A 283,419-nucleotide genomic window follows, 5' to 3' on the forward strand; every position below is an offset into this window, starting at 1 on the left:
ATTCACGCAAGATTTAAATTTAGCGCCATTTGTGCGGTAAAGTGTTGCCAACGAGAAAAAAAAAGACAGCGTGACAGCTGACAGTTCAGGGTTATTATTGTATAATCCTGTATGTATAAATTGGATAACAAACGGACCAAGGACTGACCTTGTGGTACACCACTGGGTTACCTTGAATTTTGAAGATTTAGACCCTCCCATACATCACTTTTTGATATATTCTATCAGTCAGCCATCCTCTTATCCACGCTAACAGTTTATAATCCAATCCCATATTCTCCAATTTGTACAACAGCTTATATTCTGAATTCTGTCAGAAGCCTTAGCAAAATCCAAAGTTATGTTGTATCCGTTCCTCTTGTCTGCTTCAGCGATAGCAATATTACAGAATGTGAACAAGTTGCTGAAAAACTGTACATCGATTTACTAAGGAAAGGTCTATGACCTTTCCTTAGTAAATCGATGTTGTTCATTACAAAGTAAAGATTTTGTGTCAATCCATTTCTGAAAGCAAGCCCTGACCAACTTTTCCAAAATCTTCACCACCATTCCAGGAATACTGATAGGTCGATAGTTGGATATATACGAGTCTTTAGTCTTTGCACCACACTCATGCAATGAGATTACAAAAAAACTCTATCCACCCCTGTGGAATCGTTCGTGTTCTGGGGCTCACAGTATATAGCTTGGTCAAAGGAGTAGCCAGTTAAACTAAATACTGTTTTAGCATCGTCGAGGATATCTCACGGAATTCTTATTCAGTTTAAGCAACAGCTCTAGTATTGATACCTCCTCTTCATACATCTGAGTTTCTTCATCCGGTGAAGTGGCATTGAGCAAAAAATATTGCATACACCCGGCTGATAGCTAAAAACAAAATGGTTAATCATTAGTTTAAAAATCGTTAGCATTGAATTTGAGGTAGAGTGTTTGTAAAAGTCCGTTGCTTTAAGATAATATCTGATATTCTTATGTGAGTTCCTAATGGCTTCTGGGTCTGATGCTAGATTGATGTGCAAGCCTGCATATTTGCAAACGAATACTAATGCCCTAGGTTAGCTTTATTCATCTCCTTACGTAATGTCTTTGTTCAGTTGTATTAGTTGAAATGCCAAAGTAGCACATCCCTTTCTCCCCCCATTTCGTTGCTTCACCGCATAACAGATAACGAAAACGATACCGCCATGTAGTATATCACGTTCACACGCCAATTACAATTTTTTATTCTTTTCATTAGCATTGAAAAGTATTTTTCAGGGTCTTATTAAACAGCTTATTGTGATTGTAATGTTTTCGCCTTTCTTGTAAAATTTAAAATTCTAAGGCATTACGCCATATATAAGATAAAGCTGCAGTAAGTGTCCTTTATTGGTGGTGGTGGGGGGGGGGCATGACATAATAGGTTTTACCTGAAATTTTTTGCCTCTTATGTCAGAAGTAGAATATTGTGATCACAAACGTCAAGTATTAGGATTCTGGACTTTGCTATATATAAAGTACTGAAATACCAAAAGAAACATTCTGTTTGACTATATTTAACTACTCGAGGTTTCTTCTGTCAAAAGAAAAGAAAAAATAAACGTAATCGTAGGCTCTGTGAATCTTACTCAACTTCTCACTCCACTTCTTGTTTATGCTGGATATATCCAAAATCGAAACTTGGGTCGTTATTTTTGCAAGTTGATTGTAACTCGGTTGAACCAGCCGTCCAGAATTCTAACACATTGTCCCGTATTAATAACTGTGAATAATGTCACAGAAAATGTCTCATAGTCGCATTTTAAAGACACTAGTTTTGTTTGAATTTATTATTATTTTTTTTAATATAAGAAATGCATTCCCAATAGTGTTACAATTAACTGAACTTTAATCATAAATAGTTTAAATTCGTTGATAAAGTATTTTCGAAGTTGAGTGAACGTTACCGTTAATCATGGTAAGAGACGAATAAAATGAACGAAGGTTCTTGGGGAAATACGTGGCAATTGTTAAAGCGTCTCAGCATATTACCATAATACTTCCTGTCCAGGCCATTCGCAATAACCACAGCTGTTTACCAGATTGCTTAAGATAAGCAGAACAGTCCTGTAATGAGTAGAGCTTAGATGGGTTTCAGTGACAGTGAGTGAGAGACTACAATATTCTTTATTAAAATGCCTGTCGTGTCTTGGATGAGAGAAGGATTTAACAGGCAAGATAAGATTTGAAAGGAAGTTTTAATGAGATCAAAACTTCTGCCGGTCTGTTAGTAAAGAACTCCCCACGCTTTGTTTAGGAACGTGTTCACAAAAATGTCGCCGAAGGTTAGTCGGTATTAAAATTTCGTTGTTTGCAGTAAGAGTTTGGAATAAATCGCATCGCTTTGTAAAGAGAAAAAGAGAAGTTAGTTATATCAACAATTTTTTTCAGAGCTTAAATGATTTAGGGAGTCGTTAAATATGTAATGAGTTTGTCTAGATTTCTTGGGCTGAATTAAGTAATTGCCATGTCTTGGATATCAAAGTAAATTTCCTTAGCTTGTCGTTCATTAGTTCAGATATATTTTCATTATTCATGTCTCATTACGAAAGATAATTTTTATACATTGTATTTCTGTTAGAAAATAAGGATACGATGCATTTGATCAAGTTTCTAGGAAAGATAGCCTATCTGTTTGAAATTTTGTGGCAAAACCTCTCTGTAATGTCTTTTTTTTCATAGCCAAGTAACATAGAACTATATTTAAATTATTAATTTAAATATAGTTCTATGTTAAAGCTCCATATTTTATTTTACGGTTTCTTTTGGAGTCGGTTGTTTCTATTTTGTATGATATACAGCAGAAGTTCGCTAACTTTTTTAAAAAAATATTACTTAGATTTTTGGATAGCACACATTCTCCAGCAAACTCTTACATTGGAACTCTAAGCAATTATTTCAGTCCTTATTGGCCACCATATATACTATTTGGTTCTCATTTATTCGTCATTAATTACCTGAGAGCTCGCTCGCTAGCTTAATATATCTTTTAATAAATTGTAACCAAACAGATAACAATAATAATATCAGGACTCTAGGCTTGATGTAGAACATTTTCTTTTCTACGAGAGGTCACGCCAGTAGTGTTAATGGTTGACCAAATTATTGTCTTTTATGTAGATTATAACGTAGCTTATTTCTTAGTGTCGTTGTAAAATTATAACGTAATTATTATTAATTCTAACGTAATTTCTTTGTATATACGTTTGTAATCAAGATGATGACCACGATATGAAGGTCGAAACGTGCGATTATTTTGATTTATATTAAACTAAAGCTGAAACACAGTATTTACATCCATATTTCTTTTTTTTTAATAAAGGATGTCTGGTTTATTTATACAAAACACATTCAGTCATTTTGTATAAATAAATCCATGCTACATAAGTGATCGGTTTAAAATAATTGTTTGCCTGAGAAATTATTAATATAACTTTAGTTTGTTGAGATTTTTATATATTTGAACAGCAATTAAGTTGTGGATTTATTTTGTAGTCGAAAGAGCTACAATATTATTTTTAATACAATTTATTTGGTGATATTTGATGTTTTATCAAAGTTTGTTATTCTGTTAATCATATTTTTTTCAATAACATTTGTTAAAACTAAAAACTCAATATTTCTTATACTGATAACTTCACATGAGCCATCGTTAAAAGAACATTTCAAATCCATAATGCGATATAACTCAGTTTTATTCCAAATTAAGTAAAATTACGTTTCATTTCTCGATTACACGATGAAGTCTTATCATCAGCCTGTCCACGCGGTTAGCCTAGTGGCTCTGCGCTTCACAACCATATGACTGGGGAAAGAGTGTCCCAGGTTCGATTCCCGTCGAAGACGTGAGGAATTTGAGGATCTTCCTCAGCCATAGCCAAGTGAGCCGGTCTTAGGCGCGGGCAGTAGGGTTTTTTCCGCGTTTTTCATCCCGCTAGCAGGCAAACCGACCCCGTGAACACACACGGATCTACAGCCATAAATACTTAACTCCCCCATGAGGGGGCTCAACTCGTCCCAATAGGGACGGGGGAGAAAAAGGGAACCAACTCCTACAAATAAATAAATAAATCATCAGCCTAAAAGTTTGTATTCGACTTCAAATATTACAATGTATAAAACATGAACATTGTGCAATTTGCACTACTTATCTGGCATCCCGCTCATTGAACCGTGATTGGTATCGTAGATAGGAATCCTACTTTTGTGCCATATGTCCAACATCCTTTGACAGTTGATTCGTATTCATCTGTCATTCCATCTACCTCAGTTGTCCTCTGTAACAGCCTCATCTTCCCATCTCCAATTAAATATTCTGCAAAGATTCACGTCTTCAAAAAGAATACCAGCAGAATTTCTCTTGACTCCCTCCAGGATATGGCACTAATTTGCTGTAAGCTTTGACATCTCTTGTGTGGAAGTGATATATAAAGACACTGGGCTGAAAGTATGTCATTCCAAGCTATCATTAAAATCAATCATTCTATAATAGTATCAGGGTAAATGACTTCAGACCACTTTCGATTATGCTGGTAGCGTTTAACTGGATAATTCATAGAAATCTATTTCACGTAGTATAGGTCATCATTCGAGAACCACGATTATTTTTTTATGATAAAGAAAAGTAATACCGTATTACAATTATTCATTGAGCAGATTTTAATAACATGCACAATAATTTATGAACATCGAGGTTTATATTAAAAAAAAAAAGAGTCTGTTGTTTCTTCTACAGAACACTCACCAAAAGCAAATACGTTGATTCTACAGGGTGGCCATAAAGTAACTTACCCTCTTTGGAAGTATCTATAGCTAAAACAAATACACGGAATGAGACCACATTTCATATTGAGACTTTCGAAGGCATGGGGAGATGAATTCCGCGAAGAGGAAAAAAAAGAAAAACGATTTAGTACCAAAAGTCGCCGATAGGGGAAATTTTGGGACTGGCGGAGCCGAAAGCAGTCAAATATTTGCAGTAAACGCAGGCAAAAAGGATTACGCAAATTTTACTGTGCGTACGTGACAGCAGCTCCACCAATTCCACTTAAAAAGGGATTGGGAACGTTCAGGCAGTTATTCGAATGACTGACGAATTGTGCTCAATATGCATCCTACCTTGCCTCAGCGTGCTTTACTTGTTAAGTTGTTTTACCTTTAATAGTACAATGCAGCAGTGGCCCTTCGGGAATTTAGAAGGCTTCATAACCTGCGTACAGGTCCTCTGTCAGCTGTAGCACTGAAAGCTATGATTAAGAAGTTTGAAGAAACTGGATCACTAGGAGTTAGACCTGGCAGAGGACGGAAAGCAGTGCAAGAAGAGACAGTAACAGACGTTGCTACTGCGGCGTTCGACGACACAGGGACCAGTATTGGTCTAAGCTCGTGCCATAGCTTGCAAATATGATATGGCTTATGGCACAGTCTAGAAAATCTTATGGAAAATGCTTCACTTCTATCCTTATAAGTTCAGTCGTGTGCAAGCACTAAACTACTGCAGATTATGATAAGCGCATGACCTTCGCGCTAACGTTTCTTTCCCGAATGGAGGTCGACAATGACTGGCCTTGAAGAATATTGTGGGGTGATGAGGCTCATTTTTATCTGAATGGGTCAGTCGACACTCACAGTTGCAGAATTTGGGCATCTGAACATCCCCAAGCGATTCAGCAAGTACCACTGCATTCTCCAAAAGTAACGTGTGGTGTAGCTTCACAGCCGATTTCATAATAGGACCGTACTTTTTTAGAGCGTATTACCCCTACAGGTCCTGTAACTTGCTCCATTACTGGAGAGATTTATCGACGAATGCTAGAAAATTTTGTCATTCCTGCATTGCAGCAAAGACAGTGTTTGGACTCCATAATGTTTATGCAGGATGGAGCACGGCCACACATTGAACCTTCAATACATCGCCTTTTACTCCAGCATTTCAGTAATGACAGGGTTATCAGTCAATTCTTTCCAACGGCATGGCCGCCTCGATCCCCGGACATCACTTTATGTGACTTTTGGCTGTAGGGGTATTTGAAATCCGTTGTGCATGTTGGTGGCGTTCCTAACTTGCATGTCTTGAAAGAGAACATAAAATGGGCTGTTATGAACATCCAATCCGACTCCGTACGCTCAGCTGTAGAGCATGTCGCACACCGGATGCAATTTTGTTATACACAAGATTTGTGTATAACAAAATTGTAGGGAAGCACATTAAAAATCGTGTGTGTGGTCCAGGGGACCCTGATTCCGATGAATAAAACATTATTTCCTGTAAGTTCAATCACTACATTAATTTTTGTGTCTCTTGTTGTTTTAGTTTAATTGTTATTATTATCATTACAATAACCTGAAAATACAATAGCCTGAAAAGAGCTAAAAGGACATACTATGAACAAGAAACACGCACCCAAAGTACCATGCAAACTTAATGAAACACAATATATTCGTTCAGGCTTCCAGTTCAGCGACGCATCAATACATTCCAAGTTATTGTGTGTCTGTGCGTGCGCGCGCGAATTTCTCAATCATAGATTTCGTAGCTTCCCAACACACACACACAAAAAAAAACCCAATAATAACCAACTGGTGTCATCCTCAGATAAGTTTACATATAAGCTTCGAGGATGAAAGCAGAGAAATTAGTCCTCATCCAAGATGTATCATATGTAACCAAATGCATGTAATGCACGTATCACATGTAAACCAATGTATGTATTATATGTAAACCAATGTACGTAATGTAAATATCACATGTATTATATGTAAACCAATGTATCTAATGTATGTATTATATGTAATGAAATGTATGTAATAACTGTAACAAACGTATGCAATATAGAGTGATTATATCCATTGATATTGTATACATAGTGTAAAATTGCAAAGAAACAGCTGTAATACTCATCATCATTATGAATATTATAATAATATATGTTCTAAACATTTATTGTTATTATTATTATTTTAAAAAAACTTTATGTACGAGAAAGTAGTTGTTATGCATAATTGTGTTCATATAATGTATGTAATTTATCTAAGAAATAATAAAATGTTTAAAAAAAAAAAATTGTATCGCGCCACATATCCAGCTGGAATGAGTGACGCGGCTGTCGCTTACACAGTCGGAAGTTGATAACTGAAATTCCAGCTGAATATAAACGGAAACCATTTTTTATCAGTAACAGCAATTTCAAAATGATCAACAGGGAGACGATTTATTAACAACATAATAACTAAAATAACAGAATTAAAATACCAATGATTCAGTAACATCACAAAAATTACTAAATCAATTTGTTTTCATTTTTAGTCTGTAGAACATTATTTAAACGTTACTTTTTTATTCCTTTTTTATTTAGGAAACTACAGATTCGACTCACTGTAAGATATCTCATTATAAAGAAGCCAATTTTAAAATACTCAGGAAATGTTTGAATCATCTGATACTATAGCATTGAAATAAAATATCTCTGAAAGCTATCAACTAGTTCTTATGTCCTCAAACTCCAGGAACATTAAATAGCTAGGTAAGTCTTTTGATATAAAGTTATGAAGGAATGAAATTACAAAACAGATTACAGTAAAAAACAGTAACTTCATTAATTCCTCAACATGATGAAAATAACATCAGAAAATGTTGGATACTCATTCTGTATTTTGAATATCTAGCCACTAGAAAGAAAACTAATCTCCGAGATCACAACTCATCAGCAATGTAGATAAAAACATGATCAACATGATGAAAATAACATCAGAAAATGTTGGATACTCATTCTGTAATTTGAGAAGGATATCTAGCCACTAAAAAGAAAACTAATCTCCAAGATCACAATTGATCAGTAGTAGATAAAAACATGATCAACAACAGATGAACCATATATTAATAACACCACTGTTGTCCCACGATACTTATAACTAAACCTCAAGTGCTCATCCCACCACACCATTGTATATGTTCGATGTAGTTTTATTTCTTACTTTATAATGGTAAGTCCTGATAGTGGCCTTTCCAAACGACAGCAATAGCCTCTTGATTCGTTAACATATTCACTGAACTAAACAGCTTTCAAATGTATATTTTCACACCAACTCTGCATGACTATAATACCAATGGCTGCTAATAATTCTATATAAACGAAACCTTGAGACATTTCTATCGTTTAGTTAGTAGCGCCGTTTTACTTAATTATAACTCTGGAACTAGTTTTTGTTTTCTGGCGGAATACCACAATGCGCAAGAGAACAACACATCAGACATAATTGCTTTTGCCCTAATTGAACTTATGTGACAGCATTTTTAATTGAAATCATAAGGATACAAGATATAAAAAGTTTACCTCAATAATACTTGATGACATTAGCAAGGTGGTACTGTCAATTTCAAGTGATGCCGACCATCCACATATTCGAAATTCATGCTTCCATTCATTTCGACATATTTAAACGTGGGCAATACCAGCTAATGCATTGCATTTTGAACTGTAACAGTTAACAATAACAAAATATCCCATATTTGAGAAGTATAACACTAGTAAGTAACCTTTTTTAAAATGAAATAAGCCTTTAGAAGCAAGATGTTCTATAATCCTAGGTACTAAGTTCCTAGGATTATAGAACATCTTGCTTCTAAAGGCAAGATGTTCTATACTAAGTAAAATAGGTACTAAGTTCCTATTTTACTGATCTAGTCCGTAGTTTGCTTATCTATAGTTCCTTGCATCATGAAAAGTGAGTGCTATTAATCAGATTACACCTCCTCCTGTTGGATGAGCTAAAGCGGTCTCTTGTTTGCAGTGACGTAGATTCGAATCTTGTTTGGTACTCAATGAACATTACAATAGCTTGTAAGCCGAAGGTATTTGACGCCTAATGAGCATAATTTTCTTAATGAAATCACACTATTTTTCATTCCACATAACATGCTAAGTGGTAAGAACACAAAGTACTTTGCGAAACGTAATTCTTATGCTCTATTCTCCGTCAAATAATTTGCGTCATCTAAACCGGGCAATCTTTTCATGATCTCATAAATCAGTGACTAGTTTTAACGTATACGGACAGATATTGATCCATGTGTACAACCTTCAGGTTAGTTCGCAAGCTCCAGGTTCACTTAGCAGGTAATTTGAGACTCAAGTATTTTAAGGCCTGGAGTTCAGCTTTCTAACATTAACCACTTTGATTACGTTTCTCGATATTTTCTTAACTTTCAAAATCAAACCCGATAGCCAACTCCCTCCCTTATGTCAAGGTCCCAATCTGTTTGCATAATAAAAATCCCGACTATTCACCTTATATGAGACTAGCGACTTATTTGAAAATGCTTATTTCAGAGAAATATACGTTACTCACGAGAATCGAACCAAGTCTTGCAATCAAAGGTGTGTGGTCGTCATATTTTCCAACTACATTACACAGGCGCTCTTAAATGAGGTTTTGTATTGTAATCATGTTCATGTGTTCCTCTCGGTGATAACAGAATCCGAGGTAAAATTAAGATCTAATTAAGATAGATGTTTCCAAACAAATTGTTAACCAAGACATCGTAACTATTGAAAATATCAATAAACGGAATCACAGCTGCTGGAATAGATGGAGGTTTAAAGTATGGAGAAATAAATGTGAATGAATTACAGGACAATTTGGGGATTGACATATTTTTCACTTAACATTTGCAACAATTTGTTAATTTCTAATACACAACAAGTTATATAATTATTATGACACTAAAATGCCAAAGCTACACTGATGTTTGTTTATAAACCTCTGAAATTGGACTTCAATCGAACGTTTAAGCTCTTAACATAATTTCAGCAAAACTATTATTGTGCAGAAGAACAGACTCATGATATTATGAACTACGAGTTATATTAAGTTAAAAACAGGGTCTTGTTTTCTGTTGATGCTACTTTATGATGCCATCTCATTTGGGCTTAGATTCATCAAAATAGAGAGCAGGCTATTCGTTTTATAAACTCGTCCAGGGACACGACTTCAATCAAGATACAATCGATTACAGCAGGTTGGAAGGGAATGTGGAGTGACTGTCTTTAAGATAACGCTCATAACTTACTCCGTGTGCGAATAAGGAACCTTTACAATAAAGAAAAATGGCCCGAAAGATGTCCAACGTCTTAAGGCAGTTTAGGACAGTTTAATAGCTGCGACATAAATCCTTACTCAGAGGAGCGCTCGAGTGCTCCGCAGGTTATGAGCTGGCGCACGTTAAGCAACCTTAAAAGCAACTCATCTTTCTACAAAGTCAAGCAATTGCACCTCTCGGGGATGTCATTACTTATGACGTCTTGTCAGAGTGTCAGGGTTAATCTGATCATTTAATCCATTGGCATTCTACTCGACTTTAATATTGTAATCAATTTCTACTGGCACTAACGACTAAAAAAAGTATTCATTGTAGAATGCCGTATAGCAAAACGAATGTTTAACTTTATGCGCATGCGCGCACAACAATAGGGCATTTCAAATTCAGCATATTGAAAGGAGTAATCATTTTACGCTTCTACAAGATGATAATCATTATACTGTATTTAATAACTTTCCTGATAAAATCTAATACAACGAATATTATGGCAATGGTATATACCAATCGGATTCAACCTTGACATCTCGCGACTTTCTAATTTAGAATATAGCTTCATATCGTAATTTTTAAGGTATTTTTTATTTTCTATCAATTATAAGATTTACATTATAAATATATTATATTATATATTAGGCCAAATCCTTTCCCTACATCTTGCTATGCTAGTCAGCTGTGTGTGTGTGTGTGTGTGTGTGTGTGTGTTTTCTGACTGGTTTGCTTTTGGTATGAGATTTGATTGGAATCGGGCAAAATACTAAGGTTAATGAAGTCAATATATTAAAAGAGTTTCCTTTGAAAAGGAAATCAGAAAAATAGAATTATTCGATTTCGATTTTCTGAAGCATATTGTGTGTAGGCGAAGGAACAGAGTACAACAGTGTCCAACTAATTGAAGTGAGTTAAACCATAAATACACAGAACTATTTTAGAAGCTAGTTCCGTATTAATGAAGCAAACGAAGTCACCAAGTTAATGATGTCAGCTTCTATCTCCATGTTACATTTCCAAATAGTATTTTTTCGCGGTACACTTTTGAAATGAAAAAAAAAAAATTGATAAAGGCTACAATAAAGGATTAATAAAATATAATCGTAAGATATGTTTTTCAAGAGATTTTTTTTTTTTAAATGAGGGAGGTTAATCCATTGGTAACTTTTTGTGTGTGTAAGCTTTTATGTGATTAAGATATGTGTCCTTAAAGTTTATAGAAATTGACCTCATAATATTAATTAATAAAAGTAAATTTGCTTAGGTTTTTTTTTAAATGCCTAAACATCAAACATTTTAAATTATTTTAAATTTCAAAGACCAGTGATTAGAATAGTATGTATAAGAGATTAATTTTAACTTCAAACCTGACTTAATTCTATTTGCAAAAAATGCTCTAATTCTGTTTTATTCCTTACCAGATATTAGGTTTCAAATTAATTCTTCGGGACTACCGATTCAGTATAATTATTTTGGGGGCTAATCTTCACTATACGTTGAAATTACTCTTTTTCAATTTTTTTTTTAGTAAAAGGATAAAAAGTGCTTGTTTTCATTGAATTTAACAACCAAAACAAGATTTCTCATTATATGGTCTAAGTTTTGTTTACTGATTCCCATGATAAAATATTCTCTGATAGTTGATTCTTCATATTAATATCGAGATAGTAAAGGTATCTAGACATTCTTGTTCATCGGTTGTGTATACGTTCTCAGACCAGTTGGTTTTGTGGAGTTAAAAACATAACTGGGTTCAGACACAACTCCCTTATCTTCGATATCAGATGCTTTATTCCATAAAGTTAATTGCAATCGGATACTCTACATCTTGATGTAAACTCGCGATAAACTGATTCATTTTTATCGGTATACAAATGAAGAGAATCACAGATACCTGAATGAAGTGACGAGTGTTGCGTGGAGATCTCCTCAATAATAATTAACTAGTTTCACTACAAGGATGGGCTGGTATATTTCTGTTTATTGTATAAACAGAAATATATCAGCAGAACACATTCTGATCATAACCATATTGATATCATACAAAATATAGCGGCCATTGATTAAATCGTTAATCAATTTTCTGTGTCCATGTAATAATAATCAGATCAGATGAAAGCAAACTCCCAAGTATATTTTTTTTGTCTGCGGTGTTTTTCCATTCTAATCTTCAATTGTTTCTACAGTTCACGAAAGTTTTCATCTGCTTCGTTATCACACTTGTAGCTTTGACATTTCTCTATCTTGCAGAGAGCAAATGGAGTACTCCCGCAGTCCATACGACTTCAGTCAAGTGTTGTATTTTCCTCTAGAGTGATCTTTCATCTGTCTTTTCACGAACATGTTTCGCCTAGAAGGAATTTTTGTGAAGTTCCGATGTCATTAACCAGACAGCAAGCGTTCACTTGCTGTCAAATTCTACACGTTTCGTTTGGCAAACCGTGGAGTCCCTTATCAACGCTTGCTGGAGAGCCCACGATAAAAAGTATTAAATAGTGATGAAGGAAGATAGCGGCGATCAATATGTTACATTTAACCATTCAGCCATGCGGGTGGTTACGGTCCACTTGCTTAAGCACCTGAACCAGGAGCAAGCACTAAATGATGTGAAATATAATAATTCGGACCAACACCTTACTTCAACACCCCATATCACTAATAGGAAAATTAACCAAAATCAAGAATGTGAAAATCACAGACATCCCATAAGCAGACAGTCACGATTTACAAAAGAAGCATTATAACTTAAAAGTTTTAATGCTACTTATAAATTCTATTTAATTTTAGATTTTATTTCATTTGAGGAAAATATTTAGTTGTCTTCTATCCAAAGAAAGCCTACTTAGAAGCAACTTCCTGCATTTATTGTCATAACACCATAAATGGCGATGAATTTCTCGAATATGTTTCTCCATGAATAATATTCCACTCTGTTTCTACTGCGCATGTTCTCAACCTTTAGTGTACATTTCCTCCTCTGTTGCTGGTTAGTTACAATAATTACTGCTCAACCATATTTCCTTAACGCCAAGTGACAAGGGGAAATTATCCTGTTGCAAAGCTAGCATTTCTGTCTAGCAACGCAAGTGCACGAATATGAGCCAGCTGCTGTGCCAATTACGTTTCGTTCCTTTGCGTATGCAAAATAGTATCATTATCTGTTAAGTTTCAAAGTACAGCGTTACTTTGGATAACGATGTTATTTGCATTGGTTGCAATCAGTGCCAGTATTATATTAGTTGTTGTAAGGTCAAACAATATGATCGCATTTGCATTCTAGTTAAAAAATGCACGAACAAAGCAAGAAAACACCGCACACTTGCCAAGTACCTATGCTTTAACAAAACTTATATCCCCCCCCAAGGCGATGCGAGATATACAAAGAAAATTCCGAGTGTGAGTTTCTTAATTTGTAGAATAGGAATAACAAATTTATTTCAAAATTGTGGAGAACAATTTTTTTTTTGTTCTCCACAATTCCAAAATTATGGAGAACAATCTAAAAGCGCTGCGGGAATTTTATACCGGTCGGAAATTTCTCCTAATATACTCTTCAAGAATATTGACAACAGAGGAAAAATGGTAGTACTAACCGATATTAGAAGTGTCCAGTGTTTGATCTATTCTGTGGAATTTGTTAACTAGGTGAAACTTCTGTCAGTGTGGTTTCAGAAACGCGATAGGATAAAGGTTCTTATTTAAAATTTATTTTTTAACCTTTGTTAACACACTTGAAGCCTCCAGTGAGCTGGAAGGTAGTTTGACACCGAACGATGAAGTTCCCTTTGGCCTAAAGACAATCACAAGCATTCATGTCCACGATGAGATTTGGAACTCGCATCGTGTTGTTGAACAGGGATAATGGTGGCCACTCTACCAACCAGGCCGAGTAATCAATTTATGTGTCCACTATCATAGGAAATATTGATGTTTTATTAATTTGTTTTTCTTCATACAACTATATATATATATATATATATATATATATATATATACACACACAAACGTTAAAAATCAGCCAAACATTCTGTAAGTTTTCGTGTTTTATAGAAGCAAAATTTTGCCATGTACATATATAAGAGGTTAATTAGCTTTCATTTGAAAAGACTAGGTGAATTCAACCCACAAATGGGTATACCTATCATACATTAATATTGTGGATTGTCTAATGCCTAAATAACTGAAAACATTGCTCTAAAGGCCGAACTTTGAACTTAATTGACTTGAGTTTACAGATCTCCAGTAAACAGTGTGGCGAGCCCTCATCGGCTGATGAAATTCATCTGAAGACATTAGCAATGTCTTAGTTACAATAATTAAGGGTGTGAATCTGCAACAAGATTCGAACCCACAGCCTACTGGTCGAAGAAAAATGAATGATACACATTCGGTCAGCTAGGCTGTTATATGCAGTACTAATAGCTATTTGAAATCTTCTATACCACAATTATAATTAAATTTGTACACGTAGATGGAATATATATATTCCATATACTCCCAGTATTTGTTCTAGTGATCAGAAGTTGTAATAATTTCAAACAATAATAAATTAATCATATTTTTTTCCAGCATTAGAATTACTGTGTACTCTTTAGCCTCAGAGGCTATCATTAAGTTTTTAGTAGATGATGTGGTCTTTTTTTCCCACATTTATTGTGAAGTACTTATTTAGGCAATGTCTGCATTCGTTGAATATGTTCTCGCCTGTATACATTGCTTGATTATCTCTATTACTGGTTCTCACTTTATTGTTTTATTTTTTTCCTCATTCGTTTCATTATTTGCCTTACAAATTTCATTTCAGTTGTTAACAAACTGTTTCGTTTTGCAGATTTCATTTTCATAAAGCAGTAGTGGAATATATAATGTATTGTAAACCTTTCATCTATTGGTTCTTCGCTCTAGACTAGTTTAAGCACATAATTCATTGCTTCTTATTTTTAGGTATGTTACGATATTCATATTTATGCGTCATTTTTATTTTCATGTGAATTCATGCATCGTGTATGTAAAAGAATTAACTTGTTCAAAAAAAGTTTACATGTATTACTATTTTATTTCCGGTTCCGTCTTGGCTTTGAAAACCGAATGTTTAGATTTTTCTATTGCAATTAACATTCTCAAATCTTTGCTTAGTGCTTAGAATAGCTTTCTGAAGTTCAAAATTAGTAATCGTTATCCTGCAGAAAATTATTCACCAACTAAAGAACATCTGTTATTCCCTGTATTTCCACTATTTTAAAATTCAGTGTTTGCAATGGTGCAAGTTCTTTACTGTATAATGCAGGTACATCCATTCATGGCCATTGCATGTATTTGGTCGACAAAGCTATTCATGTTAGTTGAAAAATCCAGTCCTTCGTCTATTTATAATAAGAGGCGTAACGAATGTTAGGACAGCATTATCCAGGCTGTCATCCATTACTCGTTTTTTACGGTATTCATTTCGCTATTTGGTGAAATTACAGAAAACTCTTTCTTTCTTTTCTGTCAGAGGCATAATGTAGAATCACGAATGTCCACCTATAGCTCTCTGTGAGTGAAGACAGCAAGACAACGCTTTTAGATGAAACACACACACACATGTACGTAACAGTGCAGTGACTTCCTAAATATTCTTCCAAAATTCTTTAGTTGTTCCACTGTTGACTCTTTTGGTTTGAAGTCATTCCAGATTATAACCTTTGCGCTTTATCACGTAGAACCGAAAGCACATACCGTTTATTTCAATTATAACCCATATGAGCTATGTATGGTTACTTCCTCTTTATTTGTGGATTCCATTTAACTGGAAATATTGCTAATATTTTGGCGATCGACTGTACAAACTAGACTACAACATGTACTGAAATCAGTACAAAATATCACAATAAAGTGAAAAATAAATAATGCTGAAGAAAATGATGGAGACGTAAACATATTTTAACTAATTCAGTCCTGGTTATGGTTAATCGTTAATAACGAGTGCTTGTACTTTAATGCTTTCGGAAGACGGACGTGTCTATATGCATGAATCATTTCAAACAAATCTACAACACAGCTTAATTATATGTACCTCAAGATTGCAATCGTGTTCTGGTAGGAAAGTTATCGACAGTCCCTTCGTAGACGACAGATTAAACTCGAACATCCCTCATATTGCGAAGGTACAAATGCTTCCAATATGTTTCCATTTGTAGCAAGCGTCACGCCCTTGGAGGAGAGGGTGTAGTAACCATGACGAAGGTAATTAGGGGAATACTTCGAATTTATAATGACTGTTGGGAGCTGATGGCTAACTTACTTGTGTAATGAAACATTTGATTAACTACTGGCTTAACTGTAACGATATTTTCCATCACATTTGTCGCACAAATTTAAAACTAGGTAAGGGTGTTTGAATCATTAACTATAGCTAGTACCGTCGACAGGGTGTAGCAGAGAGGCAGCCTGCTTCACGGGGCGGCTTAAGGGCGTTCGTTCAACGATATTTCTGTAGGCGCTGTCGCTACGCTAACAATTCCTGTTGGCGCAGTGCGAAAAGAAGTTTTTCCAAGCTTAGACTAATTAAAAATTATTTGCGAACAGCAATGATCCAAGAAGGATGGGTTGGTCTAGCAACTATATCGCTAGAGCCGGACATAGGTTATAATTTAGAAGAGCTTATAAACAGTTTCATTGTGTGATATCCCGTAGAGCAAACATTTCATTAATATTATTAGGTAATCGTTTTTCATTAATGTTTCTCTTCTAATAAAAACAAAACAGCAATTGGAGATTTTCTTATATTTTTGTCTTATAATCCATCAGGGGCGATATTTAATTGTTTGCCTCAGGGCGCGATCTAACCTGGCGACGACCCTGACTATAGCTAATTTGTGTTTAGCAATTTGCTGAAATCTCTTTGGATTTTTGTTAGTAATTTAAACTTTTAGTTTGAACGGTCATCAATGGAGACCCCTATATGCGCCCCTAGCTGGTCATTTTTGATACGGTTGTTAAACAAATCTGCTGCTTCCGTTCTGAATAAAATAGTAGGTTCTGAGCACGATGCAAAGAAACAAACATTTCAGTCAGTTTTCCATTGTAATATTAATTAACGTTCAGTATCATCATTCACAAGAATGCAAGTTTCGCAACAATATTTGGAAACTTCAAATGTTGAAACAGCCAACAATGTACTCCTACTTTTTTGCCATATTTATAAATATTTGATTTTTGCAAGCCTAGATGATGTAAAATGTAAACATACTTCCCAGCTGAATATAAATTATTAATGTGCATCATCTAACATTCATTAAAATTTGTATTTTACTGTAGTCATTAGTATTTATTTTTATTTCGAAAAGTCATAGTACTTTGGGAAATAAGTGAATTCTCGAATTTTAAAACAAAAAGTTATCGAATTTCTATAATACGAAATTAGATTAGGATAGTTTAAACAACTATTTGCAAGGTAAATGATTTTGTTAAAAATAACACACCGCTACACTTCTAATTCATTTTCTGATTTAAAATCATCGTTTCCGGTTACTTCAGAATACTTCCCTCAGAAGTTCGGCAACTTGTAAAAATTCACTTTTACATCAACGTACACAAGTTGGATTTGTTTACTAATGGTGAAACTAAAAAAAAAAAAAAAAAACTTTAAATTCGCGTTTCTTCTTTAATCTCTTTCCGTAATTACGAAAGGTCAGCTGAGAATTCGATTTCTTAAAATGCCAATTGAATGAATTCTCGTTTCCTTTTTTATTACTTTGTTATTTAAATTTCTCATGAGAGAATGCTGAGGAATAAAGAAGAAAGAACTGTAAGAATAAAGAAAAACTGAACAGTTTTAATCTAAAGGAAACAAAATCGGCTTCAGCAACGGAAAAATTAATGGAAATTCTCGATAATTACAAAGCATTTTTATTTTGTTGGTTGTTTCAATGAAAGAGATCTTTCTGTGCAAGATTAAAAATGAGAGAAGACAGAAACAACTAGAAATGTATGGATTAAAGTGCCATTAACTTCAATTAAAGTTTGGTTGCGGTTAAGAAAGAAGGGCATACGCTTCTGACAGACCGATTACACGAACTATGTCGTACTGCTAAATAAATCTGCAGCCAATATCATTTGAGAAGTGTTCTTTGAATTCGATTCAAACCGTTTTTAGAGGCACATAAAAGTATGAAAGATTTGAAAAGATTTAATTGGAATAATTCCATTTAAATCCGTTTTTATATTATAGTTATGACTAATGTAGTTATATTAAGACTAAATCGCATATGCAAGAAAACCATATACAAAATTAAATGCAGGGCTGATGAAAATCAATAGGATGGCACTCAACAATAGCTGCAAAAAATGTGGTGAGGATGCTCAACGGTAACAGTACAAAATGGCGACCTTCTTATCTTTGATTTTCTATATGCTCTTCAACATCCAAGTAATCCTCTGAGCTATCTGCACCCAAATCTTGAAATATGCACGCTGAATTTCAGTTTTCTATCTACCGTATTTCCTGTAAACTAGTATCATCAATATAATATCATTTGAGAAGTGTTCTATGTACTCTTTTCATCTCTAATCCTACTAACGTTCGTTTTACAACATTAAATTCATAACCAATTCCTTTGTCCACACTGCCAATTTACGTAAGTCGTCCTGTAAGGTATCTACATCACCTTTATCAACTATTGTCCTCCCACAGTTTACATCATCAGCGAACAACTGAATATCCTCCCCCTCAAATCTTCCGCTATATCGTTAATCTTCAAATTAAAGAGTAACGGTCCTAGTACAGAGCCCTAGGATACCAGTCCAGTCACTCTCATTCGCATTGATTCCACTCCACATAAACCATTCTCTAATATTCGTGTATATAACAATTATCCCCATCCATGCCACCAGCATCATCCACTCCAATTTGCAACATATGTAGTAATTTTCCATGCAGTATTCTGTCAATTCATTTGCAAAGTCCAGCAGTATCACGGTGTATATGATACTCTATAGGGACATGTTGTCCCTATAGAGTATCATATACCTATCCACCTCTTTCTGAATTTTACTTTTAATCGACTTTTCTTTTCCAATACGTTAACAACTATTCCAGAGATACTAATTGGTCTGTATTTTGCGAGTTCTGAGCCACCTTTATGTAATATTACTATCATGCCTTGTTTCCACTCCCTCGGAACCTTGCCTGGATGAACTTCGTCAGCGGCACTGCCGGTTCACTTGGACATAATCTCGTAGTACACGAGCTGCCATACCGGCCAGGCCGACCGCTGTATTCACATTCACCGATAAGAGGTAGAATTGCTATTGTAGTGTAGATATACGAAGGGGGAGCTGGAAAATTCTGATTGGGGTTAAAGTGTTTTAAATTATGCTCTCTGTTGTGGTTATTATTATTATTTGTCACCTCCAGGGAGTCCAAGGACTCATCGAGAGAGGGCATCTACTCTACAGTTCTGCTTCCACCACTCACAATCCACCAACTAACCGAAACTACACCCGCCATCTACCGCCGACCACCACTAGTATTTCCACAGACAATCACAAACATCCATGCCCATGCGGAATTCGAGCTCGCAGCCTCTTGACTGGAGAGCGGACACGCCAGCCAGGCTGGCCAAATCAGTTGCTTTAATACCATTTTTGTTCTAGGTGTTTATCAGAACTTTCCATCCCTCCTATGTTTGTATATAGATTTTCCGATGCTATTACCAGATCCAACACTCTCAAATCCCTGGTCCACTCCACGTCCTGTTTCAGATAATTATCCCTTAGTAACAATAAATTCTATGTGCTCATGTCACTGAACTGTCAGTTGAAAATGTGATGAGGACTTCTTTAGCTTGTTTCCATCCACTGCTGCCAAATAGCACGAATGTTTACATTATTTCAAGAATATCCTCAGCTCTTGCGATTCTTATATAAATAAGAATTGGAGAGTGCGTTTATCAATTTAATTTTCCCCGTAACATTTGTATATCCAAGGAAATATTTTTCTGTCTAAGATTTCATGAAAAGACTCTACAACATCAATGTGCGTAAGTTAGTTTTTCCTACCTGTACGTTAGCAAAAAAAAGTGATTCTAAGTTGTATTCTGGCAAATACATTAAAACGAATTAACATTTTTCGCTGCTTAAAATAATTATTAAGCAGTATCTTTGTGCTATAGGAACAGTTTGAAAATCATCACGAGGAATTTTTTTACGTTTTTGTTCTGAAAGCGTAATTTGGTCGGTGAAGACGTTAACCTATCCATGAAACGACGGATGCATCAAGCGATAAAAGCAGATGTTACGTGTATCATTTGTGAACCGTAAACAGAACATTATCGAGGTTGACTTTCGACGCAGTGGGAATGGATGTCACCTCCGACGAGAGAGGCGGACGCAATCTAAAGTGCAACCCGTGCACTTTAGGTTGCAAAAAAAAAAAAAAAAAAACGAATTTCGCGATGGAGAAAAGAAATATTAGCGCAAAGGACGGGCATAATGGGATATTTAATTAACTTACGATATTGTTAAGGGGAAGTTGTGTCTTACCAATGAATAGTAAAAAGTAAATCGATTTTTAATAATGCAAGCAAACCCTTAGTTCCTGTTATTCATATAAAAATCAACGATAGGAATTTCTGTATTTTTAAACCCTATTTCGATCTCCTATAGGGATTTCTAAATATTTTAGAAATCCTTATCCGTCAAGAATATGTACGGATATATAAAAATATTTTAAATGAATATTAGTTATGTAGCATTGATGAAGAATACAAAGTATTTTAGTGAAGAGTGGACTTCTTGCATGTAATATTGTCGTTTATTTTGAACTTTAAAAATCTATTTGAGGACACATAAATCCGCTGAGACATTTTGAACGTGAATGTTTCCGTACTGTATGGGAATTGGACTTCAACCAAACAAAGGATTTTAAAAACATTTCATCTGTCGCGATACTATTACACGAATAATACTTTCTACACAGATATCCTATGAGGCTCTTGCGCATTATACTATTAAATTATATTAAGTTACGTAATTAATAATTAAATCTGTTAAATCTGCTAAGTTGCTTAACTGTCAAAGCTAGATAACCAGGAGAATATAGCCACGTACCATTTAAGAAATGAAGTGGTCAGATTATTTACATAATGTCCAAACCTCTTCTCGTAGTGCCTTTAGGCTGGTAATTTGGGATAATGCAGCTACAGTATTAGTTAATTTGCCTTTAGGGTACTAGGAATAAATACAGCAACTCTATTTTTTCTCGGCATACGTTATAGTTGAATGTTAATAGATGAAAAACGTAATTTTGAATCGTTAATGTATACAAAATTGATAAAACATTCCTTCAAGACACGATCCGTAGAGGTGATTAATGATAATTGAGATAATCTACATCCTTTTCTTACATCTTAATTTACCATGCTATTTAATTTGAAATCAAATATAGATTGTGTATAATGTTTTACATTTACACCATATAACTGTATCATTCTGAGAAGTTTTTTGTTAACTTATTTTCGAGGCGTACAAAACTCAAATACTGATCCTTTTTATATTCCCAAAAATCCTCAGCTCTTCATGTCACATCGAACCTAATATCAAATGGGATATGGTACTGACAACTCTTTACTTTACACAGATGATATAGAACTAAATAAATTCGGCACAAGTTTTCATGATTCTCTAACCAAGAACAAAAAAAGAATGTTTTATATACAATAAAAATGCAAAACTATGAAAATAGGCAGAAAAAACTAAAAAAAAAACAAAAAAAAAACACATATTTAATCGAAAATCTACAGAACAAGTAAAATATCTCAGTTATTTGAACATAATTTTAGTTAATATGCAAATGAAATATGAAAAGAGATAATGGAATACGAAAAGTTGGTGGATTTGGTCGCTAGTTAATCCAATCTATATGCTTTAATTGAGAGAGAAATAACGGTATACAAGGCAGCGTTTAAACCAATTTTAACTTATCTGTGAGCAGGGTTAGAAGTGAAGAGTTGGTTAAAGACTAGAGACAACAGATGAGGGGAATATAATATTCCCCTCATCTGTTGTAATTTTTCTTAAATTGTTGTAATTTTGACATATTTCATTTCAAAACTTTTACAAAATTGATAGGATATTAGAAAATAGAAACTACAGAGAGTGTATTGGTGACACACTAACTACACGAAATTGACCACAAGTTCCCCCTTGACGGTTTGTGGGAGGGAAAAGAGAAACGAGGACATTACTGTCGAGGAAATTCCTTACATCCTTACATGTTAGTCACATGTTAGTTATTCCTTACATGTTAGTCACAGAGGAGGAGTCAGATGACGATGACAAGAGAGATCGGTTGGCCGTTTTTGATTTTTGCCCTTTCAGAGATCAACGGAGACCGCTGAATTGGGAAGTTCGGATAATGCGGGTTTGGTAGAGGGATGATGATGTGTCATTGAACAGCAGTATGATGACGTAAAGTTTATGAAATTCCATTGGGGAAAAGCATCAATTATAGAATGCTAAACTGTGTAAAAGAAGTAAAATATATAAGAAATATCCCGAACGTGTACTTTTACATTGCAGAAGAAAAACGGGATAAGGGAAAATATAATTAGATAAATGAATAAATAGGATAGAGACGAGAAATAACAATGACCCGAACATAGTAGCAATGCACTAAGTAATATGGTATTCAAATACAAATTGGTATAAAGTCATCGATCCTCTGTGTACAAGTAGCATAGTTGAGAGGTTGTCTTAGGTGTGCTTAAAGCAAATTTCTTCTCAGCGGGAAGAGAAAAAAAATTTTTTTTAAAGTTTCCGGAGAAAAATCCGGCCTTATCTGACCAGACATCTCTTGAAAAGTGAGAGAAAGATTGTGACCACAACAAAGACATATCATCTAACTGCGCCGCGTGTACCTCTAGTGAAATATTCTGCAGACATCTTCTTCAGGTTGAAGTCCACGCAAATAAGGGAACCAAATCCTTAGTTTGACATTTTGGAAAAAGCAAGGACTGACTGAAAAAGTTAAACCAGAAACAGTTAATTTTTTTCAACGTCTTACTTCTTCAATATGTTAGCGAACGAAGTGACTCTGAGTCAGTAATCCTGGATTCGTGAATAGAAATTACTGGTAAAATCATTTCCTTCTATTACTTTATTTTTTAGATTAAAATGCTGTTTATATATTTTTATTTATTTTCTGCTGGTTGTTTCATTTATAGAAATAAAATATACCATTGGAAGTACATATAATGAAGTTGTGACTCGATGTCTTGTACCAATACATTTAGTTTGATTTTCTAGTGCTCATGATATGGTGCATTTATCAGAAATCACACGAAATGACATTTCTAATAGCTATATGTTGACATAAACTGTGTCTACTTGCCTAATATCGTGCTGTGATTCCTTTTGCATTCATAAGCCTGTTTCCATGATGTTTATACTGCATCCACAATACCTGAATTGCGGAAGGTGTAATGTCCAATAGCACGTTCCAGAACATCCCACAGGGAATATTTGGTTAGAAGAGGATTCAGTGAATTCTGAAGACATTCAAGATGGATGACGCCTTTACATGTTCCATGAAACAATTACTTACAACATGAACTCCCTCCAGGTACAGGTAAAATATAAGAAAGTGTGTCTGGTCTGCTATGAGTAGACAGTAGGACACACATATCAATGACATTCCATAACAGACTATCATCAAGATTATTTTCTTTGGGAAGGAAATTACAGAGGATAATTAAGTGAAAATATTTAATACTTTCACTGATTTTATTATTATTTTTTAGTCTGCAATGTCAGGATTGAAAGTTGGCAATTTTCACTAATACAAATAGATGGACCGATTTACAGAATATCGCATAGAGAAGCACATAGTTGACTTCGTTTATTTAAATGTTTTATTCTGAACTAATTCTGCATCAGCAGCAGAAACAACAATTGATTACTTTTCAATAATTGTGCTATAAAAGCATTCGTTTCCTGATAAATATTGGTCATACAAACTATACCAATTTTAAAATGAAAACATACCATTTTCTGAAAAACAATCTAGATGAAAAGGAAATTTCTAAACCATGATTGACTCATAAATCATCAAATTCATATGTAAGAAAGTGTTGTTTATTAGATCGTTGTTATTTTCTCATAGATAGAGAAGTGAAATTTAATTTCTTACAAAAATGTACAAAACATTTTGCGCAATCTTCTTTGTATACCCATTCATTTGGTGATGGCAACAATCAAATTATTCATATATCCCAACGTATCTCTATATGTCTGAAGATATTTGAAATACACAAAATATTCATTTTGTCTTAAATAAGTCATACTGCCTCTCTTTCCTATTTTGAAGGAGTTAATTTCTTCTGTTAGGTGAGTGATGCACGCAACGTGTCACACCTTTGGTGCATCACCTTACCTTAGAGAATTTTCATGTTTTTATCACTTAGCGCTAAATTGTTTTCCATCTAGAACAGAACAGAAATGTGAAGTTGTTTTTCATTCTCTGACTTTTCAGTTCTATTTCAAAAAAAACGAGATAAATACAACAAAGAACACTTATGCATACAACACAGAAAGCGAATGAGAGGCAGTCGCCTAATGTTGTATTTAAGATAAATGAAAAACGTCAGTTGGAGAAATGAAAACAAAACGGTTGCGTTCTATCTGAAAAGTTAATGTCAAAATTGGATACTTTCCTGCAGATCTCTCATAACAATTCTTTCACTGAGAACCCTTTGGCTGGTGATTTAAAGTTTTCACATACGTTAAAGGAATCGGACAATCAGGGCCGTGTAGTGCTTTTATAAGGAGCACTCCTAAGCCGGTTTTATTGTATTTGTAATCAAGAGGTCTTAGATCTCTGAAGGTGATAAATGGTTGTTCAGCTAATCTTTTAGCTACACAACCATTATACTAATTGGGGATAATAAAGTAAACCAGGACATAGCACCTCACACGGGGATCATTATCAAACAGGTCGTTTACTTTTGATGTTTGGTCTAAAGTGTTTTATGAGCAAATTCCTACAATCCTGCAGAGAAATGAAGGAGGAAGGTGGAACTTAAGGAAGCAAACTTGGAGTCTGTCTTAGAAAACTGAGTTTCCTAAAAAAGCCAGTTTTAAGAACATATTTTTGAAAATGGAAAGAAATAATTACAGTATTGGAATTAATACTAAGAGTTGGAGGGAAATCCAAATATTTTACCAATACTAGAAAAGACTGATAAAATGTAGTTGCTTGTGTACAATATCTCCCAATAAAAACGCAACTTTTGATGTTACTGAAAATGTTTTTTTTTTTTTTTTTGGTGCGTGTAAGGGCGGATGTTTAATTGCATTGGATGCTGGAAATCTCATTTATCATTTTCTAGGAGGAAAAGGCAAAGTACTTTCTGACACGAATACTCTTCACACGCCATCAATATGCTTGGTCTTAATTGACTTCTAGGTATGCAGATTATCTCTGGAAGTTCGTGCTTTTCCAAGTTATCTTGGCAGATATAAAAGCAGAACAATGCATACCTGAAATCATTTAACTGATTTTAAATGGGTAGATATGAATATGAAATTCGTCAAGATGAACTATGATAACATTGTCTTTTAGTTATTCTAAGTAGATCTTCTGAAACTTCTCTGACTTTTTTTCTAAATTATTTTTACCTTATAATCATTATATGATACTTTACTGAATCTAAAACAGTTTTTTCTACAACGTACATGATAAATTTAGTCCTTTTAAGAAGTTTATTTAGATTTAAATGCTCTCAACGAGAAAAACCAAAATGTGTACGAATTATTTAGTCACATAAGTACTTTTCCTTTGAGAAAATTAATTGAAGAATAAAAAATAAGATTAAAGCTAATTAACTGTGATACAGCTGAAGCTCGGGAGAAAAAAAGAGCTTTAATACAATATTTTTTAAATCAGTCTTTGTTTGGATTTTGTACCATTTAATTAAGATTTCGAGATAAACTTTTATTTATTTTTTCTATTTTAAAACTGCAATCATGACAAATACATTAATAATACAAGAATTTATTTTTAGAACAACTACATTCGAATGTTTATTTTTGGAGCACCGCAGCTCTGAAAAAAAAATAAATTAAAATAATAGTAAAGATTTTTAAATTTAATTTGTATCATTCACTTAATTCAGCAAAATAGTAATAAAATATGAGTTATTTGTATAAATCTTTCGTGGCTCTTTCAAAAATGTTTTTTAATCTGCTCTGCGACATGAACAACCATTATCGGATTTCAATGAATCGATTAAGGACAAAGTTAGCGAATCTCATACAGATTGAAAAGTTTTTCTCCTGGAAATAAGGATTTTTTATCCTTCAAAACAGGCAAACTGATCATACACATCTACAGACAACTGAGTACATTAATTGTCTAACACTTTCTTGGGGACTTAATCCATCTCGCACAATCGAGAAATAGATGGATTATTTGCGAATGAAAGAAAACAAGATTGGTAACTGTCATTATAACCAGTTATAAGAAGGGATAATCCATGTTTTTTTGCTTTATACAAAGTATTCAAATCGACTTGGAGTTAAGAAGTTTCTTAACCTTCGGCTTTCATTGGTTGCTATTGAAGTCGGTGTCTTTCGACTCTATGAATTCGCTTGTTATGACTGCCTTTTAGATGGTCATTAAACTGAATCTCAGTTGGATGATAATGCATAAAATCAGAACTCATAGAATCAAGCCATAAATGCAGATGAGGATATCATACTGTATTTTTATACACCCATAAATATATAATGTGAGCCCCATCCAGAAAAGGATTGGAAATCTATACTAATTTGTATAGATTTCCAATCTATAGTGGGATGGCTAAAGGTTGGATAATCCGAAATATCCTGCTAGCAATCATAAATGAAACGTAATCGGTTTTTATTAATATATAGATATTCTCTTCTGGATTTATGTAAGTTATTCTGATTTAGTCACATGAAATAACGGCCCTTGTATGCCATGCTCTCTCCTGCAGGTCTTGATTCATCGAGAGCCTTGAGCTTAACGGTCAGCATTGGAGACAGGTGGACACCAGCTAATAGGTTTTAAATCTTTCTAGGAATAAAAGATGTTATAGTATTGAATTTATTTCCCAGAAATTACCAGCAAAAGTTATCCAGAAAGTAAACAATATTAATCATTTTAATCGAAGCAAATAATTATTATAATAATATAGATTTAAAAATATATACCGTTATGTATAACAACTGTTGAATCTGTTAACAGTTTATCCTGTGTTATATGTATAAATGCCATTTTCAAAAATTAATAATTTTATGTTACACGAACTGTGAATACAATTATAGTTTGGGTAGTACGATCCCGAAATGGCCTTGGCATTATTATGAGATTTGGAGTTCTTTCCGCAATTGCATCGAAAGTACTCTGTATTGGTTCCTTTATATGGGATAGTCTCGTCCTTAGCTCTGTGTTTCACTTTGTCTTGGGCTGCATGATAATTTCTAGGTCAGTAATTCACGGTCTCATTTTCGTTGCGTTCAGAAAGTTTTATTTCAAAACAAAATTAGTTGTTCGACCAAGTGTTTTCGAATGTAAATTTTTCCATTAAAATGGCAGCGAAACCATTCAGCTTGAAACTGTAATCCATAGAAGTGATATTGCTGCGCTGTTTTAAGGCTGCCAATGTTTGAAAACGAAATTTAAAGTTGAAAATTTCTTTTTTTTGAACAAAGAGTTCTTTCGGACACTTAGCATCATAATAAATAATTGTAAAACACTTCTTTATGATGCAAAATGACAACATTCTGAAGACAAATCTTTACAATGCTTTCGAGACATCTTAAAAGCTATGATAAAAGGCGAAATAAAATATCACTCTTTCAATATTGCCGGGATTTTTTCAAGTAGTGCAATCCCACTTTAAAGCTATTGCGGAACAAAATACCTTGAATAATACTATACATAACCTAGAATATTTAGTGCAAGTAGAAGAAATTCCTTCTGATCTAAAGATAATCATAAACATCCATGCCCAAAGGTGGATTCGGCCTCTACCGGCCTGAAGTCCGGTAGGGGCAGAATGAAGCCGAATGGCCAGCAATGAAGACGCCACTATTCAAAACACCCAAGCCAGTGCAACTTAATCAAAAGTATTAGTTAAATGAGATTAGACGGGCTCCTTGGAAGAGTTCGTATTTTAAGTTATGCAATACTTAAGTAATTTTATTCTATTCTTGTAAGTCATCGATCACTTTCGAAACTTCTAACTTTCAAAGGCAAATTTTGTTTTTACTTGGATTACATAAAATAATAATGAATTATTTATTACCCTTACGTTTCGTAGTTTTTACACAAAATGGAGATTTTTGGTTATTTTCCTTTATACTTCAAATTTTCAAACTAAAGGAATGCAGCCATACACATTAATGTTCATTGTTTATTTTCTTGTTTAGTATATTATAAACGGATTATTTAGTCTGATCCTGGAATCATTTTCAACCTTTAAAACTAATTTTAAAGTTCGTTTTCAGAAATTAATACGATTGATTTCGTATATAAGATAATGATTCGTCACGTGATATTGAACGTTTCCCGAAATAGGGTTCCATAGGTGACTTGCCATGATCTACGAGACCCTGTTCAACCAGGACAGAGGAAAACATCCAACTTTTTCCTCTTCGTATCTTATGGCTCCTGACTTCTTCCTGTGGGAGTTTCCTGAAGGAAAAGATGCATGTGAATAAGTCCCAGACAATTCACCATCTGAAGGAAAATATTCGTTTGGAAATTATGGAGTTCCAAACAAAAACATTAACAGCTGTCATGGAACATGCAATAGAAAGGGCCCGTCTTTGTGAAGTCGAAAATGGAAGGATTTATATGATGTGGTGTTTTTATAACTAATAAAAAATCGACAGGTTGTGTGTTTCACTATAACAAAAAAAATAAGTAAAAAAGTTATTACATTTTTAATCCCTTTCGTGACTTATGGGCCATCCTGTATTAAATAATCAGAAGTGTTCCTCGTTAGTTACCTTAATTTATTACTTTTTTTTTAACTTTGTGGACACTAGCAAAGAAGCAACAGACTCTAGTCTGTCAGTAATTGGATAAATGATGTAAAACGTTGTCTCACTTGAAAACTGGAATAATTTTCTTCTAACACAGTCAAAAATCCTTTTTTTTTTTCATTTGTTAGATAATTAATTTATGTTGATGTAAGTCAAAAGCTAACCACGCACACACCATTTTTGTTTCTTTTTGAAAAAAAAAAACCAAAGAAAATGTAAAAATTCGCTTAAAAGTAAACTCTTCCTTCTAGTTCCAGAATTAAAGCAAGTCTTCTTACAAGTTTATAAAGGTGGGAAGTAACGTCACGGGATTTCAAAAGCAAAGTGAGTTTCCTTGTTCATTGAACAAATACATGTACAGTAATTGCAAATCAATTAAATCTGAATGAATTTCAATGAACTGATATTTTTTTGCTTTTAATTACACACACAAAAAAAATATCCGATGAAGAATTCACATTCGTCGAATGAAGAATTTGCTAAAGTTCGATAGCATAGTGAGATGAACAATTTTTTTTTTTTTAAATATGTTTTAATAATCCGGGAATGATAAAAATCGGTCGTGTCACATGCACGATGATATTCCTCTATCATTTAAAAGTATTCACAGACATCATTGGCGATATTGGAACCCGCAGCCTATTAGAATGACAGAGGATACGCAATGCAGACACCCAACAAGGCCAACTAGAGAACATTGAATAATTTTTTTATTTTTTAAAAAGGATTACTAGTACACGTGTACTGTCCCTTAACAAATGTCACAATATATCGAAAAATCTTCGTTAAGAATGGTCTAATATTAAAAAGAATAGATGCTGGTCTGCAGAGAAATAATAATAATAATAATAAAGACCAGCTGTTTTCTTCAGGAAACCAGGGCGAATAATGAAGATTTTGTGGCTCAATCAGGGGCGGCTCGTGCATAGACACTGCGGAACTGCAGCACCCTCAATTTTTCTCGATATATATATATATATATATATATATATATATATATATATTTTTTTATTTGCTTTTAATGTTTAATTTTATCATCAACAATCCTATACAATTCTCTTATTTTGTATAAAAAATAATAAAAATCCATCTTGTAGCACTTAGCAGCGCGAAGAACGCTAGCAGCACTGTCTTTACCACAGTGCCATATTGCTACGCGCGCAAGCATATGCACGTCATAGTGAGATGCGAGCTATTAGCGTAATGCAGCACTGTCCGTCGCGCAGTTCCACTGTTGTTTATATGCAGTTTGCACCAGTAGTAGAGTTTCGTGGTGCTTATCGTGTTTACTCCGTCTGTTTAAATATTTAGACATTACAATTAAAGGATTTAATTGTAATGTCCAAAAATTGTAAATCCATTCCTTTAATTACAATTAAAGGAATAAATTTTATTTTTAGGAAATTTTCAATTATACTAAACTGTATAATTTTATCGATAATAAACAATATGTTTTTCATGAAACAAAACAAGAAGAATATATTTTATTTTTAAGTAATTTGAATTGTACCAAACTGTATAATTTTATATAATAAACAATATTTTTTCATGTTTAATTTTTTTTTTAATTTTTACCATAATTTCGATATTTTATCCAAATACGTATACACTGTACTTACAGTGTGTAAGTACCAAACTGAGTGTTCCTGATAAGATTTAATTAAATATACTTGAAAAAATACGATTTTAGAAGAAAATCCTAGAGAACGATCTGGGTTCAGGCCAAAATAGCAATTATTCGGATCAGATTTTCACTTTGACAAATACTTTATAAAAACATTGTTATAGATGCTTTGATGTTAAATCAAGTGTAAGACGTGCACACAATTTCCCTCTAAAAATAGCATTAAATGATATCAAAATCGCACTGGCCAAAATTAGCATTCTCTTTGCAGTGTATGCATCGAATATTCTTTAACTAATAACTGATGTAACAAATTTGATATAAAAATCCGCAATAAAAAGACCAAAAATACGAAAATAGTCCGAATCATGGAAACTTCAATAAAAGAAATATTTTAGCTATTTAGGCACATTTTTTAGAAATCAGATACCAAATAGACAATACAATACAATACAATAGAGCACAACACAATGCCAACTTTGTCTATTTGACATCCCATTTCTACAAAATGTGCCTCAATAGCTAAATTTTACTTATCGAACTTTCTGTCATCTTTATAATAAGCAAAATTGGTGGAGAGACAGTTGCATGAATTACGTAATAAGGGAGAAATTATTCAAAACGCTATATAGGGGTTACAGATATCGAGCAGTCTAAGAAAATTATGGAAGTTAACAGACGGCATCAAATGAACAAATCATTAACTATGAAGATAATAGAAGGATCTCGACAAAGTTTATATCGGGTTAATAAAACATGCTTTTTTGCCAATAATTTGGAGAAAATGTTTGATTGCAGTAATAATGTAAAATAATCGTATAATATTGTCATAATATCATATACACTCATAGAGGATATCAGGAATTTGATTTCCTCTGGTCCTAACATTTTAATTATTTTGTTTTAATTTGTAGTTTCTTGTCCTAATATTACACATACATGTGAATCTATCCCAAGAAATGCTGTTAACTAAGCACTATCACCTCCGTGTTATTCTACCATTTCATATTGATCATTCTCCTCCCATAATCATTCTTCTTTCTACTAGGCATATATCGAGAAATCTCTCTAGGATTTATTTAGTCTAATTTGATAACTGCCGCTCATACTGCACTTTTCCGACCCTTTTCAAGCGAGTCACCTTTCTAGCTTGCTCTTTGTACTCTTCGCAAAAACTGGTTATTGGCGCTCATCTTCTGCTGCCTCGACAGTACCTTTTTCTTCCAGTTTCTATACCTCACCTCTTCGGAATCCATATTAGAGCTACCTTATTTAATCTCCTCATCATTGGAGTAGACTCACTTTGCCAGGTAGTTCCTGCGTAGGGAACGACCAATCAACACTGATTTGCTTTCCATCACATTCCTCATTTTATGATATTGCTGCAGCAGCCTCCCTAGTTGGTCACCCACTATAAGGTGGGTGACCAACTAGGGTAGCTATGCCCTTTGACACTTCATTTGCAATTATATCTTCTAAAGAGATAATGAAATCCAAGATCCTTTGTCCTCGTATACCTCTGTTATGTACTGCCTAAGATATCTCTCTCTCAAAAATTCAAACAATTTATTTTCTTCGGTTCCAGAAGCTGTCTCTTCGTTCTAGCCTATATTATCATAATTGAAATCGCCCTTCATGATAATCCTTTTCTTATTTCAAGTTTGGAAATAGGCTAATAAGTCTATTTTCAGTTTCCCTATGCGTTTCTTTCTCGCTGCCTTCCATATTACTCGGTCAATAGCAACGCACTGCTAAACATTACATCCAGCCCATCACACCACACCGCTTCAAAACTGCTGTCACTATTTGTTCCTTGCATCTCAATCTAGATGGGAACTACTGCTCTGCCATCACCGACAACACTCCTTCTCTTTTGCTTCCCTATCTGGCTTCACGAGAGACTACATATCCCTCCATCAATCAGCTAAATGCTTATTGTCAGTCAGAAAATACAATATTTAAGACTATTGACCTCTACTGACATTTTAATATAACAGCAGAAATAAATCAGAATGAAGAGTGAAATATTCTCGGATTATCCATAAGGATACGTTCTGTGATTCTTTAAAAACAATAACGTATTGACTAAATGTTTGCAAAAGGTTTGCGTAATATAAACACTTTCGTTGTTAAAATGGTGGCCTGATCACTTAAGACATTGTTATAGCACATAAGCATGCTATAAAAATTACATGCAAGTTCGTGATTATAGCTGACTATATGCTGTATAGGAAATATTTCAACAAAGAGCACCTTTTTGGTACGACTGATCAATTATTATTATTATTACGTAACACCTCCATTATCTGAGATGATCATTTGAATCGAAAAACTAAAATTAATGTTTTCTCGATTTATACGTAGTTTATTTTATGAAGAAAGGTTTCAAATATTTTTAAGAAGACATTTCTGGCATGAAAAATGCTTTGAATTTCCGAGTGATGATCCATGTTAGTCCATTTTTAGTATTAAGTTGAGATTAAAAATAATGAAAACGCTCAAGGAAAAAAAGACAGTCAGTCAGCTTAAAAAGAATTCATTTGTAAGGCGGAAAAATTCTGAATTACTATTATATATCCCATAATAATTTTAAATTATTATCAGATCTGAAAAAAAAATTGATTGAAATCAAGGAGAATATCGTTGGATAATAGACGATGCCAAAACTCTGTATAAGATTACTTCCATTTCAAGTGCTTGAATGGATGGTAATTTGAGTAGGTAGGAAAGATGAATGCTTTGCGAAAGGATGTATTAAAATACTGGAAGGTTATGATTTCATCTCTTGAGTGGAGGGAAAAATCAATGGAAGAGTGCTATCAATTCGTCCCTATTAAGTGAACGGATGTTCTCCGCTAGAAACTGAGGGATCACTTCTATAATAATAACCTAATAGTTACGAACTTTATGGAATATATTACGGCAATCAATGTCCAGTGTATTCTCAAAAAGCGATTGCATAAGTGATAAAATGAAAACTTTGCCAAAGTCGTTATTCAAAGTCCCAGATATGCTGTCGCCATTTCTCTCTTAACAGCTAGTTTCGAATAGCATTGATTCTCTGAAAGGATGATCAGAGGAACATCTATGGCGTAATTGAAACTGAAGATGATTTAGCCAATTGCGTATACAGAAAACACAGACCCCCCCCCCCCCATAAGATGCTGTAGATAATGAAGTTCTTAGAAAGGGAATATCATCACAGGTACTTTGCAAGCCAAGGATGTTTGGCTTTCAAAAATATGATCCAAAGTGACTATTTCACCATAATTAGCCTAATAATCTCTGGTCAGGTTCATAGTGAATACCACTAATGGGAAGATGGACTGAGTGGATGGAGTTTCTTCCCCGGAATTCGAATTCCACGTTGCATACGCACGGCATTAATGTATAATAAGTTTATAAATATTTCGGCTTAGTATTCAGTTTGAAAGTGTTTGTCCCTGTACTCTAGTGTTAGGAATCTGATTTCATATTCTTTTGCAGAGAATTTGCGAGCGCTAAGAGGAAACAGTTCTAAAAACATCTGGTTAGAATTGTTGGGTTCCTTAACAGTTCTGACTAGATGTTACAACTGTTTTAAACGCAGTTTCATTTGTAAAGATGCTTGCAATGTTATAATATTTCTTTCTTGGTAACTGACATATTTATGCACATTTATGCTTATTTTTTTATTTATTATCGTGCAGAATAATGGTCTTATTACGATAGTTTCTACCATAACACATTGGCCTTATATCCTTAGTTGCGTCAGCGCTGCAATTTCAAACAACCAATCTTACAGAGCCTTCTCTTCATCCACCATTGTCGACCAGTGGGAATCTGACCTATTCACAGAGTAAAAAGTCTACAATTATGCAGAAAACACGAGCCAATGTCGGTCATAAATGTTACAATATGCAAAGAGATGTTTTTTTCGTTCGCCATAATTGTAACTTGCACTGCGTATTACAGCAAACTATTAATTTGCAAAATCGCTTTTACGATAACTAATTTAGGTCAAGAACAAAGGTGACATAACAATTAAGAAAGAATTTAGTTGGAATAAAACGAATCTGAAGATATCGTTACCAATGTTCATGTACGAGGAGAAGGGGGCTGTGTTCATATATATATATATATATATGAACACAACATAAAAGAAACTTATATTAACTCTACAGTATATAGTGACCCTTCTGCTCTCTCTCTCTCTCTCTCACACACACACACACACACACACACACTCTGAAACCTTGAAACATTAGGTCCAGGTTAACACATTGACTAATTATATCGTCGAACCTCAATCAACACACATCTCAGTAAATTATGGGAACTCAAATAAAAAGAAAAGCACCATTCCTTGCTTACATTAATTTTCTTTATTTCTTCAGAGAATTAATTGCAACTCCTTTTCTCTTTTACTATATCCGTTCTTTTTCACATCGTCCCCTTTAATTTTATTTTTATCCATCACCTGTTCGCTTCATCCAGTATAGTACATACTCTCTCTTCTCCCTAACTTGAGACTTCCTGAATGACGTCATCACAGCCGGGTATCACAAACAGCATGGTGTAGATCAGTAATGGCGGACTGGATATTACTTTTGAAGTCTCTTTTCCAGTTGATGTCTTTTTCATATACCCGACTTAAAAACATCTACAGGTATTTTAATTCCAAGAATGCATCAAGGAATGATGCATCAAAATAATAAAACTATATTAAAAGTTTCATTACTTACTGAATTTACTTTTTATTTGCAAGTCTCGGCACACTTCACTGCTGAAATAACTAAAACCATATGAATCGAATTTAAGACTAAAAATCCTAAATAAAAGAAAACGCAAACTTGGCCTATTTTCTGTGAACTAGAAAACAATAAAGCTTCTATTAGTGTTAGCCGGATAATCCTCTATGAATTGATAACTACAATAAACTTCACATGTGCCATTGAAAAGGATTTTCTCTGTCTTCCATTTCTAAATATTCCCCCAATTTATGTCGGTCATCATATATTGAAGGCATAGAAATCCTACCATTCTTCTTCTTCGGCTCCGTTCTCTTCTACTTCCTAGCAGCTGAAAGATACACCCGTTAACGTTCATTCCTGTCTGCGCATGCTCAGAAATACAGTGGGCAACTTCCGCCTCACTCGAACATTGTGCGCCACCATATGGCTAGAGCGGTGTTCATGCAGCGACAAAGGTTCCATTTAGCGGCGAAGGGAAAGTTATTTAATTAGAATTTATGACATTTCTCCTTTTCAAGATGTTTTGGGCACTGAGTTGAGTTTGCTTATTTGTTTCCTGAACGTTCGAAACTCTTGTGACAGCGTAACGAATTTTTAAACAACGTTTGACTAAATGCGATGAGGATAACTTTGACCGCTTATGCAAAAATCAAGCTCAAATATGCAATTTAAAATGGTTTATATCTAAGCAAAACCTCATTAGGAAAAGATAAAATAATATCTCAAAGTGCTTTGGACATTCGAAAATGCAATTAATTTTTTTTTTTTTTTCAGTTTGTGGGATATCGGAATCTCAATACAGTTAACCTAATTATTAGCTCTAAGAAATCTTATATTTTAATGATGAGGAATACGAAAGCTTTCTTGCTTCTTTTTATTTATTTTTTATCACATTCAAAGCGATTTCATGTTTCCTATATCAAGATGAATGCTTCGTTTGCATCTGTGGACCAATCACTACTAGATTTTGTGTGACTTTTCCATTTCGCTAGAAATAGCTGAAGTGTTTACGATCCAATATTCTGAACTCAATAAATCTGTCAGTTTTTTTTTCGTGAAAAAAAACTGACAGATTTATTGAGTTCAGAATATTCTCAATTTAGTGTTTTTCAAATCTTATTCTAAATAAATATACTTTTCAATATTTCAAAAAATGTATACGTAATGGCTACTTCTGGTATATTTGCGAATGCGTTCTAAAGAAAAGATTATAGTACAAGTCAATACTTTGCCTATCAATAAAAAAAAAACGACTCATGGATTTTTCTGATATAAAATAACTTAAAATAATGACTACGTTATATAAATATGAAAACATACATAAATATATGCGTGCAAAAGGGGAAAATAATTATAGACTAACTTTAATTATAGAAAGAAAGAAAGAAATTAAAACTCGAGAAACAAAACCTAAAAACATTTTCATATTCTGTTGTAGCAGCACGCAAAATAGTAATTAATCTGATTAATCGATAAATAAAATATATATTTTAGCATTATTTACTTTTTTTTAGTAATCTGGCAACAATGAAAAAATAGATACGTAATACATAATTTGTATTTTACCATCGTGTTTTTTTTTTATTCATTTCTGAACGTTGTAATTTATTCAGTGCTATCCTGGCCGAACAATTTCGTACTAGAATAGCAAACGTAACTTCGCTTGCAACAGTGACGAATTCCGTGCAGCCGATTCTTAGTGTATTTTAACGTTCTTGTATTATCTACCGAATCTTCATAATATTCTTATCAAAACCAAGTAAGTTTACTACTGAGGTTATCTTTAATTATCCAGAACACAGTAGTGTATTTTTTATTTTACCTTGATATAATTAATTGACACATTCATTTGCTTAGGGCTTCATGGATAAAACTTTACAGACATAAGTTTTGCTAATTAAATATAAATAATGTAAGAGCAACGCGGTATTCAAATACAAAATGTATTTTGCAGTTGAGTACCGCGTAGATTTCATGGAATTAATCATTCATAATTCCTCCTAAGAAAAGTAGACTACAATGTCTTGAAAGTAGGTTAAAGTTTATTAGTATTATAAGAATTACAGTAATAGGAAGAACTGGCTTTTTCGTTATCTATTAACTTTTCTTATTATGTAGAAATTAATTTATTCTTTATTTCCTGGACAATAAATTCCTTTTGCACACAGTTCTTTCAGAATATCATACCTAAATCATTAAATTTCGCTAATTCATATAATGACTATCTCTTGCGGGATGTTGCTTTCCCCACCATGTATTTTCTTGGTTTAAGCTGCATATATGCATAGCAATATCAAACGAGTTGTGTGTTACGAAAAAAACATCTTATGGGTATTGGAATTATGATTTTTTTACTTAACATATCACTTTAATACAGGGTTGATATCGAAGAAGCATTCGACGTTAAGAGGTATTTTGATTTAACCCATTTGGCGAAGATAGAAATGCACTCAAAACAATGGAATTTGCGTTTGCTAATTAAATATCTTTTACATGAGCTCAACTGGTGCTTTTCGCAGAGAGTGTTGTCGTTGTATTGATAATATTGCTTGATGTTAAGAGAATAGATTGTGCTTACCTTCCAAAAACAAAATGTGGAACAGTTAATAAGTGAAAAACAGCTTAACTTAATTTTTGTTCAGTTATTTTGTTCTTTGCTGCCAATTTTTGTGCATCTGAACAAAAATTAATTTTTCAAAAATAACGGAACAAAAATTAATTTTTGTTCCGTTATTTTATTCTTTGCTGCCAATTTTTGTGCATCTGAAACGGTATTGTGTTGAGAGGATAACGGATGACCCACAAACGTTTTGTGAGGGGAAGGAGATACTACAAAGAGATGTTTGTTGAATGGTATTAGTTCTACTTGATGGTTATAAGAAATGTTGTCAAATTATAAAACATCTTGCATAGAAATATCGAATAAGGTTGTGAATAGTATAAACAAGCATTTCAGTTATAGGATATCAATGCATGTTCAATAACATGCATTGACGTCCAATTCATGAAGTTAACCATTCATTTGTGAGTACGTAATAAAACTAAGTGTCACTTACAGAAATAATTACAGCGAATAATCTTTTAATACAGATTAAGATTATTTAATAAATCTAAAACTTTATAAAAGGGGATTCATGCATTGCTGAAACCCTTACTTTTTTTCATACCCTCTCAACCTCCTTCAAGAACTTTCAGAGCGTCTTAGGAACTTAAGCTACCCTTTTCTTAGCACATTCGTAGCGTCTGTTAAGGCTCTTTCCCTCCCCGAGCGTTATAAGTATTAGGAATCTGATTTTTGTACAATATTTTACTTCATTTAGTCTTCTATCGGTCTGTCTCCATTTTATAGCTTAAATGAACTAAATTAATAAATTTATAGAAAGGACTGTTTCCCTAAAACTGATACGTCACCGAATCACGTGACCAATCATAGCGTCATCCCACGATGTCATCGGAGTTATAGCTGACAACGCGCCTCTAAGCTGAAGACTATAAACTATACGCGGACACTTCACAATATCGAAGTAAAAACAACACATTAAAAAAAAAAAATCTGCGCAATAAAATTCAACGTGAAGAAATAAAAAATCACAAAAATGTTACTTGTAATATTAATTATTTATAAAATAAATAAAGCAAATAACAAATATTTAAAGATTTTTATCTGTGCAGAAATAAATGGAAGCAGCAACAAATACGAAGAAATACCAGTGAAATTCCACATCGAGGGAAATACCATCACAGGGAGAATGGAAAGAGAGAAGAAATAATACCAATGTCTTCGAAATCAACGCCTGTTAACAACGAAAAGGAAACAGAAGAATTGCAAAAGATATTACGATACCTGGAATTCGATAAAGGTAAGTTTTTGAACTTTTATTTTCACATTATTTATTATCTTAATTTGCATAATGTTATCCCCCTCGGAGAGCTAAAATGGCCAAAGTCTGAGACGAACAAATCACTTAGCAAAAAATAAATAACGCAGTGATCAAAATCCGAATACCTTCCGCTTTCGACGGTCGAAAGAGTTAACTTAATGTTCCGCTGCGCGTCGCTACCTGATGTAACTTCCTTGGTTACGTATTTTTGCTGACGTCACTGTATTCGTTAAGCACGCTGCTCTGTTAAAGTTTTAACTTGAAATTAAGGGTTAAATGTTTACCATAGTTTAATATCAAAATTCATTTCAATGCTCTAGTTGGAATACAGTCACTTGCTGCCATCTATTAGCTATTTTGATAAATATTTCGAACTTTTCTGTCATTTTTTTTTCACTATGAAGTGTTTTACTGTTTTTCAAAATACGTTTTGAGCAATTTGGAAGTAAATAAAGTAACCAATATCCTTCTAAGTTGACTTTGTAAATAGTATCCTTTCACTATCGTTCCTTCCTCTATAATCAAAAATGAAATTTCCAATTATTACTGCAATGATGCTCAAAAATTAAATACACTAATTGAGCATGGAGTTTTATTCTTGAAATTATTTTTTTTTTGTTCTATCAAGTTGATAATACCGACAGTAATTACATACCATTATTCTATTGTTTCCATAGTCTGTTGGTTTCTAACAGAAATCAATGGCTGAAATTTTACAAAATGCTTTTGAATAGCACACCAGATATTAACAATAATTTAAGAAAGATCGTATTTTTCTAATGTTATTAATTTGATTACATTGAGTATTTTAAATTCAAGTAATGAAAAGTGCTTTGTCCTGAAATCAATCTTATTTCAAAATTGGTTCCTTCACTAATATTAATACATCAGATAGATGTGCTGTACATCTATCTGATGTATAGCAGATTTAGAAAAATATTAACTTCAGACACTTACGTTTAGTATTATATGCTTAAATATGTGCTCATTAGACTCGTTTATCTTTACACTTAGCTATATCATCTACATTCAAAATTTAAAATTACAATGACCAATTTTCCAAAATAAAATTGCAACACAAACGCTAATTTTTCAATTGTTAAAGTACACAAATAACAATAGCTGCTACTCTATTTAGTACATAAGCTCGAGTAGTTACAAAAAAACCATTGTTGGGGCCTTTATGGCAGAATAGCGTTCTGTTATACAACGTGCTAAGAGCTGTTTTATCAGTCCAGGAAGATGCCATTTTCTCTGAAGATCGAAATATGTGTCTCAATTGCAATTTCATTGCCTAAGGAAATACGATTTAAAAATTCTTAAGTCAGCACAACGTCTTCTGGCTGAAATAATAACCAGAATAATAACATTAGATGAAAAGAAATTAGCCCCAAATTTGCTATAAGTTTGTCCTTACACTGCATTTGCTGCAAATTCTGTGCTGTAACAAAGAAATTCAATAAGGTTTGGGATCGATATTGTTGAAGTTTCTTTAGATATTGTGGCGTGTTTATACCAATAAAAGTGTATTCTGGATGGAACTCTTTAAATCCCGTCAATTTTCTGCCAAGTCTTTTTATAACCTCCACTTATTTCATCTTTTATTTTTCTCTCTATTATACCTGTTCTTTTATGTCAAATGTCACTCTCCGATCTTTAGTGTTATTTCTTATATAATTCGTTCTGTATTTCAAAATGATTTCAAATCTTGGTTTCAGAATTATTACATCTACTTTATAACTACAAAAATGAAATGGATTTTTTTAACTATCTTTTGAAAATAAAATTGATACTGAATATGTTAATACCCTAAAAATAATTTAAAAGGATGATCTAAAGATTGTGATAGGATAAACAGCATTGACAGTTCACGGTAATGCGAGAAAATGAGAAAAGGTGTTTTCAAATTGCCACTAAATCCACCATAGTGAAATTAGTACGAATGAAACCTTGTTAATTAGACGGTGGTTTAAGTTCTTTTCAGGACAAGTTAGAACCCTTTATAAGGGCTGTTTAACGCAAGATGATTTTGCTAGTTATAAACGAAGATATCACGATTTTTCTCTTGTAACTTAAGGATTTTTTCCATCCTTCCACAATGAGAAACCTTCAGGTGAACATGAGCAAACAGTGCATCGCCCCTCATTGTCTCGGAATTAATTTGAACTACCCGATATCATTGCAAATGTGATGTCATCAATATGTTCTTGTATATTATTATTACACCTATTTTTGCGCAACAATAGTATTTGCTACACAAACGCCACACGCGGCCTGCTTATTTCAAGAAATGAAGTTGCTGTTTTTTGATCTGTACATAAACGAACAAATACTAATAAACAAAAACATCCTGTTTTTCCCATCAACTTTATTGGACATCGATAATAGTGCCGTGGAACATATCGAGTTCTGTATTCGCCCTCCTCCCTTCGACATATTGCTTTAACATAATAATGCCTATGTAGAGTGCGAGTAGTATTAAGAACTACTCGAAAATTTGCAGCTCTGCGCAGTCGATATGGTGAACGTATATGCGAGATGGTCAAACTTAATCCGATTAACAATATACTCTTCAGATTTGTTTAAGTTAAGAGATATTACATCCCATATTGTTTCATAGAATAAGAAACTCAAAAGGGTTTCTTCTTCCTCTATCTACATCGTTGAATTCTAACGCTGACTTCTCGTTTAAGTGAAACTTGTATGATCTATTTGCAAATTTTGAATAGATTTTTAATTGGCATGTTGTTTGCCTTGCTTCCCCCCCCTCCAAATCTACAAACCGTAAATGCAAATGTTGGTCTAAAAATCGTGGGAATATAACAATGTTTCTTACCATGATGATCTGATTCAGAAAATCCTCTTTGGCGTGAACCCAGCTTCTTTCCCAAGTTTCGTTCGTTCTTTCACAGTTATTCTTAGCATTTTAGCGAGCATGTGTCATATTTCGAATCTAGAACATTTATTCTTCATCTCAGGAAGAATTTGGCGATTTCCTGTTATGTATTCATTGGTCTTTATATTATGCAGTTGGCTTTATATATATCTTTTCCTTTCGGGCTATATTTATCATTTCATCTGTCTTATATAAAGGCCCTTTCCATTTGTTTCTGTGTTTCTTGATTTATGATCTTCAAACAGCGTTCTTCAGTCCACTGCTAGACGAATGCTTCTTGATTTTTCCATTTGGCCAATCATATGCATATCGCCACCATAAATATGCATAACATCTCATCTCATTGTCTCATCTTGCAACTAGTCTAGCTGTTTCCGATCGCCAGTTTCTGGTGTCCATCCTTGTTGTCATTTGTCAGATATTCTCATCTCAAATCCTGTCCAGTTGATTCGTTGCCTTTTACTCCCAATGCAATGTCATTTTTTTTGTTTGCTTCCTTATCCAACTATTCTTATTTTTTTCTAACAGGGTTGTTCTCAAAATGGCTTTGTCCATGTTTTGTTTGTATTTTCAGTTTTAGTAATACTTCAGGTTTCACTACCGTAGGTCGTTGGATGTACATACTAATCAATTAAGTGGTAATATAACATGGTTATAATAAATTTTGTTTAATCCTTTATCCAAGTGTAAGCAAACAAAATTTGAGCTCGAAGTAAATTATAAATAGCTTACAATTGTTTTAAATTAGTCTTCTTACTATCCCTAGAAAACTTCTGACAAAGATTAAAATAGTTAACGATGTAGTTTCTTCAGGGATTAATATAACTAAGAAAAAATAATTCTTTATTTCTAGGAGTCGAGGTATTAGCATTCTTCCCTTTATACTTCGATAGATAAATTACACTTCACTAATCAGGGCGCGTGCTTGTGTAGAGGATTATGCTAAGCCTGCGCCTCTAATCAGAAGAATCTTCTTGACCATTTAAAAAAGATAATTTTTCTTCAACTACAAGAATGAACTTAGCAAACAACTTCAATTTTTTTCCAACATTGTTAAAGATAGTCGGTTGCGTAAACAAGTTGGAAGAAAGTTTGTTCTTTCAGCTTTCAAATTCCATTTTGTTCGAGATTAATCAAGCATGTTATACCTTCTCAATTATCGTGTAAATCTAGCTGAAGTGTATATTGCAGAAACTTTATTTGAAGATTTTTGTCTTTATTCTATTTATTTTATTTATTTTTTGAGTAATTTGTATACAGTCGTAAAATGTTGAAGAAAAATAATTAATAAATGTTATTAATCAACATTTATTAATAACAATTAAATACAGTGCTAGTGCATATAATACAATTTAATTAATTCTTTGTAAATTCACGTCCAAAATCTTTTAAATAAAGTTCCGAAGTTTAAGTTCTCTAGACACATTTACTTCCAGCAGAAAGCAATCACCTTCACGCATTCAACTGCTTTATCGGCCTGATAAACTGCACTAGACAACAATGATCAAGTTTCGTGAATTCCCATATGGATCGTTTGCTACTGTGCACCTGTGACCAATAATACTTAAGCACGATTGTTCTATCTCGAGAGCAAGTTATTGTTGGTAGAACATAATTAGTTCCTCCAAAAATGCAACAAACCATGGAAACACTTATAAACAGTTAATAATAAAATACAGCGGCCACTTGTAAATATTGTTACATTTATTATAAGTATAAAGATATAAATTTTCTTTTTATTGATCTTTATTTGCTTTCTTTTTAATCTAATTCGTTGCTTGGCAGTGTACATATCAGTTTATGATTATTCGGTCTGTTTTTCAAGAGTTTCCTTTGGACAGTATTCTCATCAACTTTTAATTTACCAAGGTGTTGCAGACACGTCGATTTTTCGGCAAACAATACATGCGTATTCAGCGATCGTTCAAAAAGTGCGTTTTGGATAATCTTTCGACTATACTGTCTCGTGAAATGTTTATTTCTTACACCATCCATTTTTGACAAGCAAAAAGCAATAACTGTCTGTTCGCTCGAGCCAACACGTCATACATTTATCGAAGAGCAATAACATGATTCAAATCGCGACGTATTGAGTATAAATGAACTTCCCCAGTCGAAACTATCTGGAATTAAAAGTATTGGAAAGAAGTATACTTGAATGCCTTTGCCGAAAAGCGATATCCGTTGAAAGAATGACTTAAGGTGACAAGAAAATATTACACGAAAGAGAAATACTTTTCTTTGCATTTCTTTCTCGCCATATTTTTCCATTTCCGATAAGTTAGAATCATGACGTGTTTAAAATTAATATTCCATTCAAAATGTGGCATCGTAAACGTCAACGCACTCATTAAAATCACAGTGACAGCAGGTAATGATACACTAATTCTTTGGGGGAGGAGGAAATATAGCCTTCCTTTCTTAGGGAAAGAGGAGAGAGTCCCTATTAGTTCCCTATAAATCTGTATAACATAGTTCGATAGTGTGGGAAGGGATATGATTGCATATATTATTATTTAAATATCATTTCCATATTGCTGCTTTTTACCACGTTATACAACTTAAAAACGAATACAAGGTTATAATTCCATGACGTACCATTCGCCTGAATTTATGGGCTAGTATACATTTTTCTTTTGAATTGCATAATGAAGAAGCATCCCATTGTTTTGAACAAATGGAGGAATGCATTTTTTGGAAAAAGTTCAGTTTAGTAGCAACAGTTACACTGCATCATTATTCCATTGTTCTGATTTGATTGTTGTCGTATGTGACAAGCACGATGGGAATAATACAATTCAGCGAGTAATTTTTCCCATAAAAATATTTCCTCTTTAGTTAGTTGTTTACGAATACAAGCAAATTACATTGTTAAAAACGAATTAAATTATATTTAGTAAGCTACTGCCAAATTGCATGCAAAATAATTGTTGCTCTTGACAACATTATGTATCAGCGTGTCGATAGTGTAATTATTTAACTCTTTTCTTGGCCATCTTATAGGAATATACATTTTTTAATTTATATCCCCTTAATCTTCGTAATTTTGTGATTTTCTAAAATTTTCTCTTAATCTTAATCAGCAAAAACTGCAAATAAATATGGTTTGAAAGTTTCTTTCCTTTTTCGATATATTTCCAACCAGTCATGACATGAAATTATAGGATTTGAATATTGAGAAATTCTCTTATCCAAGGAAATTCTGGGTCGACAGTAATTTCAGCGCAAAAAAAGTAACCAAAAAAAAAAAAAAACCACTTAATTCTGGAATTTAGGCAGTTGCTTATTTACCAATGTTGGAAATCCCAAATCAAATGCGAAGACACGGTATTTATGCTAATCTAAAAGAACGCTGTTAGTAAAATCTATTAACTTCTCTCAGTAGCTGAATGAGCTTTTCAAACGCTGTTTTTATTTACAAGAAACAAGAGAGTTTTAAATTTAAAATTCTTGATGTCATTTTAATTTCACAGGAACATAGGTTCACGATTATCAGTAGCACAAAGACAGTTTTATAGAAAGTACTTATGTCCTGAGGAGGGGGGGGGGGGTACAGAAATCTAAAAATGTGATCAGAGTTTGAATTCAAACTTGATTTGTGGTGATGAAAGTGCAGATAATAGAAAAATGTTACACTTTCATTCCATTTAAGGCATTCAATGCTTTGGTAACCCAAGTCAACACATAACCTATGCTACGTAAAGGACGTTCGAAAAGCTTAGTCATTTCTTTATGAGTTTTTCGTGTGTTGATGACGAAAAGACAGAGGCTATCAGTTGGTCATGAGAGATGTATACGAATGTCAGATGGAATAAAAGATCCATTGGCAACGGTGATGCGATTTATAACAACTCGGACCACTGCTACAGGTTTGTCTTTGTTCTACAGGGAAGCGTGTAGCCTATTAAAGATAACGCAAGTAACTTAAACACAGCTGAAAGTTTTTTTTTTTTTAAATATATATTTATTTAACGAATCAGTTCATTGTGCAATTATTACTATGGAATAGTATCTAACCAATTTAAACTATCGTCCATATCATTTAATACCATAAAGAATGAAGGGATGATTTTCGTTGCTAACCGGAGCGTGCTTGGCATTGTTCCCTATCTAAGCCACCACCGAGGTTACATGTCTACACATCTTCCGCTGTGGCATTTAATACAGTGAAAACAGGGAGTTAATAAATATTAATGATATTTGCATCTCTGATAGATTATTCACTTGTCTAGAGAGAGAAGATGCCTAATAAATATTTGGGAAAATAATTAAACACATAACTTGCATCAGCTGTCAGAAGATGTTGGCTAGAGTCAGAGATCAAGAACGAACCTGTGGTGTTTGCTCATTTTATGCAAATACTAATCAGCGTTTCGATATGTACACGCTCCAATTTGCACAATCCATAACTCCTTATAAGGAGAGTTCAGATTTAGCATAATTTGTCAATTTCTAAGAATCGCTGTTAATATGCAAATAGATTTTGGTTTCGTATTAATTAAAATGCCATTAAGTTTGAGAGCGAGTTCATTTTTCTAGAATGCTTTCGAAGCAAACAGATGCCCATTGCCAGCGAATATTTGGGCTGTCGTATATTGTTCGTCTAAAATTAGTTTTGTTCTTATTTAGGCAAATTCACATAGCGAAGTTCGAATTTTGCTTCCTAGTTGTTCTACAAACACCGTTGATTATAATGGTTCTTGGAATTTGACTTTTATATTTCGTTGATTCGCTGCTGTAACAATGGATACTAGTTTGAATAAGAGCATGCAAACAATGTACAATATTTATTCGCTCACTTAAGCAAATATTACTGTATGTTATTCTGTAGGCAAGAATAGTAGCTTGCTTGTTATTGACTACCATATATTGCGGGGCGTTATTAAGCACAAATGTGAAAATTGAATAGCATCGTTATAACAAATAAGACTACCTTGCGAACTATGTTGCTTTGCTATGAGTATGAACGATTATTAAACTCTGTGCTTAAGTTTATCGCACAAAATGTAGTACTTCAGTAGCTCTTACATGGAAATAAATTATATTGGACTGGATTGAAATCTCAACTGTCACGTGAAGCTAAAAGATTGAATGAAATTATTCTACGTAGTTAAACCAATCTGCTTTATTTGAAACATTCTATTTGGTTAATGTAAATTGTGATAAAACAGGCCATTACGTTATTAATGACTTGTTGTCGAAACTACTTCCTACTTTGGCAGTATTGAATTTATTTTGAAATAGTACATGTCATTGTGTATGTCATGTTGATTGGTCATGTGACCGTCCTAGCAAATCTCAATGAAGGACCTTGAGAAGTGAAGTATAGAGCAGCTTTTATGGGGCTACGTTTTGTAATCTAACATCTTTATTCACTATTTCAACTAAAATGAATATCAATATATTCTGAGGAAGCTAAGCGTCGTGAACTCCCTGTCTTAGAGATGCCTCAGACAGGCACCTTTACCTCAGCATATGATTGTGTTCAACTGCACTTCTGGCAAAAAGATATGAGAGGCTCTATGGGTTGCGCTGAAGTCCTATATTTCTGTCCAAGGCGGTTTTACTTAAAATCAAATATCTATTTATTTTCACATTTTCTAAAAAGTTTTTTTTCATCAGTTATTAATGCTATCTACCAAGCTGCTTTCGGGAATTAGGGACCCACAGAAACACCTGATCTCAGTCCTGGCCATAGAACGTGGAGGCCAATTGGGACCAGTTTGGTGGCTAGGATAAATAAGTATATATGATATGTGTTGGTAAACCTTAAAATTTAATTGATATATTTATTTATTATAAATTCGGAAAAACTCGTAAAGAAATTTTCATTTTTTAAGAAAAATCTTCTGAAATGTTAACAAATTTTAAATTTCTTGCTTCATTACACAGGGCTGGACCTAATTAGATGTAATGGGCTTTTTGGCTGCGTGCTCTCATTAAAGGTTTATGTTAAAATAGTATTGGACAATGAATGGGAAAATATCATTACGATAATCTTTCTTCAAAAAAAAAAAAAAAAAACATTGTTTCAACGTCTCAATAAGTTCATCCTTGCGTACTGTAATCTTTATAAACGTAAAGTGTATTTACATTGAAAACAATTAATGCCACGTGAGCCTGTTGACAGTTTGTGTCTGCTTGCATTGAGATATATAGAGGTTGCTGTTATAATGATTACACTCTGCATGTAAGGAATTTTAATTAAATCTGTTAGTGTTTACTTACAGACTATTCATTAACCTCGTAGACAAAAATGATTGCGTCATTACTAGCACTGATGCATCTCGCGAAGATTTTATTCGGGTTATTTAATGATAACATCATTAAATGTTTATTCCTAATGTATACAATAACACCGTAATTTGTTTCTCATCAGTTAATTACAAAGCTTCTTAACAAAACCTACTACACTTAGAAAAACAATAAACAATGCTTAAATATAAAGAGCCAACAGGCTTCATTTCGGCAATATAAACAGTATTTAAATTAAGGGGATATTAAATCCCACATTGTTTTAAAACCGAATAAGAAACTCGGAGAGTTTCATGTCGAATATCGTAAACTATAAAAATATCGGCGAATACTAGCGTGAGCCAATGCAAGTAGTCCTAGTACATAGTATAATACCGGGCAACTCGTTGCAAAGGTGAGTAAAGTTCTGATCGCTATTCCTTGGTATTTTCCATAATGTAAAAACACACATTTCCTAGTATTTAAAGTATATATTTTCTGAGTATTTAAATTCAAATACTCAAATACTTTGAGTATTTGATTTCCTTAACAAAAACACTTGCAAATGTAATATAAACGTGATAAACAACATTTTATTTTATTTGATTGAATATAATTTCAGTTTCGGTAACAAGCACATTGTATCCAGAATTGACTTGGATATTTCATACAGATTACTACCTAGAATAGTGAGTGTCGGAAGCACTTAATTGTATGTATGTACACTTCTGTTTCTAAATTGAAGCTGATTTTTTGGGGTCTTAGTTGCCCCAATTTTCAGTGAAAGAAAACTTATCTGTCTTAATTGTTTTCTTGAGATTATGAAATCACCTCGCGTGCATGTTTTCTTTCCCGACCCAATTTCGCTTACTTAAATTTCAGTGATTTCACATAATTGCATAAACCACCTTAATCGGAATAGTTTTTTTGTAAGGAAAACATTTGCAGCGAGAAAGTAAAAATAGTCGTCCAGTTATTCCCAACAGATAGAGAAGTCTCATTACTATAAACTGGGTGCACGAAACAAGACATCGATCTGAGAATTCTTGGAAGTAATCACTCCCCTGTGCTACATGCAATAATTACTAGTAGCTGGTTGAATTCGAAAGTGAAATACTCACCCTATTAATTTTTTTTAAGTTAATGGATTCAAACCAATTTGAAATGCCCTAAAAATACTATTTTCTCCATTTTCTGACATCTCAATAAGTAATAAGAAATTTCTTCATTAGTAATTACGAAGAAAATATCTTAATTAGTTATTAAAGGAAACTGAATAGCACATGGTAGAAACCACTGATGAGGAAAATAATATTTTCTTTATTTTTTTAAGTTGAGAACTTTGAATTAAGAATTGGAAACTAAGAACTCGATTATTAGTTTGTTTAATTAAGAACTTAAAAACGTATACTTCCCAGTAACCTCTTAAGGAAACACGATTATAGACAATCTAATATTTGCATTATTTAAACTTAAAAAGAAGTTTCGGAAAAAACAATGAATAATATATGGAATTATCAGAGCACTGCATGTCTAAACAAATCTCTTAAAAGCAGTGGTGAGGTTGACTTATTCAGTCTTATTTTCGGGTGACTGAATAAGTTAACATCTATAAGCTTCAAAGGAATACTTAGTACTCGTATCTTGATAAATGCATGCTATAATACAAAACTCAAATAAGTTAGAATGCAATAAGGATCAACGTCTAGAAGATGTTTTCCGAGTTGATACAAGTTCCTTGTGTTTACTCGGAAAACACAAGAACAGTTTTAGATATTTTCTAATTTGTATGAAAGCGCAGTGAAACTTCGAATTCCACCATCTTGAAGACCAAGTTTTGCGGCTAATCGATAGATCTTTTGATTGTCATCGTCATGCTTCTTGAATCCATGCGCTTTGTGCTTTCCACACGATAAACTTCCCAAAGTTTGTTCCTGTTACACATCATTACTCCAAGTTCCTACTTACAATAGCACACCTGTCTACTCAGGCGAAACAATCTTTAACTTCTGAATTGAAGTACATTTAAAGTTTTACAATAATTTACTGCCTGTACATGGGTATATGATTATACTCTTTTTAAAACCTCCCATTTTAACTAAAATACAAGCCATTCAATGCTAATTATCTTAGAATATACATGGTCATGGTTATTTCAATAGAAATGCTTTCGTTTTTCAAGGAAAAAAAACGATAGAAAAAGGTAGCACTCATTATGGATTAAATTCAATTTTCTTTATAGATATACAATTCAACTCATAAGTAAAATTGAAAATTTATAAAACACCGAAATTAATAATTAATTATTTTACTGAAGACAAAAGAGTTTTTTTTTTTAAATTTGCATTATTATGTTCAAAAAGTTCTGGCATATGTTACAGTTCCGTTTTTTGACATATATTATCTAATCAAAATCATCTTGTTTTCTCCATGTTGTTGCACTGAAGTGGAGAGCATATTTTATGTTACTAATAATCTCTTCTGAGTCAGTTTTCTTCCTACCATCACGTGCTCTTCGAATTCCAATAATTGGTTGGAAATCAATTCATTCGATTTGCTGTTCTTTCAAGAATCGGTTTAATCTAGAATTCCCATTAAGCGAGATTCATATCATTGTTTTCTCTATATGTGTATGAAGTGTTCAATAGCGTCCTATTTTCAAACTGGAAATTATGACTAACAAATTAATTAGTTCAACTTTGTATTTCTTTGCAATCTATGGCACACCTGTGATGAAGATCCACGCCCACTCCTCCTTTCTTTCTCTTATCGTAAGAAAAAATTATCTGATCGTTTCCTAATCCTGAAACACATGAGCTGTTTAAGCAACTACGCCTTATCTTGTTTTTGAGGGAAATATACTGACGTTTTCTCCTTTCGTAAAACCAAGAAACTAGGTCTGAAACACACTCCATTTATTTGGCAACCAAAGTAAAAAATTCCAAAAGCAATATAAATACGTAATTTGTTAATACTCAGTTCTTCATGATAGTTTGGTACCGCTTCCTGGAAAGATCTTATATTTGCATAAAACTGAAAACCGGCCAGAGAACCATTCAATGAATAAACAATAAATCACTGGTCTCAAACAGGTGGTTAATTTGGTAGTAATAACAACCAGAACCACACGTATTGGAAAGGCAAATATGAAAATCGGGCAGAGCTATTAAAGGAATGAGTTTAGTGGCCATATAATATAATTTAAATAAAGTTTTCAATTTCAATTTAAGTACATCGTCATCAAGCTACTGATATATAACACCAGGTGTGCAGGATATTGTGAAATTACTAAATGAACAAACGTTACCTCATTATTAACTTCCTATCGACAGTTTTCTCTCCAAATTTATCTACGAAGGCTCTTATATTTTTGTCTTTTGAGACATTTTACTATATCAATCTATCTACCTACACTTGATCTTTCTCTGGATCTGTATACTGCCAGCCTGGAAAACCACTTGTTTTGTTAACCTTTACCGCTCATTCAATTTAAATAATCATTCCACCGGAGATTAGCTTTGCTGACGTAGTCCTGAATGCTAACAAGTTCCTTCTTTGTATCATCATTTTTAAGATGATATACTGTTACTGATGCCACTTGATAACTCCCCTAATCCTACTCTGAATAGTCAAATCTGTATCGTTCTTAGTAAGTATCTGTATTGACTTTTTGGTCCAGTGGTTTATTTGTAACCCAGCACGGATCCATAAGTTAACACTAGTTTGAACACGGTCTTGTATATAGCTGGTTTAGTGTTTTGACTTATTCCATATAAATTTATTCGGGTGACTTCCTCCCATATGAGGTTTACTAATTCTGTTTATTTACATATTTAATTTGCCATCTTCACTAACAATTGAACCTAAATAACTGAAATGTTTTATTTGTTCTATAAGTTCGCCCTTCAGGATACATTTGATGTTTTCAATGTTTCTGCCTATTTTTTTTGTATTTTATGACTAATTTTCACACCATATTTATCATTGCAGTTTATTAAATTTAGTCAGAGAATCCTGCAGCCATGCACTGGATTTCTTTAAAAGCAAGCGAGTATAAAGTTGATCTCAACTCTTCACATCCCCAATCTTGATAACCGGTTTAATTTCACTTTCATTTTATACTCTGCTCAGTATAATTAATATATAATAGTGGACATAACGTGCACACTTATCTCTCACTTGATTTGACATGAAACTGTCTTCCTGTATACCTCCTTCAATTCTAACTGCTGACTTACAACTCAAAGGCGAAGTATTGATATAATGTCCTATTTGCACCATATAACTGTAGAATTTTGTATAGTTTTTTTGTTCGTTGTCATATGCGTTTTCCAGATTTAGGAAACTAATGCAGATCCCTTTTGTTATTCCCTTGACTTATATATTTGTCTTAAAGTGAAATTTTAATCCTGATAACCTTTATTTGGTGTTAACACAGCTTGCTCTTCTCAAAGCTCCCCTTCCACAATTTGTCTTAGCAGTTTCCCAAGTACACCGGCATAAATATTGCCAGGAACACTGAGTAAGGAAATTCTTCTCTCATATTCGGTTTTTCCTCTTTTTATAGTTGGGCACTACGAGAGCTCTGCTCCAATCATCTGGAAATGGATCCTATGGACAGGCCTTCTGAATTATACAACGTAGCTACTGCAATACTTTTATACCTCCATATTTGAAGACTTCTGTCGAATATCATCCTGTCCAGTTGCCTTTTAACATCTCAAGATTTTGATTGGATTTTCAACTTCAAGTATCGAATAAGTATTCCTGTTGAGTGTTTACCATTGCTTGTTTCATTTATCTATTTTTCGAAGTAATTATTCCAGACATCTAGAATATCCTTGTCTTCAGTTTTCTTGTCACTTCTTTATACTTGATTACTGAGCTTTTTCAACAGCTTGCAGAATATAATACCACCTTTCTGATATTTATTTTGTATCTTCTTACTAAAGTATGATATTTGTTAAACTAGTTTTACACAGTGATTCGATTTTTTATATTTTCTCTGTATTCTCTAAGATCACAAGCCAGCTTGCTTTCCCACAACAGAAACGTATCAGATGAGTATTATTAGTTTTACTATTTTCTTCAAATCTTTCCAGAACCTTTCTGTATGTCAGGTAACATTTCGAATTCTGCTGCTTTAATCTCTAACAAAGAGTTAAACTTTTAATTAATCACTGTCAGCTTCCTTCTGTAATGGCTCGAAAAATTCCGCCGGTACAAAGAAAATTCTGTTACTTGAAAAAGTCCAGTAATAGTTTTCTGTGATTGTTATCATGTTTAGTACTAAACTAAGAAAAAAAAATAACATTCTCATTAGAATTCTTTAAGCAGATTGAGCAGTATAGTACCATCTACAGAATTCCTATAGTAGATACATATAACCTACACACAGTACCGTACTATGCCATACTCCCACTGAAATTAGACTTATGTTTGGCGGAAATTATTGAAGTTTGGTGTTTAGAATGTTTTGTTTGTATGGCGTGAATAATAGTGTCAAAACATTCAAGTTTTGTTTTAAAGTGGACCATTTTAGTGGTAACTTTAAGAAAACTATCAAAATTCGCCTTTGATCATCATCATCATTGTTGCTTCAGGAAAACAACATTTTGACAAACGTAATGTTATGACCAAATGTAACCACGTTAACGGAATGAGAGAAGTGATGGAAGTTAATCATGACTGTTTCTGTAAAAGCTCTTTTGATGAAGCCGCAGTGCTGATGATCAAATGGACACTTTCATGATAGTTTCTCATCGAGTGAAATTAGAGTTTGGTAAATTAATATGCTTTTGTATTTTGGGCTGAGTTTTTATCTGTACTTTGTGCAATCTGAATTCGTACTTATCTGATATATATTACATACAGACATACTACTGGATATACAACACATCTAGAGTTTAATATGAAGAAACTCTTGGAAACATTGGATAAATAAGAGAAACCCTAAAAGCAAAGAAAAGCAGGAAGTTTACAATTTTGGTTTTTCCTCCCTTGTGATCCTCCTCTGCAAAACATCTTATTAATCGGAAAACAAAAAACGAGTTGTAAGAAGGAAAAACACGTTTAAAATTTGCACATATTTTTTGACTTCTCATCGTAACTTTGTTTTTGCTTTAAAATTTGGAATCTGTAGGATAAAGGACAAATATTAGTGAATCAAATTACTTTTGAATAAATTTACGAAAATACGTTATTTTGCCAGTATGATTATTTTTAAGATAAGGAATCTTGAATATGCCTTGAAATATTTTCTTTTTTCTTTATTTTTAAAATAAATTCTAGAATTATTTTAAAGATATTTTGCAAACACCACATATTTTTGAGCATACGTGACTGTATATAATGCGCAAAATTATAATTGTTACATGTGATTCAACATTATATTTCTCGTAAATCATTAATAAACTCTTCATTAGTAACTTCAGCACAAGCTGTAGTCATTTCTCATCACTTAATTTTATGAGATGATACGTTTATATATTACGTAAATGATCTGTTTGTATAAAGTTGGAAGAGGACTAAATTAACAGTTCTGGTTCTTTATTTCGGAAGAAATAAAGTCGTTCAGTTAAAATGTTTGTAGAAAGAATTTCTCTTCAGCGTCCCTTTTTCAAGTGACTCGAAAGGTGTCTGTGGTGTAAATAATTCTTCCTTTGTGATAGTTAGAAAATCTAATTAAAGACAGTTACACGATAATTAATTCACAATGTAATGTCTAACATACTAAAGTTAGCTACACTTGAGCTCTTTCACTATATCCGCCCCCTTGTTACTTTATCTACAATTTTAATTAAGCGTATGAGTGATTCCGTGCGAGAAAATTTTAATAGCGCCGCTTCCACTAAAGTCACGTAAGTGCAGACCACACTTAATTCAGACATACGAATAAACTATACTTAAAATACAGGATAAAGTTCTTTAAGCGGTATAAATTTTTTGCTCTTTTGTTTACATGTTTATCTTATCAATACATATATTATATACTTGCGTATATTTTGAAGTTTATTCTTTGTTAAAGATAGCAAATATGTGTTCCTACAAAGAAACTCGTGTCAGTACAGATTATGATATATAAAATTAGCCTAATATAATGCTAATTTTACATATCATAATCTGTACTGACACGAGTTTCTTTGCAGGAACACAAATTAGCCTTATCCTTATAAGGACTGGCTTAAAGAGGCGTAGCAAGAATGATTTTCATCTTCCCCGTTATCTGTAGAGGACAGTGTAGGGATAAGGTGTTATTGAGCTATTAAAGCTCTGATCATGGCAGGAAGGTAACAGCAATAGCCGAGCCTTAGTTAGAACTCATTGGCTGCAGCATTGTTATCCATTGCCCTCCACGGGTATTAATCACCGCATCTCACCTGAAATGTAGTCGACACAAACACAAATTACCTTATAGTCCTTATAAGGACTGGCTTAAAGGGGCGAAGCAAGAATGCTTTTCATCTTCCCCGTTATCTGTAGAGGACAGTGTAGGGATAAGGTGTTATTGAGCTATTAAAGCTCTGATCATGGCAGGAGGGTAACAGCAATAGCCGAGCCTCAGTTAGAACTTCATTGGCTACAGCATTGCCATCCATTACCCTCCAAGGGTATTGTATTCAGTTTCTCCTTCCACAAATTACCTTATAGTCATTATAAGGACTGGCTTAAAGGGGCGAAGCAAGAATGCTTTTCATATTCCCCGTTATCTGTAGAGGACAGTGTAGGGATAAGGTGTTATTGAGCTATTAATTAAAGCTCTGATCATGGCAGGAGGGTAACAGCAATAGCCGAGCCTCAGTTAGAACTTCATTGTCTACACCATTGCTATCCATTACCTTCCAAGGGTATTGGATTGAAAATCAATCACCGCATCTCACGGTCGATTGATTCTCCTCCGTTAAAAAAAAAAAAAAAAAAAAAAAAAATTCATACAATTAAAAAAAAATATGTTAAAGATATAAATAAAATTATATTATTTCAGATGAAAATATAAATTACACCATTTCTAATAAAAATTATTTTATTAAATGAAAAAAGGATAATGAATTTACATGAATTGCAGACAGCAAAGTAAAACATAGAGATCTAATTATACGTACTATCACTTTTTCAACTTTGAAATATTAAATGTGAAACGGTTGAATTGGATGTCATTATTTATTGAAGATAAGTAAACTAAAGAAAGAAAGAATTGTAGTTGTAAGTTGGTTGCAAAATAGCTAGGTGTATTCAATTATTTTTAGGAATATCAAAAGTTACGAAGATTAATTCTTGATTGAATTTTTTTGTTTTCATTTATACACCGCAAGTAATTATTTATTAAAATGAGAATATTACATAAATAAAGTTCCTTGTGAAACGTTCTAAGTATATTTGAATTAGCCTAAAATTGTTTATATTAAATAGAAATTATAAAAATACGTTACGAAATTATTAAAAAGACGACTGAAAAGACAAATATGAGAAACAGCGCTAATATTCGTTGATAACCTTGCCTTAAGAGCTATTATAAAGTAGTCGATTTTAAAATAAGATTTTCATTTTAAATCTTATATATATTATATTTGTATCACAAGTTAACATAACTGAAGAAACTATCTTTAAGAGAGAATTATGCTTTCGACGAGGCTAAGAGTACCACAAGGTAAAATCAACACCAGCACTTAAGCAGGAAGTTAAAGAATAAATAAATAAATAACATCAGTTTTCCAAGAAAAATGACGTATAACATTTCTCCAATCCATCCGCTAGCTTTCATTTACGTTGCCTTGTTTATTCACATTCCGGCTTCATCTATTGTTCTTTATATTCTCATTATTTGTTATTAGATAAACTCTTAACAATCATCCATTTATGCACACCAATCAGTATATCAATCGTATATACTTTTACTAAGCTGATTTTCTTTCAATTTTTTTTTTATTTTTTAAACTTATAAACGGTACTGAATGTTGGTAATATTGGAAATTGCTACTAAGTAGCGAAATGATATGTCCTTAATGGTTTGGCATCGCACAATTTAAAAGAAAAAGTGAGTTATTAGAAAGACATTTGCTATCAGAACGAAGGCAATTATCTGAACATCAAAAATCCAATTAACTTCAAATTATTTGAATCCAATGTAAATCCTCTTTAGTACTCCCCATAAAGTAACTATTTCTTTCTCTAATGAAATATACATAGGCTGCATTATAACCAAGGTAGGACTTTTAAGTGAGTATTAAAAAAAAAAAAAACTACTGGTCATTAAGAATGCCGAACACGAAAAAGATGAGCTTGGTCATGAATTTTATCTTAACCACAGCTTTTGCAATTATTTGTGATATCACAAAAACCTGAAATATATTTTGTAATACTTTTCAAATTTCACGGTATTTCTTCTGAAGTTTGCGATCACAAACGTGAATCAAACAATTCCTTTAAAATTCAGAAAAATCATTTAATAAGAACAACAGTCGATTCGGCATGTTCTAATTAATTTGGGGAAAGGTAAATAAGTCATTTTTAAAAAAATAAATAAAAAGACTGTAAATAAGCAGACAATTCTTAATACGAACATTAAGAAAATTCATTGAGATGGATATCGTTCTATCGTGTGTGAAATTTTTATTTGCCATAAATTATGCTCCTAATGCGAATCCAGCTGTAGGTATAATCCTTAGCTATTGCAGAGATTGTTTTCGTAGTTGAATATTTGAATACGAGACTTCAGTATAGTTTGACATAAACAAAATATTGATGCGAAACAAGCATTGGTTTCGGTTTTCCTTTTCACAATATTGATGATTTGTCCATACAACAGATGAAGAGAGAGTGTAGGATCCACATAGATTTTCTCAAATGATCAAGTAGGAAACAAATATCTCAGGTTTCAGCAATCATTAAAATGTGTACCAGATAAAATGTGAACCCTCAGTGGTCCCATGGATTGGATACGTATAGGCTTTTTTCCTGTGAAAGAGTTTTGATTCATGCTGAAACGATTGGCGAAAGAGTTTTTTTTTTACATCTTCTATGGCAGTTGATCGATCTGGAATTTAGTTGACAGGATTTTTTCAATAGACTTTTGAATTTCTATAGGAGATGAATTTTATTGTTTTATGTTTACGTAAGAACTTCTGGATATGCGCAAGGTTGGAAAACATCGTCATATCCGAACTTTATATCACATTTAAAATATCAAATACTGCCTTTTTTACACAATATTTGTATTTTCATAAATTTGTAAGTATTCAATTTTTAATTGAACAAGAAATGAAAAACTCCAAGCATTTAACTTATTTTTCAAAATAAATTTTGGGTCTTTCTGGCAGTGATAAATTAGAGAAATAAGTGGTTGCCAAAATAGCTGAATAGGAAAGAAACGAAATCGATAAAAATACTTTTTTTTTTGTTGTTTTCAAGAAGGTGTAGGTTAATCGTTTTCCTATATCAACACGTTTAGACTAAGTACTAAACTTTGTACTCACTTCTGATAAGTTTCATGGAAAATCAACCTCAATTCTTCAGTACAAGCAGTATTTCCACGAACGTGAAGGTACACCTCTCTTTTCAACTCTAGAGACAGAAAAACCGGACCAATTCCATATCACGAGAAACACCATCAAGACTTCCTCCTCTTGTATATGTTGCAGAATGTCGCCCTGCTCGTGCTTGCTATTGAACCGTAGAACGCCTTCAAATGTCAGAGACCTAAGTTCTCTCATCCAATGAAAGTAGGTTTCTGAGTGTTTTACGGTCAAACGTTTGGAGTTTAAGCACCATTTGCCGAGCTCGAACTCTTGTTATCATCAAAGTCTTTAAGCTATTTTCTGTATACTTTCTAACAGCTTTTTACATATGTATTTTAAGAGCTATTTCCATCAATTGACTCGTTTAAAGATGCATGATTTTGCATCCTGTGCTTCTTTCGGAGTATTCCAATACTTTGGCTGCATAGTTTGTAATTTAGTGCGTATTTTAAGTGTTAATGTTAATAATTTATTGAGTAAATTTAGCATAGAAAAAAGTAACCACGAACGTTGAAATTAAGACTCCTACAATCGGTATGACATTAAATATCTATCTGGCTTGATAATGCACAGTGACTGTACAACAGGTTTATAGAGAAACACTCTGCAGAGTTTCGTGGAAACCACGCTTAATTGATACGTTGCAGCTAGCATCATTAATCCCCACTTATTGTTCACAAAGATTATTCACAATGGTTGTTTGTAACAATATCAATACTTTTTATCTAATATTATAATTTCAAACAACGCAAATATTCTCTGAGAAAAAAAATGAACTGTAGATTTTTTCTCACTAAGGTTATAGCAGTTTGTTTTCAGAAAACATAAATTTTCACCAGACAATGCAATTTTTTGATCCAGAATGAAGGGGAAGAAATTCATGTTATGGAGTAAATGCACGCTTAACACAATCGCATTTTAAAAAGAAGTGACAACACAAATATACTAGCAAGCGAAATATACTAGAAACGAAAAGTGGAGTAAATTACAAGGGAGATTGTATTAACAAGTCTAGAATAATAACAGACTATTTCAGTGAATCTAAGAGGACAGCTAGTAATGAAATTATACATATTCGTTATCGGCATCGTATTTAATATCACAATAGCAAGAAGTTAATAAAACGGATAATTTATTATTTACAAATATACCAAGAATTAAGAGGATATCTAGGTTTTAGAATTATGCAAGAAATGAGCAAAATAGCCAGATTTCCTATACTTCATAATACTGGAATATGTAAGTTAGCCATCTTTCGAATTCTTTCAAGAATCAGAGTTTAGAATAAATTATGGTGGAGAGCCCTATTTGCTGTATAGCAAGATCTATCATATATCACCTTAAGAAACCAAGTGTTTTTTTCATAATTTATTCTAATATTCGTTAGCGCAAGACATAGAATTTCACCCATTCAATTAGTCATTAAGTTAGTCTATTATCAATTCTGTACATTCTGTTGTGCTCTAAGGGTTACTTTCAGACATTTTACAATAAGCACTGAATCACACTGGAAATATTACATTGCTTTTTATCCGAACATTTTATCCTCTGATTGATTTTGCTAAATGATTTAAATGTTAAAAGTTTTATAAATTCTAGTCGTATGAAAAGATTTGTTTCATAGTAAAAACAAACTTAAATATAAATGTCCATGGAAAACGTAGACTTGTAACAAACTAAGATATATCAATCAAGTGTATGTAATATGGTGCACAGTGCTAATGTTACATTGGATGAAGAGTTAGAGATGCATGAAAATTAGGTTGAAGAGCTGTTGCTGTTGGCGACTTGGATAAAAATCTCTATAGGGACAGATGGAATATCTGCACGTTTGCTAAAGGAATAGTCATCCTAAGGCATTTGATAAGAAACTATATGATTGTCTGATGCACAAACTGGAAAATATGGGTTTTGAATTTAAACTCTTTGAATAATTGGATGAGTGACAAATAGGTATCAAACTATGGCATACGCTGGGTGTGAATTTATCAGATTTAAGGTTACAGTGATGTACTCCAGGGTTCAATCTTGGACCTTTGTTGTTGTTGCCTGTACATTGACAATTAGGAAGGATCTGACGGGAGATATCAGTTGTTTGTCGATGATGCCAAAACAGGCAGAGCAATCAGGTATGCTACTGATTAGCCAGTCTGGCTGGCCGAGTGGTTAGCGTATCCGCTCTCCAGTCAAAAGGCTGCGGGTTCGAATCCTGGCGTTGGTGTTTGTGATTGTCTGTGGAAAATGTTGGGTGGCAGTGGTGGTCGGCGGTAGATGGTGTTGGTGTAGTTGCAGTTAGTTGGTGGATTGAGTGGTGGAAACAGAGTTGCAGAGCAGGTGCCCTCCCTCGATGAGTCTTTGGACTCCCTGGAGGTGTTACTACTACTAATAAAAAATAATATCAACAGATACAGAGTGATTTGAACTGACTGAAATTTGGCAAATGAAAAATGGTCCGTTTATTGTTAGTGAGTGCAAAGTTATGCACTTTGGCGTGATCAGATTTTCAGCGGCATATATTACCGGGGTTATGCTACGAAAAACTGATGAGGCTAGAGATATTCGCGTAATGGTGGATAGGAATTTGAAGTTCAAAGGTCACATAGCAAAAGTCGCAAATACAACTCAGAGGATAATTGTGATATTGAAAGGAACCTTGACATGTAAGACTAAGGGAGTCATTTTGCCTCTTTATAAGGCATTGATGAACCGCCGTAGCTCAGTCAGTATAGACGAAACCCTTTGATCGGAAAGACCTGGATTCGATTCTGGCCAGTAACATGAGGAACCTTTATCTGATCTCTTTAGGCGAAAGGTGAGTTAGCTGGTCTCATAAATCCAAAAACCGGAAACTCAGGTGTTTCGTCCCCCAGAATAAGCAAACCGGCCGCGTGAACACACGCATCTGCCGACATTGGGCACATCGGGAGGCATAGGGATAACCGCCATATGCTAGAATTTCGGTTGCAGAAATCAGAAACTCGACACCGTACAGGTAGAAGACGAAGTATTAAGCAAGGAAATAAGGCCTTGATAAGACCACATCTGGATTACTGTGCACAGATTTGGTTTCCCGAGTTCCAAGGGGATTAAGAAGCCGTGGAAAAGGTGTAAAGAAGAGTTACAGAAATTATATTCGAAATTCTCTAGTAAAAGAATCCATTGGCTTCACTTACGCTGATTATGTTGTGATTATGCGATTTCGTATATTTGCTACAAAAGATTTCCGGAGTATTTTCATTAGAAAAAATAATTTTCTCTTAACTAGCATCAAGTAAATTGTCAATTGATTGAGGGCAGATTGCAAGTATGTGGATTACAGGCTCTCGTTAACAAGAGAAAGAGGGATGATATGATATAGGTCGACAAACTTCTGAGTGGATGTTGTAGGATACGGTCTCATGAAATATTTCGTTATATGAAAGATGGGGAGAGAGCATGGGGGCATCCATGAAAGTTCAGTTTGTTCACGAAAGGGGTGGAATGCAAGATGAAGTGCATATGAAATCCATAATTTTTAAAGGATTATTTTCCTCCATTTTTTATCAATAATCTTTATCATCGCTAGATAACATTCCTATCTATGATAGAGCATTAACCCGCGAAGGATATTTAAATTAATAATCACAATAGTTGAATCTAAGGTTGAATATGGTGATTACTCAAAATTCTAGAAATTATTTTGCTTCTTTTGTCTACTAAAATAATCCTAAATTTCTTTCAATTCCATCTACCGAAATGTGAATTATTGTTATTATTTCTAATCTTTCTAAACATTCGTGTAATAAATGGTCTTATTGTGACCGAAATTAACTTAACTGAATACCGATTATTTTAATTTCATTAGGCCTGGCCGACTGGTGAACAAATAAACGTACTCCTACTTCGATATTTAGTGGATAAGTTATTAGTGGAAGCAGATAAGCAGGCTCGATCGATGTAACTTATAATAGCATAGTACCTCAGGAAAGGACACTATATTAGAGGTTATTCTTCAATCCTTCTGTTTTTGTTGAATTGTACAGAAATTATTAGGCGAGTTAAACGAAATTAAAAGCAAAATGTTATGCAGCGAGACAAGCTAAGTGGGAAAGAGGGTGCTGGAGATGAAACCAAGAGGCAAAAGAAGTAAAGGGAAACCTAAATAACGATAGCTTTAACTGTACCTCCAAGACATCGGACTAGAAGAGAAAATGGCCTTGGGCAGAACTGAGTGGAAGAGGTTGATCCGACCTTAGTTGAGTGGAAATGAAGATTTATCATTGTTCTGGTTGAGTACTTCTATCGATATATAAATAAGACTCTAGTCCTAAGCTACTTTTGAACATTTTAGGCCAGTTATTTCCAAACTTTTCTACACGATAATATCTTAAAAATTTTCCCGATTTACCCCCATGTTTGGAATATCACATTCATTTTTTTAGAATTATAAATAAAAATAATTTCTTAATTGACATCATGGTTTTAAATAGGCTACTAAGGCAACGTGTCTGTTTTTTGTCTTTAAGAAATAACATTTCGAACTTAAGCGAAACGTAAATCTAATAATCCTTTATTTAATACAGAGAATTAGTTGAACTTGTTTAATTCCAAATGAATAGTTTGAAATCCAGAATTTATTTTACAGTTTCTACAATTTTATAGACGTAACAGTTCCGGACGTTTCAGCAGAGTATTCAGGAGAAATTCTGGTGTTAGAATTAGTTTTACAATAGTACTGTTTCGTAATTATATACTGCTTGGAAAGAAGTCAAGGGACACCGTACTGTGGGAAACAAACAGCCATGACGTCCAGTTTAATGAGATTAAGACCTCCTTTCGCTCCGAGGACTTCAACAATCTTACTGGGCATACTTCACACAAGCGTACGACAGCAATCAATGGGAATTCGTCGGCATGTAACGAGGTCCCGGACTGTTGTGGAGCGGACGTCTCTTGAGCTCACTCGACACTCCAGTTCATCTCATAGATGCTCCTTAGGTTTGAAATTAGGACTCTGCAGAGACCATTCGCGTGGGGTGATGTTCATGTCCATAAAACATGCAGTTACAGCAGCAGCTTTATGAGACAGTCATCAGTTCCATAGAAACGCCACAAAGGAAGCATTATATTGTACAGAATGATCATACACCTCTCGGACTTCTATGTTGTTGGCATCACAAACAGTTGTACGAGGCAGGCCAAAACAGGATAAACGGAACCATATTGCCACACCTCCACCTCAGGATTTCATAGTTTGGGTTAAGCACTCTAGTAAGAGATGTTCACTGGGCATCCGCCACACCCGTCCATCTGCTCGATAGAGTAGAGGATGTAGCGTGATTTGTCCCTCCATAACAGCTTTCCAGCTTCCACTTCCCACTGTACACGCGCTTTGCGCCACTGTAGACGAAGCTATGTGTTGGTTCAGGTAATGTGGGGGCTTACATATTACAGTCCTACAATGGAAATCACGTTATGACACTCGGTTCTGAATGTTTTTGTGCAGATTTTTGTTTCAATAGATGCTTGGATTTACACATTTAACGTGTCGGCTGAGGATTAGCGTGTGTGTATATATATATATATATATATATATATATATACACATACACACACACACACATACATACATACATATATATATATACACACAGGCACATCGGCCCGAGAACACCCGCATTTAACAGACAAAAATAGTATTAGGTTTGCGGTGGATGACGTATGGATGGGTTTAGTAGGGTAGAGCACTTTTTTCGATATAAGATCTTGGAGGTTGCGTAATATTCCTTTTTTAATATTCCAGCTTCCCACTGTACACGCGCTTCCTTGATCACCGTTCAGTATTGACAAAGAAAAATGAAATAATGTAGAAGTGCCTTTGAAAAAATCTTTTCGATTCCATTGTGTGAACAGTAAGGGAAAAGGGTGAATATTTTTAATAAGTAATCGTTTTGTCTGAAAATAATTAAAGAACAAATAATTTTTAAAGGATACTTAATTCTTATTGATTGTTCCATTTCTGAGTACCAATCATCCTTTGCTTTTACGAAAAAAAAAATTCTTCATCGAACTTCCTCAAGACGTCATTTACTGTAATGAGCGTTCTTCGGAAAAAGCCCCATGTCATTACCAAATGGAAAAAGAATTCACTCCGGAAACGCTAACAACCAACTTCTCTGTTTTGCCATCTCTAGTACTGCATACTTGGAAACTCTTAGAGAAATCATTATGATAGGAAAAGAGCTTATGTTACGGTATTATAAGATTTTCTATTCACTCTCTCGATTGAAAAGAAATGGAAGAAATTATTTTTCGAGATCGATTGAAGCTTCTAATTTTAGCAAATGAAACAGTGAAAAAGTTATACCTAATTTTATTCCTAATTATACATTTTAATAGTAGTATTCAACATTTTGTAATCAAAAATCCGTTATTCATGTTGACAATAAATTAAGCAACGATTTATCCATATATAGACAATTTACTGAAGATAATTATGTTCCTAATGTCATCTTTGCATGCACCTTGACCATATGTTTCCAAAATGCTTGCTAGACAACAACAATTACGTTCATTGTAGTTAATAAAGATGAAACACAGGCATAAAGAAAATCGTCCCATATCGCGTTTTTAATGCATACAAGTATTTTAGGAGCATTTCTAAAAGAAAAAAAAAAGCTGATAAATTCTTATTTCAATACTGAAAAGGAAGTTACATATATGTTGCTACAGTCTCACTGCTCCCAATTAAAACTGGGAACAGTGAGACTATAGCAACATATATGCAACATAGCAACTGTAGTGAGACTGCTCCCAATTTTAATTGGGAGCAGTCTCACTGCTCCTCACCACTATTTGAAGTCCTTTTAAAAAGCACTTCAATAGTGGTGAGGAAAATTACTCTACATTTAGAAAGATCTTGGTTCGAATTGGTATTTTTAAGTGTATCCCATCCAAAGAGACGTTAACAAGTACAGGGAGTGGCGTAGTATAAGACAAAGTTATTATAGATAACAAACGTGTACCAAACGTTTTTCAAGCCAGTTCAGGGCTTCAATAAAGCAGAGAGCCTGAATTTACACTACGAGATGAAGATTCTCTCCCACTTAAAGGCATTAACAAACTTATATCCTCCATCAGGCTGGGTGATTCAAACATACAACCTGTTGTTTGGAGAGTTAATACTCTATCCACTCGATCAACCAAGCCGGCGAGGTTTTCTTCTGGAAAGCTCTGGTTTCTTCAATATGCAAACAGTTAAACTGGTTAGAACACACGCTATTAAAACAAATTCCTCATCTTTCTTATTGCTTTAGTGTAATTCCATTCACATGTGGTGTGGCATTATGGGCATTTTTTCCACCACAAACATAGAACATTTTTTAAAATGTTTCTAGCGCGCACAATTTATAAAAATGAAACCCGTTTATTTTATTATGCAACACAAATGAATTCAAATAGTATTTTATGGTAAAACTGTAATCCGACTTTTATAACTGCATAACGGTACTGACTTGATGGGTGAAGCATAAATGCTTATCATATTCCCCTTCATCTGAAAAAGAAAGTTCTTTGGGGTGGAGAATTATCGAGCTTTAAGCTCGCCCTGAAAGGGCAACGAGATTAACTGTTTTCAGCCGAGCATAGAATTGACTTGGGTCTCTTGTATTTGTAGAAATCTGCTTCGTTGTAGTCTGATGCTTGTTTGATCAGTGGGTTCGGATAATTAATCGTCTTATTGAAGAACCTTTCAGCTAGGTCATGAAGAAGAGTTGTGATGTAGGGAATGTTGACGTCTCTGTGAATTTGGGAGTTTCTGATAAACCATGGAGCATCTAAACTCATTCTCAGACATTTGTTTTGCAATCTCTGCAGCTTTTGAATATTTGTGTTCGAGGTATGACTCCATGCAGGAGATGCGTAAGTGATGACTGGGCGTATTACTATCTTGTATATGAGCAGTTTGTTCTGAGTATATAATTTACTTTTTCTGTTGATCATAGGGTAGAGCTGCGCTATTGCTTTAGACGTCTTTGAACTTATGTGTTCTATATGGTTGGTGAATTGTAGTTTTTTATCCAGAATTACTCCAAGATATTTGACTGTATTCTGCCATGGGACTTTAACACCTAGTAAATGTATATCTTCCTTGATTTGAGGCTTTTTTCTGGTGAACAGTATGGCTGAGCTCTTCTGTGGATTGGCTTGAATTCTCCAGTCCATTAGCCATCTTTCCAGTGTGTGAATGCTGCTTTGGAGTCTCTTAATAGCCAGTTTTGGGCTGAGAGATCTGGCTAATAATGCAGTGTCATCAGCATATAATGCAGTGATTGTTGAGCTTGGGTTTTGAGGGATATCAGCAATATAGATAGAAAACAGCAAGGGGGCCAAGAGTGAGCCCTGCGGTACTCCTGCCAGAACCTTGCGTCTGGTTGATACAGTTTCATTTATTTTGACTTGCATGTATCTGTCTCTGAGGTAAGAGTGAATTATTTTAACTAGCTGAATAGGTATATTGAATGCGATAAGCTTGTAGAGAAGACCTTGGTGCCACACCTTATCAAAAGCCTTTGCAGCATCTAAAAAGACTGCAGCTGTATGAAGATTCCGATTGAAGCCTTCGGAAATGTACTCGATCAACCTGTGGATCTGCTGAACGGTGGAATGGTTTTTTCTGAATCCAAATTGCTCATTTGGGATTATATGTAGTTGGTCCGTTTGTGATTGAAGTCTAGTAAGGACTACTTTTTCTGCTATCTTTCCAAGGATAGACAAAAGACTGATAGGTCTGTAGTTTTCAGGGAGTTGAGTGTTTTTTCCACTCTTTTTAATTGGTGTGACATCTGCTATTTTCCATGTTAAAGGGAAATACTGGAGTCTGAGGATGGCATTAATTATGTTGACTAGATGTACACTGGCTTTTCTGGGGAGTAGTGTGATTATTCTGTTCGTAATTCCAACTGGGCCTGGAGCTTTGTTGTTCAGGTGGGTTATAATATTTATAACTTCTGTTGGAGAAGTGGATGTGAGAGATTCTAGATAATCTTTTTGTTCTGTTATGGCCTGCCTGAGTCGGCGGTGAATCTTGTAGATGAGATTGATGTTCAAATTTTCATATGAGGGGTTGCATTAACTTTCCAAGCTGTCGGCTAGAGCCTCTGCTTTTTCCCCATCATTGTGAGCTATTCCTTTCGAGGTTTGAATTGGGGGTAAAAGTTGCCTTTTGGTGCGGAAGGTTCTCATAAACTTCCATATGGAGTTGTCCTCAGGGTTTAAATTTGTTAGCTTAGATTCCCACTGTTGGTTTCGATGTGTCTGGAGGGCTTCCCGTACTTGTCTGTTTAATTTGTTCAAGTTTGCTTTATCTTGAGGGGCTCTTGTGTTATGATACCGCTTTCTGGCTTTGTTTTTCAGTCTAATTAAATCCATAATTTCTTCTGGGATCCGTCCACTAGGGTGAGAAACTGTGGTTTGGGTAACTGCCTTTATTGCATTTTTGATTTGGATGGTAAAGTTGTTTACAGCCATTTCTATCTCCTCTTTAGTGTGAATAGTAGGAACTGGGCCAATGTGATCAGGTAAGATTCTGGTGAGTTTGTCCCAAGATATTGAAAGAGTGGGGAGGGGAGAATTGTTCTTGTGTGCCAAGTTTAAGCAGAATAGGGTTGTGATCTGATGAAAGTTCATTTATAGCTTCCAGCTGGTATTGGTATCTGATGTTTTTGAGGACAACTATGTCAAGTACATCTGAACTTCCAGTTGGACTATGATGGGTGTGCTCTGTAGGTCCGGTTACAACAATAGAATTTTGTGTTGCATAATGGTGTAGAATTCGACCTTTATCATTAATTATGGAGATATGCCAGGCTGTATGTTTGGCATTAAAGTCACCAGCCATGATGATGGAATCGGAGAAGCCGAGAATGGGGTCCAAATCGGATACCAGCAATGGAATGCTGGGTGGATTATATACAGCGTAGATTTTGATATTTCCAGCGTTGTTGGTATTAACTTCTATGCCAGTTATCTCTAGGTTCTTGGTTTGGGGATTGGTCAGAACATTGTGGCTTAGATAGTTTTTAATGTATATAGCGGTTCCTCCTCCACTTCCAGTTAGTCTATCTGTTTTATACATGGTATAGTTCCGTAATTTGGGATTGTTAGCTGGCCTGAGAAGTGTTTCGTTTACCAGTATTATGTCAGGATTATGCCTGTGAGAGAACTCTTGTAGTTCTAGGATTTTATTGCTGAGTCCGTTGGCATTCCATGCCGTGATCATGAGAGAGTTGGGATGGAATTTTCTTCTATTCATTGCTGACGGCTGTCAGAATTGAATGGGTACCTTGTAGGAATCTTTTCGTGGAGGAAGGTGAAGGATTCGTCAAACTGAATTCTTGTAACATGGAAGCTAGTGAGGCAGTTAGTACTGAAGTAAGATTTGAGCCTACATGGTCATGAGTTGGAGTAGTCTTTGTTCGTTCTGCCTCTGCATAAGTTTTAGGCATTTGTTTCCTTTCTTGAGTTGTTGGGTTACTGATAGTTTGAGCTGGGGTATAACTAGCACGGCTGGCTTGAGCATCGCTGAATTGTGTTGGAGGGTTAGTTTTTTTGTAACCCTCGGTTATTTGGATGTGTAATGCATCCCTTGTAGTTTTCAGGGTGAGGTCCTCCACAATTTGCGCATTTAGCTGGAGCGGATCTTGGTTTTGTGCACATGACTGTCTGGTGGCCCTCACCACATTTTAAACATCTGTAATTTGCTTTGCAGAGTTTTTGGGCATGGCCAAATCTTTGACACCTATGGCACTGCCCAGCCATCGACTTCCTCCTCAGTGGCTCAGTAGAAATTCTGAGGCCACATATCGTTGTTAATTCATATATCTCTTTCTGTGTCTTATCAATTTCTACGAGTATTAGTAGCATTGGTCTTTTATCTGCCCTGAGCATCCTGCTCACTTTCACTGGTGTTAGGCTCCGACTCATGAGATCAGTGGTGACTTCTTCATAGGTGACCCCCCCTCGGTCACTCCGCGAAGCACAACCTTGAGATTTTTCTCTCTGGGTAAAGCAAAAGTATGATATGGGAGACTTTTGTTATCCATTAGTCTTGTTAGCTGTCTGTAGTCAGTGACTGAGGCTGGTTGGATTTTGACACCTTCATCTTGATTTTTGGCCCAGGAATATGCAATTTTGTGTTCTCTAAGGGCTGTGGTGACAGTTCTTCTTTTGTAAGTGTGCTCCCCTTCAGAGATGTTTTGACAGGGGGGGGGGGTGACAGAGCAGCAATGAGATCCTCTTGAGAGATCTCATTCTCCTCCTCCTCTCCATCATTAGAGTGAATGTACTCTTTTATGAATCCTGGACAGTCAGTTTCTAATTTGTTTATTATAAGTTTGAGCACCTCTAGAGACTGCTCCTTGTTAAGGAACTGGATATGATCTTTGATGTTGTCCATCTCAAAGTGGCTATTTCCTGCCAGCAGAGATGGGTTAAAAGCAGTATAATAATCCCGCAGGGCCGGGGGCCTGCCAGCAAAGTGTCCTGTAGACCTAAATGGACTACTAGCAATAAATGCTAGTAGTCCATTTAGGTCTACAGGAATATATTCATATGAATATATGAATATATCTTAGTAATATATGCTAGTAGTCCATTTGCTGGCAGGCTTCAAGCCCTGCGGGCTTGAAGCCTGCCAGCAAATGTCCTGTAGACAGAGTTAGTCTACTAGCAATGTAGGCCTAGCGAATCGCGCTAGTAATTACAAATGACTTACCTGGATAAAGCACAATGGAAAATAAAGTAACTGTTTATGGTAGCGGGCAATTAACTACTATCACTAATGAATAAGCATAACTATAAATCGCTAAAAACATAGCAAACCGATTCATAAATCATCATCAAAAATACACGACACTAAACACTAATACACGAGCCGCCATCTTTTTCAATCCGACGTTTGAGTATACATTAAATTGATATGAAAACTTTATTTAAGGATATTTTAGGTGTCTGGAATCATTACTCAGAAAGACTGCTAAAGAAAACATTCGACAGAACAGTAGTAGAAAATATTCAAAAGGAACAGCGTGAATTATGGAAAAGCAGCTGTTGTAGATACTATTTGACCAGAAATCCCATCAGTTTTGGAAGTAGAAACGTTTTGCGACGGCTGCATAATTCCGAGAGCCTGCTCAGAAGGTCAAATTGCAAATGATTTAAACAGAACCCTCAGATTTTCCATGTATATAAAAGGTGGAATAAAGCTTGAATATGAAATTTAAAATTTACAGAGGAATTTTTGTACGAAGTATTCCAGATAAAAGTTATTCAATCATACTTGAGAAGAGGTTGAAAAACATTGTAGAGTAGCAATTTGAAACAAGCTGGGTTTAAGGCCAAACATAGAATGTCCAGAACAAATTTCACTCAACGAAAAATACTCGAATATCACGGGCATATAACAAGGATACATACTTGAATTTTGAACATCTGGTAAAGCAATGCGAATCTGTGGCCAGAGGAAAAAACCTTTTAAAAACAGTACAATTAAAGTCTTAAATACAGACTATTCGTTGCTCACTATAATGTTCCTTTTATCACATACTATTGTAGTGCATGCAAATCAGCAATAAAAAAACAACAAACTTATGGAAATAGGCAGGAATATTGAAAACTTCAGCTGCATTCTATTCACAATCGGGAACTTATAGAACAAATAAATTATTTAAGCTTTAGGCAGCTTGTGAAGATGGCAAATTAAATCTTAGAATAGACAACAGAGTGAGTATAGCTGCCATGGTAGGGAGCCAGTAGAAAATGAATTTATATGGAATAAGAGAAAAAATAGACTAAATAAGATGGTTTTTAAGCCATTTTTAAGGTGTAAATCTGAGAGTTAGGTTAAAAATAAACTTGATCAAAGATTAGGAACTATAGATATGTTGATTCTGCGAAAACATTGGGGGCTTTAACAGATGCGATAAATGACAGTCATATTAAAATGAATATATTTGAAGATATTATTGAATCCTAACTTGTTACCAATTAATAACGTGTCAGAAGAGGTAATTTAAGGTGGTATGGTCACTTAAACAGAATAGTTAGAAAAAGAGGTGTTTGAACCCAGATTTTCCATCTTTGTATCAAACCCAGATGGGTTACAGTTTGATTTATCAGAGTGAGACCAAGATCTACTTGGATTAATTCAGAATGTTTTAGAAGACCGAAATGTTAGAACATTATTATGTTCCTTAACCTCTACACCCTAAGAAGGTGGATATCGAGAAACAGATGATGATTAAAAATTTATTCCTTTCTTTTATAATCTTAATTTTTATAAGTAAAATGAATTAAAATGTGACATAAGTATTTAATTGCGCTTTCCAGCAAACATCAAAAAAATCCATCTCCTTTGGAAACTAGATAATGCTGCCACAGTTTCAATGGGAGAATGCTTTAGAGAAAGCAACTGGGAGAATGGTCCCAGTTTCTTGTAGAGTGATTCGAACCTAGTATTTTCCATCGAAAACTTTCGTATTTAAATCCACTGCTCAACTATAAGATATTAATCGTGATGCTTAAGTGTAGATACATCGATTTTCATTAAAAATGTGTATTGACATTCAGTTCTCGAAGGAACAGAAAATAGGAAAAATAATAATTTGTAGGCTGATTTTGCTAAGAGATGGAATAAAAGATTTCCTCCAAAATTCTTGACCAAAGCGAGATACACGGTTGCCATGGTAACATCTTTTTAGAAACGTTTTAGCACTTAAACAGATCAAAGTATTTTTAAAGTTTACCAATGCAAGCAATGTTAGCATTAATTTTTTTTAAAGATTTCATAACGGGAGAAAATGAAAATAATAAAAAAGCTTTCTCTTTCCAACTGTTTATTTTGATACTTTAATTAACTAGAATAGCATTCGCATTTCTTTGGCTGCATTCAGTAGACGAAGTTACTTATAGCGAGTCATTTATAAGCCATCATTAATGTATCACATAATCTTATTACCGCATTCAGTGCTTCTGTTTTCTCATTTCTTTTATCGTCTAAAATGTGAAGACCACTGCAATCTCTAGAACATAAACCATCATTAGGAAAGCAATAAGCTTAATGGAGGAAAAAAACTTAAAAGTATCGCTTCAAGAAGTCCATTTTTCTTAGTTCGTGACCTTTTGCTTCTGTTTGGTGGATTCCGCGCTATAAAAAACAAAGAAATAGCAAAGAGAAAGAAGAAAAATAACCACGAAACACTGTTTCCTTGTCTAAGATATAGACCTCTTCGTCATATTTTACTGTCAAAAATGCTGAGATTTACTTTAATTAGTGCCGAATCTTTATCGGTTGTTTTGTAGTTTTGTTTTGTATTGGCCAATTCGCGTGCGGAGAAAATAGGAAAGAAATATTAAGCAAACTGAACACAAAAAAGAACAGTTTGCGATGGCATATAGTGACAATAATTAAACAAATTTAATTGAAAATTTAAAAAAATTGTGAAAAAATTTAATTCTTTAAAATTTAATTCATCAACTTATTTTAGTGAAATTAGTTACAAAAGTAAATATATTATTTCAATTATTCTAATTTATATATAAATTTAGATATGACTATAACAAAGAAATTGATTTGCTTTTAAATTAAAGTTTTTTAAAAAAAATATTCAAACTACTGAATGCGAGTGAACTAAAATTTCCAGTTATAATTTTTAATTCATTTACATATGCTCTTGAAGAGTAGAAACTTGATCCATTACGTTCCATCAAATCGCTGTAATAAGATCCTCAACATTGTTTTACTGATACGCAGTTTTACTAAATCCATGTAAACAAATCGTATGAGTGATTTACAGTGCTTCTACTTAAAATTGTTACCGTAATGTGATATTTACTATGACTGGCTGATGGTGGGTTATTTCGATCGGTGAAATGTCAGTTAACGCTTTAAACTTTGTGTAAAGTTAGACAGAATCTCTTCCATCCCCAAACTCTCCACTTCCAGTTAGTAAAAATTCTTGTATTTACAGTTTTCTCCCTGGTAGTGCAAGAATAGTTTCATAATAAAAGAAAAACTCTTTCTTTCAACACTGGCATAAAACAAGTCTTAATTTTTGATGAATCTCCACTACGAGCTAGCCAGACAAATTTCCCAAATTAAAAGAAACCAACATAAAAATGACTCTCTGAATGCCGTCTTATTCTTATCTGAAAATCAAAATAGTTCTCTGATACCAATTAGAGTTCGTTGTTTTTATCTCGGTATGAAAAATGGTCCACACGAAATAAGTTTCTTGTTTTATATATTATCTCAGTTTTTCTAGTCTGAAGAATAATGGTGGCCATTATTTCCATTCCTGGTGTTTTTATGATGAAAGCCACGGGTTGTTTACATTAGTATTACGGGAAGAGCTAAAATTTATTACAAATACACGAAACGCTTCTACAGTTGTTTGATCAGATTATTTTCCAATTTCTTGGTGGGTGTTTTAACTTTATTTGGAGACGTAACTCATCTTTTAAGGATATTTTCAACAAACGAAGTTCTAGCTGTTTCTCAGGTCAAAAAAATCAATTTTACTTAAGTTAATAGTCCTGTTACTACCACCTTCGTTGTCGGAGGGTTAAGCAGAAGTTTAACTTGATCTCAAGAAAATAATAGAACTGCTAGACCCGCAGGAGCACGTGCGCCTATAACGGACGACTGCTTGTTATCCAAAGTAAGCGAATTTTTTTTTTTTTTTTTTTGTCATACAGAAAATAATGACCCAATCTATTTAATAGTTGGATAAATGCAGTTTTTTTTTTCTCCAGAGAGGAAAAAAAAAATCAGAGGGAAACGTTAGTCTTTGGAGAATTTTCTAATGTTTAATAGCCTACTTAATAAACCTTACTAAATTTTATTAATGTATAGTTTTTTTTTTAATAAGATTGAAATTCCTTTTATGTGTTTGCTCTTTTTTTTATTCCATCAAATCTAAAAAATTACTAAAACACAAAACAAAATTCATGAAAAGCAAAGTATGAGGATATTTATTAGGGAAAGAGATAATGAAAAGTAGCAAAGGAAAAAGAAAAACGGAAAGGGGGGGGGGAATAAACTAAAAAAAAATGTAAAACCGAGAAATAAATCAATTTTCCGTTTATTTTTAATAAATTACGAAAATGTACCAGATCATAAAATTTTGCGAGCCAGTAATTGTCTGGTTGATATAGTAATCGCATATCACATCCTCCTTTCAAACAACCGCTTTGGATTCCGCGGTGGACATTGAAGTTCCATAAATGTCTTTACGTGGTAGATGAACTTTCTCTCAGCATGAACAGCAACACCCAACTTATTGAAGATATGAAATGGCTTGAAAAAATATTCCACATTTGTTACCGAGAGAAAAGTTTGTGATTACCTTATATTCAGTCATCACTCAGTAATGATACTAATATATAATTTTACTAGAGGGCACGGCGCCCAACCCCCCCCCCCCCCCGTGTTCCGGAGTAATTTAATAATAAGGTGCGACACCTTTTGGCAACTCGTATAGGTAAATATGAATTCTCCATTGCTTCTGTCTTAGTATCACTACATCTAGGTCTGGCTCCCACTGACGAGATTTCAATAAAGGTTGAAACCGGTCTGGGTAGTGCCCTTCCCTTATTGCATAGGTAGCATTATACATGTCCGCAAGGAGATGTGCTTTGTGGTTATATCAATTGCTTTAATATCACCTTTTTCTAAGTGTTATAAGAATTTTGCAGACCTACCTCGTATTATTCTCATTCGTTTTTATTAGTAATTAGCTCAATGCATTCTAGCAATGGAAATATTCAATTAATAAAAAGTATCTCAGAATCGGAAAAAAATATCTGTTAATAAGATTTGACGTGCTCAACTGAAGTTGAAATATATCTGTTAACCTCATTCATCAAAGAAACGTTAGACCCTAGCATTCAGAATACATACTCTTGAATTTAATAACTAATGGTTCTTAAAATATGAATACACTCACTGGAAACAGATTCCAAGCACAGACATGTTACGAAACAAGAATTGTTTTTTTTTTTTTAATTCATTAAAAACTGAGTTTCAAAAACGAAAAGCAAGCATAAGTTCATATTGTATTTTACAATATAATATGATAAAATACATGTAATCAGTAAATATTTCATTTCAATATATTTTTATTCGCACTTAAAGTATGCTAGAAATATATTACTTTGTGTAGTATTAACAGTTGCCATTCAAGTTCAAAATAGAAAACGAACGGATTTCTTACAACCTAAGTCAATAATTTTATTTATTATTGCCTAATGAAGTCTTGTGCTATGTAGCTGATCGCTGATTATGATCGGAAGGGACAATAATGCACGAAATATCATTTCACTAAAGTGATTTCTACATTTTGTAGGTTAGTGTATATTCGTAAGATTTTTACTTCTGTTTTTCAGCGTTCGCTTATTTCTGGTGCATACTGAGAACGAATCGCATTCTTTTTATGGCTTACTTGAATAGCCCACAAAAGCAGAATTTATTTTGCATGAAAGCCTGACAGAGAAACCCTATTAGGTGACAAGTCGTTGGTATTTCGCTGCAGAAATCTCTTACATGTTCTGACAACTAGAATTAGAGCGGCTCCTTTGAGTATCGTTCTTCCCCATTCAGAGAAACTTCAAAGTATTATTCCAAGATTCGCAGATTACTTCCACTGTGTTACTTGCCAAAGAATACTTTGTTGCCATGTTTGGCAGTTTTTCTAAGAGTAAATCGTACAAGTCGTCAATAGTTACGGAGCTACTACGAAAATGGTTAGAGGTATTGAAAGCTAAGATCTTAATGGGCATATGTTAAAAGGGGGGTGGGGGTGTCTAGAAGATGAGCGCAGCTAAAAGGATGTAGCATTCATTTCAATTAACGCATGCTGGCGTATGATGCATATTGATTTTTTTTTATTTTTTACTCTGCAAGTTTCTCTCGTAAACAGAAGGAACATCAAGTCACTGCTTTGACTTGCAGACGTAGACACAAATGAGTCCTTAACATATACGAAAACGTACTCAAAAAGCTTTATCAGGAGGAGTTAGCTATTGTGTAAATGCTCAAGAAAAAGACTCTGTACCTTTTAGGAGAAATTTAAGAGTTTTCATGAGCGGTGAAAGGAAAGAGCACATCGATGAATGTCACTAAGCTATACATTTTACTTATGGAAATTCTTTAAGAATTTTTAATTCCTGCATACTCTTCTAATGGTAATTTCTCTTAAAAAATGAAGATCACATTTGATCAAAAAGGATCATATGGTGAAGTAAACAGGAAATACGAATTTCAAGTACATTGTGAAATATTTAGTACGTTGTTTCTTTACTTATTTTTAACCATTTTTATTTGTTTCTTTATCTTTTTTTTATTTCTATTTGTTGCTTTATCTTTTTTTATTATTATTTTCTTATTTTTTAGCTCATTGCTACGTGCACTATGATTTTATTAATTCGATGCTCATGAGCAACTCATTTAATCGACATTTTGTTGACTTTGAAATGTTAGGAAACTGATTTTTATGTTCCCAATTCTGTGTAACAACTCAAGAGTGTTCAAGTATTTTTTAGCTATTTGTTCTTTCTCTTATTGGTAGTACGGAATACTTTCAAAAACTGAGTGAATCATTTGATAGTTCTCGGGAGGGGGGGGGGGGCACTTTCTTTTGACAGCTCGCACTTTGAGAAATGATCCTCTCGACATGTTATAAAAATTAATGAAATTTTTATAACATGTCAAGAGCATCATTTCTATTAATTTTTATTAATTTTTATAATTGTTATAAAAATTAACAAAATTTTTATACAAAAATTTGTCCCATATATAGTTGTCTATAATATTTTCAATACTATGAAGAAATATTCAAATAGAGCAGTGGTTCTTAACCTGGTGCGAGAGAAGTTTCTAAATTTTGACCCAGATTCGATGAACGACAGCTATTCAATAAAAGACGATCTTATTGAAATACGAGCCAATGCATGTATTCAAATGGAATTTGAAAAACTTGACTTAGAACAATTCTGGTGTACATAGAAGTTTATCCACAGCTGACAAAAGCAGCATTACAGACACTTCCCATTTGCCACAACCTACCTGTATGAAATGGGATTTTCATCACTTTTGCACATAAAAAAAAAGCCAGAAATCGCTTAAATGCAAGTGATGACTTACGCGTGGCTCTTTCAAAAAAAAGGAGCCTCGCTTCAAAATTATTATGAATAAACAGCAACATAGCCATTAAAATTGAGATATTGATTTGTATGTAAATGTATGTGTTTATTTTTCAATAAATAAATTATCTTGCAATAGATGTAATTTCCTAAATAAAGAAATAGAAACACAATTTTCAAGGGGAAGAGATCTTATTTTTAGATTCATAAGAAAAGGGGGTGCTGATCACTAAAAAGGTTAAGACCCACTGAAATAGAGGAAACTAGCAAATTTATAATTAGCACCAAATAAATTCGTAAATTGTGTTGCTCTAGCTGAATAGCAGTTTTAGACAAATCATCATTTATAAAAGAGCATAGTAAAAATCAAAAGTGATTACTGTTATTGAATATCGAATTCCTGATAAAACTTTATAACACATTAAAAATTAATCCTCTATAATAAATAAGTTTCATAAGAGAATTCGTCTATAGTGATTCCATTCATTGTTAAAACGATTGAACTAAGGCTTGGTTTGGCCAATTGATTAAAGTAGATCAACCCATCACGTCTTTGTATTATTCTGGTCGATTTTTTTTGCTTTTAGGATAAAAAGCCATTCTTTATCCATAAGAAAATCAAGTTATTCAAGTTTTAAGTTCTTACAAAGTTCCACTTGACGGTAACTAACCTTCCGTCTGTTTCTAGTGTTTGGTGTGGGTGTTTTAAGAAATAAGGCATGGACACGCTTCGCATAATCACGCGTTTACGAAAAAAATACATTCTGACATAACGCATATACGACACCTAAGTTGACTTCAGTATAGAACACAGTTTCCTACACTCATTAACTGATTTTCATCTATTTTCTCGTCAATAACAAAAAGGAATTTTTTCTCCCTTATATACGAGGGTGGTCTAAAAGTTCTCAGCCTAACAACAATCAAAAATTTATAATTTCAAAATTATTTTTATTTTTCGAAATAATCTCCCTTAAGACTAATACATTTATTCCAGCGTTGCTCCAGCGCCATTATCCCGTCCGTCCCTGTAGTGAGTCTTAGTAAGATCTGCAAAATACCCCTCTACAGCTGCAATCAATTCGAAGATAAACGCTAACCAGGGAGGAAGAGTTTTAGTTTTGGGAAGGGGATAGAAGTCAGAGGGAGCCAAATCTGAGGAATAGGATGGATGTTCCAACAATTCATAGTGTATAAACTAAACATATTTGGTCGTTTAATTCAAATACAAACTTATTTATTGATTACTGACCATTTGCGAAACACAAAACTACATTAGAGCCTACCAGTTTCTCCAGCAAACTATCTGGTTTTTTTCAAGGCGTTTACGGAGACATAAAAACTAGTAAATGGTAAATGCAAATTGAAAGGAACATAAAAAACGTTGTAAACCAACTAGTAGCTAAGGTTACACGTTCGCGTGACAGAGAGAACTTATTGTTCTTATTCATTATCGCGTATGCGTGTTTGTTGTAAAGGTGTAATGTGATTACTGGCTAGCTGTAGTTCAGATTGATTTAGAGAGAGGATCAGATTTTTCCACGAACTGTTTAGGATTGCTCCCTGATTTCTGTTGAGGTTTCCACCGGTTATTAACATTATTGTGGCTTCCTTGAATAAACGATGACTGTAGTCGTTATCCAGATATGGCATGGAGCTGTTTTGCCACCTCTATCGTGTGGTTAGATGTACAGAAATCATGTGCTAAGCCTTTCCGGCTTAGCACATCATTTCTGACCACCCGCGTAAAAAGAAGCATCAAGTCTAACTAGAAAACGAATTGCGTTTTACATTCAATTACGGCCACATGATGTCCATGCAATGCAATATCACAAGGGTATTGTATGGCCACACCTAGACGATGCAAATAGATTGCTTGGAAGTATGTCAGCGGGCATCATTTATCAGATGCAGGACCTCTTTTTTTCTGCGGTGACTGCAGCAATTCAGTGAGGCATACTTTTCACAAGAGGACGCATAACGATCAATGGAAATCGATCGTTATTCGTACTCTTATAACGCATGTAAAGAGATCCTGGACCTCATCCAACGCCCTAGTTCATCCCACATACGTTCAGTAGGGTTGAATTCAGGTCTCTGCGGAGGCAATTCAAACGTACCGACGTTCACAGCCATAGACCACGCAGTTACAGCAGCAGCTTTATGACACGGTGCATTGTCTAGAATGTTCAGATACCTCTCGAAGTTCAGTGTTCATGGGAGGTCCGAAGCTAAACCAGTAAAAACAGGATCACATGCCACCTCCGAATTTCATAGTTGGGGTTGTGCACTAGGGTCAAAGACGCTCACTGGGATTCCGCCACACCCGTCCATCTGCTGGGTAGAGGCTGTAGCGTGAATCGTTGCAAAATGACATACCTTTCGAATTTTCCACGTCCCACTGTAGACGCTCTTTACACTGCTGAAGACGATGTGCATGTTGGTTCGGGTAATATGGGGCTAGCATGCTGCCGTCCTACCATGGAAACCATGTTGTTAGCCTCCATTCTGAGGGTTTTTTGTGCAGATTCGTATTCCAGTCGATCCCGGAACCTTAAATTCAACGAGACGCCGATGAATGGAGGTTTTTACATATTATCTTTCATAGCACCCTATGGGCACGTTCGGTGAGTGTGGTGAACGGTTTACTGCCGATAGTATTGACAGTTGACTCCCCGCGCGTCTATCTTAGTATGTTATCACTGATTGTTGACCTGGGTTGGCGCAATTTTCCATCAATTTACCGAACAGATAGGCCTGCAACATGGTATCTTATCACAACGTCTTTCAAACTCCGTCAGTTCCCTTCTTCGTGCCATTTTACCCGGACACAGTTTCACTGACTTGAGAGCATCACTCTCTTTCGATTTATACCAGCTACAAACAATTGACTAGTTACATGGCAAGATGCAGCTTGCCCAGAGGGATGTCGGTTGACCTCTTTCCAAGTAGTGTATTTTATTGTGCTGCTACCTATATTTGAAAACATCCTCGCACAGGCAACTTTATATTTGCCGCGTGTAACTTTGCTTCGTTTCTAATCCTTTTGCGAAATGACCACTTAGATACACTAATTTTTTTAATAAAAATCTCCATCTATTAGTTACATACGAAATGTGTCAACTTAAAATGAATCCAATAACATATTTCATGTTTAGCAATAGTCATTCAGACCAGGCTTATAAAAATATCCACGTCTTTCTTATAAAATACATGATTATTTGTAAAAAAAAATTTGTATTGATTATACTCATAATAAATTATTTGTCATAGTCATTAAAGTAAGATGTATCTTTGAAAAAATGATTTTTAAGCAGTTCTTATGACATTTTTTAACCTTGGGCGATGCCGAAACTAATTTCTATTTAGTATTACAATGTCACATTCTTTCTGCCATTTTCAATAGTAGAAAGAAAGTGAAAATGACTTGTGAAGCTTGTTGATTTGAATACTGTGTGTATATTACGACAGTCAGGAAGAGATCATCTATTTAAGATTTCGACAGCTTAGTTTCTGTTCATGATAAAGGAAGTTTCTAATTTCTAGAAGACCAACACGGTATGTACCAAATTGTTTCAACTTGATGCCAGTAATCATTTCTCTATTGAAATTTTTCTTCTTTTTTAAGTGGAAAATTTTATGAAACAATTGCCTTCTGTTTACTTTCATTGAACTTAATTTTAATTACCCCTTAGCAGTAACATTCCAAGGTAAGAAAATAAAAGGAGGAATTGATAAACATTGTAAATTATTTTTAAGTAATAAGTTTAAAACTTAACTAAGTTTAAAACTGACGGAACAGAAATCTCTTTTAATGCAAGCATGGTCTAAAGCAGTGGTCTCCAAAGTGTGGTACGCGTACCCCAGGGGGTACACGAGTCGATACTTGGAGGTACGTCAAAAAAGTTTTATTTTGATAGGAAAAAAATTAATTACTTAATTAAAGATAAAGAATATTACTTTCTTTCACCAATTGAACATATATCTAATATAGACAAAGACGTTATAAAGATCCTGTAAACTTAAATTTGCGAGAAGCGCACATTGGGCGACTTTGCACACATAATCGTCCGTGGCAAAGCTGTCATGTTGTTTAAAACTAGGGAGTAAATCTCTTACTTATCATTGCCATTGTTTGTAGAGCATCCTAGTGTTGACAAGTCCAACTAGAGAAGGAAATTTGCTTAGTTGTTCCTGCTATCTACAAATGACACCGCAGTTGTATTAATTATTTGACTATTAGTTGTAAGTTTAACGATTTTTTTTTGGATATATTGTTTCTGTGCAATTCCAACGTCTTTTTGTGCTTACTTGTACGTTTACACTAGAAATAGTGAATTAATATTATCAAAATTGCTTGCATTTTTTAAAAGTGTTTGATATTATCAATAGTAAATGAATTATATTTAAATTTTACAAATTAACCCTCACAAAATGGATAAATGGGTTAAAGTTTCCTCCGAAGAAACTCTTTCAATCAATTGGGGGTGCGCGCTATTTATTTTTTCTGTCTTGAGGGTTTGGAGACCACTGGTCTAAAGCACGGCAGTATTTCTTTAGATGTAGAGAACGTTGCTCATCTCTCTCTTCGTACATAACCATTTACAAATCACAGCGAGGGTGAACATTGATACACATAACCGTAGCTTCGTGATCTAAAGTCCGATACTTGAACATCTAGAGTGACAAACTTTTCAAATAATTCGTCGCATGTGAAGAGATTGCAGAGAATTCTGCCGACTCATCGATCACTATCCTAGCACCCCCCAGTACATATCACGCCTGCAGCATTAAAAAGAAAACTAGCTGATCATTACTTCGTTGCAATAATCATACATTTCTAAAGAAGTTTAACTTCATTGTAAATAAAGAAACCAACATAAAACTGTCAATCAGCAAAAACCATTATTTACTCGTGAAAAAAAGGACAAACTTCCTTCACCATTCAAATAGATGTGAAATGTCTGTTTGAATGGTAAAAGGACACTTGGAGAACAGATAAATATTGATAGGATAGAACCACAACGTATAGATAAAAAAAAATAGAAATGCGATTTGGTTCAAAAATTCACAAATAAACGAGCGTACTCACTAAGTTTTCAACTCTACAATTGTAACAATGCCCCATGACCGATTATCTCAACAATACTATGCTTTCAGTGTAATAATTGTTAATAAAATGAATTATGTTGTACATATCATAACATAGAGAATAAAAACATCAACTATCGTCAAAACTAATTGCAAATCATTGAAGTACATCAAATTACGGATATAGCCCAAATACAAAACACATAAGATAACCTTGTTTCTTATTATACGATCCTTTGTGTAGCAGATGAATAATTACGCCGGATTTATACGACTGACAAGGTATCCAACTTAAACATCACCACACCATACAGTCGAGTGACTGCTCTTTATCCTTCTCCAAACTTCCATCTATGCCATTATATGATAATACTTGTGCACTTTAAAGATTTCGCAACACATTTCAACACACACGTCTAGACACTAAGCTACCTGGCAGGCTCAAATGTAGCACAGTTGCTATAGAAGCCCAAGGAAAAAGAAAGTAAAGCAAGCAACTCTCAATAGACTTCGCAACTGTATACAGCTGCTGAGAACTGAAGAATGCCCCGAAGACACTACATTTGGCTGAAAATGGATGCCAGCGAAGTGAACAGACGGATGTCACTCGAACTAAACCTGATCATTTTGGCTAAATTCTGGATAGGATAGAGACAAAGTCCTGTGTGTCTAAGTCGTTGAGTTAGACCTAAGACTTTGTTTTTATATGATATATTTGAAGCTTCTCAAAGTTTATAAAAAGAAAATAATATAATTCAAAAGTGATGAATTGCTTATGTTTTGTTTAAATTATTCGATGTCATATCCGCGAATGCAAATATTTTATATGAAATCAATCCAAGAGACCGAACATTTGTGTTTGTCATGGGAAAAGTCTGTTATGTCCTCTCTCCTTAGATATAACAATAAAAAGAGAAAGATCCCGATCATTCTTGTATGAGATTTCTTTAAACTATGCATGCAAAGGTAAGTTCTTTAACAACGATAAAGTTGATTAGTTGTAATATTTAAAAATGGTGCTAAACCTGTCGAAGCCTAAACCTGACTTCGACTGGTTTAGCACCATTCTACGTATAGTTCAATCACAGCAGTGAACAACCAACGAAGCGTATCATCGCCAATCAGCCCTTTTCGAAATCATTGATTATCCCTTTTCCACAAGTGCTACCTTCCTGCGGTAAAACGGCCTACACTGAATGTGGAAGATCATAATTCGGTGTTATCAATGTGCGTGTGTGCTGTCACTTTCTATTTAGAAAAGTACAATAACGTATTTGATGTTAATATACCAAACTGTTTAATCGAATAGGTCAAATAATTATTAAAATAACTTCAGAATGATTTCTTAAATAAAAAAAAAATTAGCAGCTGACATACACAGGAAGCGAGCAATAAAGAATGTAACGTTGCAGAGTTCACTAGTACGGAACTTCAATACAAAACGGTCATAAAGTGACCTGTTCGCCAGGGGATAGCAATATGACTGTGTTCTTATCGTACATGGTTATTACAGCGGATAGAGGAAGGGGCTTTAACAATGGTTACCCCTGGGTAACTTTAAGTAAAGATCAACGGAAGAGGGAAAAAAAAATACATTCTACATCTCTCGTGGAATGTGCACGTGACTTTTGTTAGCAATTTATTTTTAAGCAAAAATGCCTTCTACTATTATGTTTCGCCACGATGAAAGAAAAACATATCCAAGAGGCAGAATTCTTAAGCTATCTATCTATCCGTTATCAATAGTGAGTGTAATGGCGGGCTAACTTAATGTTTGTTCTTAAAGTAGCCGTTTACGTTCTCTGTTACAGAAAAATATCCCATGGGTGTAAGACTAAGCCTTAAAACGAAAATGATACCATAAAAAGACCGAGGATTAAATCCAGTTTTTTTTTTTTTTTGCAGATAAATAAAATATAATGGAGGAAAACTGTTTTTAGCAGACAGATAGCTTCTCTTTTGGGTAGGAAATTTAAACCCAACGATCAGTTAGTGAAGGTGTTAAAGGGCTTAGGGGGAAAACCAATAGAGATTTGAAAAATAGACGACATTCAGATAATTCCCTGTGAAGAATTATCTTGTCATTGGTTGATGGGTAGGGATGGCTTGAAATGGGAGGAAAAACAAAAATCGTATTACGTTCGCTTGCCTAGGAAACATGTTTGATAAATAAAAACCGAATGAAAACGAGTTCTTTCGTCAATAGATTTTAGGGAGGAATTTTCGAGGAGACAGAGATGGAAAGGAATAGTGAGATGCTCTAAGAAGAGTTAACAAGATAAGAAGATGGAAAATGATGCAATGAGGCCATAATTTGTTATGGTAAGATTGCTATTTTAAACTGCTCTGTTGTGTTTACTGGTTTTCGCATATTACAACTAATTGCAAGCTCAGGAGTAAGAAGAAATGTTATTCTTCGATACCTTCTAAATATTTCTTAGAAGAAATATAGATATTCCCAACCGATCTGGTATTTGAATAATCTCTCTTCCTTTTAGTTGAAGATAATCTCCTTTTCGTTCTTGCTTGGTTTTTATGAGGACACCCTGATGGAATGTGTTTGACGAATGCGTTCTTAAGTTAATCGTAAGCTGCAACAGATAAAAGAATGTTCTGAAGAATGTAGACTCTTCAAATGGAATCCCTTTCTTTACTATATCTTTCAAAAGCTGTTGAAATATTAACTTTTGCTGTATTTGAATAGCGCTACATTGCAATGATTAGTAATTCGTTTTAGTTGGAATATAATGAGTTAGTGGATAAACATCAGCTAAACCATTCAGATAATTTGTAAGCAATTGGAAAAGAATGCCTCTTCTGATGGTTCTTGATAATAGAAATGTGGGATCTCTGAACATGGTATTGGGTAATATTTGTGCAGAAAACATGGCACGAAAATCTGTAATAATTATTTAGAACCCACTAATTTACTCGAGGTTCAACAATTGCGTTTTTGTGTATAAACGAAAAAAAAAAAAACTATCTCTTATGTTGCATCGAGGTTGTACATGAATCAAACAGAACGTGTAGTGAAGAGACCACTACAAATAGTTTTTTAATGGTTTATTTTAATATTTAATTTAATTTTTAATAGTTGAGATTAATTTTCTGTACAATCTATTATATGTTACTCTGGATACTGAGTATGGTTATGCCTTGGATGACTGTGAATCGTGTTTTTGTATGAGTTACAGAATCCAGTTTTTATGAGAAACCAACCAACTAAAGACTTATAGTGCATTTAGTGTCTTAGACCGTATAAGGGTGCGATAAATCGGAATATAAATGTGGAACAAGCATTTCAAGACGTCTCAGGCCTCAAACTAACATTTCATTGCCTGATGTGGTGTGACACCATCTAATGACATTCTTTAAAATCGTGTCCAGAGTGGCTTGGTGAAGGGAATTTTAACTGTTATTACTTCTATTTGGAGCGAGATGGGTGGGATGATGCAACGGTACGAGCCGAAATCCATACCCCCCCCACACACAAATCATAATTTTGTGAGGGGGATCTGGATTTCAAAACTTCTTCCAAATAAAATGTATATTTCACTACTACAAAATAAATCAATAGAATTTTGTCATAATTTTGTCTGTTAACTCACTTCCAACCTAAAATGTTGACACTTTTTAAATATAAAATTATCCAATGTCACCTACTCCGTAACCTATATCGTTGAAGTACTCTTTAGTTGCATCTTTATATTTGTAAGGCTTAATCTAGCAGTTTTATGCTTGTTTATAAAATGACGTTGTAATTTTATCCAATTGCAAGCATCATATAAGCTCAAGAACATTTTACATTGCGCATACAATAATTATTCTAATTTAATTTACTACCGCATTGTGTTAAACTAAACAAATTGTAATTAAAATTATTCTACCTTAATAACATACCCTTCTTCATTATCTGGGATTTTAAGGAATCAGCAAGTTTGAATGCATTTCCAACATTTCATAATTTGATGCTGATTTTAATCTTCATTTCGAGTGTGATGTAACGTTAATTAAATTTCTACTTGTATTCCTGGGTTTTAATATTTCATTTTCGCCTAGATTTTGTGCATTCTTTCACTTGCAGTATTAACACCTTACAAGAACTCCAGTGGACTATGGATTATCGTAAAACTTCGTTACTATAGCAACCAATTTTGAAAACTAATATCGCAGTATACGCATGTAGCGTGTGTCGCAGTGTTTTCCTTGACTAGCAGCTCACGTTTAATCCAAACAGCATCTTATATGAAGGGCGCTTCAAACATTTCTTAACATTTTCTTCATGAATAATTAATTTCACATAATTTATTCGTTCGTAGGAATTGGGCACATCAGGACGTTTTTCATAAATAAAGTTTAGCCATTTATGCAAGGGAATAATATCAAATTCAGATGAGAGGGATGTTCTACTTGTAGATAAATAGAGAAAGCAATATCTGATATTTGAGAAAGATATATCAAGTAAGGTTCTTCGTGTGTTAGATGACTTGAGTGAAATCACTTCTTTATTCATATGAATAATGAGAAATCTGTGAGAAAAACAAATTCTAAAAGATAATTTTAATTCATGTTGAACTGGCGTGTTTTCTACTAATAGTGTGAGGAAGATATTAGTTGTTGACTTATGAATAGAAGTAATAAAGCTTGACAGCACATGAAAACAACAATATCACCATCATGCCACGAATAGGATTAAACTCTTTGCAAACAGATTTAACAATAATCGTGAGGGTTATCGTAGACGTTTGCAGCGATTGCCACAATGAATCCAAATTACACTTATTACTCCTTTTAGCACTGATTACATTTCAAATAGCAAAGGACTTGTCACCATCATTCTTCCTTGCTATGACTTTTCGAAGAGCGTCTCATAAATCAAGAAGTTGAAGAGCTGGCTTGCATCTCTTGAAAAGTATTGATTTTGGAAGTTAACATTCCTTTTTTCTTCTGATTTTTGTGTTGTTTTCTTCCATTCTTTTTGCAAATAGTGTGCAAGGGTGTGTCACTAAGTTAAGCTTGAGAGAAAGAAAAGTATTATTATTCAAGTTGTGTCGATGAAATGTGTGTAATAAAATTCCATGTTGCTGCACTAAATTAGGAAACGCATAATATGAAGCGGTAATGCTAAAATAATTACCTTTTTTTTTATAAGAAAAAAAAATGTAATTACTTTTACACCCATTAGACATCCATCTTTGGCTGGCATTGTTTGTTACAGCAGATCCACTGGGTTCATATATTATGAACTAAATATGGACATGATATACTCTGTTTTTCTAGCCTATTTTCGTACTCATTGTGGTCACGATCATCTGTGGAATTATTGTATTAAAATTTGAATATAGAATTCAATATTTAAGATAAAATCAAAAATGAATTTCTAATGTAAATTTATCTCAATATTTCTGAATAAATACAAAACAAAAGTTTCTTAAGCACCTTTCTTTTTTATTAATACTGTATACTGAAATATGGGATCTTGAATGAGATTATTTGTATAACTGAGATTATTATGCAGTTGTAGGTGATTCTTCGCTTTTTTTTCCTACTTTTATTTTTCATATTTCATATTTATTTCTCTTGTTGTTGTTTTTCCAATTTTCGTTCCTGTAATGTTATTTGATTTATTTTGCTTTACTATTTTTTTTATTTAGTTTTAGTCGTATAGTTAAATTGAAAGTACTCATATAAAATATAATATAAACTTTCATACTTAAATATTTTCTGATATGCATCCTAAATTGAGTAGATAAGATTTCATGATAATTTATTACTAAAGAAATCCGGCCAGAAAATATGAATAAATCGTTAATGAACTGATATATATTATAACACTGGCCCCATAACGTTAGTTTCTTCGGCCATAACTCCGGTGATGAAAAGATCCATCATATCTTTGTATAGTTCGTTATTCGGCTCCATATTTAGTTTGCCATATAAATAAAAGTTTAAATAACTGAATAACTTTTTAATAAAAGTTTAAATATCTAAATAACTGAAATGATTTACTTGTTCTTTTGTTCCCTTTTACTAGCGACTGCTTTGTTTCAGCGGTTATACTGTTTAGATAAAAAGCCCTAGATGATGATTTTAGGAGTAACATATTAAAAAACTAAATACAAGTAATTTTTATATTTTCACGATATCTCAATTATTTTTTCTAAAGTAAAATTAGATCTAATGTATATTTGTCCTTTAACCAGTAATGTAAGCTGTTATTCCTAAGCTTTTTAAATAGCCTTCAGAATATTTTGTCGCCTTTTTTAACCCGTAGAATAAATGTAGATTACACCATCTGTAATCTACATTTATACATAAACTAAGCTTTTAATTTTACATTGCACTCTGTATTCTCAAAGGAAACTTTTGAGAATACAGAGAACGCCGATTTTATCTATCTTCACTTCTATCGATGTCATTGATAACTAAATTTTCATTGTTCGTTCTGGTTCCTGACATAAACATTTAGGCCTTGATTAACCGAGTGATCACCTAGACAGAATTAATTTGATAATGTACCAACATATCTACGTTTAGTGTAAGACAAACTAGAATAAAATCTGGCGGCTGTCTCAAAGTTTCAGCTCATCCTTATTCGTTCACTGTGACGTAATAACTACTACTAGAGTTATATATCACGGAGAGTGAGGACTTGATAAGCGAATGTCTCCTCTGAGTTATCTAGCTAATAAATTCTATTTTATGATTTTTTATTATAAAATAATATCGATAGAAAAAAAATCTTCTATTGAACCCAGAAACACCATGTGGTGTTTCTGGGTTTTGACACTGACCCTGCAATGACCCCCTTTTATGTGAAATCCGCCCCATAGAAGGATGCTAACGTATAGTACATTAGCATTGTGGGGGGGGATGAATTAGACAATCTGGTCCCCTAATCCTGAGATCAAATATAGAAGTTTCAAGCCATTTCTTGCCTTCATGAAGCAAGAGGGCCTCAGATCTCACATGGGACAATGAAATTCTCGTCAGGCCCTTTCACATTCACTCATGCCCGAAGATGAGATTCGAACCTACCGCCTGTTGTTAGGAGAACAGACATGCTGTTCACTCATCCAACCATGTCGGCAAATATGCATATCACAACGACGAGTTTGAACTGTATACGTGTAGTGTAATGTGCTTTTATGGTACAGGTCTCGAATTATTTATCTATAGTGTGTAGTACTCTTTGTATACTAGACATCTTGGATGCTGAGATATTGGCATGGTAAATGAAGGGGTAGGCTACACATGATTTTCAAAGGCCGGAGTGGAAGTCTCCTATATTAGATTACACTCCATGTGGTTTTTCTAGATTTTGCAATTGCGACTTGTAGTAAAAATATTTTCTTCTTCTATTGATATTATTTTACAATAAAAATCATAAAATAGAATTTGTCAGAAAATTATTATTAAAAAGTTAGGTATTATGATACAAATATATTTTTATGTCTTGCTTTATTCATTCATTCAAGTCATTTTGATATTTTCGCGATATCTCAATTATTTTTTCTCAAGTGAAATTAGACCCAACGTATATTTGTCCTTTAAACAGCAATGTAAGCTGTTTTTCCTAAGATTTTTAATTTTCGATTTGCTGAAATATTTTCAGAACATTTTGATTGTTTAAGACAAATTAAACAGGACAGAATCTTAAATTTTGGGGCCTTCAACTTTCCATCTAAAATCCATTGCATGATCAGCACTTTATTAACTCTCACTATGTTTCAGTTCTATTTCGTTTTCTTTATCTCCAGATAAAGATATCATTTTAATATTTTATATTTAAAGGAAAACGGTATATGCACAAAGTTTCAACGAAAACCGCACATGGCAAGTGAGTGATTATAGAAAATATTTTCCATACTAATATGCTGGTGATTTCTCACATTACCGTTTATCGGACTCGTCATAATTTAGTATTTTATAACCGAAATTATGATGTTGAAACTACAAATAATTGATGCATTAATAACTAAAATAGGTAATCTTTATCATAACATGTTCTCCCAATTTCGAACCGCTGCACTCTTCCAACTGGATATTAATCTCCTAAAAATAGCCATTGGTGGCATATAATTTGGTTGTTTGTGTAGATAGGAAAATTGTCCCTAATCATGCGTTGTTTAATTGACTTATCCCAAAATAATTTATGATATACTTAATAGCATTACATATTCAATTAACTTTCTCTGATAAAGAGATACTATCTGTTCCTTGAAGTTAAAAAAAAAGCATCCTGGTATTTGTCTACGCGGCAACTGAACCTAGATTCGTCTCCTAGCATTTGTCATTTTAAAAATCTTAACTTCAATTTTTCTCTTTCCACGTTTCTCTCAATTAATGAATCTGGACTTAGAATATTTACAAAAATATGGATTAGCAAGACTTCCTGATATTAGAATTTAATGAGTTGTTTGGGTGTCATTCAGCTATGTTCTCGCAAAGTTGTAGAATACCTAGCATAATCAATTTTTTTTTAATTCCATCACTTTGGAATTCTGGTAGCAGAAGCAAAGTATGACTTAACTACAAAGAAATGGTAGTTCAGCGATTTTATAATTTGTTACTAATGAATGTCATAGCATTAATTACGTATTTTCTTCAAGAATGATACGCTTCTTATTTTGAACTAAATATTCCCGATACATGATATTCTAATGAACCTTGATTTGTTTATATTTTTCTTCTTTCATTAATTTAATGTCCTCATATGCCGTGATCGTAAGTAGTGATAATATTCGAAAAACAACGAGACACAAAAATTAATTAGTAACCATGGAAACACTTATCCATTGTTTACAGAAACTAACAACCAAGCTATTGTTTAATGAAATGAATAACTTATTGTTTCAAAAAGTGGCAATTTACCCATTTCTAAAAAAATTATCTTCTCCATTGTTTTTAAAAAATCTTCTCCATTGTTTTTTTTTTAAAAAAAACGAAAATGTTCATTGTCTTTTTAAAAACTCGCAACTCAACCATTATTTAAACACGAAAAATTATCCACAGTTGAAAAAGCCGATAAACAATCCATTGTTTAAAACTCGAGCACCTTATTCATTTGTTACAAAAAATTGTAGCTTATGTGTTTGTAAAACAAATAATTTATTGTGAACCAACATCTATTGTTTAAATCGAACAACTTATCCATTGCAATGAAAAGAAATAGCGTTAGTACCCTTGTCTGTTTTGGGAAATATTTTGAATGTGGATTTAAAGACGGATGAAGACGTACTTGGAATGTCGCGTATTTAAAAATCATATCTAGATACACTGTTAAAATTAAGATTAATTTCCGAAACCGCTTACAAAAGTTACACAGCTGTCTTTAATTTAAGTTTCAGAGGACTTAAAACAGTGTGTTAAACTTTAATCCCAGAACGCCTTATGTCCATTTTATATAAATATTCCAAACTATTGTACACCGACTTATTACCCGAGAGTGATTTCCAATGAAGTAACTACAAATAAGATTTCTAAAATGACAAGATAATCCTAAGATGAAATCCAACCGAACACCACACTTTTCTTAAGGGGATATCTACATAGTGCGGGAATAAACATTGACTGCTTTTCATATGAATGAAGATTATTAAAATGTCAAAGAATTATTACATCTCATTTTTAATCTGCTAAATGAAATAATCCAGAGGGATCTCCATAGAAGGGAGAGAGGGAAAGCTAAATCCCATAAAGAATTTTGACGCTGAAAGAATTTAAATATAATTAACATAGCTGAACCCTCGTTGTCAAGAAACAATACATCTGGTCTTTCCAACCAAAGGGCGAATGCTAGATTGTCCTCCATAGCAAAGGTACACAGCAGCAGCAGAATGGCTAAGAAACAAGAACAGAATTCGTCATTAAAAAGTGTGTATATATATATACGTTTTTATTCTAGTTTATCTATTGTAAATTTACAGTAATTAAACTATTCTGTTGTAAGTTTGAAAAACAGCTTATTTTGAAAATGGTTTATCAACGAAGTATTACATATGATTACGAGATACTTCCTACTATTTATAAACCTCTATACGCAGTTCTGAGAGGTGTGGCAGAATTTTTAATGAGGCTTTTTTATACGGTATGTCGTGCTTTGTGTAACATAAGGCATCGCATACCACCTGATAAACAGAAGGGAATTTTATTACTTTCCTTTTGGATACAAATTAAATTTCGCCAATGAAAAGTGAATGTTCTGTAAAACTCGACTGACTATTAAACTTTGGACTTATAAATTTGTAGGTTCAAGCAGATTGTAGGAATTATAACTGCCGATTTGAAATGTAATCGTTTCTAGAGCTAAGTCGTAGGCTTGATAAGTCCTTTCAAGGAGCGATTTTGTTTAATTTTCAATTGAATTCGTTTCATCAGTCTTTCGTAAACGCATGAAATATGTATGGTGATAGATAAAATGCTATCAATCGATATACAAATTGCAGTTTTTATTTTTATTTTTTATCGAATAATGCTTTCGGTTCATCATCATCATCATACGTATCAAGGATTTAGGCCTAGCATGGCCTGTTCCGGCCTTAGAAGTCATCGTTGAATCGTTTAAGAGGACGTCCTGGTTTTCTTTTTCCTAATGGCTTGTGCTTTAAGGCTTGTTTAGGTAATCTTTCTGTTTTTATTCTTTGAACGTGTTCCATCCATTCGGTTTTAAATGTGAAAAATCACATGTAATATTATCGTAGTAATACAAATGTTATTCAAACACAAGTTTGTACATAAGGAAATTTGTTTAAGAAGAATATGACATTATTTCAATGAAGCAACTGTTTCCTCTTAAAATATTAGTATATCATAAGAGCAGGATTACGAAAGAGGAAATATTTCGGGTATTAGAAGACCGTAATTTTTAAGCCAAAACTGACTGTCACGGTGCTGCATATTTCATTATATTTAAGAATAATTACAAAAACGATGCATAGAAGATCTATTTTAACGTCGTACTACATCACTTTTGTATAGCACATACCAGTCACTGAATCTGAAACTTTTATGCAGATATACGTAAACATCACCGACGCAGCATCTGGGAAATCTTGTACGGATAAACAGAACTTCCTCTGTGCAGCAGTTGAGCGAAGCATTTAATGAAGGCTGTTCCCGATCCATTTCACCGAAATTGCTCAGGGAATTGAAGAGGACCGCTATTGCAGTCGCATACCTATACGAAAACCACTGATTTCTGAGAAGTGGCCGGTATGTGTATAACTTACAGAAATTAGGTTTCTCCTTCCCTTCATCTTATTCAAAAATGTGACGGACAGAGAGTTTATAAATCTGTGCATGGGCGCACAGACACACAGTCTTGAAAACATATACGTACCTTGGAATTTCATCGTTTCATATAGACTGTCATATAAAAGAAATGTTTTCCTATAACTAAATATATTGACTTTAGTTTAGAATAAATTTGTTATTTAGTTATTAACCAGTAAATAAATTTCTTTCACGCCTCTCGTCAAGAAGTTAATCCCACCTTGTAGTGTGAAAATGCAACGATTATGTTAATCTCGTAAACAGTCGCTGACTGAGATAGCACACCGTTTGCGATTAACATTTGTGCCTTTTGCATAGCGCATAATTTTCAAATAAATAAAACGCCATATCATTTGTTTATAAGTCAGTGGAATTTAATTTTGAGCAAACAGAAGAACGTGATGTAATGAATGGCCTCGTAGATGTATAACGCTTTTGAGAAGATAATTATTTCATTACATTTTGTGGAAAGTCTTTCTATTACTGCGTGAAATAATTGCTGATTGATTTAGTCGTATTATGACTAACGCATGATGATGATGAATAAAAATGTATGTGTAACAGAGCAAGTAGCTATACCACAAATGACACATACATTACATGATATTATACCATCTCTGCTGACACATTCTTGAATGCTAATAATATCAAGTTCTTTTCTAATATCTTCATTTTTAATGTTTCTACCATTGACTCCATCGATTCGTTATTCTAATTTTTCTCAGAACATTCATCTGTGGTCTCTAGTCTTTGATCAAGTGCTTTATTCCGAATATATTTCCAACTTTCATATCCATAACTTAAAACTGGTTCGAACACTATCTTGTATACGTCTAGTTTGGTGTTTTGGCTACTTTCTCTCTTAATCTATGTTCTATAGATACCATAGAAAACTTCTGAATGGAGATCCTATAGGATCTCTATTCAGAATACAGCTGAAGATTTCTATACCCCTGCCTATTTATTTCGTTTTGCCCTTTATTGCTGATTTTCATGTTAAATTGGTCCCAGCTGTTATTCAATTCAGTGGAGAATCCTGAAGATATGTACTAGATGTGTCTAGGAGTACAGCGTTATCTGCATAAAGCAAAGAGCTAAGTTTGACATCTCCAATTGTAATATCAGGCGTAGTGCTAATTTCTTTCATAATGTGATCCATATGGATGATGAATAAGGGTGAGGATAATGTACATCCTTGTTTTTCCCCTGATTTTACTTCGAAGGAAAGATGTCTATTTGTAAATATATATAAAGTTAATTTAAAAGTAAATTCTGCATGCAAATAAATAGAGACTTGTCTAAAAGCTTGTCATAATCACCAAAAGGAATCGTCCTACTATGTATGTAATTGTGGACCTTATGATTATAATTATAAGATGATGTCCTGTAATTATAATTTACGACATCGAAAGTTTTAAAACTACTGATAAACTATATTTTGAGAATTCTAGAACATTTCAACAAACAATTTAAAACGTTTAATTATAGATTAGAAATAAAATGCAAGTTATCGTGAATACTAAGGAAGACTACTGGTATGAAATATTGTTTTTTCTTTTTCTGATAATAAATCCGATTTATATTTTACGCATTTTCTTCATCTTTTGGACTTTAAATATTTCAAATAATGCTTTACGTTGGTCTTTAAAATACTCATTTTATTTTGATAAAAACTTATGAATATTTTATGTCTAAAAATAACGCGCTCATGGTTTGAAAATCAATGCAAATTTTGTTGCTTTCTATGTGAATATAGTCTCCAGAGATCTCTAACCATTTTATCTTCCTTGTTTTCATCTTTGTAATTGTCGATTCTTTATATTAATCCAAAAGAGTATTCATGTAATCAACGAGAAAGCACATAACTAGTCCACTCAGGATTTCCTCAACTATAAATGACCTCCGCTGTCATCTGAAGAGCCAATTTTAGAGTTCATTAGGGATTAGTCTGGCGAAATTAATTTTTATTCTTTTTATATCCACTTCACTATCATAATAAAAGAACAATGCATTAAATTTTTGTTTCGCTTGTCGTCTTGGTAACTACAACACCTTGAAGCGTCCACTTAATGAACTGTATTATTACCTGTCAAAATGTTTACTCAGACCGTTGCTTCTGTCGCCTAATGTGTCAGCAGGAAACCCACCACTTGCTTAACATGTGCTATCGATTTGAGATGCTTGTAAGTTTTAATGAATAGAATGTTACGTGTAGAGGATCTTTGCAGCTAATTATAACGAAAATTTGTGTGCGGGCATTTGTTTCTATCGGATAAATTTAGACCGTGTCGAAAAGAACCACCTGTGACCTTTGAAACGATGGTGTGACTAATTTGCATTTGACCTGGAATGAACATCTTTCTTATTAGTGATACTTCTGCTTGTTGTGTTCACGGTTTAAAAAAAAAAAGATGCTGATAATATTATGAATTATTCTGAAAATGTTTGCCTGTTAAATGTGTGTGTATAATTCTACGAAAGCCAAACGTGTGTTTATTATTATTTTATTTTTTAAATAAATAAACTGAAAATAGGATACCATTGGTTTTTCTGAAATGAGTCCTCCCCCCCCCCCGATTAGCACTGGTAATTTTCGTGTGTTCTACAGAATAATATGGTGATTATTCGATAAAACTATCATATTTAACACACGTTAATGCAGTAAATGATGCTTATTGAAAAAACATATTTATTTTTTGCAATAAATAGGTATACATGATGTATTATATTAAATATTTATTGCAATAGATAATTTTGTAGAGATGATAATGAAAATTAGCTTTAAATATAGTTTTTAATTACTTATTGTATCTATTAAAAACAATCACATCCTCTGATAGCTTCACATCCTGCTTGTTACAGTAATTAGTATTATAGTAATATCGTGCGATTCATTAATTTTTAAAATTCAGTTTAGCGAAATAACAACGGAATATTTTAATAGTATCAAGGGTCAATTTGTCTTAGACACAATTCATTATAGATAAAATCAATTGAGTTGAATCTGCTAATTTTAATGATTTAGTCTACTAATTTGTTAATACCAATTATGAATAGCTCTATCAATAAGTAATATCAAATATTAGCGTTAAGACAATAAGTACAGTAAGTGATGCTACATATGTCGTTTATTAGCATTAATTTTTCACTGCTTTATAAGTTGTGTGATTTCAGGAAGGCTGAATTTTTACTGAGATTCCATTGCTCGTTTTAGTTGCTTATTTCATATCATTAGACGTAATCAGAATTAACAACGCACGTTAAACTGTTCTGTCCTTTTATTCTCTGGTAGGTAATTATTATTCTCCAATTACGTATTGCATGCTCTAATTATTACATGCTTATTGTGAACTAGAGATAAGCCATTCCTTCCATCACAACACGGTTCATGTGTGTAAACAGTACGGTGATTATCCAAGTAGATGTATTAGGAAAGCGCATCTTATTCACTTGCCAGCTACATCACTGAATTCTGCATAAGCAGATTCTCAGGTTTTCATTATCGCTAAATAGGGAGATAAAGTTGAATACTGTTGTCAGGCAACCTCTTTAAAGGTTGTCTTACAATCTTTAAATTTCATTAATAGTGTTCATTAATGATTTTACAAATCCCAAGATCACATAATTGAAGAATATGAAAATCGTCAAGCAATTTTTAAATATGATACATTAAGCTTTTCCCCGAAAAACTAAATGTATCTGAAAATTTTCATGCTGAGGAATATACAATTAATTCCAAAAAATAACTAAAAACATAACTAGCAATTTATGAACGGAAAAATGGTGAAAAAGGATTCGATGATAATTAAATTTGGATGTCTAAGTTTCATGAATAGGCTCTCATCTACTTCCAGTCCAGGTTAATTTGCTAAAACACCTTATGTATCATTCTTTCTTAATCATCCTTTCTGACGAATAGAAAACCATGTCCTTATGATGGTAACTCGTTTTGACAGTTTCACTTTGACAAGTAGGTTTCATTCAAGTGGATTTTTAATCATAGTGAAGAATTGAAACCATGTTTTTTAAGCAAAGCATTTTCTAGCTGCACTTCTGAGGCACTGGATGAAATTTTTCTCAAAGTGTGATTGACTGGTTTCGTAATACCACACTTTGGATATCAGAACAGGTACACTTGAAGCTGGCTGTTCTTCGCTCCGAACATCACCAATCCTACTTGTTCTAGTTGTCATATCGTCAGGAAACTGGTGAGAAGTAAGTTATAATTATAGATGTCGGTAGGTGTCTGTACCTGACGAAGATGAAGCAAGGTTTTTTACGATAACGTTTTTTGAAATTCCTCAGATTAAAGCTTTTGAAAAAGCTTTTAAGGATTTTCAAAAATCCCGCTCTGAAAAAAAGCAATATTAATTTTAAAAAAGGAATATAAAATTCCTATAACAATTCTATTTTTTATTAAAAATGTCTTTAATATTTATGATATTTCAATTACTTTTTTTCCTTTAGAGAAAAAAAGAATCTGTGATTTTCCTTTAGAGAAAAAATTACTTACATTCCACTTAATTTTAATTATTGTTTCGTGACACCTCCAAAGTCTCATCGAGGGAGGACACCAACTTTACATTTCTGTCTCTACCACCACCTACAGCTAACCCAACTACACTAACGCCATCTACCTCCCGCTACCACCACTAGTATTTCCACAGACAATCACAAACGGCCATGGCGGGATTTGAACTCAGTCTTTTGGCTGTAGAGCAGATACGCTAACCAACCATGCCGGGTGTTTTTTACGAACTAATATTTCGTAAATTAGTTCGTAAATATTTACGAACTAATATTTTCTTTGTATTTCTTTTCGAATCAATTTTTTTTTTTGCCAATTTGCTTAATGGAAGCAAAAACGGGTCTGGTGTTATTTATAAATATTTATATACAATAAAGCATTTTCTCTCTCACACTCCATTGATAAAAGAATTACTTGAGACTTGGCTTGAGAATTGGGTTTCCAACCACGTGCATATTATATAAGTTTGTGAAACTTAAACTCTAATTACAAATTTGAAATTTAAATTTGGTGACACATTGCTACTTCCGACCTAACGCTAAAAAATAAATCTAAGTTTAATTGCATTTCCGAGACAACGTGCAGGAGACGTGTTGTCTTGTCGTATCCCCAGATGTTGAGCGTTTATGGCTTGATTAGGTTCGCTAACGAGCACCAGTTGCTATCCTATTGCCATAAACTTGCATGCGATCTTTCTTAGCTCTTATTAAATAACTTTTTCGTGTTTAATGGCATTGGGACCGTCGACAAAAGCGAATCAGTGGTTCAAATAACGGTATATTAAACTACTGAGTTTTATATAAATCAAGTGAATATTAAATCCAGCATTATTTCAATGCTGAATGTAGAAAATATGAAAGTTTTTTTATGAGGTTTCACTGGTTAGTACTACTCCCAACCGACCCGTCGCCTGGTCTGCCGCTGGGGGGGGGATATATTTTTGACTGTAGAGGCGTATGTTCACGAGGCCGGTTTGTCTGTTTGCGGGATGAAAAACGCCAGATAAACTGGCGGAAAAAACCCTACTGACCGCGCCCAAGACCGGCTAGCTTGGCTATGCCTGAGGAAGATCCTCAAATTCCTCACGTCTACAACGGTAATCGAACCCAGGACACTCCTTCCCCAGGCATATGGTTGCGAAGCGCAAAGCCACTAGGCTAACCGCGCGGTCCTAAATGGACCAATAGAATGCGAATATATGAACGCTTGGGCAAGCGCTCATGTCTTCCAAGTGGTCCGCGCTAGAGCAACTCGTGAATATCGGCGAGTGTATTACTGTAAGCTCTCTGGTTAATTTTTTTTTTTTTTTACGAAACTTTCGTAGTTTCTACATTCGTCTTTGAAACCATGCTGGATTTAATATCTAATTGATTTATATAAATCTGCATTGCCGAATTAAAGCCTTTTGGTACTTTGTTTTAGTAACTACTGAGTTTTGAATGTACTGTACTGTACATCGGTACTGTACAGTACAGTTACATGATAAAATTTGATGAAATAATTTTAGTTGAATGTACAAGCGATTGACTGTTTCATTTCCTCAGCTGATGAAATGAAACAATCTCTATCTTTGGTTACCAATTTCGAATGCAGTCCAAAATTCTTCAGTGCAGAGTATTCATATCTTTAGACATTTTAGAGTATAATAATGCTTATGTGACCCCAAGATTCAACTTGCAAAAGGGTTAAAGCCAGGAGATATAGCTGACTGAAGGTTAATGATCCTATTGAATAATTAAACAGTTGAGATAGTAACAGCTGAGATAATCAGATACCTATTAAAATTAATGCGGTGGACGTCTATCAAGAAGAAAATACTTTAGGGATAATACTTTTTCAAAATTGCCGTTGATGAAATTGCAGTATCTCTGTTGACTTAATGACTTGGACGTCGCCGTAGTCTTTGTGCGTAAATTTAGAAGGAAGAATTAAAAAAAGCACTGCCTGCTTGTGGGAATAAAACGAAATAACTAAACGTGCTCATAGGCAGCGCTGCACTTATTGGTGGCAGAATTGTGAAATGTCCTCATAGCTTGGCTCATCCAGAATCGGATTCATGTTAATATAAGCTATTTTGCATAAAGTTCGCTTAACGAATGACCCGGAAGCACCTGTATGAGAACCACCACCACCACCAAGTGATCCCTATTATGATGTGTGCCATGGAATCGAAACTGCGAAGGCACCAATTCTGTTACTTCATATCACCTGCGCAGCGTATTTGGCAGTAATGCTTTCGTTCCTGATGCCGACGTTTTCTGAGGTGGTCCCACAAGTTTCTCTCCTGGTGAGGAAAAATCAAAAATATTTAATTTTCCTCATCATTGTTCTAAAGTATCATATGAGGAAAATACGGAAAAAATCTCACAGCTGAAGTGTACCATCGATTTAGGAACTGTTTATTTGTCCACTTTGTTTCTTGGAACAAGAAAGATGCATCTTGGGCGAAGAACAGTTCATAAGGGAATGTAGCAGGCCATCCAACGCTTCGTAACATCATACAGGATCAAGACAAGTCATTAAAATTGGCATTCATCTTTGATATCATTGGTTTTATACTTTTTAATCTCAGGTAATATTCATTTCATTATCAGCATAAGTCCTGTTCATGTGATTTTATGCTGTGGGGGTGGGGTGAGTTGGTATGAATAAGCCCGGGCTGTCAAGGTCAAGCGGCTATCCTTGGCCGTTTTAGTGCCAAATCTCTCGCTTTACTTCACTCTAGTTATTGGAGTGGAGTGTTTTATTGGCATTATGTTTTATTCTAGGTCCTCTGCTTTTATACAGTTTTAACGTTCGTTTTTATTTTCATTCTCTTTGCAAGGGTTTTACATTTTTTAGTATATTTTTCCTTTTGGAATTTTCCTTCAAAAGAGTGAAAAGTCAAACGAGCGGTTTAGGGCTGACAGTTCAAAAATGGTCAGCTGAGGCCTCATTCTCTGTTCTTTTACTGTCTCACTATTTCCTTTTTTGTCTCCCTGTACTGAATCGCAGCAACATTTATCCGTTAACTCCACAGATTTTAACTCAAAACATGCATATAAGTACACTTTATGAATTTAGAAGACTAGCTGGTCTGTACACACACACACACACACACACATCTGATTCTTTCTCCATTTATTTCGTCGAAGCAGAAACAGGAAACTCACGCACAGCCAAAAAGTGGAGCGAACAATTTATTTTAGGAATGGACAAGACAATTGCAGTGTAAAGGACTTAAAGTTATAAATCTTAAATACTTATGGAACTAATGTTCTGGCGACTATTATGTAGAGTGCGCATCACTTTGAAGAGATTCTGTCATTTGCAGCAACCAAATCTAGTGCCTATACATGCACATTGGTAGGCCTGTTAATAGCGAGGATATATATCACCTAACTAATATTCCGCCATCAAATTGGATAAGCTAGGAGTGAGCTGACTTAGGCAGGGGAGACGTTCTGGCCCCTACCAGAAAGTCGACTTTTTCATTCTGCAAACCGGTCAAACATACAATTATTAATAGTACACATAATTACACAAGCCTCATAGTCACTTCGGCTATCTTGTAGACTGTACTTCTCAAACTTATAGATGTAAAGGCCCTTTGGAAAAACTAAAATATTTGACGACCTCCATCGAAAAAAAATATCGTAATACAGACATATATTATTATAATATTTATTGTATTTATATTCAATACAAAACATACAGTGAATATTGCAAAAATCAAATGCAAATAGTACATTTTCAGCATCTTACATATGCATCGCACATTATCATATATTTTTCAAGATATATGTAGATAGATATATTTTGAAATGAAACTTATATGAATAAGCATATATTTACTAATATTCATTAAGCCCCGAAATACGCTGGAAGCCAAATTTGGGAACTAACACCAACGTAGGATTTTTTTCCATTAAAATATAAAACATAACAAAAAATAAATAATAAATAGTAGAAATTAAATACCTTTCTTTTAGATTAAAAAAAATCTAGTTAGTCTTAAACATTTTAAATGTGTTTTCAATATTTCAGGCTCCCCTCAACAAAACTAATGGCCCCCAAGGGGGCCGCCCACAGTTTGGGAAGCGCTGCTGTAGAGGTATCAATAGATATACGACGTTTCATCGCCTGTGTAATAAGTTCATTCCCTTGTGTAATATCATCGCTCTCTTTGGATGCAGAAAGTAGTCAAATGAACCTTGTTTGCACCCAAAGCAATGTCTTGGTTTCATTTCCTCCATTTCTTTCAGCATGCAATATGAGTTACGATCACAGAATCTCACACTTAACGGAAAGACCCAACGTTTCTTCTCCACGGTTTTAATGCATTCCACTGACAGGCCGCTAGATAGTAAGGTGGAAATATCCTAATGATAACCCTTTATGAGACTTTCCCGTTGGGTAGCGGTTAATTTGCCGCTTTTTTTTTCGTGCCGAGTTTGCGTGCAGAGAGTGTGGTATGGTCACGATTTGCGATCTAGTCGGGTGAAGTTCTCCCCAATTTCAACTTAACTAAAAAAGCAACCACCATGAAATGAAATGTCACGCAAAAAGATATAGACTACATGCGGATAAACGCAGTCTTCCCTCTTATAAATCTTTCCATATCTCACAAACATACGAAGTCAACGAAAATCTAATGTGATATCCGCTTTGACTGTGTAAAGTCACAATACTTTTTCCTAACAGACTCAAATATTGTTTCTATAAGCACTATACTTGTATATGAATAGAAAGACAGTTTGGCCCGAACGACAATTCGTCGTTCGGGCCAAATTTGATCACTTTGAAAAATTTGATAAATTCTCCCTGTACTGAATCTCAGCGCCACATTTATCCGCTAAACTCCAAAGATTTGAACTCAAAACATGCATATAAGTACACTTTATGAATTTAGAAGACTAGCTGGTCTGTACACACACATCTGATTCTTTGATAACGAATTATCAAAATTTATCGAAAAACAATTCATTGAGAAGGGAATTAATTGAAAAAGCAAATCACGGATAATTTAGATGAATTCCTTTTATAATTCATTGAAAGAAGAATTTGCTTGCGAATTATTGTTTTAGTGTTTGGCAACAATACTTAAAATTCTTCAAGATCTACAACATGACTAGTCATCAAGACTCGTAAAAATTATTTTTGTGATTTTAATGAGTGATATTAGTGATTTTTCTCTAGACAAATTTCTTTCTACCTCATTTTTTCACAACCATAATGGTCAGATCGAAATCAAAACTTAAATTTTAAACTAGATATTAACTATAAAATTTCTTTAAATTTGATTTAGCCAAAGTAGAATCATTAATATCATTTCAAAACTTCTTTGACACAATTTTCGAATAAAGTAAGTCAGTTGTAATTAAAATTAAATCGTCGAGATAACTTGAAGTGCTTTCCGAAATACCAAAATTTATTTCATTAAATCAGAATTATTTCAATATATAAATATTTTGCAAGAGTTTCAATACCAAATCTGAATAAAATTCATTATGTAATGACTGGTGCACTGGCTTCACTATAATAATAATAACTATTATTGTCTCGTTAATTATAAATGTAAGGATTCTATGCGATGGAGCATTCAGGCCGGTATAATATTACCAGTGAACCCCCCTCCCCCAAAGAATCGTCATTATTAATGTATTTGCACTAGAAATTGCTGATATTCTGACCGGGACAATTTTTTCCTCCAAGCATTCTTGTCCCTTCGGTAATTTTGTATCTCAGCCATAAAAACGCCGTTTTTTTTTCCTTCTTGAATTTAAGGGTGGTACACAGCGTTTGCCTAGGGGGTGGTATACACCCTAACAATGTTCCTGATTCTGACGTGAGTTCTGTGTCTTGATAAAAAGACAGAATTGACAAACATGCCTGATGATTATATTCTCATAAATTTCATGAACCACGATTATTTTTTTGGAAGACTTAGTCACTAAAAATGCACGTTTTTCCAATCAATTCTTTTCCATATTAGTTTCCTAAGTTAAATATAGCCATGATTGCCGCTCTTATGATTTATAGTATTTTTGTTTCCTTTTATGAATAACTCACTTTTCTTACCCTTTCATTCTGTTTTTTGTCCTTATTATATCACTTATTTGTTTTTCGCAACCCAAGTGACGAATGAATCGGCAAATTAAATCTACATTGTGTTCAATGAATTTACTCTATTGTGTAATTACCTAATCCACCGTGAATTCCTTAGAGATGTTTGTAGAGCTATTAACGAAGTAATGTAAGAAAGCAGACTTACAGTTACTTCGTGTTTAGCAGACTTCAAATACACTCGTTTACTTGATATTTGCTTTATTATCCATCAATATTCTGACTTTTGCTGTACAATTGAGTTTTTTACATACATGAAAATAATTATTTTGAAATATGACATGAGATTAGTCTTAAGCAATCACTGATGGTAAATTTTTCAAAAAGATGCAAGGGAACAAGATAATTCATATTTCTTTCATGTGGAGGTCAATATTGTAGAAATTATTTTCACTTTATTACCATATTTATAGAAAACAGTGTTTTAAAATATTTATTGAAATATTATTTCATTTTTTTTCTTGAAAAATACAATTAAAAAGATCATGTTTCGGTTTTAGATACGCCTTTTTCTATTTTTGTGTACAATGAGTGGTGCTAAATGGTATAACTCGTTTTCTGATCCTGGCATTTTTTAATATCAAAACTTTATATCCAATAATATATCGGTAGAATCTCAGTCGCTTTCTCCTTTAAAATATTTTCATATTTTAAAGGACAAATCACTAAAATGAAAAAAGGGGAGTTCTTGGGCGAATAAGATTTTGCGTAAGATGTCGAGCCCTGTATATAACTGCTTTGACTTATTTTCTAGTGGTTTGATTGTTTATATATTTCTTTTTGTTCTCGAGTAAATATCACTTTTTTGCATAATAACCATAATACTGAAACGAATTAAAACAAAAACGGAGAAAGCTTGACACATACATCCACATAAAATATAGAAGAATAATATGTAGGTACGCTTCAACAGCATCACGGTTAATCTAAAATAAAGCTATTTTTGATAAACAGACTTAATACATCTTATAATTCATTTTCCTCAAACGTTTCATTTATTCATTCAAAAATTCATTCGGTGATTTGTAGTTTCAGTGAATCGTCATTTTTCTGTGAATTATTGGTTTTCAGTTATTTGCCTTTCGGTATTGTGTCTGATATTGTTTTTCTTTTTCGAATAAGTGTTCTATTAATTGCTTTTTCGATAGATTTTCTTTCGATGAATTGTTTGCGGAGAATTTTCTGCATAGTTGATTTTCTCCAAAGTAACTTTCCTAATAGGTAAACTCCATCTGGTTCTTCTTTTTCAACAGTACAGATCAAGCAAACAGAGATGCTTGGATCATTTGATAATGATCTTATACAAATTGTTAACATTCTTTACAAGAATATCGGATAATACTGACCACTGTACACATAAAACATTAATATAAAGACGTGGACACATAAATTTAGTAATGCAGATAATTCGATCTAGATCTGTTAGCTTCAGATATATCTCCGTTATTCTGCATATCTAACAGATATTCACATCGAACAACTTACATTATTAAATCACTAAAATTTCTCATATGTACGTATTTCATCATTAAAAACTCTACAGACATGCCAGATCTCTTCCATACTAGTAACCCTTCTGAGTATACTGTAGATGTTTGCTCTCTGCCCAATACATCGCGGAAATCTACTGTCGATTTCTTCTCCAGCGAAACTACACCTTACAAAATCACTTTTATTTCAAACATTGCACCACTCACTCCAATTCTTATTGGTATGGAAATGTTTATTATTCATTCCCGCTTGAACGATCTTCCTTTATCTAAATCCTCGTTCTCCAAGAAGTTCGTTAAGGCAGTAAAAGAGACTACGTAAGCATCTCATAACTGGCTTTTATTGAAATCTCCATCTTTCTTTTTTTGTTATACCAGTGATCAAAATAACTGTTATTGGCTACATCGTTGTCCCAATAAAGTTATTGGCTACATCGTTGTCAATTACGCACAATTTTTTACTACTGTAAAATAGCTCTTTGGAGCTATTGTATTCAAACTTCTATTGACACAGTATCTTCTCAGCATCCAAAAAAATTCTCTTTGGGCTAAGATGGTACTTTATCGCTGAACAGCTATTAACTCTAGAGATACAATCAATAAATCTCTTCAACACCTCAAATACTGTGATCGTATTTGAAGTAGTGCCTCCCAAGAACTCCCTAAAATATTTCACTCAGTACAGAAGAACAATTAGATTGTTTGATGAACCATCTCCCACCGACTTATTTCAGTCATTCACATAGATGTTCAGTTTCTGTTGTTTGTATTTTCTGAAAAGATTTTAATGGTCGTTGCTCATCAAAATTTGCAGTGATTATTTCTCCACTATCTTCTATAGCTGTTAAGACACTTGCATCAAGTATTCTATATTCACTTACAGTTGAACATGAAACTTGCAGCGTAGCTTCTTTTTCGTTTTATTTCTTCCTCCCACTGTCTATTGAATCATTCGACCTTTTATGCATTCCTTATAGAGTACATTCTACTGATCATCAAATAATGTTAAAAAATTTATTCTGTTTGTTCATCCACGGTACTAATTTATCATGTTAAATTCTTTTTTAAATATGACATGGTAAACGGATAGGTTTATGATACACAATTCTTATAAGTGTCATAGGTAGCTCTGAATATTCACGTCATGTATTGACTACAATAAACGAATATCTGTATAATATATTTGGAGACATTGTCTTCTGTAGTACAGAGAGTAGAAATTGAAACAATGTTATTTTCCTCCAGCAGTTCTATATTTCACTAAACCAAACAATTCCGTGTACAAAAAGACTAACATCGAAGCAGTGAACGTGCAGTTGCCTTGGAAACCTGAGAGATTTTAACCTCATTATGGATGAATAAAAAGCTGAAGATACTGAACTTTTTTTGCAACAAAGTAAATCCATCTATAAAGGAAGAAAGCTCTTGACAATGGCATTGCAACAATGTCTGCATACATGAACTTTCAGATGCTTTTAATGGACCAAATGAGCGTTTCTCTTAGGAAAGAGGTAACAAGAAAAGACCCAACTGAAATTTATATCTACCGTAATGTTAATTTATTTTCTAAACTGCTTTCTTTTTCATGATTTTTCTCTATATTACTTTAGGTTATTTTTTATTATGATAAATGCATGATCCAATTACATCCTGACTTATGATAATAGGGTATCATTATTTTAGTGTAGTTTTGTAAAAGAAAATAAATTCTGCCACAAGTTCCCTTCTAATTTATTTATCGTCTAAGACTAACGCGATGTCAGATCAATAGGAGACAGTCACAATTCACCCTCGACTTTGTTTAAGCCGAGACGTAAAGTATAATAAAATATATTGCACATATCGAATATTATGTGTCCTTTAAGTAATGGTCTCAGTGTTATTCTCTGGAGATTTTACATCTTCTTCTGTGGGATCTAAAACTTTGCGGGGTTTTTTAGACGTGCGTCTATCTTAACTCTACGCATAAAAAGATCTCAAACTTCTAGAAGCGTACGATAATCTTTAGCAAAGCTCTTGAAATTAGATGTTGGTGACTTTATTGCCGGCCACATAAAACTTTGACCGTAAAAAGTTGGGAGATGCTAAACTCTGTGCGCATCGGATAATGAGATGGATGCAAGTAACAAGCGTCTTGCAGAGAAATGATTAGCATAGAGGAGACCGGGCTGAGGGATAGCAATCGGTAGTAGTCTGGCGCCAGTAAATCTCTAGAGCTTCACACCTTTTCAAAGAAGTGCGAGTTCAGCGCAAACTTCTTTTTGTAGGAAAGCATCAGCGAAATTTATAAAAATGAAAAGACAATTGTGATATAAGGTTAAGAATAATTTTGAGACAAATAAGATTGCTGTTTCATATTAATTTCACAACAAAGGCTTTTTTTTATAAGAACAGAATTTGTTTCGTATAATCACATTCGTTTTAATATTTATGTTTAGTGCAGACTTCCGACTCTTTTTTTTTCTTGAGAGCCAATCATTTCTTTAGGGCTCTTCAATAACTTTTCTTCAGGAACGAAGCTAAGTACCCTTTCCTGCTAACCTGCTCTTTACTTAACATTCTTCAAGAAAAGATTTTTCAGAAATTTCAAGAAAAGAGTTGAATTAGCAATCTGAAATTTAAGAACAGATGTTTGAAACTGGAAATGTATTCTTGGTTAGAAATTATTTGTTTTAAAGTAACTTAACGAAAATATCTTACTAATGTGGATTAATACACACAGACTTCTGGTATTAATATTTTGAAGCAATTCGTTTTTGCAATCATAAAAGAACCTCCTTTTCGGAATTAGTTATCCTGAAATATTTTTAGTTTTCTTTTTTGAGTTCTGTCGCAACTTTAATGTGTTTCAAACTTTGAGATCTCGCAAAATATGGTTTATCCCAGAATGCTTCTTTATATGTGTCTACCTACTGGAGAAAAGTTGCATAAGGAGAAAAGGTAAAATTGTAAGATTCTCACTCTGTTATATCAAAATGTATTGAAGCGTCCGTTAGTCCTTATTTCAATGTAATTGGTTAGCAACGTCGAGAAATAAGGAATACGTTAGAAGTCAAGAAAGTGCAAAAGTTGATTGATTGATCAACCACAGAAGAAAACACATTTAAACTGCAAAATGATGTTTTTTTATATAAAATCGATTTTTTTTATTTTGGCTAGATGGGTGAAGCAAGAATGTTTTTCATATTTCCCTTTATCTGTAGAAGAAAATATATGAATAGGATATTATTGAGCTATAATCTCTGGTCTTGGCGGAGTAACTGCAATAGCCGAGCCTCAGTTAAAACTTCATTGGCTAAAGCATTGCCATCTATTGCCCTCTGGATATATCACAATCCAAAATTTCAAATCAATTTCTGTTTTGTATTTTTTACATAAGTAAAAAAGATCAACGTAAAAATACTATTTAGGTTTCTTACATTTAGGAGAAAAGAAAAAGGAATAAAATTTCAATTAGATTTTCGCCATAAATATATAAAATCAATATTTTGTTTATTAAATTTATATGAAGGATATCTTTATCTGCGACCTAAATGGACTTTTTCCCTCATAATTTCTAAAAAAAAAAAAAACGTGGAATCATTCTTTTAGCATAAAAATTTCATGGTAAACCTTTAAAATTTGACAATTCTGTTTGGATTCAGGACAAAAAAAAATTAACGTAGTGCTTCACTAGTGACATTCGGTAGAATGCAGAAAGTCATATTTTATATGGCTCTTATCCACGAAAAGGTATTGCAAACCTCTAGTATGTTCATACCGTTTATGGGCTGAGGATTTTTTTTCCTTTTTTCATTTTCATTAATTTATATATATTTATTTCGATTTTTATATAAGCCAGAAACCCTGCTCTAGAGCCCAAACATGAAATTATTCTCTAGCCACATCATGACCCCATTAACCACGGAAGTGGTCACGGATTTGGCGCAAAACAGCTCGTAGTTTTAAGTGTGAAATAGTGCTAAATTTATAGCATAGAATATTAATAAGCATTTTCAGAGGCAATATTTGTGACTCAAGGTAAAACAGGTTAGGTTTCTTACAGGAAAAATGTTTGATGGTATTTCTATTCTATTAGTCGTAGGGTTGCTATTCTTTAAGGGCATTTTGATGATCAAATCATGGTCGCTATTCAGGTCAAGATTATTGCTATACCAAACTTCCGTAGAGTAGCAATAAAGTGCGAGATGGGGAAGGATATGTAGTCTCTAGAAATCCAGAGGATGAGTAGATTCATTTGCGTACTTTCTCAAATGCACTACCGAACATTAATTTTAATGGGATTTTTTCTTTTTGGAGCAAAGTTTAACGGATTAGTATAGACATTAAAGAAAAACTGAACTGCAAAAACAATATGGGTTTTACTTGTGAGCATACTTTTGAGGGATAATTTTGGTTGCTAAAATTAGATATATTTTAGAATAAACTTTATCAATTTGCATCTGTCCATTCCATCCATTTTACATGAGGCAGTTGTCATTTCGATCATTCGTAAATGAAAAGGGGCGACCAAATTAAATTTACATAAGAATTTAACTAAAGATTTAACTCTTATAATTACGAAAACCTTTTTTTTTTGTTAAAATGTAAAATAAATCACAGTAAAGGAAATGGGCTTACTTGTTTCCTCAAAATGATTAATATATCCGAATAAACTGCGGAGATTTTCTCTGGCGAAATTTGCTCAGATCTACATGCACAGTTGCCAGAGCAACCAATAAAACTAAAATTGGCTCTTTACTTACTACAGATGAACCATTTCTTAAAGTTGTCCGTCGTTAGCATTATTTTATGACAACGATGTCTCTGTTAAGTTGATTAGGATTTGAAACGGGTAGAATTTTAATGCTGTTTTCTTAGTTCTTGAAGATTTCCATTACGTTTCCTTGGACGCCATGACACGTTTTTGTTATGAGAAATTAGTATTTTAGAATGGTGGTGGGAGATGTCTAGAATCGGATATCTCGTATTTTACATGATACTATAAACAACATTTTTTTTTTTTTGAAGATATTTTCATCTTATGGAAAAGCATGCACGACAAATTCCCATCCCTTAAGCTGATACGAGTCCTTCATAGCTCGACATGGTTCCTAAAAACTATTATGTTTCTAAACTCGACGTTCTACTACCACTGATGAAGTATTTAATGAAGCAGGACTTGTCAAACTCATTAAAATGTTGAGAATGTGAGGCTTTATCAATCAAATTAATATCAGCTCTCTATTTATTTATTTATAAACCAGAGAATATTACCGTTTTTACGATGTATCAAAATGCTGCCGCCCGCATAACAACTTCTATTATTAAGAATTACTTGATACTTAAAAACAACCTGTATTACTCTTCTGTACGATGTTAGGTCTGACTTATAAAATTGATATTTTCGTTGGATATTTGAGCATAACTTTTACATAGTGTAATTGTTGTCCGTATGGTTAACCCTACTAGACCAACAGCGCATGCGCTGTGGGTTCGAATCCCGGCGACATGGTTATTTGTGAATGTATTTGAAGGCTTCAAGTGGCCTCAAAAAGTTCGATATTTGAAGTCTAGAGTAGGATTTCAGAGTACTGTTTCTTATTCCACTAATGGTATTGATGTACAATAGGTTTTTAAAACCGCTCATGCGTTAATTAACATGAACATTACAAAAACAAAATTGTGTGAATTCAAATAAAAATTCAGGAAGCTAGATACGTGCGTTTTCACACTTCTTGATTCTAGAATTAGAAGTAAAAAAAAAAAAAAAAAACTTCAGTGACCTGAAAATATAATATTAACATTAAACATGTATTTACTAATTTTACTGTGAACATTTCTGCGCATGCACAGAATTGCATAAATTAACTCTGATTATTAACTGTTAAAATTGATCAAATGTTAATTAACTCTACAGTTATTAACATTTGATCAATTTTCATATAATTGTTGATATCGTTATTGCTATATGACATTCAAATAAGTGAATAAAGTAGTGTTAGAAAAAATCTACACTTGCTAAATAATTCCCAATATAGAAAGAAATTTACATTTTGAGCAGCCAAAATGAATTTTGGCATTCTGTAATGCAAAAATAGTACAGAAAGCACATTTCACTAGAACTAGGAAAGGCATAAAATATAATTAATCCATTCAACTAAAGACAGTTAACGCCAAGGTAATTAATAATGTTACTGCTAATGATAAATGTTAGAAAAGCAATAATTTAAACCGAAAATAGATTTACGTATAATTTTTTATTTGTCCATACTCGTAGATTCTAAGTTGATATATTCATGATTTTATGAAACTCCTAATACAATGAATATCTTGTATTACTTAACCTTGTCATCTCTGATTGCTGTCAATTATTCAAATTTAAACTGACATCAGGGACATCCACATATCAAATTGAAAATCTCTGAATCCTGTGATACAATAATCTACAGCTCACTAACTTTCAAGAGAAATAGTAGAGGATCTCATTAAATAAAAAAAAAAGAGTTAATAATACCGCTATGTTGGGAATACAGTATTCCTTACTCGGAGGGCGAAACGTATTTTTTTTTAAAAGGAAAAAAAAAATCTTAGTCATGTCTTAAAATTGGAAAATTTTGCATAAAATGCAAAAGTTTATCATTTTGCTGCCATTTCTATTTCTTCGAGGATTGTTTTGGTTAACTTAGTAACAATACAAAGATTTTTAGAAACTTCGAATTCTTATTTACACATTTGTCTATTCTGAATCTAAAGTAGAAATATGTCGATTTGAAAATCACACGAGGGATTCTGTGGAGTTAAATCTCATGCTGATATGTAGATATTTCAAATTGTGCATTCCAATATTCGGAAATATTTTATATTTCAGACTTGACGGGGAATATTACTTCTTGTGTCAGTAAATATTATTGCCGTGGGGTGAGGGAACTAAGACGATCTGTTCGAATTATTTTCCCGGTGTCACAAGAGTCTCTCTAATGATCCCAGGAAATGAAGTTTAAGGCTAAGAGCAAAGTGACTCTTGGATCAAAAGCCTACATGCTCGTTCAGTTTCTTCAGAGAGAAAGTCATTTGCCATTTCTTTAATAAACTTACGTGCTGTGGTAACAGAGACATACTTCGATCAGGTAGCAATGACGGACTGACTTGGAATTTGAAATGAAGTTTATCGAGAATCTGCAAAGTACATCCTTGCGATTCGATGCAGTATCAGTCGATTTAATAAATTTTTCTTCCTGGTAAATCTGAAGAATATTTAAGATTAGATACGAACTTATTCCAACTGAAGAAAGAATGCATTTTTTAAAGTATTATCAGATGGAAAATTTTTGTCATTGTTCTTTTTTTTCTTTTCTTCTTCCGATGAATTTAATTTTGGAAGAAGTAAACTTCTCCCTCTAACTTTGCTAGAATATATCAGAAAGAGTTTCGGTTATCTATATATTATAATGAAATGGTTATTATATTGAATACCTGATATCGATTATGCATTTTAGACATTGCATTCGGAATGTATTCTGTGGGAACATTGCTTAGACAGAGAGAAATAAGAGATTCTGCTAAATCATGACATATGATTGCAAACGGTAGTCCGTTTGCAAAAAGGTCATTAATAAGAAGTTTCGCGCATCATTCACCACAGATGGTAAACCTGTCATTACTAAGCATAATTTACGTGCTCTATCATTGACCAATCACCGATCTTTACGTTTTTAAATGAGATGAAGCAGAAAACAGTCAATAGATCAAATACAGCATTCTACAAGCACTGAAAAGTTTTAGATAGTTTTAATACGGGCAGTTATTAATCACAGAGTTTACTTTCTTTAGTGTGGTCATATCTAGGTTAAGTTGTTTATTTAAATAAGTTTTCGAAAATGCTGGAATTTCAAATTAAGGAAATTTATAAGATGGATAAAAAAATTAAATTTCCCCTGCATTTGTTATTGAAAGTAAAAGATAACTTCAACATTTCTAATTCCGTTTCGTATCTTAAGATATGTTTAATGTCTCTTGTTAATATATCCACGAAAATCGTGCAGATGATTTGTTTTGTAATAATATTTATAATGGATCGCTATCCGTAAAATAGTTTCCGATAAACATTGAGCACCTTGTCAACATCTAATTCACAGATAACGATCGAGTTACAAAGGATGGCTGAATGGCTAGTGTCTCCACTTTATAATCTACAAGCTGTAAGTACAAATACCATTGTGGTGTGGGTTTTCAAGTTTTAAAATGGGTTCACCTGAAGCAACTAGCGTTCCCCTTTTAATCTCCCCAGACTAAATGTGCAAAACGAGTTTCAACTTTTTGTGAGCGAAATTATCATGAAATATCAGTAGTTTCCTTAATTATGTTCCATTGAATAACGTTCCATTTTGAAGTGGAACGTTATTCGAAGAAAGAATCGAGTATCAAAGATGCAGAAATGCTTTGACACTTTTCACTCGATGCTGACTTATGAAGTGTCAAATCATGCTTGTTTTTGTCTCTCTCTACTCTTTCGTAATAGAAAGAAAGTTCTTAATATTTAGCTGATATCATTATTAATTTATTTTATACTTTGTTTTGGTTGCCAATTCTATGGACAGTTGAATGACAATAAATAGTATATATAAAATAAAATCGTGTTTTTTTTTTTTGTAGTTAAGGATATTTCGAGCCTGGGAAACTACACGATGCTAACGTATAATTACTGAAGAAAAAAAAAGCTTAGAATCTTCAACGAAACAATATACGATAACATCAGTTATTCATATAGAAATGTAAGTATACAGTTTATTTGGATCACTGTTAACTTACCAAACTCTCATTTACAAATTTTTATAACTTTCAGACAAATGGTTTGTTTTTTTTGGCTGTAATATAACAGATATTTATTCTTCAAAATTTTAGAGATTTATAATAAGAATTAAAACTGAAATTAAAAGTGATTATCGAATTTTATGAATTTATTTCAATTTTACCTCCTGTTTTTCACGTATTCTTCATTCAGAATAATTTATTCATGAAGAGAGAATGCATATTTTTCTCGCAGATTTAACTGCTTACTCTTAGGGGATGAATACCATGGTTCGTCTATAGGAAATTAAGCCCAGATTATAAAATTTACAAAGTCACTAAGAAACAAGATTTTTTAAAAAACTTTATGGATGATAACAGTTTAGCTTTAAAAAAAATTGTTCTTTCTAATTTCACTTTAAGAGACCGTATTGTCTAAAAAACAATAAAAAAAACCTGTCACCACAGACTTAGATGTAATATCTGTATCTAAAAGGGGAAAATACCATTTATATTATGCAATACATTACTTCGTACTGATCAAGCATACCATGGTAATATAGTGATATAAAATGCGATGAGAGAAGTCGCATGCGAACATTTTGCAGATGTAATTACAAAAAGAATGTGTTATACTAATTAATTACTTTTAGTGACCTAATCAATGACGCAAAAAAAATCTTTATAAGGGTTTTTCAACCGAACATAAGTTAGCTATTTTTTTTTCTTTTTGAATCTATGAAGACAACACAAGCCTGAGGTACTCGATTCTAATACTAAAGCATGCCTTATTTTATATATGCAGAAATATCCTAGAAGAAAAAAGACCGTGAGAATAACACACAAATTTTGGCTGTAAATTTTGTGCTAAACAGAAAAATGCTGTAAGATTCAGTTGAGTGATTTGATCTTCTTGTAATATTTCTCCTACGAGTCAACTGTTCCTGAAAATTAGACTTGCCAGTGGACAACTATGCACATGCGTTTATTTTGGATGTTAGAGGTGACACCAAATCTTACGTTGAAATCACAGAGCGCAGAACTATCATTTTTATTGGTCTCATTTATTTTCTACTATAAAAAACTGTTTTCATTGATTATCAAATAAAAAAGAAGTATGTTGGCTTTCATATCGATTTGAATTTCATGCCAATAGTCGACTTTTATAAGGAACTATTTTACTCGATGGTATAACACGCAATAGTAGTTCGCATGTACTTTGCTTAATGTTTTCCTGCAATATGTTTTATTTTTAAAAAGTATTATTTTACATCTACCAGAAATCTATATAGTTATTTATTTATCGTGTTTTACAGCGAATTTTCAAGCTCACTGGTTAAGTTGGTACTAATAATACGATTACCGTAACATTGTTTTCATCTTGGTATTAACAAAAATATTCATGTCCGCAGTGAAAGTGACAATGGTTAGTATCATAGTTTTCTATCTACATTCTGTACGCAAGGACAACGCTGGTGCAACATAATATCAAGTTAAAAGCGAACATTTTCTTGTCCCGAGTATTTGGAAATCAACACTGGAACTTTTTTGTTTTTCACACGAACTCTTGAACTGGATGAGACACTCCAGAAGAACACGAGGTAGTAGAAAGCAATCAATTGTTTGGCGCAGTGAGACAGCTACTTAGTCTTTGTATCACAAGAAGTTAATATATAAAGTAATAACTGGGAAAGAAAAATTGAGCATTTTGAATTCTTTCCCACTTTTGTTATTTTGTACGGAGTGGGCTATATCCCCACGAAACCGTTCACACATCTGTAGGATAACTAGGATGATACCTGCTGTTGATCACAGCGTCATATCGGGAATGAATGCTACAGTTAAGTTCAGCAGGAGTTGCTAGAAGTTCAGTTGGCTGCGAATAAAAATTACCAACTTGTCTTGTAGCAAACGAGGGACTGTGTTCAAGTTGTCGTAACTGCATTGTCAGGGCTTGGGTCTGTGAAAGGGATTTTCTTACTTTTACGTGTCTCCGATACACAGTAAATCCAATTATTAAACCGAGGAGAACTACTGCAGCTGCTCCTCCACATCCAGCTAGGAGGGGAAGATTACCTACGAAAAAGAATTTCACATCAATTGATTTTTCTTTCATGAAATATTTTAATTATTTTAAATTAATATTTCACCATCAAAAAGACGGGATAAAAGAAAGCTAAGCATAGATACAATTATTGTTTGCTGAAGATTTTTCATTGAAATAAACGTTTAGATCTAATTATCATACCATAATAAAGTATTAGTTAATGTATTATTACTGTTTACTCTATAAAGTTTTGTAGCGATGAGTGTTTCGCTCCTTTGTTTGTCGCAGGAGAATATTTCCAAGATTTTCTTTTTAAGAAATCGTACTCGATTTTCTAAAAAAAAACTTCAGAATATGCCCTATTAAAATGTAATATTAATAAAGAACTAAATCGTTTTAATATTATAATTAGCCATCGCCTGAAAGTGTTTAAATGGTCTAAAACGGTGCACAGGACATTTTACGATTATTGTGAACCTTTAATATAACAATCATGCTGTACTTTTATTAAGGGACCTGAGAACAAAATTCATCTACGGTTTGTGCTCCGCTAATCAAAGAAAAATGCTTCTAAGACTATCTTCCTGAATAACCAATTAATAGCTATTTTACAGGATTTCCAATCAGGAATGCCTGTAATTTAAATATTTTTTACCAAATCAAGTTGATGTTGCCTAACAAAAACACGTTTCAGCTTTTAAATTTGCAAGTTTTTCAGGGAAACTAATAGAGAGGTTCTTTACGAAATTATTACGATTGCGTGTAAAAAATGCTGATCGTCGCCGAATCTTTTATTTATATTCCAGGGAATATAAATAGACAGGACTCGAAAGTGAGGTTCCAGTTTACTCTCAGAGATTCACCCAAAGGGAATACATGGGTTTCACTTAAATTTACAGAAGTGCTAAGTGTTCTGTTCAGAAAAGCAAGACACAGCTTGGTACCATTTTTTCAATTAGATAAGGCAGTCCATATTTCATTTCGGAAACATCATTGGTAGAGTTGGATGTAGATTTTTGGAGAACATTCTTTAGACATCTTGTACTCTCGACTTTATCCTTTAAGCAGATACCAGAGGAAAAAGAATAAAGTGCGCATACGACGAGTGACTTCATTAGATGAGCTATAAATAGACTCTCTTACTATAGATGCTCTGAAAATATTGGAACTTCAGGCGGCAAGAGATAGGCAACAGATCGAATGTGTATTAACAGTCCTACTACTCAAAAACAGAGTAAAAAAAAAAGGGGGAGGGAAGCATTGACCCTTTTCAATTTAAGTAGGCATCCAATTCGGCATATATTTATTGTTATTACGTGATGCCGCCAAAGGCGTTCAAAGACTCATTACGGGAAGGCACCTTACTACTCCAATCTCCTTTGCTTCATTCTCCAACAACACACAACGCCATCTACCGCTCATCACCAACTACGATGGTATTTTTTGTGTCTAAATTGCGTACGATTTTCGTTCTAGGTGTGTACATAGACGCAACTGTGAAAAAATATTTATTACTTCCAAAGCGACAGAGAATTTCTATACTAAACAGTATAGAAATCAAAATGAGCTTTCTTTAATAGGATAATTCGATTTAATGTTAATTATTATAATCACTGATAGAAATTAGAGAAAAATAATAAAATATAAGCGTCCAATCTGACTAAAATTTAGGGCCATTACTTGAAAATATTTCAATCTTCCTACTGTTTCGTTTTGTTTATTTAATTTATTCCTACAAAGCAGAACTATAAATTTGAATATTGAAATCATTTCCGATTAAAACGATATAATGAAATTTTAATTGAATTCATTAATAGAAAATACGAAATAACTAATCTCATTATTTAACTAATCTCATAATCAATATTTTCAGTGTTTTATTGTTTTAAAGATTTTTTTTTTTTTTTTTTTTTTAATTAATCTGCAGTCAGAGAACCTTATTTTGAAGTGACATGAATGACGTTTTTCCATATAGCGGATATGCAATTTTTTCGGATGAACTTCAATTTTCATCATTAACAGCCTAATTAGCGGAGGGTGTAAATGCAATGTATTTCCTTTAAGTGTATAACCAAAGCTTACTCATCTCTCTCTCAAAAGAATGAAAAGAAAATGGCTACGAATAACTTGCAAATTGCATATATACTGTCTTGTGTAACTGTGTGTTACTATGGAGACAATGATTCGTTTCCATGGTGATAGCTATATTTTCTAAAGATGATGCTGTCTATCTTTTCCTGACAACCGCGTGAAAGATGTGGAATTTTGGATAGAAATGGAAAATTCCCATCGAAAAAAAATGCTTTTAAAAAATCTTTAATTTTTTATCTTTAATTTTGCGAAGAAGAATTACTTTGAAGTTCTAATATGTACGGTGTGTGTGTGCGCGCTTACGTATATCGGTAAACATGCCATGTGAGTCTCTGACTGGTTTAGAATGGGAAGGTCACTTTTAAAATTAAGCACACCTTCAGCTCGAGCATGCGCAGTGCGATTTCATACAAACTTAAATTTAGTTTAAACACTCAGTCGTCTACCATACTAATCTCACTCTTCGAAGCTCAGTTGGTATCGTGTCTTTTATTTGGAAATACCTAGTTTCGAATTCCCTATAGATTGCGAAGAACCCACCCTTTTACAAGCTGACAATTTAGCAGACCATCAACAGAAGAATGTACGCAATTTTATATACTCCACAAGCTTCTTAGTCTTAGATGCTTAGATTATGATTTTAAACAATCAACCAAACGTAGAAATCTAATATTAATCTTTATTATATGTGTAGGCAAATTATTACTTAGGAAACTTGCGATACATATCAGCAGATGTTTACACCTAATATTAACAATGAAGCCTTTCGTGGTGCATCCCCGAAAGGTGCACCACGAAAAGCTGCTTCTATTCCATCCTTTCTCTTTCTTTCACATGAGTGTGCATGCATTTTTGGCATAAATAACAGGCTAAGGAAGTATAAATATGTTCCTAGATTTCAATAAATTGTTTCTTATTTTTCGATGTGATATTGTTCTGATGCCCAGCTATCCATTCGTAAATTGTCATATAGATTAGAAAGTTATTCAATATATTTAATGAACCGTAACATTTTCATGATTATAAAAACCTCGAAGTAGAAAATAAACGATGGTATTTTATGGGTAATTAACAGAATGCACCGTCAACATCAGCCAGAAGTGTCGGCCAAAGTATCACCAATGTGCATATATCAAAACATCCACTGTCGTTAGAAAACTAACCGTGCCCTCGTTCAATTTGATTCTGAAACTAAAATCAGATCGTTAATAAAGGGCACAATATTAGGTGAGATGAATGCTCTTTTAGCACTCGGTTTCCTTTGGGAATCAACAATCGAAAAGTTACAATTTGATCCGTTTGCTTTTTTCGTTTAAACGAAGCCTAAGTCTGTAGTCAAATTTGATGTGACCATTCCCCCCCCCCCTCCCCTCACAACTTGTTTTTAAATAACTAACCTCTTATTTATTAAGACTCAATCCTTCTCTAATTACTGATGATAAAAACTTCTTCGGATTTCCGATGCTCGCAGTTCTTAAGAATGTGGATCGATAAATATACAAGCATATGATATTAAATTTAATACTGTTTTAAGAAAACTGTCACTTCTCTCCTAACAAATTAACTTTCTCGAGTTTTTTTATTATTATTTTTTTTTTTTATTTCAATGGTTACGTTGAATGTAAGAGTCACTCAGAAATTTTGATCACGAATAGAGCCAATAATATAACCGGGTTCGATTTTATGCTACAGTGCCTTTCAGGGACGTTTTTCACCGAAAATAATTCCTGAAAGCGAAAAACTGCTTCACAAAGCTCTTGAGGGGGGCGGGGGAGAAAGAATCGCCGAATGTGTACGTGACGTCTGCCATGGAATCAATTTATAGGAAATAAAAATAGGTTTACGTACAAAATGTGAAATAAGATATTGATAGTTTAGGCTACACACTTTTAAAATCAGTTTATAACTTTCATTTTAGTTTGTAAAAATTATATAAATCATTTTTACTTTTCTTTTTTTAATAAATATAAAATATCGTAATGTTTGCATTTTATAACTTATTTGGACTCACCGTAGACTGGGTGAAAGAAAAAACCAACCTAACGTGCGAAATAAGAAATTGATATTTACAGAATGTACATTTTAAAACTAAGATTATAATATAAACATTTAATTTCAGTTTGTAAAATAAGTAAATTAAGTAAACCTTACTTGCTATTTAACCTACTAAAATCAGTAAGTCAAATAATAAAATAGACACTAATGAGATTATTTTCTTAAGAAAACCTAACGGGATCAGACTTGTTTTTATTTCCCTCATTCTGCGACTCATTTCTAAGAATTCCGATATGTTCCGAGATTATAAATCACGGACAATCACAGAAGAAATTGAAAAGCAGTGACTTCTTTTGACTTAAATCATTGCGAGGTCAAACGGAAGATTAATGATTGCACGAAGAGATCCCGTGAAGGTTTTTCATAAAGGTTAAATGGAACTTAATGGACTAAAGTTATCTTACATTTATCTTCGTCGCTGTAATCATCTTCGCTGCAGTTGGGTAACCCATTACACACCAGCGATTGATCTATACAATAATGCGGAGTCTCCGTGCACTTTTTGGAAAGTGTGTTTACACAGTAGTGACTGTCTCGGCAAACATATTGTTTGCATTGCCCTGCAGGAATAAAAAAAGATATTCAGATATTTGTTAAACTGTTCAGCGAAAATCTAGCAATTTGGTTTCATGTATAGCCAGTTGTAACTAACACGTATATTACAATATAATAAGCTGAGTTACTCCTCCTCATCATCCGTCTAAGACGGGTTGTGTCCCCTCCTAATGAGGGATTACTGGTGTATTAATGCAGCCAGTTCGTCACTCCTCTGCTGCATCCCCTAAGGGCGATATTCATGACTGTATCCGTGTGTTCACAGGACCGGTTTGCCTGCTTGCGGGATGAAAAACCCATAAAACGGGTGGGGGGGGGCTTCTGTCCACGCCCAAAACTGGCAAACTTGGTTGTGGCTGAGGAAAATCCTTAAGCTTCTCACATCATCACGGGAATCGAACCTGGGACACTCCTCTCCCAGGCATATGGTTGCGAAGCGCATAGGCACTAGGCCATCGTTTCCCAAATGGTGGGTCACGACCCGGCACCAGATCGCGAAAGCTAAATGCCGGGTCGTCTAAAAACAAACTCTCGAAAACCTAAATGTTTAGTTTTGGGGTTTTCGTTTTTTCACGAAACTCTAAAATAGAAATGAATAGCGTTTAATCGGGGCTAATGAATAAATAATTTAATTAATAGAGACGAAAAACGCGCTCCGTCTGCGTCGTCATTTCACAGTCTCTTTGTTCGCGGTTAAGTAGCTCAACTTACGGATTATTCACTTAAATATTTTCCCCACACAGAAGTGAACACCGATGAAACGATAGTAATGAGAGAGAGAACTACAAATTCGCTCTTTTTTTTGGAAATTAATGTCAACTATTTTCCAGTGGATGTAAGTAGTGAAATTTCAACATCATGTGCATGTCACCTCTGTGCGGTAGTAGCTTTATAACTTGTACGAATATTCCATCGGGACCAGAGGCTTTCTTATTCAATTTTTTTTTTTTTTTGATAATTCCGTAAACTGAAGCAGGAGTAGTCGACCAGAATTTTAGATGTTCAGTTGATAGATACAGTCTATAGAAAAACTGTAGGTTCATTCTTCTAATGAAATCCAAATTAGCAAATGCGTAGTATGGATAAATCCAAGACTTCCTGATGTCCGGCAACTCTACAGTGCGGGGTTCGAGGTCATCTTCGATTTGTACTCCTCATAGGCGAACTCATTAAAAATTCTGCTGCTACAATTCATAATTCATCATAATTATTTTTAGTAGTTCTGCTGTGCCGAGATTTATTCTTTGAGTTCAAGCCGCAAATCTATCGGTTTCGTTGAAGACTATTCATTAAGTTATGGCGTTTCTCTTGAGTCCATTGTCTCCACATACGTTTCTGGTGCTACCGTTTACGGAGACACGCTGCGGTTCTTTCATCTATCGAAGACTGATAGATTTTTGTTTTAATTTTTATTCTAAATCTCATACTAGTATAGAATCAGGAAAATTACGTGTAACATAAGGGGAAACAACTCAAGCAGGTTTACCTGAAAGTTTTATATAGCAGTATAAGTTTTATAAGTTACAGCACCTCTGTAACTTGAAGGGGAGGCAGCAACGCTTTCTCAACAAAATCATTTGGAAACTGGTATGTGGATGCTTGGACGTTGGTTATTCATATTCATCAATAAAAATTAAATTGATTTAATTTTATTACCCACCAATATTTCTCATTGGTCACCAAAGCATCTTCACAGGCACAAAAAGAGAGATAATGTAACACGTGCACAGAGGTAGGCAGACAAACGCAGACTGATTATAACGAAATGCTCAAGTCCAACTGGCACCCTCTATGGGTGCAGCGATTTACACTTCGTAATTGCTTGAAAAGGATGATCTCTCATATTTTGACTGTGTGATGCAGCCGAATTTGTTTCTGTTTGGCGGGGAAGTGTTGTAGTGCAGTGGGGGATTCCAGAAACAGTATCTCTGATTTGAATGTTTCCGTATAGGAAGTAAGTTTTCCTTCATTCGATTCAGTAATTCATATTTATGGCATGGGAAATAACACAGCCACGATCGTAATGTTGATGAAGGACGTATTTCTTGTTCTTTTCGTAGCTTCTGTCAACACCCATTTTGAAGAACACTTTTCGCCACAATGTACTATATTGAATTTTTAATACTTTAACATTGAATGTAGAGTACAGCACCTTCTGGTGTAATTGGAAAATAGTATCTTTTTTCATTATTGGAAATAACTATGAGACAATTTAGGCAATTCTTACCAAGTAGGATAATCTTGGCAATATTTTAAAATGCTGCATTATTTAGACATTTCTTTACTTTTTTAAAATTTTCTCTGACGTTAATCACTTATAACACGTAGTTTTAATTCCAGTTTTTATTTACTAATGAAATTCTTTGAAAAGATACTTTAAGGAAAAAAGAGGGACACTTGAATTCTTGAAGAAATCAGAGCCCAATTAAGTGCTTATTTTATTCATGAAACATTAGGAGAGAGAGAAAAAAAAAGCCATACTCTTCTTCGAAAAAAATGCTTGACTTGAAGGCAAAAATAAGATAGTACTACTTTCCCCCTCCCCTTGCAAACTGCTGCTGGTTTTTACTCCTTAGTTCTTAACTGTTCTCGTTACATATCCTGAAAGGTATGCGCTTGGAATAAGTCACTTCACCTCAAAGCTGATTTTTGTTATGTAGAAAAGAATGAAGTTCGTTCAAATAATTATTCAGTCCATAAGAATTAGTATAAATTAAGTACAAGTATAATATTAAAATTATTTAAAATTAAAAACAATTATAGATAAAATTTAGTCTGTAAAAAAAAAAAAAAAAAAGGTTAATTAAAAAAACATTTTGCAGATTTATTCTGAACATTGTCAGTCATAAAATGGAAACGTGGATGGGGAAACCAAGTTCGTTATTATTAAAAATGCACCATCTCTGGAAGATTGTGGAGAACACGTTTAATGAGACAAGTTATTCAGTACCGATCCAGAAAGAAATACGAAGAGCAACTATAGCCTTTAGATCAAAAAATAACTTTCGATATGACTTAAAATGAATTTCTACCTTGAATAATCGGTGCCTGATATGGATAAACATACAGGATGAATAGACAAGACCATCTATAAAAACGATATCAAATTTACACAGAAATGGCCACGTGATAGTAGGAATTCAGATGGTTTGTCCAACATTGACGAACATGTACTTCTTATTATATAGAAATTTTAGATGAACTGTTTAGAACGATCAGTGAAATAAACGAAATGCAAAGATAATGTTTACTTAATGTAGATGATATTACTCGTATTCTGATATATCTGTGCCCTTCCCTACTCAGTGTCTCAATATAAGAAAATCTGAAGCTGTCACCGCATATTAAATGGATGTGTTTATTATGGAATTCATAATAACAATGAAGAATCAATGGAAAACGATAACAGTAGTTATATCAAAACTAACAGAAACTGATAAATTTGGACAGTTAGTAATACACCATCAGAACAGAAGTAAAATAACAAACGAGTAGATAATGTTGTCAACTGCATCACATTACTTTTCCAATGCAAACCGAACTGCTAGCAAGTCAAACGAAACGGTATGATATAATCTTTAAATTCGACATGGAAGAATGAAACTTAGAAAGTACAACATTGAAACATAGGAATATAAATAATTTCAAATTCTGGAAAAGCCTGAAATATGGGAGGTTTAATTTATGGGAGGAAAGATATCAAATAAAAATGCTGACATGCCGACCAATAAAAGCTATTCTCAGAGCAACATGTAACTATGATCGCTCCTTCTGCGAGAAGCAAAGAAACAAGGAGTTAGCTACTGTTCTAATAAACGTAGTCAGTAATAAATTCAATTTCCAAATCAATCAGTGCCGTATCATGTACTTAAGGACACAACAGCACGTAGCTAAGAGCAGTAAAAGTAAGGAAACAAGAAATAGAGTTAAGCATATACCAAGAAAGACAGCCAGAGAAGAACAATTTTAATGTAAGAAAATATAAAGGTTAGGATGTTACGATACGTAAAAATCTGTGTAGACTTTAATAAACTACCGATACTTTGCTAGACTAATAATAAACTAACCATTCTTTCGCCTTCTTATCAAAGAGGAAGTAAAAGACAATCCTGCACTAATCATATTACAACAGTCTTACAGAAAAAATCCTCCAGACAGGAGTGAAGTATCAAGGGAACCTGCTCAATAACGCGCTTAGGGGACAAATAACATAATGTGAACATTATTAAACGTTTATATCTTCTTCTTCTTCCTAACATGGAATATAGGCCAAGTTCCGGTCTCATGGCATCTCTTTCTTGGTCTTCCGATTCTTCTTTTTCCACTTATTTTGTATCTGTATAATATTTTTGGTAGTCTGTTGTTGTCCATTCGATTTAAATGTTCTAGCCATTTTTGTTTATACTGTCTTATGTAGTAATTAATTGGTTTGATTTTTAGGGATTGTAAGATTTCTTCATTTGTTTTGTGGTCCCACTTGGTATATCCAGCTGTTTTTCTGAGGAACTTCATTTCTGCTGTTTGAATTCGTTTTTCATCTTTCCTTTTCATGGTCCATGTTTTGCTTCCGTATAGTAGAGTTGGTTTTGACAAGACATTATATAGTCTGATTCTAGTGTGTTTTTGTACCAGGGATGGCTTAAATATGCTGTTTATTATGCCATTTACTTTGACAAAGTTTGATATTTTAGTGTCTGTCTTTTTCTTCTTCGTATGATAGATCACATCCCAAGTATCTGAAAGTGTTTACTTGTTCTAGTATTTTATTATCTATCATTATTTTACTTCACTTCTTATTGGGTTTTCTCCTTTGAAGCCATTATTTTTGTTTTTTCTTTGGATATTGTCATATTATATTGTTTTGAGATATCACTTAATGATTTTAATGATCTTTGTAAGTCATCTTCTGATGTAGCTAATACTATTTGATCATCTGCAAATAGTAGTGTATCTATCTTCATTTGCGGGGTCATTTGTATACCAAATGGGTTATGCTGTTTCCAGATTGTTAATATTTCATTTATATATATATATTGAAAAGCAGAGGTGTGAGGGTACATCCTAGTCGTACTCCTCTTGATATATCTTTCCATTCTGAGGTGTGTTCTAATTTAACTGCTATTTTATTTCCTGTATATATTTCTTGAATAGATTGTAAAAGTTGGTTTGGTATGTTTAAATTGGTTAATATTTTAAACAATTTTTGTCGACTAATTTTGTCAAAAGCTTTTTCATAATCAATAAACGCCACATGTGTTTCTTTTTGAAATTCTCTTCTCTTTTCTATTAATAATTTTAAAGTAAAAATTGGATCTATGCAGGATCGGCCTTTTCGGAAGCCATTTTTTGTTCTTCTAGTAATTTGTTTTCTACAATGCTGCTTAGTTTCTCTTTTAATATTCCTGCATATATTTTATATCCTGTATTCAGCAGGCTAATTCCCCTATAATTATTGCAATTAAAACTGATAATTAAATATAATTTAATTAGCCATGCATATATCTCCTCCTTAATAACTGACACTTTCCATTTTTATTTCTGTTCTCTCCCACTCAAACCAAAGCTTAAAAGAGGAATTTGATTTGGCTGTACCGGCTATCAAAACCTCAGATCAATGTCAAAGTAAAACAACACATCCCAATGGATGGTTCCTCGAAATAAAAGAGCCTAAAAGCTAAGGAAATGTAAATTAAAACTATTTAGCTGATGAGATAGAACAGGATGAAGATTCAGCTAGTGGTTTATTCAGCTCTTCAAGTTGTTAACAGCGTTAGTAAAGGTACTCTTAATAAAGTTTATTGGAAAATATAATTAACTCACTGGTATTTGAACAAAGATAGCCACCTGGAGTAAGCTAAATCCTAGATATATAATGTAATAACGTTCTTACCTTTGATCTTAAAAGAAACTGCTGTCCACACAAGTTTAAATCCTATAATCTTATCTAAAACACTTCCTTTAATTTCCGACTTCACTGATGTCTTGAACCTGAACAGACAAAGCGAAGTAAATCTTAACAAATACAGTATCCAATCTAAATTAAGAACAAATATAGTTTTGATAGTTAATTTAACATGTCATCGACTGACAAGATTTTGTCGTAACAAGAATTTTGAATTACTATCAGCATTTCTTCAAAACATGAGATTTTTAGCTCAACAATTTAAAGAAAAATGTTGATAAAAAAATTAATTTGTTGAAACCTTTTTTGAAAAAATGTATTTTTCTAAATACGTTTTTCTGAAACCAAGAATGGTTTGATTGATGATTCGAATTATGCATCGTTAACTGTTTTCATTGCTGTTTTAACAACGCTAGTTAAAATTATTTTAGATTGCTAATATTGACCAATCTCATATAACGTTCACTACACATGCTTTGTATAAAACTTCATCACTTTCCTGTATCCTAAAGATTTGTACAAGATTATATGACAGTACTACATGATTAAGTTTACATTATTACTAATCTCCTATCAACTATTGCTCTCCAAATTACTTTATTACTTGTCATCATTCCAGAATTGTCATATTTAAGTTCAGATTTTAGGAAACTTCCGACTGAGTCAATTCACCTGGATCTTGGCCTTCCTATGGGTCTTTTTTTCTACTACCCTGGCATTAAAATCTCGTTTTGGTAACCTTTCCTCTCTCACATTCTATTGAAGTGACCATATCTCCTTGGACCAGCTTTGCTTATTCTGTTTATTTTCAATATGAATTTGTCATATTCTAAGAACTGTGTCTAAACATCTGATATTCTTCATTGAGAATGAAGAACAGTTTCCTAAATTCCTCCCTGTTTTCATAGTTTTGGTCCATTTATTGATTTTCATGTAAACTTTGAAACTGCTATTATTCAATTATTAAATAAGCCTGGAGAATTGCAATATATTTTAGAACAACGTTCTCTGCATAAAAGCAAAGAGGTAATTTTAATATCTCGGAGTCTAATATCAAGTTTAATGTCACTTTCTTTCAAAATGAGATCCAAATAAATGATGAATAAGAGTAGAGATGGTGAGCATCCTTAACTTATACCTGATTTTACATCAAACCGCCTTCCTTTATCTCCTTCACTTCTATCTGCTGACTTAAAACGCAAATGTAGACTGCATATATAATTCTGTATAATGTCCCATTAATCCCATATAATTGTAACGTTTTAAAAAGCTTTTCTAGATCTACAAATCCTTATTACATTCCCTAAACTGTTTGTGCTAAAATGTTTCAAATCTGATCTTGATAACCCTCTGTTTCGCCTGAACCATCTTTGTTTCTCTTTCACAAGTATAAAACTTCAGCAATTGAATATTTTATACCTCGCTTTGTAGTTTAATATAATGTGTGTCCTTTAAATATAATTCTAACACATTTCATGTAGCACAGCTTATAGCATTTTTATTAATCTAGTATGATCTTCCTGGTTTCGTGAAAGATATTGTAAAATGAATAATTATCCAACAATGCATTTTGACAAGTAACTGCCATTACGCGCGCGCGCGCGCACACACACACACAAGGGGCTGAAAAGTTCTGATAAATACCTAAAACATATGGTTCTACCTAAATTCCTTTATGGTGTTTTAAACTTTTCCCCACACCCTCCCGCGTGTGTGTGTGAAGCGAATCACTATGTAAAACTAGATAAACAAAAGTCACGGAAAGACTTTGGTAAGAACATGAAAAAACAAATATCAGGAAGGTGGCAAAATATTTTGGAAGACATTGAAAAAGCTTAGAAATGGGAAAAAAAAGAAAATTAAAGGAATCAGAGATGATAAAGGTGAAACGAAAACTTAAAGAGAACTAGATGTCTGGAGTAATTACTTGGAAAGACTGCTAAATAAAATAAATCGTGTCAGCATGATGGTAGAAAACTTCCAACTGGAATGAAGTCAGGAATACGTATCCATATTTAAAGTAGAAAAGCTGTTAAAGTCCTCAAATGCGGAAAAAAGCAGCCGGAGTAGATGATATTCAACTGAAACGCTCCAATACGGAGGTATAAAAGTTTTACATTGCTTGCACTTCATATTTCAAAATGGCTGGTCATTGTGTTGAATTTCCGATGATTCGAGTAGAACTATCAGAGTACCCATATATAAACAGGGAATTATAACAAATGTGAGAATTACAGAGGAATTTTCCTAATGAGTGCTCTTAGTAAGATATATACAAGTATACTTAAAGTGGTAAGAGAAATTGTGCTTTAAGAAGAACAAGCTGAAATCAGGCCAAATAGAGTTTGTCAGGATCAGATTTTCACTTTAAGACAAATAATTGAGAAATCTTGGGAATATAATAAGAATTGGTATTAAGTGTGTCGAGATCTGGAAAAGGCATTTGATAAGGTGCCAAGAGGAAAGCTCTTCCAAACGATGTAGTTATGTGGTGTAAATGGAATATTATACGAAGCAATAGTTGGTCTATTTGAGTTATAAGTTAGCACTTAGAATTGAAGGAAGTACAGAAAGATGGTTTGATGTTAAATCAGGTGTGGGATACGAGTGCAGTTTTTCTCTGTTATTTATTATCTATATGGATCACATTTCGAAGAATATTAAATGATAGAACAAAGTAGCTAAAGAGTATCTGGGAAATTCATTTTGTCCGATTTTCTAGTCTACAAAATGAATTTCCCAGATACTCTTTAAAAATATTTTGATGTTATCTCATTACTTATTTAACGTGAAGTTGAAACGTTTCAGTTTTATGTTAATAAGTAGTGAGATAACATCAAAATATTTTTTTTTAAATATCAATTTAAAAATAGTAAGTTAATTATCAGATATACTTAGTTTTATTTAGAAAATATGATAATGAATTTTTAATTTGTTATAATCATTTTATTATTACTTTGGAGACATTTGGATATGGGAGATGTGCTTGTATCGAAATAAATGCATCTAACTATATAAATAATAATAATTACATTATATTATTATATTACACTATATATAATTTATATTACACTGAATTAACTTTGAATTAGGAACGCCCATCTCTATGCAATCACGCCTAGGTATACAGATTCCACAAGGTGTCGAACATCCTCCATGCGTAACTCGATCCGCGTCCGCTGCAGCAACTCCTTCAGTTCACGTTCATTCCATGGGGAAGGATCAGCGGTTCTCACATCCCCGTTCTAGCATATCCCACACATGTTCAATTGCTTTACAGTCAGGAGAGTTTAGGGCCAAGGCAATGTGGTGAATTCGTTGTCGTGTTCCTTCAACCACTCAGTAGTTGTACGAGCCCGATGAGAGGTGCATTGTCCTGTTGAAAGATGACTCTGCGGTCGGGTATACTGTCTGCAGATATGGATGGAGATAGTCGGCTAACAGGTCGCTGTAGCGTTCACCATTTAGTGTTGTGGAATGATAACCAACGGGTCTAGGGAGCGCCAGGGAAAAGCTGCCAAGACCATAATGCCACCTCCACCTCAACTGTGCAATCAGGGGATAGGGCTTCATGCTGTTCATGCCAAATGAGAATCCGGTCATCAGCATGATGCAGCAAGAAACGGAACTCATCACTCCAGATGACCTTCTTCCATCTGTAAAAGGTCCATTGTTGATGTTCCTTGGCTCATGCCAGGCGTTGTTGCGATTCCTAACTGTCATCATGGGTACCTTTGTTGGTCTCCGGCTGTGGAACTCCAGGCGAATCAAGGTATGGTGCATGTGGAAATGGGTCTAACTGCCCCGCAGAGATACCAATCGTCACACCCGACGCTCGCCTCTAAAATCAATGAAAACCCTTGATACAGTACGGGAGCAACCAACAAGTGCGGCTGTTTCCGAAATAGTGGCACCTGTGCTTGGGGCCCCAACTATCTACCAGCGGTCAAATTTGCTAACGTCGTCATGTTTCCCCATTACTGGCAAACGTTTACTGATTACTTAGAGCAGGCGTGGCCAACTTCATTCTATACGAGGGCCAATATATGATTAGTCGTAGAGTCACGGGTCGCACACTTTTAGACAGAACTTAAATAAAAATAAGCTCTGCATTTTTTCAAGGCAATAGTTATATATATATTGAATTACTATGTGTGTTGAGGCTTAAGTGCTGTGAAGAATTCATGTTAGAGGTTTAATGCAATACTGAGAAAGCATTAAAACAAATTTTAATACTTCCAATATTTCGTCTCCGTCACAGAGACATTAAACTTCCCAAAATTTGGGAAACTTTAATTATCAGAGATCCCTCTTTACATCCCAGGCCACCTGCAAATGCCCATAGAGGACGCACCACCTAGATAGGACTTTAGTTTCACTTTGTATTGTGTGTGTGTGTGTGTGTGTGTGTGTGTGTTGTTACAAAAAGATTTGTAATCCACGAAGATGTCTCTGGGACGGATACGAAATATTGGAAGTATTAAAATTGGTTTTAATCCTTTCTCAGTGCTGTTAATATTCCATTAAACCTCTAACATGAATTTAAGTACTATATTTATTAAATTATTTTACTACTGGGTGAACAATATAAAATACTTGATTGATTTAAATATAAGTTGTTAAATTAAATATAATTACATATTTCTGTGTATATATATATATAAAGAAATTTGATCTCGTGTTGAGAATATAAATTGTTTCTGTCATCAGAAATGATGAATATAACCAGTATAATCAGAAAAGCTGCAGTCGAAACTAATAGCTAAATTGATAATACATATAATTTAATATAGTTTTTATCATGCCGCGGGACGCACAAAATCATGTTACGGGCCGCATGCGGCCCGCGGGCCTATTGTTGGCCACCTATGACTTAGAAGATAGGTTTGTGCCCATTTACAGTAGCCGCACTTGACGATGATATCAGGTTCCACTTCGTAATGCAACGCTAGCTCAGTGTATATAATTATATATAACATAAATTATATATATATTATACATACATTATTATATAATATATGTATAATATTTATTATAATATAAATTATGGAAAATTAAGGCGAAAATTGACTACTTCCGATATTCTTGTTACAACGCTTAGAGTGAATCTAATCCTTAGTAAATTTGTTGTTAATTATGTTGGGAAAGGAATTAATATTTGAATAGCAGAAATTGATATTATTGATTAAAGTTTCACACTATACTCTGTTTTTTTTTTATCCTAGCCTTTACTGTTCTTTGTGGCTATCGACTATGATAAAAATTTCGCTTGAATATTGGACTCACAATATATACGTGATAACTAATAAAGGGAATTTTGCGCTTGTTTTAAAGAACTTTTTCATTTCTTCAGTTTAGCAGTGCAAATAATATTTCGATTTTTAGATTGTAAAATAATATTTTACAACCTAATTCTGGTAGCGATTTAATCATCATTTGGATATGCATGATGTGATAGTGTAAATTTATAAATAATGTTCTCCACTTAATAGCATCAAGCACTTTTTCTTGGGGGGGGGGGGTTCGCGCATTCATAAAAATGTGTGAAAAGTATTTTTAGGGTCAGCATATTATATAGTTGTTCAGACGAGAAGTAATGTCTTTAGTGGAACAAAAACAATTTTTTAAAGCCGAGCACGTGATGTATTTGAGCCAATAAAGGTTAGGAGTATCATTAAATCCAAAATAAATAAAGAAATCTAGCAATCTCTCTTTAGAAGAAAGAAATGACCAAAATATCAATTTTAATAAAGAATAAAAATAACTTTACCGTATCAAGAGTCGATTTCTTCCTGAGAGTTCAGTTTTCTCCTCGACATTTTTATAATACTTTAGATCACCGCAATATCTTTTAAGAATTTTTGGATTATATGCAAAAGTAGAATACCCATCATATATGGACAGTTCTGCGTCTGCGCAGTTAGCTGAAACAAGATAATTACAGAAAAATAGTTATAATCCTCATTTTAAAGAAACGTTAAGAGAGGACTTTAACATTATGTACCATCACAGAGTGAAGGAATTGTTCATTTTTGGCGACTTACCTATACTTCCATAGAGTTGCAGTTCTAAAATCCGGATATAAATATGTTGAGTGTGATCCACTCGTATAAGCCACACGCAGTCTACATCTTTAGGAAAAGAACTCGGATATCCCGGTGATATAATAACTCCACCGACTCCAGATTCTGTTCCTCCACATCCCTGCACATGGGGCGTAGAATCAGATGGTGGTATAACTCCTGGCAACAGACCAATAAAAGAAAAAGAACAAAGAAACACAATGCTGACCAAGTACATTGCATTCTACTGTTAATCAAATCATTACGTTTATTTATTGCATATATCTGAATTTAAAAGAAATGAGGAGTAGAAGAAAAATAAACGTGGAATTTATCAAAGAATTTATTTCGGGAATAATTTTGAAATAATCGCCGATATTGAAGGATTGAAAATTGCCTTTGTTTTTATCATCATTTTAAGATTAACGAATAGGTAATAAGGAATAGAATTTTGTAATATGTAAATGAAATATACTAATGCGTATAAGCATGTCGTCACACATCCTATACATCTGTATAAGACACACACCTATACGATCAATACATGCATACACATTATCAGTTACGTGTGTATCCACGTCTGTGTTTAATTTCACAATAACGGTAAAAGGCGTGATCATCACATCAAATAATGGCTAATCGGTAAAATAAACAAAAGCCTTATAAGAACTGGCTTAAAGGGGCGAAGCAAGAATGCTTTCCATCTTCCCCGTTATCGTAGAGGACAGTGTAGGGATAAGGTGTTATTGAGCTATTAAAGCTCTGATCATGGCAGGAGGGTAACAGCGATAGCCGAGCCTCAGTTAGAACTTCATTAGCTACAGCATTGCCATCCATTACCCTCCAAGAGTATTGGATTGAATAAATCAATCACCGCATCTCACGGTCGATTGATTCCTCCATCCGCCCTAAACAAAAGCCTGTCCAAATATTCATTTTAGTAGGAATACATTAAAAAAAGTATTTTCAATATAAGTAAATAGATTAATTATAGAATTAAAATTATTTAATTTTGAATAATTAAGTCATTATAAAAGAAGATAATATAAATACAAACGTATTTTATAGAACAATATATAAAAAACTGTGATTTAAAAATTTACCAGCTTTTGAGTGTATATCCCTCTAAATAGTGCAAAGCGAGGCAACTCGGTTGCCGGATATTATATTTTCTTAAGCTCTCTGGTAACTTTTCTAAACTTGTTTGTCTTTATTTTTTATTTGGCTTTAAAATATCTCTGGATCCATAATAAGGAAAATTAAAAATATTTATTGTCAAATAAGTGAGATTGAAGATTTGATAATAAAACCATCATCACACGCTTCTAACACTCGAATAAATGAAGCGAAAAAATTAGTTTACGTTTGATTCAGATGAAATTCGGTATAAATGTTCTTTTTAGGACTTCCAGGGTAACGAATGGCAATGCTGTAGTCAATGAAGTTTTAACTGAGGCTTGGCTATTGCCGTTACCCAGCCTTGACTAGAGCTTTTAGCTCAATACCACCCCATCCACACAGATTTTCTTCATTCAGATGACGGGATAAAGAGTCAAGGACTCAGTCCATCTCCCAGTTCTTTTAAGAATGTTCGATTCAGGGACGGCAATGCTGTAGCCAATGAAGCTTTAACTGAGGCTCGGCAATTAGCCGTTACCCAGCCACGACTAGAGTCTTTAGCTCAACAACACCCCATCCACACAGATTTTCTTCATTTAGATGAACGGATAAAGAGTCACGGACTCAGTCCATCTCCCAGTCCTTTTTAGGACGTTAGACTCAATCAAATAACGTCGAAACTAGAAAAACGTTCAAAGAGTGTAATGAATAGCACTAGAAAATGTGTGACATTTTAAGTTTTGATCAGATTTTCTGAATATAATACATATTTATAAGGTCATTTATTAATTTAATGAAGAATCACCAAAATATTTCAGTTAAGCGCTAAGTCCATTTTGTTAGGGGAGGGATGAATGTTTCTTCAAGGTGTCTCATCTTGGTATAACTTCATTTGTTATTTGCAAAGACTGACTTTATCCTGTATGATGGAATTTTAGAGGGAATGTTTTCTCTTACATCCTGAAGCATTATTTGTGAAAGATAGCTCGATCCCCGAATAAACATAGTTTGCTCATTTTATTACAAGGAAGGTGTGGGATCAAAGTCCATTCTGTAAATACGTTAGGGAGTGGTGGATGGCTTTCTCTTCTACATTCTTCGATCTCTGAGATCTTCCGCGTTTGCTTATGAAATATCATCAATCAACGTCTCACGAATGCTTTTGTGGATGTAACAAACACTTATCCATGTAAGATAACTGAGAATTTTACCAATAATAATGATAAATACCAGCATATAGTTCGGGAATTATCTTGTGACGAAAGTCTGAACTTTTATGAAATTTGATCTTAGAGTAAGACTATTTGAATTGTTACGATCTTTTCAAACTTTTTCATTTATTCTTTTATTTCTTTTTTTTTTCCTCTTGAAGTTCTGTTCACAAATATTCACAAAGATGCAAACTTATACCATCTAAGACTTAAATCCAACTATTTTCTCTAGAACTGCTTATATTTAAAAGGTTTTGTTATCTCTATAATATTTACTCTTTATTAAAATAAAATTTCAATAATAACTGCGTTACATATGACCAGTGGGAGTGGATATTATTGTAAAAAATAATACATTTAAGAAAGAAATGCGTTCAATAACTTCCGTTAAATTATTTCAAAATAATGTTCACATATCATTTATTTTATCTTTCTATTTAAGAGGTCATTCTTCAAAGAGTTACAGTTAAGACTTACTTTCATCCCTGAATTCATACATCGCATGAAAACCCTTATGATGGATGATATGGTTGGACTTAAAGATGATCTCCGCTTTCGGATGCATGGAGAGAAGCGGAGTAGGCACTTCTGTCCCGCAGTACCGGCCAACGAGCTGTTTCACGTTAAACACCGTTATCGTCGATATATCCACGTAATCCGTTAGACATCTGAAACGGAGAAAAAGGAACGAACTACAATAACATAAAAAAAAACATATCAACTAATTATCATAGAAGTAAAAGGACATACAGGATAGTTCAACATTCCACGTACAAACTTTGCGGTATGTAGAGAACATCAAAATCAACCATATTCATATAGGAAAGCATGACCGGAAACGCCATCGGAAGCTATTAACAGGGACACAAAGCTACAGAAATAACACAAGGCAGTAAGTAGAGAAAAAAACTTTATTAGGCCTAACTGAATAGTTCAATAGCAGTTGGATACATAATATGGTAAACGAGGTGCATGTCAGCATTCGTAAAACGACGCATGTTCTTCGTACCACGTCGAAAGCTTGAATGAGAAAACCCCAACTGCTCACTTGGAGAACAGCGCCACCTATCACTTTCGGGTGGCGTTTCTGGTCATACTTTCCTATGTGAATATGGTTGATTTTGATGTTCTCTACCTTCCCCTCAAAGTTTGTACGTGGAATTTTGAACCACCCTGTGTGTGTGTGTATATATATATATATATATATTTAGTTTTGTTCCGTAACAGCAATTTCACTATATCACAATTCGCAATTTCATTTGATGTCGAAATGTTTTTTGTCTTTCATACATCGTACTAATTTGCAGAGGACAGTCTAGTTTGCTGTTCTGATTCTACACATCAAGGTTAATATTTATAATGATAGTCCTTTTTTAGTTGACAAATCTTTACTCTTTGAGGATAATACAAAAACTTATTCACCATCACAATATTCATGTCTTGATTACATATGAAATACACTGCTTGGAAAGAAGCTAACGGACACCCCCACATGGGGAAGTTGTGTTGTGTCAATGTAACAAGTCACTGGAGGACTAATCGGAGAAATATGATGTTCCCAAGTCAGTGCAATTGTGTCCAGGTGAAATGGCTGCGACAGGGGAACTGACAGTGTATGTTACAGTGTCAACAATCAGTAATATCATACTGAGATGGAAGGGCAGGGAGTCAACTGCAAGTGCTACTCGCAGTGGACGACCCATTATACTCACCGTGACCGTAGGGTGCTACGAAGAATAATATGTAAAAACCGCCATTCCTCGTCCGACACGTTGAAAGCTGGGTTCCGGGCCTCGACTGGAACACGAATTTGTACAAAAACATTCAGAACCGAGGCTCACAACATGGGTTTTCATGGTTGGACCGCAATATGCAAGCTCACATTACCCGAATCAACATACAACGTCTTTAGTGGGTAGAAGCTAGGAATGCCATATTACGGAGCGACCAATCACGCTACACAATCTACGTGGCAGATGGACGGGTTGGTCCGGTGAACATAACCCCAACTATGAAATTCGGAGGTGGGGGTTGTGATGGTATGGTCTTGTTTTTCCTGTCGTCTCGGACCTCTGTATGTGGTGCCACGACCATTTTAAACTCCGAGAGGTTTCTGAACATTGCAGTGCGACCTACTTTGTGGCGTTTCTGCGGAAGTGACGATTGTCTCATTTCAGCAATACAATGCATTGTGTCATAAAGCTACTTGTGTAACTGCGTGGTTTGTTGACATGAACATCCCCACACTTCACTGGCCTCCAGAGAGAGAGAGAGAGAGAGAGAGCTGATCTCGACCTGATCGAGCATCGGACGAATTCAAGTGATGTTCATCCCATAACCGTAAGGACCTTATTACATGGTTAGAAGAAGAATGGTCCAAAATTCCCACTGATCGCTATCGAACGCTTACGGAATATATACCCCGTAGCATTGCTATAGTTATTGCAACCAAAGCAGTGTAGTTGCTGACCGAAGAATATTAAGTCTTCTGATTTATTTCTAGATTTCACATTGATGAGAAATTGATGAGATGACATTTTAGCACTAGTCTACCAATCTTTGATATTATTATGTCGCGAAAGAAGAACGATTGGGTGAGGTAGAACGGAAGACCAAGGCAACTCATACTATACAGAGCAAGTGTTTACCTATCAGTTGCGTATATTGTCTTGTTGGCTTTGCGCAGGGGAACAAACTCTGTCAAACTGGCCTTATTACTCGATCTTAAATGAAATATCGTTAAAGGTTGGTGAAAATATGTGGTTGGCAGGACTGCTTACTAATAGCGTATGTCAGAAGCAGTCCTGCCCAACCACATTAATTGCGATATAAATTTGATACAGAAGGTATGGTGCGAAATTAAACCACAAAAGATGCGAAGAGAGAACGCACTGCAGATGTGTTAAAAAAAACTATTTGAGTAGCCAACTTGTCGTCCACAAGCCTGGGATAATAAGGCCCGTGTCCATCTGGTTTGGATAAAATTCGACTCTTCCTGACCGGGGATCGTGTCAACATATTACCAACGAAACACCAAAACGATTGTTCATTAATTTTAGTGTAGTCAGGTCACAAGTGGGGAGGGGAGGGATCGCAAAAGTGATACCCATATTAAAGGTTTTATACGTGTATTCTAGCATTGTTGGACCGTATCTATTCAGGAGACGAATTCGGCTCTTTCATATAATGAGGTTAAGAGATATTTAGAAAGCCATTTCGATTAAAATGAAATAGAAATTCGAATACATTTTTATTTAACTCTTACAAGAAATGAAACAAGTGCTTCTTCTTACCCTTTACTATAAGGGGGTTCAAGATCAAAGTCGAAGAAAGTAAACCGCAGGGTCTCGAAATCTTGTCCAACGAAGTTGTAATAGCAGTCAAGATTCTCGGGGTATTTTCTAGGATAGTCAGGAGAAGAAAAATTGCCAACCTTGTCGATCCGGCTATTGAACTGGAAGAAGCACCTGGCTGAAAATAACAAGCAGCGTTAACATTACCGCAAACCAATTCAATAATTATTAAATTATTTCTATATGTTTCATGGGGTTAATATTTAGCATTAAACTACGTTATCAAGAGCCTAGTTACAAGGTTCGGATACGCATGCTATCCGATCCATCCCGATGGACCGAAAATCGCTACGGAATTTGTCAAAAAGTCATGGAAAACATTACGTAACTTATAAAAGATGTTGTTTTCGAAATTAGCTTAAAACCCCCACAAGAATCGAAAGCGATCGTTCTTTCGAAATTTCCTTTGTTTATTCTGTCAGTAAACCATGAAACCGGGAATGCAGCAATTTGTTCAAAGCGGTGTATTCTGTAATATTTACCTCACTAGAGGAAATCGTATTGTTAGAGCTTGCGCGAATTCTATATTAAATTTTCATAACAATGAAAACTTGTCTGTTTCTATGACTATGCTCAGTTCAATCACGAATAGCTTTATCAACACAAACTTATCAAATATAATTACAAATTATCCTGTTTGATATATTAAGTAGGTTAATGGATATTAATCATTCACGTGATTATAAATAAATGAAGTCGTCCGATTTCAGCTACTATTGCAATGGTTACTCAATATTTAATATCTTGTAATGTTCATTATAATTCCAGAAAGATATATGCTAACAAATAAGCTGAATGTTTAATCGAAATCAAATATTCTGATTTTAAAGCCATATTGTCAGAATTTAAATAATTCCTTTCAAAATAAGGTTCTCAAATGATGAGTATTCATTAACAAAAGATATGCGTATTTTAAATGACGAAGAATTAATAAATATTTTAAATATGTCTGCATTTTGTTTGGTTCAAAGTTAATTTTTACAGAAGGTAACACATGTTTTGTTTACTTTGAATATGTATAACTCATTCTACTAGAAAAGTGAAACGCATGCTTTCTAGAAAGTCATGAAAATTGCATATACGAGACATAAATGATGAATGGAACACGTCATAACCTTGTGTTCCATTAACGTACCTGACAAGTGAGATATAATACATGGAAAGCATGCACAGTTCTAACTTTAAGCTTTATATAATGACACGAAATTCCAAAACTAGTTCGTACATAAATGATAAGCACTAAGAATAAAAATACAGAGTTAAATATTGTACCAAATAAGAAATAAGCTCTTGTTTCTTCTCTTCACCTACTATTATATGGAAAATCCCCAGTTCAACAATCGGCAAGTTCATTTAACTTAATATCTCAATTGTATCACCTTGTTATACTTATTTACCAAACCCCACAATTCCCATTCACCTCCATGGTGTCACAGTCATTAAGCCTGATCTATTGTACCCTCAGCGCTTCTTCCATCACCTCCCGCATCTTTATATAAGGTAATCATATGGATTTACACATGTTAATTAGTCCAGAGTAATTCAAGTGTGATCGATTTTGTGTTTTTATACACTAGGATAATCAAGTTATTATTCCGTCCTGTTGGCGTCCTTCTCAGCACATAATCATCTGCTGTCTTCTCCATTTTATGGAAATGTCGGCTCTAAGACCCTTCACGTAAACCACAAACACTTATTTCTTAAGTGCAAAACAGTGGCAGTATTCAAATCTTCGATTGTGGGAATACCACCCACGAGTTATTCACTACAATTTTATATAATTCGCACACACGATTTGAATATTTCTCTTCAAACTATACACAATATTATATCATCAGCACTCTTTAATATGCAGTATATGCATATATAGATGCTCCCCAAACATTCGGGGAATTTGAATAACCCGGCTGAACCGGTTGTTGCATTATTATAAGTGAACAGTACCTTCCCCCATCATTGTGAATCGGTATGTCAATGGTAAGCTAGTAAAGCGGGTTACGTGCGCTTTTGCAATGCAATGCTTCGGCGATTTTTTTCTCCAACCGAAATGGCAGAGCAAAGCATCTGCATTAAACTTTGCTTCAACCTCCAAACTACTGCTGCTGAAATCCATCGTAGGCTTAAGGAAGTCTTTGGCGGTAATGCTATAAACCCAAAGCGGATCAAGCCTATGTTATTTTTTATATACATGAGAGCCACTGTTATCACACTGTTAACGGAAGTGTGAAGTTTGAAGCCGCTAAAGGACAGACAGTATTTGGCGCAAACGTCCAAACAAGTGGAAGAACAATGACTGTGTCCTCCACAATGACAACGCGCCCGCTCACTCATTTTTAGATAGTTCCTGATTTCCATAAACGCGACAGTCGGTTTTCATTCCGCTTATTCATCTGACCTCGTCCCCGCGATTTTTTTCTTGTTTTTCCAAAGCCGAAATTCCGGACTTTGTTTTGATACGATTGGGGGTGATAAGGCAGAATCGCAGAAAGTGAAATTTTCAAAACAGTCACACTTCAAGACTTCCAGGGGTTCATGGAAAAAATCCCGGGATCGCTGAATACATACACAATGTATGTATTCAGCGATCGTTTGGTAGTTCAGTGGATTTATTTTCAGAGATGGTGGAAAGTTAGAGCGAGGTTTTTTTAACGGTCAAATTTTCCGAACTTTTGGATAGCATCTCGTAAGTTAAAGGATTGTGGCAAGAGGATAAGAGACAACTTTAAAAACTGCTTTATCAATCGAACATTAGTTGAGCTATTTGCATACAGAGATAGAATTTTTTATCTCAAACTCCGGTTTTCCTACAGGCAAATAACTAAAAATAAATAAACCAAAACAAGTAAGATACAAATATATTGGCCTCTTTGCCTTGTTAGAACCTAAACAAGCCATACTACTTATATGTATTATTCTCCCGTCCAATTTCCTGTCTTATCTAACGTCTCTCTATTTAAATATTAATTGGCCATGGCATACTGTCGTATGCCTTTTCAGAATGGGAATTATTCCAAAATATGCATTCCCTCAAGTTCAGCGCATTTGTCATTTATCATCACAGGTTATTTCCTTAAGGAATTATGCTATCTTTCGTAAAGATTCGTTTTCATCCAGTTGTAAAATTAAGTCCTACACCCAAACATCATCTCCGAAACCCTAGCACTATTCTAGAATTAAAACTAGTCAATTTAATATTTTTGTTCCCATTCCTGCAGTTTATGATCTCTGAAAATAAATCCACTGAACTACCAAACGACTTTAATATTTTTGTTATGCCTTCAATTATGTAATTTTCTCTCGCGCAGAAAATTGATCATTGTTTAGAAGAATATAAATTTGACAACCACTTAAAGCCAACAGTAGAAATGTTAATTCTTCGTAGTTAATTGCTGAATATATTATTAATAATTCAGTTACGCATATATTACGAATGCAAGAATAAAAGTTCACTTAAATTTTCTGATTTCAGATTCGTCCGGTTTAGTCAAACGAAACAGAAAATATTACTAAAAGAATTGATTAAATATTAAATCATATTCATAAATTAAATCGTTCCTAAATTAAATATTAAATTATACTCAGATACTGATCACATGGACTCAACACGTTACGAAGGCCGATGACAGACTCTAAAAACTATCAAAACAGCATCAGAAATAAAAATTCTGTTTTCTCTCTCTCTCATACTAACAGGGAATGAACACTTTAGAATTTCAAGCACTGCAAAAATTTCTAATTTTTTATATAAGAACAGTGAACAGAGGAGGATAAAATGTAACACAAAAGGAAATTTATTTTGCAGAAGAATTCGAAGTAATTCATGTAGAAAAATGGAAAAAATTAAAATTATAAATTATAGAGAGCGAAGTACTAAACGGAATTCTGAAACACGGAATGTTATTTGAAGCAGGTTTAAATCGCCATGTAGGTAGAAAATGTAATTTATTTTTAGAATTGCTGTTGGAAAATGATACGAGTGAACTGATACTGAGATTATATGAAGGAAATGATGAATCAGCTTTCGGATTTAATAGGAAATGAAGGATTACTTGATACGTGCGATGACAGAAAAGAACTAGTTAAATAATCTGCGAGCAAAAATGGAATTTGAACGAACTAATATAAAAGGAGCATATTTTCAACTTACGGGATATGAAGAATTTTACCAGGCACGAATTGCTTGACGCAGATGAACTATTTTTATAGACATTCGAAGGTGCATATTTAATCATGAATCTGGAAACGCCAATTATCTTTATAAGCATATTTAATTATAATATTTCGTTTGTTTTAAATTTTTTAAAAATGAGTTTTCTTGCACTGTTAACTAATAATTTTCTACAAATTTGAACGAAAAATGTTTTTTTTTTTGATCATGGATAAAGTAAATCTTATTTTCTTCTTAAACTTGTGGACTTGGAGCCCTTAAGTCACTAAGTGATTTAAATATGAATAGCTTTTCTGATTATTATTTTTTTATTATATTTTTTCAGATATTCTAAGGAACATTTGGAAAATTAATTATGGTAACGCAACGAACCAAAGTCCTGCGAGTTTATTTTGAAAATCAGCATCCGATTATTCTAACCCCAATTTTGCGAAGATTTGCAATTAATTGGCTATCGCATTCTCCAGATCTGATGGCTTCCTCCATCTTCCTGAAGGAAAAGATGTATGTAAAGAAGACCCAGATAATCCAATATCTGAAGGAGACAATCATGCAGAAATTAGAGCAATGCAGACAGAAAACTTCACAGCTGTCGTGGGAAATGCTGGAGAAAGGGGCCCTTTTTGTGAAGCCGAAAATGAAAGGTATGTGGTTTTTCATAACCTAATAAAAGACTCCAGGTTCTATATTTTATTATAAGAAAAATTAATAAAACTAACTAATGAATTAAAAGTTATTAAATGTTTAAATCCCTCTTGACGTATCGAATACCATATATTTGGCAATATTGCTGTTTTCGACATGCACTGTGTTGTCATTTCTTTGGCACGATGTTTTATCAAATACTAGTCTACAAACAAAACATACTCGACTTAGGAAGATACAGAGGCATAGGGAAGCAGGATTAAGGCTAGTTTTGTACACTATTGGAAATTATGTTTGGAGTGTACATTGTGGTTTGTTGAGTTGATTAGTGTAATTGTTGCCATATTTACAATTATAACTATCAGACAAGGAGCACACACACAAACATTACGACTGCTTCAGACGTCGAGAAACGTCTGAAGCAGTTGTTACTTAGATAAACGAAGGAGAGAGAGAGAGAGCATTTAAATGAAACGCTAAATAAGTAAAAGTACATCCAATTTGAAACAGGAGACCGTTGCATGGAAAATTCGGATAAAAAAACGTTCAGATTAACATGCATGTGATGTACTTATATGAAGACACAATTATGTGGTTTATTAATGTAAATAGGTGCACTATCGGGCTAAAGTAAGCATTTAGCAGAGGTAGTTCGTTTTTTAAACAAATAAAAAATTATGTTTTACACAAAAAGGTCATTTAAAATGGGAATGTAATTTTTTTTTTTTGGATTTGAATTGTTTAAAACATTTACCTGTAAGTATATTGGCAAACACGTAACAAATATAAATACGTAACACAAAGCAGACAGAACTTAGGTAAAATCAAGATACAAATAGTACGTACCAAGTACTTGACAGCAAGATATCATCATTGTTAACCACTGTATCCACGTGGTCCTCAAATAGAGCATCTGAAAGCAGATTCAGTTAAGAATGGTGAAAACTTTACACAAACCCTAAATGAAGATTAGAATATAATTATATCGTGTGTATCATTAGACAAATTTGGTTTTATACAAAATATTTCTTTTTATTTTGGTTATTTTATAATTGCTGGCGCTATGAATGAGGGGAAAAAATACCCTGTTGCTTCTACCTCGCTCATATATATAGATGTGTGCCAAATTATTTTTGTCCTTATATAAATTGATCACTGTCTTACAAATGCAGACTTAGGAAACTTTTGAGTTCTGTAATAGAAAGCGTTATTTTAAGCTTTAAATAATGCTAAAAAAAGTGCATATTTTGTCGTTGAAGGCGAATTATGAAAAAAATTCAAACAACTTCGAAAACACCAATTGTAAAATGTTTTTTAATAGATTTTTTAATAATTATTTGAAGCGTAAAAATTGTTGCAGGATGACATTTTAATGTCAGTATATTTAATTTAGGTATATCATAGAATTAACTGATGCAAAGCGGTAATTTTACTTAATGTAAGTGATATAATAACTCAACAAGTTCTAATTATATATATATAACTGACAAAAACGGCTAACGGATGGCAATGCTTAGTGAAGTTTTAACTGAGGTTCGGCTATTGCCGTTACCCAGCCATGACTAGAGCTTTTAGCTCAGTAACACTCCATCGACACAGATTTTCTTCATTCAGATGACGGGGTAAAGAGTCAAGGACTCAGTCCATCGCCCAGTTCTTTTAAGAACTTATAACTGACATTATGCTTTGTATGGTGCATTATAAAAGCGAAGATATATGCTTTTTTGGTGTTCGTTATAAAAGATATATAACAACTGTTATAATATTAAATTACCAATTTACATAGTGTTTTATGCATAATACAAATATATATTGAGTATTTGCAATTAGTATATATTCATTTTAATATTAATATAAATATTAATTTAATGGAAATATAAATATGATATAAATAAAAATAATTAATAAATATATATATATATAATTTAGAATGAAAATACACAAAATTATTTGGATTTGTGACACTGATGCTATAAAGATGAACTTGCAATAAAATTATTATGTGACACCTCTAAGGACTCATCGCGCGAGGGCACTCCGCCGCTATAAACATCAAACGTCTCACCGTACTTAACTCTCCCACTACATACAACCACCATCAACCGTCCATCATCACCACGACCAAGACTTTTTTTTTTTTTTTTTTTTTGTCTATAAATTGCTTTCTGATGGCCGATTTGCCTATACACAGGATGGAAAACGGAAGTTATCTAATAATAATTAAAATTATTAATTTATCTAATAATATATAAAAGATGTTTTTGAATTTGGAATTATATTAGTAAACAAAGTCTGAATCCCTTAAGTTTATATGTATTACAAATACTAGCTTTTTACTTCGCTGTTTGACAGACAAAAGAAATTTATCCAAACCAAATGAAAACCTTTTCTTCTGACAGGTCATTTCAATACTTTACTCTTTATAGCACCTTCAGCAAGTCTCGCTTATGTAATACCTAGTGATTGTAATTTCTCTGTCTGTGTCGAAAAACACACAGCTTGATTAAGGTTTTGAAGTTCGGTTACAAGTAAAATAATTTCATGATGGCTAACATTGAATGGTACTTCTGGAAAAACTTCTGTTCCTAACAAGGGAAATGCTACACAAGAAAGAGAATCCTATTATTATTTCATCTTCTTCGAATTTTTTACATACTTTTTTGGTAATGCTAATCGATTCACGTTTCTATTCCTAAGACAATGAGATTTAATGTGGCAATTTGAAAAATGATAGGAAAAAAATTAAAAGGCACTGTTTTGCATTTATTTCTTGGTTATTTCAATGGTCAATTTCAGTAATTCAAATAATGGAAAAGTCCGGATTAGAATATGCTCTCCTGAATCTTGGTTACTGTATCTACAAATGGTTTGTAGATGAAATAATTCTAGATATGAATAAAAAAAAAATATGGGTAGATCTATCTACGGAATGACAATGAATATATCGACAGCAGTAATGGAAGAAAATAACTAATGAAAATAATCGAGTATAAACATCGCATCAACAATTTCCTCATATCAAGTGAACTCAATATTTTAATTTTAATATTAACTTATAAATGCATTCAATTAATACCACCTTATTTTTGTACATTTCTACAGCCGATTTATTCCGGACGCCATCGTCAAATGCACATAGAAATCAATTTGAGACCACATAGAAAATGAGCCTCCCCAATACATTCCAAACTATCTTACCGAATAATATAGTACGCAGGACATATATGGCGCAGAGGGTGAAGCTTGACGCTTTTCATATTCCATGTTGTCTGTTTCGGGAGCAGTGATGGGAGAGATTTGTGAGCTATTTTAGCTCGCCCTGAGTGGGCAGAAGTGGTTATTCGTCGTTGGGTGTTAGGATGGCTTTCGGTCTTTTATGTCTCCAGTAGTCATTACCGTCATAGTTTCCGGCTTGTTGTATCAGTTGGTTTGGATGGATAGATGTCTTCATAAAGAATTTTTCTGCTAGGGAGCGTTGTAGTGGAGAGATGTAGGGGATATTTATGTCCCGGTGGATCTGGGCGTTCCTGATGAACCACGGGGCGTCCAGAATCATTCGCAGGCATTTGTTCTGTAGTCTTTGTAGCTTGAGGATGTTTGTCTTGGAGGTATGGCTCCAGGCTGGGGAGGCGTATATGACTGTGGGACGGATCACTGTCTTGTACAGTAGTATTTTATTTGTTGAGCTTAGTTTGCTGTGTCTGTTGATCAAGGGGTATAGCTGGGCGATAGCTTTGGTGCATATGATCTTGATGTGGCTGTTGAAGCATAATCGCTTATCGAGAAGTATTCCGAGGTATTTTGCTTCAGTTTTCCAGGGAATTTTAGAGTTGAACAGGTTGATGTCTCCTTTGGGGGATGCTCGTCTTCTTGTGAAGAGTATCGTTGTACTTTTCTGGGGGTTTAATTGTAGTCGCCAGTCTTTAAACCATTTTTCTAGATTCAGGATGGTGTCTTGTAGTTTTTTGGTGACGAGAAGTGGTTGACGAGATCTGGCTAGAATAGCCGTGTCATCAGCATAAAGGGCGATGGTGGATGTGAGAGGATTTTGAGGGATGTCTGCCATATAGATGTTGAACAGGATCGGGGCTAGCAGTGATCCTTGAGGAACTCCAGCGAGGATTTTCCGTTGGGTTGAGACTGTTTCATTGATTTTGACTTGCATCCTCCTGTTGGAGAGGTATGATCTGATCAGGTGTATCATGTTTAGTGGAAGGTTAGCGATGATAAGTTTGTAGAAGAGGCCTTGGTGCCAGATCTTATCGAAGGCCTTTGAGATGTCTAGGAAGACAGCTCCAGTGTGTTGATTCCAATTGAATCCTGTGGTGATGTATTCTACCAGTCTATGGATTTGATGGGTGGTGCTGTGATTTTGTTCTTCTGGAATGATATTTAATTGGTTGACATGATCTTGGAGTCTGATGAGTATGATTTTCTCAGCTATTTTCCCTAAATTGGATAGCAGGCTGATGGGACGGTAATTTTCAGGTAGGTGTGGGTCTTTGCCTGGTTTGTGAATTGGGATGATGTCAGCTATTTTCCATGACTGGGGGAAGTGCTGCCATTTGAGGATGGAGTTTATGATGTTTGCCAGATGTGCTATGGCTTTGCGTGGTAAGTGCCTTGATGACTTGGTTAGTGATGCCATCCGAACCTGGGGCTTTTTTGATCTTGAGATGGTTGATGATGCCGATTATTTCGGTAGGTGAGGTAGGCATTATAAGACTTGGATTGACATCGGGACGATTTACTGTGAACTTGACTTTACGATGGATCTTGTATACGTGGCTGATGTTTAGGTTATCATATGCAGGACTGCATTGTTTCTCTAGGTTTCTTGCTATGGCTTCGGCTTTGTCAGCATCTGTGTATGCAAGGTGCTGTTCTGCTTGCAGAGGGGGGAGGGTTTGCGCTTGATCCTGAGGTTGTTTAGGAATTTCCATATAGAATGATCTGATGTGGAGATGGAGGTGAGCTTGTTGTCCCATTGTTGGTTCCTGTGGTTCTGAAGAGCTTCTCGGACATATTTGTTTAATCTGTTGAGGGCTGTTTTGTCCTGGGGAGCACGAGTGTTGTGATATCTTTTTCTTTGTCTGTTTTTTTCCCTTATTAAGTCCATGATTTCTTCCGGGAGACGATTTTGTTTGTGGGTGATCGTGGATACTGTGGCTGCTGTTATGGCTTTATTGATTTGATTGGTGAGGTTCTTTATTGCCGTATCTATTTCTTCCTTGGCTTTTATATGGGGAACCGGACCAATGTGTTCTGGTAGCACTTTCTTGAGTTTCTCCCAGATGATGGAGGTTTGGTGGGGAGGTGACTGATCTTTGTTCCCTAAGTGAAGTAGGATTGGGTTGTGGTCTGATGATAATTCGTTCAGTGCTTGAATGCTGTGCTGGTATTTGATGTTGTGTAGGATGGCGATGTCTAGGATGTCGGCTGTGCCAGTTGGGCTGTGGTGGGTTGGTTCACTGGGTCCTGTTACGACAGCGTTGTTTAATTCTGTGTAGCTGAAGAGGATACGGCCATTTTTATTTGTGGTTCTGCTGTTCCAGGAGGGATGTTTGGAGTTTAAGTCCACAGCGACGATGATGGATTCATTTGTGCCTAGTACAGCATCCAAGTCAGAAAATAGCAGGGCCTTAGCAGGCGGCGTAGATTTTAAGTCTTCCAGTTGAATTTGTGTGGACTTCGACACCGGTGAGTTCTAGGTTGGAGGTTGGGGGGGGGTGAGTATTCCATTGTGCCTGATGCAGTTCCTGATAAATATGGCTGTACCACCACCTCTGTAGTCCAGTCGGTCGTTTCTGTATAGTGTGTAGCCTCTCAGTTTTGGATTGTCTGCAGGTCTTAGATGAGTTTCATTAATTAGGATGACGTCAGGGTTTTATCTGTGAGAGAATTCTTGAAGTTCCAGAGTCTTGTTTTTTAGGCCATTGGCGTTCCAAGCGGCGATCTGTAGTGAGTCTGGCATTAATCTAGTTTTATTCATTAACAAGCATTGATAATATGGTTTGAGGTTCTTTTAAAATCTTTTTGTGGAGTTTGGTGAAGGGTTTGACTTACATAAGTCTTGAAGCATGTTTGCCAATGAGGCTGTGATGACTGTTGTCATGTTTGGAAGAATTTGGTCCTGCTGGATATATTTGGATGAGCGGGCTACTTCGGCATATGTCCTGCTTCGACGGTGGCTTTCCAGACTGTTGGTATTTTCCACTTGTGAGAGCTGGTATTTTGTTGTCTTTTGTTGCGTGTCAGGCAACTGGGGAGCAGTCAACTCAGGTGCCTGTGGGCAGGGTTCAGAGATCTGTTTCCTTTTGTTGTCTGTTTTATTCTTAGGGTAGTGACTGCAGCCTCTGTAGTTTGCCGGGTGGGAGGCCCCGCAGTTCGCGCATTTGGCTGGTGAGGTCCTGGGTTTTGAACAGGTTGCTGTGGGGTGGTTTTGCCCACATTTGAGGCATTTGTAGTCTGCTCTGCAGAGTTTTTGTGCGTGTACGTACTTCTGACATCTGTAGCACTGGCCTGACGAGGCTCTTTTTCTTAGTGGTTCTGTTGTGATTTTCAGGCCACAGATCGTTGTTAAGTTGTATATGTTCTTGTGTGTGTTAGGTATCTCAACCAGTACTAGGGGCATTGGACTCTTGTCAGCCCGTAGCATTCTGCTAACTTTGATAGGTGGGAGATCGTGGAGGCAGAGGTCTTCAGTAATTTCATATGTCTTGTGAAGAGTATCGTTGTACTTTTCTGGGGGTTTAATTGTAGTCGTTTTCTGCAGTTTTAATTGCAGATGTTTTCTGTTACTCCCCTGAGTACAACTTTTAGGTTTTTCTCCGACTTCAGTGAGTAAGTATGATATTTAATATTTGACTCGTCCATGGTTTTTGTGAGGAGTCTGTAGTCGCTTACTGTGGTAGGCTGGATTTTAACTCCGTCGTCTACGTTTTTTGCCCAAGAATAGGCAATTTGGTGGTTTTGCATAATAGGCCTACGGGCCGTCCAACGTTCTTTTTCCCGTAGAACAATTGGGGGAACTTTTTCGTTGTTGGCCGTGGGGAGGTCAGTGTTGGGGGCATCTTCTTCCATCCCCTCATTTATCTGAGTCTCCGCTGTTTTACGTTTTTTCCGTGCATGGGTTTCTGTATCATGTTTTGGAGTGGGAGCAGAGATTATCAGGTTCATCTTCCCTTCCTCCCCTGATGTTGAGTTGTCCCCTTCTGTGGAGTCGTTTGTCGCTGAATATAGGTTTAGAAACCCTGGCCACTCTACCTCAAATTTCTTCAACAGTTTTTTGAGGAGGTCGAGCGCTAGCTTCTTATCCAACGATTGGATAAAGTCATCGGAACTTAAACTGGTCATGTTTGAAATATTCAAATATATGCTTACCTGAGCTGGATCTCAAGGATTTCCGTATAGCGTATAAACACAAAATATAACACACTAAAGGACTATCGCGAGACCGCAATCACTAATTAACAACACAATCATCAGCTACTTGATTACCTTCGCTTTCCGCTTATATCAAAAATCTGAATCAACACTCCCAATTATTCATAACAACTATTTAAATCACTGATCACATGTATAAACACTTGGCAACCGCCATTACGCACTGGTCCCTTATGCCACCGAATAATATAAAAATAATATAAAAACCATATTTTATATAAGTAATTATGTAATGGAGAAACTAAAATACTGTATTTCAATATTTTCAAAATATTATGAGAAACTGAAATACCTGTATTACACATAATCAGTTTCAAAATATTATTTTTAGATTACATATTATGATTTAGGGACACTTATTGTTTTATTTATTCTGCTGAATATTAATCAGCAAATTTTCTTACGCATTCTGCACTTCCTTCAGTTGTTTTTTACTTTCTCTTAAACGGTTTGCTAGCTTCTTCCACAGCGTTACTATTAACCCATCGAATAATTCTTGTATAATATCTCTTAATAACCAGAGTTTGAAATAAACCACGTATGATTTACATTCCAAGTACTTGGTAATGAATTCTATTCCCCGATTGGAAGTTACCACCTTACGTATTGAATGCTTGAAGTGGCTTGAAAACGTTCAAGCTACTCTTGGTAGCTTGAAAACTACTCCTGGTAATAAAAAAAGGATAATGAAACCATGATTGAATGTGTGCTGTTTCGTGTTATTTATATATTTTACCAATAAAATATATTGTTGTAAGTGGAGGTTTCTGTGGTTTAGAAGTTCATAAGGCATATACCGGTAATTGGACCACATTTTTTTATTAAGCTAAAAGCACAATGAAGAAATAAAACCCGACAAGTTTCGTAAGTCGTTTGACTTTACATCTTCAGGGGTAAAAGGTAACTGAAAGTTAAAACAAAAAAGAGAAATTAATAGTTCATACTATACAGTTGTAGCCGTCTGACTGTTTATAAAATTAACAAATCAGAATGCAGATTCAAAGCAATGCTAAGTTTAAACAATGCTGGATGATGCCACGTTCTGTTGTTCACGTTCATAATGTCCGAGGTCTGACTGAGGTATATTTTTTATTAAAGCTGACCAAACTTGGTGTAGAATTAAGCCTTGGTTTTTATTTCATTGTGTTGGAATTCTAAGCATATCTGCAGCTTCTTTTAAAGTTCCTTATGTAACAGTTTTGTTCTATATAAAATATATAGAAAAAATACCTAATAATATAAAAATATATTGTATTAGGTATACAATACAACTGTAAATCAGGTATTGTGTATGCAATTTCTACTTGTTTCAACAATAACGAACAATAGTGGCATCAAACATTTTATGATACGCATAATACGTTAATAATATAATGTACATAATACAATCGCATAATACATATTTGTTAACAGGTCAGCGTAATTTTCTTCAGCTGACTTTAACCGATAGTTAGTTGCCAGTGACAGAATCCGAAACGGAAGTGAATAAATTAAAAAAAAAAAAGTGAAACACATATCCTCGTCTTTCAGGAACTGCACTCATTCTTTCTCTTTGGTAAACTTATGAAGTTCGCCTATTTAGTTTTGCATGTAGTTTAAAATTATCCTCGACATATCACCCGCTTATCATTTATGTTTATGCTGCATTATTGACATAAACATTCTTCTCCCTTCATTTTTTTAGAAATAGGTACCATGCAAACGTCCTTACGTTTTAGTCTAGTTCCTTTCAAGAAAGACCATACCTTCGGTGTGGAATCAATCCAATAAAAATATTCTTTATATTAAATTTATTTACAGACAGATTCAACTGAATCAATTACTTCCTTCGAATTTTCTTTTCAGTGTGTTTTTTTATGGCAAACTATGATAAGTTTAAAATATGTAACAATACCTTGACTAACGAATATTGTATCATATTTCCACCTATCATTTCAAGTCGATGGCTGTTCCAATGGAAAGATTTTAGTTAGAGTCCGGTCTATGAGATCAGATGGTATTCCATTCATCCTTTGAGACTGTGTTAGCCAGTCTCATAAAGAGATGGGAGGGAGTTTATTTCTTGAAAACCAGGTAAACTGGCTGGAGAATGTACGGAATTACGCTCTCACAGCTTTTGTTTGCCTTCAGCCGTAATCCTAACCATTTCGTTGAAATGGTTAGGATTACGGTTGAACCCTCATCAGCGTGTGCTCTGAAAATTCTCTGGTTTTGGTCGTTTAATCATTCTCTTTATCTAGAAAGTTTATCCAGCAAATCAATTATTTACCTTTATTTATTTTCATTCGTCATGCCTTGCCATTTACACATTCCTAACAATATTTGTAATAATTAAATACAAATAAAAAAAAGGAAAATAATCGATTTCATGATACACTAGACTAATTATATACAGGTGTAATGTAAATGTGTTCTTATTGAAAAGAATTCGTTATTCAGAATCCCGTAAGCTCTTTTCCTCCTTCCAATAAGCGCTGAGCCTGTTATCGGCACTTCAATAATTAACAAGAAAAAAAAACTTTATTAGATCTTTCTGTTACTAATTATTCTTACAAGAACACCAGAGCCATGCGTTAACTCTTCGAGACGTTTAACTGATGTCCAAATCGATTATATTTTATTCACGATATTACCTTAAAAGTGTTGTCATTCTTGGGAATATTTAGTACTTTGGATACAGTAGTGTTGTTTTTTTTTTCTGGACAGGTGGGTCCAAAGTCGATTTAATTTCACATGCTATTCAGGATAAACTAAATGAACTTTTAATTTCAAATTAGACATGTGCTGAACATGCAAAAGTACTTACATAGAGGAAAACGTTTAACAAAAAATATTTAATCTATCCTTCAGAGTGATTTGTTTGAGAGTCAGAGGAGCACTGCATCAATAATGAAAGTTTGAAGTTACTCAAGTTCATTCAAGAAAGTTAGAAAATTAGTGAGACCTCTATGATTGATTCTGACGTCATAGATCCTTATTTTACGCAGCTTAACAAAGTATTTTTATTATTAAAAAATAATAATGTAACTTATATTTTAATTAGAAATTAAAATAAATAGTTTAAATATATTAAATTTTTTTTCTGAAAATTTCAATATCTCTAAGACTCCTTTTAAAATATTTCATAGTATATTTATAATAAAAAGATTATGACATTTTTTTTCTCTGAATAATTTAAGTGTATGGAAAATGCCATTCGCATTGTTCTATTGGAATATAGACATGCCAGTACTGATTGGTGGTTTTTCGTTACAAAATAAACGGCATGTACAGAGTAAGTTATTAATTAAGAATAATTATATGTAAAGACGAGTTAATAATTACATATTAATAATATATTATTTCATCCCAACAATGCACAGTATCTGCAAGTTGAAACCCATTAAGAGGTCGGGTATTTGAGGCAAGTGTAGGACTAATGAAATTTACCGTAATTTTGTAATTCCCTTTGCTGTTAGCCACATTTCGAAACTTAAAATTTTAATGTTTGATTACTTGGTGTTGAATAGTGTATGTTTCTCATTTTCCTTTCATTAAGGTTTATTATGAAGTGGACACATTAGGCTATTTTCTTTATTAAGTAAGTTTAATGTTATTTTTATTTAATTATACAAGGAAAATTGCAATGTACGCTAGATCTATGGTTACGGCTTCATCTCCGCTTTCTCCAGGGAGAAAAGGATTATCTTTATGGCTCTACATACAAAAATAAACAATAAGTATAGATTAAAGTAAGCATGAATACAGGAAACTAAACGTCAGCAAGCATGCGTTTTAAGAAAATTATGTAAAGTAATTAACTATGGCAAGAAGTTCATTTTGGATGGCCACAAGTCAAATAATCAAGCCTGACTGCTTTCAAGTATCACTCGCAATATTTCTAAATTAGTTTCCACTTTACAGTGGTAGGACATGAAAGCTGTCATTGGTATTTTCTCTTTAGATTCTTCCCAATCTTTTTTTCATTTTGGGGGAAAAGAGAAAGCGTCTTATATAAGAAGATAATGCGAATACTTCAAAGTCTTCGTAGCAATTGGAAGAAAAGAACGAAGGCACATTGTTCCCTTCCATTGGAAATGACCTAAGTTCCATTCTCGTCGTCACACAGACATTTTTATATGGGATTTGGCATTTGAAGGTGAGCTAGCGGGTTTCTAATTTTCTCTTCGGGTTTTTCATTCCGCGTACAGACAAATCGGCCATCAGAACACACGCAATTTACAGACAAAAATACTGTTGGTGGTGGTGGTGACCGCCGGTAGATGGCGTTAATGGTACTTGTGTGTAGTAGGAGAGTTGAGTAGGAAAGACGTTGAGGCGCGCAGTGGAGTGCCGTCACGATGATGCTTTGGACTCCGTGGAGGCGTTGTTACGTAATAATAATAATAAACAGGTACATTAGTAGTAAACAAATCCAAAGACAGGAATGAATATTTTCTTCGCCCACAGAACATAGAAATGATTGGAATACACTGATAAAAGAAGCTTCAAAGCAGGAGACACTGAATAAAATAAAAATGCATAGTTGTATAGAGAAAAAGGCATCCAGTTTATATATCACGTGGTGTGCATGAACTGCAGATGATCGGGAAGACAAATAGGTAGATAAACGATAGATAGTTTCCATTTTGAATGAGGGATGTTTTCTAGTATGGAAAACCGATGTATACAATTTTTCTATTATTCCCATATCGATGATAGTAAATATCACCTTTCCTGATATTTACTAATTTTTTCCGGCTTGTCAGTACGAACTGTCACGAATATTTTCCCGTCTTTGGTTTCTTTATTCTTTCTACGAGTATTAATCATTGATCTATAATTTTTTAAAATAAAGCATTGATTTATCTAAAAGTCAATTATATTTAAATAAATAAAATCATTTATTTAAAAATACTGCATACAAAGCACTGCACTAATTTTATAATCTGTTTCCTGTCAAAAAGAAAAAAAAAGCGGAACCTACATAGACTCAACATAGTTTAAAAAATAAGAAATTTATGGCACATATTCAGCAATTATTCAAATAATTAATTTTGGAAACAGACTAATGTAATTAATTTTTAATGTAGTTTATATTAGTTGTGATAGACATATTGTAGCTTATGTGGGGCATTCTGTTATGCACTCCGAAAATCACCTTTATATGTAGGATGAAATGTAGAATATAATTTTAATTTTATTACGTATTCAATATTAGGCTGCTTTATATGATGAATCAAAATTAAAGCAGCCAATTGGGGCCTCTGTTTTGTTCATGAACCTATCCATAATGGTTCACATATCTTCTTCTATCACTCTAGTTAGTCTCGCGAACGTGTGTAATATTTAAACAGGAGAGAATGTCTGTTAGTAGTGGTGGAGATATGGTCTGTATTAATAGTTGGCTTTGTCACTCTTGTAGATCTGATAATTCATTAAAGAAAGATTAATTTTTAACTAACCTTTTTTATATCAAGTATGTTTTTTTTTCTGTAATCTCTGATATAATTTGAACTGTTGAAGAGCTTCAGCGATTTCTTTTCCCCTCTCGGGGTAGTCGTTTTCATATTAATTTTGTTCTAAAATAATAATCCCTGCAACATTTTTTTAAAATTATAAGTGACCCTGGTGGAGTTATATCAGTAAGCAAGTTGCTCAGTAATAATTCAACTGTAAAATATAAAGTCCGTAATAATGAAAATCATATTAATAAAATAAGGAAGAATAAAAGAGGGACAGTGTGCAATTTTGTTTTGTAAATAATTCATTATTCAGGTTTTTATAAGCTGTTGGTATTTCTAGTAATCTCTGTGCTTAACAGGATAGGCAATTGATCACACTAACGATATTAAATAAATAAAAAAGACACGAATATTGATTACTCTTGCGAGATGGAAGTGTGTACTTAATTCCACATGACACTGGTGTTTAATATCGATTTTAAAGTAAATATATTAGGAAAGTTTTAAAAAAACAAAAATTCAGCTCATCATGGTTAAATTATAATGGGCTCCCTCAATAACACTATATTTTTTTAGAAAACCAACAAGAAACGAGAAACATAGTACTTGATAAGATGGCTTCGAACTTAAGCATGTTCTGCTGTAGAGGGCGCTATCTTCAGTAGGTTGGCAATCAGAGCATATTTAATGTTTTACAAGCGCTTCAACGTTTGGGCAGTAGTTATATATAAATGAATATATATACAAGTTATATAGTTAGAAATAATTAGAGAATTAACACATAGATGATCTTATCCTGCTTAAGATAAATTGAGGAATGACAAAAATGGTGTCCTACGTTATAGTTTATGGGATGCGAATCAAATTTAGAGTTTATTTATTTTGACAAAACGGGAAGACTTTCATAGAGATAAAGTTGAAAGGTTTGTTGGAATCTTTTAGGATTTATCTCTTCGACTTGTACACACCAAGAAAATAATGTTCAAATGAATTGAATTTGGAAAGCCTGTTTATCCTTTGTTTACCTTTTTCAGGATGCTGACTTCGTTTGATTCAGTGAATGTTAGGTGAATTACTAATATTGATTTATCAATACTAGTAATTCATGGATATAATACGTATAGAAATAGGGGATAATATAGGTTCATGATTTCATAGCAGAAATCAGTAATGACTATGAAATAAGGAAGGATTCATAATATCCTCTACTTCTATAGCTTGATAATACTAAACTGAAGCAGTGCAAGTTTTTTTCCCTTTGACTACGCGAATAATATATTTATCTAATTGAAGGATTGTAATTGAGATTTAAAATATCAGTGAATCGGTAACATCGTAATTACTAAATCAGTTTTTGTTTTGATTTTTGACTCCTCAGATGATCATCTTTATTTAAAAGTGTCTTTTTGCTTTCTTTGAATTAAGATGGTACAGATTTGACTTACTGTAAAATCATCTGATTATGGACAAGGCAGTTTTAAAATAGATTTCAGGAAATGTTTGAGTCAGAACTCAGTGAATACTCATAAACTTAAATTTGGAAGTGGGAAAACGAAGGTAAGTACTTTTAATGTGAAGCAAAATAGATTCAGTTTAACGTATACAAGTTGATTATTTAAATAAAGAAAGTATGCAAAATCACAGCATTTTATTATTTCCATCACCCGGAAAGAAACAGTCCTTTTAGGCAGACGACGAGAAGGAACTCCACGAATTACCAAATACCTGCTGCAGTAAAGCTATTTTATTATTATTATTACGTGACACCTCCAGAAAATCCAAATACTCATCGAGTGAGGGCACCTACTCTACAACTCTGTCTCCATCATTCAATCCACCAACTACAACGAACCGCAACTACCATTGTCACCTACACCAACGCCATCTGCCCCACTACCACCACTAGTATTTTCATAGACAATCACAGAATAAAAAGACAATTTTGAGAGTAAAAGCGAAGGCCTAGGCTTAATTTGATATTGGATATAAAAGCGATATCAGCACGCTAACTGAAGATCACATGTTTATTGTGATCTCACAATAAACATGTGATCTCATGGTTTAGTGCCCTTCAGCGCTTATATATGTCAGGGTATAGTTTACTGTAATTCTGTTTTGTTGATGAGAAGTTCTGAGGGTGACTTTCGACATAGTTTTAAAATTAAATAAGTTACTGATATCCTAAAGTTGATAAGCTGTGCAACAAAATGGTAACAACTTAATTTTGATAAGACGCTTTGTATATTGCAATTAACATGAATCGCTAATCTTAACAAATTACAATTTTCACACAAACTCAGTATGAATACGATACTGATAATGCAGTCGATTTTCGATATAATAAAACTACAAACTTATTAGCATCGCGGATAATAATGTTGGAAATAAAGAAACCTAAGTGGAAAAATATACATTGTTGATTTTAAAAAAAGTTAAAAAAATATTAATTGCGCAAGTTCTCTATTAACGTAAATATATCTTAGTTCAGTAAGTGATATAAAATTAAGTAGATAATAAGAAAATTCTACACTGATAAATACCAGTTGTACTCAAATTCATTTTAATTTATATTTTTAAAACTACAAACTCAAAGTCATTTAAAATGTAAATATTATTCTCAACTGATATGGAGCGGAAATTTTTTAAAACAAAAGTACATCTATAGGATCGATATCCGTTATGCCATCTCATTATTCCAATTTAAAAAATAAAAAGTAGTGAAGCTATTGCTTAGTTACTTCAAACCAACACAAACCTGAATATTATTTTATTTAAATCAAGTTCGCTTCGGCAGCCGTACTCATTGCATTTTTCTATTCGTCTTTTATTGCCGCTATGCACATACACGAATAGGGTGTTTCTACAAACACAGGAGGTGTCTGATCCTATCATTATTATGCAATCGGATCTCATTTTGCATTGACGACAAGTAATTTAGGCCAAGACTTGATGTATGTCTTCCTGAACGACACATCTTTCAGTCCTCCCTTAACGCAGCACTGCCTTAAAGGTTAAGTGGTTGTTTACTCCGAGTTGGTGGATAATGATTCTGAACAACAGGGAGAAAGGTCTGTAAGATTGGTTTGAAACTTTGTTCTGGACATTGGCAGAGCGTTTAAATATATTAAACCATCTGCGATCATTTATATAGAATGGAAATGTATTATAATTTCATTTCTGTATTCTGAAACAAAACTCAGAAATAGGTGATGTCTATTCACCTACTAGTATAACAGAAGTATGGATGTTATCAAAATCTTAGTGTTTTGTGATAGCTCGTATGGTAGCATCCGTAGTTATAATTGAACTTAGATAAATTTAGAGATTAAATCCAATTTATGGAATTAGAATAGTAACATTATAGCAAACATCGGGCAGATGGATGAATAGAAACGTAACATGTAATTACACCGTGTACACAAAGCATCTAAAATAATTTATTGAGAAGTTGGAGAATTTCAGTTTTTTAAGAGGTGGCTGTCAACTAATTTTCAACTGCTTGTTATTTAAAATGCTACTCATCAGTTGCTTTTTCAAACAAAATAAAATATTTAAGGATATGTCATGTTGTGTTACAACTGATCAGCTATCTGGACTTGGCTTATTGCTTTTGTGATAATACTATTTGTTCTGTGAGATTTAATATACAGTCATCCCTTGTCTTACGTGGGGGTTCCGTTCCATCCGGAAGGACGTAAGTCAATGCATTAAATCAACAGAGTTATAGGAGTTAGGGACTTAACAGTAATAAGTATACTGTCATTTTAATTTTTAAACCTTGTTATAAAACTGTACTGTGCGTTACTGCCACTATAAATCAGAAGAATAATCACCCAAATCTTCCTCCACAATTACATCTTGATTACTTTTCTATGTGAAAGACCAAGCTGCGGATTTTCTGGTGTAACCTTTGTTTTTTTTTAATGAAAATTCCAATGTGTTTTTGCTAATTCTTCTTCTTTTCATCATAAATTTGTTTATAGCAAGCAAACGCTTGTGTACTTTCCTCTCTACTAATAAGTAGCGTTCAACATTGGAATCCAGGTCTTCAACCATTTTGAGAACATCGCTAACTGCAGAGAACATTTCTGCAAGACCCTTCACTGTGAATTGTTTAACTACTTCTCTTTTTCCTCTTCCTTTTCTCGTTGTTCCTCCAGTTTGACCATTTCTTCGTTGGTCAACTCTTCAGGGGCACTTCCTATGAGTTGAACTATTTCGTCTTCATTCACTGATCAGGTTGTTTGCTAGGCCTACTATTTCTTCACTCAATTTACAAAGGTCTTCATTATTTTTCAAAACTTCCAAAATCGTGCACAAACCTTTTTAATTTCTTTTTAAATATACCGCTCATACGATAAGAGGTCACTTCGGTCCAAGCCACAGCAATATTTTTAATACCATGATAATTATTGAATGCTTTCCAGAATTACATGACAGTTTGGTCGTTTCCTTCAGTAGCAGAAATGGCTTGATAAAAAGTTCTCCGTAGATACTAATAATTATAATAGCCTTAAATGCTACAAGAACTCCCTGATCCATCGGTTGGATCAATGAAGTGTTTGGTGGGAGAAACATGACCTTGAACTTTATTAAGATCAGCGATATAAGACGGATGACCCGGAGCATTATCCAGAATTAATAAAATTTTAAATTCTACATTTTCTTTCACAAAATAGCTTTCTGTTTCACTCGCATAAGGCATTAAACAATTTTTGGGTCATCCACGACTTCTTATTGCTCCTATAATGAACTAAAAAAGTATGCTTCCTAATGTTTTTGAAGGCTCTTGGATTCTCACTGTGCCATATCAAAAATGGTTTCACTTTATCTCCAGCCACATTATCCCCTAACAGAATTAATGCGGTCTTTAAGAGCTTTGAAACCAGGCATAGATTTTAGCATTTTGTGGATGAATTTTCCGCTCGGGTATTTTTTTTTCCGAAACAAGAAGGTCCCGATTTGCTGTGACAAATAATTTTCCTCCGTAATAATTTTATCCAATTTCTCCACAAACTTCTTGGCAGCCGTCTCATCGGAAGTCGCAGATTCATCACACATTTTCACATTGCGCAGCGCAAAACTTTAAATTAAAGATTATGCTTTAATCTCAAGAACCAACTGGAAGAAGCGTTGAATTTGTAGTCGTAATCGGGTCCTGCTCCCTCCTTCAACATGTTGAAGGGACTTACTGCCTTAGCGTTTATGGCCATAGTGCTAAGAGGTATGCGCTTTTGGTTCAGGTCCTCTATACATGATGGAAGTAGTTTTTCCAATCGCCAATAGGACCTTGTCGTTGCTTCGTCACTAGCGTTAAACTTGCAACTTCGTTTCAAGATCAATTGCTCGCCTCTTTTTCTATGATTCTTCACTAGGTTTTTTAATTGGGCTGGGTGTGTAGGAGCCATGTTGCACAACATATCGCGAAATATTTAACTATAAATACACAAATAACCTATTTTTAAAACACATAATCAACAAAGGAACTATTGAAGCCACGTGAGTGTCAGTCACACGAGAATGGTCAGCAACGGTGTGTCTGTGTGTGGCCATTTATCACCATTTTAGTGCTAATTACGTAAATAAACTCTATTGGTATGTTCCATTCGCATTATTATTGTTTTTGTGTTTTTTTTTTAATTTACATAATTTTTTATGTTAGTATCATCTGTGAAGTAATCTAAGAATTAGTTTAAATCTATTTCACAATTTATATTTGCAGCTTCTTTTATATCTACATTCATGTGCTTTAGTATTTTATACTCATTTGATCTTATTTTGTAGAAATATAATTTTCTAGGTATACTGTTGCTATTATATGTATATGTATACTATTGCGCGCCTTTTTTTTTTATATTTAATTTTTCCTTCTTGTTTTTGCTAATTAACCATCGATTAAAGGTCGGTTTTTATTTCCAGTTATTGTTTATATTTCATTGTCCCATATACGTAATTTTTATTTTTATGATTTTTTTGTGTGTTCCTAGACTTTGATATGCTGCTGATATAATAATTTCATTTATATTATTCCATTATTTCTCGATGTCTTCATTTTCTTGTATTTTTTTTCTAAATAGTTGTTAATACTCTGTTGCTTTAAATTTCCTATACTTAAATCATTTAGATGTTACTTTGTAATTAAATTTCGTTTCACTAGTTTTATTTTTTTTGTATTTTTTTAACCAATTTGGTGGAAACTTTAGTTTTGATTGCACTAAATAAACATCTGTATCTATTTCTAGCAATCTCCTCACTTTAACATCTATAAAGTGGTTTGCTGCGTTTTCATTTGCTATAAAGTAGTCTATTATTGATTTTTGTCCTCTTCACACCATATATATATATATATATATATATATATATATATATTCTTACGTTTATAGAATGTATTCATTATTTTTAAATGGTTATATATTATATAATCAATGAGTTGTTTTCCATTTTGTTTACTGTTTGTTCTCCAAAATTTTCTATATTATTATTTTTTTTTCACTGAGATCTCCCGCTATAATTGTCTGTTTTATTTAATTTTTCATATATTCCTTGTAATTTAAAAGTCATAATTTTCTTCTTTTCCTTCTTCGGGGCATACACTCTTAACAACTGTTAAATTTGCTTTAGTTAATTTTATTCACGCTGGCATAATGAACCAAATCATTACTCCAGGTTTTGCACGTATTTGTTTGTTTACTCCACTGTATATGATAATTAGTTCTCTTTTTTTTTCTTTCTGTAAGAACTTCAATTTTTATATTTTCTTCATTTAAAACGTTCTCTAATTCTTCTTCATGTGCTATGCTTCCAATGTCTCATGTAGCATATTTCACTACTTTTTCTAAAGTTTGTTAACCTTCTCCGATTTGCAGTGGTTTCCTATGTTTTTCACCCGGTTTAGATTTCTTTGAGACTTGAAAGTAACATGCGTTTCTCTATGTCAAGTTACTAGCATGATGATAGCTGTCCTAGTGGTGGGGCTGCCACCTTAGGGCAATTAGGCTTGCCTTTTTTTTTTTTTTTATTAAGGCCAGTGTAAATGATGGAACCTACAGTTTGAGAGGAAAGCGTAATCCCCCCCCCTCGCCCTCAAATTTCTCTAATAGCACTGGGGTGGGGGAGGAGTAAGAGTAAAAGAGAGTAGAGGAAAGAAGAATATAAGACCAGTCTACAGATATAACATACCAAATGTACAGTATATTGTAGGAAGTGAGATCGGGTTTGCGGTGCGCCAATGTGAACCCCATTTGTGGACAAATAAAAAGAAAAAATGCACCCAAAACAGAAAGATCAAACTGGCATTTATTCTGTGTCTTCTTCAGATTGACTATCGAGAAACAATTACTAATGGTCCCTTCTCTGTGAATGCAATTAATGCATAAATTTCATGTGAACAACTTCCTATCATTACTTACCATTCAGGCGTCTTATGTTATAAGTCTACATAGCCATGTCTTTCTGCAATCTTTAGTGAAGGGACCCTGTTAAGGATTAAATCAGTATTCTAGTTTAAATTCAGAACGAATATATCAGTTATAACTAATATACAGAAGACGGTAGGAAGAAGGGAGACCTTTAATAAAATGAAAGTGGCAGCAGTGATTCACCCATCCATTTCCGGAATTTTGTCATTTGTTATGTGAGGAGTCAAATCTTCGTAATCCTTAGTAAACAACGAGACAACGTCTAGACATTAAAAATTAAAATGTCAGCAGACGTCAACTGTAGGTTACACAAAAGTAAAGTTTTTTTGTTTTTTTTTTTAACGGAATCGGATACCAGTTACTCCACTGAACGTCTGACTCCCTTAGTGCACCAAAGATGCTAACATCTACGTCTCTTAAATGAAAGAGTAATATACTAAATGTAAAAGTAATCATGGGTTCATATATAGGAAACATAGCAAATAAGAGTGACATCAAAATTAATGACACCCACATCGTCAGAAGGATTCCACTGACGATGAATTCCACTCAGAACTGTGAATGATCGCCAATTTTATGAAGCTGCTTAAAATGATTACATTGAATGGAAATTTAAACAGGAAATTCAACATAAACATCACAGCGTTTAGAACTACTTTAAAGGGTACGGAAATAAAAGCGCAAGAAACATTCTTCAATAACTCTAACGTCCGGAATATATATTATAATAATAATTACATTTCGTGTGATATGTATTCTAGAAAATGAACTGCATTGATTTTATCCGAGATATGATTGAAAGTTTAGATCTGAATTTGAAATTAATTTTTTAAACATGAGATCCAGTAAGATAAGTTTGTAAAATGCTGGTTAGGCTTACATACTCAAAAAGTACGTTCTGAAGTATAGTGGAATAGTGAGTGCTTTATAAGCTGTAATTTCAATGAAATTTTCGTTAGAAAAAAAAACCCATATTTCCTTATTATAAATCTACATTATATAATATTTCTAGAATACGATTTTAACTTACCTTTCAAAGGAAGAGCTGTTTCATTATGATCAATTGTGTGAGTTAATATTTGCAAAAATTTCGTCTGATTACAGATTTGAACTACTAGTTCTGTAAAGAAGCAGGGACTTTATTGTTAACGATGCTTAAAATTTGAAACATATTAACACGTTTTGAATAAATAATCTGGGATGTGGCGGAAATATTTTAGTAGGTAGAGATAACTGCGACTTTGACCCCCAGGTGATATTTATCCAATGGGTGTTTATCCTTTGCCTCCTCGTGTTAGGCTTAATGATCTGTCAAAGACAAGTGACTTAGTTTCGTAGAAACGTAATTAATATTATAAGGCAGTTCATCATTTCTACATAGTCTGCTATGTCTGTGATTTGTTTGTATTCTCATAGCCTTCTCACAGAAGGAAAAAAAGTTCCAGAACCATCCAACACCACTGTTCAAGATCTGTTAACTCATCTTCATTCTGTATGGAGTGTTAAAAATGGTTTTGTAGAAAACCATTTTTAACACTCCATACAGAATGAAGTTGAGTTGCGAGTATTAAAAATGGTTTTGTAGAAAACCATTTTTAATACTCGCAACAGCCTGAAGTTAATGTTTAAATGATGCTATAGTATTGACGTCTCCGGTATAATAAAAGGATAAATTTGATAAGTTAATTGGTAAAAAAAGCGATTTTATGATAACAATCCATAGTTTGTAAAGAAAGGAGAAATACAGAGCCAAAAGAAACGTCTTGAACATAGTTCAAGACGTATAGGACTGCACATTTAAGACGAAACAAACAAACAAAAAAAAACAAGCAGGTATGATGCCAAATTACCAAAAAATCAATTGCAAACTACCTCATGTCTTGTAAGATCAGAGGAAAAGAACATCAGAATTTAATCTAAGAGAAATGAAAAAGTCCTTATAAGGACTGGCTTAAAGGGGCGAAGCAAGAATGCTTTTCATCTTTCCCGTTATCTGTAGAGGACAGTGTAGGAATAAGGTGTTATTGAGCTATTAAAGCTCTGATCATGGCAGGAGGGTAACTTAAAGGGGCGAAGCAAGAATGCTTTTCATCTTTCCCGTTATCTGTAGAGGACAGTGTAGGGATAGGGTGTTATTGAGCTATTAAAGCTCTGATCATGGCAGGACGGTAACAGTAATAGCCGAGCCTCAGTTAGGACTTCATTGGTACAGCATTGCCATCGATTAGCCTCCTGGTTCTGAGGTCCGAAATGAAAAAAATAATGGAGCTTTCTATTTGAATGCGATTCATTAAATCTAAGTTGTGGTTGCGCAGGAGTACTTTTCATCAAAGTTACTTTAGTGACTCCTTAGATGTAGTGAGTCGCGTTATTTCCCGTCAGACTATAAATACAGTCTACGCTTATCTCTTGTTCTTCATAATCTGTGTTCCTTTTATCTGTGAAGTGATAAATAATAAATATGGAAGGTGCATTTACCGAGGCGCATGCAACTTGCGTTTTCCACGAGGGATTTTCTTTGGTGTTTAAAATACTATATTTTACGTGTATTACTCCACTAGTTTTATTTTAATGAGCAATTTTACTTCCTCCACGTTAATCGTATTTGTTTCTAGGTGTTAATGTTTGGAAGTTGCAAATTTTCAGAGTAATATTTTCAGTGGCTTACAAACCTTGTTACAATGCAGACTATGCAAAAGGTGGCGCATAAACGAAACAAAGCCAATGGTTTAAGTTTGTAAAATTAAAAAAACTCGTGGCAAAGGTGGAAAAAGTTCTGTATCTTATATTCTGCCTACCATTCAAAAAAAGTTGTATTTGATGTTATCTAGAGTTGTATTCGCCATATTTCGAGTTGCACCAAATCGGTGGGTTTGAAAGTTTTTGTAAGACTTAGGGGAGGAAAAATCAATCAAAAATAGTGAATATGTAGGTTGCTATTTACCAGAAATGTGAAATTGTTTCTAATCTTACGTTAAACATTTTATTTATCTGGATAGCTTTGTCAATATTTGGTCTTTGCTAGTTGTCCATAACGCTAGTAAATTTCGATTCCGTTTTTCTCTATTTAAATCGACGGAATCAATCAGAAATGAATTCCCACATATCCCTATTTAGACTTCTCAGAAAAATTCGGAGACCGCAAAAGCTATCAATAATAACTAAGTCATATTAAAACGAAGGTAATCAGAAAGTAATTTATGTTAGTTATTCCACAATGCCTAAGCAGAAGTAATGTAAGATGCTATGATCATCTTTCAATTCTGGTTAGATGCAGAGATTAGCAAAGCAAATACGTGAAACATAATAGGATGAAAGCTACAGAACTCCAAAATGTAGGTAGGTCTATACAGTTACTAGTTCAGTATAGCAATGTGAAAGATTATTGCTGATCGAAACTAATCACGAAAAAATACGGTTTATGCCATATTATCTGGTATACTGATGAACAGTCACCAGTAAAGTTTATTTACATCAACTATTTTGAAAATTTAAAAAAAAAACATACACGTAAAATGAGTTATTCGATTCTTCAGGGGGAAAAAAATGAGTCTCTAAGAAACAAACAAAAAAAAAACTTTCTTTTTTCTCGCACTTATTCAAGCAGTTAAATCTGTGGGTTATCTAGCATGGACATGACTCGCTCATGTGTGTGTGTGTGTATATCAATATTGTATGTTGTGTTCTGAAGCTCTTTATTTTTATTCAATTTTTATAAATGTTAGTACTCGCTTGAAATTTTACAGGGCCTGTATATGTTACAAACAAAAGTATCAAGTCGCATTAAAAAAAAAAAAAAAAAAAACAGGTCGAGAATTGAAGTTAGTGATGTTTCGGCAAACGGAATTATCTTCATAGTGGCTGTTCTATGAATAAATAATATATTCAAGGTCTAAGATATTCTGACTACGAACTCGCATGCACGTATCGATCAGAATGTGCAAGTTTACAGAGAAAAGCAAGAATATTAATTCTCGAGTTTTGCAAAGGTTTGCAAGGTAACTAAGTTTCTTTTTCTTCCTCGTACAACTCGCACATCTAGTAGCAAAGTATTATTAATATAAATAAGTTTAATAATAAAAATAAGGATTCGTTTATTTTTTTATTCCAGTTTTCGTATATTAAAATTGTTCTGTGTTTTCATCAGAAACGTAAGTAGTGATGTATAGGTAGCGGTTTTGTCATAATCAGTCGGTGGAACATAATATCTGATAATCTCACGTGAGTTCCTAAGAGCTATTGGATTTGATGCTAGATTGATATTGACGCGCAAGCCTGCATATTTGCAACCGAATATCACGTTTATAAGTTAACTTTATCTCGTCTGCCAGAGTAATGATCTAATGTCGTATTTGTTCATTTGTATTAGTCTAAATACCATAGAAAGGTATGTCCCCACATAGTAGATAAAGAAATCGATTCTGCTATGTAGAATTATCATGTTCTTCCAATATTTGCATTCTTCCTTTTCTTGCACACTGATTCATCCTGCTTTATGTACAGCGCGAAGTATTTGTGAGATTCGTATTAAATCAATTGTAATTTGATTGTAATATTTTTCTCTTTCTTGTAATGAGTTTCAACAGGTCGAATGTCTTACAAATATTTCAAATGTAATATATGTTGGTGTCATTAACATAAAATCTGATTTTGGACTGGACTTCAAAGTTTCAAAATACAGTAACTAAAATAAAAAAAGTCAATATAATTTCCTAATAACGATTATTAACCGGTAAATTTAAGTAAAAAAGTTAGAATGAATGTTTTAATTAAATAAAACAGGATCACGGAGAAACCTAGCATTATACTTCTCCATTTGGCAGCGGTTACATTGGGCATTCGAACATTTTTAAATTAGGACTTCAGATGATTCTATTAAACATTTCCATTAGCGTAATGTTTACAATGATTTCTCTTGTAAACATTGTGCTCATGTTTATTGTGGAAGGGTCCTCTTCCCTTGACTACTGCAGAGGTTTTGAATTTTATGTACCACTAGGCAAGGTGTGCAGCTACGAATAGAAGCAAGGACAACAACAGCAAAGAATTTGATATTAATTTTTTTCTTTACTGTTAATTGTTCTCTCAATTGTGCTGATAATAAATAGTAAATCTTTGAATGCTAAAACAGTAAGAACAAGTATGAATGGAAATTAAAACTGTATAGTTACTGTTGTATAAATACTGTGAAATAATTATAGTATAACTATTTTATAATCGCGTCCTTAATTAGTTCGTACCACAGTTTTTCCATTTGAATATCAAATTATGCAACCAAGCTAGGACTACACAGGCGGACGGTCCATGAGCTTAGCATTTTAATGCAATGTCCATACGACTACATGAAAACAATGTTTTCTTTTCAACAAAACATTTATTATTAACAAAAATGTCAAAAGTATTTCAATAACTGTATATCTTAGACCTTGAACATAATGCTGAATATCCATTGAATCTACAGTTATTGAAAAGTTGGCTGAAATAGCTTGTCGTGTAGATTCTTTTCGCTTTTCATCTGAATGAAGAGTCAAGTAGTTTGATCTTCGTAAAAGGTGAACCCCTAATAACGCAAAGAAACTTTCTTCTCAACTTAAAATTCCAAGGTATCATACCAGATATGGGATAAAGCAGAGTAAGCGTCCTTGCTTAGGGGATTTGAGTTCGAAAACGCAGACAAGAATAGATTTTACATGAAATTTTCTGCCTCTTATGTCCCAAGTTGAAAAACATTTTGATCTCTAACTTCAAGTGCTAGAATTCTGCGTATTGCTTTATAGAAAATACCGAAATGCAGAACACTGTTTATATATTTTGCGTTTTTAATTTTTTAAATTATTTATAATTTCACATCAATTTGATATCTCTGGACAAAGTAATTATATTACCTAATAATTATACAATAAATAGGGCCAATGTCGCTTAATGCATTTTAATTTAACAACATTGAAAAAATCCAAATTCAATAATGGCATTCCATGCTAGGGATTAAATATAATTAATTTAAGAGGCATATTTTTATTGTACCGTAATAACAGGCACTTTTCGCTGAGCTGTGAGGTCCACGTTTACATCAACAAATGGTTAAATCATATTGCATACGCTAGATGGCGCTTTAATCGAGTTTAAAGGTTAATCGCGATAAAATTTAAAAAATCAATATGAAATCTCAAAATTAAAACACTTTTATATAAAATATTAAGGTAACTTAAATAATAAATAAAATATTTAAAAATATTTGCTAAATAAAAATTATTGCTTTTTTAAAGCATTGGCTTTATTCACCTTTATTAAAATAGCACATGAATTAACTAAAAATTGCGAAATTATATAAATCATAGGTTGGTTGTTCAATATAACCAAAAAAGGGAGCTGCATCTGGTATTTATTGATTTGGAGAAAGCATACGATAGAGTGCCAAGGCAAGAAGTCTGGAGGTGTCTGAGGGAGAAGAAGGTGCCGGAGAAATATGTCAGGTTGGTGCAGGAAATGTACAGAAATGTGAAGACAAGTGTTCGGACCTGTTTGGGACAGACAGAAAGTTTTCAAGTAACAGTTGGCTTGCATCAAGGGTCAGCATTAAGTCCGTTTCTGTTTAATATTGTGATGGAGGTGGTAACAGAGGAGGTGAGAGAAGATGCACCTTGGACAATGCTGTATGCAGATGACATTTTGCTGTGTGTAGATTCAAGAGAAGAAGCGGAAACTAAACTGGAAAGATGGAGAAAAGTACTGGAAGAGAGAGGTATGAGACTGAGCAGAAGTAAGACAGAGTATATGTATTGCGCAGTGGGCGGTGGCCAGGAGACAGACCTGGAGCTGGAAGGAAATGTCATCAGGAAGGTGAGAGACTTTAGATACTTAGGTTCGACAGTGGAAGAAGATGGAGGAGGTGAGAAGGAAGTGGGATGCAGGATACAAGCAGGTTGGAGGAACTGGAGGGAGATGGCTGGAGTGTTATGCGATAAGAGGGTGCCGATCAATCTGAAAGGCAAAATTTATAGGACAGTAGTGAGGCCAGCTATGACATATGCTATAGAAACTGTGGCCCTGAGGAAAAATAACATTAGCAGGATGGAAGTAGTAGAGATGAGAATGCTTAGGTGGATGTGCGGTGTGACCAGAAAGGATCATCTGAGAAATGACTATGTCAGGGGAACAGTGAAAGTTACGAACTTAGGAGCGAAAATACAGGAGGCAAGGTTGAGATGGTTTGGTCATGTGATGAGGAGGGAGGACGAATATGTGGGAAGAAGGGTCATGCAGATGGATGTGCAAGGAAGGCGGAAGCGTGGGCGGCCAAAGAAGAGATGGAGGGAGCTGGTAGAAGAGGACTTGAAGATGAAGAACTTGGATGTGGTGACAGCCGAAGACAGGAAGGTGTGGAGGAGACTCATAATAAACAGTGACCCCACTTAAGTGGGAGAAGCTGCAGAAGAAGAAGAAGAAGAAGATAGGTTGGTTGTTCAATAGGACACCATACTCTTGGAGGGTAATGGATGGCAACGCTGTAGCCAGTGAAGTTCTGAGGCTCGGGTATTGCTGTTACACTCCTGCCATGATCAGAGCTTTAATAGCTCAATAACATCTTAACCCTACAGTGTCCTCTACAGATAACGGGAAGATGAAAAGCATTCTTGTTTTGCCCCTTTAAGCCAGTCCTTATAAGGACTAAAAATAAATAAATAATAAATCATAGATTATAATAAATATATAGAGAGTTGGAGGTATTTTATATTATACTAAATATATATATATAGAATGGAGGTATTTCATATATATATATATATATATATATAGAGAGAGAGAGAGAGAGAGAGAGATATGGACGTAGTGAGATGATTAGAATTTTTTCAATGATGAGAGAAGGTGACTTTTGACGAGATCGGACGTGTTATTTTAGACTGTGCCTGGTTGAATTTTAATAAGGTTTTTCGGGAATTTCACATTGTACTGGCGCTAACACAGTTCGAAATCTACTGTCTCCCCCCCCCCTCTGCATGAAAAATGCACTAGGTCTGATGGCCGTGCAGGCCCCACCAGCGACGAGGACATGTAGTGGATGTATGTTACTTGAGGGAGGGAGGGAGGTTTTCGCTCTGTGGCGAAGTGAGTTCTTGACACTCCTTTCCCCCTGTTATTAGGGCATTATAAACTTTACCACATATTGATTTGCTGGTAGATACCAGTGTGTGTCTACGGGATTTGCCAGGGAACCCTTCTAAGTCTAGAGGATTATCTATAGACACCGGAATATTCTTTGACAATATACGGTGAACAATACGTAAAACGAAAACATAAAAGACATTTAAGGAGCCATTCAAAATTTAAACAAAGATCTGACACTCGACGGTCTTAAATTTACCTTAAAGAAATTTGAGGCAGAATATCCTGGCTATCTGAATCTGTACACTCAGGTTGATGACACGGAAGATGTTGAAGTGAACATTGAAGGGGACTTCACACCTGTTCCTACATCAAAGACGCCCCGACAACATGATTGTTCTCAGATGGAAAAATCAAGCAAAAGGCGAAGATCTTATGGAAGAGGAGGTAGCAACACATGATACCCAAAACAGAGAAGAAAAGGTCCCTCCAGTTATCCTCTGAGACAAAGAGAAATGGAACTCAGTCTCAAGATCCCTAGGAGAACAAAACATCAGCTACTCCAGGGCAAGAAATACTGATGAGAGTGTAAAGATTCATCCTGCTACTGTTTCAGATTATCGTAAGATGACGAAAATGCTGGACAACTCCAAATTGCCCTTCCATAGCTTCGCACTAGCAAGCGAGAAAAATCTCAAAGTGGTGTTTAGAGGGGTTGCTGAGGGCATCACAATTGATGAGATCACTGCCGAACTCATCAGCCGAGGACGGACCCCAATCAAAGTCAGTAGGATGCTGATATCTGACAAAAGGCCAATGCCGCTGGTGTTGGTCGAAATCAACACTTAGAAAAGGATATATGAAGTGACAGATATTTGAAGGCTCAAAATTACAACTGAGCCTCTAAGGAAGAAGGCATCGGCAGGGCAATGCCATGCCAATAATTCAGGCACGCCCAAAAGCTGTGCAGAGCTGCCTGCAGATGTCTGAAATGTGGAGGACACCAGACCAACACCAAGCCAAGATCTACACCGGCCTGTTGTACTAACTGTAGAGGACCACATCCTGCTAATTACAAGGAGTGCCTTTTCCACTCGTGAGAAAGCAATTCAGCAAGAGTAAATCCTGCACCTCCATGCAATGACACCATAAGCAACCAAACAGGTCGCCCTCCTGATCGAAATACCTCACATTCAATAGAACAGGAAGGCACGTGACCTTCATCCATGACCAAAAACCATACGCAGAGGCGGCGAGGACTCAGATTCCCTCATCTCAAGCGCAAACAAGCTCCAAGTTGGCATCAGTTCTAACTGCTTCACTTGCCACAATGCTGCATGAATTCAGATTCAAATTCACATTCAAAGCAAGCACCTGACTATCCTCCAGAAAGAGATTTTATCTAGAAACCCCTAATCCATATTGACAGCTCCCTAGAATGTATAAAAAATTCAAACCAAACTCCCTTATTATTATAGCATGGAATGCTAACGGGACAAATAAAATTCTTGAGTTGCAAGAATTCATAAGTAGATACAATTCGGACATAATCTTAATCAGCGAATCACGGCTCAGACCATCTAACAACTCAAGATTAAGAGAATATATACTATATAAGACAGACAGACTTAACTCTAGTGGTGGTGGTGGTGGCGGCGGCGGCGGCACAGCCATTTTTATTAAAAATTATTTAACCCATAATGTTTTAACCAACCCTCAACTTTAAACCTTGAAATGACAGGTGTGGAGGTGCACACTAACAATGTAGGTAAACTTAAAATCTATGCCGTGTACAATCCTCCCAGCATTCCACTAATGACATAGGATTTAGACTCCATCCTCGGCTCCACGGATTCCATAATTATAGCAGGAGACCTCAACTCCAATTTGATTGGCGAACTTGGTTCAGTTCGCCAATCAACTCCAAACGTCGCACTTTATTTAACTACACGTCACTCAAGTCATTAATAGTAGCTGGAACTAATGAGCCCACCCACTACAGCCTATCGGGAAGTTCGGATGTACTAGATATAGTTATCCTCAGGAACATCAGATATCAATATCAGCTGGAGACATTAGAAGAGCTTATTTTCGATCATAATCCCATGCAGCTCAATCTAGGTACCCAGGATCAGCGCTCTCCTCAACACTCTTTTATAGCATGAGATAAGCTCTCTAAGGTTCTCCCAGATCATATCGGCCCACCTCCTGTTAATCGCAAAAAAGAAGACAAAGACCAACCTAATAAGACAAATGAACACAGCAATAACATCACTCACACATACCACTGTCTTCCACTCGTACAGTCAGATTCCTGAAGAGAGAATGGACCTGATTAGGGCTAAAAACAAAGTCAGAAAGTACCAAAACACGAGAACACCATAGGACAAAACGACCTTCAACTTGAACAGACGGTTCGAGAAGCTCTCCAGATACACAGTAATTCCGAATGAGAATCTAAACTTAAGGAAATCAACTCAGAAGATAACTCCATATGAAAATTTCTAAAAACTCTTCATACCAAAAGACAACTCCTTACCACTATGAAGACTAAACATGGAATTGCACCCTCACATGAAGAAAAAGTAGAAGCCTTAATTGACAATCTGGAAAATCAATGCAGCCCATCTTACGAAAACTTAAATATTAATATCATTTATGAAGTTAATCGTCAAGGCAGAAAAGCCTTAATGTTTCAGATCTCATCATCACCACTATTCCAACAGAAATAATCAACATTATATCCCAATTGAAGAATATAAAGGCTCCTGGTCTCGACCGCGTCACCAATAGAATAATAAAATTACTCCCAAAGAAGGCCATAATTCATCTAGTTAATATAACCAATTCCATATTAAGATTCCAGTACTTTCCCACAGCTTGGAAACTGCTGACACCATCTCTATGAAAACGCCTGGTAATAACCCACAACTCCCCCAAAGCTAAAAGCTCATCAATCTTCTTTCCTGCCTCGGCAAAGTAACAACAAACGTCATCCTAACAAGGCTACAACTAGCAGTGGATAAACATAAAATAATCCCAAATTGCTAATTTGGGATTATATAAAACCAAATCGTAAAAACCAAATTGCTCATTTGGTTTTCGTAAAGCTCACAGCACAGCGCAACAAATTCACCGATTAACAGAACACATCATCCATGGTTTCAACTGGCACCTCCACACTGCTGCTGCTGTGTTGTTGGATGTTGCCAAGGCCTTTCATAAGATCTGGCATCAAGGCCTTATCTTCAAACTTATTGAAAACAACATCCCAATTAAGCTAGTAAAACTTATTAACTCATACCGTAGCGAAATATACATGCAAGCAAAGCTTAACAGAATTACTGTATTTCATCAAGGCGCAAAATTCTAGCTGGTGTACCTCAAGGTCCCACTATTGTTTTCAATTTACGCAGGATTCAAGTATGCCCCCCCCTGAAAACTCAGCCATGTTATTCAATACAAAAAAAAAGGTCTGCATTAAAGAAGATATCTTGCTCTCTGGTCGAAAGATCCTATGGCAATCAGAGACCAAATATCTTGCGGTATTACGGGATTATAAACTCCTTTTTAACAAGCACATCAATCTCATTGGCTCCAGGATATCCCAAGTAATAGTTCAACTCTACCCAATGGTCAACCGCCAGAGTAAACTGAACTTACAAAATAAATTATTACTTTACCGGATGGTTATACGTCCAGTTATTACCTATGCCTCACCAGCATGGAGTCACACTTCACTATCAAACATTTCAAAACTACAAAGAATCCAAAATAAGTGCCTAAGGATGATTCTATATGCCCCATGGTTTATCAGAAATTCACAGATTCATCGAGAAACCTGCATTCCATACATCTCCTCCCTTCTTCATGATCTCGCAGAAAAATTCTTCGTCAAGTCAAGTTCGCATTCAAACTGCTGATCGTACAAGCTGTCAATTACAACGAAAGAGAGTACTACAAATACAAAAGACCGAAGGCTATTCTACTCCTAGCTGATCACAACTAATACAACCTCCCCCAGAGGACGAGCTTAAAGATCACAAAACTCCCTTTCCCAAATAACTTCCTTTACAGACAAAGGGGAAGATGAAATGAATTTTTGCTTCACCCATCCTGACGGTAGCGTTATACGTTATAAATTATATATCTTAGGGAAATCTATCAGCCCACCCAGGATGATACATCGATGTATCTGTAAACTGTCAATGATAGGGTGGAACTTCGAATATTATGGAATCGTACGATTCCATCAAATTTTGCATGTCACGATGAAGAAACACTCAATTTCATTTTGCTCTTTTAAAGGATTTGTGATTGCCTTTCTTTTATTACCTTATGTAAACGGTATAAATGTTTTTCTTTTGCCTGAGTTTGCCACTCTAAACTTATTCAATATAAACCAAACTTTTGAACTAACACATTTCAGCAAGCATCTTAAATATAAGTAGCTGTTTGTTCATGACACTGGTAAAAAAAAAAAAAAAAAAAAAAAAAAAAAGTACACAACACCAAGAAGCCAAGTGTGCTCCAAAATCGGCAGTAGTATGTGGAAATGATTACACATAACTCAAGCTTTCCGTAAGGATTCGGGTTAATAGTAATCCCCACTCAAACGGGTGCGTATAAAATTGCTACAACGTAAAGACAGTCATAAACATGGTAGGATTATGTTTGAGAGCGAAAACGCAGCCCATTTGACGAAACAGCACTTGAAGTGGTGTTTATGTTGAAGAAGAATTGTTTCCAAAAAGTGTACAATTTACGTTTTTTCGGATGTCTCAATACTCAATTTATATTAGTGTATATTACCAGTTACAGTTTTTCTCCAGTAGCTTTATAACCAACGTTGCAGGCTTTAGAGCGTGATCTGCATATTTGTTGTGTAAGTTTGAAAACAGAGCGTCTAGGAAGTAAGTAGCGACTTACCACTGAGTGATTATGACTTGTTTTGTTCTCGAAACCGTAAAGTTTATATAATCAGAATCGAATGTTACCATTTAAAACAGAATCCATCGTGCTACTGTTACTCAACAAACTGACATTAAAAAAATCCATACTATGCCAGAATCAGTGCAATCGAATTCGTATCAATATCTGTTATTTTTTATGTTCTATGGAAGCCTCAGTAGCTTGATTATTAAAATTACAATTGTAATTTTTTTTTTTTATAATTTGTAATTTTTCTTAAGAACTCCCTAAGAGCCTTTTATAAACACTAAAGCTAACTTATCCGTTTCAAACGAAGATGAGGAGTTCGATTCCTTGAAAACGGAACAAAGTGGAGAACAAACAAATGGACGAACGCAGTTGACAGACAAGCGACCTCTTTCCATAGCCATAGTTGCTTGGATACAATCTCAACCAAACTAAAATAAAACTAAATAGTTTAACTCGGTGATAAAGTATTTTCGGAAGTTGAGTGAACTTTACAGTTAACCATTGTAAGACGAATAAAATGCACGAAGAAGGTTCTTGAGAAGCATTAGTGACAACTCTTAAAGCCTCTTCGCAAATTATCATAATACTTCCTGTGTAGGCCATTCGCAATAACCACAGCTGTTTACCAGATTGCTTAAGATAAGCAGAACTGTTTTGAAATGAGTAGAGAGGAGGTGGCGTTTACTGAGAAAGAGACTGCGATATTCTTTATTAAAATGTCTTGGGTTAGAGAAGGAATTAACAGGCGAGATAAGATTTGAAAGGAAGTTTTAATGAGATCAAAACTTCTGCCTGCTAGTAAGGAACTCCCTGCGGTTTATCCGTCATCGCTTAGGTAAGTGTTCACAAAACTGTCGCTGAATGTCAGTCAGTATTAAAATTTCGCTGTTTGCAGTAAGAGTTTGGAATTAATAATCTCAATCGTTTTGTAAAGAGAGAAAGAGAAGTTAGTTCATTTAAAGTTTTTTTTCAGACTTTAAATGGTTCAGACAGTCATTAAATACGTAAGAGTTTGTCTAGATTTCTTTTACTTAAGTAATCGGAATGTCTTGGATATTAAAGTAAATTCCCTTTGCTTGTCGTTCATTAGTTTTCATAATCGTTAAGTGTTTTTATTATTCATAAAATCTCATTATGAAAGATAATTTTTTCGCCTTCTGGGTGAATCCTCTTACATGTGTGGATTAAACTCATTCGACTGTTATTTTTCATGCACACTAATGATAATTCCGAGATTTAGCTTATTACTGTAATTTTCATAGGTTGTCCACTTAACTACGAGAACAAGAAAACAAATTATTGTGTTTCTATTAGATACTGAGGATACCAATCAAGTTTCAAGGGAAGATAGCATATCTGTTTTCAATTAACCTCTCCGCAATGTTTTTTTCCAAACAGAGTAACGCAAACTATTTAAATTATACTTAAAATGATTAAATGTAAATAACTCTTCTATGTTAGTTAGCGTAAGATATGTTTTTCTCAACATAATCTTAAATTGCAATATTCGCTAAGTGTGACATATTACTGTCACAATTTTTCCTCTTCTCATATGATAAATGTTTGAATTTGTTGTAAGAAATGGTCAGTTTGAAGTAATGTGCCTGAGAAGCTAACAGCATAAAAGTTATTTTGTTGAAGTTTTTATATATATTTGGGCAGTAAGTTTTGGATTTATTTTGTAGTCACATTCTCAACTGCATATACCGTATATTGGATAAACCTGAAAGTAATACAGTGCACATAAATTTCCTTGGTGTGACCTGTTAAAAACACTTGAATGAGTCTTCCATTTCAAATTATTGTCCAAAAACATATGCAATAATGAACTATATGTATATATATAACTCTTTATTCCTTCATCTGATTGAAGAAAATCGATGTGGATGGGGTGTTATTGAGGTAAAAGCTCTAGCCATGGCTGGGTAACAGCAGTAGCCGAGCCTCAATTAAAACTTCATTGGCTTGTCATCCATTACCTTCCTTGGGTACCCATTTTAGTCGCCTCTTTTGGATTTGCATTGGGGCTATTCTTCCCCGACCACCACACGGGGATAGATTATTCAACCTGAACTATATCCTTATAGTCCTTCTAAAGACTGGCTTAAAGGGGCGAAGCAAGAATGCTTTTCATATTCCCCGTTGTCTGTAGAGGACAGTGTATGGATAAGGTGTTATTGAGCTATAAAGCTCTGATCGTGGTAGGAGAGTAACAGCAATAACCGAGCCTCAGTTAGGACTTCATTGGCTACAGCATTGCAATCCATTACCCTCCCTGGATACCCATTTTAGTCGCCTCGTACGACATGCATGAGCTACATTGGTGCTATTCTTATCGCGGCAACCACACGGGTTTTAGTACATGGTAACTTTTATATACCGTATATTGGATAGACCTGAAATTAATACAGTGCACATAAATTTCCTTGGTGTGATCTGTTAAAAACACTCGAATGAGTCATTTCAAACTATTGTTCAAAAACTCACGGAAACACATGCAATAATGAACTATATCCTTATAGTCCTTATAAGGACTGGCTTAAAGGGCGAAGCAAGAATGCTTTTCATATTCCCCGTTATCTGTAGAGAACAGTGTAGGGATAAGGTGTTATTGAGCTATTAAAGCTCTGATCATGGCAGGAGGGTAACAACAATAGCCGACCCTCGGTTAGGACTTCATTGGCTACAGCATTGCCATCCATTGCCCTTCAAGGGTATTAATCACCGCATTTCACGGTCGATTAACTGGTCCACTCCACCCTCCTCAAAGCTCCTTATCTCTTATAAGGACTGGCTTAATGGGGCGAAGCAAGAATGCTTTTCATCTTCCCCGTTATCTGTAGAGGACAGTGTAACGATAATGTTTAATTGAGCTATTAAAGCTCTGATCATGGCAGGAGGGTAACAGCAATAGCCGAGCCTCAGTTAGAACTCCATTGGCTACAGCATTGCCATCCATTACCCTCCAAGGATATTAATCACCACATCTCACGGTCGGTTCTTCCGGTCTCTCCTCAAAGCTCCTTATAAGGACTGGCTTAAAGGGGCGAAGCAAGAATGCTTTTCATAATCCCCGTTATCTGTAGAGGACAGTGTAGGGATAAGGTGTTATTGAGCTATTAAAGCTGTGATCATGGCAAGAGGGTAACAGCAATAGCCGAGCCTCAGTTAGAACTTCATTGGCTACAGCATTGCCATCCATTACCCTCCAAGGGTATTGGATTGAATGAATCAATCACCGCATCTCACGGTCGATTGATTCCTTCTCCCTAGTCCTTATAAGGACTGGCTTAAAGGGGCGAAGCAAGAATGCTTTTCATATTCCCCGTTATCTGTAGCGGACAGTGTAGGGATAAGGTGTTATTGAGCTATTATTAAAGCTCTGATCATGGCAGGAAGGTAACAGCAATAGCCGAGCCTCAGTTAGAGCTTCATTAGCTACAGCATTGCTATCCATTACCCTCCAAGGGTATTGGATTGAATGAATCAATCACCGCATCTCACGGTCGATTGATTCTTCGCATATATATCGATTCCTTCTCCCTTTCTTATAAGGACTGGCTTAAAGGGGCGAAGCAAGAATGCTTTTCATCTTCCCCGTTATCTGTAGAGGACAGTGTAGGGATAAGGTGTTATTGAGCTATTAAAGCTCTGATCATGGCAGGAGGGTAACAGCAATAGCCGAGCCTCAGTTGGAACTTCATTGGCTACAGCATTGCCATCCATTACCCTCCAAGGGTATTGGATTGAATGAATCAATCACTGCATCTCACTCTCCCCAAACCCAAAAGTTTTAATATTGTTTTGTAGTACAATTAATTTTGTGGTGTTTGATGTTCAGTTACCATCTCTTTCATTAATTCAAAATGTACGACCTAAATTTACTACTTACTTCGCTAGTGTAACTAAACACAAATTATTTAAATATAATATGTTTCTAGGAAATCTGATTATTATTAATCAGATAATAGTAAGCCACTTGATTTGCAAAACAGATTAATATTAGTTCTACCATTGGAGATCTCTTCCTTCCAGAGTTAAATAGTTACTGAACGTCACGTCTGCTCTCCCTTAGTCTTACAGCTTATTTCTCTATTTTTTAAGTAGTTGTTGAACTATTGGTAGGAGGTACCTCATATACTGTCTGCATAACGTTTGTAGGAAAAGTCAGTAATTTATCGACGAAAATGCTTTCATTATATGTATATGAACATTGTAGCTAATTTGTTCTTGAGTTTGTTCTTTGCTTTGTCATTATTAGTATTTCCGTAAACTTTGGCAGTTTTTTTTTTAAAAAAAAAGAAAGAATAAGAAACTCAAAGATCGGAATCAAAAAGAAAGAAAAAGAAATTGTCTTAAATTTGTTATCCAATTTTTCATTATTATTTTTCAATCGCTTTGTTAAAACTAGAAAAAAAAACTGATATTGGTCGACCTTGAAATTTCTGGTTTAAAAATTGTACCAACTAATTCTAAGTTCTAAAATATTTCATTTTTTAAATATATATATATATATACACACACACACACACACACACACACCCTCTTTACGTATGAATCACTTTCTGGTATTGACTAATAGTCTTTATCATTTAAACTCTTGGGTTTTTCTTCATTTTTTTTTTCCGTCAGCATTTTAAGAAAAAATATTAACCATTAAGTGCTGTTCGTATTGCAATTGTTTGTTCAGCTTAATTCTTTGTTTGCTTTTTTAATAGTTTTAATTGTATCTCTCAATTCGTGTAATTAGCCGATTCCATTATATTATTACACTGGGGATTACACTATTCTTTCTTTATTCTAAGCAAATTGCTTATCAGTTTCCATTACGTTCTTCAGTACTTAACACACTTAGATAAATTATCTGTTGAAACACGTTGGCTACCTTTAAAAATAAAGATAACTTTTATTTTTCGATACGGGCAGTATTATTTTGTAATTCAGTTTGAAACGTGATACTAAGTACTATTTAGCGTAGATGTTTTTCCTTGTTTATTCAGGGATTTAAATCGTTTGTAATACATTTTTTTTTTAATTTTAACGTAGTTTGTTTCCATTAATTTTTCCCATTATATTTTATGGTGAAAAACATTCCGAAATTTGTTGTAGAAAACTTCATGTAGAAACATGATTTTCAAACTTTGTGTAATTATTTGTATTTCCTACAGTTAAAATCTGACGAATATTTATTTGCACAATTTTAAGAGAAAAAATGAGGAAACAAATGATTGGTCAATCAAATGCATATAACTGGCAGTTTCTGCTTTTCAAATCTCCCTAGGTTTTTTTTTTTTTTTGAATGAGGATTTCTGTTATTATGTAATAAATTATTACAGACATCATCAGCTTTACCTGAAGATTTTTGTTACAGAAAGTGAAATGTTTTTACTATTTGTTATAATGATAAAAAAATAATTTTCTGTATGGAACTTTTAAAATGTCGTAATGTGATAAAAAATGAGTTTTATCACATTAGAGGATTTTATCGCATTGTATGACTGCTTCTACATAACATGCACCAAAAGCCAATATCTGATTTATATTTAACTGGAACTTTCAGAACTGAAATTCCATTTAAATATAAACAAACTATTTTTATCTGTAAATCAATATCAAAATAATCAACAGAGACAATTTATTAAGATGTGATAACTAAATATTTCATATACAGAATAGAAAAGGGTGCGTTTTATTTCCCTTAAATTAACAGAAGTAACTTCATGAAAATTAATAAATTAGTATCAGTTTTGTTTTCGTTTTCAGTCTGCAGAAGATTATTTAAAAGTTTCGTTTTTCTTCCTTTGTATTTAGGAAACCACAGATTTGACTCACTGCAAAACATCTCATTAAAGAAGCCAATTTTAAAATCGATTGCAGCAAATGTTTGAATTACCGCATTGAAATATAATGCATTTTCCTTCAACTAGTTATATCCTTAAACTCGAGGATGGAGAAAATATCTAGGTGAGTATTTGATATAAAGTTATTAAAGAATGAATTACAAAATAGGTTAGAGTAAAAGAAAATAACTTAATTAATGTTCTCAACGTAATGAAAATAATATCAAATTATTGTTCAATTCTTTTACCAGCAGGCAGTACATGCCTAGTTTATCCCACTTTTTTCAGTGAAGATAAGATTACAAAGAAAAAAAAAGGTGTTCTATACACATTCTGTATGTTGAGAAGAAAATCTACCCACTAAGAAAAAAAACTAACTCCCCAACACCACGGTCGATCAATAATGTAAATAAAAACAAGAGCAGCACGCGAACCATATATTACTAACACCGACGAATTACTATTTTCAGGCGATACTTATGTATACAAAACTCAAGTCCTCATTCCACCACACTATTTATAGGTTAGATGTTCATTTTCCTACTTTATACATCGCAAATGTTGATAGCTGCTTTTCCAAAAGACAACAGCATCCTCTTGATTCGTTAATTATACTTATCGTGCTAAACAACTTTGTAACGAATGTTTTCACACGAACTCTATGATTGTATGTCAATTGTTGCTAACATTTTTTTAAAAATTTTTACATCTCACTTTAAATCAGCATCGCGCTATTCTTCAACAACTGGTCTTGATGTAGACTCCTGCTATTGAATAAAAATAGTTAAACTTCGCCATGTTAATCACTGTAGTAGAAAATTACAGTCTTAATCATCATTGCAAACTTCATCAATGATATGATCTTAGCATTAATATGCAATATATATTCCTGTCTCTCATATTTTCTATATAATTTCATCTTTGCTAACGTTAGCGAACTTGCCTTTTACCTCAGCACCTCCAGAAAAAATCTTTCATTCGAAATTTTAATTTGTGCAATAGTTTAGTGATACATTAGTTGTAGCTAGTCCTCCACATTTATATTCGCAGGAAAGCCTAAAAAGGATGGTGTTGTCTTATCTAGCTTCTGTGTTCTTTATAACTAATAAGTACTGTTTATTCGTTCTATTAGGACATAAGAACAGCTACCACCATGGTGTAATATCCTCTCTTTCAGGCTATTGCTTCATAGCCTTGATACTAAGCGGATTCATTTCAATATATCGTGCAAGTTATTAGTTTCCGTACTTGTCGAACTAGATTCGTCTTCTTCGAAGAGAAAACAGTACTATCCTCATAATTGTCTAATACCGGTTAATAAAAATAAAATAAAATAATCAGCTAACACCTTTTATTCCCTAATAGGGAGTAGGCCATCCCTATCTAGCTTTTGGAGACTGAGTGTGTGGTTCAATCTCCATCGGTAGCCAATCAGAGATAGCTGGCCCATATCTATCAGTAATTATAGGCGGCTACTGACGAAGAGACCAGAGAACAAGTGCTGCCATCTCTTGGTGCCTACCCCAACAGGATGTGTTATTGTCTGAAATAATGTGGGTACTACGGTCGATTTTCTTGAGTTTTCGGGAGGAAAAATCCGTTTGCCCATGCCAGAGATCGACTAACTCTGGAACCGGTCGAAGATAGGCTTAGAAAAAGTTTCCCCAATCGGCAACTAGACTTGAACCTAGGTCTATCTTCGAGCGGTCAAGCGCTGAGGACGCAAGCGCCACTTCCACTGACCTACACAGGCCGGTACTGATTAATAATTATTTTAGTATCTTCGTAATCACAGATGAATTCCACTGTACTGGAATTCAGAACTTGTGTTGTGAGGATGGTTAGTTATGCTTAAAAGAGCCTTTTTAGTGCAAATTTCAGTTCAGTCAATTTTAGTGCAAAGTATTCCTATAGGAATAAAAAAAATCTTGATACATTTGTAATCACTTAGTAATGCCTGAAACTTGTTCATAAATCTGGAACTATTTTTCTTCTTGAAGAAGACCACATATTAATGACCGACAAATGTGCAAGAAAACAACAGAATAGTTTCGTATTCTGCTAACTGAAATCATTAGGTTACAAACTCTGAAAAGTTTACCTCAAGAATGCTTGATGGCATTAGCAAGGTGGTACTGTCAGTTTCAAGTGATGGCAGGCGACTAGATATTCGAAATTCATCTTTCTGCCCATTTCAACTTATTTAAATGTGGGGAAGATCAGCTGATATATTGCATTATCTTGAACTATCACTATCAAAAACAATTACTAAAGTCGCGAGATTTGGGAATGATTACACTAGTAAGAAAACTTTATTTTCTTTAAACAGAAATAGGCCGTTAGCATTAAATTGTTCTTGGACTAACTTTCCCTTATTGATCTGGTGCTGCAATCTTTGGAGAATTAACTAGAGTTCCGTGGATTCTGAAAAGTGAGTGCCATTATTTAGATTATAACTCGTCGGCAGCACAGATTTTGATAATGCGTTTTTGCCATAATTTGCATTCGAATCCTGTTTGGTACTCAATGAACATTGATAGAAGCTTGAAGGTACTTTCAGCCTAATTAGCGCAATTTTCTTTCTAGAAATCTGATCATTTTTCGTTCCACATAAGCTGCAGAAAACAAATCACTTTGCATAACAAAGAGCATGTGCTCTAATAGATCTAAATGACTTTGTTTTTATAAACCAATCAATATTTTCATTATCTCATAATGAGAGATTAGTTTCAGCATTTACTGTCGGATACTCAGCTTAATGTACAACCTTCGGGTTGGTTTGCAAGTTTCAGATTCACTTAGCGGGTAACTTGAGATTCAGATGTTTTTGGACCTGCAGTTCAGCTTTCCAACGTTAACCCCTCGATATTTTCTCACTTTCAAATCAAGCTCCAACTCATTCCATTATATCAAGGCCCAATCCTCTTGAAAACCTCTATCGGCACTAAAACCTACATATGCAATATTCTTTTTACTATATTTTTGCTTAGAAAAATTTTTCTGTTTGCATAACAAAAACCTGAGTATTCTCAATATATGAGACTATCATCTCACCCTTATTTATATTTTCCAACTACAATACAAAGGTGCTGATAAATGAGGATTTGTATGATAATGATGGTTGTGTTTCCCTCTAACTTTATTTTAGTGTCGATGTTAATATTCGGGGTAAAATTAAGATCTAATTAAGATAGATTTTTCCATGAAAATCACTAATAAAGACGATGTATTCGTTGAGAATGTCAAACTAAAAATATCACTACTAGCCAAATAGATGGAGTAAAAATTAAAAATATAAAGAAATAAAAGTGAATGGGTAGAAAGATAATTTGAGGAAAGAGAAGAAAAGAGGCGAAAAATGGTGAATTTTATATAAGACATGTTGAAATACATTTTCAGCATCGAAGAGGTGGAGGGGGGAAACCAATCACAGAGAAACCAATTATTGGATGAAATGTTTGGAGAAAAAGAAAATGTTTGGTAGCAAAATGGTATCACTGAAGATAATATGTTGCGAAGTAATATTGCAGTTTAGATAGAAGCAGATTTGTCGGCCTGGTTGGCCAAGTGGTTTAGCATATCTGCTCTCCAACCAATAGGTCGTCGGTTCGAAATCCGCCATGGGCATAGATGTTTGTGATTGTCATTAGGTGCAAGATAAATTTCATCGCTCGGTGCGAGACCACCCCACATATTGGAGGCCTTAGTGGCATGAAAAAGTTGCATGTTTGGTTTCCGGACTATGTAAAAATAAATAAAAATAAAAAAATATAAAACAGAAACAATCCTTAACCTGCTAATATACAATAGGCCTATGACCGTCGTGAGTGGGAACAGCATAAAACTGGATAAAATGTTTTATTATTAATAATTTATTTATTTTTATTGGATTGTAGTTAGGAATTCAAAGTGTTATCAGTAAGAGAAGATTTAAATTCATTTACAAAAGGAAGACAACAAGCAAATAATCTTCAGGTGCAGGACGTGAAGCTACAACATTGTATCTCACAGGCAGTGGTGACCGCAAAAGAAATTAGATACCAACCTGCGATTAAAATGCTATAGAATGGTAACTTTTGCAATGTGTTCTTGTGCCAAACGTTGACATAAGTAAAAATATATCCTGTGGAAAAAATTATCAAAATCCTCGATCCTCCGCAACATAGTTGCAAGGAGTTCGTAAAATTTTCCATTCACTTGCTAGAAACATCTACCAAGTGAATGGCAAATGAATTCTAATCGCGCCTAAGGCATAAATAACCTTTATAAAGGCTTCTCAGGTGAATTATATAGTTTCTTGAAGTGGCAAGGTTTCTCATCGTTTAAAACTGGCAACCCTTCCAAAAGAACACTATTAATCTGTTAATGGGCACAAGGCGATGGCCTCATAGCCTGTGCTTCTGCCTTAATTGCAAACAATGGCGCTTTGGTTGGAGAGTCCTAATAAATATTCTTCGCTTCCTAAATATGATTTCTATCGAGTCTTTCCGACAACAGTCGGAGAGACTCGATAGAAATCATATTTAGGAAGAAGTGCTGTTGTTTGGAATTAAGGCAGAAGCAAAGACTATGAGACCAGTGCTTCGTACTCATTAAGCGGGTTGGTTCGCACCACAATAGTCCGATATTACATGTTACGGAATGCAAACTAAATGAAGAATGCTTAACTTTACCAGACGTTCCACCAGACTCATTATGGTGGCTGCTTCGCCCGATATTCTTGCCAGACTAATACAGCCTAACTTATATCTTTAACTATGTCTGATTAATATCTTTAAGGTCCTCAAATGCGGATTATGATTTCTATCTTGCTTTTTATAGTGTGGTTTCATTGTGGCAGGTATACGTTCAACATATAACTGCCTATATGTTTAGAATTATTACAGTGTAGTTTTACAGTTAGTGAAGAAAAGAGAAACTTGTAGCTATAGAAATCTTCATTTAAAAGCAAGTAATTATTTTAAGATTTTTTTTTTAATGCTAGCTTAAATTCGTTGTAATCTTTCGGTATTAACAACATAGTCAATCTTAGTGATTGACTAAGATGGTGATGATATAACGCTTTAAATAACTTGGTTCCGATTTTTTTTTTTTTTGTATGAGTGTCATTTAGATAAAAGTACACTCATGCAAAAATGAATGGGACGTTTTTCTCCTCTGTATTTGAGAAGAAAATTGGAGCAAGCCAAAGAATATAATTCTAAAACTATCGTCCAATACTTGGGTGTGATTCCTCCCCTCGCCAGAACGTTTTTTGCCAGCTCGACGTTAGACTTGCTTAATTCATGTTTACGTTGATTGCACTTATTGTAATTCGGCAAAGTTTTCATATATTTGTCAGTTAACATTTGCAAAGTTTTGTTAATTTCTAATATACAAACATTTAAATAATTACAACGCAAAGATGCCAATGATTGTTTATCAATGTTTGAAAAATTTCCCAAACCAGAACAATGGACTTTAAATGAATGTTTGAACTTTTAACAACATTTCAGTAAAATGGGTATTGTACAAAAGAACACTCTGGATATAACTCGTAGGTTTGTGAACTACGAGTTATATTCAAGTTAAAAAGGATCTTATTTTCTGGTGAGGCTATTCTATGGTGCCATCTTACTTGCGTGTAGATTCATTAAAATAAAGAGCAGGCTATTAATTTCATAAACTCGTACAGGGACATGACTTCAATCAAGCTACAATCGATTACAGCAGGGTGGAAGAGAAGGTGGGAGGGAAATGAGTGACTGTCTTTAAGATAACGCTCATAACTTACTTGCTGTGCGAATAAGGAGCCTTTACAATAAAGAAAATGGCCCGAAAGATATCCAACGTCTTAAGGCAGTTTAGGACAATTTAATAGCTGCGACATAAATCCTTACTCGGAGGACCGCCCGAGTGCTCCGCAGGTTATGAGCTAGCGCACGTTAAGCAACCTAAAAGCAACTCATCTTTCTACAACGTCGTGCAATTGCATCTCTCGGGGATGTCATTACTTCTGACGTCTTGTCGGAGTGTCGGGGGTTAATCTGATCGTTTAATCCATTAGCATTCTACTCGACTTTAATGCCGTAATCCATTTCTACTGAAAATAACGACTTCAAGTATTCATTGAATGCCCTGGAGCAAAACGAAGGTAAATTTTATACGTATGCACGCACGCGTACTCACGGAGCACTTTTCAAATACAGAACATTGAAAAGAAATCATTTTAAGCTTCTATAAGATAATCATTATCTTTAAAACCGCTCGTTATAAAATCAAATACAGTGAATATCATGTGTGAGTGTTCTCTGACTGATTTGATTTCAGCATGAAATTTAGTTGGAATCAGCCAAAATAACTAAGGCTAATGAAGCCAATATATTATTTGTTAGTTGGCTGAGGCTGACGTCTTTTCTATGATGAAAAAAAACATTTCCGGAAGGTGGAAACGCCTCCCCACCTTCATATATGAGACTAGATAAGTTACCTGCTGTTGAAAAGAGTGACTTTATAAACTTCTAATTTCCTCCTGTTATCTATTTGGCTTCGACTCATGTTGTTGTTTTCTTCAAGTGAAATGGAAATTATGCACTATTCTAGTGTGTCATACGCACAGGAAGAATACTTCATTTTTCTGGAGGGAGGAAGAGAAAATATTGGCAGACCGCCTAAGTTCAAAAAAGGTCTTATAAAGATTCCTCCTTTGCTGAATGGTGTTTCAACTTTGGCCTTTCCAATCGAGAAGCACGTCGTTTCTACTACTGCATGAAGCCGTTCTTTAATAATATTTAAATAAAAAATAGATCAAGATCTTAAAATGCACTGAATGTGCTTTATTTAATGACTAATTAGTGTCGACGAGTAATTTCAAAGGATTTCGTTAGATAATCTTTTAATCAGAAAAAAAAAGTTATTCGATACCTATATTGTGAAGCATGTTGTTTATCTGGGATCGGAGGTGCAGATCACAACAGTATTCGATTGATGAATGCAATGAGCATTCATCATTAGTGCACATTTTACAATGACGTCTCCATTTATTTCCGAATATTGGTGATGTAAGAGTACTGTTTGGTATATTTTTTATTTAAAAGTAATAATTTTGGTAGTTAATCTTCACCTACGTTGCAATTACTCTTTAGTTTTCACTTTGTATAGGATATACAATAAAAAGTGCTTATTTTCTGTGAATATAACAACGAAAATAGAATTTCTCATTACATGGTCTTTGATCTAATTCCCATGATAAAATATTACCTGATATAGTTAGTTGTTTCTTCATATTAATATCGCGGCAGTAAAGGTATCTAAACATTCTTGTTCATCAGTCGGTTTTAAGGAGTTAAAAACGGAGTTTCTCTGTACAACGCAAACTTAATTATGTTCAGATACAACTCACTTATCTTCGATGTCTTGGTTAGATGTTTTATACCATATGCCTTAGGGTACAGTTGACATTGATATAAACTCACGATAAACCAACTCATTTTTATCGGCCAAGAACTGAAGCGAATCACAGATATCTCAATGAAGTGGAATATGCCATATGAAGATTTTCTCAATAGTAATATAAATTGACGTAGGAATTGTCCATAATCTAAATCTTGTAAGATATCGATTTTATTTAAAAATGTGCTTCTCAAATTTGTATTCGAGTGCATTGTACTTAATCATATTGCGATTGATGAAATCTTAAGCTACTACGAACGTTATAAATATCGAATCTATTTCGTACATTTTTAATTTAAATAAATATTAACATTCAAGTTTTTCAAATCCTATTTTTACAGAAGAAATAATTAACTGACGACTGTTTTCTTGATCTTACGAGGTTTCTGAATTATCCGTGTTTCTCTTATGATTTCGTTTTTTAATTTAAGAACTGTTGTAAAATTCTTACAAAACTAAAGATGATTACTTTATTTCTCACTAGATAATTAATGCTTGTACTAAATTAGTATTACACGAAAAAATAGTAGTTTATGTATGATGCTTGCAAATTATCTATTTAAAGAGATAGCCTCCAGGGAGTCTATAAAAACCTTATTCTTCTTTTAAACATAATTGGAACGATTGTAAATAAAATCTTCTTCTTAGTAATCAATCTTTCTCCTTTACAAAAGATTAATTCACATAACAAAACAAAAAATGGAAAATGATATTATGTTGCAGAGGATCTTCCTTATTTTGTTCAAGTCTAGAGAACAGTTTCTTTACAATGGCAACAAGAAAATTGAAACATTTCGATGTCTGTTAACAAGCAATAACTTAAACTCCTTTGTTCTCAGGTTAGCACTTATGTGAGCATCTCATCAAAGAATAAGTAAAAATGAAAATGCTTGTTTCTATGCGACATAACATCGATCTGAATATCAAATTAAATGCAAATGTACCAGTGGATTACACTCTGCGCATAATGACACAATACAAAATATAGAGGCCCAGGTACCTGGGCAATAACTTAAACTCCTTTGTTCTCAGGTTAGCACTTATGTGAGCATCTCACCAAAGAATAAGTAAAAATGAAAATGCTTGTTTCTATGGATATAACATCGATCTGAATATCACATTTAATGTATAAATGCAAATGTACCAGTGGATCACACCCTGCGCATAATGACACAATACAAAATATAGAGGCCCCAGGTACCTTACACAGATATTGAATCAGTTTTCTGTGTACAGAGATTTTGAACACATTAACACAATTTTTAGATATGTATGAAACTATTGCATTTGTTAGAACAATCTCAAATAATGCACTATTCAACATACAAAGCTTGTCTACTACCGTCTCCTTCACACATTGATGATGCAGTATTGAAGTCAATTCCACACTCGTTTTTCTGCTCTGTGATAGCGCAGAAGTATCAAAAACATTTTTAAAATATGTAACACGTACTTATAAGCTAATTGAATGCATCTTTTGCTTATCCGCATGTTCTTCAGTTGTTTCTACAGTTCAAGAAAGTTTTCATTTTCACACTAGTAATTTTGACACTTCTCTAACTCTATCTTGCAGAGAGCCGAAATGGAGTATTCCCGAAGTACATACGACTTCAGTCAAGCATTGTATTTTCCTCTAGAGCGATCTTTCACCTGTCCATTCGCCAGCAGATTTACCGTAAAAGGAATTTTTGTGAAGTTCTGATGGTACTAAACAGACGACTTGCTGTCAAGTTCCACATGTTTCGTTTGGCAAACCGTGGAGGCCCTTATCAACACTAGCTGGAGAGTGTGAAGAGCCCACGATAAAAGGTATTAAGTAGTGACGAAGCAGGAGATAGCGGCGATCAATATGTTACATTAAACCACTCAGCCATGGGGTGGTTACGGTCCACTTGCTTAAGCACCTGAACCAGGAGCAAGCACTAAATGATGTGAAATATAATAATTCGGACCGACACCTTACTTCAGTACACCATATCGCTAAGAGGCAAGTTAACCGGATAATTGCTAAAACATTTATTGTTTGCACCGTATATCCTGTTTATTGAAATAGAAAACGTCATATGGAAAACTGAAATGAATAGACTGCCAACTCTCAAGCTATTTGCGGTTATGAAACAGATTACTACGAGGTGTAACCAACTGTGTTTCCGATGATACACACCAACGAAACCTTTGCAACGACAGATAGTCTATCATCAATTATTTGGAATGTGGTGTGCAGAATTGGGTTTCCGGTTTAGTTTGCTGCTTGGTCAGTGATGACTAGTCTCGTAGGCCCTAATGTCAATGTCAATCTTATAATTGAAAGACCATAAGATCTGATACTGAACATTGGTGTAGATGACATTGAGTGGATCAGTTTTATAGTTTATTCTACAGTGTAACAATATTTTAGTAAGCTATTTTTATTATCAAAATTGTAGTATACAAATATATGGGCAAAAAAAAAAAAAAAAAAAATGATGCCTGTTTAAAACATACGGTTTTGGATCCCCCCCCCAGAAATACTCGCATATATTTACCGCAGTTTTTGCAATTCATGGAACTAGTTTTTGAGTTTATTCAGATTAATTCTTCGATTGTTTCCAATGGCCCTCCACATTCTAATCTACATCCATTGTTGCCATCCTCGTGTAGAGTTTTTCCCCCCTGCATGATGTAAATATAAAACTAGCACACGGTTTCCATAATATTCAAGAACGTATATTATTTATTTTTGTAATAAGTACGGACTAGTTAAATTTATTTTCATTATGAAAACATATTCGAAACATTTGGCAGCGTTTAGTTGAAATATTGTAGCATTATGAACATTTTAGGAATGCAAAAATTAAAGTTAAATCCTGTATTTGTAATTGTTCCATCGGGTAGTGACAGTGAACTCGCTACGTAACGTTTTTTTGTCCACGCCAGAACAACGAAATGACTAACAATTTCTATAATCCCAAAGTATTGTGAAAATATATCCAGTAGATGTGTTTGTCACACCGAGTGATAAATTTCTGCGAGTAGTTTGTCAGCAAATATGGAAAGCAAAAATATAGCAACTTTCTGTTATGATTCGTCATAGCAACAGTAAGTGGAGATACGGTTCTCGAATATGCTTCTCCATGAATAAGCTTCCATTGTCTATTCTACTGAGCATTCTACGCTTAGTGTAGATTCTATTTTCTCCTCTCTTGCTTGCTGGCTGGTTACAATAATTATCTCTTCAACCACATTTCCTTCATTTCCCTAATATCAGCTGACAAGGGGAAATTAGTCTGCTGCAAACTTAGCATTTCTGTCTACCAACGCAAGTGCCTGAATACGAACCAGATGCAGCACCAACTACATTTCATTCGTTTGCGTATGCAAATTAGTATGGTTGACTGTTGAGTTTCAAATGATAGCGTTACTTTGGATAGCAATGTTATTTTGCATCCGTAACAACAAATGCCAGTATTACAATGCTGAAATGAATGTAAAGATAAGGATGTTATTTTGCCTCTTGATAAGACCACTTGGACTACTGTGCGCAGGTCTGGTCTCATGGTTTCCGTTGTGATGCTGATATATTGGAGGGAGTACAAAGGAGAGTGTTAAAAATGAGATCAAGATTGGGAATACTGATTATGAAGACAGATTGAGAATTTGTAGACTGCAGACACAAATACAGACACAACAAACAGGAGAAAGAGGGGTGATATGATTGAAACTTACAAACTTCTGAAACGATCATACAGGATTCAATTTATGGAGGGTGGGGAAAGGACGAGAGGGCATCCTTGGAAGCTGAGAATGAAGGCCACTAAGAAGGGTGTGAGGGCTAGATTTTTCTCTCAGATTGTGGTGCGTGATTGGAACGGATTGCCATTAGATGTTGTGAGTGCAAGCAGTGTCAATGAATTCAAGAATAAGTATGATAGCTGGTGTGTGTAGTATGTGGCCTCCCTCGATGAGTCTTTGACTCGCTGGAGGTCTCCCTTAATAATAGTATTGTTAGATCAAACAATATGATCGCATTTGCTCTTTAGTTAAAACACGAATAAGACAAGAAAATACTACATTTGGCAAGTATGTTTTTTTGAACAGAACTTTTGTCTCCCAAAGTGATCTAAGATATAAAAAGAAAACTCCGAAGTTCGAATTTCTCAATTTCTTGCATAGGAATAACAAATTTCTTTCAAAATACGGAGTACAATTTTAGTACTTGCTAGCAAATGCAATAATTTCTTAATACTTTATTTCTAAAAGCACTGCGAAGAATTTTATATCGGTCGGAAAGATATGAGATTTATAAAGATTTTTTCCTGATATACCCTCTTAAGGATATTGACAAGAGAAACAGGAAAATACAATTTTTCAATATTGCGATGCATCGTCAAACAAGATGATAGATGTATACACTAAGTGCGGGTGAGGGTATTGACTTTACAAGCATACTTTAGATGACCGCTGTTACTTAGAAATAATGGTACCAAGTGTTACCGGTGCTTTTCCTGTTCCCTGGAATTTTATCACTGGGTCAAACTCCTGTGGGTGTGGTTTAAGAAACATGTGCTGGGAGGGCGGATTAAGAATTTTTATTAATTCGTAATCAGTGGCGTTTCGTGGCCATTTCAGTTGGGATATACTGTCATGTGGCGTATGCAACCCGCGCTACAAAATTAAGGCAAATTTGATTGCATTTTTGTCGATGTACGTAAGTTTTAAGAGTGTATTGCGCATCAGCGCTCATCTTAATTGGTCCAACGCAATTAATTGTAGGATAACTTTGAATACTTTAATTTATCAATTAATTGTAACCAAATCTGCGTACAGTGGGGGAACAATGTGTTTGTTTTTAAATATAGAAGAAAACAATGAAGGAGAACGCTATATTTGTTTTTTACCGTATATTGGTCAGTATCTAGATAGGTTTGAAAGCACCAGTTCTCGTCTGATCACTTAAGTTAAGCAAACCTGAGCCCAATTAGTACTTGGGAGGGTAACCAACTAGGAACCCTCCTAAAAAAAGGCTGCAAGGGCGAATCCCGCCGTTCACGCATGTTTGTGATTGTGGAGGAGGAGGGGCATCACCACTAATATTGGTGTAGATGATGCTATAGTTGGTGGAGACAAAGTTGTAGAGTAGGTGCCCTTCCCCGATGAATCTTTGGACTCCTTGTAGGTGGTGTCACGTAATAATAAAAAAATATTTGAATTACCCAAAGGTATAAATATGTGAACCATCATTAATAAGTAATGTGGGAATGGAAAATGAAGTGAAAGAATAAGCGAGAATAGAAATATTTTCATTAATTGCAAACGAATTATTAATAATTAACATTTGTTGATATGTGTATCCTATAAGTTGCTGGGTAGAGCGAACAACATGTGATCCTAATAAGTCTAGACGTGAATAAGTGAATTTTGTGGCATAATTAGATGAGAGGGAAGAGATTTGTTTGTATAGTATAAATAACTAACCAATAATAAACAGCCACTATAGGGAGAGGCTAATCCAATGAACTAATGTTGATCATGTGACTCATTTAGGTGTGGCATGAATACATGTGGTTTGATGAAGCTGCAAATCGTTTTGTAAAATTCTTTGTGCATGTTATTGTGTATTTCTTTGGTTTATGTATATTTCGCTTCGTTTTCTAAGAATTTTCTTTTGTTTACTGAGACACAGTATACATTTTACGCAACAATAGGATACATAATATCCGATCATTATCGGAATTATCCACACTTCCGGGAATCCTACATTCCTACGTTAATTTTTTTTTTTTTTAGTATCAGCGGTTCTTCTGTCCTATCAATCTCACATATGCTAGTATTTTGTTGTAGATCAACAACTTCTTTTAACACACAGAAGTACTCATTTTTATTCAGGAATAATAAATTTTACTGCATATGTTGTTTCCGAAGCCTACAATAAAAATGTCCCTATACCGTTAAAAAAAAACTTTCCAACCTCAACAGCTTATACTGCATAAGCAAGGAAAACAAGTAGATTTGTTTATCACTAGAACGAATAGAAAAAACACTTGCCTCCCGCAGACTGCTGCGTGCATGCGTCAGACACAATAACCACAGCCACTAGGTGCTATTGTCTCAGTGCTCATCCTACCTCGCCTTCTGGGTAGTTTAAAACCACTGGAATGCTAAGAATTTGACCCCGCTGCGCCATCCGTACGTCTGTTCAAAGGGCTCAAAGGTGTATGTATTAACAGCACACCCGGGCTATTAACGCGAATGTGATGCAATGTTTACGCGTCGAAAAGTGTCCTCTTCATGAAACATTACTATGTTTACTTTTAGGAATCACGCGAAGCCACGAACAATTAGGGGCGTCTTTAACAGGAATAAATGCAAAGATGTAATATCAGTGATGTTGCTGTTCCGTGGATGCGCACAGCACACCTCGCACCCGGAATTCACAAACATCAATGCTTACGGTGAGATTCCAGACTCGCATCCTGTTGGTTACAGAGTGAATATGCTAGCCATTCTGTAAACTAGGCTCACCGATTCAATGTATGTTTCCATTATCATTTAAAGCATATTGCTAATTAAATGTTTCTTTTTTCACTGTACAATCACACAGCAAAAATCGACCGTAGAGATCTTACTATATCAGACAATAATAAATCGCGTTAGGGACCAATAGAGGGCAGAAATGGAGTTTGGCAACCCACTAGTCTTCAAAGTTAGGGCTATAAAGCCTCGCCTACTCCAATTGGGGAATAAACGGCATTTATGTATATGAAGGTTAAATTCTATCTCGTCATAAAATTTAAAAGTGCATTCTACACCACAAAATTAATAAAAATATCCTGATAAACATGTGTTCGTACATACACTTTTCCAAGATCGTTTGTAGATTAGTAAGAACTCGGGCAACTTGCATAGCAGATAAAAGAAAAAAAAAAACTCCTGGTAATTAGCAAAAGAAGAAACACCGTAAGGGACCATACATTGCAGTCTGTTCAAAGTGACCACCGATGCTAGCCACGGGCGATTGAGAGAGCCATCAAAAGTTCCTAGCAGGTGTCTGATGCGAGTGCATTCACGTTCAATGTTCCTGCAATTCATCAATATTTCCCTTTCGAAGTTCTTAATGATAAGAATCTGGATTGCGTGTGTTGATAGAGGAGGGGGGAGGGAATAAATATAGACTGACTGGAATTATTAAAAAGCAGGTATCCGTTCAACAATCGGAATAAGTTTATTATTGATGTAATAACCCTTGAAGCGCCTTCCCTCCTTGCCAATCCGTAAGCCTACCACTGCTCAGTCTACCACAGAATATTTCTCGATTTAACTGTTTCATATTTTTCTTCATTTGTTTATATTTTTCTCATAAACTTCATTTCAGCTGGTAGTAATGTTTCATTTTGCAGATTTTATTCCCCAAAATTCCAGTTCATTCTTGAAAAACCATTGTGTTTTCTGTTCAAATTAGTATTCTGAAATCTTTGCCTAATTTCCATATGTTTTAAAATAGCTTTCAGAAGTCATAATGAGCAATTATTATCCCCCAGAAAAAAAAAAAAAAAAAAAAACTCAACAACCAGAGGGCAAGTGTTATTAATGAAATAAATTCTTTGAATTCCTGTAGTGTAACAATAAATTTTTAAGTTCGGGGCTTGCAATGTGCACGTTTTCTTTTCTGTATAAAGCAAGGCTTTAAATCATCTCAAGGTACATCCATTCATGGCCAAGGGATATATTTTTCGACAAGGCCATTCAGGTTAGCTGTACAATCCAGCCCTTTATCTACTTATAAAAAGAGGCATATAATATCAGGACAACATTCTCCAAGCTGTCACTCCATTACGTTTTTCTTTATTTTTTTAACCATGTTCTATTCAGTGTATCACACAGACCCGAAAGCAACGGTAGTTTACTGCCGATTACAGCTAATGTCTGCTAAGTATGGTTAACTGTTCGTCATTTGTAAAAAAATAAAAAAAAAAAACCATTAACCTAGAAATATCGCTAATATTTTGCCCAATGAGTGCATAAACTAGCCTATAAAACACTGAAATAAATAATATCAAATAGCACCCAACAATAAAACGAAAAATAATGTTTAAATAAGGGCATAAAAGAAAGGTATTTTAACGAACGTATTCCTCCCAAATTTTTCTATAAATAATTAAAAATGCTTCTGCAATTTCCTGCTCTCAAAAGACTTGTCTTTATGCATGAATCACATCGAACAAATCTGCAATGCCACACGACTTGATCATTTGTACCTCAAGATTACAATCATGTCCTGGTAGGAAAGTTATCGACAACCCCCCCCCCCCTCGTAGACGACAGATTAAACTCGAAAGTCACTCATAGAGCGGAGATACAAATGCTTCCAATATGTTTCCATTTGTGGCAAGTGTCATGCTCGGTGGAGAGGGCGTTGTAACCATGACGAAAGTAATTAGCGGAATACCTCGTTTTCATCATGACTGTTTGACGCAGATGTCTAACTTGCCTGTGTACTGAAACATTTGATTAACTATCGGCTTAACTATAACGATATTTTCCGTAACATTTGTCGCACAAATTTAAAACTATATAAGGGTTCTTGAATCATTAACTACAGCGTACTTGTTGTGTTTATCACCTTGCTGAAATCTCCTTGGACATTTCTAAAATTTCCAAGTTCTTAGATGCTTAAATTAGAAAATGTGCGCAATCCACTGAGTCCGGCATTAAAATCGAATTTTTTTTGTTCTGTTTTCATTCTTTCCTATATCTGAACGCCTACTGACCTTGGCTAATTATTTTCTCTTAAGTATGAGCTGCAAGATTTGAAGGAAGTTTTTTTTTTTTAAATGTAGTCTGGAAGGATGGTGAGAGGTTATGTTAACGGTAAAAAACCCTAAGAGAAAGTTCAACAAAGTAATTAATATCAAATGCCATCTCTCGAACGTGACATAAATTAACAAGCTTCTTTATTTCCTTCTGAAAATATGTAATAATGCGATTTTTGAGTGTGTACGATGAGGAAATTTGTATCAAAAAATGAGAAGGATAATATGGACTTCAAAGTTCTGAAAGGATTTTTAAAGATAGGTGATGAATTTCATTGCCCAGTATGAGATCAACATCAACGTAAGTTTTCGGCGCCTAAAGCGGCATGAAAAAGTTATACGTTAATTTGACTCTTGAGCAGAGTTTCCGCATTATCTAACGCTTAGGGAAAAAAAGAAGCCTTGCTAACCTTTGCAGCCATATTTTGAGAACTGGGTAAAATTCAAAAAAAAAAAAAAAAAAAAGTATCATCAACCGTATTTTTAGAATCGACTAATTGATCAATCCACATTGAGATATTTACTCATTCTATTCAAATTCTTTGATCTATTCACTGTTCGCAATATATAAGCTAGCCAAACGACCATGCTGGCTTGTTTTCTTCGTATAAGTTAAACTAAATCACGTGAAACATTTATTTTTCAGTTTAAGTTACCGGAAATTCTGACGCATGAATTATGTTTTAATGAAAATCTTTCAATATTTTTTATTCCATAATGAACAGTTTGTTTCCGTAAGTACAAATGCTTCGGATTATAAGTAACATAATCCATTTTTTTGGGGCAGGTAAGCTGAAGTGAGAAGAATGGGTTATATTATTTAAATATGGGCATTGTAAGACTTCTCTTGGGAGATGGGGAAAAGCGAACAAGAGTTTTGCTTCGGGATTTTCCTTTGTATTTTTTTTTTTTTTTACAGTTGCTATATTTGGATAAATATTGGTGAAGGTGGCCACACTATCCATTAACACAATGACTGTCATACATCTCTTTAAACGTATTCACCGTGTTTTGGTGCTTTATTTCACTACACTTAGCAGTTTTTATTTTTATTTCTAGAAGTCAGTGTAGTTTGGATAGTAATTCATCTTGATTCTCGGATATTAAAAACGTTATCGAATTTCCTTCCACAATGCGAAATTTTCATTAGGACAGTTCAAAAAAGAGTTTATTGAACAACTAGTTCCAAAGCGCACTAGTTTTGTGAAAAAAAAATAACAAAACGCTGCACATCTCAATTCATTTTCTGATTTAAAAAATCTTCCTTTCTAGATATTTGAAAAGAAAGGTCAGAAGTTTGGAAAAACGTAAAAATTCGCTTTCCGATTCACGTAAACAAACTGACCTTCGTTACTGATGGAGAAACTTTTTAAAAAATGTCTTTTTAAATTCGTGTTTCTTCTTTAATCTCTTTCCGTAATTACGAACGGCAGCTGAGAATTCGATTTCTTAAAATGCCAATTGAATGAATTCTCATTTCCTTTTTTTTTTTTTTAAATCACTTTTTATTCTTATTTCTCAAGAAAGCATGCCCACGAAAGAATACTGTAAGAATAAAGAACGTGAACAATTTCATAATCTAAACGGAACAAAATCAGCGAGAGCTTACAGTAATGGAAAAATTAATGGAAATTCTCGATAAGTACAAAACAGTTTTATTTTGTTGGTTGTTTCAACGAAAGGGATCTTTCTGTGGTAGATCAAAATGACAGAGGATAGAAACCACTAGAAATATATGGAATAAAATTCGATTATCTTCAAGTGTGGTTTATATTGGACTTTCCTGTAGTATATAATTCAGATGTTGAGGATGGGTTTGGTATCGGTTAAGAAGAAAACATACGTTTTTGACAGACCGACTACGCGAACTATGTCGTATTGCTAAATAAGCTCGTTGCTTCATTTGAGATTTTTTTTTTAATTCGATTCAAGCCGTTTATTTTAAATGCACATAAAATCTCAAAAGATTTAAAAGGAATTAACTGTAATAATTTTATTTAATTTTTTTATAATATAACTAATATAATTATTAAGGCTCCATCGCATATGGAGGACCATCATATACAAAATTAAATGCATGGCTCAGGCTTGCGCTGAGGTAAATTAGCCACAAATGTGCTGATACTTAATAACTTATAAAAACAAAAATAAGTGAGTCGCTCAACAGTAACACCAAAATGTGTCTAGGACACTCAATAATTCTCTGCAAAAAATGTGCTGAGGCAAAACAATTTGCTGCAAAAAATGTGCTGAGGACACGTAACAGTCAACATTAAATACTAAGCATAAATTTTATGAGTGTTTACATTATTCAAAGAGAATTACTATATAATGAATGAAAGGATATTTGTTGCTCTTCCAATTTTTATATACTCGTAAATAAGAATTGGAAGAGTGCATTACCAATATAATTTTCACAACTTTTGCAAATCTAATGAAATATTTTTCCATCTAAGATTTCATTAAAAGAATCTACAAGATTAATGTGCGTATATGTTTGCAAACACATTAAAACTAATTAACATTTTTCCGCTGCTTAAAATAACTATTAAGCAGTACCATTGTGCTATAGGAACAGTTTAAAAATCATCACGTGGAATTTTTTTTTTTTTTCGTTTTTGTTCTTGTAGCGTAATTTGGCCGGTGAGGATCTTAACCAACATTACCAATCCACGAAACGACGGATGCGTCAAGCGATGAAAGCAGATGTTACGCGTATCATTTGTGAACCGTAAACAGAACATTATCGAGGTGGACTTTCGACATGGTGGGAATTAACGTCAACTTCTTCGACGACAGGCGGAAGCAACCTAAAGTACAGGGTAAAAAAAAAACGAATTTTGTGATGGCGACAAGTGATATTAACACAATGGACAGAGAGGATGAGATATTTAATTAACTTAAGGTATAAGGAAAGGTTGCATCTTGCCAATGAATAATAAACAAGTAATCGATTTTTATTAACGCAAGAAAATCTTTGGTTTCTATTAGTCATATAAAAATGAATAATAGTGATTATAATTTAAAATATTTGAATATTTAGAATGTTAAAGTCATTTCAAAGGTTCCTGAAACCTACCTTCAGCACCCCTTAAAATATTTTATAATTCCCTGTACGTCGAGAATATGTGGAAATAAAATATTTAATGAATATTAGTTACGAAGTACTGAAGAAGAATACTAAGTATTTCTACAAAGAGTCGGCTCCTTGCATGTAATGTTGTTAATTTTGAACTTTAAGAATATGTTTTGGGCGCATAAAACCGCTGAGACATTATGAACTTGAATGGTACAGTACTACCGACTTCAACCAAGCAAAGGAGTTTAAAGCATTTCTTCATCTATAGTTAAACGATCATATCAACAACATCCCACATCCACCCTACCCACAACTTATGCGTCGCACAAATATTATGGTCATTTCTAAATTATTTAATTATCAGTTAATTAATAAATTATATTCTGTATAAAATGTTGCTTAGCGGTCAGTGCTAGTCCCAGTTAACTGGAAGAATAAATCCACGTAGTAGTTAAAAAAAAATAAATAAGTGGTCATGTTTCTTCCTCATCTTCTAGTGTTATCCGTTAGTAGGCATTGGGGCGGTAATTGAATGAACGAGGTTACGCTGATAAATTGGAACAATGCAGCTAGATTTGTAAGTTTAATGCTCAAAGTAGTACTATTAGTATTCTGTATTTATTTCTAAGTTTCTTTAAGAAACTTGGAAATAAATACAGTAATTATTTTTCTCGTAATACGTTATAGTTGAATGTAAGAAAAAGCTTTAAAGAACTACCTTTATAATTTTATGTGGAGTTAGATGTGAAATCCTAGTACTGTTGAATAGGATTCGGTAGCCATTAAATGAACGAATATGATAGGTGAATTTCGCAGATTTTACTTTGATGTCGCCGCATAAACAGTATAAAGTGAAATAGACCACAGTACAATAAACCTTTAAATGTATGTAATTTCCCAGGATCCGATTACTGATGTAATAAAAACTGCTTAATGATATATGACAGAAACTAATTTAGACAAGTGGTTAAAGACGTTAGCGACTGATATTTATAAAGCAAGCATAGCGTTTATTATATGAAGGCTTGCACTATTTTTTCCTGTGAGGAAGATGAACTACCCTAGATGGGTAACACTCCGTAGTGATGTTGTTTTACTACTCATATTACATCAGCTTTCCAAGTGTTAATTCGTAAACAAAATCGTACAAACTCGTAGATTCTTCTGTTCTTGGAAATAGCAGGCTTCCAAATCAAATTACCTGTTAGTTAAGCAATTTTTATTTTATCATATTCAGATTTAAGGAAATTACACAAGTTTAATGCACCACAGTATCAATTACAGTTACTATAGTTCATGTATGTTTGCATACTGGCACCAATATTACACTCGACGTTTAATTAACTAAATTCAGAATGACTTGTTTTGTTTCTCAGCTTTAAATTTCTTATGTTTCATACCATCTAACACCATTTATAACTGAAAACAAACAAGGAATTTCCTTATTTAATTTCAAAGTAGGTTTATTAAAATAAAAACCCTTTTCTTTTTAATGTGTTCAACCAATATTATTTTTAGAAGAATCAAAGTAAGCAGCCTTCAGGAATTAACTGTACACTGAAAAGTAAATTGGCAGGAAAACGGAAAAACTTCAACTGCATTTTTAATAGAAATATAATAGAGAACTTATAAGACGAGTAAAATATTTCTGTTATTTGGTATAATTTTTAGCGAAGATAGTACATTTGACATCTTAATTATGGAAATATAATATGCAAAGCTGGTAAACACATTTATATGCAACTAATGAGTGAGAAATTCGCCCCAAAACTAAAATTATGGTATGCAAGACAGCCATTAAACTATTTTTAACTTATGGTGTGCGAGAAGGGTTGGAAGTAAAACAGTTAATAAAATAAAGGGAAGATGCAGACGGTATCAGTTAACTATATTAAAAATGAAGATATTAGAAAGGAACTTCGGCTGCATTGATGAACGTGTGAACAGAGCTATCTGAGGTGAAAATGTCGATAAAAGGTGAGTTAAATTGGTGTGTGATGGCAGACAAATGACGCAGATCAAATTCTATGTGAATTGATGTAGTAAAAGTGCCTTAGAAAACTAAAATAAAGATAAGATCTGGCACGATTGGAGTATTGACGAATCACGGATTGATTATTATTATTTCGTGACACCTCCAAGTAGTCCAAAGACTCATCGAGGGAGGGATAAATTCTACACTCCATTTCTACCACTTAATCCACCAACTACAGCGAACCGACACAACCATCATCACCTACACCAACGCCATCTACTGCCCATCATCACCACAATTTTTGTATGTAAATTTCGTGTGTCTTCAAGACTAATTTGTCTGTATGCGGGATGAAAAATTCTAGTTTCCAAAAAAAAAAAAAAAAAAAAAAAATCAATCCCTTTCATTGATTTGGAAGAAAATTAATTGTTGGTAGGAAATTATTAGTAATATAAACTTTATCATGTGATGTTGTCATGGTATTCTGGTAACAACTCTAGAATATAACGTCTGTATTACTTCAGCCTTGGTATCTCTTCCTGGTCTGGCTCCCACTGAAGAGATCTCAATAAATGCCGAAATCGGTCTGGGTAGTGGCCCTTCCCATTACGCATTGCATTATATATGCCTAAAAAAAAAAGGGGGGGGGGTGCTTTATTATGGGATACATAGTGAGGCAAGTGATATGAAGTCATTAGCCTCTATATACAAGTAGCTCAGACGTGAATGTATTTCACGCGCAAAACTTTGTTTTGCTTATTTGGGAAAAGGGTTAAAACCAATTATAAACTTTCTTGGTATCATTAACATATATATATATATATATATATATATATATATATATATATGCACACATATACACACACACATAGAATATACATTATTGTTGTAATTTTGGCATATTTCATTTTTCAACTTTTACAAAATTGATGGGATATTAGGTCATAAAAGCTAAAGAGAGTTAATCCTCTCATGAAAATCTGACATCCAGAACCCCATATAAGCAAAACAAAGTTTCGGCAAAGCTACATACAAAAAATGGACAATTTTTGAAGTTTCTTAATATTACTTAAAATGAAAGGTTTCCGTAAAAAGAGTATTTAACCGTCTTTAATGAGGAAAGGAACTATTTTGATATTAACACACAGGGAGAGTTGCACTATAATTGGTTCAGTTTTCTGTTGTGGAGAAAAATTGTCCATAGAACGTTATAATATACTATGTATAAATTATATACATGAAGCTTGTTTCTTTGTTTGCTAACTACTCGTCATAGCAACCAGTCACTATGGAAGTATCCAAATAATATACAAAGTGCATTGTTGATTCAATAACGTGGTGTTTTAACATGGATACAAAGTGTTCATATTAAACCGAAATAGATTAGAGCGTGTTTGAAAATACCTATTGTAAAAATACAGGATCGCTGTTTTCAACATTCTAGTGGTTCTTTTTATTGCGAACGTTTCTGCCGATATAATTTCAGCGCTATTTTCCGCATTTTTACTGAGGAAATTATCAAAAAAAAATTGATTTTTAGTACGGAATCTCCAGTCCATGCATGCTTGTTACTAATTATCGTCCCCTATTTTCTTCCCAAGATTTAAGCAAAAAAAATAGATTTGGTATTAGGAAAGCAACAGCTCGAAATTTGCTTTTATTATAAAATGCATTGCACGAATAATACGTATAGCATTGTAGTAATCATTTGAAGGTTAAACTTAAGAAATTCATTGGAATTGTAACCGATAAATACTCAATTGGTTACCAATCTTGATTATTATCGATAATTATCATTACTGTTAATCACAATCATGACCTATGTGGGTAGTACTAATAATTGCTGCTTTAGAAAAGAAATCTTACAATAATAGATTAAATAATCCATTAGCCTTAACGTGCTACCAGAATCTTCGTTTACGTGTCCTTATAAGGACTGGCTTAAAGGGGCGAAGCAAGAATGCTTTTCATCTTCCCCGTTATCTGTAGAGGACAGTGTAGGGATAAGGTGTTATTGAGCTAATAAAGCTCTGATCATGGCAGGAGGGTAACAGCAATAGCCGAGCCTCAGTTAGAACTTCGTTGGCTACTGCATTGCCATCCATTACCCTCCCTGGGTACCAATTTTGGTCGCCTCGTACGACATGCATTAGCTACATTGGTGCTATTCTTATCCCGGCAACCACACGGGGAAACCGTTTTCTTGTCATGTGACTTCCTGCATGATATAAAAATCAAACGTGATTTTTTATGGTATTTGATATCACTAATTTTTCTTTTTATTTAAGTATTCTTATTTAATTTTATTTTAAGAGAATTTTTACCTCTTTTTAATTTACAACTTAATACTTTATATTATCTTATATAGGAAAATCTATATGATTTCTTTTGTATATAAACCAGTTGCTTCTATATGTTTTTGCAGGTATTCTTTCTCCATACGCTTTATCTTCTCGCCTGAAAACATTTTAATAATCCAAAGAAATTTTCTCTTTTGGATTAGTTGTTTGGAAACAAAGGCCCATCTTGATAACCTGACACGTCGACAACTATAGCAAACGACCATCTGGAGACGTAAAAAAAGAGTTAGGGATGGACTGAAGAATAAATTTTGCACAACTTCGTTACCCAGAAAACACGTTTGCTCAGAGATATGCAGACATTTTACACACACACACACACACCAATTTATTGAACATAGATTCCTTTCAGATTTCAAGACATTTTTTGTGCTCCTTTGCATAATTCTTATGTTCCAAGTTATTACACGCAGCCATTACCCTGTAAAATAATTAACCGAGTCTCCAATGTAAAAAAAAAAATAAATAAATCATAATTTGTTTCTCAAGAATTGACTGAAGAAAGGATAAGAAGGTGGGTCGTATCGCTTACTGTACTAATCGATTGGCGACGCACTGACTACACGAAATCGACCACAAGTTCCGGTAAACCGTCAAGAGGGAAAAGAGAAACGAGGACATTACTGTCGAGGAAATTCCCTACATAACTAACGACAATAGGATATGCGTCCTTGTTAGTCAGAAAGGAGGAGTCAGATGACTGACGACAAGATAGGTCGGTTCGCCGTTTTTGATTTGTGCTCTCTTTCAGAGATCAACGGAGACCGCTGAATTGGGAATTTGGAACAATGCGGGATTGGAAAGGGATGATAAACCTGTCTATGAACGACAGTATGATCATGCGCAGTGCATTTAAATTCAGTGAAAGGCATCATTCTGGAAAGTTAAGTTTTTAATAAAAGGAGTGAATTAAATAGGAAATGTACTGAAGAACATCTTTTACATAACTGAAAAAACCGGTAACGAGAAAATGAATTGATAATAAGATAGGAGTAGAAATAAAAAAAAAAAATGATCCAGATATTATAGAAATGCGTAGTGTATTATGGGATTCAAATAGTGCCTTATTGTCAGTTATCCTCTGTGTTTATTTTAGATGTGCTTAGAGCAAGTTTCTGTTTACGTAAAGAAAGAAATTTCTTCTGACGTTTGCGAAGTAAAATCCCGCGTTAGCTCCATAGACCTCTGTTGAAAAGTTATAGAGAAAGATCATAACAACCAAAAGGCGTGGATCATCTAAGTATGCCATGTATACCTCTGAAGAAATACTCTACAGGCAGGTTCACGTTTAGGCAAATGAGATTATTTGCAATGAGATGACCAAAGCAGTAGCTTTGGTTATCTCATATGCGAACCCTGTGCAATAATTAAACCAAAAACAGTTAACTTTTTCTAAATAATTCTTATTTTAATGTGTTAGCGAACAAGTGAATTGTATAAGGTTAGTGAATACAAATTGATTGTTCAAACTATTCATGTTCAGAATGCTTTTAATATGAGATTCGATATATTTTTAATCCAATTAAGGTGGATTATATCCCTGAACCAATTCCTAACAGAGCTAGCTGAGTGTTTCGGCACATTATCGTGCTGGTAGACCCCATCTACGCGCAGGTGTAGTATAGTAAAACGTATGTGATCTGCTACAAGCGGCGTGTAGGCCACTGGTCAAGTTTTAATTTTGATAGTTGAAGTATATTCCATACCAGACTCGCACGAAGATTGATTTCTTTGATAAGGAAAAAGTTCGTAATTTACAAAAGCCAAGCCAACCTTTAGATGTCGCATAAAGAACCATAGCATAGTCATAATTGACTTCGTTTATTTGGACGAAAACGTTTTATGCTAAAACAATTCTGCTTAAGCAAGCAATAAAGTGCTTTACTTTTCAATAATTTTCGTAGCACTCTCTGAAAAACAATCTAGATAAAATAGAAATTTCCAAACCCCGATCGGCTTCTAAATCATCAAATTCAAATGTAAGAACATGCCTCTTATTAGATCCTTGTTACTCTCTCAAAGATAAGAGCATGAAGTGAACTTTGATTTCTTACAAAAATGTAAAACATTTTGCGCAATCTTCTTTGTAAGCCCATCCGTCTAATGATTGCAACATTAAAAACATTCATATATTCCAGTCGTTTCTATAATATCTGAATATGTGTGCGAAATGCACAAAAATTCATTGTGTATGCCAGGTAACTGACGTATGTACCTAAAAGTGCACCACCTTATCTTAGATATTTATCATGTTTTTATCACTTAGTGCTAAATTGTTCCGTGTGGGAAGAAGAGTGAAGGTGAAGTTCTCCATTCTCCGGATTTTTCAATCTGTCTCAGAAAAAGAGACAAACTTAATAGAGAACACCTCTTGGGGGCAACAAGATCTAAATGTTGGATTTAACATAAATGAAAAACTTTAGCGGAAAAATGAAAACTAGACTACTGCTTATGACCTAAAACGTTAGCGCTGTCAAACTTGAATACTACTTTCCTTGAATACTCGCATAAGAATTATTTTATCACGAACCCTTTATATCACATTAGGCAGGTGATGTCAAGGTTTCACATATCTTAAGGAACTGGAGAAGCTGGCTGGGGCTTTTAGTCGTTTCATAGGGAGCACTTCTAAGCTGGTTTTATTGTGTTTGTAATCAAGAGTTCGGAGATCTCGAAGATCGTAAAATTTCTATCTTGCTTAAGCTGCACAACCACTACACTAATTGGGGATAGTAAAGTAAGCCAGCGTATAGCATCTTACATGAGGATCATTATCACATGGCTAATCTGGCTTGAACAGGTCGTTTACTTTTAATGTCTTGTTCAAAAATATTTTATGAGAAAATTCCTACATCCTTCAGAGAAATGAAAGAGGGAGGTGGAACTTCTTGAACATAACGGAGCCAAATTGGGCCTAAGTCATAGAAAAAGGTTCCTAGAAGATAGTTTTACGAACATAATTTTGAAGATGGAAAGAATTACAGTATTTGAACTAATTCCAATAGGTAAAAAATTTAAATATTTGACTATCTAGGAAGAATTGATAAAATTTAGTTATATACAATATCTTCCAATAAAATCGCAATTTCTATTGTTTAAAATTTTGTTTTATTTGGTGCGTGTGTAATGGTAATTGCATTCTATGCTGAAGTTCTCCTGTTGTATCCTTTTTCTGAAAGGAAAATTCAAAGGACTTCTTGACACGAACCCCCTGCAGACATCATTAGTATGCTTTGTCATAATTAACTGCTACGTATGCGGATTATCTCAAGAGGGTTTGTGTTTTTTTGTTTGTTTTTTTTTTTGAAGTTATCTTTGTATATAAGCGCAATCATCTAAGTGATTTTAAATGGGAAGATAGGATACGAAAATTCAGTTGATTAAATAAATAAAGATGAATTGTGAGTATTTTGTTTGCCTTTAATAATTGTTTCAAATATATCTATTTAATCTACTCAGCCTTTTCTCAAAATGATACCATATATTCATTAAATTATCGTTTACTGAATCCAAATCGGTTCTTCACCGTATATAATAATTTTTCGTCCTTTTAAGGAGTTGATTTAGATTTAAATACCGTCACGGAAATAAACAAAAGTACTTAGGGGTTTTAGTCACATAAGTACTTTTTCTTGGAGAAAATTACTTAAAGAATAAATAAGATAAAAGCCAATTAAATGTAAAACAGCTCAAACTCGGAAGGAAAAAAAAAAAGCTCAACAGTTTTTGTTAACAAACAGCTCAACGTTTTTACCCAGTCTTTGTTTGGATTTTGTACCATTGTTAGATTTTTTAATTAAGGTTTCATGCACGAGATAAAGGTATTACGTTTTTCTCCTCCTACAGCTACAGTCATGAAAAATACACGTTTAATGTATTGTTATAAAAATAACCTACATTGAAAGGGTTATTTTCTGAGTACTGTAGTCTCAAAAATTCCAATAATAATAATAAAGATTTTAAATGTAATTTATACTAATTGCATAACTCTAGAAAATAGTAATAAAATATCACGTATTTGTGAGGATCCTTCTTAGATGAATTGGTCTCAACGGAGTCCTTTGGTTCTTAAAATATGGGTTTTGAATCCTGTGAATGATGCAAGTAACCGTTATCTTTGCTTTTAAATCAGTTAAAGATGAGTTAGCAGGTGTCATACAAAATGGATGGTTTTACTCCCGAAAACAGGCAAACTGGTCCACTGAATTCACATCTATACACACAAATGCTTTTAAAAAAATAACACCTAAATTCATTTAGATTATGAGCATACGTTATTTAAGTGTACACACCTTTCATTAAATGCTTAAATAGAAACAGAGGGTTATTATTATTATATAGATAAAAATATATTCTCATATATATAACAACAGTTAAATCTGTTAACAGTTTACTCGATGTATGAATGCGTTATCAAAAATTAATAATTTTGTATTCATCAAATTGTAGATACAATATGGTTTTGGCAGTATGTTACTGAAAGGACCTTTAAAATATTATGAATATTGGATTATTTTTATACTTGCATCCGTAGTGACGAATGTGCACAATATTGGCTCCTTTGTACGCTGTGGTTTCATCCATAGCTCTCTTTTTCGTTTATCTTGAGTCGCATGATAATTTTCTGGTCAGTAATTTGCAGTCTCATTTTCGCTGTGCCCGTAAAGCAAAAGTTTTATTTCAAAAGAACAAAATCGGTTGTTCGATAAAGTAGATTCGCATGTAAATGTTTCCATTAAATGGGTACCGACACCATACAGTTGGAAATGGTAATCCCTTGAAGTGATTTGCTGCAAGGTTGTTGATGCGGGATGCCAATGATTGAAACCGAAAATTGAAGTTGCGAGAACTACTTGTTTCTTTTTTGAACCAAGACGAACAAAAAGATTTTTCAGATAATTTTCTTTTTTTTTTCATTCTCGATGCAGTAGTATCTCGTTTTTTCAATATGTTTAATTAAAATCGAAAATGCGGAATTATTGTCGGTCACCAAAGAACAGAAGTGAAAATAAAGTACATGAAAGAAGAAAAAACTGAATCTCTCAAGCGAAGAGAGATAAATACAAGGCCCGTCAATTAAACAATCTGAAGAAATAACGTTCATTCTCTAAGAATTTGATTTAGAAAATCATTAAAATGAAATAATATCAAACATACTTTATTCTTTCATCATGATCAGAGACTTGGAAACTTATATCGCAAAACGGACACCAGAGGGACTATGAGATACAACCTTCAGCACTGAAGTTACCTTAGAAAAGTTAGTTATATTATCTCTCTGGCCGATTTCAAACATTTAATTTTCAATATTTAGTTACGAAAGAATAGATTTCATATATAAATATCAATATCCCAAATGATTACCATTCTGCAGTATTATTTCTGTGAATTCACTTTAAACTAGCTCTTTATTTTGACAAGGGATACTAATGATTGAAACCCAATTAAGGGTGACTTAATTTTCATCATAATAAATAATCGTAAGACAATTGATATCTTGTTATTTTTAGGATGAAAATGATATTTTATATCTAATGCAGATGATCTAAATATCCTTGATGTAAACAAAATAATTTCATTTGAATTCTCGGCTGCTTTAGAAATTTTATGTTCGAGTATGTTGATGTTCCTCATTTTTATTACCAATTACCAGAACAATAGGAATATATCTTCATTTTTATTCAATTGAAGATATTTATATTTTAGTGTAATAAATAACTTGATACGTTTTGTATTGCAATAGCTATGGCATGCAAGCGTAGAATGTGCTCTACACGATTTAAATCTAAAACAAAATTAGTTGATTTTAGATGATGTAAAAGAGGAAATGCCCGCCCTCACGAAAAGTTCAGTTTTCTTCCAGATAAACATACATTAAAATACAACTGTTAAAAAAAGAAGCATTATGCTAACCCTGCAATACCTTAGTTGCCTAGAAGTAAATTGAACACTCATAAACAGTCTCTTCTTTTAATGCCATCTACAAATTCTGATTTAAAGCTTTTACATTTCTAATCAATGTAAAAATAAATATCAGTTGTTACGCCGATAATTTGAAGATGACGCCAATCAATTCAATACTATCCACTTTGTTCTGCCATTTTGCTATCCTTCAGGTCACTGATCCTTTTTAAAAAGGTACCTTACCTTATGAGAGATTTTCTGAAATATTCTCACAATATCCATAAGTATGGCATTTTAAAAAATTATTTTATAGAGCTTTATTAAATGCAAATAATCCAAACTAAACATGGGGACATAGCGCGGAACGCATTAGGCAGTTGCCAAGGGCAACACTAGTAGGATATTTTATTAATCATCGAAATTGACACATTGTAAAACGCGCCTAGCTTAGGGAATTGTTCTATTCAAAAGAGATTTTTTATTGTATACGTTGAGTTTCTGAAGCACAATAACTTCTAGTTGTTGTTTTTTATCAATCTCATGAGTACATACTTCTAAATACTGCGACATTTCGTGAGACTCATGGCCTATGATTTTCCTCCTATGACTCCCACCCACGAAATTACAAATATATAGTACATTGGTATGTGGAGGGTAAATAATGATTTTTAAAATTTTTTTTATTAATCGCATATTTTTTTTGCATTTTTGTAAATTTATTTTTACAAAATCTGGAAACGATGTTCAATAAACGTAATACGAAACGTTTGAAGTGGCTTTCGACCTGTCTAATTAACTGGACGATGAAATATATCTCCCATCTAAAGATAATCACAAACATCCCAATGCAAGGTGGGGTTCGAAAACTTAACTGATTGGTAATCGTAACTACTCGGCCACCCAGGCCGACTCATCATCATGATACTATTATTCGAAACAGCTGCCAGGCCAGTGTAACTTTCAAAGCATTAAAGAAACGATGCTGTTGTGTACGAAAATGCATACAACTGGTGTGCTTAATTATTTTTCTTACTGCAGTTGATTTCTGACCTTAAGATTTTCTTTTCATATTTAAAATGCCCACCGATGAGAATAAATTGCCTACTCCAAATCCTTCCTAAAAATAATGGCGCATTCATTATTAAAGGTCATTATCTCCTTGTTTAGTATATTATAAATAGATTATTCAGTTTAATTCTGGATTCGATTTCAAGGTTTATAACTAATTTTTACCTTCAATTTCGTTTTCAGGAAATAATACGTGAGTGATCTCTTTTAATATGCGATATGGACAAGTCAGAATTCTTGAGTAAAACAGACACAGATTCATGTGAAAGTTAATCTCTGATCTGATTCTTTTTGCTTTAAGCTGGATGGTATGTAAAAATGTCTATAAATTGTATCGTAAATGATGAAATTTTACCTATTTGCTCCTTAAATTTATGTAACACATTAATCATAGCAACACTGTACTTCAAGGAGACCACGTCAGGTAAACGAATTATAAATGCAGATTTGTGTCTAGCTAGAATAAATACAACCAATATAGATTCTGTTGAATGAAAATAAATACTTGTAGAAGATTTCGAAGTTAAAGTAATGAAGATATTTCTAAACACAAAGTTGTCGTGAAACGGCATTTACTATTGTAAGTACAGAACTGAAGGAGCTTAATTTAATCCAGGGAATTTCTAGCCATGAGACATTAACTGGAAATTAAAAGATCTAAAGGTCTAAATTTTAAGAAAGGTCTTATGTGTGAGGAGAAGAGCTCACCAGATATGTTGAATCACGTTGTTCCTTGTTAACCAATCAGAACAGTTACTTTTCAGTTACCTTGATTAAAATGTTTTCAACTGTTGTGGACACTAGAAAAGATACCACAGACTTTAAATTGCAATAACCGAATAAATAGCGTGTAAATGTTGTCCCATTTGAAGGAATAGTTTTCTTCTAACACAGTTAAATGTTGTTGTTGTTTTTTTGTTTGTTATTCTTGTTCTTTTGTTAGATAATTAATATTATGTTTATGTAATATAGAGTCCCGCATATTCCATTGACAAGATATGGCAGATTCATGAAATCATGTTGTTAGATTTTATTCCATTTTTATAGCACATTTATATTTAGATATTACAATTATGGTCGTGATTGGGCTTCTGGTTTTAATAATCCACATATTCAAACTCTAGAAACGAAACCGTGTCTGGTCTCTAACTACAGCCCGTCTGTTTCAGTGCACTGTATTGATATTGGTTTTATATTTTTATTTATATTATAAATTTTATTACTATATTATTATTATTATTATTATGTTATTTTTTAAAAACGTCATTAATATAAAATGCATTCAATGGAGAAAGCCAGTTTTTTTTCATTAATTTCATCAACGGATTAAAATAAATAGCCTTATATTATTAGTTCTATAATTCAATTCAAGTAATACAGTGTCCACTGTGCAATACTTTAACTGAATATCTACTGAGTATAGCGCAATCAAGTCCAAAGCCCGACCAACTCGCTAGCGCATTCTCATACTATGCAAACTGATATCCCATCCAAACTCATAGCTGTATTCACAGATTCTGTAATATCGTACACACCTCAACTCCTCTACCTCTTACTGAAATATTTTCACCTGGATGATACACCCCTGCAAAGTAATCTCTCAATAATTCAATTCTGATTCATTTGCCTCGTTACCATTTGCATTTATCAAAATTATTTGGCCCTAGCTACATACTGAAAGAGCACTTACGAATAACTCTTTCGGCCTGCGATTTATATACTGCACACGAGTTTGCTGATCATCTTTCTCTTTGAATCTTCAACACATACTTTTTTAAGTACCGCTTAATGCTACTAACTGATCCATTTAATTTCCAATTTATTAAGTATCTTAACTCTAGGTATTCAGTCAGCTATTCGTTATTTAAACATCCCTTTACCGTTTCCTATGCATTACTATCATCTTTCCTCTGCAGTATATCATTCCATGGCTGCGTTCTCAGAAATCTCCTAATTTGCTTGTAGTTACTAGCTCTGTACTTCCACATCCAACCCTATTTCTCTGAAAATTCCAAGTTTAGCTGCATCTTGGGTCAAAACTGAAAAATTGTTCTCCATAATTGGGAAAATGTAGCCGTCTGAGTTATAAATTCTCTGATGTAATCAAGAGATCCAGCAATTTTAAAATAGCCTAGTACCTTCTACTACAATACTGGTTCTCCAATTTCGCAATAATCGACTGACAGTCGATCATAGCGAAAGGTGGAACTAAAGCCAGCAGACATGGTATTAATTCAATTATATTTGTAACGAAGGACATGTACTGTGACTTTTAGACATACGAGTGCATCATCATTTATATACGAACTGTTCGTATTATTTCAAAATATTTACGAAAAAAAAAAGCTATAAGAATGAAGAGATAGCAGAAGGCATTTCAGTTTACAGAGGTATCGATTGCCAGTCCATTATCGAACCGTTGGAAGAGCCTACTCATACTTGTGACTTATTATTAGCAGAATGTGTGACCTAGTAGCAACATGCAACATTTAGATAAGCGCGCTTGAGCTTAAACATTTCACCGTGCCAACACCTGAAGCACTGGAGTTAGAATTACTGATGTGCTCCGCATGTCTCCGACAGATGGTTGCGTACATATCTATAGAATCGTCACTTTGATTACCTAATACGACACTGGCTCTCGATATTGTAGTAGGAGTTTGAGAGATTAGAATGAGAGCAAACGCTAATGCAGTAAATCACTCTCTGACAGTTATGGATGTGAAGTTGATGTGCGTTTTTCCGAAACATCGTGGTAAAAGAAAAGCTGTTGTGCTGTAAGATTCTCTACTGACCACTTGAGGTCATTCTGCCATAGGAAACAGAATACACTCCAGCCACTGTGTGTGTACTTAAGTAATCAGTCACCTCTGGATGCTATGTTGCATATAAAGTTGCTCTTTTTCAGTTTTCGAGTGAGAGAGGGGAAAAAATTGCCCTTTATCATATATAACTTCTGGGGGGGGGAACATTGTTTCATTATAATAATTTTCATTGCATTTTGTAAGAATCTGATATGCGATTTCGGATTCTTGCGAATTTTTTTTTATCCGTCTTAGTGTATACATCTCATGAGATGGATAGAAATTAATTAAATTTGATATTTGGAATCTACTAAAAATCTGTTGAGTTACCTCCATTTTGATTTCATTCAGGTAATTATTTTTATTGGCTAAATTAAGCATCTAAATTATATTTTCATATATGTTACAAATGATAACAAGATGAATGAGTTATTACTCCGTTATTATATATTAATATTAATAAATAGAATATTATCAAACAACATGTGAATGTGTCATTAGAAATAAATTGTATAAAATCATATGATTTTAATTAAATTTATAATTTATTTTAATAAACTATGTTTCTAAGGAGTTACAAATAAAAAGATTGACTGTATTTTGTGTTTGAGAAAATGTACTCAAATGAAGGCAACACTGATGACCACTAGCCTTAGTACCCTTACGGTAAATTAATGTGCCAACCTTTAACATTATAACGTAACGAAATGATGGCGCATCGTTGTAGTTCAAAAAGCAGTGAAGTGAACATTTTTGGATAACGGGATAAATATTTCAAAATATTTGCGGAAAAAAGCTATAAGAACGACGAGTAGCAGAAGGCATTTCAGTCTACATTGATTGTCAGTCCATTATTTTGTCCCATTCATTTTGTTTGTTATCTTTGTAACATATACGAGGTTGATCAGAAAAGTTGTCGACCTCGACCATAGATGGCAATACTATCGGCAAGTTTTTTTTTCTAAGTTGGTACATCTGTCATAAGCATCCATGTGAAATTTCAAGTCATTCTATTAAGCAGTTTATTTTCTACAGCTGTCTGAAGCAAAAGTGTTGTCTGTATCCCTTGAAATGGATAAAATTGAATATCGTGCGGTTATAAAATTCTTTGTAAAAGAAGGTTTAACGCCAAACGAAATTCACTCGAAGTTCATAAAAGTTTATGGGCACTCTTCTTCGTTTTCGACAATTAAGAAATGGGCTTCCGCGTTTAAACGTCCCCGTATCAGCCTCGAAGATGATCCACGTGAAGGATGTCCAAAAATTGTAACAAACAACACCAGAAATCATTGATCAAGTGCACGATATAGTATTGGATGACCGGCAAGTCAAAGTGCATGAAATTGCTGAGACTATAGGCATTCCAAAAGAAGGCGTAGGATATATTTTGCATGAAGAATTGCATATGAAAAAGCTTTGCGCAAGATGGGTGCGCTTGCTCACAGCAGATCAAAACGCACTCGCATGAAAATCTCTTAACAGTTCTTGGAACGTTTTAATAAGACTAAAACTGATTTTGTGTGTCGATTTATTACTATGGATGAGACAGATTCACCATAACACACTAGAATCCAAACAGCAGTCAAAACAGTGGACAGAATCCGGTTGTTCAGCGCCAAGATGACAAAGTCGGTTCCATCAGCAGGAAAGGTCATGGCATCGGTGTTTTTGGATGCTATAGGCATGTTTTTTAATTAATTATCTTGAAAAGGGTAAAACAACCGGGAAATAATACTCCGATCTTTTAACCAGACTAGACGAAAAACGTCGTGAGAAACGACCCGGTTAGCAGAAGAAAAAAAAAATCATCTTTCATCAGGACAATGCACCCGATGAAAATTAAGGGATCGTCACTATGAATTGTTGTAACATCCACCCTATTCCCCAGATTTGGCTCCCTGTGACTTTTATCTCTTCCCAAAACTAAAACTCTTCCTCGCTGGGTAGCGTTTTTCTTCGAATCAAGAGGTGATTGCTGCTGTAGAGGGTGTTTTGCAGATCTTACCGAGAACCACTATAGGGACGGGATAATGGCGCTGGAGCATCTCTGGGCTAAATGTATTAGTCTTAAGGGAGATTATATTGAAAAATAAAAATAATTTTGAAATTATAAATTAGTTTTTTCGTTGGTAGGCCGAGAACTTTTCAGACCACCCCCGTATGAAAATATAATTTAGAATCTTTTGTCTGATTTAGCCAATAAAAAACAATTGCCTGAATGAAATGGAACGAACGCCACAAACCTTTAGTAGATTCTGTCAAATTTAATTAATTTCTATCCATCTCATGATATGTGTACACACACAGACGGATAAAACGAAAAAAAAAATAATAATTCGCAAGAATCCAAAATTGCATTTCAGATTCTTACAAAATGAACTGGAAGTTATTATAATGAAACAATGGTCCTCTCCCCCCACTCCTTAGAAGTTTTATATCGTAAAGGGAAATCCCCCCCCCTCTCACTATCTCAGAGTCGACGTTTTACTGAATGTACTAATTGAAGTTAATTAACCTGAGGATATATTTACAGACTGCAGCACTATCTGATTAACTTAGACTGCGACAGCACAACATTAAACAAACACCAACAGCCAGGTTGGATTCTTTAGACAGAAGATAAGGAAAGAACTGAAGTCCAAATGTGACAGTCTCCGAAGGAAAACGTAATGCAAAATGATCAATTGTTTATTTAAAAAATACCAATTTTTACGTAAAATATAAGTGTAGAAAGGAAGACTGAAGTGTCTCATTAGGTTAAGTGGTCTTAAAAAGAATTACATTTTTCCTTGCTGAAGTCCACATAATCCCAAAGCAATTGGAAAGAAAAGATATTAGAACAAGGGTGGTTCGTGCATAGGCACTGCGGAACTGCAGCGCCCCCAATTTTTCTCGATATATAAATATATTTATTAATTTATATTTGCTTGTAATATTTAATTTTATCATCAATAATCCTATACAATTCTATTATTTTGTATAAAAAATAATAAAAATCCATCTTGTAGCACTTAGGAAGGCGAAGGACGCTAGCAGCACTGTGTTTACCACAATGTCATATTGCCACGCGCGCAAGCATATATATATGCACGTCATAGTGAGATGCGAGCTATTAGCGTAACGCGGCACTGTCCGTCGCGCAGTTCCACTGTTGTTTATAAGCAGTTTGCGCCAGTAGTAGAGTGTTCGTAGTGCTTATCGTATTTACTCCGTCTCTTTAAATATTTGGACATTACGATTAAATACATAACATTTGTTATAGTTTTTATTTTAGAACATTATTGGGGTTATGATAATGAATTTTATTTTTAAATAATTTTGAATTATACTAAACTGTATAATTTTATCGATAATAAACAATATTTCTAATGGAACAAAACAAGAATATATTTTATTTTAAAGTAATTTTGAATTATACCAAATTGTATAATTTTATCGATAATAAAGAATATTTTTTTCATTTTTAATACTTTTTTTAATTCTTACCATAATTTTGATATTTTATCCAAACCCATGTATAAGCTATACTTACAGTATGTATGTATATTTCGAAGGTTGCAGCATCCCCACGATTTAAAGCCACGAGTCGCCACTGTATTAGAAACTAAATAATATTGTAAACAGAAAATAGCACGATGTGTGTGCACTAATTACAACACTTTTTGAAATATATTGACGTTCTTTCTTTATACGGGAAAAAATGCGTTTATGATCACCAAAAAATTCGTTATAAGAAAAACGAAATTATAGGATATTCTTTATTTCCATAGAGAATTAAGGGAAATATTTACTAAGTACACTAAACTCTGCGTACTCATTTTTAGTTATCATATGTGACTAACACAAAGAGTTCAGTAAAATTGAGGCATTTTAGAGAACTGTTACAAACCAGAAATGTCACTGGAATGCTATGGAGGTGCACATTTGACAAGGACTTCTACCTTATTTGTACAAGGATAGTATTCGAAGGAAACAATAAAGCTTATATAAATAAAGAAAAAGAAATAAAAAAAAACAATTAAAATATAATTTTATTAAGATATTTGAGGTGATAACTAATGAAACTATAATTACGCGATCAGAAATTTAATACAACTTTCTTACACCTTTTATTCTAATTGATATTTAAACATTTAAATCTGAATTTCACTTTCTGTTTTAGTGGATCTATTACTAGTGGTGAATACCAACTACGAATATCACTGTTTTAATTAATTAATTATATATTTAAGGCATTTAGGAAAAGTGACTGAGCAGTTTTAATTTTCGTTAAAACTGAACTATAATAATATTGCTTTATCCTGGAAGTGCCTTCGGTGTTGTATTTCTACTGTTATTAGTTTTCCTTAGTTAACAATTAATGAGAAAAATGACTTGTCATACAAAAATCTTACAGATATAAAGAAGGAAACTGCGATAGAAGGGGGGGGGACACCATAGGTGATGTTTCAACAACAGCAGAGCGGTTCAAGAAACTCAAACAAATACTTTTGAAATATCAACAAAAAGTATTATTTAAATTTAGATCATGCAGGACAATAGACAAAGAGGCTAATAAGCTATATATATGCATAAACCGTGCTGACTGATTCTTTTCTCTAAAACTTTGCTTAGCTTTCTCCACACACACACACACACACACACACACACTTTTGGGAAACTTGTCTCCGTCTCTATAAAATCGCATTAATGTCAGACATTTAAGTTGGTGGACCGGAAATACCCTTAAGATGATAACAATGTAACACACTGTAACAAAATAGTTTAAGACGTCTTTCTGAATTTTATAGATTCGGGAACTGTGAGGACGTTCTTCTGAAAAGGATTTAAAAGTTTCAGCATCACAGAATTCAATGAATGTAAATTAAATCTGTGGTGCTTTAAAAGTGGTTTCTTTCTTGCGGATTTGTAATCGGTCAGATAGTTGAAAATGCTTCATTTGAAAGTAAACACATATATAAATATTGAGTGACCCGTTTTCATTACTAGTAAATAAACATAAAAGCAACCATTAATAAAACTAATCCTTTTCCAAAAATAAATATAATAATAATATAACAATTATTATTAATAAAACAATAATAATAAAATAATTTTCACAAGCATATTTGTTAACTCAATGGCGTTGGAATTGGACTATTTTCTGTCAACTTTATTTATAACGGCATTAAAATTATATTCCTATTAATACTGAAATACTTCTTTATTTAAGTTAGGTGTGTTAATTATTCTGCAGTTTAATTCACTAATTTATAAAAATTAATAAAACTGCAAAAATTGCAGTATATATATTTAAGTATTATACGTGATATTATATTAATTTTATATTTTTTTAAAATTTGTAAAGTAATTAAGTTTATAAGAACACCAAATGGATAGCAGTTAAATTTCTATCATTAGAATCTTTATGAATTCGATAAAAATTATGAGGCAACTCGTAATTGAGCATATCAACGATATCATATTAATATTTTATAATTTACACCGTCTCTGATAGCAAAGTAGATAGTCTGATTAGTCATAATCAATGATTATCATTCTACAGACTGATGAACATAATTACAACAAATGAATACAATGTAAATATATCTGATTACAAGTGCTTTTTTGTTTTGTCTGATATAGCCTGAAAATCGCCATAAATACCATTTTAAGAGTTTCTGACAAACAGGGCATGCAGTAGCCATTTACACAATCGCCCATAAAGATTTACATACTCACCGATTCTGGTGTCGAGGTTAATTAATGTTAAATTTTCAAAGTTTTACACTTTAGTGATGTCACAAAGTAAACTAAAAAAGGAATTTTGCTAATTCTCTTACGATTTCGTAACGCCGTTTAGAACCCCACAGTACCATCCGACACGTACAATCACAGTTTCTCATCAGAAGCTATTAAGGTCAGTATACTGGGATAGCCTCGTCTCTCTTCTCTCTGTTTCCCCCCTTAAACAAAATCGAATGGTTCACGGAAGGTCATTTGTAAAAGGGGTGTTGGGGAAATAACAAATCGATTTTGCGATTGGCTGTAAGACCTCTCTCTCCCATGATAGTGATGGAATAATATATGGATCAACCACTCGAAAGGAGAATATCTATTAAGGGAAGATAATCAAGGAACATGTTACTCTGCCTTCTATAGCTCGGTGTTAGCGTTAGTAAGATAGGGATGGACCCCAAGTGTATTCCGGTTATTGGGGTGACTGTTTTAACAACGTTTTGGGGGGATATCAGAAAACTAATGTTAATGCCAAGAAGCCAAGTGCATTTCAATTATAAGAAGGTTATAAGTAAGTGGATTAATTAGTCGGTGGACTTGTCCTAAATGGATTAATTGATTCATTATAGAAATGGCATTTATTGAGGGAGAAAAATTAACGGAGATTATCATTCCGTTCCAGCAATGAAACTGCGTCAGTACTTATTCAATGATAAACTAAACTGAAATTACAAGTTCATAACGAAAAAGTTTTATATAGTAGCTCTTAATAGAATATATTATAAGACAAGTTAATATTAAAATATTTAATGAAAATCTGTTTGAAATTTTAATTTTTAACCAATAATGTTTTTTCAATATTTAATATGCTAAACACACCATAAGTAGTTTAAGATGAAAATGAAATAAATAAACTTTTCTGTGGTTGTATTTCATCTGTCGAGATGCAATGATTGATTCATTCAATCCAATCCAATACCCTTGGAGGGTAATGGATGGCAATGCTGTAGCCAATGAAGTTCTAACTGAGGCTCAGCTATTGCTGTTACCCTCCTGCCACGATCAGAGCTTTAATAGCTCAATAACACCTTATCCCTACACTGTCCTCTACAGATAACGGGGAAGATGAAAAACATTCTTGCTTCGCCCCTTTAAGCCAGTCCTGATAAGGATAAGTATTTCATCTGTCAATGAAAACATAGAAAACCTAGAGAGAATAAACTCTCTTCACAACAAGATTAAATTTACTCTAGAAGTTGAAAAAAAAAACAGACAACTCCATTTTCTAGGCGTACTGGTTAAAAGGCAGGAGAATAATTTTAAACTTTCCATATACAGATACTTGACGTTATTTACATTATTCTTCCAACCATCATAGATCACAAAAACATAACATCATTCACATGTTAAGGAGCAGAGCCAAAAAATTTATTTCAGACGAAGAAGGGGTACAGACAGAACTTTCTCAGATTGCTATAACACTATCGCAGAATGGTTTTCCTACAAACATCATCAAGTTCCTTTATAAAGACAACCTCCAACAACAAGGAACAGTCACCCAGTACACTTCAACAGTAGTCATCCCTTGTGTAGATTCAGTCTCTTCAAGATTAGCGAGAATGTTAAAATCTCACAACATGAGAGTGGTATTTAAGCCTACCACTACCATCAGACAAGTATTAAGATTTCCTAAAGACATTGTACCATTTTTGAAATATCCAGGTGTTTATAGAATTCCATGTACGTGCGGCCTTTCATATATTGGGCAAACTTCAAGAAGCCTGGAAATCAGACAGAAGGAGCATGTTGGGGATGCAATCACAACAGGACAGTCTCCTCAGGCTTAGTACATCACTTTGTAACTTCCAACCATGCAATTGACTGGGAAAATAGCTCTGCCGTATTTGGATGATGATTACGGTTACAAAATTTTCAAGGAAGCGACCGTGGTATTAAGAACGGGTAACTACCTCAACAGAAATCAGGGTGCCATACTGAAAGATAGATGGAAAAACTTAATCAACTCACTCAGTTTAACGGAACTACAATACGCGAAAAATCATGTAACACGTGTGCATACCACACGTATCCATGATACTGACTGAAGCTTCTCAACACATGCACGCATAGTTTCAAACTTAACGGCCTAACAGTTAGCAACGTTTCTGTATTCTCTCATATTTTTTGTGTGTACCGTTCAACCTTGACAAAGCTAGACAGTCGCAAGCGAAACTAGTAGGCGGGATTATATTAATAAAGTACCTATGGTCTCCTATGAGTTATCGAAACTAGTAGGCGGGATTATATTAATAAAGACCTATGGTCTCCTATGAGTCTCCCTGTAATCCCTAGAGAGCGCGTGCCCTTGGTGGCGGATAGGGGAGCTCACCGTGTGTATGGTGGGGTGGTCCGAATATAATGAATAAGGACTCGTGGACCAACAGGGCAATCATCTTGATTGTAAGCGAAGTGGCACTCCCATGGACCCCTAGTGGATCTATCCACTTCTACTTTGAGGAAGATGTACTTAAATCTTTTCTATAAGGCCTTATCAGCCAACTCTTCTTATTTTATGACCCTGATGCTATTAGAGTACTCGAGGGCCATGGGGGCTTTTCATTTCTGGCCTTACAACTATGCCCTCTCTATAAACCCTACTATATCTTCTATAATCTACCCCCCCCCCTTCAATATACCCTATTCCTCCTATGGGTTTAAATTCGGAAGAAGGCGAGTTCAGAAGCCTTAAGGTAGCAGCCCTACCACTGAACTATTCCATCGTCAGGGTAGTCCCCTGACATGGAGAACATAATTCTACTTGTAAGCTGACAGAAAAAGATAATCGGATTGAATCTAAGGAAAACGACCCTTGAATGGAAAAGGTAAAACAAAAATGGAAACAACAAAATATAATACACATAGCAAACTGGAATGTAAGAGGAATAGCATATAAAGAAATAGAATTAGATCAACTATTAAATGAAAGAAATTTTAAACACTGAAACAAAAAAGAAATTAAAAGGAACCATGAGAACCGAAAATTTTAATGTGATATACAGTGGAGTCGACTGAGACCAAAGAGCACAAGCAGGAGTCATGATTTGGATTCATAACTCCTTTTCAAAACAGTTAAAACATTATAAATGATGGAATGAAAGAAGAATGGAAGCTAGAATAAAAATAGATAGAGGGTATTTAACAATAATTGGTTTATATGCCCCTGAAGAAGGAAGAGAACAGGATATTATTGATTTTTATAATCACCTACAAAACATATATAATAAAATAAATAAAAATGATTACGTAACTTTAGCAGGAGACTTAAATGCAAGAATTGGAAACACGAAAATTAATAATAATATAGGAATAATGGAGAACATACTCTAAACAGAAATGCTAAAAAATTGATTGACTTTGTAGTTTATAATAACCTAAAAATAATGAATTCCTTCTATAAACATAAAGACATACATAAATATACTTGGGAAGCAAGAGGATGGAAATCAATATTAGATTATTTTATATTAAATGGAAATACAACAAAATTTTCACTAGATGTTAGAGTTCAGAGGATATGAAATAAGCAGTGACCACTTCCTTGTTAAAATAAAATTAAGATTACCAAATAAATGGTTACAAGTAACAAGAACAGAAAGAAAATTTGTTTATAAAACTAGACTATTGAATGACACAAATGTACAATGGCTATATGAACAAAGAATTAACCAATACCTAGACAAAATAAAACAAAATAAAGAAATAGAATTGCTTAATATAAAAACTATACTAAATGCAGCAGCAAATGAAAGCTTAGGAAAGACCAAAAAATTCAATAAAAGGAAAAAACTGAAGATCTGGGATGATACAATCAAAGAAATAATCAAAAAGAAAAACGAAGCCCATCACAAATGGTTAAGCAGTAAAAGATTAGAAGATGAAATAGAATATAAAAGAATAAGAGCCATAGCTAAAAGAAAAGTCAGAAAAAGACAGAGAATCATGGAATAAATTTGTTTCTAATTTAGAACATGATTTATAGAAAATAAGACCCAATGTATATAAGATTTTGAAACACTTAAATGCAGATACCAAAGAAAACATAAAATTAAACACTGAATTGAAATTAGAAGAATTTCTAAATTACTACACAGAACTGTGGACAGACAAATATTTTAAAAAAGACAACTGGCAAACAATTAACGAAAACGAAAAGGAAATAACTGAAGAAGAATTAGAAATCAGCCTGAAAGAAACAAGAAAAGGAAAATCACCTGGAGAAGATAAGCTAGGTTCAGAACTATATAAATACGCAGGAACAAGATTCAAAGAAAGACTCTTATTATTTTTAAATAAAATTTATTCAACTGGTATCCCCCAATAGAATGGAAAAAAGCAATTGTGATTCCTATCTTTAAAAAAGATAATAGAGATGATCTTAAAAACTATAGAGGTATCAGTATACTAAATTCCTGTTACAAAATATATAGCAGAATCTTAAATAGCAAACTAATGAAATATTCCGAAAACTTTATTTTAGAAGTACAGATTGAATTTAGAAAAGGACGATCATGTATACACCGGCCTTTTGCCTAAAATTAATAATAGAGAAAAGAAGAGAATACAATTTAGAAACACATATTGCATTTATTGACTTTGAAAAAGCATTTGACAAAGTTAAAAGAAAGACAAATACCAAATAATATCCTAAAAGCTGTCACAAGTATATATGAAAATAATGAAATACAAATAAGATTAGATCACGAGCTATCATATACGAGAGAGATAAACCAAAGGATCCGACAGGGATGTCCCCTCTCAGCAACTCTTTTTAATATCTACTTAAATGAAATAATAATAAAATGGAATAAAAATTTACATCAAGGAATTAAACTTTCTTCTACTGTAAACGTAAACACTTCTCCTTTTTGCCGACGACCAAATAATAATTACAAATTCTGAAGATAACTTACAGAAGGCTATTTTAGATCTAATGGGATAGCCAAAGATTATGGTAAGATAATATCAACAGAAAAATAAAAAACTATGGCCTTTAAAGGACAAGATCCAGCAAGAACTAAAATAGTAATAGATAACAAGATCTTGGAAGCGAAATCTGGACAATAAAACAAAAAGACAAACGATTAACAACAGCAGAAATGAAGTTTATGAGAAAAACTGCAAAGTATACCCTATTTTATCACAAAAGAAACGAAGAAGTTATGAAAGAATTAAACCAAGAACCAGTAATAGAAAAAATTAAAAAATATAAACATAAATGGATGGAACACGTTCAAAGAATGAAAACAGAAAGATTACCAAAACAAGCCTTAAAGTACAACCCATTAGGAAAAAGAAAACCAGGACGTCCTCTTCAACGATGACTTCTAAGGCCGGAACAGGCCATGCTAGGCCTAAATCCTTGATACGCATGATGATGATGACCTATGGTCTCATAACCACAAAAAGTCTCGTTTTTAAGCCTTTAAAAACGAGACTGATGAAATTTAAATTAAAAATTTCATCAGTCTTTGTTGATTTTCTTCATTAAATAACATAATTTGTTTTGTCTCTGACAGTTGTATTTGCCTTTAACAGTAATCGTATTCGTTTCTAAGCAAATCAGACTTCACCTAATATTAGCAACGTGTTCTTTGTTGCTTTCACATCATAATTTTTCCGTTTAAATCAAGTAAACCATGTATTTTCGTCAGCAAACGTAAGATGTCCATTAGCATAACTTTCACCTTCCTCTAACATTTAGTTTAATATTACAGACTGATTCCAATTAGACTAATGGAATATTCTTCGATTACAAAATCAGGATAGTTTTTCTCTCTCATTCAAACTAGTACGACATTGGTAATTACTATGAGAATGATAAGATCTATTAAGATCATATAGTTGCTCAGAATCACACAACTATAGTTCTGAAAAGAATATATTCTGCCTCTTCTCATGGATACAACTATTTATTGAATGTTAAAGAAAGGTTTGAATAATAGCAATTCTTTCGCGAAGGCTTTGAAATTATCATGATAACATTGCTGTTATTGATCCATCTAAGAATATGCTGACATCTAGATTGGAATAGCATTCATGCACGCGCTCGCCCATATACAAAGCACTATTCTAATATCAGAAGCGGTTATTTAACTGAGTACGATTGAGAACAAAATATACGTTTGTTTATTGATTTTTAAATTAATTATTGCCTTTTACGGAGATTAACTACACTCTGATGCAAAACTTACACTGATAACATTTTTATGTTTACTGGTTCCACTCCCAAAATTAAGGCCAAAGTATCCACGTTAACTCATTGTAGCGTATATAATGTTGGCAAACGTAATGCTCATATTAATCGACGACTTTCATTTAGGTGCTATTGAATCCAACATTAGTCAGTCCGATTGCAATAGTTGCTTCCTCAGTTAACTATGGATGACATGAGCCTGCGTAAGTCAGCATCAGCTGAAAGAGGCAAGATATATTTCCTTCAGAACTATAGTTGCTAGGGTATGTGTGATTCTGAGCAAGTATATGATCCTAATAGATCTTATCATTCTCATAGTAGTTACCACTGTCGTACTGGTTTGAATGAGTGGCTGGCGTCACCGCTTTTCAACTTACAGATTGTGCGTTCGAATCCCACACTCGTATGAACTGTTGTCGAATGCCCATACGCGAATAAATATTTTTTTCTATCTCAGTTGACTATCACTTTTCTTACTGAAGGCATGAAATGACTTCAAATTTCACCTCTATAATAGCATTACTAGATTATTTAACACAACTTATACACAGTACTAATGTATGACAGATTTGTAACTTTTTGTCGTATCTTGAAGTTCTTCGTGGTTGTCCGTGTTTTAATCAGAGGTTACATTGCAATACGAAAGGAAGTCTGTTTATGGCTTGCTGCGTCAGGTTTTATGCAGGCAGTGATAGCAATTAGATTTTACATTATAATGTACCACATAAGCAAATTATTATTATTACAACAAGCCTCCAGGGAGAAAGGCACTCATCGAGGGAGGCCACATACTACACGCACCAGCTATCATACTTAATCTTGAATTCATTCATACTACATGCATTTACATCATCCAAAGGCAATCCATTCCAATCACGCACCACTCTCTGAGAGAAAAATCTAGCCCTCACCCCTTCTTAGAAATATATTCTCACGTCCAAGGATGCTTCTTGTCTTTTCCCCATCCTCCATAAAATGAAAAATTCCATCAACCGAAATCCTGTATGAACTTTACAAAAGTTTGTAAGTCTCAATCATATCACCCCTCTTTCTCCTGTTGCTAGTGCTCTCAGTCTTCATAATCAGTATTCCACAATCCGGATATCATTTTTAGCACTCTCCTTTGTACTCTCTCCAATATATCAGAATCGCAACGGAAACCAGGATACCAGACCGGCGCACAATAGTCCAAGTGAGGTCTTATCAGGGCCTTGTAAAGAGGTAAAATGACATCCTTATCTTTACCTCTTAAAGTTCGTTTCTTCGTTGCAATTATCTTATAAATTTTATTTGCAATCTTTGCTACATGGTCCCTGAACTTCCACTTCCCATCTACTAACAATCCAAGATCCCTAGCCTGATCAGTTTTTTCTAGTAATCCCAATATAATACGACATTGGATATCTAATCACGACAAAGTGCATGACGTTACATTTACTGACATTGAAATGACATCCATTTTCTCATGCCCACAATTCCAGCATATTCAAATCATTCTGCAAATACTGCATATCAGCAGCATTTCTGATTACCCTACCTATCTTTGCATCATCATCAGCAAATTGATGTCGCTTGTCAAATCCATCCCAATGCCATTAGTGTAGAGATGGAATAACAGTGTACCAAGGACTGATGGTTGTGGTACACCACTAGCTACCTTAAATTTTGCAGACTCGCATCTCCGTATACTACTATTTGATATGTCAGTCAGCCATCCTCTTATTTACGCTAATATTTTATAATCGAAACTCATATTTTCCAATTTATGCAACAGTCTTCAATGCTGTATTCTGTCAAAGGCCTTAGCAAAATCCAAAAATAGCATGGTGTATTCATTACTGTTGTATAGTTCAACGATAATCCTATTATAGAATGTGAGCATTGTAATTAGTTGCAGTGCTCACATTCACAAACAGTTCCCAGAATCATTTCAAGTGAATATTACGGCAATTTTAAGCAGATTTATTTGGGACAATCCTTGCAGTAATTGCATTCCTGTTATGTCATATAATTATGTACGTTTAACCTTTTTATTTATTTTGCTTTGACGGTCGTTCAAAACATGCAAAGTGACCATGCAATTTACCGTAATACAGTCCTAATTGCTTTAGTTCTTTCGATTACAATTCCAAAAAAGCAGTCTTAGAGAGTCTTTTGTATATTTAATATTGTGATTTAATTGTGACTGTTGTGAATTGGTGGATTGAGACAGAGTTGTAGAATAGGTGCCCTCCCTCGATGAGTCTCTGGACTCCCTGGAAGTGTCAAGTAATAATAATAATCGCAAAATCATTTGGATTCTCTTTACGAAGTAAAAAATGTAAAAGCATGTCCATAGCAGCAGGCCAATGAGTATAACTAATCTTACAAATTTCCAAGAGAATCTTGATAGTTGGGCTTCATAACAGTTATTTGCGAATGAATATTACAGAAAACTGACAAGTTCAAAAGTCATTCCTTCAGAACATGCAGATTAAAGACCTCAAATGATATAGAAAGGAAATGTGAAGACAGTGAATATACGTAGTCATTCAAGACCCTTGCATTACATGTAATCTGAACTCCAGTTATCAATATATGCCAGATATACATTCCGTCTAACCAATCACACTGATGCTGTTTTGGAGAATTTGTCCATTAGCAGAACACATTATCCTAATTAATTTCCTAACCGACTTTTATATTTTATTTAAATATAAAAATAGTAGAAAACTCAAATATTTAAATCCTGAGAAATCAGTTTCTTACCTTCAACTTGTGCATCCACTTCATTGTTGCAAAATAGAATTCAATTAAGCCTGATGTAGCACAAACATTTTTTACATTTGGCTGCCAGGAATTTGTGCTTTTCGTTCAAATTAAATGAACATATACAAAACTTCTTACTAAGTACGTTCGGACGTTTGAAATAATTTGATTATTCCATTACTCGTAGTTTTAATTAAATTAGAATTGAATTACAAAAGTACTTCGTTTCTTTACTAAATGTCATACGGTAATTAACACGTCTGATGTTAGGTATTGCGACAATCATCAGAAAAGAACTGACATCGAGTCTTACTGCAAACAACACTTAAAAAGAAATCATTCGACTTAGTAATTAATTATTATTTTCAATTTTTGGATTTCAAATAACTTGGTAGGCAGCCTTTTTATGAAAAGACTGGGATTCTACTACCCCTCTGAAACCTAAAGAATTTTCTTATTGAAAACTTGGGGGGTAGCCACAAAACAAACATACCGATCGGGTAAACATAAGGTCGATAGGATTAAACGGTCTGTCATTATCCAAAGTTAGTTCTATAAGGAGCGAAATTATTTAATTAAAAGAGGCCATTAAACTTTATGTAAATTAGGATGGGATGGATATAAAATTATTTTTTATATAAAGTATTTTGGATTGTAATTTCTATATGAGGATGATTTTAATCATGTGATAGAGTTTCTATCGCTGGCTCCTTTTGGCATGTTTTTCATAAATTATGAAATGTAATATTCTATATGAATGTTCCATTTCGTAATTAATGACAAATGGAACATTCTAGATCCTTACTATTAAGTTATCATTTCTTTGGCGTAGGTGGATATTGCTACGTAAGGAATTCGAGACCGGATGTAACCACTAAACTTAACAGGCTGAGAATATATGTGTAGCCTCTCTTTTCCATGTCCTGAACAGCAGCATTGCAAAGATTCACGATGAATTACTCATTCATTTCTGGGTAAAGCCAATGGAACGAATTCTGCAGTCTCTTCCTTATTTAAATTCTAGATTTGGTCTCTTTTTTTATCTTTCTCCCTGTCTTCCTTTTGCTGTCTCTCTCCCAGACTTTCCCATTTCTGTGTATGCATTTCTTATCTCTATATCAGGTGCCAAAATCTAAGTGATGGGTTCCTCTTTTCACCCTTTCCTACTTCGTAGACTATCTGTCATAAGACAAACTTTCATCTTCGTCCCCGTTCACAGAGGCAGAACATATCTGCTCTATACGGCTGAACTAACCAGCTCAATGTGCTTCCTATACAGTACGGTCTACCTTATCGTGGGCGAAAGTACGTACTTATCAACTGAAGCGTGCTTTTCTTTTGCCCCTTTGGAAACTGACTGGAATGTTTATGGTTGGAAACATCCGATAACGGCCAATAATACCTGCAGCTTACGATGCGGTCGTAGGTCATTGCAGAAGACCTTCCCCCCCCCTTCCCAACACACATGCATCTAACAATCTGAACTACTTTTGGAATCGCAAAACCGAACCAGACACGAATGATTGCAACAGTTCAAAACAATGAGAATTCTATTTTTGGAATGTCAGCTTTTATGTACCGAAGAAAAGAAAAAGTAATAAACTTTTCAGCAGGTGACCTACATCGTCTGTAATTTTTTTGGTTGCATATATAAGTTTATCTACATGTATTGGACTCTATGAAATTATATTTTAATAAGAAATGCTTAGGGATTTTTTGTATATCCAAGTTCAATCAATTCCGTGTATCATTATATTAAGACGTATGTCTAGTTTGCATTGCTGGATTGATCACTTTTGGTGTGACTTTCTCATTTTGATAGAAAACACTGGTGGCTATGAGATCAAACATTTTGACCATCTATCTGACATTTTATGGCTTTGTAGGTTACATCATGGTAACTATTTTGTTGTAAAAAAATCGAAACAAACTTCTATGAAACAGGGCTACTAAAGCTGCACTGCTGTGCTTTTCAAATCGTATTCTAAAACAATCCTTTAATATTTGAAAATCTCATAATAAAGATAATTTTAATTTATGCAATTAATATAAATGAATACCACTAAAATAAATGTCCATTTAAGGATGTATTTTTAGGAAAAGATTATACTTCAAATCAGCTTGCCTATGAGTAAATATAAACAGTTCTAATTAAGCATGGTCTTCACCATGAGGACTAATGATAAACATAAAAGAATCTTCAATTGAGGTGTTTTTCGGTTATGTCTAGAATCGAATACTTATGAAATGCTAATATCAACTTAATAGAATCATAACACGTTGTGTTTGAATTTCACTCTGGTGTGTGTGTGTGTGTGTGTGTGTATATATATACAGTGTATATATACAGGGTGTTCGGGATAAATTTGACATATTTATAATTAATTATATTTTTCCGTAAGTTACATGTATTAACACACACTTCTCTTCATTTAAAAGTTTGGACCCTTCTTCATTCATATACAAGATGTCAGAAAGGATGGATAGCTGGAACCCACCTGAATCATGGAAGAGAATAACTTGTATCATGATGATTCGTGCCCGCCATCAAAATAAGGATATTACGACTGCTGACCAATGCTCCCTGAATACAGTAAAAACAATCAGGCATGAACTAGAGACTTGCAATGGTGACTACGAGGATGTAGCAAGAAGAAAGATCCCTAGCAGACGATCTGATTGCGTTCGTACAGCAGAATTCCTCGCAAATCTGCAGGAACAGGTGTTGAAGAACCCTGGCATTGGAATTCGGGCTTTGTTCGTGGAGTTGCTAACTGTAGTCAAGCCCTGGATAACAAGGGTAGCCAATGGTAGGCCGTATGTATGGCAGCAGGATTCGGCCCCTTGCCACACCTCTGGGAAAAGTCAAAAATGGTTGTCTGAAAATTTCTACGACTTCACCAGTCCAAATGTTTGGCCTCCAAACTCCCCAGACCTTAACCCCATGGATTATTTTGTATGGGGCGCAGTTGAAAAAGACACCAATCGCACTTCCAGTAATACAAAAGCCCAGTTAATGGATAAAATTAAAACAGTTTTTGCGGCCCTTCCCAGGGAGACTGTAGCATCAGCTTGTTCGAGGTTCCGAAGCAGAATTGAAGCTGTGATCGATGCTAATGGTGGTTATTTTGAGTAAATCTTGTTGATAGTATTGTAATTAACTCTGCCTGTAATGTTTTTTTGTCAATTCATTAAATTTAATAGATACAAAGAAGATTTTCTTTTTCCTTACGAAACTGTCAAATTTATCCCGAACACCCTGTATATATACACACACACACACCCACACACACTTTTTTTCACTAAATGCAAATAGCATTTATGTTTTCCCCATAATGTATTCTCCACTGGTGCATTTTTAATAATGCATTAAGGGATCACAAAACGTCGGTTGCATTTAAAATTTTTAAATTTAAATTTTGTAATAATAAACATCACGCCACTCATTTACTGCTTAAGACTTGTCTTTTAAAAATATGATCTGCGTTTGTTTTTCTTTAATTTCCAGTTCAACACATTTATATAAACATACCTTTAAATTAAAGACTCAGATTCCGATGATTAACTGTGTTTGAATGACTGAGACCTCAGTTTAATGTCATTTTTGATTTACAATAATTTGTCTGTTGTGTCAATTGTATTAAAGCTAATTGGTACCGCACATTTAAACGTTTCCTATTTTTTGCTGTTACACTCTAAAATTAGCATAATTTAAAATTGAAAATTTTAACTGACTTACAGGATAAAACCATCTGTGCAATCCATATTTATCTATAAACAACAAAGCATATTATTAAGTTGTTGGTCTTAAGTTGACAATGTGTATAAATGCAGATAAAAATGTGTATATATTTTCGTAAAGATAGAAATGCCTTTTCCACGGTTCTGATCACTCCCCTTACCTATCATAAAATGTTCTTAGTCATAAAATATCGATCAGCCTCGAATCAATTGATCCCCAAAACTTAGGCAGCTCTGAAGTTTCGTTCTAATTTATTTCTCCTTGGACAGATACTAACAGCTAGACTTACTGCCATTCATCATTCGGAATTTACCGTAATATACACTTTAATCCATTTCTTTTGGCTAGTGGACGTCAAAAGAAATACCGTACAGCATCTAAAATACTGCATGCTGTCAGGAAGATATGGAAAGCATTTATTTTTATATTACAAATATACACGACAGTAAACTGTAACAATAGTTTTATTTGCTTTTTCTTTTAAAACATTGGAATGACGCTTTTGTTTGCAAATGCATCTAAGCACACTTATAAAACTCCCACAGGAAAATATATTTCAGAAGATAAGTCTCTCTAAACAATCCGTTAACTCTTCAGTGTAGTTGGAAACTTATTTTTCTCAGAGAAGAATAATGGAAAGCCAGTGTATCTAAAACCTAAAGAGATAAAATGCGATTATACTTCCCAAACGTCATATCCGGTTTTGCGCACATATCAAGGTCTACATTGTTTTAAACAATTTGAATATTACATTCAACATACTTAAGCAGTAGCCTATTTCCAAATTGTTACATTTTCTTATTGGTAACGTAATTGTAGCGAATGCCCAGATACTAATTTACTGCATTCCAATTAAGACCGCATTATAGTTCTTATGAAGTAATGCATAGTGATAGAATTTTAAACAAGAATGATACAATGATGTGGAATACTCTACGTAATCATGCATGCAAATGCAATATTTGCCGGCGCTATGGTTTATTTATGCCTAGGATAAAACCCAACACAATCACCATACCCTTCAAACAAACCGAACAGCTCATGTTACTTTGAGTTTGAATAATAAAAAAGAATCATTTACATACATGAATAATACATGTCCAGACATATTTTTGTGATACATTCAATAGCAGATTAACGCCTCCTGTGTTGTCTGTATCCAGTCGAACGCTATAATCTTGAATATATACTTAGCTTTTGTTATGTTGTATTTCCTGTTGAGGGTGTTTTTGTTCTTGTCGCCATTTTTTTTTTAAATTCCCGAGTAGATAGCGGAACAATTTCGAGTTCAGCCTAAGGCTTATGAGTAAACTAGGGAGATAACAACAAAAAAAAAAACTTATCTTCCTACATATTCATGACCACATGCATAAGCCGTATTCCAGAGTAACCTAATACCCTTCTTCAACTTGACGTGATAGTAAAAAACCAAAAACGAAAAACATATAAAAGTTTTAATATTTCCAAGCGCGCACTTTTATCTTCAAGGACTGATGAAAACAAGACTGAAAAAAATATCGTTAATAATTAAATGAACAGAAATGATCATATAGAAGAGACACTGCATGTAATATATGTACATACATATTTATGTTCTTTGAATCCTCTTGCTGCTAGGTATTCAGCACAAACCATCTTCCCCTGTTTCTCGGCTTTGTGCATGCTTCATAATATGATAATGTCACAACACACGCAGTATATTAATGTATTACTGAAACGGCTTTGTTGTGTTTACATCTTCCATTTATATCTACTAAATGGAGTACGTATTGGTCAGGAACATGTTTCAATAATGCACAAACTAATAGCTAAACACGCTCTATGTGAGAGATGTAGTAATAATGCATTGAGAGAAACGACCATGTGTTCTCTCATATATACACACACACACACACACACACACACATATACATATATATACTAGTAGGAATGAGAAACTATCTTATTTATTTTTGATAAATAACAAAATTTATTTCATAGTGTAAATAGTTATATTTATACCGTTTGTTAAAATAATGAGCTTCCAGTTTATCATACAAGTAAACAAATAGGATGTATCATCCCCTTTAGTCCTCAAAAAAAAAAAAAGGCTGATTTGGGCATTAACTATGAAGTTTTGAAAGTAGTCTACAGAGATGTTGTACATGCGCATTATCGCGACCATTTTGCGATGTGATTCTTTGGTTGAAAGATCTTGGGTTTGCATCTTTCAGGTTGAGTGAGTTAACCTGTTTCATACTAAGATGGAGGATGTTTTCATCTTAGATTTTCCGCTCCATTGTGCAGTTTTTTCAGATGTAGCCGATTCTTATTATGAAATATTCGTTCCACTTCATCCCATGAATACTCAATTAGGTTTACATTTGGTAAAAGAATGAACAGCCACCTGACACCCTTACAGAACCGTAATATGATGAAAGGGGAAATGTGGTCTAGTCTGTACTATGGCAGTCTAGACATCACTGGAAAGAGGAAAATAAATCCAGGTGAATCAGGGGGAAAGTACAAAAAAAGAACTCTTGATACCACTACTAGCCTGTGTTATTGCTGCCTAGTACAACATGACCATTGACTGATGCTGCTGCTGCAGAAACACTCCATTCCCAGCTAACAGCCTTGAACAATGGCTATCGAAAGGCTAACTGTGTCCATTCCAAGTGATTAGTAGGAGTGTTCCTGTGCCCACCGTAGCCATAGATACTGGTTTGTATCTGACACAAGTGGAATTCGGTGACATCGAATACGGTCTATAACCTAGTTCTGCTACAAAGCTGCCATTGGATAAATGTTTTTGAATCAGTTAACTACCACCTGCGAACTCTAGACACTTGGAAATGAACACTTCGTCTCAACAAGGATGGTTAAGTTCTGTGATATTTGCGCTGGCATTTAGACGTTATCTCTCATATCGTGCTCGAAGTCACTCGTGTGATAATCGCTGTTGAGCAGCTATTAAGTTGAAGTACAACTCTATAAACTGTTCCTTGAAATCTGCCTACCTGCTGGGTATATAAACATATAGCTTGGATGACGATGAAAGGGTATACGATATGCACAACTCAATGTATGCTGTTGTAAACGCCATTTAATTTTTGTATATACAATAACAGTTTTCGAAATGAGAAGCGCATTAGCGACCTACGAAAAAAAAAAAAAAAAACGAAATATACGTTAGAATAAGTAGAAATATTTCTGTTATATGCTAATCTTTAAATTAACAAGACAATAGCTGTACAGCATTTATTTTTCTTATTTTCTTTTATTTTTAATAATGTTTAATAATGTGTCCATGGTTAGGTCAAATGCTAGATAATCCAGGAATACTTGTTCCAAATCTAACCCGATAGATGAATAAGAATAAATGGTAATAGACAATCGAATTCTTAGGCGGAAATAATTACAATTTTTTTCTCAAAACACAGAAACATTAAGACACTACAGCTGTTTTTCAAAGTGGAAAATTGAGCACTTTCAAATATCTATTACTCAGTAAATAGTTTACACATGAATGCTGCATAATGAAATAGTGATGAGCTTATAACAATAACTGTGATAGTTCCTTTACAAATTAATTTAGATGCATGTTAACATGAAACCTAGTTATTGAACAATGAACAGTTGAAAGTGTTTAATTCATTTTGAAATATGCTGTCTATTGAAGATGATCATAGTTTTAGTCACTGAATACCCTATAAGGTCTATCCTAATTTAATTGTAGTTATTTGTTTATACAATTATTGGCTTAATAGAAATTGAGCTAATAACACATAACAGATGGAGTTAACTTCCAATTATTTTAATTCTAAAACAGTTCAGAGTTAATTTTGTATTATAATCTTTTATTTAAGATATTATTATTATGAGTTCAGGGAGTTAGTCTAATCGAAAGATACTAGAAATTACTCAACCATTCGTTTTATTTATTTTTATTGTTTTATTTTCTGATAAAAATTTATAACATAAGATAAAATTTCATACTAAATCTTAATTTTACCTTGATCCTGATTTTATTTTCAGTCTTCAGAGCATTATGCACTGTACAGGCTTATAGAAGTTAATGAATTGCTGTGATTTTGACAAATAAAATGGACCATGTTCAGACCAGTAATCCCTAAGTACTAAAATGTCTCCCTAAATAGAATACTTGGATCAAGTTTTGAAAGCGTTTTCCAGACTCGTTTTCAACTCACACTATCTAATATTAAAATTCTATAGTAATATTAACAAATAACTAGACAGAATTAGTTATTTAGTAAATTATTTGTAATAAATAGTGCATAAAAATCTCGTGAATTCATTTACATATTATTTGCACACTTTTACAATTATTTAAGTTGTTTTAAATTTTCATTTGTTTTTTAGAAAAACAGGCAAAGAAGAAAATAGATAAACCAAATATCTTTCTACAGATTTATTTCTATCATTTGTTGAGCTTTCTATAATGGTAACTAAACAGCTGTAATTAACCTCATTTATATTACAGAATTTCTATTTAATCAATAAGAATCAGTGAGGTATATTCAGAATCTGAAACTGAAAAACAAAATTGCGTTCTGAAGAGAACGTAATGTGCTCTATCTCTTCAGTTTATTTCTATCAGAGAAAATGTCTCCTAACGGAGAAGCCAGGCAGCAACAAGTGGATAAATTGCATGCTCGCCGATCTTTTCTCTTAAAGATATGTGTACTTAATTAGCTTTGTAAGAAGAGGAAACAGAACATACCTTATGCGTTACTAATCACAAATCTTAGCTGGATTATATAAGAAACCACAAATAAGATTAAGAAACATTACTTACCAGATTGGCAATTCTACAAGTTTCGTATGGTTTGGTTGACTATCGACACCCCCCCTTTTGAAACAACAATTAGCTTCTCCTTACTGTGGATGAAGAAGATTCATTGTAAGCGAAGTCTTCCCGTTTTCTGTCATAACTCGCTGATACTAGGGTGGTTTCATTAGAACGCGCGTGCCGCCGTCATTTCACGAAATCACCAATTCGGCGCTCCTTTCATCGCGCTGCCTTCATATTCATCATTTCCAACGCGCCAGTCACTATCGCACAAATGCATTGCCTGTTTTATACTACATTTGCGCCGACCTACAAGGCAGGCACGAAAACAACCATAAAAGCCGAGGAGAAAGAAGAATTGAGGGGAAGGAAAATATAAAGGGGAAAAAATAGAGCAAAAAAAGCACTGAGCCTCTATTGAAAAATTCTTTACTGGTAGTTTCTATTCGTCATTGAGAACGATCTGTGATGTTTCATCGGACGACCTAACGCCGATTCGTTTCCCCGCATACACACAAACACACACCGCAATCGTTGCCAAGAACAATCTGTCAATATTTCCCGAAGCCCTTGTTACCTCTTCTAGACAACATATCTACCGCGTATACCAATGCCCACTGTGGCTGTGCTGTTGGAGACATATGTGTCAGCAAAGAATAGAAAAGCGCACCACCAGAGAGAGCAGCACTTGTTAGGCAGCGCATGCCACGTTCTACCTGGACTAGTCCACTGTATTCGATAAGGGAAGACTAAACACAGATGGGTGTAATAATTAACCATTATACTCTAGCGATGCTATTCGCATTTAATGGTTATACAAAAGAAGAGCTTCTTAATGACATTCTTCAGAAGATTTCTTGCGAGCCGTTCTTATTGGGTGGTATCTCCCATCTGCTCAGTGTATCGCACTGGTTGCCAGCATCTTAAGAGTTATAATGGTCACCGTTATGTGGGCATAATGTACCATGAAATGGACTTTTCATAAACGCGTGAGCCATTTTATGGTGCATATCTGTTTCTCTCTCTCTCTATCTATCTTTCTCTCTCTCGGATTAGAATGAAAGCAGCTTTTATTTTTGTTCGGTATAACTTCGATATCAGATGATATTGTAATTTACCAGTGCGTAAAGGATCTTTATTTATAATAAAACGCCCTCTGTCTTTAATGTTGAGTACTTTTAGTGTTTTGTGCATATAATTCGTTCCATGTAGCTTAGATGGACATTCCTGGACATCCTTAATCTATTTAGATGCAAGAGATGAAACGAAAGTTACTGTATTTGCATGGATTATCCCTAAGAGCGTCAGATATATTTTATGCATCCTTGGGTTATTATTATTAATGCGGATGTTACTGTTTAGTTTTATTCTTTCAAACTGTCAATTTATTATTCGATTCACATATTGTTAAATATATATATTTATATGAATCTCAACAGCGTGTATATGCGTGCGTTCAAGCCAACATCTTGACATTAATGTTCATAGAGAACTTTTAACATCCATAGTTGTTATTAATTCCATTCGTCTTAATTTTTTTTAAATAGTATCAACCCATTCTTATATTATTTGACACTAATAAAAGTTCACATATTTGTATATACTAGTTTCCAAATGACGTAATCATTGCTTTATCTGGGTTATGCATTACGTACATATTGCTAATTTGTTTTTTACTGGGTGGGCAAAAAATAATGCTTTTCATATTCCCCGTTATCTATAGAAGAAAATGTATGGAAGGGGTGGTGTTGAGCTATAAGCTCTGATCATGGCAGGAGGATAACAGCAATAGCCGAGCCTCAGTTAAAACTTCATTGGCTACAGCATTACCATCCATTACCCTCCCTGGGTACCCATTTTAGCCGCCTCGTACGACATGCATTGGCTTCAGTGGGGCTATTCTTATCCCGGCCACCACATGGGTAACATATTGCTAAATCCTTATAGTCCTTATAAGGAAGGGGCGAAGCAAGAATGCTTTTCATCTTCCCCGTTATCTGTAGAGGACGGTGTAGGGATAAGGTGTTATTGAGCTATTAAAGCTCTGATCATGGCAGGAGGGTAACAGCAATAGCCGAACCTCAGTTAGAACTTCATTAGCTACAGCATTGCCATCCATTACCCTCCAAGGGTATTCATCAGTTCTTTTTCTTCTTCTTCCATATTGCTAAAAGTCCTTATAAGGACTAGCTTAAAGGGGCGAAGCAAGAATGCTTTTTATCTTCCCCGTTATCTGTAGAGGACAGTGTAGGGATAAGGTGTTATTGAGCTATTAAAGCTCTGATCATGGCAGGAGGGTAACAGCAATAGCCAAGCCACAGTTAGAACTTCATTGGCTATAGCATTGCCATCCATTACCCTCCAAGGCTATTAATCACCGCATCTCACGGTCGATAAACTCGTTCTCTTGCTAAATAATTTAAATATAATAGTATATAGATAATTCTAACACGTTCTATTTAGGTGTATTATGGAAGTTTGTTGTTTCACGTGTAAGATAAGTGAATTCTTGATTTTTTTAAGAAATATTTAAGAAAACATTATCGATCATATCAATATACTGAAAAATAATACCTTATATTTTCCTACTATTAGGTCATGCTAGTTTATCTACCCGTATAAAATAAACGTCGGTTAAATTTTGTATTTAACCAACTAAGTCAGATTGATACGTTGTGTCTATTAACAATAGGGTCTGCGTCATTTCAACATGCTACTGTAATCGATAATATTACTTAATTAAGAAGGAAACAGGCATGCTGTCCGTATCTCAGTGGTAATATGCTCTCAGATAGTTTTACCACCCGAAGCTCCAAATATGTGCAACTGTTTTAGCTGTTAGGAGTGACTGGAAGAAATAGAAATTGGAAACACACACAAGACCATTATGAAGTTTATCGTTTTATGTTGAAAGAGAAAACTAAATGGGTGATGAGTCTATGGACTCCATTGAGTTGCGTGTGTAATAATAAGCATATCTTAGGGCGTGATGCTCCAGTTACGATTCATTGCAAAACAGCTGTATGATTTAGCATTTGCTTTCTTTTTATATCTTCAGCAAAACTATGTGTGATTTCTATAATGAACCCACATATGAAAGGTTGAAAGACCTATAACACAACAATGCCATGCGGAGGTAAGTAAATAAGGAAAATGAAGTAATCTATTGATATGTTTCCTAAAGAGTTGGAGGTTGGATATACAATGGGAAAAAAAAAACCGAGGAGGATGGAGTGAAGGAAATTTAAAAGTTCGTTCTCTGTTTTTGGAGTTAATGTATGGATATGGACCAGTGGTTACCAATTCAGAGAAGCAGTACCCATAACAAAGTGCCTATGGGAAAATGACTGTAGGCAGTTGAGAGTAGAGTCACCTATTAAGTGAATCGCCCTATTAAGTGCATCACCCTGTGAAGTCACCTATTAAGTGCATCACCCTGTTTTGGATGCATCAGGAGATGCATCCAAATTGGAACAGGATTCCATATTTGATTGAGTCAGTGTGTTAGAAGTTTAGTTTAGTGTTAGAAGAATGTTTTAAACAATGAAGATATTTTTCAGACTATGGAAGCCATGGATGTAATGTACTAGGATAAACTGGATATTATAGTGCAAGAAGAGAAAGATAAACTAGAAAGGATATTGGAACATTATCAAAAGTGAGAGTGAAGTAGGCAGTTTTTATAACATTAAAATTTGCCATGTGTTCTTCAACTCATTTCAAGATGGCGAAAAAATCAGAATTTAAATCACTGGTTATGGAAGATCCTTAGCATTCAGTCGTTTGAATAATACAGGGATTCTCGAATGAAGAAAATGAATGAAAAGTACTGTCATCGGCAAAACTAGTCAAAGGATTTGAAGTCAGAAATAGAAGGTCATTAATGTCAAGGAGGGAGACCGTGGATTAGAGTAGAGAACCCTGGAGTGCTCCAGCATAAATAAATCCGATGAGAGGAAGCCATCCACCATTACACTGAACGAACTCGCAGAGAGGAAGCTGGCAATCTGACAGCAAAGAGCAGAAGGGAGATCATAAGACTGTAGCGTATTCAGGAAATCTCGATGCCAGAAACGGTCAAATGCCTTTGACATATCGGCAGTAGCCATATGGGTTTCTCCAAATCTTTCCATAGCCTGAAGAGAGATATTATTGTTATATTTTCTCAAGAAAATATATATTCCCTATAAATCAACCTTATAACGGTGATTTATATGGGAATAATACTACTGAATAACTGATAATAGTCCCGATCATGTTATGTTCACAGAAATAACATGAGATTCATCAGTATTTGAAAGCTATCCTGGTTTTAGTTGAAAATGAAGCAGTCTATAGAAGGAAATGTCTATTAATCTATTTTTTTTATTTTAAACTATTCTTTATTTCACTGAACCTAATATTAAGTTTATTTACTTTTATTTTTTGTTAGTATTTCTGAACTAGTACCATTTTGTCTATTTTAAATGGTCACTTATATCTGATCTACAGCACGGATAAAACATCATTCGAGTAAAAAAAAAAAAAAAATCTTCAATCTTATTTGGTGCGTGCTATAAATCATAGAGTAGCTACTTCTAAGAAAATGTGCCGGTAGAGATTCGTTTCTCTGACTGTAAGCACTTCAATTGCTGGAGGGTAGATAGCAGTTCGGCTACTGAGGTAGTTCGCCTACGGATTAAGTATCGGCATTGCAGAGAAGGTTAGCTGAATGGAGGTGACACAGCTAAAGAGAGGGAGCGCGCGAGCACAGAAAGAGAACAATGGTCACGGGATTGACCAATAAACCTTATAAAGAATTTTCAAGTATTTGCGCTTTCTTGTGGCTATATTGACTCTACCTGGTAGAATAGTCTTACTGTCACGTTATATTGACATATCCTACTGTTCAGTTATTAAGAATATAAAAGGATGATCTGGAAGGAAGCTTCTTTTTTGTATCTTAAATATCACTTCTTTAATTATTTTTTAATTTCTTATTGCATCCGTTCTTGATGATATTCAAAACAGAACTACTTCCTCCTGCTCATTTCTCGTAAGTCAAAATTACTTTTATAGTTCGTTTTTCCTAGGCCAGTTTATCAATGGTTAAGTTAACAACTGGTCTGGGATAAATAGAGACGTTTTTCCTTTTCTCGATGAACCCATCTGGATTTTTCAAACGGAAACAACCTGGTCTGAAAATAGAAAATTTTCAGTTAGATCAACTTAGAAGACTTTTTCGGGATACTGAATTTGACTCTGAGGAAATTGTGTGTGTGTGTGTGTGTGTGTGTATATATATATATATATATATTGCATTTTTATCTTTCCGTTTCGTATTAGTCTAAATGGTCTGTCACGGTCAAGTAACCTGGTACTGTTTATGATACGGCTAATCTACTATTGTGAGTGTAAATCACGTGTAATCTTTGCCTGTTTCACTGGATGAAAAACATGAATTTTTGGAAGGAAGTCCTGCTACCACCAACCCTCATCTTTACTTCAAAAGCCCTGATAAAAGTTTTTTATATCCCAAACAGGATTCTAACATAGGTTTTCCAACCATAGGGTATCGTCGATGCCAACTGAATTTCAGAGGTTTCTTAATGCATTTTAAATATAATAATTATACTTATTTAAGAGCATCTGTACTTTTAAGAGTAAAATATAAAATTGTAAGACGCCTACTTTCTGGTAGGCATATACTTTTTGATAAATTTATTTATAAGAAACATAAATATTAAAGCTAGTAGCTATTAAGGTATGCGTATCTCTTATTGTATTTAGAGTATTTATAAATTGAAATTTTAAAAACACATGCTGGTAAATATTCATTATTGGCAAATGCTGGATAACGTAAAAAATGAATATTCTATAAATCGAATGAATTTTTAAAAATACAGCTTTTTTAAAAAAAAAAAGATCATACAGCACTCAGTCATATTTAAATCGATACATAGTTTATTATAGTAAAGTAAACTTTTCCTAAATATATACTTTGATTCTTTCAGAGAATTCCAACTCATTAGAATAACGAATCCCTGTTATAAAGCCTAACTCGCTTCTGCATTTGAATTGAATATCGCACAACTTATCCATTAATCTAAGATGGGATTCTTCTTTCAAATTCTTCGAAAGTGGGCAGTCCATATGCGGGTTCATTTCGTCTTCACAGCGAAGTCTTTACGGAGGGTAGTCTTCTCATACTTTGTCACAGCTTGAATGGTTCGTAATTACTTAATTCCATCTCAAGTCGGATCATCATGAAGTAGTTGCAAGTTAATTAAAATATTAATTAATTCGCTCTCATTTATTGCATAATCCATTGAACGTTATAAGTTCTTCCATTCTTTTGATAGCACCGTTGAAACGAAAGAGTAATTATAAAGTTAACCGATGGTTTTCCTTCCTTTCTATTCCATTATTTCAATAACTTTTAGTGTAGTACTTTGTAGACAATTTATTTCATTATAACTAGAGCTTTATGCTTTAGAATCAAACAATAAATTACTTTCTACCTAAGAAAGATAATCGACATTTCTCTGGGAATGTATAAAGCAAAGCATATGGAATAAATGTTGGAAACGTCTTCATCTTTTCGTAACTTGTTAAAATGAGAAAAGTGTATGAAATGAAATACGGAACGAGAATAACGAAGGATAAATATATTGCTTCCACTATCCTTATAAGGATAGGCTTAAAGGGGCGAAGCAAGAATGCTTTTCATCTTCCCCGTTATCTGTAGAGATACAGTGTAGGGATAAGGTGTTATTGAGCTATTAAAGCTCTGATCATGGCAGGAGGGTAACAGCAATAACCGAGCCTCAGTTACAACTTCATTGGCTACTGCAATGCCATCCATTATCCTCCCAGGGTTTCATTCATCCTTCTCCGACCTGTTTTCACTATTATTAAAGCTCTGATCATGGCAGGAGGATAACAGCAATAGTTGAACCTCAGTTGGCAACAGCATTGCCATCCAATATTTCCTCCTGCTTTCACTATCCTTATAAGGACTGGCTTAAAGGGGCGAAGCAAGAATTCTTTTCATCTTCCCCGTTATCTGTAGAGATACAGTGTAGGGATAAGGTGTTATTGAGCTATTAAAGCTCTGAGGAGGGTAACAGCAATAGCCGAGCCTCAGTTAGAACTTCATTGGTTAAAGCATTGCCATCCATTATCTTCCAAGGGTATTAATCCATCTCCGAAATTCCAATCACCTACTTTTACTATGATGCAATGTCTTAAATAATAGCAGATGTGTATATGTAATAAAAATAGGTGTGTGTACATATTTTTTATTTATTCCTTAAATGTAATATATTAATTCTTGAGAAATAAATTTTGAAAATGATTTTAAATTCAAGTTTGAATTTCAATTTTAAATTCAATTTTAAATAACTAAATAACATATAAATAACTGAACAAAGTTGACATCGGTAAGCTTCTGTTTTTTTTTTTTTTTAATTTCTTTATAGGAAATCTCCAACTCGAATTTTGTACATATATATAGAATAATTCATTTTCACTAGGATTAGTAAACCCTCTGCCATGAAGTTGACTAAATTGTACGTGAATGTTATACAATTATGAAAGTTTACATTTTGAATAATGTCATATGTCATTCCATGAAAGTGATTCGAATGGTTATCGCTTGGATAACCATTCGAATGCTACCAATTTTATTTTTAGCATTTTATAAATTAAAAACCAAACATGAATAATGTCAAGAATACAGTCATAGGTAATTAGCATCCATTGATTAGTGAAGCAAACATCTGCTGCCTTCATTTAAATGAAATACTTATCTAACCCCCCCCCCCCCCATACACACACTTGAGGCATTATTAAGAGAAAGTAACATTGCGAAATTACCTGTTTACAAGTCCTTTAATAATATTATATACTGTTCGGTCTACGGATTTCCTTGGATGCCTGTCTTAATGCAGCCTATGTTTCCATTTAATATGGAATTATCATGGTTAATTACTTTTCGGCAGATTATTTTGAACAGTATTACTGGAAGAGTGGACATTAGCTGGGCAATGTTTACATTGTGATTATTGTTACGTTCAATACATAATGTGTTTCTGCAATTCTGATGAGACGCTCATTAAAGAGTATCTAGGCCATATGTCGATATTATTATATCAATTATAATTAGGAAATGGAATGGCAAGCTTAAGTGTGAAAATTAATATCTAGACTGGGCTTCTAGAATGTTTATGTATCCGCAGGGTCATTTGAAGTTGAGCAAAAGGCAAGCACCATTACACGTACGTATTTAATTATTAATCATAACTAGGCTTATATTTTAAGGAACATGGCATTAAGGAGTAGGTATTTAAATATTTGCATAGCTAGAAAACAAGATTACGAAAAAAAAAAAGATTTCCTTGACAAAAAGCTCAAAGTCTGAAGTAATGAAAATCTTCATTGATTTAAAATAACGAATAACGCCATGGAGTCAAACACTGTACTCTATGTAATGGATTCAAACGCTGCAATTAATTAACTGATATGTGTAAGGTTCAAATAAATATTTCGTATGTAAATGTTGCAACCCAACACGCGAAGGGGTGCAACAATATAAGACAGTATCATGGACTGAGTCCTTGACTCTTTATCCCGTCATCTGAATGAAGAAAATCTGTGTAGATGGGGTGTTATTGAGCTAAAAGCTCTAGTCATGGCTGGGTAACGGCAATAGCCGATCCTCAGTTAAAACTTCATTGGCTACAGCATTGCCATCAGCTACCCCGGAAGTCCTAAAAAGGACTGGGATGTTCCATTCTTCACCCTCGGGCGAAGCAAGAATGCTTTTCATCTTCCCCGTTATCTGTAGAGGAGGATAGTGTAGGGATAAGGTGTTATTGAGCTATTAAAGCTCTGATCATGGCAGGAGGGTAACAGCAATAGCCAAGCCTCAGTTAGAACTTTATTGGCTACAGCATTGCCATCCATTACCCTCCAAGGGTATTAATCACCGCATCTCACGGTCGATTCATACTTAATCCTGACACCTTATATATATATATATATATATATATATATATATATATATACAGTATATATATATATATATATATATATATATCAGAAAGTTTTCTTTATTTTCTTTATACGATGAGTCTTTGGACTCCCTGGAGGTGTAAAATAATAATAATATTGGTGTGTCTGATTTTGCTGGTAACAAACTTTTGCTGGAAATATATTTGTAATCTAATAAAGTTTGGAAATACACCAAATTATATTAAAATTATTTGAAATAGCAGAACCTGTTCGCTGAAGATGACTGCCGCGAAAATAATATGAGTATAAGCATGACCTTTTCTGTGGAAATTGTTTCTCTGTTAGGCGTTCTTTTAAATATACAATGCGAAAGTAATTGCAGGTCTTCAGAAGATTGGTATTTTCTTTTTAAAATTGTCTCACAATCATTGCAATGGTGTGTACGTATTGCTCAATACTAAGTGAACAGCTGATCGCCATATCAAATCGCATAAGTTCTTCTTAAATCAGTTAGTCCATAGATGGCGAACCTATGGCACGTCAGCGATTTACAGGTGATATCATTTTATACGCTTATAAATTATTCAACTGTTTTTTAATTGTTACAATACGTCCAAGTTAAATTTTGTTTTACACGAGAGAGCAGCTATGAAGACGTGCATATGATTGGGGCGGTATTAACAAAAGATCGCGCGACCCAAAGACAACCTACAATTGTTGAGTTGAAATGCTAATTCTCTTCAACCGAATTCCATAACATCTGAAACTGTCATAATAACATTCACTATACATTTCTTAATTTTAACACATTCACAATGGAGTATTCCGTGCTGAACTCACACAAAGTTTCAACCCTTGGTTGAATTTTATTGCTGCTTGTTTGTGTTTGAGCGAACTCTCACACGTATTATATGGCATGATTCAATTCGTGGTAGAATTTTATTTGAGGTTAGCCCTTGTAAGCTGTCATAATGACATCGAGAATTTCAAATGTAATAAAACACTTATTTCATGTAATTGAAAAATTAAAGAATAGTTTTTAGTTAGATACTGTGTTTCCCATATGATTTTGCTTAGGTCTATATAGCATAGTTTCTGTGAAAGGGGAGTCGTGATTCATTAGTTAGTACCATTTGTATTCCAGCTGTCTCTAATTGCACTATTTGTTGAGAAATATATTACACAGACTGCAAAAACCTCTATATCTTATTCAGGAATACAATAAAACTACTTGTTTTTCTTGCATCTGTAGTATAATGGCTGTTGGCAAGGGCGCATTGTTAACCGCGGGGAGCGGGTTACTATCGCCTCAATGTGAACATGTTTAAACATTTTTCGTGTGCGAGGTATATGCAAAACTTTTTTAATGTATTTTTTCGTAAAACAAAATCAAGGATGCGAGTTATACGCGAGGGCAAGTTATAATCGAAGAAATGCGGTAAGCATTTCATTAAACCGGTCGAAAAAACGCTTAGAAAAATTTCTTCTAGTCGCTGACTAGATTCGAAACCAAAATCTTCCTTTGTGCGGTCAAGCGCCGTGGTGTGCAAACGCCACATCCACTGAGCTACACAGGCTCTATTTATATAAATAAATATTAAAAATAAAAATATATAAAATTATAAATAATTATTTATAAAATATTATATATATATATATATATATATATATATATATATATATATATATATATATAAATTAAGTTAGATTAATAATTTTCTATTAATTTTTTCCTCTATTAAAAACTGCACATAAAAAGGTTCGCTACCACTGCAGTGTTAGTCGATGTATATTGAGAGCTGATTTGCTAACAATCACGGCTTTTGGTTGGGGGGAAAAGGGAGGGGGTAAGCAAATCGTATCAAGGATCTGAAGTATCTGCAAATAAAAGCCTTTCAGCAGAAGGTGATTTAGTTATTCTCAATACGACAGTGGTAGGTTTTTTCCCTTCTGAAAAACTCCGATTTCAACCTCGCGAACTGCCAGAACACACACATAATGGCATTAATTACTGCAGTTAGGCTAACATAGCATTAATTATGTTTTTATAGAGCCTTCCCAGATAGTTACTTGGTCTTGATAAGCCATTGAGACTTATTTGATAAGCGGAAGATAGTATATATATTGCTACGCACATTTGTATTTGTACGGTACTCTGTACATATATATTTATTTCATTCGTTTCTTGCAGAAATTAATGTAAAGTTGATGGCAAAAGTTATATACTACTATTTTTTTGGTTATTTATCTCTGAAACTGATTGTTCACTATTCTACCAGAATATCAGATAATCCAGATCATTCTCCCAACACGGATGGTTTCTTCAACACCTCTCCGTTCAAATACACCGCTGATGTTTGCACATCTCTAACCATGTTCTTTCTCGGTCTCGTGTTCTATGGAAATGGGAGCCGTGTTTTGAATAGAGAGAGGTAATTCCGAGTGGGGAATAAAAGCACCCATTCCAGTAAAGGTAATTTCAGGTATTTGATAGAAATGGGTATATTTATTCACCACTCCACCCAGGACTACCTTTAGCTATCAAACTCTAAATCTCCAACAAATGTATCAAGGCAATCCAATATGAAAATTCAATTAATCAATTAAAGGAAGAAAAAAAATAAAAAATCTCTAGATTTTCAATCAGTTCACGCTACAGTATACATAACTGTAAAAGATTACGTATACTGCAGCTTACGCTATAGTATACATAACACTCAACATATTCTAATCGGTTTCCTGGTCCAGATGATATCCCTCTGATTGAGTTCAGTACTTTTACTCCAGAATGGATACCATTATAAACTGTCAAGCTCATCTAGCCGTTCATCCGCAATGAAGGCAGATGAGTCAGCCACCAAACTATTGTCTCATTTATCTCACCCAGATACCCTCGAATGCGACGAAGAGTGTCATCGCCAATCTCTTTACCACATGGATATCCATCATCCGGGTAGTAAACTTTTTTCTTGACCTCTTGTCCACTGAACAGAATTGTCCTGTTATGGAGTCTGTGATTCTCGCATTTGTAGTTCTATTACTAAAAAATAATTTAGTTACTATCCTTACCAAAAATATACTCCTGTTTGACCAAAATAAATCTCATTAATAAAGCAATAAAATGAAGTTCTAAAAAACATATTTAATCCTAATTATTGAGATAATTAGATATTTATTATTTAGATTATAACGGCAATATAAGAACTGGGCGATGGACTGAGTCCTTGACTCTTTATCCCGTCATCTGAATGAAGAGAATCTGTGTGGATGGAGTGTTATTGAGCTAAAAAGCTCTAGTCATGGCTGGGTAACGGCAATAGCCGAGCCTCCGTTAAAACTTCATTGGCTACAACATTGCCATTTGTTACTCTGGAAATCCTAAAAAGGACTTTTTTCCTTATTTAGATTATTTGGGAAATATTTAAAATTATTCAGATAATATAAATTCTATATTATGGTGTGTAACTATTTCTTAAGGTTAAAATTGTAATTTAATCAATTGTTTATAATAATACTAATGTAAATAATTTATCTTAATATATATCATATAAATACATCAATAATGCATTTATTATTATTTAGCATAAGAAGATATTGGGGTTTTTATATCTTCAGAAGCCCTTACTGCAATATGACCAATGCACCATTTGAACAGAAACAACGGTAAGCATATACTCGTATATAAACCATAAATACTATCAACCTTACTTTTGATAGTTTTAAGAGTACACAAGGATAAATACTAAGCCTTTGTTATGGCTGCACTTCTGTATATAAAATTTAGTGCTATATCTTTTCCTGCAAGGTAATGTGGATTATGTACTTCTGTCGTGGACAATGTTTCCATCAGCTAGTTTTGAAGATTGATGGCTACGCAACGCATTATCCAGTTACTAATGCTAACAGTGTCTCAGCAGAGCTCCCAGCATTTCTGTACCCACTAGAAGAACGGAAGAAATAAACTACAAAAATTGCAAGGTGATTTTTACTGAAAAAGAGGCATCTGAGACTAACAAATTTTTTAAGAGATAAAGTTCTTAAGTATTTTTTTGGCTAAGACACGAATACATTCCTGAAAAGATATTTCATAAAGATTGGCTCTCACACAATAGCCCAGTATTTGAAGTGAACAAACCGTAAAATGCGGAAACCATTCGGTTAGGATAAAATTGCTTCTCTCTAACTTTTGTTGAATTATTTTCTGCCTTCAAACTTTGATTCCAAATTTTGTCGACTTTTCGTTCCTTCAAAAGGTTAATTTTTACTATATTTCAAAAATATACTGTTTTGAAGAAATAACTCTATATCAAGAGTATTCTAAAGATTATTTGTATTTTTGGAAAAACTAAAATAAAAAATAGGCGCCAGTACATAAGACGTTATTTACTGACGTTGTTACTTCATGGAGAGTGTAGCCCTAATGTGATAATTATTTTGGAATAAGAACAGTACATTTTGTATATAACAGTTTATTAAGCATAAGGTTATTACACTCTCAGGGGACCCTGTAACCCCTAGAGAGCGCGTCCCCTGGGTGGCGGATAGAGGAGCCCACCATGTGTGTGTGTGTGTATATATATATATATATATATATATATATATGGTGGGGTGGTCCGACTATACTGAATAAGGACTCGTGGACCAACAGGGCCATAAGGGGCAATCATCTTGATTGTAAGGGAAGCGGCACTCCCATGGACCCCTAGCTGGATCTATCCTCTCCTTCTACTTTGAGGAAGACCCACTTACTTTAATCTTTCCTATAAGGCCTTATCAGCCAACTCTTCTTACTTTATGACCCTTGTGCTATTAGAGTACTCGAGGGCCATGGGGTTTTTTTCATTTCTGGCCTTACAACTATGTCCTCTCTATAAACTTTACTATATTCCTTCTATAATCAACCCTCTCCCCTTCAATATACCCTATTCCTCCTATGGGTTTAAATTCGGAAGAAGGCGAGTTCAGAAGCCTTAAGGTAGCAGCCCTACCACTGAACTATTCCATCGTCAGACAAGTCCCCTGACATGGAGAACATAACCATACTTGTAAGCTGACAGAAAAAGATAATCGGATTGAATCTATGGGAAACGACCCTGGAATGGAAAAGGGAAAACGAAAATGGAAACGACAAAATATAATACACATAGCAAACTGGAATGTAAGAGGAATAGCATATAAAGAAATAGAATTAGACCAGTTATTAAATGAAAGAAATTTTAAAATAGCAGTAATCACTGAAACAAAAAAGAAATTAAAAGGAACTATGAGAACTGAAAATTTTAATGTGATATACAGTGGAGTCGACAGAGACCAAAGAGCACAAGCAGGAGTCATGATTTGGATTCATAACTCCTTTTCAAAACAGTTAAAACATTATAAATTATGGAATGAAAGAATAATAGAAGCTAGAATAAAAATAGATAGAGGCCATTTAACAATAATTGGTTTATATGCCCCAGAAGAAGGAAGAGAACAGGATAATATTGATTTTTATAATCAGCTACAAAACATATATAATAAAATAAATAAAAATGATTACATAATTTTAGCAGGAGACTTAAATGCAAGAATTGGAAACACGAAAATTAATAATAATATAGGAATACATGGAGAACACACTCTAAACAGAAATGGTAAAAAATTGATTGACTTTGTAGTTTATAATAACCTAAAAATAATGAATTCCTTCTATAAACATAAAGACATACATAAATATACTTGGGCAGCAAGAGGATGGAAATCAATATTAGATTACTTCACATTAAATGAAAAGACATCAAAATTTTCACTAGATGTTAGAGTTCACAGAGGATATGAAATAAGCAGTGACCACTTCCTTGTTAAAATAAAATTAAGATTACCACCTAAATGGCTACAAGTAACAAGAACAGAAAGAAAAATTGAAACATTTGTTTATAAAACTAGTCTATTGAATGACACAAATGTACAATGGCTATATGAACAAAGAATTAACCAGTATCTAGATAAAATAAAACAAAATGAAGAAATAGAAATAGAATGGCTTAATATAAAAACGATACTAAATGCAGCAGCAAAGGAAAGCTTAGGAAAGACCAAAAAATTCAATAAAAGAAAAAAAAACTGAAGATCTGGGATGATACAATCAAAGAAATAATCAAAAAGAAAAAAGAAGCTTATCACAAATTGTTAAGCAGTAAAAGATTAGAAGATGAAATAGAATATAAAAGAATAAAAGCCATAGCTAAAAGAAAAGTCAGTAAAAGACATAGAGAATCATGGAATAAATTTGTTTCTAATTTAGAACATGATTTATATAAAATAAGACCCAATGTATATAAAATTTTGAAACACCTAAATGCAGATACCAAAGAAAACATAAAATTAAACACTGAATTGAAATTAGAAGAATTTCTAAATTACTACACAGAACTGTGGACAGACAACTGGCAAACAATTAACGAAAATGAAAAGGAAATAACTGAAGAAGAATTAGAAATCAGCCTGAAAGAAACAAGAAACGGAAAATCACCTGGAGAAGATAAGCTAGGTTCAGAACTATATAAATACGCAGGAACAAGATTAAAAGGAAGACTTTTATTATTTTTAAATAAAATTTACTCAACTGGTGTCTCCCCAATAGAATGGAAAAAAGCAATTGTGATTCCTATCTTTAAGAAAGGTAATAGAAATGACCCTAAAAACTATATAGGTATCAGTATACTAAATTCATGTTACAAAATATACAGCAGAATCTTAAATAACAAACTAATGAAATATTCTGAAAACTTTATTCTAGAGGTACAAAATGGATTTAGAAAAGGACGATCATGTATAGACCCAGCCTTCTGCCTAAAATTAATAATAGAGAAAAGATGAGAATATAATTTAGAAACACATATTGCATTTATTGACTTTGAAAAAGCATTTGACAAAGTTAAAAGAAACATATTATTTAACATATTAAAAGAAATACAAATACCAAATAATATCCTAAAAGCTGTCACAAGTATATATGAAAATAATCAAATACAAATAAGATTAAATCATGAGCTATCATATACAATAGAGATAAACCAAGGGGTCCGACATGGCTGTCCCCTCTCAGCAACTCTTTTTAATATCTACTTAAATGAAATAATAATGAAATGGAGTAAAAATTTACATCAAGGAATTAAACTTTCACCTACAGTTAACTTAAACACTCTCCTCTTTGCAGACGACAAAATAATAATTACAAATTCTGAAGATAACTTACAGAAAGCTATTTTAAATCTAAATGAGATATCCAAAGATTATGGTATGATAATATCAACAGGAAAATCAAAAACTATGGACTTTAAAGGACAAGATCCAGCAAGAACTAAAATAGTAATAGATAACAAGATCTTAGAACAGGTGAATTCATTTAACTACCTAGGTTGTATGATCACTTATGAAAATGAAAAAGATATATACATAAAAATTGCAAAATATTTAAAAATAACAGGAGTAATTAACTCTATATTTAAACCAAACCTAGTTCAAAAACAAACCAGGCTAAAACTATACAATACATTAGCCCTACCGGTCTTAATGTATGGAAGCGAAATCTGGACAAAAAAACAAAAAGACAAACAAAGATTAACAACAGCAGAAATGAAGTTTATGAGAAAAACTGCAAAGTATACCCTATTTGATCACAAAAGAAACGAAGATATTATGAAAGAATTAAACCGAGAACCAGTAATTGAAAAAATTAAAAAATATAAACATAGATGGATGGAACACGTTCAAAGAATGAAAACAGAAAGATTACGAAAACAAGCCATAAAGTACAAGCCATTAGGAACCAGGACGTCCTCTTAAACGATTCAACGATGACTTCTAAAGCCGAAACAGGCCATGCTAGGCCTAAATACGTATGATGAAGGTTATTACAAGTATACAAAAAACAAGTAAAACAATACGATTATTTTTAATGAAAATTTATATAAGAAATGTATAAAGAAAAGTTATAGAGCAAACATGTTGACAGTATACCTGAAAAATCCTAATTTCTTTAAATAATTAAGCTTATTTGCACACGACATATTTCATCTATTTTCACATTTTTAAGAAACAAATAATTCGAAGTACGTTTAAAAAAATTGGCATTTTTGAAACGTGTCCGGCATCAAATGAAAGAGAGGGACCCCACTCACGAATGCAAGTAGCAATAGAGTTGACTATTCAAACTGTAGACATAATTTGTAGATATTGGTTCGATGTTGAGGACAGTATGTATCCTAATTGGATGGGTTCTCCATGTGTTTTTTTTTTTAGGAAAAAAGAAATAAAACTTGCGCCTTCATATGACACTCATTCTTAGGCTCAAAAATGCTATAAAGATTCCTAGACAGGTTACCAATCCAATTATAATCTTCTCGTGCGAGGACTAAATATCATTTGATCCTTGCAAATCTCTACGAAAAACATGTGAGAACGGTGCTTTTCACATTGATTTCATGGAGGGTGTCAACATTTCATCTAGGTTGGAATGGGCACGTTAATGATATTTCCCATTTCGAAAATCAAAACACAGCTTACGCTGTTGTTTCTGATGAGTACCGCAGCTGGTAGCAAAGATTAGTGTTCCCACGTGATTGTGTTGTATGTAATGCAGCTTATCTTAAGAATGCACATGATGGAATTTCCCTCCTACTCGGCCAGCATTACATATTAGTTGCCCTCTTCCCATAGCTCTTGCCTTTTTAACCTATTTATCCGTGAACAATTACAAGTGCAGTTATTAGTACTATAGTCATCGGTGTGTTTTGTTGGCGTTCCATTGCAAGCACTTTCTTTCTAATCCTTCTGCTAGTAGTATACAATAGACGTATTCTATAATCATGTACTGTGTCCTATTTTTTATATCTTGAAATTGTAATGAATAGGAAACAATGGCGATGATTTAAAGATAAATGTCTATTAAGTTTCGTACTTTAACCCAAACTGAACAAATGGAATTAATATAAGTACAACACTGATTTGTGTTAGCGCATAACGTCTACTGAGTTCTATATAATTTCGAGAGCGCATGTGACTGTTGATTATTCCAGTGTCAGAATTGTCTTAACTATACATAACCTGGCAGATATATATCAAATGTTCGCAACGTTTCCTCTTCACGAAATGAAACCATGTAACAGCTGAAAATTGATGGACGTCGTTCAACTAATGGATAACAACGAGGCTCAGCATCAGGAATTACAAAGACCTGTTCTCGTTATCATCAACAGCTGCAGAGGAGAGGAAACAGTAATCCTTCGAAATTACGTAAACATTATTACCTGTAGTGAATGATAAGGGGGAGCCTGGTGGGAATACGTAGCAGCCGGCTTTCATGATTGCACTCCTTACCAACTGATCATTTCTTGATTACAAGATTGCATAAATTATGGCTTCGTTATTTGCTCGTCAGCTGGCTAACCATGGGAGCAAGAACCTGTGAATAACTTAATTTAAGAATTAAACAAATACTATCCATCATCTTATGAAGTAATTTTGCAACACTCATATTTCTATTGGTGAATACCCAAAGTGCTAATATAAGAAAGGCGCGAGCTTAATAATTGGTTTTAGTAATATCTATTATAAGTGGATCAGGTAATGGAGGAAATACCAGCTACATTGGACCTCAGGGATGTTAATATTTAATACGATGTGCACACTACTATATGTTATAAATATGTACTGTCACGCACACATAGCGAGTTGTGTATAGTGGAATATGAGAAATGAGTCATGTTGGTGTTTGATTCACAGTTAGAAATTACACAAGGAACTTCAGTGCTGTTTACTGATAACCACAGCTGGTCATTAGACATTCAGAACTATTGTTTTCCGAACAACTACATATTCTGAAGCAATTAACATGAATAGATTGAAACAAATGCCAATATTTCGAATGCAAAAACTGCATTATTCAGAAGGAAGATTTAGGATATTGTTGTGCTTGTACAGTGCAAAATCTAATCGACTTTGGTTGTTTTCCAATCTGGCAGTTGTTAGTTTTTTTTGCCCGCTCCTCCAATTTCACTCTAATTTTTCAATTAACACTTCTCAGTTTAAGAGAAAGTAAGCCATGGTGTTTTTTATACTTTCAGAAAAAAATACTTTATATTTTTATTCGACCTTTTTTTTTCTCCTATTGCTAAACAAAGAGAAAACCTATAATAAGCTTAGCAACATTTTGCAACTTGTTCTCCATGGCTATTCAATGATTCTGACAGAACTCATCCCAAGGGCCTGTGCGAATTAGAAATCACACCCAGTTCTTTAAGTTCGACAATCAGAAGGGTCAGGTTAAGTTTCGTAGTAGTTATCTACTAACACGATAAAAACCACTGAGAATATATAAGAATTTGCCATCTGCATTTACTAGTATTTTATAGATATACAGTACATCGAGTTTACATTATATAAAATGATAACAGATACAAAATCTATATAATTTAACTATATCGACATAATTTATCTCATATATTATATATAATATAGACTACATTATATAGGAGAAAAATGAATACTTTCGCAGATATGCTACGCTTGACATTTTCTCCATTTACTGGTTACGCTAATAAAATCAATTACGAATATGAAGAATATATTGTATAGGTCTGCAAAATCACCATGCTCACTAGCTTATTTCGCACAAGGGAGCAAAACACCATAGGTGATTCTCTCCTACTACTTTCGACACTTTACTTTCTATCTGTGAAAAGTACAGTAGGAAAGTACTAATAGAATCTCCCATTTGCTCCTGCTGACTGTGTCGATTAACTTTTTAGTTGTGCCATATTATCCTAGCATATTATTTTAGGTTCACAATTATTACCCAGGCAGGCAAGTAGATATTTCTGAAATGGAGTGCAATCGAATAAATCTACTATGACTGAATTTGTTACTGATATAGATTATTGCACTATGTAAAGATATTTTTCAAACCAAAGGAGTATATAATGCGTGTTGTATTCTGTAGGCGGTGTCCCCAAGAAATGTTATTAGAGTTTAAAAATTTTTTAAAACTTTGTTATATATTTCTCATAACTTTCTTATATCAGGCCTCATAAAAATAGTTTTTTCAGGGAAACAGGAGAGGCTTAAAACTGGATAAAATGAAAGTAGTCAGTGAAAGAAATATTCATCCCCAAAAAAAACTGGATAGTAGTATTGTAGCCACTAGTGACCAGATCAAGATAAGATAAGGAATCGTGACGTGATTGGTTGTTCAGATGATGACGTCATTGTGTGTGTGTGACATCATGAGTTTGGAATTTCCTTTGGAGTATATGTGTCAGTGACGTCAGGTCTTGTGTTTTGGTTCACGTATGGAATTGTGGGTAATGGTAAAGATCAGGATTCGTGTCGTGATTGTGGGGCACTTCTGACCAGATTAAGATAAGGAATCGTGTCGTGGGTGTGTGTTGTTATCAGATGTAGATAAGTGACGTCATTTGTTTTGTAAATAAGTGACATTATAGTTTTGAATGGAAAAAGAAGATATATTAATGGCTGATGATTCGTGTCGTGATTGGTGCGGTACTATGAACCAGATCAAGATAAGGAATCATGTCATGATGTGTGTTGTTATCAGATGAAGATAAGTGACGTTATTGTTTTGAATGGAAAAGGAAGATATATTAGTGGATAAGGATTCGTGGTGTGATTGGTGGGGCACATTAAATCAAACAGGGATAGGGTGAATGGGGGAAGCGACGTCCGTGGAATCCATCATAGTCTATAGATGGCAGTACTAATTTTCCAATATAACTTGGGGTATTTCTTTCCTGTTAAACTATGGGAATTCTTAGAGTAAAGTTCATGGAGATGGCGGTAGCGTTATGAATAAAAAAAAAAACTATTCAATATTAGAATTGCGCTTACCCAAACATACGAGCAGCGGTTATTGTAATTACAAATATCAGTTGTTATGTTTCAGTTTTTTTTTTTAAACGGATTAACTTGCATTTCTTTCCAGAATGGGACATCTTGGAACTATCGAGGTTTTCTGAATATTCCAAATTGCTGATTTGAAACATATATTCACAGCACAAAACACACAAACACAACATCTGAAATGCAGTTGACTCTTTTTTCATTATAGGTTACTCGGGCATTTCGTTTTTCCTTCACTCATTGCTAAGGTTTTTTTTTTATTCATAACTCAACCGAATATTTTGATTTGTCTACATTTAAGATTTTAATTTCATTACTTTTTTAATTAACGTTAACTTTTTTACAAAATGTATGGCTAATGGTGTTTTTAGTTTACAGTCAAGAGAAAAACCAAAAACGGCATTTAAAAAATAAATTAAAATAAACGGATATTTAAATGGATCACAAAACCTTTGTATGTGGTCTAGAAATTCTAATCATAATTTAAATTACTTAGTCTTTCCCAAATGGCTCTTCTAAATGCGAATATTCCAAAATAGTTGAATTGTACAGGGTGTTCGGGATAAATTTGACATATTTATAATTAATTATATTTTTCCGTAAGTTACATGTATTAACACACACTTCTCTTCATTTAAAAGTTTGGACCCTTCTTCATTCATATACAAGATGTCAGAAAGGATGGATAGCTGGAACCCACCTGAATCATGGAAGAGAATAACTTGTATCATGATGATTCGTGCCCGCCATCAAAATAAGGATATTACGACTGCTGCCCAATGCTCCCTGAATACAGTAAAAACAATCAGGCATGAACTAGAGACTTGCAATGGTGACTACGAGGATGTAGCAAGAAGAAAGATCCCTAGCAGACGATCTGATTGCGTTCGTACAGCAGAATTCCTCGCAAATCTGCAGGAACAGGTGTTGAAGAACCCTGGCATTGGAATTCGGGCTTTGTTCGTGGAGTTGCTAACTGTAGTCAAGCCCTGGATAACAAGGGTAGCCAATGGTAGGCCGTATGTATGGCAGCAGGATTCGGCCCCTTGCCACACCTCTGGGAAAAGTCAAAAATGGTTGTCTGAAAATTTCTACGACTTCACCAGTCCAAATGTTTGGCCTCCAAACTCCCCAGACCTTAACCCCATGGATTATTTTGTATGGGGCGCAGTTGAAAAAGGCACCAATCGCACTTCCAGTAATACAAAAGCCCAGTTAATGGATAAAATTAAAACAGTTTTTGCGGCCCTTCCCAGGGAGACTGTAGCATCAGCTTGTTCGAGGTTCCGAAGCAGAATTGAAGCTGTGATCGATGCTAATGGTGGTTATTTTGAGTAAATCTTGTTGATAGTATTGTAATTAACTCTGCCTGTAATGTTTTTTTGTCAATTCATTAAATTTAATAGATACAAAGAAGATTTTCTTTTTCCTTACGAAACTGTCAAATTTATCCCGAACACCCTGTATATCCACAGCACAACACACACGAGTTGAAAGAACAATATTTCTGTAAATAACCAGAAAATCTAGTTGACTACATCCTTTAGATTTCCATCCGTTTGGTTCTGTTCGGTTTGTTAATTCCTTTGCACGGTTCTCATGCTATGATTTTCCCAAGCGATCTGTCCACAATGACATCATATTGTTGACCTTACTAGCGACTTCCTGTTTTTGGAATTCAGGTAGATTTGTTATTAAGACTCGTAATTTTTTTTTCTCTATTTTATTTTAAAAATCAGTTAACTACATTTTTCTTGCCAGAATAACTGAGCAATACATAAACAACTGTGTATGAATCCCCCCCCCCAGTGTTTATATTTTCATTAGTCTTTCTTGAAGATTAGTCATTAATCTCAGGTCTTAGATTCGGTCCTCTTTCATTTCCACGGTGACTGAGTCATTTTAGCATTCACACGAGTTGAACTATGGTTTTTACAGTAGAGGCCACAACTTTCCATTAATTCAACTGTCTTTTTCTGACTAAGATCCACCAGCTGCCGGTAGTTTCACATCTCTCAATGCGGATTTTTTTATTTGATATGGTTCTTTTTATTTATTTATTTTTTCAAATGATTGGTTGTTTTCTATTTTACTTTTAATATTCAGTTAACTACATATTATAACCGGAATGAATGAATGAGTAAAATAAATAAATAAATGTGTGTGTGAATTTATTTACCCCAACTGTAGATATTTCATGTGTTATCTTAACCTGACTCATTTCCTGTCGCAATTGTTGTCCATAAGTGTGACATCTTCTGATTAGGTTCGGAATTCTCTGTTAGCGTTTTCTTATTGCCACCACAAATAAATAGATAGTTATTTCTTATTAATTCAAATGAATATGAGCTCTGGAATATGGTTTGTTAATTTCTATTACACTACAACGCGCAAACTGTTTTCCTTTTTCTAAACCAATACATATAATTCTAATCAGAATAACTGAGCAAAAAAGAAATAAATAACTGATTGTCCTTCTCTGACTACTAATTTTACCTTCGATTCCTTGTGATCTTAATCTATTTCTGTAACTGAACTTTATTTTATTTATTTAAAATAAATTTCAGATATTGACAAAACAAGGTTTTTAACTACGTTAGTGTTTTCTGTTAGAAATTTGTTTTTTTTTTTGCCAGCACAACAAATAAATAGTTATTTCTTATTTCAAATGAATATTAGCTCAGTAGTATTCTGTACTATGTAATTAATTTAATTTCCATGTTACCAATTTCCAATCATTTAGAACTTTAGGCTATATGATATGTTAACGAGCATACAATGTATACTCCCTTTTGCTATTTTGCACGGTGTGTTCTTATGATGACACCATCATTCTATTAGAGATTATCAGTTCGGGGGTTTGAGTATTTGAAGGAAATGTTTACAGATAACTCAAATAACGTCAATATGTAGCATTAGACAATTTTCTAATCACCAAATGCTGAAAGTCGCACTTTAATTCCAAACGATGATCAAATATACTAGTCTGTTGGAGATATCCACAGATATTGTCACTATTTAATTAATTTGTACTTTATTCATTTCCAAAGTCACAATTACATTATCAGCTATCACATCTGCCTTTTTTGTTTCTACACTAAACTTTTTTTTAAGAGTTTTGGAAACGTGATGAGTTTAACATTCTACTGTCTCTCTGTAAAATAACCAAATTCTAACAGTTGTACTTTAAGCATGACTGTTTTTTTTCTAGTCTGGTGGGGATATCTACAGATATAGTAACAAATTGTCACTTTTCAGGTGAAATCTTCTCCAATAAAATTCTAGCTATTAATTTAATATCCAATTCCTTTTGCTTGCAAGAATTGACACAGTTTCTTGAAATATTTGAGGGCTTGCATGAACAATAAGACTTTTAATTCACTGAGTGGACTTTCAAAAAAAAAAGGTCTCTGGTTAGTTGTGGCATGAAATTTCACAAGAAAATAAAAAAATGGTTCTTACTTAAATTTGTATAACACATCAATGACACCTAATTTGTTCCTTTTAATTTACACATTTTATTTGAGTGAAATATTAATTACACTTGTATTTACTGAATCTAACATACAGAAAATAAATAAAGTGAAAAATACAATCTTTTTTTGTCTTTAATCTACTTATTGCTAATTTTGCACTCTAGTTCAAAGGTTCATGCCATGGTTGAGCAATTGCCATCATGTGCTTTTCGACAATGTGATCATCATCTGAAAGTTTTTTCATTTGTGATCATTGGGAATTTATTACTTTAGTAAAATTAAGGGTCATATTTTAATTTTTGAAACCGATACATATATTTTTGGGCATTATTAAAAGCACAGAAACGTTTGCAATGTTTTCAGAAGCATTTAAAAGTACATGTTATGTTTTCATGTTTTGGGCATCCAATTTCATTTAAATCAAGAACAGGTCTCCCTATTAACCTTGTTAATGTTTTAGATTTTTCTCTTCCTTTGGCAAGCGATATTTGCATGTCGATTCTATTTTCCAATTTCTTAGTTTGTCCAGAGATAGTGTACAAATTTTCCACTTCAGCTGACGGTCATATTTTATTAACCAAGAATTCTGTTTTTAACTCTTTCAGGTAATTAATTACAACTACAAGGCGATTCTGGCAATGTATACCTTAAAATAATTCCATCAGAAATACATATTTCTTTAGGAAATAAATTTGAAGTCTTATTCAAAAGAAATTGAAAATCAATTATACTAATGATAAAAATTCGTATTTTTCACCCACTGTTGATTTTTCATATTCGTTTTCCTTCATTCTTCTTCTTAAATTACTTCATATGGCACCACAAATAAATTGTTATTTATTATTATTATTTTACTGATTATTATTATTCCTGACACTTCCAAGGAGTCCGAAGACTCATCGTGGGAGGACACCTACAACCGAACCTCTACTATGAATAATCTCCATCAACGCCATCTACTGCCCACCTCCACCACTGCAACTAGTATTTCTGTCTGTAAATTGCATGTCTTCTGAAGGGCCGATTTGTCTGTATGTGGGATGAAAAGACCCTGCTACCCCTGTATGAGATCGGCTAACTCACCTTCGATTGAAATCTTCCAGATAAAGATTATTAGCTCTGATCTTATATTTTATGTTAACTTTCTGTTACAAAATTCTAAACAATTACATAATATAATAAACAATAAGAAACTTTAAAAGAATTTTGTAGCTCACCCATTATTTTACATTACCAGACATAAAACACCACAACACAATACAGCAGCTGCAGTGGATTAACAATTACCTTAAGTCCAAAGTCACTCGACTCTATGGTCTTTCTTATAGTACTGTTTACCCTTTACCATGCCCTACCCTAACCGTTCCTTCAAAAATGAACCTTTTCTGCAGATGACTCAACGACATGTTTTTGCATGCTGCTGGATATACTGTTGGTGTGTTTTTATCTTACTTTGTGTGGGGAAAAGTAAAATTTGTATCTGTGTTATCTGGAGAGTATAAACATTTTTTCTATACCAAACTTTAAGAGTTTAACCACCCAACCGGCTGGTGTGGATGAAATAGTCGGCTCTCCCTATCCTTTTTCATGGATCAAAACTTCGTCGGCATTCTTCCTTTTATCATGCCATTACCTTCCTCCACTGTTAATCTCGTTATGGCTATTCTATAGCCATTAGTGGATTAACTGTTGCTCAGTGACTTTTGTGTCCCCCTGTCTTTATGTCTATTGTGTTGCTTAGAATTTCATTTACTGTCCTACGTTATTTGACCTTTTTTGCCTCTAAAATGATTTGTTGTGTCTCTTCCCAAAAATTGAAACGAATTTCACATAAAAAATCAATTCTGAAATGACCATCAATCAACCTTTGCAATGAATCTATTTAGTGATAGTAAATTTGGTGTAATTTATTCTACAAATCAGTGCACTGGAAGAGTTGCACTGATTGTTCTTTTTCTTTATTTATAATATAGAAACAATTTTTTTTCGAATTTCAGAATTTTCAAATGTTTGCTTTGAAAATATTATGTCAAATATTTATATTTTTAAATAATATTTATTGAAATAAATATGTCCTTTTGCTTTAGTTTCTAGCCAAATAGCATTATATGGATCATCACATTTCAGTTTTACAAACGATTTTTTGTTATTCATAAAGAAAAACACATTTAAATATGCTAAATTGCATTACAGTCTTTTTGGTATCAAAAATTTATATCCAATGATATTTTAGCAGTGATTCTTCACCTTCGTTATTTATTTGTATTATGCATATTACTATAATATCCAGTGCATATCCTCATAGATATGTTGATAATATAATATGAAAAATATCATATTATTATTATTATTATTTCAGGTGACTCCAGGAGTCATTAGACTCAACGAGGGAGGCCCTAAACATCATGTCCACACAACTATGCGATTACATTCTCACAGTATCTATCATACGTTGCCTTGAACTCGTTCACCGTCATAGCACCCACAACAGACTCTGGCAGCTTATTCCACTCATTTACCACTCTAAAAGTAAAGAACCCAGCTCTAACACACCTGCTAACCACACTCTTGCCCAGCTTCCATAGGTGACCCCTAGTTCTCCCACCACCAGTCCTGATCTCAAAAATATCCTCTGAATTAATCCTATAGAATCCCTTTAGCAATTTGAATGTCTCAATCATATCTCCCCTCCTCCGCCTATCAACTAGTTTCTGCAACCCACAAATCTTCAACCTGTTCTCATATGGTTCATTCCATAGACCTGCTATCATCTTAGTCACTCGCCTCTGGATCATCTCCACCTCCTCCCCATCAAGAAGGAACCGAGGTGACCAAATCTGGGCACAGTAGTCGAGATGAGGTCTTATCAAGGCTCGGTACAGGGGTACAATAACTTGCTTGGCTCTGCTCGTCAAGGTATTTTTCAACAACCAAGTGAGTTGATGAGCTGATTTAGCTACTTTTGCAGTGTGCCCCCTAAACTTCATCTCCCTATCCACCAACACTCCCAAGTCCCTGGCCTCATCAATCTCTTGGAGTACAGTTCCACCAATGTGGTATACTGCTGCTAATCTTTTCACCCCAAAATACATAACCTTACATTTTGTCACATTAAATTGACATCCATTCTCCTTAGCCCAGAACTCCAATCTATCTAAGTCATCCTGCAAGACTTTGACATCTTCTGCATTCACTATTGCCCTACCCAACTTTGCATCATCAGCGAACAAATGAATTGTTCCACTTAGATCCTTCCCTATATCGTTAATGAACAGATTAATCAGCAGTGGTCCGAGAACAGACCCCTGCGGCACACCACTAGTCACAGGCCGTCTTTTGGACTCTACTCCTGAATAAACTACTCTTTGATATCTCTCCATCAACCAACCACCTATCCATCTCACCAACCCTATATCCATTCCCATATTTTGTAGTTTACGGTTTAGTATTCCATGTGGTATCCTGTCAAACGCCTTTGCCAGGTCCAGCAGTATCACTGTAAACCCATTTCCCTTATCCAGTTCTGCCGTCACCTTGTTATTAAACTTGAGCAAGTTACTGAAGCATGATCTACCCTTCACAAAGCCATGCTGTCCCCTGTACAGTATCTCATTTTCATCAATCCATTCCTGTATTTTTCCCTTCACTCTTTTCTCCAAGACCTTGACAACGACTCCTGATATGCTGATCGGTCGGTAATTTGCAACCGTTGTCTTGGATCCTCCTTTATGCAGTGAAACTATTTTCCCCTCTTTCCACACCTTCAGGACTAAACTAGACCTGAGACTCAGATTAAACAACATGGTCAAGGGCACTGATAATTCCTTAGCCGCTTCACGCAAGACCCGTGCCGGTATACCATCCAATCCCACAGATGTATTCACATTAAGGTTCTGTAATAGACTAGTCACCTCCACTTCATTCATCACTATTCCCGTATAAACTAATGGTTCCTTCATTTTTTCAATGTCACCACCTGGATGATATGCGTTTGCAAAGTGCGAGCTCAGTAACTCCACTATATCAACTGATTCAGTGACCTCCTTACCATCGTCATTCCTTAAAATCATTTTGGCGTGTACAGTTTTTTTCTTGCTTGCAGCATATTGAAAGAACTGTTTGGGATTCTCTTTTGCTTGCAAAGCTAGTTTCCTTTCATATTCCGCTTTTCCTTTTTTTTACCACACTCGTTACCTTTCTGGCCTGCACTTTATACCGTTCATGTGCCTGCAGGTCACTCCTTTCTTTAAATTCCCTCCACAGTTGTTTCTTTTTTTGCAGCTCAAGCTTAATGGTGTTATTCATCCATTTAACCCCTACTTGTTTTACTATTCGGACCCTAGGTATACAATCAGCCATAACCTCCTGTAAATGCCCCTTGACCACTTCCCATGCTCTATCGACGTCCAGCCCTTGCAGTTGTACATGCCATGGCACTGATCCAAGCAATCTCCTAAGCTTGTCATACTTGCCAGCACGGTAATTCCACATATACCCTGTCTTAATCGAAAATTCCACACCTTTAGCCACCTCCCAGGTCAAGACCTTATGATCACTCTCACCAATAGGTGGCAACATGGTCATATATTCATTACAGTCAAATTCTCAGATGCTATTACCAGGTCAAGCACTCTCACACCCTAGTATTTTCAATTACATGCTGTCTCAGATAGTTATCCCTTAATAATTGAATAAAATCCTTTTCCTTCCTCACATGTGTCCTCTCCTCCTTCCAATCAATGTTACCATAGTTGAAATCCCCCATAATAATTACCCTCCTTCCACTCATTTCATCAATTTCCCTGTGCATACTATCTCCACCATCCATTCCATCACCTCGTCTATAGCAGCACCCAACTGTATATTTTATTCTGCCAGTCTCAATCTCACACCAAACAGCCTCAAATGAGCTCCTTTCACTATCCTGCGATACAACTTCAATTCTCCTTGGCTGCAGTTCATCAGCTATCATCAATAATACCCCTCCCCCCATTTTATTCTCTCTGTCCCTCCTAAACACACTATAACCTACACATTCTATCCCACTAACTATATCATCTTCCGTCAGTCATGTTTCACTAATGCCAATAACCTGTTGCCAGGAAAGCCAATTAAGGCCAAAAATTCTTCCTTCTTGTTCCTAATACTCCTGTCATTAGTATACATGAAATGCAGTGATCCCTTAGTCCCACCCCTATATTGATGCGTTATTCTAAATGACCCGTTCCCATTTTTTGTCCTTAGTGCTGGCTCGGGTACATTATATACATTCTTACACTCATCTGTCTCACTGATGTCTGCGTATCCATCCCCTCCCTCCTTGGTAGTTCTAGTTTCCCCTAGAACTACCAAGTTTTGCACATCCATTTTCACTTCATTCAGCAACACTCTTTCCAGTCTCCGCACACCAAGTCCATTCAAATGCAGTCCATCCATCTTGTATAAGTCCTTTCGCCCTTCAAACTCATTCCACACGTCCACGAATTCCACACCACACCGTCTGCATAACCTACGCATAATGTCATTTGCGATTATGGCCCTCCTTTTAAACTCCTCTCTGTCATATCGCGGCAGCAGACTCACCATTCTAACTCTGTCACTCTTTTCTTTCGCTACCTTTAACAATACTTTCAAGTCCTCTCTCATAAAAAATTTATCACCTTTCAATTCATTCGTACCCGCCACAATTATTAATTCTTTCACCCTCTGTTTTTGCACTCTAATGCTCTCACTTACATCCTTAAATTTCGCACCTGGTAAGTACGATTTAGTTACACTGCCATCTATCACCCATCTTAATAACGAGTCACCATACAACACTCTTTCCTTCATTTCAGAAACTCTCTCATTCTGACGCTGTTTATTTACGTTAGCCGAATCACTCTGGAAAGAGTTTTGCAGGTGCTCTAATTGCCGCTGCGCATTTTGTATCACTGCGCGCAACCTAGCAATCTCACTTCCTACAAATAATTCCTCATTATTTTTATTTAAACCATTTTCTCTCTCTTTCTGTATGGTTGCTTTCACTCTTTCTTAGATCACCGCTCTCATTGCCATCTTGTACATCGCAATTCCCTATCAAGCCACTATTTTCACTCACATTCTGGCTTTCTTCAACCATAACTATCTCACAACCTGACACATACTTCAACTCCTCACTTTGCTTACACTTTCTGCACATTCTCCCACCACTATCACTTTCAATCCAAATTCCAGCCTCATTCGGGAATGCATACATCCCACACACATCACATTGGACAAACTCTCTCACATTATAGTTTTTGAACAATGGCGTCGTATTTTTGGCCGCCATTATCTTACGTCGCATTGACGCCATATTGAAATCTATGAAACGTAACGTTATATACTAAATTAAATAACGGAATTCACACCAAAATCCCACAGACACAACAAGCTACCAAAATTAGGCAATATTACGTTATGATTTTAACCTATATTCTAATTTTTACTCAAAATTGTACTTAGCTTTCGGGAGCTCTCTGAAAACACAACCATCCGTCTGGCCCTCTAGCGACGGCAATATACGGAATGATTCAAAATTTTTTCTCATTTTGAAGATTTTCTAATGCTTCGCTTCCTTATCCTCTCCTGGAACTCAATTGCATAACTACTCAAAATTTCTACAGGTTTGGAAGCTTTACTAGACAGTATTCAAAATCTATTACTTCATTTTACCATTTTGACAAAAGATATATACGACAATCAGATTGTACCATGAAGCTTCTAATTCTGCACTATTTATTTGCAATCTAAAACCAGTTGTTCTACTCTCTGTAGAAATTAGGTGAAATTTTAGAAATAATATGCTATATTTTCACCATGCAAAATTGTTTATATGCATACCATACAAAAAAAAGTTCAGTAGGATTATTTTTGTTTGTTTTTCTTTAAAAAAAATCTAAATATTACTTATGCTGCTGCTGGAAGCTATTTCTGAAAGAATCAATGTCTTATAAATACTTGGTAATATCCCCTTAGCTGGAGGACAAGCTGAAGGCTTATTACTCTCAGTGCTATTGAGAAAGAAAGGGGAGAACACTAAAGAGCCTCAAGCTGTAGTGCAGAATACATCAAGAATGTCTTGTTTCCTTTTCGATTGTTGATTACAGATATCCTAACAGAAATACTGTCTTTTCGTTTACATGCTTATACGTTATTTATGCCAAAATAATTTCTTAATTTATAATGATCAGTTTCACTTTTATTATCGAAAAATTAGAACTTATTTCATACAATTATCTTGAAAAAGAGGATTTGAATTATTTTCAAAGAAAAGGTGCATATTCGTTTCATAAACTTCTTTTGTTTTTTTTGGGGGGGGGATATAGGCCTAATCAATCTGCAGATATTTCAGAGAATTTATTTCATAAATCGTTCGCAAGACCACTGTTACAAACGTAAATCACTTGGGTAACATGCCCATTCATTTTAGTCTAAAATAGTAGCAAAGGTTCAGTTACTTTAGATAGCTAATCTAGAAGAAAATGTTTCTTATGTCTGCTGATATTAGAATCTTACGTGAATAATTTTTCTGACATGATTTCTCTATTGGTTATAATGTAACCAATTTCCAGATTTTTCCCTCCTGCAGACTCCATGTTATATGCAATGATTTCTTCTTTGTACTACAATAAAAAAATCAGATAACAGAAGAAAAATATGTAGCATTTTCTTTTCCACTGGCTGAATTTACAATGTTCTTTCTTTGTGTTTTGAAGAGAAAGGGCAAATGACTTCTTTCTTACTATTTTTGCCATTATAACATCTGATATAATTATAAGAGTGATATTTTACCGTTTTTCTCCCGTACGAGAAACAGAAATAAGTTAGTAATAATATTGTCGATTCTGTCAAACTTCATTGTAGAAGAAATTTTTATTACAAAACTTTGTCATATATATATATATCTCCGAAACAAGAAATCTGGAACCCATATCACATCAATGTCGAATGTTGGCAAGGTGAAAATGTTCACGTTATTATTTATATATTTCATTTATTAACTAGGGGCTATGCCCGAGCCTTCCATGTTCTGGACTGGTAGGCGGGTTCTCCTTGAATTCTGATGACACGAATTTTGAAGACTCGAAAGGGGGTTCTGACCACTTGCGCCTAGGGTAGCCCATGAGTATCGAGTCTTCAAAAGGGGGACTCCACCCCCCGAGTTCCGGACTGGTAGGCCGGTTCTCCTTGAATTCTGATGACTTGAACTTTGAAGACTCGAAAAAGGGAGTTTCCTTCCCTCCTGGCGCCAAACCTCCTGAGTTCGAACTGGAAGGTTGGTTCTCCTTGAATTCTGATGACTCGAATTTTGAAGACTCGAAAGGGGGGTTCCGACCCCTTGTGCCTAGGGTAGCCCCTGAGTGTCGAGTCTTCAAAAATACGAATTTTTATCATTGGTATAATTGATGTTCAATTTCTTTTGAATAAGACTTCAAATTTATTTCCTAAAGAAATATGTATTTCTGATGGAATTATTTCAAGATATGCATTGCCAAAATCGCCTTGCAGTTGGAATATATTACCTGAAAGAGTTAAAAAAAAAAAAAAAACAGAATTCTTGGTTAATAAAATATGACCATCAGCTGAAGTGGGAAATTGGTTCACTATCTCTGGAAAAACTAAGAAATTTGATAATAGAATCAGCACGCAATTATCAAATATTGCTTGCCAAAGGAAGAGAAAAATCTGAAACATTAACAAGGTTAATAGGGAGACCTGTTCTTGATTTAAATGAAATTGGATGCCCAAAATGTGAAAACATAACGTGTATTTTTAACTGCTTTTAAGAAACATAGCAAACGTTTCTGTGCTTTTAATAATGCTTAAAAATATATGTATTGATTTAAAGAAATAAAAATATGACCCTTAATTTTACTAGAGTTATAAATTCCCAATGATCGCAAACGAAGAAACATTTTGATGATGGTCACATTGTCGAAACCCACATGATCGTAATTCTTCAACCATGGCATGAACCTTTGAACTAGAGTGCAAAATTAGCAATAAGCAGATTACGGACAAAAAAAAATTGTATTTTTCACTTTATTTATTTTCTGTATGTTAGATTCAGTAAATACGATTGTAATTAATATTTCACTCAAATAAAATGTGTAAATTAAAAGGAACAACTTAGGTGTCATTGATGTGTTATACAAATTTAAGTAAGAACCATTTTTTTATTTTCTTGTGAAATTTCATGCCACAACTAACCAGAGACCTTTTTTTTTGAAAGTCCACTCAGTGAATTAAAAGTCTTATTGTTCATGCAAGCCCTCAAATATTTCAAGAAACTGTGTCAATTCTTGCAAGCAAAAGGAATTGGATATTAAATTAATAGCTAGAATTTTATTGGAGAAGATTTCACCTGAAAAGTGACAATTCGTTACTATATCTGTAGATATCCCCACCAGACTAGAAAAAAAACAGTCATGCTTAAAGTACAACTGTTAGAATTTGGTTATTTTACAGAGAGACAGTAGATAGTTAAACCCACCACGTTTCCCAAACTCTTAAAAAAAAGTTTAATGTAGAAACAAAAAAGCAGATGCGATAGCTGATAATGTAATTGTGACTTTGGAAATGAATAAAGTACAAATAAATTAAATAGTGACAATATCTGTAGATGTCTCCAACAGACTAGTATATTTGAACATCGTTTGGAATTAAAGTGCGACTTTCAGCATTTGGGTGATTAGAAAATTGTTTAATGCTATTTGCAGTTATCTGTAAACATTTCGTTCATACACCCAAAAGGTGAACTGATAATCTCTAATAGAATAATGGTGTCATCATAAGAACACACCGTGCAAAATATCAAAAAGGAGTATACATTGTATGCTCGTAAACATATCATATAGTCTAAAGTTCTAAATGATTGGAAATTGGTAACATGGAAATTAAACTAATTACATAGTACAGAATACTACTGAGCTGATATTCATTTGAAATAAGAAATAACTATTTATTTGTTGTGCTGGCAAAAAAAAACAAATTTCTAAAAGAAAACGCTAACGGAGTTAAAAATCTTGTTTTTCTCAATATCTGAAATTTATTTTAAATAAATAAAATAAATTTCAGTTACAGAAATAGATTAAGACCACAAGGAATCGAAAGTAAAATTAGTAGTCAGAGAAGGACAATCAGTTATTTATTTATTTCTTTTTTGCTCAGTTATTCTGATTAGAATTATATGTATTGGTTTAGAAAAAGGAAAACAGTTTGCGCGTTGTAGTGTAATAGAAATTAACAAACTATATTCCAGAGCTCATATTCATTTGAATTAATAAGAAATAACTGTTTATTTATTCGTGGTGGCAATAAGAAACCGCTAACAGAGAATTCCAAACCTAATCAGAAGATGTCACACTTATGGACAACAATTGCGACAGGAAATGAGTCAGGTTAAGATAACACATGAAATATCTACAATTGGGGTAAATAAATTCTCACACACATTTATTTATTTATTTTACTCATTTAGGTATCATTGGAAAAAAAATAAATAAAAAGAACCATATCAAATAAAAAAAATGCGCATTGAGAGTTGCGAAATTACCGGCAGGCTGGTGGATCTTAGTCAGAAAAAGACAGTTGAATTAATGGAAAGTTGTTGCCTCTACTGTAAAAACCATAGTTCAACTCGTGTGAATGCTAAAATGACTCGGTCACTGTGGGAACTGAAAGAGGACCAAAAACTAAGGCCGGAAATTAATGACTAATATTCAAGAAAGACTAATGAAAATATAAACACTGTGTGTGTGTGGGGGGGGGATTCCCACACAGTTATTTATTTATTGCTCAGTTATTCTGGCAAGAAAAATGTAGTTAACTGATTTTTAAAGTAAAATAGAGGAAAAAAATTACGAGTCTTAATAACAAATCAACCAAAAACAGAATTCCAAAAACAGGAAATGGCTAGTAAGGTCAACAATATGATGTCATTGTGGACAGATCGCTTGGGAAAAACATAGCATGAGAACCGTGCAAAGCAATTAACAAACCGAACAGAACCAAACGGATGGAAATCTAAAGGATGTAGTCAACTAGATTTTCTGGTTATTTACAGAAATATTGTTCTTTCAACTCGTGAGTGTTGTGCTGTGGATATACAATTCAACTATTTTGGAATATCTTTTTTGAAATATTCGCATTTAGAAGAGCCATTCTGGAAAGACTAAGTAATTTAAATTATGATTAGAATTTCTAGACCACATACAAAGGTTTTGTGATCCATTTAAATATCCGTTTATTTTAATTTATTTTTTAAATGCCGTTTTTGGTTTTTCTCTTGACTGTAAACCAAAAACACCATTAGCCATACATGTTGTAAAAAAGATAACGTTAACTGAAAAAGTAATGAAATTAAGATCTTAAATGTAGACAAATCAAAATATTCGGTTGAGTTATGAATAAAAAAAATCTTAGCATAAAGTGAAGGAAAAACGAAATGCCCAAGTAACCTATAATGAAAAAAGAGTCAACTGCATTTCAGATGTTGTGTTTGTGTGTTTTGTGCTTTGCATATATGTTTAAAATCAGCAATTTGGAATATTCAGAAAACCTCGATAGTTTCAAGATGTCCCATTCTGGAAAGAAATGCAAGTTAATCCGTTTAAAAAAAAAAACTTAAACATAACAACTGATATTTGTAATAACCGCTGCGCGTATGTTTGGGTAAGTGCAATTGTAATACTGAATTGTTTTTTTTTTTTCATAACGCTACCGCCATCTCTAAGAACTCTAGTCTAAGAAGTCCCATAATTTAACAAGAAAGAAATACCCCAAGTTATATTGGAAACTTAGTACTGCCATCTATAGACAATGACGGATTCCACGGTCGTCGCTTCCCCCATTCACCTTACACCTGTTTCTTTTAAAGCGTCCCACCAATCATACCACGAATCGTTACCACATATATATGTTCCTTTTCCATTCAAAACAATAACGCCACTTATTTACAACTAACAAATTACGTCACTAATCTTCATCTGATAACAACACACACCCACGACACGATTCCTTAACTTATCTTGATCTTGTCTGAAGTGCCCCATCAATCACGAATCCTTATCCGTACCATCAACCACAATTCCATACGCAAACCAAAACACAAGACCTTACGTCACTGACACATATACAGGGAAATTCTAAGCATTCCAAACTCATGACGTCATCATCTGAACAACCAATCACATCACAATTCTTTATCTTATCTTGATCTTGTTCTGGTGACTAGTGGCTACACTACTACCGTGTATCAAGTAAAGTTCCTTAAAAAGAAAAAGTGGTAATTTCTTGTAACTCAATAAGAATGGCCATTCGTGAAACATAAAAAGGACGTTGATTTCTATTGATTAATAATACCTGGTTTTAATATTTTAATTTATCAGAAAGCAGTTCCAGATTATACAAGTTTTGCTTAAGTGGCTGGAATAAACAACTGAAAATAAAGCGTCATTTATTTATAAAAAGCTTTCAAATTTTTTTAGATAATTAGTGAACAACATTCATTCTTTTGAGTCATATATCCACCCCTAATCTAGTTAACTAAACCAAAACTATCGATACACTATATTAATGAAAGTTTCAGTAAATTATGGTATCCGTTTATTCTCACCACTTCTATACTAAGAATATGAAATTTCTGGTGTTAATTCTTAGCTTTTGGTCATCCTGCCAAAGACCTATGCAGAGCCCATTGGTAAGCTTAAATCTATCGTAACATAATTTAATTCGAACTGCTTGAATTGTTGTGATTCACTAAAGCGAACAGTACCAGGTTTAGGCAATTGAGAATTACCATCATCGCTTATACTGGCATCGCATTCAAATCAGAAGACATTTATTCAACGACTGTGGTGGGAAAATTATACAGAAGGATTAGGCCCAATAGAACTTGTCTTATGACAATCGAAAAGCTTGGATTGGAAATATCCTTTCTGTTTCGAGTGTTCCTAGACTTGTCTGTTAGGCAAGTATAATAATCTTCTTCATGACTTTGATTGGCGATACACCAACAGAATATAATATTCCGTATTATCTTTAGTCCACTTTCTCAACTATTCATCAAATGTCTAACAAACTTTGCCTAGTGGCTAGAGTTTCGATTCCCAAATTTCTTTCAATTGTGTGCATTTTTTTTTATTATAAATTATGTAATTTTTGGTGTCCGCTTTTTTGATAAGACAATACCATAGATAATATGAGGATGGGCAACTATTTATACAAGCTCTAAAATATGACTTCTTTCTAGTGTGGATTATTGATAATATATACAAGATATCCTTCCGCATAGAATATTCAAAGGGAGTCTGATATCTGCACAATCAAGTTGCAACAATTTTGCTATTTGCTTGGAGGAATCTGAGTTTGAATCCTGGATGCGATAAAGGTATTTACAGTGAAGTCAAGTTAGCCGTCTTATACTAAAGTGGACAAGATTTTCTTCCGCGAAGGAGATGAACCAAAAGGAGAACACATATAGGTGATTAACAGATATAATTACAGTCCAGTTAGGTATGTAGCAAAGAAATTTCGGTATCTATATTGATGTACTTAGAATTTATTAGAAATAAGATCTAGCAGGCTGTTTGAATTAATTGAAACCACTAATAAACAACATCCTGTTGAGCAATGAAGACTAAAATAGGGGGAAATATTCAACGATTATTAAAGTGTAAATGCTGTAGAAATCTGTGCTTAAGGAGTTGTATTCTTCTTAAGCACAGATTAATCTCTTAATCTGTACTTAAGAAGAGATTAATAGAGATTAATTTTAGAAATTAATCTCTATTAATTTCTTTACGGTGTTTGAATTAGTTTAGTCCAGTATGTAAAATATTTCGTATACAAGTTTCTTTTTTGGAGCAAATGTTTTCACAGTATCTTTTATTAACGAAATAGCTTCTCTCGTTTTGAAGTGTAGAATGCAGTTTATAGTTTTGCAATTACTATTATATTACAGTACCATTACTAGTGGTTTATTTAATTATATTGTATACGTAAAGTTTATATGCAGTTGTTTTCGCCATTCTACTCTTGAGTAAACCAACTGAAAGTGCTCGCTTAAAATTTCTACGTTATCTAGAACACCAGCAGTGCACAATAACGGAATTTAGAGCATATAAACCTTTCATTAAAGAACAATGAAGAAAATTCTTAAGGAGAGAGTAATGTAATATGACCTGTACTCATCCTAATGCTCCACTTTTCATTAAAACTGGAAGCTGAGAAAGAAATATGAGATGATGTACTTTGCTCAGCGACACTGTTATCTTCATCTTTGAAGACGATGAAATTCTTCACCTTTACTATGAAATGACAGAGAATGTAATGCAATTCGATACTGACTGCGTCTGATTCAGAAAGTGATATACATTACTAGAAGCGGACATAAGCCAGATATGAAAATGACTATTTATGTATAGAAACGGTTTACGCTGTTATAATCTGTTACAGATGATTCCAAACATTTGCTAGATGTAGTGAGATAGATCAGATTGTTATTCAAGAGACAGCATGAACTTTATATAAGTTCGGATAAGTATCGTGGATCTTAGCTTTTAATGTGAAACCATGTCACGCGCATAACTTTTGACGGGTTGTGAATTTAGAGGATCGTTTTGAAATATTTTCTTATTTAGTGGATTGATGGGAAAATGTATGCAACTGAAAAGCATGGACGATGAAAGGAAATAGACAGAAGGAGGAAAATATATAGAATAAGATTTAATAATATGAGAAAGTGTTATGATAGTAAATGTTAAAAGCTTACTTGTGAGAGGAGTTTGGCAATGAATTGGTTTTTCAGCTTGTAATTGTCGTAAGAAAAGAGAGAAAAATAAGCGAACGAAAAAAGAGAGAGAGAGAGAGGTGAAATGTGACTAAAACATAATCAGGATAACTGACAAGATTTTTTATGGGAAAGTACATGGGCTTTACTGATATTTTGGTCCTGCTGTATGTAACAAGATTTAGTCCTTTGAAAGCGTTAAATTTCTTTATAGCTTTAATGGTCTTTTAAGGACCTTGGCCGGTTTGAGTTCTTGCCCCCCTTCTCATTGAGGGGTTTGGTTGTTATGATTTCGTTGCTTGTACACGTACTGCAAGCGATGTGTCTTGGAATTTTATTGATTGCATTTTCTCTCACGAAAAAAAAAAAGCTTACTTTGTGAAAAATAAACTAAATTATAGATTCAAAGAAGAACCGTATTTTGAATGATATTCGTCAACAGGAATGAAATAAATTTCAAAATAAATCGCAATAATAATACGCAAACCAAAGGAGAAGTGATGAAATAACAAAATGTAGACATATCGTAATAAATTACTTCATAAATTGGGTGGGTTGTATCTTGTGACATGCCCAATGGAAGTGTTACTGCAAATATCATTCTTATTAAATCTCCAGAAGTATTGAAAACAAGCAATGTTAAGATCAATCTGATGTATTGCTTCCTTCCGTTTCAGTTACGGGCGAATGGTTATCCGAATGTAGAATGATGTTGCAAGAGAGACTTTCGGCAAATGTGTCATGTACAATTTATTCTGTTTGACCCGTGCCGTGTAAGCAATCAAATCAATCTGTTAAGTGTCTTGAGACTTACCCGGAGTTAAATGATGATATATCGTTCTTTCCTTGTGATGTTGAAGACAGGCCTACACAAATTCCATCGTTGCCAATCGAAACTTCACTATCAAATTCCAAGATCTCCGCCTTACGGTTGTAATCACCAAGAGAATGCCATACGGAATTGCAACTAAAATTAACAGCACTACATCAATTTTAGAAGTTTTTATTCTTACTCGTGTTTATCAGCTCATAGTGAAAGGTTTTTCTCGTATGCTACATATAAGATAAAAACTTTTCTATAATGAGGAACGTGTTCAAATTTAATGGAAAATTTTAAGGAACTATTTTGATACTTTTAAACTTTAGTCAATTACTAAACACATTATCAGATGTTGAATTTATATAAAAAATGATCAGGTGAGTTACGTCTTTCTCTAAGTAATTGCACTTTATTAATTTGACTGTAGATGCAGTCAGAATTCTTATCTTCTGTGCATTTGACAACAGACTGCGTTGGGCAAACTACAGTTGACAGGTAAATGCAGTAGATGTCTTTATTGTTAGGTTTCTAGAGGCGCAATGCTCAGTTTCTTAATGGAAATACCATTAACGTTGATTTATTATAAGGATCTTCTTGAAGGTCAAAAGATTCCATTACGTTGGGAAAAGTGGGAAGCGAGATAAGTGGGTAATATTGTGGTGATGTTGCAATATCTCTTCTGTAACGAGAAGTACAGTATGAATACTGGGATATCTTGGAAGTATTTAGATTTTTATGAATTTACATAGTACTTTATAATATGCTACGTTAATTACGGCCAAAGGTTTAGAGTTTGCAAAAAAAGGATGATCAATTATACAATAAAAATATTACAACACAGACAAGCTAATATAAGAAAAAATCAAATGATGCCTCTTATAATAATTTATTATTTTTCAAATAGGTGTTTTTATTAAGTTTGTTAAAAAATAAAAATGTAAATTCAAAATTTAAATTTATGACAAAATTTTCAAATATTTTAAATATTTTATTTAGATTTTATAAAAATTGTTTTAATAATTTTTAACAGATCTGAAACCAGGTGTTTTATGCAGTTCAAAGATAAAATACTATTTTATCGGAACTCATTAAGAACTCAAACACTTTTCGAAATCCAATTAACTGCTCTTAATTATATGATAACAAAGGTGAAACCGCTGGGTTTCACGTAAAAGGAGATAAAAAATAAAGAAAACATTGGCAGCTGTCATTAAAGAAATTTCCTTGGTTACTTAGAGAAGCGGGCCATGTCCCTTTTGGTCAATGGCTCCCATTAATTTCAATCTATGTCATATACGTCAGTCATAATGAATAATTACCTGTTCGCATAATTAGCATCTCAGATAAAATTAGCCATCGATTACTTCAGGGTGAGCATCGTCCTTATAATTAATGCCATTTTAGAGATGATTGTTGGAGTATTAACATAGTCACTGCATTGTATTATACTTCAGAACATTGTAGCATGTCGTGTTCTCTGATTAAAATTAATACTTTCTCAAAATTTAGTTCAAAAAGTGATTTTATTTTACATAGTCACACTATTGATAAGTGTCTTGTTTTTATGTTGACTATTCGGAGTACAAAAGGTACATGCAATGATGCCTGTACTGTTGTCCCACAATACTTTTCAGTTACGTTGTGATGAGCAGCTCATCAGTTTTTGTATACTGTCTCCCACGATCATCCAATAGTTATTCTCTGGACATTCTAGATCTATTTAGTGCCACATTATTTTCTGTTTCACGATAATGTATGGCCTGTTTATTTTACAGCTGTCCAAGTAAATCGATTTTCAACAAAGTAATAATTTTCAGGGCATTACGACCTTATGTCTCTTTATAGATCGAATATGATCAATAGTTTACAATGTTAATGTTACACGGACTTTATTGGAATGACTTCAAAAATCCATTCATGAGAAGAAAAAAAAATTCAAATAGATACATTGGGCTTATTTTAACACAAGAATAGATTTCCGATTTCAAGTGGGAACAAAATAGTACCTTTTATTGCAATTTAAAATAAATATGTTTTACGGCAAATTTAACCAACGTTAGTTGAGAGTGAGAATGTAAAAATGATCTGTGTTAAATGTCTGCTATAGATAGAATTCGTTAGCTTCTATTTGACAATCTTTGAGTTTAATTTAAGCCGGAGTAGGCTCATTATGGTGATTACTTGACGTTCTTTAGGTAGTCGGTTTGCAGTGAATGGAGTTATGAATATTTATCTGAATTTTAAAAATTCTTTTCCTTCCAAACATCGAAATTTCTTAAAGTAATTTGAGTGACTTGAAAACTTTGAATAAAAATATTCAAGCCTCATTTCTGTTAACTAAATTGATCGCTTAGTACATAAGAATTTTCAGTTATAAGAACTTTAAGAAGATAAAAAAAATTGACTAAATGCATACGAAGACAATACACATTAGTTAGGATAGTACAAAACGGCTTACACTATATGCAGGGGTGGCTCGTGCATAGGCACTGTGGAACTGCAGCACCCCCAATTTTTTTCGATATATAAATATATTTATTAATTTATTTATATTTGCTTGTAATATTTAATTTTATCATCAGCAATCCTATACAATTCTCTTATTTTGTATAAAAAAATAACAAAAATCCATCTTGTAGCACTTAGGGGGGCGAAGGATGCTAGCAGCACTGTGTTTACCACAGTGTCATATTGCTACGCGCGCAGGCATATGCACGTCATAGTGAGATGCGAGCTGTTAGCGTAATGGGCACTGTCCGTCCCGCAGTTCCACTGTTGTTTATATGCAGTTTGCACCAGTAGTAGAGTTTCGTGGTGCTTATCGTGTTTACTCCGTCTCCTTAAATATTTGGACATTACAATTAAAGAATCAGGATGATT

At 34.0% G+C, this 283,419-nt stretch overlaps 1 protein-coding gene across 1 annotated transcript; it reads right to left on the reverse strand.

Annotated features, from left to right (window-relative positions):
• Positions 1–117,241: 117,241 nt before the first annotated feature.
• On the reverse strand, positions 117,242–241,106 carry LOC150094359 (tolloid-like protein 2). Its single transcript, XM_090412448.1, has 9 exons — positions 240,543–241,106; positions 145,528–145,594; positions 139,809–139,986; positions 136,993–137,183; positions 134,168–134,365; positions 133,894–134,047; positions 128,112–128,209; positions 122,071–122,226; positions 117,242–117,549 (listed from the first exon to the last, which is right to left on the reverse strand). The coding sequence occupies exons 2-9, from the start codon at positions 145,592–145,594 to the stop codon at positions 117,242–117,244; spliced, it is 1,350 nt and encodes a 449-aa protein (XP_090268574.1). The 5' UTR covers positions 240,543–241,106.
• Positions 241,107–283,419: the final 42,313 nt, after the last annotated feature.

Source organism: Typopeltis vanoorti, chromosome 22, assembly GCF_054136105.1.
Source record: "Typopeltis vanoorti isolate ZY-2024b chromosome 22, IOZ_Tvanoo_1.0, whole genome shotgun sequence".
Classification (NCBI taxonomy): domain Eukaryota; kingdom Metazoa; phylum Arthropoda; class Arachnida; order Uropygi; family Thelyphonidae; genus Typopeltis; species Typopeltis vanoorti.

Coding starts and splice junctions, on each gene's coding strand:
- LOC150094359 (XM_090412448.1), bottom strand. CDS start 145,594: ATGCTCTATTTGAGGACCACGTGGATACAGTGGTTAACAATGATGATA. Junction 137,184..139,808: donor GAACCCCCTTATAGTAAAGG/GTAAGAAGAAGC, acceptor TCTCCGTTTCAG/ATGTCTAACGGATTACGTGG. Junction 122,227..128,111: donor AGTTTCTTTTAAGATCAAAG/GTAAGAACGTTA, acceptor TTATTCCTGCAG/GGCAATGCAAACAATATGTT.